The sequence below is a fragment of the Rhinolophus sinicus genome, linkage group LG10, assembly GCF_036562045.2.
Source record: "Rhinolophus sinicus isolate RSC01 linkage group LG10, ASM3656204v1, whole genome shotgun sequence".
Lineage (NCBI taxonomy): Eukaryota > Metazoa > Chordata > Mammalia > Chiroptera > Rhinolophidae > Rhinolophus > Rhinolophus sinicus.
Window position 1 is genome coordinate 43,263,023 of NC_133759.1, and position 267,276 is coordinate 43,530,298.

General features: G+C 48.1%; 15 protein-coding genes and 1 long non-coding RNA gene across 77 annotated transcripts; 5 read left to right on the top strand and 11 right to left on the bottom strand.

Moving 5' to 3' along the window:
- The first annotated feature begins 9,869 nt into the window (after positions 1-9,869).
- PRRT3 (proline rich transmembrane protein 3) lies at positions 9,870-16,689 on the top strand. Of its 5 annotated transcripts, none has more exons than XM_019748277.2 (5): positions 9,871-10,159; positions 10,292-10,459; positions 12,545-13,607; positions 13,816-13,971; positions 14,569-16,689. In XM_019748277.2, exons 3-5 carry the CDS (start codon positions 12,602-12,604, stop codon positions 16,320-16,322), a joined length of 2,916 nt encoding a protein of 971 aa, XP_019603836.2. In that variant the 5' UTR covers positions 9,871-10,159; positions 10,292-10,459; positions 12,545-12,601; the 3' UTR covers positions 16,323-16,689. The 5 variants fall into 5 exon arrangements, with proteins under 5 accessions (XP_019603838.2, XP_019603836.2, XP_019603839.2 ...); XM_019748278.2 differs by having other exon boundaries at positions 9,882-9,992; XM_019748279.2 differs by lacking the exon at positions 10,292-10,459 and having other exon boundaries at positions 9,870-10,159.
- A 547-nt stretch (positions 16,690-17,236) lies between these two features.
- CRELD1 (cysteine rich with EGF like domains 1) lies at positions 17,237-25,455 on the bottom strand. 2 transcript variants are annotated; one of them, XM_019748287.2, is made up of 11 exons: positions 25,335-25,455; positions 24,650-24,842; positions 24,323-24,405; positions 21,684-21,794; positions 21,272-21,363; positions 20,487-20,663; positions 20,307-20,402; positions 19,286-19,369; positions 19,039-19,134; positions 18,698-18,832; positions 17,237-17,880 (listed from the first exon to the last, which is right to left on the bottom strand). In XM_019748287.2, exons 2-11 carry the CDS (start codon positions 24,821-24,823, stop codon positions 17,666-17,668), a joined length of 1,263 nt encoding a protein of 420 aa, XP_019603846.2. In that variant the 5' UTR covers positions 24,824-24,842; positions 25,335-25,455; the 3' UTR covers positions 17,237-17,665. The 2 variants fall into 2 exon arrangements, with proteins under 2 accessions (XP_019603846.2, XP_019603845.2); XM_019748286.2 differs by lacking the exon at positions 25,335-25,455 and having other exon boundaries at positions 24,650-25,324.
- A 145-nt stretch (positions 25,456-25,600) lies between these two features.
- IL17RC (interleukin 17 receptor C) lies at positions 25,601-36,852 on the bottom strand. Of its 8 annotated transcripts, none has more exons than XM_074313011.1 (19): positions 36,534-36,852; positions 36,213-36,234; positions 35,862-36,014; positions 35,535-35,609; positions 35,336-35,445; positions 34,409-34,520; positions 34,029-34,073; positions 32,147-32,286; positions 31,866-31,925; positions 30,222-30,276; positions 29,951-30,132; positions 29,809-29,859; positions 28,838-28,883; positions 28,563-28,684; positions 28,235-28,294; positions 27,643-27,691; positions 26,502-26,597; positions 26,341-26,385; positions 25,601-26,253 (listed from the first exon to the last, which is right to left on the bottom strand). In XM_074313011.1, exons 1-19 carry the CDS (start codon positions 36,636-36,638, stop codon positions 25,625-25,627), a joined length of 2,157 nt encoding a protein of 718 aa, XP_074169112.1. In that variant the 5' UTR covers positions 36,639-36,852; the 3' UTR covers positions 25,601-25,624. The 8 variants fall into 8 exon arrangements, with proteins under 8 accessions (XP_074169112.1, XP_074169108.1, XP_019603841.2 ...); XM_074313007.1 differs by having other exon boundaries at positions 25,601-26,250; positions 26,347-26,385; positions 36,534-36,851; XM_019748282.2 differs by having other exon boundaries at positions 26,347-26,385; positions 36,534-36,851.
- A 153-nt stretch (positions 36,853-37,005) lies between these two features.
- Positions 37,006-51,993, bottom strand: IL17RE (interleukin 17 receptor E). 8 transcript variants are annotated; one of them, XM_019748336.2, is made up of 19 exons: positions 51,562-51,983; positions 50,400-50,547; positions 48,943-49,058; positions 48,053-48,227; positions 47,689-47,704; positions 46,769-46,891; positions 45,879-45,976; positions 45,469-45,628; positions 45,234-45,373; positions 44,286-44,354; positions 43,366-43,522; positions 42,208-42,383; positions 42,077-42,124; positions 41,949-41,994; positions 41,634-41,782; positions 39,883-39,951; positions 39,360-39,411; positions 39,188-39,286; positions 37,006-38,709 (listed from the first exon to the last, which is right to left on the bottom strand). In XM_019748336.2, the coding sequence occupies exons 3-19, from the start codon at positions 49,035-49,037 to the stop codon at positions 38,183-38,185; spliced, it is 2,199 nt and encodes a 732-aa protein (XP_019603895.2). In that variant the 5' UTR covers positions 49,038-49,058; positions 50,400-50,547; positions 51,562-51,983; the 3' UTR covers positions 37,006-38,182. The 8 variants fall into 8 exon arrangements, with proteins under 8 accessions (XP_019603895.2, XP_019603892.2, XP_019603893.2 ...); XM_019748333.2 differs by having other exon boundaries at positions 39,176-39,286; XM_019748334.2 differs by having other exon boundaries at positions 39,176-39,286; positions 48,943-49,966.
- A 1,256-nt stretch (positions 51,994-53,249) lies between these two features.
- Positions 53,250-56,560, bottom strand: JAGN1 (jagunal homolog 1). The gene is made up of 2 exons (XM_019748233.2): positions 56,371-56,560; positions 53,250-54,734 (listed from the first exon to the last, which is right to left on the bottom strand). Exons 1-2 carry the CDS (start codon positions 56,457-56,459, stop codon positions 54,272-54,274), a joined length of 552 nt encoding a protein of 183 aa, XP_019603792.1. The 5' UTR covers positions 56,460-56,560; the 3' UTR covers positions 53,250-54,271.
- A 5,127-nt stretch (positions 56,561-61,687) lies between these two features.
- On the top strand, positions 61,688-74,794 carry CIDEC (cell death inducing DFFA like effector c). 3 transcript variants are annotated; one of them, XM_019748259.2, is made up of 6 exons: positions 61,688-61,723; positions 63,038-63,115; positions 63,990-64,143; positions 70,936-71,094; positions 71,180-71,367; positions 74,220-74,794. In XM_019748259.2, the coding sequence occupies exons 2-6, from the start codon at positions 63,063-63,065 to the stop codon at positions 74,380-74,382; spliced, it is 717 nt and encodes a 238-aa protein (XP_019603818.2). In that variant the 5' UTR covers positions 61,688-61,723; positions 63,038-63,062; the 3' UTR covers positions 74,383-74,794. The 3 variants fall into 3 exon arrangements, with proteins under 3 accessions (XP_019603818.2, XP_019603817.2, XP_074169113.1); XM_019748258.2 differs by lacking the exon at positions 61,688-61,723 and adding an exon at positions 62,664-62,789; XM_074313012.1 differs by lacking the exons at positions 61,688-61,723; positions 63,990-64,143 and having other exon boundaries at positions 74,220-74,518.
- Positions 74,795-79,776: 4,982 nt separating this feature from the next.
- On the top strand, positions 79,777-87,478 carry RPUSD3 (RNA pseudouridine synthase D3). Of its 3 annotated transcripts, XM_019748255.2 has the most exons (10): positions 79,777-79,910; positions 80,224-80,363; positions 81,249-81,293; positions 81,427-81,526; positions 82,231-82,338; positions 82,416-82,500; positions 82,719-82,842; positions 84,659-84,798; positions 85,620-85,843; positions 87,164-87,478. In XM_019748255.2, the coding sequence occupies exons 1-9, from the start codon at positions 79,786-79,788 to the stop codon at positions 85,809-85,811; spliced, it is 1,059 nt and encodes a 352-aa protein (XP_019603814.2). In that variant the 5' UTR covers positions 79,777-79,785; the 3' UTR covers positions 85,812-85,843; positions 87,164-87,478. The 3 variants fall into 3 exon arrangements, with proteins under 3 accessions (XP_019603814.2, XP_019603813.2, XP_074169125.1); XM_019748254.2 differs by lacking the exon at positions 87,164-87,478 and having other exon boundaries at positions 85,620-86,080; XM_074313024.1 differs by lacking the exons at positions 84,659-84,798; positions 85,620-85,843; positions 87,164-87,478 and adding an exon at positions 83,141-84,639.
- Positions 87,479-88,073: 595 nt separating this feature from the next.
- TTLL3 (tubulin tyrosine ligase like 3) lies at positions 88,074-109,504 on the bottom strand. 8 transcript variants are annotated; one of them, XM_019748248.2, is made up of 15 exons: positions 109,041-109,504; positions 108,737-108,828; positions 106,900-107,068; positions 106,664-106,761; positions 105,518-105,646; positions 104,677-104,791; positions 103,864-103,962; positions 102,497-102,692; positions 99,118-99,266; positions 96,011-96,254; positions 94,567-95,002; positions 89,666-89,933; positions 88,988-89,064; positions 88,574-88,732; positions 88,074-88,384 (listed from the first exon to the last, which is right to left on the bottom strand). In XM_019748248.2, exons 1-15 carry the CDS (start codon positions 109,441-109,443, stop codon positions 88,223-88,225), a joined length of 2,796 nt encoding a protein of 931 aa, XP_019603807.2. In that variant the 5' UTR covers positions 109,444-109,504; the 3' UTR covers positions 88,074-88,222. The 8 variants fall into 8 exon arrangements, 6 of the variants coding, with proteins under 6 accessions (XP_019603807.2, XP_074169118.1, XP_019603810.2 ...); XR_012489697.1 differs by having other exon boundaries at positions 88,249-88,384; positions 88,574-88,800; positions 109,041-109,502; XM_074313017.1 differs by having other exon boundaries at positions 88,574-89,064; positions 109,041-109,503.
- A 2,609-nt stretch (positions 109,505-112,113) lies between these two features.
- Positions 112,114-121,885, bottom strand: ARPC4 (actin related protein 2/3 complex subunit 4). Its single transcript, XM_019748260.2, has 6 exons — positions 121,493-121,885; positions 118,688-118,806; positions 117,346-117,457; positions 116,142-116,237; positions 115,050-115,220; positions 112,114-112,993 (listed from the first exon to the last, which is right to left on the bottom strand). Exons 1-6 carry the CDS (start codon positions 121,493-121,495, stop codon positions 112,988-112,990), a joined length of 507 nt encoding a protein of 168 aa, XP_019603819.1. The 5' UTR covers positions 121,496-121,885; the 3' UTR covers positions 112,114-112,987.
- A 43-nt stretch (positions 121,886-121,928) lies between these two features.
- On the top strand, positions 121,929-132,214 carry TADA3 (transcriptional adaptor 3). 2 transcript variants are annotated; one of them, XM_019748252.2, is made up of 10 exons: positions 121,929-122,223; positions 122,342-122,399; positions 123,110-123,337; positions 125,195-125,445; positions 125,565-125,670; positions 126,894-127,035; positions 127,128-127,231; positions 128,436-128,545; positions 129,815-130,000; positions 131,643-132,214. In XM_019748252.2, the coding sequence occupies exons 3-10, from the start codon at positions 123,131-123,133 to the stop codon at positions 131,833-131,835; spliced, it is 1,299 nt and encodes a 432-aa protein (XP_019603811.1). In that variant the 5' UTR covers positions 121,929-122,223; positions 122,342-122,399; positions 123,110-123,130; the 3' UTR covers positions 131,836-132,214. The 2 variants fall into 2 exon arrangements, with proteins under 2 accessions (XP_019603811.1, XP_074169123.1); XM_074313022.1 differs by having other exon boundaries at positions 122,042-122,399.
- A 1,879-nt stretch (positions 132,215-134,093) lies between these two features.
- Positions 134,094-143,624, bottom strand: LOC141567227 (uncharacterized). 3 transcript variants are annotated; one of them, XR_012489701.1, is made up of 5 exons: positions 143,442-143,624; positions 138,002-138,110; positions 137,422-137,521; positions 135,192-135,280; positions 134,094-134,848 (listed from the first exon to the last, which is right to left on the bottom strand). It is a non-coding gene; the product is annotated as an uncharacterized LOC141567227 (long non-coding RNA). The 3 variants fall into 3 exon arrangements; XR_012489700.1 differs by having other exon boundaries at positions 134,094-135,280; positions 143,442-143,612; XR_012489699.1 differs by lacking the exons at positions 134,094-134,848; positions 135,192-135,280; positions 137,422-137,521 and having other exon boundaries at positions 137,835-138,110; positions 143,442-143,592.
- A 30-nt stretch (positions 143,625-143,654) lies between these two features.
- CAMK1 (calcium/calmodulin dependent protein kinase I) lies at positions 143,655-153,885 on the top strand. Of its 4 annotated transcripts, none has more exons than XM_019748301.2 (12): positions 143,656-143,809; positions 145,935-146,049; positions 147,727-147,858; positions 149,037-149,111; positions 149,221-149,359; positions 150,146-150,272; positions 150,367-150,442; positions 151,132-151,244; positions 151,814-151,892; positions 151,989-152,076; positions 153,378-153,495; positions 153,604-153,885. In XM_019748301.2, exons 2-12 carry the CDS (start codon positions 145,967-145,969, stop codon positions 153,684-153,686), a joined length of 1,113 nt encoding a protein of 370 aa, XP_019603860.1. In that variant the 5' UTR covers positions 143,656-143,809; positions 145,935-145,966; the 3' UTR covers positions 153,687-153,885. The 4 variants fall into 4 exon arrangements, with proteins under 4 accessions (XP_019603859.1, XP_019603860.1, XP_019603857.2 ...); XM_019748298.2 differs by having other exon boundaries at positions 143,666-143,977; XM_019748300.2 differs by lacking the exon at positions 153,378-153,495 and having other exon boundaries at positions 143,655-143,809.
- Positions 153,820-160,322, bottom strand: OGG1 (8-oxoguanine DNA glycosylase). 3 transcript variants are annotated; one of them, XM_019748302.2, is made up of 7 exons: positions 159,086-160,322; positions 158,515-158,762; positions 157,183-157,362; positions 155,571-155,752; positions 154,592-154,742; positions 154,401-154,450; positions 153,820-154,156 (listed from the first exon to the last, which is right to left on the bottom strand). In XM_019748302.2, the coding sequence occupies exons 1-7, from the start codon at positions 159,202-159,204 to the stop codon at positions 154,067-154,069; spliced, it is 1,020 nt and encodes a 339-aa protein (XP_019603861.2). In that variant the 5' UTR covers positions 159,205-160,322; the 3' UTR covers positions 153,820-154,066. The 3 variants fall into 3 exon arrangements, with proteins under 3 accessions (XP_019603861.2, XP_019603862.1, XP_074169126.1); XM_074313025.1 differs by having other exon boundaries at positions 154,156-154,291; positions 159,086-160,318; XM_019748303.2 differs by lacking the exon at positions 154,401-154,450 and having other exon boundaries at positions 159,086-160,318.
- Positions 160,323-161,331: 1,009 nt separating this feature from the next.
- Positions 161,332-176,711, bottom strand: BRPF1 (bromodomain and PHD finger containing 1). Of its 13 annotated transcripts, none has more exons than XM_019748319.2 (14): positions 176,085-176,704; positions 173,626-174,234; positions 169,297-170,256; positions 168,377-168,539; positions 167,838-167,969; positions 167,272-167,418; positions 166,179-166,488; positions 165,536-165,859; positions 164,934-165,218; positions 164,287-164,434; positions 163,593-163,729; positions 163,372-163,490; positions 162,863-163,017; positions 161,332-162,171 (listed from the first exon to the last, which is right to left on the bottom strand). In XM_019748319.2, exons 2-14 carry the CDS (start codon positions 174,222-174,224, stop codon positions 161,988-161,990), a joined length of 3,663 nt encoding a protein of 1,220 aa, XP_019603878.1. In that variant the 5' UTR covers positions 174,225-174,234; positions 176,085-176,704; the 3' UTR covers positions 161,332-161,987. The 13 variants fall into 13 exon arrangements, with proteins under 13 accessions (XP_019603878.1, XP_019603880.1, XP_019603879.1 ...); XM_019748321.2 differs by having other exon boundaries at positions 167,290-167,418; positions 176,085-176,694; XM_019748320.2 differs by having other exon boundaries at positions 165,536-165,856; positions 176,085-176,690.
- Positions 176,712-178,570: 1,859 nt separating this feature from the next.
- On the bottom strand, positions 178,571-197,744 carry CPNE9 (copine family member 9). 6 transcript variants are annotated; one of them, XM_074313026.1, is made up of 20 exons: positions 197,384-197,744; positions 196,838-196,878; positions 196,673-196,719; positions 196,555-196,569; positions 195,938-195,974; positions 195,382-195,458; positions 191,736-191,799; positions 191,516-191,619; positions 191,183-191,287; positions 189,797-189,838; positions 189,381-189,456; positions 189,218-189,271; positions 188,754-188,815; positions 188,031-188,077; positions 186,925-187,106; positions 186,538-186,665; positions 181,923-182,025; positions 181,029-181,086; positions 180,579-180,652; positions 178,571-178,973 (listed from the first exon to the last, which is right to left on the bottom strand). In XM_074313026.1, exons 1-20 carry the CDS (start codon positions 197,727-197,729, stop codon positions 178,788-178,790), a joined length of 1,848 nt encoding a protein of 615 aa, XP_074169127.1. In that variant the 5' UTR covers positions 197,730-197,744; the 3' UTR covers positions 178,571-178,787. The 6 variants fall into 6 exon arrangements, with proteins under 6 accessions (XP_074169127.1, XP_074169128.1, XP_074169129.1 ...); XM_074313027.1 differs by having other exon boundaries at positions 196,466-196,569; positions 197,384-197,587; XM_074313028.1 differs by lacking the exon at positions 197,384-197,744 and adding an exon at positions 197,260-197,377 and having other exon boundaries at positions 196,466-196,569.
- A 924-nt stretch (positions 197,745-198,668) lies between these two features.
- Positions 198,669-244,063, bottom strand: MTMR14 (myotubularin related protein 14). Of its 7 annotated transcripts, XM_019748289.2 has the most exons (19): positions 243,782-244,062; positions 241,809-241,957; positions 236,141-236,249; positions 230,218-230,293; positions 229,879-229,939; positions 228,258-228,380; positions 226,672-226,745; positions 221,783-221,853; positions 221,120-221,194; positions 216,422-216,488; positions 214,745-214,830; positions 214,379-214,455; positions 214,099-214,135; positions 211,370-211,440; positions 210,516-210,574; positions 210,195-210,333; positions 209,249-209,428; positions 202,144-202,299; positions 198,669-199,227 (listed from the first exon to the last, which is right to left on the bottom strand). In XM_019748289.2, the coding sequence occupies exons 1-19, from the start codon at positions 243,935-243,937 to the stop codon at positions 199,044-199,046; spliced, it is 1,950 nt and encodes a 649-aa protein (XP_019603848.2). In that variant the 5' UTR covers positions 243,938-244,062; the 3' UTR covers positions 198,669-199,043. The 7 variants fall into 7 exon arrangements, with proteins under 7 accessions (XP_019603848.2, XP_074169133.1, XP_019603849.2 ...); XM_074313032.1 differs by lacking the exon at positions 228,258-228,380 and having other exon boundaries at positions 243,782-244,063; XM_019748290.2 differs by lacking the exon at positions 202,144-202,299 and having other exon boundaries at positions 243,782-244,063.
- Between the last annotated feature and the right edge of the window lie 23,213 nt (positions 244,064-267,276).

Sequence of the window (267,276 nt, forward strand, 5' to 3'; positions counted from 1 at the left end):
ACAAAATGTATGGCCAGCCCCATGCAACCTTTTCCTTTCTCCCATTTCTTTGTGAATTCCTTTCTTATTTTTCATTTTTTTATTATGGACAATTTCAAAAATAAGACTGGAGCAAACAGTATGATGACGTACCCATCACCCTGCTTTAATAATTATCAATATTTGCCAATTCTTCATGTATCTCCCAAACGCCCCTCTTTTTTTTCTGGAATGTTTTAAAAGTAAATCCCAGATGCACTGTCATTTCACACAAATATTAAGTATCTCTAACAGATAAAGATTTTTAAAAACATAACCCACAATGCCATTACCTCACCTAGTGAGACATTCTTTAGTATGTTCAAAGGCCCAATCCATGTTCAGACTTCCCCCATTATATTAAAATGTCTTTGCACAGTTGGTTTGAGTGACAAGCTCAACCAAGGCCCCCACATGGCATTTGACTGCTATGTCTCTTAAGTCTCTTTTATAACAGTATCCCCTCCACACCCCTTTTTTCAAGCCATTTATGTTAGAAAATCATGTGCTTGTTCTGTACAATTCCATGAGTCTTTTTGAAAATATTCTTATCTGAATGGGAAATCAAATCTTCAGATTGTGTATCACTTCAAGGAAAGATTAAGGATAATGAATTAGTGATAAATGCATAGAAAATTAAGCAAATACCAAACATCAGTAGGAGGTCCAAGATGGCAGTGGTGTAGGAGGACGCTGATCTCATCCCCACCAGGATCAAACTCAAATATACACATAGAGAGAGAACAGTTACTCCTGCGAGACAACTGAGGGCTGAATGAACAGCTTTTGAACAACAAACAAGAGAAAGAGACTGAATAGAGAAGGCTGAGAGGCTTGGGAGCCCTCCAGGAGCTGCAGGAACTCTCCTGCCAGAGGAGCTGGTGACTGCCATTATTTACACACCCCTCCACTTTGATGTGGTGGTGGGAGCTCTTTGGGTGCTTTGGTCTACTTGCAAGATCACCCCAGAGCAGGCCGTTCACAGCTACATTGCCCGGAGCATTTTGCCTCCGAACAAAGGGAATAAACAGGAAAAACAGTGTCACCACACCTCTCTTGCCTCCCTGCCAGGAGCAACTCCAACCTGGCAAGCTCGTGTCCCAGGCTCCGTGAGTGCCTGCCAAGCTCCAGCTGGCTTCCCAAAACTACCTGGCACACAGAGCCTCCAGAGAGGTCCCTTCCACACAAGACCACTTTCTCTACAACAAGAGAAAGACTGTATAGAGAAGGCTGGGGAGCCGTGGGAGCTCTCCGTGGGCCGTGGTGAGTGCTATTGTTTACCTCCACCTCCATAGGGTGGGTGGGGATTGCATCCAGGTGCTCTAGCCTACCTGCAAGGTCACGACAGCACATTCCCAGACATATCCAAGCCCTTTTGGCTTCGAAGAGCAAGCAGGATCGACGGCATTACTGCACGCACCTGGCCTCCCCACCCAGGGAGCTGCTCAGGCTCGTAGGCCAGTGCCCTGGAAACCTTAGCTCAGCTCCTACCGACCTGCCAAAACCACCTGACACACCAGGCACACACAGCCTAGGCAGAGGCCACTTCTATATAAGGCCACTTTTTCAAGACTGGGAGAGAGAACTATTTTGTCTAATTCATACAAACAAACAGAAAGTCAAAATGAAAAGACAGAAGACTACCTCTCAAATGAAGGAAGAAACATGAAATATTTCCAGAAAAAATCCTAAGGAAATGGAGATAAGTAATTTGCCTGATAAAGAATTCAAAAAAATGGTCATAAGGATGCTCACCAAACTTGAGAGTGGAATAGAGGAACTTAGGGGGCACTTCAGCAAAGAGTTAGAAAGTATAATAGAGAACCAAGCTGACCAGAAGAACACAATAACCAAAATGAAAAATACATTAGAAGGAATCAACCACAGATTAGCTAATACAGAACAATGGATTGGCAACACGGAAGACAGACTAGTGGAAATCAACCAGTTACAATAGCAAAAAGAAAAAAGTTAATTAAAAAAAAAAAAGGATAGTTGAAGGGACCTCGGGGATAACATCGAGTGCTCAAACATTCACATTATAGGGATCCCAGAAGGAGAAGAAAGAAAGGAACAGGAACTTTATTTAAAGAAATAATGGCTGAAAACTTTCCTAACCTGGGAAAGGACATCCAGGTCCAGGAAGCACAGAGAGTTCCAAACAAGAAGAACCCAAAGACACCCACACTAAAACATACTGTAATTAAAATGGCAAAAGTTAAAGACACAATCTTGAAGGAAGCAAGAGGGAAAACAATGAATTACATACAAGGGAAACCCCATAAGGCTATCAGCTGATTTCTCAGCAGCAACTTGACAGATAAGAAGAGAATAGCAGGACATCTTTAAAGTGCTGGAAGAAAGGAACCTATGATCTAGAATAATTTACCCAGTAAGGTTATCATTCAGAATTGAAGGAGAGAGAAAGAATTTCCCGGACAAACAAAAACTAAAGGAGTTCATCACCATTAAATAAATTTTACAAGAAATGTTAAAGGGTCTTCTTTAAGCAGAAAAGGAAAGGCTATATCCAGAAATAAGATAATATGAGAAAGGAAAAAAAAAATCTCACAGGAAAAGCCAAATATGTAATAAATACAGCAAATCAGACATTTAAAAAGCTACTAAGGAGGTGAAATGAAAAGTTTCAAACTCAACTCAAACTACAGTAAGGGATACACGACATAAAAAGATCTAAAACACGACATCAATAATACAAAGCATGGAAGAGGGAGTAAAAATGTAGTCCTTATAGAATATATTTGATCTTAAATGCCTATCAGATTAAAATAGACGGCTATAGATATAGAATGATATACATAAGCCTCATGGTAACCACAAACCAAAACCTACAAAAGATATACAAAGAATTAAGAGAAAGGAACTCAAACAAGCATTAAAGTAAACCAGCAAACCACAATGGAAGAGAGAAGAAGAAAGGAACACAGGAGAGAACTGTAAAAACAATTAACAAAATGGCAATATGTACATAGTTATCAATAATTAGTTTAGGGGTGGCTGGTTAGCTCAGTTGGTTAGAGAGTGGTGCTGATAACACTAAGGTTGCCGGTTCGATACCCACATGTAAGCTGCGCCCTCCTTAATAAAAAGAAAGAAAAAGAAAGAATTAGTTTAAATGTAAATGGATTAAATGCTCCAGTAAAAAGACATAGAGTGGCAGAATGGATTTTGAAAAATGACTCATTTACATGCTGCTTACAAGAGGCTCTCTTCAAATCAAAAGACACATAAAGACTTAAAGTGAAGGGATGGAAAAAGATATTCCATGCAAACAGAAATGAAAAGAAAGCTGGGATGGCAATATCGGATAAAATATCAGACAAATAGACTTTAAAACAACATACGTAAAAAAAAATAAAAAAAAAAAGACAAAAAGGGACATTACACAACTATAAAGGGGTCAACCCAAAAAGAGACTATAACAATTGTAAATGTCTATGCACCCAACATAGGAACACCTAAATATATAAAGCAAGTATTAATGAATACGAAGGGAGAAATCCACAAAAGGAGAAATCCACAGTAAAACAATAATAGAAGGGATTTTAATACTCCACTCACATCAATAGATAGATCATACAGACAGAAAATTAATAAGGAAATAATGGCTTTCAATGTCACATTAGACCAGATTGACTTGATAGACATTTATAGAAAACTTTATCCCCAAACTGCAGAGTACACATTTTTTTTCAAGTGCACATGGAACATCCTCCAGAGTAGATTACATCTTCCAGAATAGGTCACAAAATAAGCTTCAATAAATTCAACAAGATTGAAATCATATCAAGCCTCTTTTCAGAACACAATGGCATAAAAATATATCAACTACCGTGTTTCCCCAAAAATAAGACTGGGTCTTATATTAATTTTTGCTCCAAAAGACGCATTAGGGCTTATGTTCAGGGGATGTCATCCTGAAAAATCATGCTAGGGCTTATTTTCCGGTTAGGTCTTATTTTCAGGGAAACACGGTATGGGAAAAAAACTGAAAGAAAAAAAAACACATGTGGAGACTAAACAACATGCTGCTAAACATCCAATGGATCAAAGAGGAAATGAAACAGGAAATCAAAAACTATCTTGAAACAAATAGAAATGAAAATACAGCTTTTCAAAATTTATGGGATGCAGCAAAAGCAATTCTAAGAGGGAAGTTCATAGGCATACAGGCCTAACTCAAGAAACAAGAACTACCCCAAAAAAACACTTAAATTCTACACCTAAAGGAACTAGAAAAAGAAGAACAAACAAAACCCAAAGTAAACAGAAAGACGTAAATAGTGAAGATTGGAAATAAACACAATAGAAATTTAAAAAAGAAAAGAAAAAGAAAACTAAGCTGGTTGAAAAGATAAACAAAATTGATAAAGCTTTAGCCAAACTCATCAAGATGGAAGGAGAGAGAGCCCAAACACATAAAATCATAAATGAAAGAGAAATGACAACCAACACCACAAAAATACAAAGAATCATTAAAGAATACTATGAACAATTATATGCCAACAAATTCGACAATCTAGAAGAAATTGTTAAATTTCTCTAAGTATATAACCTTCCAAGACTGAACCAGGAAGAAATAAAAAATTTAAACAGACCAATTACTAGAAATGAAATTGAAGTAGTAATCAAAAAGCTCCCAACAAATAAAAGGCCAGGACCAGATGGCTTCACAGGTGATTTCTACCCAACACTCAAAACAGAATTAATACTTATCCTTCTTAAACTATTTCAAAAAATTGAAGACGAAGAAATGCTTCCAAATTCATTCTACAAAGCCAGCATTACCCTGATACCAAAACCAGACAAAGACATTACAGAAAAAGTAAATTATAGGCCAATATCCGATGCAAAAATTCTCAACAAAATATTAGCCGAGATTTTATACATATATAAAAACTATATATATTTAACTCTCCATGCCCTCATCTCTCATTGTGTGTGTGTGTGTGTATATATGTGTGTGTGTGTGTATATATATATATATATATATATATATATATATATATATATATATATATGTGCCAGGGATGCCAAAAAAATGTGTACAAGTGGACACTTTTGGTCAATGTTGCTCAAGCAGTAGTTCACTGTAATCACAAGTGTCTGGACTCTGATGGTAATGACTTAGAGCGCCTCTTGTAATTGCAGAAGTCAAACGTGACTTGTAGTCATCTTTTGTTATCGGTATATATTGAGCATTACAATTTTTTTTTAAATATTTTATTGGGGAAGGGGAACAGAACTTTCATTGGGGAACAGTGTGTACTTCCAGGACTTTTTTCCAAGTCAAGCTGTTGTCCTTTCAATCCCAGCCATGGAGGGTGCTGTTCAGCTTCAAGTTGTTGTTCTTTCAGTCTTAGTTGCAGGGAGTGCAGCCCCCCATCCCTTGTGGGACTCGAGGAGTTGAACCGGCAACCTTGTGGTTGAGAGCCCACTGGCCCATATGGGAATCGAACTGGCAGCCTTCGGAATTAGGAGCAAGGAGCTCCAACCACCTGAGCCACCGGGCCAGCCCTTGAATACTACAATTTTAATACAGTTTTCCTCTCTTAAAATGTGTATACATATTTTTGGCACCATGTGTGTGTGAACACACACACACACACACACACAATGGAATATTATTCAGCAATAAAATGAATGTAATCTTGCCATTTGACAACATGGATGGATCCAGAGGGTATTATGCTAAGTGAAATAAGTCAGACAGAGAAACACAAAAACTGTATAGTTTCACTTATATGTGGAATTTAAACAAAACAAATGAATAAACAAAACACAGACCCATAGATACAGAGAACAATCTGATGGTTGCCAAATGGGCGCGGGTTGGGGGAATGGCAATAAAGAAAAATTATACAAATAAAAAACCAAGTAATACCCCAGGAAAAACAGAATTATCTGTCAAAGGAATTATAATCACAGCATACTTGAATACTAACTGAATATGTGTTTAATTAGCTTGAATAATTGTTTTGCATGGCTAGTATTATAAATGCAGAATAATGATATAAACAAAAGCAGTACAGGAAAATGTGCAAAGTGATATAAAGGCAAAATCACATTCCTTAGTAGTAGCCAACAGATAAAATCTAACGCTGAAAAACAACCTTAACATTCACAATATAAATCTGATGCTTAGAAAATCAATATAAAACCAGAAAAATATAACCAGAAATGCCAGAAAGAGTTGAAAGGAATTGAAAGTGACAGGGAATGGAACAGGGAATAGCTGATTTTAAAGCATGTACCAGATACTCATATTTATTAACAAAAAATAGCTTTTTTAAAAGATTAGGTTCATTTAGCTGATATCTGTGGAGGCTAAAAATCTGAGAAAGAATGAATGAAGACTGAAGGAACTCTGGGGGCTTAATTTGGCCAGTTTAGTGAAAGAACGTAACTCTCCATGCCTCAGAGTTCAGGACTGTGGGCAGAGCTCAGAGAAGTTCCTCCCAGCTACACCATCTCCCACTTGTTCTGTATTTTGTTTCTTTGCTCACTCCAAAGCGACCAGCCAGAACGAAAATGTCAGCCAACTGTCCTGGGCATTGTCTAAGCCGACTTTGTCACTGCCAGACACATCACCTTTGCCTTTTCCTTTTCTCTCTCTTTCTTTGGGAGCTTCCAAGGTAATTTTGGGAGGGAGCTCCCAACAAGTCCCAACAGAGTTCCAAGTTGGAGGCGTATTTTCATAGATTCAAACTCCTAATACAACAGGGGCCACCTGAAAGTCCCAGGATTTTCATCTCTCCTTTTCCCCTCTCTGAGGTTCTTCCAGAGGGTCGGGAGGGTGTCACTGGCTCCAGAGTCAGGCTTATAGCTTGGCCTCATATTTGCTGTGTGACTTTTAACAAATTATTTAACCTCTCTGAGCTTCGGCTTGTAAAAAGGACAGCATAATGAAGTATAGGGTTGTTGTGAGGACTTAAAAAGAATAATGCATGTAAGGTGTGTAGCATAGCTCCTGGCAGACTAAGTGCTTGGTAAACAGAGCTATCGACCACCTTCTCATACACTTGGAATCATCTCCCAGCCACCCCTTTTGGAGCCAGGATACTCCCCACCTCTACCTGGCACTCCATGTTCTCCACTAACGTTCACCTCCATCCCCAGGCAGTCTCTTCTTTCCATAGGATCAGCTTTCATCTTGGCTTCTAGACAAAGGGATCATAATCTCTCTCGCCTTTGTCTGGAATCTCAAAACCCCTACCAACTGATGGTTTGGGAACACAATGGGCTTGGGGCTCCTGGCTCCAAAGAGGGCAGCCAGGGAGAAGTCAGATGCTGCTGCTCGGACGAGATTGGGCACCGTCAGGCCAGTGCGATTTTGCAGGGGCATGAATGGGTGGTCCTAGTACACACACCCCGCCCTCCTTGGGGAAATTAAGGAAGAGGACCAGACCAGCTCTGAGCCTGTTGAGGAAATCTCCGGCATCTCCAAAGGAGGTTCACCAGAGAGGTCACAGGAGACACTGAGAGAAGGGATCTGTACCCCCCTACTTCTGTAGTGGGCCCCCAGAATTGTCATTGCATCGAGACTGCCCCTGGGGAAAAGACATAGTTCCCTCAAAGGAAATTAGGATGCTGTCAGGAAGAGAAAGGATCTTGGACAATGCTCCAAAATGCCAATTATCTACCCTATATAGGGCCAGGAGCCAACTAATTTCCCACAAGATCAGAACAACTGGCTATATCTTGACAAGATAAACAACAAACCAACGTAGAATCCTACATTGAGGTGTAAGAAACCAACTGCACACAAAGAGATGGGGAAAACCTAGTGGATAAAAAATGGGCAACAAAATGATGGGACTGCCAGAAACATGTATTCAGCACGAGGTCGCATTAATGAAGGAGTAGAAGCAGCTTTACTCTTAACTGGATTCAGTTCCAAGAGTCATAGTTTAAAGGGGACATTGTTGGTCTGGTAAGAAGAAAAAGAGAAGAGATGTCGCAATGGTGAGAGCCCAGAATCCTGTCCTTGAAGGAGAGGCTGAAAGAATGGGGCGTTTGGCCTCGAGGGAGAAGATTCTACGGAACTAAGAGATGCCTTCAGAATTCTGCAGGGGTTTCCACAAGGAAAACAGTAGAGCTTGTCAGATGATATGATGAAATGGGAAAAGCCAGAACCCTCTCCCAGAGTCAGAAAAGCTGAATTTAGGCTCCACCATTTTCCGGCTACTAGGGACTTCACATTGCAACACATCAGACACAACTGAACCCTGAGTATTGCTTTTCTTTGAGAGCCAGAGGTAGGAAAATACTGGGAAGGATATTTCAGCTCAACCCTAGGAAGAATTTTTTCATTTTAAAGTGATATTTATGGGTCTTATCTCAGATCACACAAGAAATACATAGTTGTATAGAATATTGGTAAACAGAAAAGCAAAATTAGAAAGAAGTCACATCAACCCCTATTTACTTTCCAATACGTAGGGATAAGATACATTGACAGACAGCTATTAACAAAAATGGGATCATACAAATACTCCTCTGAGAGAATGTAGAGTATCAGCATGTAAAGCTGTATGTACTGGTCTGTAAGGATTGTTTCGCAGTACTGTTTCTAGTAGAAAAAAGCCTGTAAACCCCCTGACTACCAATCAGTCAGGAGATCTGGGGAATGTCTGAATAAATGACCATGTGGCCACACCATGAAATACTGTGCAGCTAGCTGAAAGAAAAGGGCAGAACTAATATGTATTGCCTTCAAAATATTTCCAACATATATTGCTTATGGCAAAACAAAGTTATAGAATAGTATGCACAGTATGATCCCGTTTTTGTAAAAAGAAACGCATGCACACATCTGTTTTTATAAGCAAAGGAAACAGTATGGTGTTAACATTTGGGGGGGTGGGGCAGAGTTGGAGGGTAAGACAGTTAACATGTTCTTTGAACATTTCTGTGTTGCTTGAATTGGGACAATCAGTATATATTATTTTTATAATTCAAGTGATTGAAATTTAAATAAATAAACCACAATTTACCCTGAACATTTTTCCATGCCATTAAAGATGCTACATCACATTTCATGATCACATGTATTCCTTGTGTGGATTTCTCTTAATGTATTGAACCTAATGATGGACACTTAGTACAACAGGAGCTGTCCAAAGAAGGACCAGGAGCATTTTGACAGTGTCTATCAGATCTGAAAATGTCCACACCCATAGAACTAACCATGCCTCAGGTAGGAAATTATCTGATAGGTACAAAGTACCTATCTGATAGTGCATGAAGATGTCTGTGTAAGAACTGGGCCCTAACTCATTCTTCTTGCTAGTAAAAGGCTAGAAACAACCTACATTTCCAACCTCAGGAACCAGATAAATAAAAATTACAGGCTGACCATATGCTGCAGTTCTCAACAGCGGATACAAGAAATGAGATGGATCTGTAGAAATTTACATGAAAAATGTGCTAGGATATATTGCAAAGTGAAGGGGGGGGAAGGCAAGTTACAGAACAATGTGTACAGTATGGTCTCATTTTTATTTAAAATGTGTATGGGACTGCATTGATAAAGACCTGAAGGATACACAACAAGGTATAGGCAGGATTTACCTATAGGTATGTATGTATCCCTATAAGGATAGAAGTATAGAGATATAAAGGAAGTGAGCTCTCCGTCCCCTGAAGTATGCAAACAGAGATCGGCTGCCTCGTTTTGAGGGATGTTGTGGAAGGGATTTCCATATCCCTTGGAGGTGAGCTCGGTCCCCTCTTCGTCCCGAGAATCTCAGAGAATGGGGAGGTCAGGACTGGGAGAAGAATCCACCCCTAAGGGGAAAGGGTTAAGTTGGGCTGGCGCTCCTGTGGGCGGGCTCGGCGATCGGCAGCGCCAGGCTCGGTTAGCCAAGTCTGAGCATCTCAGAGGATGCGGCGCGGAGCGGCTGCTGGGACGCGCGCAAGGTGAACGCGGGGGCTGCCCGCGCGGCGGCCAGGTGAGGAGCTGGCTGACGGAGTGGGCGACGGCGGGGCCCAGGTTGGGAGCATAGCCTGCAGCCCCCGACTAGGCGCGAGCGGCAGGGCCTGCACCGGCGCCCACCCCCACCCAGGACACTGCGGGAAGGCGAGGAGCCAGGGGAGAGGAGACCGAGGAGGAGGAGAGGTAACCCGAGATGGATCAGCTCCTGGAGGTTGCCCTACGGCTGCCCTCGCTCTGCCTTCGGGCTGGCCTCTCCCCTGTTCCTGGGGCAGGGAGATAGACCCAGTGTTGGGCAGCACCCGCTCTTGTCCGCAGATGCCTACATCGCTTCCATTGGGGTGGTGAACAGATGGTATATGCTTATCGTTGAAGGCCCAACTCAACTGTCTCCTCCTCTGCAAAGCTTTATGGACCCCTTGCAAAATGAGCCACTGCGCGTTTCACAGGACTTAGTATGGCCATTCGCTGACTGTGTGACCTTGGGTGAGTTGCTCAACCTCTCTGAACCTCGGTTGCTTCCTTTATGAAATAGGTGTATACTCACACCTGCTTGTGTTGGGAGGGTAGGATGAGGTCCGAGGACATGCGGCTAAGCTTAGCACAGGAGCCTAACTGGGTAAGATCTCAACACAGGAGGACTGTTATTAACCAGTACCTGTGTTAGGAGCCTTTCAGTCCATTCCCCTCAGCTCACCCCCACTCCCAACTCTAGAACTGAGGCTTCTCTTTGGGTCCCCAGCACCTCGCCTGGGCCAGGAGCAGAGTATAGGGCTTGGTGAATGTCTGAGAAATGAACCTGCAAGGCTTTAAAGCAGAGTTTAAACTCAGTTTGGGGGATGGGTTTAAGTGATCTTTGAACGCCCTGAAATTGTCCACAACCTTTGGTGAACCTGGGCATTTTCCTGGGGAGTGCACCTGGAGTTTCCATCAGCTTCTCAAGGTATCTGTGGGCCACCAAGGGTTAGAAGCCAGGGCGTTTTGGGCACAGCTGCTTCCCGGAAAGGAAAGGAGCAGGGCCCCTGCCCCTAAATACACCCAGACCGCCACTCTCACAGCCGCTGTCCGCCCATCTCCTGGTCATCGGGGCCTGCCCTTCCTGCCTCCCTGGCTGAGAGCAAGGGACTGTCAGGAAGAGGAACCTTTAGGGAATATCCACCTGGGGCCAGTCTTGTGCTGAAGGACTAGAGACAAGAAATGGAAGATGCAGACACAGCCCTGAGAAGCCCCAGGCCCGTGGGGGAGACAGGAGATTATTACACTATGTGACCAGGGTGACCAGAGGGTGGAGGGAGTGTCAGGGAAAGAAATGCCTCCACTGAGACAAGCCAGCATCATATCTTACCTGGATTTCTGCACTGGTCTCTCTCCCCCTTTAAAACACCTATCAGATCCTGTCACTGCCATGCTTAACATCTCCTCTGGCTTCCTGTGACACTTAGAATAAAATCCAAGGGCCGTACTGTGGCTTACCAGGCCCCTTACGATCTAGCCCCGCCTAACTGATTTCATCTCCCACTGCCGCTTTCTCCTTCATTTGCTGAGCTCCAGCCACTCTGGCCTTCTTATTTCTTGAACTCACCTAGCTCATTCTTGCATCAGGGCCTTTGCACTTTCTGTTCCCTCTGTCAAATGCTTTCCCCCATATCTTCAAATGGCTGGCTCCTTCTCATTCAGGATTTCGCTTAAATGTCACCTCAGAGAGGCCTTCCCGGCACCCCCTGTGTAAAGTAGCCCCCATCCCTCTATCTCTGAACCCTGTTTTCTTTTCTCCATAGCTCACTTTATTTAACATCATTCATTGTCTGTCCCTTACCTAGAACATGAGCTCCAAGAGGGCAGGAATCTTGCCAGTCCTGTTCATTGCTTTATCCTCAGGGCTTGGCCATAATATATGCTCTAATTATTTGTTGAAATAGTTAAGGGGACTGGTGGGAAAGAGAGCTTTCTGGACAAAGAGAAAAGTAAAAGGGCTCATGCTTATTAAGCTCCTATCACAGGCCTGACCCATTATGTGTTTTATTATGTAAGTCTTACAAGAGCTCTTTGGAGTTAGGTATCCTTATTATGCCCAGTTTACTGATGGGAAAACCCTGATGCAGAGAGGAAAAGGAACTCACTCAGGAACTGGCAAAGCTGGGATTCAAACCTAGGTCCCTCCTCAAAGGCGGGGGTCTGTCTTCTCCCTCTCCACTTCTCTGATATTTGAGCTGGGCCTTCAAGAATAAGATTTCAGCAAGTGAAGGAGAAGGGAGAGGGCATTCCAGGCAGAGGGAATGTCAGGAGCAAAGGCATGGGGCGTCAGACAGTCCAGTGGGGCTGGAAGGCTAGGAGAGGAGCTTAATTCTCTCCTGAGGGAGCTGGGGAGCCACTGAAGGTTTTGAAGTAGGTCAAGTGGCATGACCAGAGATGCAGTTTTATAAGGCCACTGTGGGCAGCATGAAGAGGTTGACCAGGAAGAGGTGTGGGAGGGGAACCTGCCTATGCTGCTCTTCTTTCTTTCCCATCAGCCCCTTGGGGCAGCCACGGAAGTCCCCAACCCTCACATGTCATCCCCTTTCCTTTTTTCAGGCTCATCCAGTGAGGACTGGAAGCTGAGGTCTCTAGGCCCAGGCATCAGAGTGGAGCATGGCCCCCAGCCCATGGGGCCGCGTATGCGGCCTCTTGCTGCTGTTGCTGCTGCTGTCCCTGGGGACTGGCCCTGCTCTGGGCCAGGGCCTTTCCAGGCCACATGAGGACTCAGAACCACACCTGTTCCCAGGAGCCCACCCCAAGGGTCCTGTTGGTACAGAGCCTCAAGCCATCGACTTCTTCTGGGAGAAGCCCAGAGATGAGAGCCCCAGGAACTCCAACATCCTCCCTGCTGAGAAAGTGCCTGAGCAGTTTGCAGACTCTCCCCTTGGCCCAGCCCTGCATGGACCTAAAGCAGCCCAGGGGGCTCAGAGAGATGGGCTCCCAGTAACTGATGACTTCCAGATGGCTCAAGGACCAATTTCTCAGGGCTGGACAGGACCTCCTGACTTGCAAGAGACTCTGGAGCAAGAAGCAGCTGTGCCCCACCCAGTGGGCCCCCCCCATCTCACTTTCATCCCCACAACTCCCAGACTCCAAGCCACAGTTCCTCCCTCCCCAGGGGAACCTAGTGACCAAGTAGGACAACGACCACTTAGAGATGAGGGCTTGGTGGTCCAAGCCAAGAACGGGGTCTCAGAGACATCCCCCTCAGCTCGCCAGAATCCTCCCCACACTCTTGTGCCCCCCCGGGGCACTATCAGGAAGCCAGTGCTAGAAGAACAGGGTGGGGGTGAGGAGGACTTCCAGGGGGCAGCACAAGGCCCCCTCTTCATTCAGCAAGATCCAGCAACCCCTGAAGTTGGCTTAGTGTCCCCAGTTGAGGTGGCATCCAGTCAGGAGCCTGGGTCCCAGCCAGACCTAGCATTGGCCAGAAGCCTTCCCCCTGCCGAGGAGCTGCCAGTTGAGCCCCCCCAGAAGGCTGGAGGTAGGGAGACATGGGCAGTCAGTTTTCCAAGTCCCTCGCCTAAGCAAGTGGAGGTCCCTGACATTCAGGGATCACCAGGACCCCAGCCCTCAGGTCCCCCAGCCTCAGAGACTCCTGATGGGCAGCCTAAACCAGGTGGGTACCGTACCAAAGTGAGGGTGCCGAACACAGCAGGGAGGGGCAGTGTTCCATAGCAGCTGGATACCCCAGTTTCTGTGTGCCCCCTGGTCCCTGTGATTCCATTTCCCTCATTCTGGCAAATGAGGGTGATTGTGCCTAAGGGATGAGACTTTGGGAACCACTGGAGGGTCAGGCAAAGTGATGACGGCTTTTGTCATTTCAGAGATAGCAGCAATGAATGGAGCAGATCCCATCTCTCCCCAGCGGGTGAGAGGAGCAGTGGAGGCCCCACGGACCCCCAAGTCCCTCATCCCTGGCCCCTTGGACCCTGGCCCAGCTACAAATGGAACAGAGAGCCCTGTGGGGCCCCTGCAGCCAGGTGAGGGCATGGCTGGGGGTTTGGGGAGAGCTGGTACTCTGTCTAATAATTAAGAACCTGTGTGAGGTCTATATGGGGGGTGGGGAGTGAATGGGGACAAACACCTCTTTAAAGGAATTGGTTAGGACCTCCTTCAAACAACTTGGGATAATAAACTAATACAGGGCACTCTGGGTGAAGTCATTTTTCCTTTTGGAGCTAGAATGCTCTTAAATGTAACACGGGTAATATTTAGTGCAGTGATTCTCCAACTCCAGCAAATCACCCAGGAGAGGAGCTTTCTAAAAATTCCAGTGCTAGGCCCCATCCAAAGGAATTCTGATTCACTTGGTTTCCAGGTGATTCTAATATGCAGCCCATGTTGTGAACTACTGTTATATTATTAATAAAAATGATAGCTCACGTCCATTTAACACTTATTGAGTGCTGGGCACTATGCTACACATTCAATCCTCACTGCAACCCAGTGAGGTAAGTGCTCCTACCATCCCCATTTTACAGATGTGCTTGGAAAAGATGTGCTTGCTCACCACACTGGGGAATGGGAAATCAAAAGCATTTTTCAAAGGGCTGTTTTAATATTTGTTATTATTGCAGATGAAGCCGAGGAGTGGCCCGGGCGCCCCCAGAGTCATCCCCCAGCACCCCCAGTCCAGGCCCCCTCGACATCACGCCGGGGCCTCATTCGGGTCACCACACAGCGTGCCCTGGGCCAGCCACTCCCTCCGGAGCCCTCAGCCAGCTCCCTGGCATCAGTCCCAGCCTCCAGCCCCCCTGCCAACGCCACCGCACCGCCCCTGCGCTGGGGTCCGCTGCGGCGGGTGCTGAGCTTTTCCTGGGAGCTGCACGTCTATGGGGTGGGGGTGCTCTTTCTGCTGCCTGCATTGCTGGCACTGGCTTCTCTGGCAGCCGCCCCTGCGGGGCCCCGGCTGGCACTAGTGGCAGCAGTGCTGGTGTTCATAGCATCGGGGCTGCGATCTGCCTACATGCTCACAGACCCGTACGGCTCGCAGGAGAGGCTGGGTTTACACGCGGGCCTGGTGCTCTATAATCTGCCCTTCCCCTTGCTGCTCACTGCGCTGGCAGCTCTGACCCTGCTCGGCCTGGGTGCGGGGCTGCCACAGCAGCTGCAGAACCCGCTTCTGCTGGGAGCAGTGGCCTTGGTGCACGGCGTGGGGTTACTCGCTACTGACCTGCTGTGTGCGAGGCCGACACTCAACCTCCTGGCTCAGGGCTTCTCTTGCGCCTGGGGTGCCACCGTGGCTCTGGGTACGCTCTGCCTGTGCCGTCGCCGCCTGCTGGATGGGCCGCGAGGCTGGGATGCCAGCCCGGGCCCACGGCTGCTGGCCGTGGCGGGCGCTCTGGGGCTGCTGGCCAGTGGCTTACAGCTGGCGGCCGCGCTCTGGCTGTACCCAGGCCCAGGCCGCGTGGGCCGCTTCTCCTGGGCTTGGTGGGGAGTCCACTTCTGGCTGCGCCTGCTGGAGCTGACATGGGCACTCGCCCTGGCGCTGGCCGCTGTAGCCGCAGTGCGGCCCAGGCCGCCCACGGAGCATGCGTGCTGGGCTAAGTTGCTGCGCCTGGCGTGCCCCGCGCCCTCCGGCAAGAGCGAGGTGCCTGAGCGACCCAACAATTGCTATGCGGGGCCCAGTGGCGTCGGTGTAGGCAGCTTGGACATCAGCAAGAGCCTCATCCGCAACCCCGCGGAGGGGGGCCCGCCTGCCACTCCCAGTTCAGGCGCCTGGGGCTCGGCGGCGTCGCTGGGCCGCGGTCCCCAGGGTGGCCCAGGACTGTCCGGCAACAGCGTCGGGCCGGCGCCGTCGATGAGCGAGCTGGACCTGCGGCCGCCGTCTCCCATTAACCTGAGCCGCAGCATTGACGCCGCGCTCTTCCGAGAGCACTTGGTGCGAGACAGCGTGTTCCGGCGCTGCGGCCTGCGCGGTCTGGCCTCCCCACCGACTGGGGGCGCGCTGCGTCCGCGCCGGGGCAGCCACCCCGATGCCGAGTTAGACGGCGCGGGCTCCTCGCTCCTCCGTGGCCGCTGCCGGTCGCTTAGCGACGTGCGCGTACACGGGCCGGTTCCACCACACGTAATGGATGCGCCTGACCAGGCGGCTTCTGGCAGCTCGATGGACAGCTTCTCCCGGGGCTCCCTCAAGATCAGCTGGAACCCGTGGCGCCACGGACTGTCGTCGGTGGACAGTCTGCCCCTAGATGAGCTGCCCAGCACTGTGCAGCTACTGCCTGCCACAGCCCCTGCTCCCGCCCGGCCCGGGGAACGCCCGAGTGAGGTCCATCCTCACTGCAAGCCTGGTGACTCCCGCAGCGCCTCCAGTGACACCATTGAGCTCTGAGCTGACTCCACACTGCTGCAGGACCAGGGCCCCACAATCGGTGGCCCAAAGGCATGGCCGACTGGGACTGTTGAGTATTTAAAAAACTGTCATTCCCGGACCTCAACCTGACTGCAGCCTCCAGAGACAGCCGGAGTACTCGAACCCACCCACCCCCATTTTTATGTTTAAATATTTTTTTCCAACGGGTATTTTGCACAGAGGCTGTGACTTAAGCGGAATACAGGGTGGACATGCATGGATTTAAGTATGGGGGATGGGGTCCAGGTGCCCCAAATACCCCTCCAGACTCCCCAGTGTGGAGGGATGAGGCTCGCTTGTGCAGACTGTCCTCTTTGTGCCAAAGAAATAAACCCTTAGGACTTGGCTTATGCCTCCCTCTGCCCATGCCAGGATCCTGTTCAGAGATGTAGGAGTGCCCCCCCACAAAAAAAAAAAAATTCCAAGTCCTGTGTGTATTGGGGATGGGAGGACTTTCAAAGGAAAGGGCACCGGACCCTCAGCAGCTTTAGAAATAATGGCTACCAGTATTTTATTGAACATCTGTTTTTTTTGTGCACTGTCTTCTGCTCTTCACAGTCGTCACATTTAATTCTTATGATAAGCCTGAGTGAAACGCATTATCATGCCCATTTTATAGATGAGAAAAATGAAGTTCAGAGACAAAAGTCGTTTGTCCAGGGTCTTTGGCCCAAATGATAGCTGGTACTGAACCCAAAAAGTTCCACTCCTAAGGCTGGTTCCTCCAACCTCCTTCTCCTAACACTACTTCAGGGCCAAACCTCTTCTCCATCAGGGTAGCCCTCAATTTCCCAGGGTTTTAGAAAATTTCCCCAAAGATGGGGGGTGCAGGACTCTCAGTAACTTAGGCCAACCCACGGTGAGTGGGGGACAGGTAGTAATAAGTCTGAAGCTTCTCCATTTTCCAAGACCTTTATTTCCTGAGATGAATAAATAAATCAGTGGCTGAGGGCTGGGGGGTAAACACGGAATAGGAGCTGGCAGCATGCAGCTGGCAAGAGGAGGCTGTGATGGGCTCACCCCTGCAGGTACCCCCCTCATCCAGGCAGGGGCCAAAGCTCACTAGCAGCCACCATAAGGAGACACTTTTCTTTTAAAATCCACACACATTGTGAAGCTTGCCCAGTCCCCCCAAAGTCAAGAACTCATGGCATCCACCTTCAGGGCTGCTTCCTCACCCCAGGGGCCTCACCTCCGCCGGTAGGTAGGGGGTGCTGACCCCCTCTCAAAAATAAAGCAAGCTACCTTGAGTGTTCAGGTAGGGAAGGCCTGACCTCTGGGGACAGCCTGGGTAGGAGGAAATCCTGCAGGTGTGGCAGAGATTATCTGCCCTTTATGAAGCCTTCCAGCACGCGGTCACTGCGCTCTGACAACCAGTAGCCAGTCATGGCCGCCACAGCCCCAATGAAGATGGCAGTGAAGACCAAGTCGCCCTTGGCGGCCAGCGTGGCCAGTGCACAGATGATGACACCGAAGAACATCTGCTGCAGCACCACCAGCTCATCCTCCGTCATCTCCGAGAAGAAGCCTGCTGACTCTGCGAGGAGCAAGAGAAGCACCTGTCCCTCCTTCCCCATTCCTGGAGTTCCTCACACACCCGATCATCGTTGCCACATGCCTGCCTGGTATGCCAGCCCATGACGTCATTTACTGCTGAGAACAGCTCTGAGAGGGGCAGTGATTATCCCTGTCTCACTAAATGGGAAACTGAGGCTCAGAGAGGTGAAGAGGTTTGCCCAAGGTCATGCAGTGGGCGCGTTGCAACAGAGCACGGGTTTCGAGTACTAGATCAGCTCCAGAGCCAGACGGCCAGGATACGACTCCCAGCCCTGCAACCTGCTTGCCCTGTGGCCCTGGGCAAGCCGCTTCATGTCTCTGCACCCTAGTACCCACTATGTAAAATGGGAATGAGAAATATACCCAACAGCATTGGATTTGTTTTAGGGGTGAAATGAGTTAATACATGCAAAATGCTTCGAATAGCATCTGGCACGGTAAGAGCTGCAGGACTGCTCACTATTGTCATCAATGATTGTCCCTCATGTCACCACACTGCAGCCTATAACAGCTCTTGACAGGCCAGGGCTAGGAGGGGTCCCCTTGGACAGATGAGGAAAGAGGCTCAGGGAGGCAGTGATTTGATGCCAAGTCTTATTTTCTTTCTACCCTGGAGAGATGTGAGGCCACCAAAAGCCTTCTGGAGACCAGATGTAGGTTCCAGGTCTCAATTCAGCCTCATGGGGGCTGCATCGGGGGGAGGGCAGGGCCTGTAACTGCCTGGAGAAGGGGTTTGCTGGCCCTCTCCCTAGATAAGGACACCTCCCCAGATTCCTGGGGGCCAAGTTGGGGCTCACCTGGGATCTGCTCCTTCACACAGATGCCCTCAATCTGTTTGTAGCCCTCCGCACATACGCAGCGGTAACTGCCCTCTGTGTTCTCGCATTGCTCATTCTCTCCTGGACACACCTCTGTCTCACACTCGTCCACATCTTGAGGGAAGGCAAGGAGGGGTCAGAGCCCTGACTGCCAGAGTCCCACATGCAGCACCCCTGACTCCGTCTCACGCGACACTCCCTTCTGCCCTTGCCCGAGTAACATTCCACCCTTCCTTCTGCTGCCTTATCCATATTCCAGCCCCTCAATTGGTGGTGGCAAGGCACTCCAAGGTGCCTGTGCCCCACTAGAGGAGACTCACCGAGACACTTGGAGCCCACCTGCTGGTAGCCAGGGCTACACTTCTTACAGCGGCCCGGCCCTGCCCCCATGCAGCCCAGACAAGCCTTGGCACAGTCTGGAGAAAGGAGAGGAGAGATGAGGGTAAGAGCTGCCCCTAGGTCTAAGCGGATTCTGGTGCCTGAGAAGGCAGAAGTTTGGGGGGAACTGGCATGGAGCAGCTCCCCCTACCCTCCCATGTCCCCTCCTCCGCAGGAATGGACACTCACCTCGGCACTCATAGGAGCCCTCTGTGTTCACACAGAATTGGTCAGCTCTACAGCTGGCTCGCTCTGTGCCACACTCATCGATATCTGCAGAGAGGCGGACAGGGTAGGGATTTCAGTCCCTAGTTCACTAACAGGGAAGCTGAGGCCAGGATTGTTGGGGAATGGACTTCCCAGGCTCAAATGATATGGCAGACACTGCAGGCTGTCCACCAACACAGAAGTAGAGGTGTAGCTGGACTCTAGGCTGCCCAGGTAGAGACCACATTTTCCAACCTGCCTTGCAGCTTAGAATGGCCCTGTGGCTGAGTTCTGGCCAACAGGATATAAACAGAAGTGATGTGCTCCACTTTCAGCTTAGCCTGAAAACAACAGGCCTGGGCTCCTCCATGCACTTTCTTCCCTTTTTTACTCCTGAGTGCCATGTCATGAAACACGGAGGTGCCCGTGACCCAGCCTCAACCATAACGATAACACCCAATGGAAGGACCCCACAGTAAGAAAGAAGGAATCTGGGTTCTTGGGTGATTGTGATAAGCAGAGTTTCCCTGCCAGCCTGGACCACTTGCTTTGAGACTGTGATGAGATAAAAATAAACCTCTATATTCTCTAAGCCACAATCTTTGGGGAACTTTTTGTTATAGCAGCTTAGCCTTTATTCTCATCTCCATAAATGGCTAGGTTTGAGACCAAACCAAGTCTCATACCCAGGTTTCCTGACCCAAGTTCGGTATCCTCATTCCTCTGTCTAACCGTTCAATTTTTCAGACTTGGCCTAAGTGACACCTCCTCTGAGAAGCCTTTCCTGATTCCCCATCACCACTGAGCTGGACCAGGGACATCTCACACTGTACAAGGGTCAGTCTGTACTGTAAATGCCTGGTTACTTTTCTGCCTTGCCAACCAGGCTGAGCTCTCCACGAAGATGGGGACTGTTGATCTTGCCCAGAGATGAGGTTACTGATGGGGAATCAAGCCCAGGCCCCTGCCCACCTCCCCAGAGCTAGAACAGGCCCCCACTCACCTACACACTTGAGGTGATACAGGGCCCAACCCTTCTTGCACTGTAAACAGTTTGATTCCTCAGGTCCCGAGCAGCGGGCACAGGGGCCAAAACAAGCTGGGTGGAATGGGGGCAGCATGAGGATGGGCAGGCAGGCACCCCATCTGCCCCTGCCCAGTGCCACACCTTTTGGCTACCTACCCGAACATACCAGATGGCTGGCGTTGCGCTCCGCCTCAAAGTAGCCAAGGCCGCACTGGCCACAGGCCTCACCCCCATAGCCGGCTCGGCAGTCGCAATGCCCGCTGCCCCCTCGGGTCCCTTCCCCTTCACACTGCCCACGGCCACCGCAGGGCTTCTCTGCACCCCCAGGACAGGCTGTAGGCAGACACCAAACGGGTGAGATTGTACGTATGATCTTGTATAGAAAACATATTAACATTTTTGGAGAGAAAACTTCATTTTAATGGCAACATAATATTTTATCATAAAACTTCTGAAATTTACTTAACCAAAGACTGAATTGACCATCTTTGTCACTAATTCTTTATCTGTAGCTTCCAGAGAGATTTTTCTAAAAGGGGCTGGTAATAAGATCAACACCTGACTGAGGATTCTGTGTAGAAAAAGGAAGTGACAATGGGGCTTTACAGCAGCACGTACTCCTAGGAAGGTCCCCTTAGTCAAGGGAATGGGGGCCAAGTCTGATTCAGGCATGGGAAATGAGGCATCGGGGTGGGGACATTTCTCAAATACATGATAAAAACCACAGCTACATCTGATTCAGTCTAGCCCTGTATCTTTTTTCAGAGCTGTTCCCCATGGATTTGTTCATCTCACCAGCCTGTGAGGCAGGTGAAAACTGAGGTCCAGAGAAGTTATCTGAGCAGCCTAAGCTCACACAGCCAGCTAGAGACAGCACCAGGACTAGCTCCCTGGCCTCAGCAGTCCCCTCCCAGCACCCAAGAGGAACTTGAATAACTCACGAAGGCAGGAGGGCCCGAAGGTGCCTGAGGGGCAGCAGAGCTTCAGGGAATCTGAGCAGAGCCATTGGAAGAGGTCTGGGGCTTCCTGCTGCCTGAGGCGGGGAGATGGTGTGACAGTGCGGGGGGCCTGAGACAGTGTCAGAGGTGCCACCCAACCCCAAACTCCCGCAGAATCTGGGACACAAGCCATCTGCGGCAGAAGACCCATAAGGCCCCTGCCCAATGCCCTTTCCCCCTTTGGCAGAGGGGTAAACTGAAGCTCGCGTAGAACTTGGCCACCAGCAAGTCCTTGGCAGATCTGGGTCTGGAAGAAGTAGCCAAACCAGGACACAGCCCCTAGCATGCAACCCCCTGCTTTACCACCAGGTCCTGGCAGTGGCCCCCTCCCAGGGAAGGCACCCACACCACTCACTTGTGAAACCACCAGCTCTCCACCAGCTCCTCACTCAGCTCCAGCAGGCGGTGGCACTCAAAGTCTGACTTGCTGCACACGCTCTCAAGCACCTCTACCAGGCGGGTCTCACTGGCCAGACAAGGGAACATGCTCCATTCCACCCACTTCCTCCTTAAGGTCTCCTCTCCCACCACTCCTTGTGCTATGACAGTGTCAAAGGAAATGCCATGGGGCATAATGAAAGGGGTATTGGTTTGGGGAGTCATACAGACCTGGGTTCGAATCTAGTTGTGTGACCTTAGGCAAGTCACTTAACCACTCTTGAACCTCTGTTTTCCCTTCTGTAAAATGGGGATAATACCTCCCCTGCAGGTTTGTTGTTCGATACCTCAGTTCTTACATCTGCACAATGGAATATATACCCTTGCTGGGTAGATGTAATTAAAAAGACATCATATAACAAGTGTTGGTGAGGATGTGGAGAAATTGGAACTTTCCTACATTGCGAAAAATGAAAAATGGTGCAACCACTGTGGGAAACAGTTTGGCAGTTCCTCAATAAGTTAAACATGGAATCACCATATGACACAGTAATTGTACTACTGGGTTAATACCAAAAAGAATGGAAAACGGGTGTTCAAACAAAAACTTGTAACACAAATGTCCATAGCAACACTATACACAATAGCCAAAAGGTAGAAACAACCCAGATGTCCATCGACTAATCAATGGATAAACAAAATGTGGTCTAGCCATACAACAGAATATTATTAAGACTTAAAAAGGAATGAAGTACTGATACGTGCTACAATATGGATGAACCTTGAAAACATTATGCTGAGTGAAAGAGAAGTCAGACGTAAAAAGCTACATATTGCAGGATTCCAACAGAATTAGCAAACCCATAGAGATAGAAAGCAGATTAATGGTTTCCAAGGGCTGGGGAAGGGGATTGTGAGGAGTGACCGCTTAATGGAGATGGAGTTTCTGTTTGGATGAAAATGTTCTGGAACTAGATAGTGGCAATGGTTGCACAACACTGTGACTGTACAAAATGTCTATAATGCTAAATTTTATGTTTTGTGTATTCTACCTCAATAAAAAAAATTTAAATATATATGTATGTATGTGTGCATATATATACACATACACACACACACACACACATACACACACACATATATAATGTATTATATTACGTACTTAAAGGATTTGACACAGTGCCTGGCATATAGGAGGAGGTGATTAAAAATACAAAACAAAGTCAGAAGCCATTATAGAGCTTGAAGTGCCCCTAGGGTTATCTTGGCCAATCCCCTCATTTCCAAACAAGGAAACTGAGGCCCACTGAGGGAAAGGAAAATGACCAATGTTACATAATAAAACCTTTTCTTTCTAGTGGCCATCACAGTTTAATCCTCACCATAATCCGATGAAATAGACAAAGCAGATATTAATATCTCTGTTTTACAGATTAGGATACTCAGGCTCAGAGAGGTTAAGAGACCTTTCCTTGGGTACCAAGGGTCAAAACTGACAACCAGGTCTAACTCCAAGTCTTTGCTGATTCCTTCTCCTCAATCTGACTTTGAAAAGCTGGATGGCCTAGGGCTCACGCCTTTCCTCTCAATATAATCTCCTCTCTTCCCGTGGCTTTCTATACTGACTATATGCTGATGACTCCAAAATTCATGTTTTCAGCTCCTACTTCTTCCCAGACTTCAAACTCCTAAATCTAACTCAACTTGACTGTTTAATGGACATCTCAGCCCAACACATTCAAAGAGAACACCCAATTCCACCCCTTCCCTAAATCTCCTTCCCCAGTTTTACCCATCTCAGAAAACAGCCCCATAATTCACCCACTTACTAGGTATTGCTCAGGCCCAATGCCTAGTAAGCATCTTTTATTCCTTTTCCCTCATACCCCATAATGAATCCATTAAGTCCTATCAGTCTATCTGCAAAATATATCCAGAATTTGATCCCTTCTCACCACCTCCACCACAAGAAACCACACTAGCTCATGCTGCCTTCAGGCCTAGATTATACATTAGCCTCCCAGCTGGTCTCCCTGCTTCCTCCACCCTGGATCCCTATAGTCTGTTTGCTACACAGCCATGTGGGTGATCTTTTAAAGACCACATTACTGCTCTGCTCAAAACCTTCCAATGGCTTCCCTCTATACTCAGAATGGAATCTAAAGTGCTTTCTGTGGCCTTTAAGGCTGGGCTTCTGCCTTCACCTTCTACCACTTCCCTTCTGCTCCCTCCATTCCAGCCACTTCTCAAATACACCAAGCTTAGTTCCACTCTGTCCACATTCTTCCCTGATTGTCCCATTGCTTGCTTCTTCACTTCAGGTCTCTGTTCAAATGCCACACCTTGAACACCACAGTTCCCACTTTTCTGTAGTCCACCCAGCATTACTATTCTTCACCTGATATAATATTACTTATTTCCTTATTTACCATGTTTCCTCTACAAGAATGTAAGCTCCTTGAAGATGGGATTTTGCTTGCCTTGTTTACTGCTGTACTATAGATGTTCAGTGATATTTGTTGAAGGAGTAAGCACTCCCCAAGAGGATCTAGGCCTCCACCAGTAGAGGAGAGATTGGGAGGTGAGGTATTCAAACCCACCCCTCCAGCCCCTTACCTGTCTTTGTATTTAGACAACTTCTCTTCCTCCCAGGCAGTGTTTCCACCTCCAAAGTTGTCCCGAATGGTTCTCTCCAGACCCTGGAAATGGAGAAAATTAGTAACACCTAAGTATAAAAGTACAGACTGCTTGGCACATTCTAGCACTTCAGTATTTCACTGACCAGGAAACTGAGGCACAGAAAGGCAACCTGCCCAAGGCCATACAACTGGTAAGTAACCAGTTGTGACTTGAGTCCATACAGACTTGCATCCCAGACTCCCCACTCTCAATCACTTTGCTCTAGTAGCTGGGACCCTCCTAATAGGTTGCTGGTGCACCCACCTTGTTAAAGCTGTCGACCAATCCCCGGCACGTATGACACGGGTGGGGCTCAGTTCGGGGAGAAGACTGGGGAGGCAGAGAGGGCTGGAGCCAAACTGGGCCTGGGAGACTGAAGAAGAGGCTCAGACCCCAGAGCAGAGCTGGGACCAGGCCCCTCGGGGGTCGAGGGGCCATCTTTTCCCAGGCTGGGGACCTGTAGATAGAGAGCATGCGGAGGGTTCGCTGGAGGAGCCAGGAGAGAAAGAAAAGGGTCGGTTCTAAGGTGCCATGGGTCTGGGAGCCCAGACCTGTGTTATTGTAAGAGGAGGTTAGACTGGGGTATGGCCGGGAAAGGGGAGACGGTGGGGAAATGAGCCTATTTTGCAATTCTAGGACGGGAATAAGTTATCCTCGTTACAGTTGGGGAGGTAGCCTGGATCCTTGGCAAGGGGACAGGAATCAGCCTATTGTTCTAGCGTCTGAATATGGGTTGTTGGGGACCGGATCAGCGGAGCTATGGAGAATGGGTCAGATTCCAAGTACTGGGGGAGAAGAGGCCGATGGGCGGTCTTGGAGGGAAGAGCCAAGGTCCGGATATGAAGAGAAGGGGTCAGGTTCGGGGGCCGTAGGCGGCAAAGGCACGGCCTACGACTCAGCAAGGGAGGATCCAGACCAGCAGATGGCGGGGAAGAAAAACACGACCCACCCAGCCCTCCGGCGCTGACGGCTCAGTCTCCCCAGCGCCGCCGCCGCCGCCTGCGTTAAGACGTACAACCTACGCCAGCCCCGCAGTCCGGAGGGCGGAGCCACGCCGCAGCCAATGGTGGTGGGCCATGTGCCAGTGCGTCATCCCGCACCAGCCAACCAGAGGCGGCGCCGGGCTGCACCTGTCGGGTGATTAAAGGGTACATGGGCCGCAGGCGACGTGCCAGCTTAGCTGCTGGCTCAGAGATACACGTGAAGAGACGTGAATAGAAAAATAGCGTCTGCCTTTATTCAAGTCCTGTCCCCTGCCTCAGGTCCCATCTTGCGTCCTGTCTCTGTGGTCCCTGGGGGTCGGAGGCAGCAGTCCAGGGCAGGCTGAAGGGCTCGGGACACTTGCTCCGCCTTGTCCGCGAGCCGCCCCGGGCGGGGGACGCCGGGTCCTTGCAGGGCTCGCAGGAAGTCGGGCAGCTGGGAAGGCAGGGCGAGGACAGGCACAGCGCGGAACAGGGTGGGCACGGCGTCCGGACGGAGCAGACTATCGAAATAGGCCCCGATGTAGCGGCCGGGCGCCCGGCCCTGCAAGAAGTCGGGCAACACGCAGCTGAGTGACGCGGCGAAGGCGTCGTGCGGGCTGTGCACCCCGGACGCCGACGCCCTGTCCTGTAGCCACTCGTGACACAGCGCCACGGCTCCAGGCGAGAAGAGCAGGACCACCACGCCGCCCTCCTGTAGGGTCTGGCGCCGCTGCGCGTGAAACCAGGCCAGGGGCCCATGCGCGCTCAGTTCACGACGGCTCCAGAGGTCCACGGCCACGCGCAAAGGCAGCTGGCACAGCGCCGACGCCAGGGCGCCCACCAGGCGCTCGAAGCCCTCGTCGTCGGCCGAGTAGAGGAGCAGAGCCGCGCGGCTCCTGGCGGCTGCTGCCAGAGAGAACAGCGGGAGGGAAGACGTGAGATGGCCGGAGGCCCAGCCCTCTGGGGGCGGCCCCCGGCCCTGCGTGTGCTCACACTCACCCCCCGCGTGGAAGTCCTCTTTCAAGAGCCTCAGCCACCCTGTTAGGGGAAAGAGGCGGAGGCAGCAGGTGAGTTCAGCCGCTACCTCCTCTCCGTGAACTCCCAAGCCCACTCCAGCCCTGCCCCTGGGGAATAGGGAGCCTGGAATTGCTCACCTTTCACGTGGTCCTTCTTGAGAAGGAGGAGAAGAAAAAGCACAGCGGCTAAGAGTAGGCAGGCCAGCCACACCAGGGCCCAGCGTTGGTGGGTATCTGGGAAGCCCAAGGGAGGAGATGGGCTACTTAGAGGCCTTACACTTTTCACCCCACTTCACGAAGGAGAAAAACTGAAGCTCAGAGAAATGAAGTAATTTGGCCAAAGTCCACAGCACATAGTGTCAAAGCCAGTATATGACCATAGACCCATCTACTAATAAGTTACTTCACTTTCTGCCTCAGTTTTTACCTCTGTAAAACTGGGTTAACAATAGAATCTACTGATGGGGTTGTTGTGAGAACTACATATATTAATAGACATAAAGCCATAGTAAGTGCTCAAATGTCAGCAATATTATTGTCCCCTAAGCCTAGAGCGGCTGGGTCCTTGACTTCACTCTCTCGGATGACTGCGACAGCCTTCTCACTGGTGTCCCTGACCTCTTTTTGCTTCCAATTCATTCACCACATGGCAGCCCCAGAGATCTTTTAAAAATACAAGTTTGATTATAGCCTTTTGGGAAGCTCTCGTATTTAAGCTGCTCTTAATGTAAATTCCAAATTCCTTCTGTTGGCTCCCAAGGCCCTACATGGCCCTTGCATCCTCATCTCAGGACAGAGGCCTGCCTCCCAAGACATTCCAGCCCCACTGACCACCTTGGAGTTCAAAAAAGCACCTCGTCACCAAACTGCATCTCTACCCCCTTCATGTAGATCAGCCTTCAGAGTTCAGCTTGAACCTTTTCTCTGATCTCCTCACCTCACCCAGGTCAGGTCCCCATGATATGCATTCATGCGTTCCCTTTGACATTGTAGTGAGTGCTTCCATAGCTCACACTTACTAAATGTAAGTGATTTGAGGCTAATGTCCTTCTAGCCTTCTATGGCTGGGGTGGGGGCAAGGATTGTGTCTTGTTGGTGAGATTGGGATGCCCTGTAAGTTCTCGTCATAGTTTCTGAATAGATGAAGGAGTGACCCTCTGATTTATCTGAGCCAGGGAAGAACAAGGCCATTGCATATGCTGCCTCCAGGAATGGTCCCCGTCAAGATTCTAGCTCCTGGAGAGCTGGGAAGAGGAAGGGCAGTTCTTGTCATACTCACACTTATTCATAGGGCAGGCCCATAGTGCTCCCAAGTCACCGTCCCACAGCTGTAAGACACAAACGACCAAGCCCAAAGCCCTTAGCTTGCTGCTAGCACTCGCCAAGTTCTAGCCAGCCTGATCACCAAATTCACAGCCTCCACTGTGCATGTTTTCTCCCCCCCACCCCACACACACACTGCAGATTCCCTCAAGCTGCTCTGCCTTTGCTCAGGCTGTGCCTACTGTCTGGACGGTGCCTTCCTCCATGCCAGAGCTGACCCACATGAAAAGACCCTTCCTTGAAGCTCTCCCTGGAGATCAGTGCTTAGCATATGTGACTGTTATCTGTTTACTGGTGTTTAGCAAGCAGTGAACAACTCGGGGACAGGAACTATACTTCTTCAACTCTTAGCTTTCCCAGAACTGGACACAAACTAAGCACAAATAGGTGGTGGGTGGGTGCTAGAAGGACAGTGAAGAGGCCTCTATCTAGGAAGAGAGTCCCCTGGTGCCCTCTGTTGGGCACAGGAAGAGGTGAGAGGCTGAAGGTAAAATGTTAGGGCTATTGTTCTTGGGCATTGGGGCGGGGGCCTCTTGCCACCTACTCACCTGTAGACACTGGCCTGACTGCAGGTCTTGTAGTAAGTGCTCTCCAAGGCGAGCTGCCCTCTGCCAAGCCAAGGGGTAAGGGGCTGTCACCTAGGGGCACTGCACCTAGGAGACCACCAGGCTGCAGCTGAGCAGAATGGGGGTTTGGGGCTGGGAGCCTTCTGAGAGGCCACTGAGAACAGGGCTCAGGCTTGAATCACCCCCACGTTCCTGGAGATCAGCACAGAGCCCGGCACAGAGGAGGGGAACATTGAATGCAGGGAAAATTTGAGGCCAGGTTTGAGATGGAGCTGGAGAGATACATGGAGGAGGGTCCCCCAGCACTCACTGTGGATGCCCTGCTGAGCAGTGGGGTGCAGCCACTGGGTTCCAAGGCACAGAGTGATCTGTTGTTCTGGGGGCCTCGTGTCTCCACCAGCAGCATATCATCCTTGAGGGGCCCCAGAGAGTCTGAAAGGGGTGAGAGCCCACTCTGAGACCCAACCTTGCTGGGAGCTGCCATGTGCACCCACCATGCCTGACCTTCACCTCCAGGAGCTGGCACTTTCTGTGTTCACCCCTATTGCAATGGCCCTGCCCCACCCTCGTCCAGGCCCCACTCACCAGACCACAAGCACTCTTGCAGCTGCAGCTTCTCCCAGCTGCTCACCTGCTTAGAAGGGGCCAGGGTCAGGGGCACACAAAAAAAGAAGAGCCAAGGCCAGAAAGACCAGAAGAGAAGGGACAGGCAAGCGGAGGCCTGTTGGGTGGGGTGGGGCGTCTGCACTCTGGACCTGACCTTAGGCAGATCTGGGTTCCAGGCTGGATGATTAGGAGTCACTCCATCTTTTTCAGCCTCGGCCTTGTGAGTTCATCTGTGCTAATGGTCCTTATGACCCTAAATTAGCTCTTTTCATGTCTGACAAAATGCATACATTCCCTTCTCATCTAACCACCTGACCACCCCACTTCAAATTGCAACCCCAATCCTCCCTTGTCCTGCCCCACATTTCCATAATTTTAGCACATTATAATAATTTACTTGTTACATCTGTTGTCTGCCTTTCTCCTTTAGAACATAAGCTCTATAAAGATGGCAATATTTATTGGTTTTATTCACTGACATCTATCCCAAGTGCCTAAAACAGTGCCTGGCACATAGCAGATGCTCAATAAATCTTGAATGAATATGTTTATAATCATCCTTTGAAGTTGTAGAGCAACCCATTATACAGGTAGGGAAACAGAATAATGATAACAATAATAAAAGTAGCTAATATTTGTTGAGCATTTAGACTGTGCCAGTCCCTAAGATGAAGCTCTTCTCTTATTTAATGAAGTAGTTACTATTAACATCCCCATTAAACAGATGAGATTGACCTTCAGAGAGGTGAAGTGACTTGCCCAGGGTCCCATGCACTGCTAAAGTAAATAGTGGAACTCCTATACTAAAGAGGAAGCCCGTAACCATTTTGCTCCAGGGACCCAAGGATAAAGTGGGTCCAGGAGACAGTGCCTTGTCTGGGGCGGTCCCTGCCAAGGGTGAGGGGTGGGGGTCCTGCCCCCAACACAGCGCTCTGGCATCCGCTTCTTACCTGGACACAGAGGTTAGGGTGGCCTTTCAGCAATGGGAACTCAACGGCCTTCTGTGATAAGAGGGGAATGGGTGGGGTCACGAAAGGTGGCCCCCTGCGCTCTCCTTCCTCCCCCACCCGGGCACCTCTCTGCCAGGCTTACGTTCACAGTGACATTCTCTCGGGACAGGGGCGGGACCAGCGGCTGGCAGGGACCCCCACCGAGTGCCTGCCAGCACAATGTGGCCTCGGCAAGCAGCGAGCATGGCGCGTCCAGCCGCCAGCCCCTTGGGGGCAGCAGCTGCAGCCTGGCAGCACGCCAGAGGTTGCGGTGTGCACGGGGGTCTGCAGGGAGAAGGCTGAGTCCGTCACTGTGCGCCCTGCCTGTAACCACCTGCACCACTCCCCACCCTGGCCCCTGCAGGTCTGCTCACCCTTCCTAAAGGGACAGATGCTCGTCCTGACCGAGTCGGGCTCCAGAGGCCACACCTGGAAGGCAAGCAGGGCTCCACAGTTAGTTCAACCCAGCCAGCCTTCCAGAAGCATGTGCCAGGCCCTCTGTGAGGCACTGGGGACACTTTTAGGCTGATATTTAAAATGCTCAGTCTTTTCACCTTGTGCAAGGCTCTAGAGATGTACACATTTATTCTTTTCAACAAACCCTATGCCACCATCTGGCAACATCTTCATTTAAAAACTATTAATGAGTACCCACTGTGTGCCTTAGCACTATGGTAGGCATTAGAGACATTCAATAATTAAATCCACGATCACTTTGTGAGAACCGCTGTGCCAGGCACTGTCCTAGGTGTTAAGGACACATCCATTTATTCTTTCAATAGACTTTTAAAATGTATCTATTATGTGCTTAGTGCCGTGCTAAGCATTAGAAATAATAATTTACTCAGCAAACCTTTAATTGAGAGCACCTACTACGTGCCAGGCATTGGACAAGGCTCTGGGGGAGCCTTGCCCTACTAAATTTGAATTAGATATTATTTCCTTGACTTCAAGGAAATGACAAATTCACAGTTGCATTAAGGATAAAACATGTACATAAATTAATAATTTGATCACTCATTTATTGAGCATCTGTTGTATCAAGAAATGAGACAGGTGCCCAAATTAAAAAAAAAAAAGGAGGTGATCAATGGACAAGGAAGGACAGAAGTACAAGGAGATGTGTAGATAGGAGAGGCCAGGAAGTTGGAGAAAAGCTTTGGGAAAGGCGTTATGTGAGTTGTACGGATTTGGATGAATGGAAAGAAGTGGGGGCATTTCAGGTAGTGGGGCCACCTAAGCAAAAGTGTATCTTGCTTGATAGCTCCATCTGGATGGAACAAAATTCCCATGAAGGGGAATCATGGGAAAGACACAGTGGAATGGTTTAGTTGGGGGTCAGAATATGGGGCCCAAAATTCCAGAAAAGCTCTGGGAGACAGGAACTTATTGAAACAGTCTAGAGGAGAGATGCTATAAGCCCAAACGGCTGAGATGGAGAGGAGAGGGAAAGAGAATGAGAGGCATTGCTGTCAGATGTCAAATACATGGGACCTGATGACAAATGTGCAATCAGACGGAGAGGAAAGAGCCAACATACACAAGCTTAGATGTGGCACATTTCCTCATAACAGCCCTAGGAAGTTGGTACTATTATTTTTCCCATTTTACAGATAGGAAAGAGGCTCAGAGAGGTGCAGTGACTTGCCCAATGTCACATCGCTAACAAATGGCAAGAGTCAGGATCCAAACCCATCTGAGTTTATAGCACATATTCTGCCCTTCAGGGGAGCACAGAGAGGGAATTGGAGGAGTAAAGTAAGGCTTCCAGGAGGTGGTGACATCTGAATAATGGGCCATGAAGCATAAGTAGGAGTCCTGTGTATAGAGGATCAGGAAGAGCATTCAGAGCATGCAATAGTCAGAAGGCATAGGACAGCAAAGTTCAGGGGAAGGCCAGCCATAGTTTCCATCTCAAAGAGGAGGGTGGAGGTTGATGAGAACAAGACAGTGAGGCCCACTGCCCTCACCAACTCCCCAGTCCCCTTCCCCTGGCACCCAGCTGGACTCTGTCCTACCTGAATACAGAGACAGGGAACCAGGTCTGTGTGGTTCAATGTAATGGTTTGCGGTCCAGTCTGTGGGACAAGCAGAAGTGGGGAAGTTGGAGAAGATAAGGAAGAGAGGAAGGTTGGAGGCCAAAGTTGAGGAAACCAGGCAGGAAGCAGTTCCCCCACCAACACTTTCTTTGGGTGTGGATCGCTGTGTCCTCTTCAAGGGTCCCCTTATAATGCGTTCATATCCTTAGCATGGGCCTCGGCCTAGAGTGGGAGTGGATGTGGGGTGGGGGAGGCCTCACCAAGTTTCTGTGCCACCAGGGTTTTGTAGGGTTCTCGGCCTGGTTCCAGTACAGGGAGAGGCCGAAGTGCTGCTCCTCAGAGACGTCCAGGACCAGGTGCACAGCGTCACCCTCTGCAGACACGTTGAGCCATGGCAAGGCTGTGGGGGAGCCAAAAAAAGACAGACCCCCTCACTCCTCTGTACACCCAAGCCTGGGCCATATTCCCCAACTGACCCTTTGGAGTTCCCTTCAAACTCCTTAGGCAGGGAGGCCCCTGGAGGGCAGAGCCTGTGTCCCCAGCAGCCAGGGACCAAACCCATGCAGGCCCCAGTATGGGTCTTGAGACCACCCTTCCCCCTGACTCTCCCTTTGCAGCCAGAAGGATACTGTAACCACTGTAAAATAAATAATTCTCCTCTGCTCAGAAGCCTCTGATGGTCCCCCATATTACTCCCAGAGTAGAAGATGGCGTCCTTACAATGGCTTGCAAGGCCCTACCCAATCTGGCTGCTGTGACCACTCTAGCCTTATCGCCTAGCACTAATTAATCTGCTGCAGACACACTGAAATGTACCAGACACACTCCTGCCTCAGGCCCTTTGCACTGACTGTTCCCTCTGAATGGAACCCTTTAGAGCAGGGGTGTCCAAACTTTTTTCAACGTTTTTCACCAAGGGCCATATCCGGTAAAATACAAACAGCCGGGCCACTCACTCGAGGTAAAGTACGTATTGCCTCACCTGGTTTATTTAAGTAAACTAAATATATTTTTGGAATTTGCTGTGGGCCAATTAACAATGGATTGCAGGCCACAGTTGGCCCGCGGGCCAAAGTTTGGACATCCCTGCTTTAGAGTGAGGCCATTCCTGACAGCTACAACTCCTAACCTCCCTATCCCCCTTCCCTGCATTTTCTCCCTAGCACTAATCTAACTATTGCACCAACTAACTATTGCATATTTCACATCCCCATGTGTATATCGTGTCCTTCCTCACCCGCACCTTGACCCTGACCCTGACTCCCAGCTAGAATGTTGGCTCTGGGCAGGGATTTTGTCAGTTTTGTGTATTGATTTGTCTCCAGTGCCTAGTGCTATGCCTTGTGCAGGCTAAGTACTCAATAAATATCTGTTGAATAAGTAAACCAATGTGTAACTGAATGAATGAAGACATGAAATGCACGATGTGTATCTGTATCTTCAAAGCTCTGGTGCCATGTAGTCTTTAATGGGTTACCAGAGGCAGGCACGCCAACCTTAAGATCAAAGGAACCAAAAAGAAAATGAAGTTGAAATAATTTAAGAGTTCAAAAAACATCACAGTGAGAGCAGAGATTCAAGACGGTGGATTAGGAAAAAAACACAGTGTTTAGATCTTGATCTGGGTGGTAGTTATCGCAAATGTATACATATGTAAAAAGTAAAAGAACTGAACATTAAAATCAGTGTGCTTCATACACTTTCTGTATGTGTTACACCACAATAAAAAGAAAATACAAAACAAAAAAATCTAGTGCATGGGAAAAACCATCAGAACCTTGACTTTCTTGGCCCTTATTTTATGATTTAATATAATTTTTTTTGATATATGGGAGAGGGGCACCATAATCTTGACAATGCTTTAGGCCTCTAGATGTCCCTGGTACTAATGAATATTTGTTATAGGGAGTAAGAGATTCACCTTTATATTCCTAGTGCCTGGCACAAAGTTGGAGCTATTGCAGTTCATGTGTGATGGATGGATGGATGGATGGATGGATGGATGGATGGATGGATGGATGGATGGATGAGCTCTGCCAGCATCTGGGATGTGTCAGCCCAAACCTGAATCCAACTCCAAGGGTTCCTAATACTCCAGAACCTGGCCCTCCCTCCTCCCAGCCCCGCTGGCCCTGCCCCTACCCCAGCAGCTCTGGATGCTGTCCTGAAGTTCATGTCCCCTGCAGTCTGGGGAGAGATCACAGAAAAGCCTCCGGTAAGGCTGGGGACCAAGGAAACAAGGGGGGCAGCTCAACTCATGGGGAGCTCTGGAAAGGGCTCCTTGTCTCCTAAATACCACCCACATCTATCCAGTCCCCGAAGCACCTTCCCCAGGGCCAGGAAAACCATGTCACCTCTGGCGAGGAGGCAAGAGGGACTGACTGAGGAGGATGATAGCTCACGCTGCTGCCTGACAGTGGACAGCACGAGGGAGGTGGTGAAAGCAGAAGGGGAGTGACCAAAGGGGAGAGAGACTAGGGGGGACCAGGACTTGGGGCCCCTGAGGCTCTAGGGCCACTTACCAGGCAGCTGCTGCGTGAAATTGAGTTCCTTCTGGTATGTGGGCTGCGTATATGACCAGATTTGCACCTCAGCCCCCAGAGCAGCCTCGAAACAGTCAAATACTACAGAGCCCTGTGAGGAGAGGGGTGGCAGAAAGCTGGTGGTATAGGGTTTAGAATCTGGCCAAAGGCTCTAGCTACTCTGCGTGGACCCCTCCCTTCTTCCCTAATTAATGACTGTATTTGTACGGTATGGCTTGAAATTCTGCCATTGAAGTTTCCCTCAAGAGCCCCCAATTCTAAAGCACACACCCTCAATAGGGGTGTCAGCAGGGCAGGAATAAGGGCCCTGGCTGCTTGAGTCCCTGCCCCAACCCTGGCTGTCCTGGATCACGTGGATAAAGCAAGGTGCTCAGACACCCCTCCCCACAGCAGTGGTTTTCACATCCAGTGCCTCACTGGTCCTCACGATTGCCCTGGGAGGTAGGCCAACAAATGTTCTCTACAATTTCCCAGATCAGAGGATATTAGCTGGGGGTAGGAGGAAGTCACAGGGTTCAGTGATTTGGCCTGAGTGGGGATACACCCCCCTGAGGTAGCCCCAACACCCTGCACCATGGGGCAGACATGGTATGGCAGGAAGTCAAAGGAGTGGATCCTGCCCACAAACTTTCCCTCTCCCAGTCTCAGTTTCCCTATCTGGAAAATGAGGGTAATGATAATCCCTAGTTCATGGCATTATCACATCATTTAATTCTCACAAGAACCATATGAAATAGGACTACTCTTATCCCCACTTCACAGACAGGAAAACTAAGGCATGAAAGGCTAAAAGGACTTGCCTACAGCTCTGATCCCAATCAGGACTTAAAGAAATCATGCATTTGGAAGCACTTTACAGATTTCATATTTAGAGGTGATGGTTATTGTTGTTATTATTTCACATACCACAGACTGACCAGGCTGCACAAGGGCAGCAGGCACTTCCACCTCCAGCAGGACACAGCGGGCAGTAGTGTAGCTATGGAAGGAGAGTAGAACTTGGGCCTGGAGAGAGGCTGTGAGCAACAGGGCAGGGGGTTGGTCAGGCCCAGGGACCACACGCGGTCCTAGTGAGGGGCAGTTGGGTCAGCCAGCTTGTCCTCACCATTCCTAGGCCCCTCACGCTCTGAGTCAGCTACTCTTCCAAGTCCTTCCTCATCTTTAGGCTCTTCCCAGTGCCCTGGAAGGACCCAAGAACGAGGCCCAGGTCAGGCCCCCTGCTCTGGGCTGGCTTTGGGTTTGGCTTCCAGAAAGTGCAGTTTGAGGAAGCAGGGGCCAGGCCTGGGGCCTAGGGGTTGGATGGGGAGACCAGACTGGCCTGGGGGTCCTTCAGCAGCATCCTCCAGGAGGACAGAGGCTGTCCAGGGCTGCCTGGCAGATAGATGCCCCAGTACTTAGGCCCCTCCCATGTATACATGGATGACATACTCACCACGCACAGCCAAGTGGACAGCCACACGCACACACAGGTCACAGTCAGTCTCCTGGTGGCACCTCAGCACCAGCTCTGTCTGCAGGCGTGTGGGCACCAGCACGGGTCCTGGAGCGGACACAATGCTCCCAGGCAGGCAGAACAAGTCACCGTCTGCGCATGAAGGACTGGGTGAGCGCTGAAGCAGTTCCAAACCCAGAGTTTGGTTGTACCTGACACCCCCCAGAGGGCCAAAGAGCTTTGGGCAATTCCTGGGCTGAGGGATGGCCATGAGGGCATGGAACTGGGACAGCTCCCCTCCCTTCCACCAACCTTGGAAGTCCTTTTCTCTCTAAAAGTAGGGCTACTCACCCCAGAGGTGGCAGGAGAGGCCCTGGGAAGGAGGTAAAGGAGAGTCAGAGATTAGGCTCCCAAATCTAACCATCGTTCCCTGTCTGAGACCCCCCCACCTATCTCTTTCTGGGGTTTCCTATCCCAAGCTCCTCCCAGAGGAAGACAGACCAGGCTCTTGCCCACCCCCCACCCCGTTCCTCTCTTACCCCATCAGTACCAGACAGACCAGCCAGGGCAGTTCTGGCGGTGGTGGTGGCAGTGACAGGAGCCAGGCTAGGGCCCTGATGGGCCTCAGACTGAACCGTGAGCCTTCCCCAACCCTCCCCAGACTCGACTCACCGGAGAGCAGCGAGCAGTGTCCTGAGGCCCCACAATTCTCTCCAGAGAGAGGACCACGGGGCTTCGGCCCAGGGCCAAGGACAGCAGGAACCAGGGCACAGGCATCTTCCAGGTGCCAGGCAGCACCCAGGCCTGAGGCCCTGTCCTGCCCCCCCAAGGGGGGGCAGACACCTCACCTCTGCTCCCACTCAGCCCTGTGCCTTTGGGAAGGAGGGCCCAGAATGTCTCCCCAGCCTCCGGGGTCCCAGCGCTGGCTGGCTGGGGCACTCCCCTCCTGGGAGTCCTGATTCCACTCTCAGTCCCGGCCAACGAGTGCTTTCGTTTTGGCTCCCGGCAGGCAGCTGGCTGTTCCCGCCCCACCCTGGTCCTCCCACCAATACCAGGCCTGGAAGCCAGCAGCCTTGGACTGGGGTGGTGGCCTCCCCTCCTTCTTTCCCTCCTTTCCTCCTCCTCCCCTGCTGACACCTAGCTGGGAGGGCCCCTGGAGAGGGCAGCAGCAGACTCATGGCTGAGTAAGGAAGCTCTTATTCATCCTGAAAGTCCCTAAGGAGGGCCTGGGCAATCCTGGGGCATTCTTGCTTCCCACATGATTCTGGGATCTTGGTGCCCACTGGGTCCCCTCTTACTGGGCACCCCAGGTGCCTTCACACAGACTCCTTGGGCCTCAGTGACCCTTTGTGGGTCAGGAGCTCTAAAGGCAGGGATAAGGCTTTTCACCACTTCGTATACTCAAGCGTGGTGGGGGTGGAGGGAAGAACCCAGGACCCAGCGCCAGCCAGACAGGGGTCTCAGCTGTGCTTTTGCCGTGGGCTGGCTGTGCTGATGGACACACACCACTTTTTTGAATCTGTAGAATCACAGTGAGGATCAAGATTTCCAGATTCTCCTTTGCCTTTCCCGTGGCATTCCCTGACGGATGGGGTGTGGGTGTGGACATGGAGGATCTGGGCCACCAGCTGATGGATAATAACCCCCAGGCAGGGTCATGCTGACCCTTCCCCCAACTCAGCATCCTGGGCACACTAGAGAAGCACTTGTGTTTCTTAGTTTATCCATCATATTCTCCTTTATTCATCTTTCTCCATCTTGGTCTCCATTGTCCCACCTTTGCTGTGGCCGTTCTCCCAAATCCTTTTTCCCTAGGTCCACAGTCCTCCCTCCCTCCCTATTGGGCAAGGCCTGGGTCTGAGAAAGGGGGATCCCTGGCCCCTAAGGGGCTTTTCTTCCACTTCCTTGGAGCCCCCCCCCCCCTTCAGAACTGCCATAGCTCCTGCCTCCCCTAACCCTGTCCCAATCTCTTCAGCCTGGACTAGAGCATGTGCACAGTACTTTCTGGAATTTTGGAAAAAGGAAGTGGGAAAATCTCCCTCCTCTCATCAGTACTGGGGTCAGAAGAGTTCTCAGTAAAACAGACTCCCTCCCTCTGAGAGGCCAGGAAGCATCACGAGAAAGCCGGACACACGTGCAGAAGGGCTGGGAGTGAGTCGTCTCCTCTGCCCCTCGCTGGGAGGCAGGAATAAGGTTTTGCGGGCAGTAGTCTTCAGGAGACACCCCGAGGATTCCACGGTAGAAGCCTCCTTCTGGGGGCCAGCCAGTGCCCCTACGCCTGCTGCTGAGACATCTGCCTTGCGGAGGAGCTCTGCTCAGCCTTAGTGGGCAAGTTTGGCTGCCTCGAGTTCCAGCCGGCGACACAGCTCCAGGCGTCCCCGTAGGCACGGTGGGGGGCTGAGGCGGCCCCAGCCAGTAGCTTCGATGGAAGGCCCCGCGTCCAGCGCCCGCAGCAAGCGAGGCAGGTCGCGCAGCAGACGGTAGCGCGGCAGGGCGCGCAGCGACGGTGGGATGTCACCCTTGACGCAGAGGCGACTGAAGTACGCAAGCAGCAGCAGCGGGCGCGGGGCGGCGCGGAGCAGAGTGCGCAGGGGCGCGGTGCGGGGCCCCGCGCGGCTCCACAGCAGTAGCACCGTGCCTCGCTCCCGCACCACGCGCGCCCGTGCCGCCCAGAGCCACGGCAGTGGGCCCACGCGTGCAACGCGCGTCCCCTCCCATAGGTCCACGATCACGTCGCGTCCGCCGCCCAGTGCGATCCGCAGCAGTTCAGCCAGCGCCCCCACCAGGCGCCGCTGCGCCTCTGAGTCCGCGGCGTGCAGGAGCAGCACCGGCCGTGCTCGGCCGGGGCCTGTGGGCAGGAGCCACGGATGAACAGGGTGGGGGCTAAGGGACAGCCCAGCCTTCTCCTCCCCGGCCTCGGGGCTACATCATAGGATGCCCCTCTCCTCCCCCACCCCCCCCACCCCGTTCCTTATCTGCGCTGGGGGTGGGTGCCCAGGGCAGCATTAGTCTGTAGGGAGCCTTGGGGCTAATTAGATAAAGGTGCCCCGGAAGGGGCGAGGGCCAGGGTGCCAGGCTTGGCAGGGGCCACGCAGGCTGCATTTCTGTTCCACTCGCCGCTTGCCCAGCAGAGACTTGGTACAATGGGAACTTTGCCCTGTCTTAACCATTCCTGCCCACTAGGGAAGCTGAGGTTCACCTCTTTGGGTAGCAAAGAGCTGGGCGCAGCAGCAGGGACAAGGCTCTTGGGGAAGGTGAAGGGTGGGGGCAACTAGCCTAGGAGCTGGGAAGGTCTGCATCCCCAGGTCACTTACGAGTGACTATACCTGACAGCAAGCGCCGGCAGGTGAGGACCAGGACAATCCCCAGCAGGGTGGTGAGGGCCAGCAGGGCCAGAACCAGGAGTCCCAGGCGTCTATGAGAGACTGAGTCAAGCCGGATGAGGACAAGGGCGCCTCAGTGCCCAACCCCCCTCCTACCGCTGCCCCAAGAACTCACCATCCGGACACAGGAGGTGCTTCCAGGCAAAGCGGACATCCGACCTCCACACCTGAGGGCACAGAGCACCCCCACCCATGAGCCAGGATAGCACTTCCTCCAGGGGAAGACGAATGAGGCTTGGGGATGGAGAGGAGGCTACATGCACAGGGAATGCCTCCAGCCCAGAACAGGTCAGGAGTCGCAGACTCAAAAGGAAACTCAAAGCTGGCCAGGGTGTGCACGACACGGGGACCTGGAGGGCAGGCCCTGGCTGAAGCAGACACTGCTGAGCTCCAGCCATTGTCACCAGGCCTACATGTAGACACAGAATACCAGGTTTTCTGATTTGTCAAGAAAATCCAGAAGTCGGCTTTTTAAAATATGACATTTCCCAATACTTAAATGGTGGCAACAAATTCCAATTTCAAACACCGTGCTGGCCAAAGCAAACATTTTTGCAGACTGGATTTGCCCAGTGTGCTACCTGTGGGGTAGATACTAGCGCAGTGTGTGCAGAGGGAAGGAGGGCAGGATTCCTTACCAGGACACAGCCTCCAGGCCTCAGGAAGGGAATGATGAGGTCTAGTGTCACCGGGCTTGAGCCCTGAGTCTGTCGGAATAAAGAACAAAATGACTGTTCCCACGGAGGCAAATCTGGCTCTGTCCAGCTTCTGAGCCTTTGCCCATGCTGTTCGTCCTTTCCACCACCCACCCTCCCCCAAATTCTCCCAGGCTTAATGCCAAGTGCCACCCCTCCAAGAAGCCTTCCCTGATTTCATTCCCAGATCCCACTGATCATTCCCAGATCAGAATTGCTGCAAAAATACACAATGGTCATGTAGTCGGGCACTTGTCAACAGACATATTCCGGGTGCCGACTCTATGCCAAGCCCTGAAGAAAAACGGCGGGCGCAGATGTTGTCTCTGTCCTCCAGCAGCGCACAGAACAGGGAGGCTAATGATATGCTGTCCCCCTCCTGTCCCGCACACCTGCAAGGGCAGCTTATCCATTGGAAAGAATGTAAGTTGTAGACTCAGGAGACCCCAGTTAATAAAGTCAGGCTTAACGGTTGCCTTGGTCGTTCCCAGCTGTGTGGTCTTTGCATGGAAATAGGTGACCTCCCTGCCTGAGCCTCACTTTCTTCATTTGTCTGTGAAGGGTAATGATCCTAGTTTTCTGGGTTATTGAGAGCGTCACATGGGTATATGCAGGTGAACCTCTTTATAACAGACAGGACAGTGTGTATTCGTCTAGTCATAGTAGCTATATTACACTGTGGACTCCCAGAGGCAGAGACTCAGTTACATACTTTTCTTGTATCTCCCAGGGCCAGAGACAGGGTAGGCATAGAATAGGCACTCGATAAATGCATACTGAATTGGAGAGAACTGATTGCCACCTGCCTACCTGCAGGATGTGGCTGTGCCCTACGTTCTGAGTTCTGGGTAGGGGGCTGATCAGAATCTCCACCCTTTGGGAACACCTTCTACCCCGTACCCCACCCTGTGCCAAATCCCATTCTCCAGTCAGCTGGAAGCAAGTGCTGAGGCAGTGGCTCTCAAGTCATGGCTGAACTCAGTGAACGTGGTCTTTTCCCAGCTCAGAGAAACAAATGAGTCCATGGATTTCTCTCCATTTCAGGTTTTCCCACAACTTTGTCTTAAATCTTCAGCATGACGTGGTCTTAAATCTTGGGCATTTGCTACCACCTGTCTGTTTGGGAGCCCTCGGAGCATACAAAACAAATAAGCAAGCTGCAAGTGAGCATTTAAGAAAGAACTGGGAAGAGCTAGTCATGCTTAGTCTGCCTGGGGCTGTGGTTTTGCAGATATATTTGTGGTTTTTATATCAGATACAGAGAAGAGAGTTTGCTAGTGAAACTGTTCTTAGTTCACATATCTGTCAGTAGTTTACAGTACTCTGCAAAGAGCACTTCAGCTTCCAGGGGCTCTTGTCTCCCAAGATTTTAGGTTGGGAGATAGTTCGAGAACCTCTGCCAGCTGCCTGGTGGAAGCAGGCAAAAGCACGGTGGTAGAGGACAGGTGGGTTGGGGAGAGCATCAGTATAAAATGTGGCAGCAGTTTGAGGGGGCAAGAGAACAGCTGGATGTGGAAGGGCAAGTCTTTTGCCTGTGTATCTCTGTAAGTTCAGAAACTGAAAGGGAAGACCCTGCCAGAGGAGCCAGCTGAACAAAGGCTGATCAAGTAAATCAATAACCAGTAAGTCAGGGATTTGCTTGCCGCCACCTGCTGTGCTCTGAGCAATAGACGTAGTGGGCGGCCAGGCCCTACCTGGCTGATGCTGTACACAGGGGGCGCCCAGCTGTCCTGCCTCAAGCCTGGGGGGCTCCAGGCAGCACTGAATGTGGCGTGCGTCCTCGTGAAGAAGTGAAGGATCAGCTGCTGGGCCTGGGTGTCCATGCTCACGTTCCAGGATGGGGCTGCCGGGGTGGGGAAAAGGGTGTCATGTGAGAGACCTTGCTTGGGGAGGTGATAAGAGCTGGGCCGCAGTTGACAGAAAGTTGGGGTGAGAGTTTGGCTTGGTCACAGTTGGGTGAGGGCAAAATCGTGGGAGGGGTTCCCAGCTGGGGTCACTTATTGGCTCACCAGTCTGGTGGGGACATTCAACGTGGCTGCTGTTTCTAAAAGAGAACTGAGAGATCCAAGAAAGGTAGGTCAGCAAGCTCCAGGCAGCATCCACATCCCTACCCACCCCCACTTGCCCACGTCTGTACCTTGAAGCAGAGCTGGGGGTGCAAGTCCACTTTCTCCAAAATGTACCACTGTGGTGGGAGAAGGGGGTCAGTCAGGAGCAGGGCCCTGGGCCCCGCCCTGCCCACTCCGGTCCTGGGGAGGCCTGTCTCACCCCGTCTGACTCTTGAGCTGTGGCATTGGGGAGGTCTTCGCAGAGGGTGTGCGAACCCTGCCTCTGGCAGAGGGAGGCCTCCAGCTTCAGTGGGCAGCGGAGTGTCAGGGCCATGACCATCTGACTGTGCTGGCTGTGGTCAGTAAAGTGCACTGACTTCCAGAAGTCCGAGCCATCTGGGCAGCAGCAGGGCCAGAGAGTGAGGCCTGGAGAGACCTGAGCCCCGCTTTGCCCTCATTTTGCCACCCCCATCCCCAGGGCATCCGGAGGCCACATTTGTGAAGGCTCCCAGCAGTTACTGGCCTGCTAGGAACCCCCAAAATGAGCATGCCTTCTCCAGGGCTCCTTTATTACCGTTTCTATTTAGCAGTCTCCTCTCCTTCCTGCATCATTCTGGCTAGTGCTTTGTTGCTCCCCAAACTTGAAATCTTCGTATCTTTGCTTAGGTTCCTCTCAGAACCAGGAATGCCCTCCCTTTCTCTTCTCTCCTGTCTAAATCCTGCTCATTTTCTGAGTGCAGCTCAGGTGTCACCTCCTTTAAGAGACCTGCTCTTGCTCATGGCAGCCTGTACATGGCGTCTCGCTTTCCTGAGTTCATGCTGCACAGCCTACTCCTTACGTGCAACCCTGCCCTGGAATGCAGGCTGCTTTGTGCTATTCACTTGTCATGTTTGAGAGTCCTGTCTCTTCAGCTTGGGGACAAAAATATATGTACAGCACTTTAGACGTCAGCAACCACTTTGACATATCATATTGGATTCAGGCCTCATAAACAGTTGCAAAGTAAGGCAGGGCAAGTGTCATTATTTTACAGGTGAGAAAACTGAGGCTCAGAGGAAAGTAAGTGGCAGAGCTGGGATGTGAGTGAGCCCAGCTCCTCTGGTCCATCCTCAGGACATGACCTCCTTACATTCAATATTTCTGAAGCCCCCACAGTGCCTAGTATTGTGTTCAATACTCTGATTTATTGGCAGGCTGACCTGCAGACATTGCAGCCCTTTTCCCCCACGGAGTCCAGGGAAAGTACCTGCATGCCTTCTGGGGCCTTCCTCCAACACAAGTGTGAAGTAGGTGCGTGTGTGTGTGTGTGTGTGTGTGTGTGTGTAAGAGACAGAGAGGGGCTGTGCATGCACAAGAGTGCATATGGGCAGCACTCACAGGCTTCCGGCCAGCTCTGGAAGGGACATTTTTTGCGCCTCACGGTGTCCTCTTGCAGGTAGGATGCCTGGGGGGACAGGGAGCAGGCAGGGAAGGTAGCGGAAGGGCTTTTCCTATATCGCTCAGACCTGGAACTCATTCCTGAGCCAGCAGGGCACTGAGGAGGGGAGCAATGCAGGGTGTGAGTAGTGGTGCTTGAGTCTGGGGGAGGAACGCCAGGGTCTGGTAGTGAGAACAGAAGTGAGGGGCTGAGTCCTTTTCTCCTTGGAAAGGAGAACCTATCTCCAGAAAGAGGCAGACTGTGAGACCACATTCTTCCACTTTTGGCTTCCCTGGCCTCCATTCTCCGTGGTTCCCAGGGCGTCTAGTGCCCTACCTGGGCTCCTCCCTCTGGGTTGCCCAAACGCCAGGTGGCAGGTCTCTGCCTGTATCCTCCCTTTAGTTTCCCCCTGGGAGATAAGGCCCCCTGCCTTTTCTGTCTATGCCACATAAGTCTTAATGCTAGACCTTCGGAATTAGGGAGAGGAGGACCGCTATGAAGGACTAGTGGGGACATGGCTTTGCAGACCATCTGGAACCTGGCAGTGGCTACGTGCCCCCACCGTGACTGATCAGAACCCACAGTGAGGGCAGCTGTCTATTCTGCCTCTGTAGGCCACGACCAGGTCTGGACCAATGCAAGCTAAGTCTGGGTGGAGCTGAGGTTGGAATTACCCCAAAAAATGTCCCATGTTCAGCAGGACACTGCCATCTCTGACCCAGAGTATGGCTCACAGTCAACCTGGCACCAGTCTTTCCAAGCACCCATTAACACCCAGTCCTTTTAAAACCTGTCTTCCTGAAAATGTGTCTCACCAATGGCGCTATCGGGGGCCCCAGGAATGGGGCCATGGACGATCCATGCCCTCTTCTCTGCTCACCTCTATGCATAGACATGGCAGAAGGAATTCATAAGGCAGGTCAGCAGTGTGGCCCCAAGACACAATTTTCTGTTGACAAAGCAGCAAAGGGAGAGAAGAAGAGATACCTGAGAAAGAGCACAGGCACCCTAGCCCAGGGCAGGAGGAAGCTGGGACCTTGGCCAACACCCTATTTTTCCTCTTGTATGAGACTGAATTCTTTCATCGAAAAATTTCCTCTTAAAGGGTCTCTGCTCTATACTCTGACCAGTTTCTCTCGGTGTCTCAACGTATGGAGTGGGGGAGGGAGGAGTCAGGGAAAGGAACATATATTTAATGGGCCCCACTGTATGCCAGGTAGGGTGCTGGGTGCTAAAGAAATAATTAAATGCCAGCATCACAGTGATGCCGGGAGGCATCATCACCATTCTATAAATGAAGAGAGCTGAGGGCCTCAGGGGTGCGTTATCAGTCCCTGCAAATGGTGCCAGCTGTTCACAAGGGCCTCTGTGACAACTGGAGGTTGAGGTGGGGTATCGGTCTGGCCTGGGAGAATGGGGATATCTCAATCTCTGAGGGGCAGCAACAAAGGGAGGGCAATGGAAGGGTACCAGGACAGATGTGACCACTGTTATTTTCTCAGGGAGAACAACTTCTTGAAGGAACTGAAACAGCTTCTTAATGAATACAACCTGAATCTCACTGGTGGGCTTCTCGTTGCAGGTAAATACCATATTCATTTCTCTGCTAATCATGGTTGCTCCAGGTCTCTGTGGGCCCTTTCCTTGCCGCTCCCCCCTGTGTTTTCTGTCTAGTCCAAAGAGGTCTTCATGCTCAACACTTCAGACTTGTGGGTGCTGGAGAATTATCTTCCCTCTCTACCTCAGGCTCCCTTTATGTATAAGGGGTAGGCTGTTTTCCTCCAGCACTGAGAGATCCGGCTTTTTACAGGGCAATGGCACTCCATACCTGGACATCAAAGGGACTGCTCAGGTCTTCGCACTCTAGTGCCCACTGGTGACAAAGACGCACGCTGACCTCAGGGCCTGGGGGAACGCTCACTCGAATAGCCCGTGCCTCAGGCAGCAAGTCGAAGGAGAACTCGGGCCCTGGGGAGAAAGGGGGCTTGGTGGTCTTGTGTCTTGCCCTTAGCAAGGGCACTACGACTTGACTGTGCCCATCTCCAGTCACACCCCATGCCTACCTTTGTGCTTTTGTGAGCCCTGTCTTGGGAGCTCTTCCACTGCCCCTGGATCTGATGGTTGGGTCCTTTTAGAGCGTTGCCCCTTGTGAGAGCTGTCTAGGGAGGGGACGGAGATGTGATGGCCCTTCTCAGACAGGCAACAGCTACTCAGCAGCTTCCTCTGTGGGCAGAGAGCAAGGTTGGCCTTAGGCCAGGAATCAGGATCTCTAGCTTCTGTGTCTCCCTCTGGAACATGGGACACCACAGTCAAGTTGCTCGGCCTTTAGGCTTCAGTTTCCCTAACTGTGTAATGGACAGAACAGTCTACTTCATCTCCACACTTTCCATCTCTTTCATGTGGCTGGAGAACAAAATGAGAGGACAGAAAGCAAAGGGCTGGGGTGTAGGCCAGGGCTGGAACTGGAAAGTACCTGAGCAGACGCTGGCATCGTGTGTCTCCTACAGAAGTGGAACGTGTAAGACTTTCTGGATTTCTGCACCAGGCGGTGGAACCTGTCCCGCTGAGGGCCTGCGCAGGAAAGGAAGGACATATTTCATATCAGCCCTTCAGTGCCCCTCCCCTACCTGGAGATGTGCCCAATGTTGGACTGTAAGTCATTTTAGATCAAGGGGGGTAATGATATCAAGCCTCTTTTCTCCTGAAAGTTAAAATACAAACAAAAAAGGATTAGTTTCTTAAGTACCAAAAAGATATATATATATATACATGTATATATGTATATGTATATATATGTGTGTGTATGTATATATATTTTTGGTACTTAAGAAATTAATCCTTTTTTGATTGTATATATATATATATATATACACATATATATATCTTCCTCTACTTAAGAAATATATATAAGTATATATACATATATATGAAGATGTTCATTGTCGCATTATTTATAACTGAAAAATTACAAACTGCCAATCCTTAAGCAGTGTATGGGCATTTAGTATGTATCGGGCACTGAGATAGGCAATGAAAATACAGCATTAACTAAGAACAATCTTACTTTACAAACAGAAGGTAATAATAGTAAATTCATAGAACTAAAACATTTTAATTCCAAGAATTGGTGCCAGATGAGAAGAGAAACACCTTCACAAAATGATACAAATGAACTCACTAAGAGCAGTCACGGTGTGCTATTTTAGGATGCCCCAAGTCTCTGTTGAGGTTGACAATGGGACAAACATGAGTTCTAGTATAATAAGTCCCACTTGCCTCAGCTGGGGGCCCCGCACCCCACCACTACCCAAATTTCCCTAATTCACAAAACCACTGAGATGGCCAAAGGGCTGCTTCTCATACCTGAAGGAACTGACACCAGGTGCAGGCACACACAGTAGGGGCAGTGCCAGAGCTGAGCACACCAAGGCTTTGGGGAGCTGGGGAGGGCCAACCAGGTACGGCAAGGAATATGGGCAGACCTTCCTGCGAAAGAGGAAAAGGAAATCAAGTGGTAGGGTCCAAGGAGGTCCCTCCTGCCTCAGACAAGTTGGACTTGAGGCTGAGCCACTTCCATCCTGCCCATGTGACCTGGGGCAGGGTATGGACCTTACTGAGCCTCAGCTGCCTCATTCATAAAGTAGAGCTATTGTCAAGATCAAGTAAGATAATGTGTGGGAAAGTATGTCATGTGGGAGCTGTCTGGGGACAGGACGGAGATGTGATGGCCCTTCTCAGACAGGCAACAGCTACTCAGCAGCTTCCTCTGTGGGCAGAGAGCAAGGTTGGCCTTAGGCCAGGAATCAGGATCTCTGGCTTCTGTGTCTCCCTCTAGAACGTGGGACACCACAGTCAAGTTGCTCGACCTTTAGGCTTCAGTTTCCCTAACTGTGTAATGGACAGAACAATCCACTCCATCTCCACACTGACAGGTAAGGGGGACTGCCTGGAGATTTACACATGTCTCTCATTTAATGCTCCCCACAGCTCAGGGTAGATGGTCTTCATTATACAATCATTTCTACTGCACTGACAGACCCTTTGGAAACTGAAGATCAGAGGGGTTAAGTGTGCTGCCTGCAGCCACACATGGTAAGTGGTAGAGTTGTGATGCAAATCCAGTCTTGTCCTGATTCTACTTCCCAGGCTGGGAACCAAGAATTAGAATGGAAGGCTTGCTCCCCAGCCCATTAAGCTGCTCTTGGACTTGGATCTCCCCTGGACACATGCTTCTGGAACAAAGGGATGTGGGGAAGAAGAGCAGGGCAGGGAACGAGACTCACCAGCAAAACTGTCATCCTGAAGGTGCAGGGCCCAGTGGGGGGGAAAAAGGGAGAGAACTAGAATTAGTGGGAATTTCCATAAAGAGCGCTCTCCCTGGGATCTCTGCCTCTAAAATCACCTAATTCCAAGGCCCGGACGCTAATACCCCATTCACTGTGGCTCTTTCCTCCCCAGATCCACCTCACCAGGCCCTGAGCCCACCAGGACCTTGGCTGCTCCTTGGAGACTGTGTAAGAGCTCACAGTGAGGCTGCCACCAGAGCACAGGGACTTGGGCAGGTAGGAAAGGACAGACAGGAGAGTGGGCAGCTTTGCCGGCCTGTGCCAGGCAGGTGTCCCCACCCAGCAGCAAGCGGCACCTTACCATGTGGGAGGCCAGCAGACAGCGGGTGTTCCAGCAGGGCAGACAGGGGCAGCCAATCCCAGCGGAGGCAGAGAGCCCAATGAGCAGCAGGTGGAGAGACAGGAGCAGGGCTGCCAGAGTGGGGCTCCCCATGGGCTTCCGTCTAGTTAGGGCGCCCAGAACATGGCTGCACAGCCTAAAGGTGGGCAGCAAGTCTTTCTTTACAGTAGCAGGGAGTGCAGTGCCAGCAGGAGCCCTCGCCTCAGCCTGCCCTGCCCCGCCCAGCCCCAAAACTCCTCCTGAATCCTAACCAGCAGGCCAGGCCACATTCCTTCTCCTCCAGGCAGAGATACTTCAGGATGCTTGCCCCCAAGAAAACCCTACTCGCCCTAACTGCCTTCTGCTGGGGCAGAGAAATAACAGGAAAAAGGCCAGCACAGGGTTAGGGGTATGGTGGGCTGCACCCCTTTCTTAACCCCTCCTCCTCCTGCAACACCCTCTGGATCTGACCCGCCCATTAAGATGCTCTTAGACTTGGATCTCCCTGGGACACATGCTTCATCCCCTCACTTAAAGAATTAACAGAGCTATTAAGCACTACTCTGCACTGGGTGCCAGAGACAGAGGGGATTGAGGGACCATTTCGAGTTGGGCAGAACAAAAAAGCACTATAGGACACACAAAAGCCTCCCCTGCCCCATATGCATCCTGGCTCCCCACCTGGCTCACTCTCGGGACTGCAGTCCAGCTCTCTATCCAGCCATTGGCTAGTTCCAGCTTTTCTGGGCAAAGGGCTCCATGCCAAAGGGGCCACCGGCTTCAAGGATCCGCTAATCAGCAGAGTCTGCTCAGGAAGCCCCAGAGCTCACAGCAGAGCCCGGGAGCTAAGGGAGTGGGCCCCACGCACTGACCTGGTTTCTTGTGGTTTCCGATGATGCTGACAACGCTCCAGTCTTTGTGGGGACCCTCCCCAACATCCCACAGCTTCCTCCTGCTCATGGAGCATTTGAGCTGCTTCAGCCCTCACCTTGGTGACACATACAGTGGAAAGAAAGTTGGGGGCACACCTAGCAGGTTAAGGCATCTTGAAATTGTTATTGACCCTCTGCATGTTTCAGTAGCCTTCTTTCGGCTAATTCTAGTTTCAAAGTCTTGAGGTCACTGTCGGAAGATCCCATCCTACCCATTATCCTAAAACTACCATCTAACTTGTGAGTTCCTTTTGAGAAAAGGGCCCTTTCTTATTGGGCTTCATCAATGCCTAGGGGTGGATGTCGTGAAACAGGTGCTGTGCAATTGAATAAACGTAAATTATGATACACTTCATCCAAGTATCAGTTTACCTGTTTCACATTTCACAAAGCACTTTGGTATTTGATTCTCCTAATCACCTTGTAAGACAGGTGGGAATTATTTTCATTTCATAAAGAGAAGTAAGGAGAAAGGAACATGATTTGGTCAAAGTCACGGTCTCTGGCTTAGGGAGTTCTACTTCTGCCAACCTCTCACAGTTCAATTCTCTTATGGTCTCTCCTCGAGCTGCTTCATCTCTCTCTGCTCCTGGGAACCCCAAAGAGTCTGCCTGACACAGTTCTGTCTTTTGGTCTCGGAGCCCATCACTGCAAACAAATGTGAAGGAAGGGCTCCATGCCAAAGGGGCCTCCGGCTTCAAGGATCCGCTAATCAGCAGAGTCTGCTCATTAGGAAGGAAGAAAAGGGTGGTCTGGCCATTCTAAAGATCCGTTAGGGAGTCTTCCCCCCCAAAATTGTTGCCTAACCCACAGTAGTTTAGATCGACATAGATAATGCATTTTCCAACGCTGAGAACATGACGTGAGAAACTCGATTCTGTTCTAGAATACTTCTCTTTTGACCCTTTATTATCTTCTGATCTCTCACAGTAAAAATATTTGATTCATTTCTCCCTAACCATGGCTAAGGTATGGTAGGAGAAGCAGAAAAATAAATGGAGACACATACAGACACACAAAAGAAAAAGTAGAAGGGGAAAGAAAGGAGCACAAAGAAAGGAAAAGAACAAAGACAAGAAAGAGAGAAGCGAGAAAAGGAGGTCTGCGTTGTATTTGTCTTGCTGGTTTACTTATTTATTGTAGAGCCTATTTCAAAAAGGATGTAAGGCAGAAAGCACAGTGAGTGAATTCCAGCACACCCTGGCAAAGGGGAGGGGATCAGATCAACATTTGCTAAACTACTCCGAGGCTCTGGTCCCTGTGCTCTGCCCACATTATCTCATCTTGTTAGTGCTAGTATCCTTGAGGTCAGTCTTATTAAAACATTTTACACACTAGGCAACACTGGGAAGATTTAGTAACTTGTCCAAACACGAAAATGAAGAGCTGGGACTCACCACCAGGGCTTTCAGGCTCTTGCTGCCAGGACACACTGCTTAGGAGAGCTGTGGGATGTCAGGTTTCCAGGCCCTGAGTCCACGGAAGTACTAGCATTAGCAGTGCGATGTTGTTGGGTTAACAATGTGGAGGAAGAAACTGGAATCGCTGGAAAGAACAAAGGAAAGTAGCTCTTTGTAATAGTTCATCAGTGGTCAGACTTCCAGAAGAGTAGGAATTGTTTGACAAGTGTCAACAAGGGAGGAGTAACTCTGTAGCTGGAATAGGAGGTGGCCAAGTGGAGTAAAAGCAACAGGTGTGTGGTAGGTAGGCCTTCAGCACTGAGGCCCTGTCTTGATGGAAGGTGGCTGAGGCCTGTCTCGCCTTGGGTTTGCCTGAATGAGCTGACCTACGCTCCACACTCCAATACCTTTACCTGGGGAACAAGCCAGGAGCTCAGGAGGTCTTGACAGGTCCCTGCACGTTCTCAGGTACAGAGGACATGGTGGGAGACCTTGGGCAGCTGTTTTTCTTGACAGAGCTTGACCCACGCATGGACTCTGGTCAGACCATGCAGCAGCCTCTGCAGGCTCTTCCTGTAATTGTCGATTCCTAAGGTCTGTTGGGGCAACTGTAACTGTTAGTGCGCCCTGGGCAGGAAGGGCCAACCAATTAGACCAATGTGCACTAAGAGTTACAAGTGTCCCTTCCTCATGTCTGCTCTTCCAGAAGGGATCCACCTCTAGAATTCTGAGGCAAGAATTTATGCCTAAGAGAAGGTGGAACTCCCATCTGGGAGCGGGAAGCCAACACTGCTCATCACGGGAAGCAATTGTGGTAGATATTAAGTACCTACTATGTGCTAGACTGTTCATTTACTTTATTTAACCCTCACAACCCTGGGAGGTATGATCCCCATGTGTCACACTAAAAACAGAGGCCCAAGTATCTTGCTCAAGGCAAAAGGTAGTAAAATTCCTGGCTAGAATTCCAACTGAAGTTGGTCTCACATCAGAAACTGTTCATTCCATGACACCACACTGCCTTTCTCAGGAATTAAATGCTTTCTAAGGGTCCCTCCATCGCCTACTCTCTAGTTCTGTAAATATCAGGAAATGATAACCATTCCTCAAAATTTACACAGGGTTACATAGTTCATAAAGCACTTCCACAATATTTCACCTCATTTGATCTTCAAAACAATCCTGTGAAATAGGCGGGTTGATCTAAGCCTTGATTTGGTAGGTGTGGTGGTAATTGAATCCGTCTTCTGATTGAAATGCAGTGCTCTTCCCGCTAAATCAAGATCCCTTTCAAAGAGAATCTTGTTTGCTTCAGGAAACACAACAACCCTAAGACAGGAAAAGATGGAAAAGCCCAGAAAAGCAGAATTCCAACAACCTAACAAGCAGAAAACTAAAATAACCGTAATGGCCTTTTTTTGGCATTGACAATAATTTTCATAATGGGTCTTCGAAAGCACTGCAAAACTGCAAAGTGCTATTCTAATAACCAAAGACATTTTTATTTGTTTTTATTAGGTTGGTGCAAAATTGCGGTTTAACAGGTTAAAAATAATTGCAAAAACCTCAATTACTTTTGCACTAACCTAATACTAATAATTATTTGGATCTCAATTTGACAATTAGCAACCTGTACTTGATACACATAATCCCATTACCCACATATTTCCATCTGCTGCTCTCTGCTCTCCAAATTCTACCCCTGCTTTAGTCTAGTTCTTTCCTCTGCGAAATACATTCTGATTTTAGTCTACGGTAGGATAAGTTCTGCATTCAATAAGTTCAGAGTGCACACTGTGTCAGATGCTGAGCAAAGGGTGAGGAAGACATGTAAACTAGTAATTCTGCCAATAAAAGAGGTAAAATAAAAATGCCCTGTGAATTCAAAGAAACAAGTCTCACTCCTTGAAGGAACCAGAAGACTCCAGAATTACCATATAAATTGGGTCTTGAAGGATAAGTAATAAAGGGGTAGGAAAGTAGAAAAGGGAAATTTTTAAGCAAAGGAAACTGGGAAAATGTGGAACCAACATGAAGATTCATAAGAGGTTCTGCTGAGATACAGTATGTGGTGAGAGAATTGGGGATATGCAGGACTGCTGCATTGAGACCACACTTTGGACATCTCACTGAGATTAAGGAATTTTGGTTGATCAAATAGTAACAGCACCTAGTAGGGACTTAACGAGGATGATCCCGAGCTGTGCTCTGTATACTCACTTGTGCACAGGGATGCAGGAAAAGGAATGAATATGGGGTTAAGTTTGGGACACACTGAGTTGGAGATGACAATCAGAACATGGAGAGGAAGAGGCTTTGCAGTTACAAGTACTGCCACCATGACTGAGTACACACCTAATGTTTACACAACAAAAGAGTGACTATGATTGCAGAGGGGTGAGATCTGCAGTTAAGAGATTTGGGCACGATCCAGAGACAATAAAGTCAAGTGGGTAAGAGCAAAGGGACACACAACTTTCATTTACTCTGTGTCAGACTTTTAGGTGTCAAAGGGTCTTTGGTTTACAGCGCTCTTTCCCACTTCTATTTTTAACGTATCTGCTTCATACCCTTAAGTACTGTGCTCATTAGTTATTTCACATTTATATCATGTTTCACCTAGATTGCACATTCCCTATATCCAGAGATACTTTAAAATGCTTTTGGATACTGTAATACAGTGCAGTAGTTCCCTCCCCCGCCATCTGCAGTTTCACTTTCTGTGGTTTCAGTTACCCACAGTCAACCATGGTCCAAAAATATTAAAAGGAAAATTCCAGAAATAAACCATTTATAAGTTTAAGTTGCACGCCATTTTGAATAATGTGATGAAATTGAGCGCTGAGACAACATTCACATAACTTTTATTACAGTATATTGTTATAATTATTCTATTTTATTGTTACTGTTGTTATTCTCTTACTGTGCCTAATTTATAAATTAAACTTTATCATAGGTATGTATAGGAAAAAACAGTATATATAAGGTTTAGCAGTATCCGCGGTTTCAGGCATCCACTGGGGGTCTTAGAACATATCCCCCACAGATAAGGGGGGACTGCTATATCAGGCACACAACTGATACTCTGTTAACAATGAATGATAAACATGAATACCAACCAAAAGAAGACTCCCATTAACTCAAGCTGGACTATTTTAGAGATGGAGAGATGAAATGTATGGCGCATCCTGCCCATCAGCTACAGAGTGGCAACCACGGCTTAACTTCCTACACCCAGTTCACTTCTCTATGGCCACTGCCAGGTTTCTCAGGAAGCTCCCACCTATCTCCTAGTGTCTAATGCCACTCAAGCAACGCATCATTCATTTTCTGTTAAAGCCCAAACACAAGGCATAGGGTGGACAGGGCAGTTATGACTTTATTGAGGTTTTTTAAATTAAAATGCTTCACAGTAGAAACCATAGCCTGCAGAGGAAGTAGCCTCCTAAGTGTTTCCTGCCCAATGACCCACAGATTGAAGTAGAATTTAGTTTCTTCGCTATTTCCTTCCGTCTCAGTGCCTAAGGGGTAATGGATGGAAGTGAAGAGAATGACCAAAAAGCGGCAAGGAAGAGGCTCGGTCTTAAAAGAAAAACACTGAAGGGCCTCAACTTCAACTAGCTGAAGTTTGTCTTACAGCTATTCATCACCCAGTTCCAGCCAATCAGGAATAAGTTAAATACAGTTTTGCCACCTCAGCTGATGACAACAGGTGGAGCTTTCCAGAACTTGGGCCTCAAATGCACTAGTTGCCAATATCACAGCTGTGAAAATCACCAAAGGAGATTTTAGGACAGCTCCTCTCCCGTCACACTCCGCTCGGTGGGAGGCCCAGGATTGGCCCCAGCAATCAGTCCATCCAGCAGGCTTCATTTACGCTTCTTCTCTTGTGTGCTGGTGAACCAAGAGTCTAGGAGCTTCTTGCTGTAGTATAACTGCCAGGCATGCACTTGGACCGCCAGCACCAACACCAGGTACATGACGGAGACAGCAGAAAAACCGAAGAGGAAGCGGTAGGCCTTGCCATGGCGGTAGAGCTGCTGGGCAGCAGGGAACATCTCCATGCTGCCATAAATGAGGGGGGCGATGGAAAAGAGCCCCATGCTGATCATGGAGAGCACCAGGTAGCTAATGTTGTTGCGGGGGAAGGAGAGGAGGCCCAAGAGTGAGGGCATGATGCTCAGCAAATATGGGTACTCCCACTGATAGGGCATGGCCACTTGATCATGTGACAAGAGCCTCAGGTGTCCCACGCTCATCTTGGCAACCAGCAACAGCCATAAGACCAGATGCACGTAGATCAGCTTCTTGATTTCATACTTGAGGGTCACACTGTGGGGCAGAGCAGAGAGAGAAGTGCCTTTCATTCAAAATTTTCTGACCACCAACTATATGTCAGGCAAGTATACTGGACAATGAGATAGAAATGTGAATAAAATATAGTTCCTACCTAGAGGCTGGGCACAAGGAACACAGGAAGAAAAATAATTAGAAAACAAACTGAAGAGCTCCAGTTAATATACGTTGCAAGGAACATGCAATTACAGGAAGCAGTAATCAATTCTGCTTGGGAAGCAATGTCTGAGAAGGCTATCTAGAGGAGGGTGATACTTGAGCAAGGCTCTGGGGGGCAGGTGGAGATGGGCATTCAAAGCAGAGGTAACTGCATGCAAGCAAGAAGGCTTGGATAGACATTTGTGTTCCAGGAGAGCCTATGGTTGGGTATGACAGGAATCTTAGAAGGGAGGGGAGAAGTGGGATATGAAGTTGCAAAGACTACAAAGTGTCAGTTTGAAGGCCAAAGAGTAACTCAGAGCAATATTTAGAAAGTGACTTTGCACTGCCAAGAGTATAGCCTAGAAGAAGGAGGTATTGGCAGGGAGGAAACCAGCTCGCTGCTCAAAGGAGTATGCATTTCTTATTCTTCTAACTCTCACAGATCCTAAATGTGTCCTTTTCACAGCCCAGAGGGCAGTTTCTGCTCTAGGCAGGCACGAAAACACTTGCTTGGGTTGTAAGGTATCCTTAGGGAAGGATTTTTAATATAAGAGTAAAGTCAGGGTCCAAAGAGCTTGTCATTCTTTAAAAATCTGGCGAGAAAGATGCAAAAATCATTCTGGGATAGTTTAATGGATTTAAGGAAAGAAAACCTTTAAATTTTTTTTTTTATTTTTAAAATATTCATTATAGAAAGTGCGGAAAGGTAGGGGGAAAAAATCAGTCACCTCTAGACTTCAAGATTCATTAAGGCAGGGACCTTTTCGTTTGTTTTGTTAATAAGCTTTTTTATTGAAGGTATAACAAGCCTACAAAGACCAGGTCTGCTTTTGCTCACTATCATATCCTCAGTGCCTAGCACAAAATGCATGATGGGTAGAAACTCAATAAATACTTATTTGTTGAATGAATAAACTAATGTAGAAATACTCCTTATGTGAGGGTGTTTATAAAATTCATTTTAGGTAGGGAAAGGCTGGCCTTTATGATGCACATTCCCCAAAAGAGTACGAACTGGAACACTCACCATGTATTGGGCAGACTCGTATTATGTGCTGGATCTTTTGCTACGTCCTTTATACGAATTATTAGCTCACTAATTCTTCACCAACCCTAAAAGGTGCATTACTTTTTCCCATTTGCAGGTGAGGAAACTGAGGTTCAATTAAAAATTATGTCCCCGAGGTCACACAGCGGGGACAGCATCGCCGTGACTGGAGCCCAGGCGGTCTGGACCCCCTCAAGTCACAGGGAGGAGCAAGAGGCGGAGTCTATCGGAGCGACAGGGCTTCCCAGGATTGGGGACAGGCCCAGGGCCGTCCCAGGAGGAGGGAACCTGGCAGGTGAACAGGGACTGGCTGGAGAGTAAGAGCTTAAGGCCGGGGGTATGTGGGGCGGGGGACGTCGCTTCCCAGGCCCTGCAGGCTCCGACTGGGGAGAAGGCCTCTGAGCGCATCGCCTCAGTTCATACCTCATCTGGTAGTGCTTGGCGACGCGCTCCCGGTGCTGAAAGTCGCTGCCGTCTGTGCCGGCAGCTCGCGGGCCTGCCCGAGACGCCATTGGCCCAGTCACACGGACCCTCTGCCACCTGCAGATACTGTTCGCACCCCGTCAGCTCCGCCACCCCAACAGTCCTATAATATGAGAACTTCCGGCCTCTCTGTCTCTGGAGGACCGACTCTATGGTCATTGCCCCCCTACACGCATGCGCACGCTGACGCACGCGGTCTTTCTGTCGACCCGGACCGGGCCGCCCCTCCTCTAGTGGAACGCGCCGGAAATTAACCCCGCCCCGCGTCTTCCACCCCCAGCACTGGCATCTGTTTGCCTTCTACCTGTAGCGGATTCTCTCGCTTCTCGAGCACTTTCACTTTCTTAAATTCTAATATGAGTTTAAGACGCCGCTGTCCCCATTTCACAGATTGGCAGGGTTCTGTGACTTTCCCAAGAACATGTATCACACAGTCTCAAAGAATCGCGCCATGGATTACTTAAGCGATGCAAAGAGAATAGGGAAAGTTTGCAATGAAGAAACCTGGTGTGCACCCCTTCAACAAAGTAATCAAGGTTAACTTGACATGGGTGGCCTGATGGCTCAGTTGGTTAGAGCGTGAGCTCTCAACTACAAGGTTGCTGGTTCAATTCCTGCATGGGATGGTGGGCTGTGCCTCCTGCAACTAAAGATTGGAAACGACACTGGGCTTGGAGCCGAACTGCGCCCTCCACAACCAGATTGAAGGACAACGACTTGGAGCTGATGGGCCCTGGAGAACCACACTGTTCCCCAATAGTCCCCAATTAAATATAAATGTGTATACACATTTCCTAGACTATCCATTAAAAAATAAAAAAAAGTTAACGACCACTAATTGATAGGTCGGCCAATTAAGAAATATACATGGTCAGGCGAATTAAGAAAATTTTTATTGTAAGAGCGAAAAATCTATCGGGCTGAGCAAAAGATGGCTATAGCCCGGGGCTGAATCTAGAGGAGATTGCAGCCCCGAGGGAGAGGGTTGCAGGGGCTATGCTGACAGGGTAGCATTGTTTGAAAGGAAAATGCTGACTGCCTGTAGTCAGTAGCTGTTTTGTGGCGTTTTCTGTTATCTCAAATTTGGCTCTGTCTCAGGTGCGGGCCAACAGACATTTTGTTTTCTTGCAGACATGGCTCTGTCTATAAGTCAATGTCTCTGAGACCTAACATTCAGAGACCTAACACTGATGACACCTCGTGCCTCCTGATACTCTGAGATGTTCCTGCCAAAGATACTTAACCTGGATCTAATCATGGAGAGATGACAGATAACTCAAATTGAGGGGCATTCTACAAAATAACTGGACTGTACTTTTTTAAAATGTCAGTGCCGTTAAAGAAAAATAAATTGTGTAGAGGCAGAAAGTTGAACGGTGGTTGCCAGGGCCTTGGGGAAAAGGGAAAGAGGAGTTGTTTAATGGGTACAGAGATGAAAAGGAAGACAAAAAAAGTTCGGGAGATGAATGTGGTGATGGTGGCACAAACTGTGAAAATACTTAATGTCACTAAACTTAAAAATGGTTACTTTACCTATGTAACTTTACTAACAATTGTCACCCCAATACACTTTCTTTTAAAATGGTTAATTTTATGTTATGTACATTTTACCACAATTTAAAAAATAAATACATAAAATTTAAAATTATCTGAAAAAAGCATCTTTTTGTTTACAGGTCATTTGAATTTCATTTCCCTGAACTGTGTTCATGTTCTTTGCCCACTTTTCTACTGTTGTTGGTCGTTTCAATTCATATACAGATAGAAGAGGGAGAAGACAGAACAGAGGAGGGAGGGAGGGAGGGAGGGAGGGAGGGAGGGAGGGAGGGAGGGAGGGAGGGAGGGAGGGGAGATTGGCCTCTTGTCTATATTAGTTGCAATATATTTTTCCTATTTATTGCATGTCTTTTGACTTTACTCATGGTATTACAAGTTTAACATGCAGAATATTTTTTGTAATGTAGTTGAATGTATAATTTTTTCTTTTTTGGCTTCTCAATTTTGAGCAGTAGCCAGAGTCCTTCTCCACTCCAAGGTGTCTCAAATGATTTTCTGCACTTTTGAGTTAGAGAACCACGCTCAGACATCTGCCTCCCCCGGAATATGATCTTTTCTAAGAGGGATAAGAGCCAAATCATGTGTGTCCCCAGCAGCCCACTATGCCTGGCATAGTGTAAGAGCTCAAGAAATGCTTGTTGAATAAAAAAATTCCAACTGAGACAAAACTATCCACTTCTCCTAAACACCTGAAGAATCCTCAGGTTCATGAAGCCATTCTCCCTCCCACCCCCACCCCTACCCCTCTGACAGATATTCTCTGGCTTTGGCTTGTGGTTATCTTTGTCTTTATTGAGTCTGCGGCCCATGATGCACCAGGTGTTCTTCAGGGCAAGACTGCTTGTGAGTCATCCATTCGCCGATCATGGGACACCAAGCACATGATGAACATTCAATAAATGTTTGAGGCGTGAATGTCCAAGGGAGGGGCCGAAACTCTTTCCCCAGAACTTTCTCCCCGAAGTATTTGTTTATACGTACTTTTCTTCTGGGTCTTGGTCTGCCTTAAAGTTTAGTGATTTGTGTTCCTGTCTCTTCACCCTGCTCATTCCCTTCTCAAATCCTTTGCAGTGATGTTTCCTTTGCCTTGAATGTTTCTTCTCCTCCAGGACTTCAAAAGACTGGCGGTCAAGCCCAGGCAGAATGCTGTAAACTGAATGTTTGTGCCCCCACCCTCACCCCATAATACTTATGTTGAAACCTAATCCCCATTGTGATGGTTTTTGGGAGGTGATATTATGGAAGAGATTCCCTTGCCCCTCCACCATGAACCAGAAAGTGGGCCCTCATCAGACACCAAATCTGCTGGCATATTGATCTTGGACTTGCCAGGTTCCAGAACTGTGAGAAATAAATTTCTCTTGTTTATAAGCCGCCAGACTACGGTATTCTGCTATAGCAGCCCAAATGGACTAACGCACTCCAGGACTTCAAAAGACTGCCTTCTCACCAGTCAGGATTTAGCTGAAAGCTCCCCTCCCCTCACACTTTCCTAAATCCAAGGCCAATCTAGCTCTCCAATCATTTGCTATCATATCTCTGTGTTTTGTTTTCTTCCCAGAACATCATTATCTGAAATTATTTTGTTTATTTGCATATTTGTTCATGGTAAGAGTTCCCCCTCCTTCAAGAATGTCAGTTCATTGAACTGTAAGACAAGGCTGTCTTGTTTCCTGCTGTATTCTCTGCCCCAGGAGGGCTGACACATAGTGACTAATAAATATTTGCTTAATGAATGCATGATGGTTGCTTGGGAGATCCTCCAGGGAAGGATTTAGATCTAAATAATAATGATGATGGTGATGATGATGATGATAGTAATAGTAATTATTTATTGAACCTGAAGAATGTACTAAGTTCTACAGCAAGTACATTTCGTGATTATCTCATTTAATCTTCATGACAACCTATTTTTAATCCCCATTTGTCAGATCCCACTGAAGCTTAGAGGAGTTACATCACACTAGTTTAGTGCTAGACTGCTGGTTTTCAAAGTGGGGTCCCTAAGTAGCTGCAGCTTCAGGACCACGTAGGAATCTGTTAGAAATACACTTCCGTAGGTCTCACCCCAGCTTTACTGAGTCAGAGCCTCTGGGGTGGAGCCCAGCAATCTGAACTTTAACAAGCTCTCTAGGTGATTCTGATGCACTAGTGTGAAAAACTCTCTGCTAACAGAAGGATGAGCTTGGACTCTTTTTACAAACCACATTAAAGAAAAAAAAAAAGGGCGGTCAGATGCCTCAGTCGGTTAGAGCTCAAGCTCTGAACAACAGGTTTGCCAGTTCAATTCCCACATGAGCCAGTGAGCTGCGCCCTCCACAACTAGATTGAAAACAATGAGCTGCCTCTGAGCTTCTGGAGGGGAGGCCAGATGGCTCAGTTGGTTAGAGTGGGAGCTCTTAACAACAAGGTTGCAGGTTCAATTCCCGCACAGGATGGTAGGCTGTGCCCCCTGCAACTAAAGATTGAAAACGGCAACTGGACTTGGAGCTGAGCTGTGCCCTCCACAGCTAGATTGAAGGACAATGACTTGGAGCTGCTGGGCCCTGGAAAAACACACTGTTCCCCAATATTCCCCAATAAAATTTATTTTAAAAAAAACATTATTGAGATATGATTCACATACCATACAATTCTCGCACTCAAATGTCCAATTCAATTATTTTTAGTATGTTTACAGAGTTGTGCAACCATTGCCAGAAAAAATTGTGATTAGATTAATGGATTACAACATTTTGTCTCATCTGAAGGAAAACCTGGACCCATTAGCACTCCCCATTCCTCTCCCACCCCCCAGCACCAGCCCTAAGCAATCACTAACTTATTTTCTGCCTTTATAGTTTTGCCTATTCTGGACATTTCCTACAAGTGGAATCATAAAAATATACATGTGATCTTTTGTGACTGGCTTCTTTCACTTTGCAGAATGTTTTCAAAGTTCATTCTTATAGTAGCACGTACCTTTTTATTGACAAATAGCATTCAATTTATGGTTATACCACATTTTTTTATCCATTCATCAATCGATGAACATTTGGGTTGTTTCTATCTTTTGGCTATTATTATTATTGCTACGGACATTTGTGTATAAGTTTTTGTGTGGACGTATGTTTTTATCTCTCTTGAAGATCTACCTATCTTTCTATCTATCTAGGACTAGAATTGCTGGGTCATACGATCTTACCCTCTTCACACTACACATTTCAGCTAGTTTTAGTCTCTGCTATTATTAAATAATTACATTATCAATAGCACCAATTTCTCTTCTATCAATTAAATGTCTCTGTTGAAAAGCCCTTTAATTTTATTATCACGAATCCTCACCTCAATCCTTTGACACGGGAATCATTATCCCTGTTGTACAAGTGAGAGAAATTGGGGCTCACAGAAGGAAGACAACTTGTCTATACTCAAACAGCTAACATGGGTGGAGCTGGGGCCACAACCCACATGTGTCTGTTTTCTGTGCCCTCTGTGCCTGATATCATGGCCTGGGCTGTACCCTGTCCCAAAGCTTTCGAAACATGACTTGTCCTCTCCTTTCAGGCCTTTTCTGGAAGTTAGGCTGGCCTGAAATCCCAAGGGTGGGAGCTACACACTCACTCCCCGTGCTCTTTTCCCCAATTGGGGCTGAAGGCCAGGGGAGTGGCTTCCCCAGGAGCTGGAAATAAAATGGAGGGAGGCCTAGGCTGAGCAGGGAAGTATTGTAAGGAGGTTAGGAGGCTGTGAGGGGGAGGTAAGGAATTTTTTGTTTTGGGGTGTTTGATTTTTTAGCTCCTGGAGAGCAGATGAGGTGGGGATTGGCAGAGTTTTGCTATGAATAGGGAGTGAGGCCAAAGCTAGCCGACTTGGGTCGTACAAAGTTGGGGAGAGGGCTTTCACAGACAAGGCTAGCCTGGGGAAACCACCTCACCCCCAAGTTTTTAGAAAGAAAGTGATTTTACCTGACTAGGGCAGGGGCTTTTCTTCCATGACCACTCCTTGAGACCTCTGTGCCAGGCTCTCTCTGCTTTCGGAGCTGGAATTAGAGAGAACATCTCAGAGCCAGGCACCCAGGGACTGGGGGGCTAAGGCAGAAATAGACACTTGGCTAGGAAACAGGAAGGGCAGGATGGAGGGGAAATTATGTGAGCCGTGTAAGAAGACTTTCCAATGAGTGGAAAGCAATGCAACTGGGGCTTCAAGGCTGCAAACATTTAGCCCTGGGCCAGAGAAAGGCCTTGCTGGTAGAAGGAACTGCCTGTGCAAAGGCTTGGAGCATGAACGAGCTGGAGCACAGAGGTTTAGGAGAGAAAGTGGAGCCCAGGCCTATCAGCTAGAGCTGTGCTGTCCAGTATGGTTACTAGTAGCCATAAGCCACAATTACTATTTAAACTTAAATTAGTTAACATTAAATAAAATAAAAAATGCAGCTCCTCAGGCACACTAGTCACATTTCAAGTGCTCAATAGCTACGTGGGGCTAGAAGCTCCAGAGATGGAGAGAATAGATATAGAATGTCTATCATCGCAGAACAGCCCTTGGGTCTGTGGGAAGCCTCAGAAGGGTTTGGATTGCTCAAGGGCCCATGGGAGAGAGCTGGCTTACATTGCGCTGCCTGGCCTGTGAGGGCCTGACCAGTGAGGTCTCTGGACTATAGGTGAGGGAACAGTCCCCAGCAGTGTGAGGTGGTGTGACTCACCTTCTGCCAGCGTAAAGTGGACTCTGCCCCCAGGGACAGAAATTAACCAGGCTGGGCCTCTTCGTCCTGGACTCGGGATCCCCGATCAGTGTAACCAGAGCCGGGGTCAGAGAAACATGGAGTGAGTGGTCCTAGGGATGGCAGAGCAGCTGCTGAGTGGAGCTGAGCCTGGTCTCGGGAGGGTCTCCGGCTTGGTCACACTTAGTGTGCCTGGGGTTGTACAGGAGGGCTGGGGGAGGCGTATATGAGCTGAGAGGGGAGACCAGAGTGGAGGGTTGCTGGATGGGGTGGGATCGTACTGTGTCAAATGATGAGCGAAAGGGAACCCTCCTAGCCCATTATAATGAGCTGTTTCTGCTTCTTTCCCAGGTCCAACATAGTCCAGTTGGCGAGGATGGAATATGCCTTGAAGTCCCTCAGCCTTCTCTACCCCAAGTCCCTCTCCAGGTGAGGAGAGCTAAGGGTAGAAGGGAAGGGGACTACCTGTGAGCTGTAGAGCAGAGCTTCTCAAATTTCAGAGGGCACATAAGTCATCTGGGCCTCTTGATAAAATGCAGATTCTGATTCAGGAGGTCTGGATTGGGACACAAGATTTTGCACTTCCACCAAGCCCTCAGGCGGTGTTCATGCTGGCTCTCACCCCCAGCCACCACCACACGTTGTGTAGGAAGAGGTAGACACTGGGTTTGGTGCTTTCATTCTTGATCTCATTTAAACTTCACCACGACTTTGGGAAGTGGGGATTATTATATCGAATTAATAGATGGGAAAACTGAGGCACAGAGCGGGTGCTCTTAATCACCTAGCAAATGGGTAGTAGGGCCAGGATTTGAACTTGGGCCTGCCTGACTCCAAAACCCAGGTTCCCGGCACTGCTTCTCTGGTTCTGTATAATGTATATCGGAGAGCAAAATGCCGAACACTTCCCCACTTCCTCTCACTTGACAGGTGAGAAGAGTGAGGCAAGGAAGGAAAGTGGCATTGGGGGTATGTGGAGTGGGTCTTCTACCACCTTGTTCCTCCTCGTGGTCTGAGAACCAGCAGAGTCAATATCATATCGTTCGGGAACTTACTAGATGTCTAGAATCTCAGACCTAGTGAATCAGAATCTGCATTTTACCAAGATCCCCAGAGGTCTTCTATGTCCATTCAAGTTTGAGACGCACTGATCCAGCAAGCTTTTACATAAGACTATCTAGAGCAGGTTTAGTGGGGACTAGGGGGAGAGGAATACGATAAGCCCAGCTTACAGGGGTTGGGGAGTAAGTTACCCTGTTATGGGCAGCAGACAGCTCCTTTTGATACCTCCCACTGCCCTCAGGTATGTGGCAGTGAGTACCTCGGTGGTGACTCAGCAGCAGCTGTCAGAGCCCAGCCCAGAGGCCCGCAGGGCCCGGCCCTGCAGAGTGAGCACCGCTGACAGGAGTGTGCGGAAGGGCATCTCGGCGCACAGTCTGGAGGACCTCCTTCACAAGGTTTGGGGCAGGCCTACCCTCTACACAGCACAACCCCTGGGACCTTGGCTAAGAGTTGGCCCTGGAAGCTGCCTCTGTCCTCCAGGTCATGAGCTGGGAGTTCAGCAGGGATGGAGTTCATGGCTTAGATGGCGAAAAGATTTTCTTTCTGATGCCAGCTCCAACGGGTGGGTAGAGCCAGCCTGGAGTGTTGTCCAATTGATTAGTGATGTCTGTTTGGTGACAGGAAGAGGGCAGTATATTGCCATCCTATACCCACATCAGGTCACTGGTATTTTCAGAGCATATTTTTATTTCTGAAAGGACCCTTAGGTCGCCTTTTCCAGTAATTCTTAAACTTGTAGAAGTGCCTGGAAGTTGGGGAAATGGGCAAGATTTTAGACATTCCCTTGCCTGTGTCCTCCCTTCAACCAGAGCAGTTCTCCTTCGATCTGTCCCCTACGTTGTTGGTCTTCCATGTAAGGCTTTGTTAGTAGCTGTGGAAGACATTCTTCAAACTATTGGTCAGGTAACCTTCCAGAGGAGGAAACTAAGGATACACAACTCTTGTGGATGGTAGTCATAGCAGGCAAGAATGACACCCTTCTCCATTTCCAGGCTCCCTCTCTACTTGGTTGGGGGTAACTTCTCCCACTGCCTGGCCTACAGCCACCTCTAATGGAGCTCAGTAACCTTCATGTGCTTCACTGCTCCATTAGATTACCAGCTCCAGGAGGTGGCACCCTGCTCATCTGCAAGCCCAGGTGCCTGGCACAGATCAAATGTTTGGGTTAGACTTCCAATTACCAGTCTGTTTAACATACAGAAATTGTAGCTGACCTAACCCTTTATTCTAGGTTCCCCATTTCTCTGAATTAGGTCTATTCTTCCTGGGAGCCAATTTCTCCTCCCTTGTGAGGCTTCTGACGGTGCCAGACTACATTTCTTGTGCCTTGAATCAAAAGTGATCTTTCACCCTGAGTCTAGAATCCGTACTATTTTTCACATTGAGGTCTGGGGACCACTTCCTGCATGGCCTTGTTAACACATGGCTTCCCACATTTCACCTCTGAGACTGTTCAGGTCATCAGTGAGGCCCAGGGATTGTGATTTTTAGCAGGTTCCTCAGGAGATTCTTACAGCTGAGTTTGGGAACCCCTAGTCGGAGTCCTAACTCCAGAGGATGCAAGGAGGAACAGCAAGGAGGGTCCAGCTTTCTAAGATGGACCACAGTCAGATGTGAATCTTCCAGAAAGAGCAGGGAGGAGGACATCAGTCTATCTAGCCGCCTTTTCCAAATTTGGCAACAGGAATAAAGGAGCATAGAGAGTGTAGGGGGAGAGGGTAAGGCAATACGGTTGGCAGTGAGCAGAGTATGTCCCTTATTGGCCATGGCAGAGAACTGTTGGGTTTTATTTTAAAAGATAAGTAACAGTAAGCCACTGGAGGATATTTTTCAGAAAAACTAATTTTGAAACAATCTCAAACTAACAAAGGTTGCAAGAGCAGGACAAGGCTTCACTTGAATCACTTGTGTCTAAGTTGCCAACCGGATGCCTATCATTTTTGGATACTTCAGTGTATGTTTTCTTCAAACCAGACCTTCTCTGATATAACCACAATACAGCCATCAAAGTCAGGGAAAATGAATGGTACATGACTACCATTTAATCCTGAGACTCCATTCAAGTGTTGCCAATTGTCCCAATACTGTCCTTTGTAGCAAAAGGACCCAGGTCAGGATCAAGTGTTCTATTTAATTGTGCATCACGTTAGTGTCCTGCAATCTGGAACAATTTCCCTGACTTCCCTCAATTTCTGACTTCCCTCAATTCCCCCCACTTTCATGGTTTGACTGTTGTGAAGATTATAAGCCAGTTGTTTTGTTTACTGTCCTTCAGTCTAGAAATGTCTAGTTACCTACAGTTTTGAGTTGTCACATTATTGTGTAACGTGGATGATTTGAATTAAGAAGGTCCAGTCAGGCTTCTCTGTGTAAAGTTAGTATTTTTCCCTTTGAGTTAATTATTTCTGGGGAGGTACTTTGTACTAAGTATACCATTCTGCAGCTAACTTTCAATGTATTCACTTATATAAAAAAAAGGACTCAAGCATTCCTATTTAAATGGGCTATAAGGATGGTAACATTATTTATTGATGCTCAGATTGTCTCAGACTTAGCCAGTGGGACTCTCTTCAGTCCTACTTCTGCATTGTGCTTTCTGATTTTCTGGCACAAGGTATTGCAGGTTTATCTTGTACTTTCCCCGCCCTAGCTCAGTTTTTCTAAGGAGATCTGCTTCATTTTATCAAGTTGGCGCAAATGTAATTGCAGTTTAAAAGGTTTTTAAAATAATTGCAAAACCCGCAATTACTTTTGCACCAACCTAATAGTAGAAAATGGTATTCAGAAACCAGGATCTGGGAGTTAGGTGTGTTCATTGCTATTGGTATGTTGCTGATCACGGGCCTTTATTAAAGGATTTTAAACAGAAAAATATGTTCTCTTGTGAATCCAAGTAAGAAAAGTAGAGAGAATTCTGTTACTCCACGGTAACTAATGGTGTGGCTGTGGACGTCCTGGGCTATCCTTATACGCATATAACTTACTTAAGTGAGGTTCTGTAGTACGTAATGTGACTTTTCATTCTGTGACATGTTGTGGGTCTCTTTCCATTTTTAATTACTATAGTATAAAATTTAGTAAATGAACATTGTGGTCCACATACTCTTGCAGGTGACTTATAGCATTTTTTACTTAAAGTTTATTGGGGTGACGCTGTTTAGTAAAGTTACATAGGTTTCAGGTGTACAGTTCTGTAATACATCATCTATACATTACATTGTGTGTTCACCATCCAGAGGCAGTTCTCCTTCCATCACCATATATTTGATCAACTTATAGCATTTCTTGTAATCATAACCTTGAGGTAGTTACTATTATTCCCATTTTTTAGAGGCAGAGGCCAAGTTCACTGGGATTTAATTAAACCCAGGCCATCATCTCATACACTTTTTTTTTTTTTAAGATTTTATTGGGGAAGGGGAACAGGACTTTATTGGGGAACAGTGTGTACTTCCAGGCCTTTTTTCCAAGTCAAATTGTTGTCCTTTCAATCTCAGTTGTGGAGGGCGCAGCTCAGCTCCAGGTCCAGTTGCCGTTTCTAGTTACAGGGGGCACTGCCCACCATCCCTTGTGGGACTGGAGGAATCGAACTGGCAACCTTGTGGTTGAGAGCCCATGCTCCAACCAACTGAGTCATCCGGGAGGCAATTCAGCTCAAGGTGCCCTGTTCAATCTTAGTTGCAGGGGGCACTGCACACCATCCCTTGCGGGACTCGAGGAGTTGAACTGGCAACCTTGTGGTTGAGATTCCACTGGCCCATGTGGGAATCGAACCGGCAGCCTTCGGAGTTAGGAGCATGGAGCTCTAACCGCCTGAGCCTCCGGGCTGGCCCCATCTCATATGCTTTTGCATTTAATTATTGTGAAGGCTCTAAGACTGTACTTGCCTCAACTTTTTAGATGATGAAACTAGTTCAGAGAAATGAGATAACTTGATTAAGTTCAGAACAATGAAGTAGGGAAGCTAAAGTTCAAACCTAGGTCTGTTTATCTCTAGGGTTCACTATCCAAAGCACTAGCTACTAGTTACATGTGGTTACTGAACTCTTGAAATGTGTCTAGTTGAAATTGAGATGTGCTTAAGTATAAAGTACATATAAGGTTTTGAAGACTTAATATGAAAAAATGTAAAATCTTATAGAGTTTTATTTTGATTATATATTTTTAGATCGAATTAAATATATTACAAGTAATTTCACCTGTTTTGATTTTAATGGGACTATTAGAAATTTTAAATTATATATGTGTGAGAAAGAGCATCTGTGAAAACCTGACAGCTAATATCCTACTGGAATTCTGAAAGCTTTCCCCTTAAGATAAGGGATAAGATAAAGATGTCTGCTCTTGCCACTTCTATTCAACATTGTACTGGAGGTTCTAGCCAGGGTGAGTTGGCAAGAAAATAAAACAAAAGGCATCCTGATTGGAAAGGAAGTAAAACTATATATATCTGCAGATGACATGATCTTGTATATTAAAAACCCTAAGGAGTACACACACACACACACACACACACACACACACACTTAAAGCTAATAAATGAGTTCAGCAAGGTTGTAAGACATAAGATCAGTCTATAAAAATCAATTTTATTTCCATACAGTGGCAATAAACAATATGAAAATGAAATTAAGAAAATAATTCCATTTATAATAGCATCAATAAGAATAAAATATTTAAGAATAAATTTAACAGACATGTAAGACTTACAGGTTTAAAATTAACATTGCTGAAATAAATTAAATCGAACACCTAAAAAAGACCTAAATAATGAAAAGACAAGTGTGCTCAGGGATTGGAAAACTTAATATTGTTAAGATGGTAATATTCTCCAACTTGATCTGCAGATTCAATGCAATCACCATGAAAATTGACAAGCTGATTCTAAAATTTGTATAGAAATACAATGGACCCAGGAGAGCCAAAACAAAGTTGGAGGACTCACACAATCCTGATTTCAAAACTCACTACAAAGCTACAGTCAGTAATCAAGACTGTTATATTGCCGTAAGGGTAGACACACTGTATTAGCTAACTAAGGCTGCCATAAACAAAGTACCACAGACTGGTACTTAACAGCAGAAATTTATTTTTGCTCAAATCTGGAGGCTAGATCAAGGTGTTTTCAGGTTTGGTTTTTTTCTGAGACCTCTCCCTGTGGCTTGGAGATGGCCATCTTCATGTTCACATGGTTTTCCCTCTGTGTGTTTCTTTGCCCTAATCTCCCCTTCTTATAAGGACACCACTCGTATTGGATTGAGGCCCACCCTAATGACCTAATTTTAACTTAATTACCTCTTTAAAGATCCTATCTCCAAATACAATAACATTCTGAAGTACTGGAGCTTAGGACTACAACATATAAATTTGGTGGGGGAGGGATATAATTCAGTCCATTATACATACAAATCAATGGAATAGAATTGAAAGTCTAGAAATAAACCCATGTTTCAATCATCCATTGATTTTCAACAGGGTGCCAAGACTATTCAATGGAGAAAGAATAGTCTTTTCAACAAATGGTGGTGAGACAATGGGATATCCACATGCAAAAGAATGAAGTTGGATTTCTACATTACATTATGTACAAAATTAAGTCAAAATGGATTGAAGAGCTAAATGTAGTGCTAAAACTATAAAACACTTAGAAGAAAACATAGGTAAATGTTAGTGATTTTGGTTTCTTAGATATGGCACCAAAGCACAAGCAACCAAAGGGAAAAAGCCAGACTTCATCAACACTAAAAACTTTTGTGCATCAATAGACACTCTCAAAAAAAAAAAAAAAGAAAAGAAAGAAAAAATGAAAAGGCACCCCACAGAATGAGAGAAAATATGAAAATATTTACAAATCACATATCTGATAAGGGTCTACTATCAAGGATATATAAGGAACTCTTATAACTCAACAATAAAAAGGCAACCCAATTAAAAATGGACAAAGGATTTGAATGGCTATTTCTCTAAAAAAGATATACAAATGGCTAAGAACACATGAAAATATATTCAACATCATTAGTCATTAGAGAAATGCAAATCAGAATCACTTCATACCCACTAGACTGGCTTAAAAAATAAAAGACAGACGATAACAAATCTGATGAGGTTGCAGAGAAATTGGAATCTTCATAAATTGCTGGTGGGAATATAAAATGATGCAGCTGCTTTGGAAACAGTTCCTCACGAAGTTAAATATGAAGTTAATTGTACGACTCAGCAGTGTCACTACTAGATATATACTCAGGAAAATTAAAAATATATCTTTACCCAAAAATTTGTACATGAATGTTCATAACAGCATTATTCATGATACTCACAAATGGAAATAACCAAAAGTCTATCAATTGATAAATCAATTAAAAATGTGGTTTATCTGTATAGTAGAATATTAAGCCATGAAAAGGAATGAATCATGCTACAACATGGCTGAACCTTGAAAACATATTAAGTAAAACAAGGCAGTCTAAAAAGATGACATAGTATATGATTCCATTTATATGAAATGTCCAGAATAGGCAAATCCATAGAGACAGAAAGCAGAGTAGAGGTTGCCATGGGTTGGAATGGAGAGTGCCTGCTAATGGGTACTGGGTTTCTTTTGGGGTGATGAAATTAGATAGTGATGGTGGTTACTTAATTTTGTGAATATACTGAAAAACAATGAATTGTATCTTTTAAAAGGGTGAGTTTTATGACATGAATTATATCTCAATAGAAAATTATATATGTAACTCCCATTATAGATATATATTTAAAAAAAATTTTTTAGTGGGGAATGCTGGGGAATAGTGTGTTTTTCCAGGGCCCATCAGCTCCAAGTCAAGTTGTTGTCCTTCAATCTAGTTGTGGAGGGCACAGCTCACTGGCGCATGTGAGAATCGAACCAGCAACCCTGTTGCTAAGAGCTCGTGCTCTAGCCAACTGAGCCATTCAGCTGCCCCCCATTATGTTTTTATTAGACAACACTGTTCTAGAACATTAACCACGACCCCAGGTACCAAGGGGTATCACAACATAGAGTCTTTGGATGGTGATACCACAGCAAAAGCCTGGGTTCCAGTCCCATCCCACACACCCTGGCCCACTTGTTCTTTCCCTGACAGCTGAGGTGATATGATACGGGTCTTCCCATACCAGCTCTGTGGCTGCATGGGGATGGCAGAAGCATCACTAACTTTATTCCCCAGGTCCAGTACACCCTGATGCTGGCAGACAAGCCATTCTTCCTGGTGCTGGAGGAAGACGGCACGACTGTAGAAACAGAAGAGTATTTCCAAACCCTGGCAGACAACACAGTGTTCATGATTCTCCAAAAGGGGCAGAAATGGAAGCCCCCATCAGAGCAGGTAAGGTACCACCTGTCGAGGGAGAAGAGTGGGAGCCTGGGAGAAGTCTCTGAGGGGTGCCAACCACATGGTTGTCTTGGTGCAGGGCACTAGGTCCCAACTCTCCCTCTCCCGTAAACCTGCCAAGAAGATTGATGTGGCCCGTGTGACCTTCGACTTGTACAAGGTGAACCCACAGGATTTCATTGGCTGCCTGAATGTAAAGGCGACCCTCTATGGCACATACTCGCTTTCCTACAATCTGCACTGCTACGGGGCCAAGCGCATCATGAAGTAAGTGAATTGGGATTGGCTGGGGACAGGTGGGTACGCAGCAATGGGAGAGCCCCTCTCTGCTGCCATGGACCTCAGCCTTCTAGTGCCTGGAGGGGTATTAATGCTGACACAGCATGACAGTTAGCATTTGTCTAGAACTTATGGCTGAACTAGTGCTTGAGCTTTCACTAGTGTGTGCCAAAGGAGTACATACACTCCTCCAGGTAGAACAGGTATAGATTTAGTTTTCCTAATTACCTTCCGCTAAAACAAATTCTTTTTTCACTTAAAATAGTAAGTTTCCTTAAGTAATCTTCTAATCAACTATTTAAAAATGAACATGTGTCAAAGATTTTATTAAACTCATTAATGAGAGAACCAGCAAGAAGTCACAATCAGTTCAAAGGAGAATTCAAAATCCCACCTGTATAAGGTCCATCAAGAATGATGAAAATTGGGGCAGCCGGATGGCTCAGCCGGTTAGAGCGGGAGCTCTTAACACTAAGGTCACTGGTTCGATGCCGACATGTACCATTGAGAAGCAACAGCTTGAGCTTGGAGCTAGGCCACTGGTGGATTGAAAAACAAGAACTTGACATCCTGGAAAAATACACTGTTCCTCAATATTCCCCAATAAAAATAAATAAATAAATAAATAAATAAATAATGAAATAAACAGCAAATAGAAAAAAATTAAATGAAAAACAAAGAATGCTGAAGTAAATTTATAAATACAAAATTGGATTTTTCCATGGTGGTGAGAGGGATGAAATAATTGTCCTTCCATAGGATAGAATTACTTTGCATGTCTATGGACAATTAGTCATTGTATTGTCTAATGAACTTTAAAAACGTTTTACTTTACATTTGAAAGTCTAATCAAGTATCATAGGAAGCATGGAAATATATTAACTTGTAAGACGAGTACTGTTACGGTAGTGTTTCCTAAATTCAGCTGCTCCAGTGGTGCTCTAGAAAATTCTTACCCCATTAGATGGATGTAACCACTGAGGCAGAGGCCATCCAATTAGTCCAGAGCCACAAAGCTAGGGAGTAGCAGAGCATGACCTCTTGCCAGTTTCTTCTGACAGATTCTATTCCTCTCCAATTGCTTCATTTAGTATTTACTGAGAACCCACTGTGTGCCTGTCCCTATGCTGCAAGCTGAAGAATAAGGTGTCAGAACAAGCTCTACGAAGGCAAGAATTTCTGTTGCCACCAGTACCTTGATGAATGCTGGCATAAAGCAGTAATTCAATTCGTAGAATGAATGAAGACATACATATGATCCTTGTTTTCAGGGGGCTTCTGAGAAATCCTGCTCAGGGTACCCAGAGTTCTGCGAGGGCCTATGTAGCTACAGCATATCAGACTTTCTTGGCTTTCTGAGTTTATTCTCTTGCACACCCAATCTGCAGATGAGGAAGCTGAGGCTGCATGGTTCTGCTTGCCAGAGGCGACACTCAATAACAGGCTTGAGCCTGGTTCTGTGGCTAGAAGTTCCATTTTCCTCTTATATCATGCCCTCTCTTGTTCCGGGCTTGCTGCCAGTAGTTTGCGGATTTCAAAATCTAGAGCAAGAAGTTTCAGTCCATTTAGGGGACGTGGGACTCTCGGACCTAAACACTGGAGACATCTTGGTACAAAAAAAAAAAAAAAAAAATATTGCAAGCTGGAGTCAGTGTAGTGAGTTAGTGGTGTTGGCTAGTTGTTTTTCTTAAACTGTGCTAAAATATACATCGCATGACAGTTACCATTTTAACCACTTTTAGGTGTACAATTCAGTGACATTCACAGTGTTGTGTAATCGTCACCACTATCCATTTCTGGAACTTTTTCACATCCCAAACTGAAACTGTCCCCATTAAACACTAACTCTTCACTCTCCCTCCCCCCAGCCCCTGGTAACCTCTGTTCTGCTTTCTGTCTCTGCTAATTTGCCTATTCCAGGGACTTCATACAAGTGGAATCATACAAGACTTGTCCTGTGTCTGGCTTATGTCACTTAGCATAACGTTTTCAAGTTTCATCCATGTTGTAGCATGTGTCAGAATTTCATTCCTATTTATGTCTGGACAACTGTTTTAAGCCTCAGTTCTCTAATTTGAGAAATGGGTATACTTCTCAAGTGTAATCTTTTCGTTTTTAAAATATTTTCATGTGTAGATGTTTATGGTTCTAATTGTCTTTCTGCTCCTCTCCACCTCAACCATAACTTATGGAATGAAGGTTAATAGAAGACAAATTTGAATATCAGCCAGGAAGTATTAATTTTCCTTTTGTTTTCCCCTACCTGACCCCCCTTAGGACTAGACACCCCTAGTAACTCTCATCTATCTCTTTTAAACATTCGGGTAAGGACTTAGTTAAAGAAGTCAAGCATTCAACCAGTTACTCCTGACCCCATCTTTCCCCGTGTTAAGTGTTCTATGTTATTTCAACCTCTTAACCCTGTGTGGGATCAAAATGGTATCTTCATGCCCAGGACTCTGAAAAATTAGCTTGACTACAAATGACTTGGAAAGGCCTCAGAGTCTAGAACAGACACTGGGCAGAGTTACGATCTTCATGTTATGTAGACCAGTCTGGTTGGTCCAAAGTAATATTACAAAAATAAAAGGCCTTGTTAAATGAGCTTGAATTTGGCGTGAGAAAATAGAGAGGTTGTGGATATCTCAGTTAAGGTACAGTTGCAGGTAATGCCTGTAGCCCCTTTCCCATTTGCTGAAGGAAGGCAACCTCTGTTCCTGTTTGCACATCACTCTACAAATGATGAAATTAAAAAGGGAGCATGGGGAAGGAAGTACTTAGGGGATGCAGGCAAGGGTTTTCTTTGTGTTTTGACTCTACCCCCTTCTCATTCCACCCAGGGAAGCTCTTCGCTGGGCCCTCTTCAGCATGCAGGCCACAGGACACGTTCTGCTTGGCACCTCCTGTTACATGCAGCAGCTCCTGGATGCCACAGAGGGAGGACAGCCACCCAAGGCCAAGGTCCCATCCCTCATGCCAACCTGTCTGAAGATACTGCAATGAAGGCCCAAGTCCTCAGAGGGTTTCCCCAGCCGAGGACTAGACTGGGGACCCCATGCACAGCTTGTAGCACCCAAAAGCCTGGCAGAGAGGTTCTTGCCTCCCCACACCTCCCTTACCCCCACAGGACCGTGAATGTGGAAGCAGGGGGAATGGCTGGAAACCTGGGGTGGGCTGGCCAAAGGGTACTGAGGCTTCTTGGCCTGGCCCAGCTCCTTCCTGCCCAAGGTAGCTTAGCTGACCAAGACTGGTCACAAGCAGGCTAGGCATGAAGTCTGCCCTCAGACGCCTGTCTTCACTTGCTATACTTTCATTACACTTCCTACCTCCTGGCTCTTATCCCTAATACTCCTGAATAATAAGGCTCACTAATGTATTATATGAGAGAGTTCACAATAAATGAGTTATGCTGATACATCTTCTCTGCCTGTGTTCTTTGGGAATGAGGGTGGGGTTCTATCTGGAAGGTTGGAAAAGTCCAAGGGAAGAGACGAATCTATTGTCAAATCATTCTCTAAAATGTGGCGTTACAGGAAACAGCACTTCTGCCAAAAAAAAAATTTTCAGTTGATTCTGGAACTAATGTCTGCTTAATCAAAGACTTGAGCAAACCATTTAATCCATAAAATAAATAACGATTTCCAAAATAAATTTGCCTATCAGAAGGGCTTTGATTGGCAGGGTGGGATTAAGGCACTCTTCTAATTTCTCATTGTTGCATTTTATTACAACTTTTAAGTGTTTAGGTGGGAATGTACTAACCAAGGTGTAAACCAGCTCTCCAGCAATGTCTTCCCTAGCTTGCTAGACAGTTCAGAACTTTCAATCTTAGGATTTCAAAACAGCTGTTAGCCACCACAAAGAATATTAATTTCTCATCAGTGTGAGTTTCAATAGAGAGCAACTCAAACAAGACAAGCATGAAAGCTAGGTTTGTAGGTGATTGTGCTTTAATCTGTGACTCAGATTTTAAAATGTGTCATTTCTGACCTTTACCATGAAGCCCATTTGGGTTTATTAAAAACAAAAACAAAGGCTTGTGTTACCAAAGGTAGAGCTGGAGAGTTATTGCAGGCAGTGGACCCAGACCCTGCAGCCATTTATGGGAGGAGCTGCCAGAGCTAGCAGAACACTTTCTATTCTGGGCTTTCCTGCTTTTGCAGTTATGGCTGGAGCCCTGGTTCAGTGCCATCCTGTCTCTATGGGCTGGGCCTTCTGACATGGAGGCACGATGACCAGAAGCTATTCCTGGTCAACCCTTGCTGAGGCTGTGGCCTACCTGCTCCTCCTATAAAGTTAATCATACACTGAGTTGGCTGGGGTGGCAGAAGCTTGGAATTTGTCACCACAACTCCTCCTCCTGAGATTCAGAGTTTCACAAGTGCGTTGAGTGACCAGCTCTTGGCACTGAGCCCTTCCAGCCCAGGAAAAATTAGTTCTTGCTTTTCTTCGAGGAGCTCGGAGGCAAACGGAGTCACAATGGGCAGTGAACAGGAAAGGGCAGCCTTTGATGAGGCTGTGGTGTGTGGAAAACTCCAAAGAGCAAGGGAGCTCAAGCCTCAGCAGGGCCAGGGGCCAGTACAAGTTGGGGACTGGCCCCTCCTGGAGCCAAGCACCGCCAGTGGAGGAGAGGTGTGCTGCAGTTAAGGCAGGCTGTGTGCCAGCCCCGCGGCCTTAGTCTTTCCATCTGGCTCAAAGCTGCTGCTTATGAATGCACAGGAGACCTTCCAGAAAAGAGATTCTAAAATACCATGGGGCCTTGTGACAAAGCACAGTAATGTCCGAGCCTGAGCTCAAAACAAGATAAAAACACTTGTAGTCTTGCCAAATATCTTGCCAGTCTTGTCTATACAGAGGGTGCCAAGAAAATGTATACACATTTTAAGAAAGGAAAAAAACGTATGAAAATGTAATACTATATACCGATAACAAAAGATGAATACAAGTCATGTGTATACATTTTTTGGCAACCCCGGTACTTATGCATTATCTATTTAAAAATTGATTATTTAAATATTTGAATTCAAAAACAAGTTTCTTGGGCCGGCCCGGTGGCTCAGGCAGTTAGAGCTCCATGCTTCTAACTCCAAAGGCTGCCGGTTCGATTCCCATATGGGCCAGTGGGCTCTCAACCACAGGTTGCCGGTTCAACTCCTCGAGTACCACAAGGGATGGTGGGCTCCGCCCCCTGCAACTAAGATTGAACCCCGCACCTTGAGGTGAGCTGCCCCTGAGCTCCCAGATGGCTCAGTTGGTTGGAGTGCGTCCTGTCAACCACAAGGTTGCCGGTTCCACTCCCGCAAGGGATGGTGGGCTGTGCCCCCTGCAACTAGAAAACAGCAACTGGACCTGGAGCTGAGCTGTGCCCTCCACAACTAAGATTGAAAGGACAACAACTTGACTTGGAAAAAAGGCCTGGAAGTACACACTGTTCCCGAATAAAGTCCTGTTCCCCTTCCCCAATAAAATCTTTAAAAAAAGAAAACACAAAAAAACAACAACAAAAAGCAAGTTTCTTGAGGTATAGCTTACATACAATAAAATTTACCCTTTTAAAGTATATAATTCAATTAAATTTTGGCAAATCGATACATTTATATAACCACTACTTCCAGCATGCCAACGGCTCCCTTTCTAGTCAATCCCCATCCTCCCACACATCTCAAGCCCTTGGTAACCACTGACTATTTCCTGCCAATATAGTTTGCCTTTTCTAAAATGTCATTTTAAATAGAATCACCCAATCTTTTAAAAAATTTAGTTCTACCCATTTTTATTTTAAAACACTTTTATTATTTAAAATTTTTTATGAATCTTACAGTCTTTTATATCTGGCTTAGATTTTTAAACTAGGGGGGTGTGTGTGTGTGTGTGTAGAAGAAATAGATCAATGAGATAAAAAACTTAAGCAGCTTCAAAGGGTAAAAATAATTGTTACTTATCTTCTCACATCTGATTCCTTCTCCAGAAGCAACCACCATCTCATTTTGTGTCCTAGAAATGCAGGAGTACATAAATATAATATATATATAAATCACACACACACATATGCAATCATGCACCCCTTAACGACGAGGATTTTTCTGAGAAATGCATTGTTAGGCAATTTTGTTGTTGCCTATAGGATGCACTTACCCAAACTTAGGTGGTATAGCCTACCGCACATCTTGGCTATATGGTATAGCCTATTGCTCCTAGGCTACAATACAAGCCTGTCTAGCATGTTACTGCATGAAACAACTTGAGATTAAGCACAAGAGAAAATGATGCAATCAAGAGAGGTGGTAAGCACGAGGTATGTGAGGCTGCTGCTGGTATAATATGGCATACTATTTTACAGCAAACTATTTTTTATAAGCAGAAAGAGTATACTCTAAAATAACAATAAAAAGTATTGTATAGTAAATACATAAACCAGTTAAATAGTTATTTATTATCATCAACTATTATGCACTGTGCATAATTGTATGTGCTGTACTTTTATGCAACTGGCAGCACAGGTTTGTTTACACTAGCATAGCCACAAATGCGTGAGTAATGCATTGTGCTATGACATTGTGACAGCTATGATGTCACTAGGTGATAGGAATTTTTCAGCTCCGTTATAATCTTATGGGACCACCATCATGTATGTGGTCTATAGTTGCCCGAAATGTCATTACACGGCACATGACTGTATGTATACAGTATATGCATATTCTAATCACACTGCCCTCCACTTTGCTTTTTTTTTTTTTTTTAATTTTAAGTGTGTTTTTCCAGGACCCATCAGCTCCAAGTCAAGTAGTTGTATCAATCTGGGCGCAGCTCACAGTGGACCATGTGGAGATCGAACCGGCAACCCTGTTGTTCAGAGCACTGTGCTCTAACCAACTGAGCCAACCGGCTGCCCTCCACTTTGCTTTTTTGACTTAATATATTCTGGAGATTGATTCATATTAGCACATATAGACCTACACATTCCATAATGGCTGCATGGTAGGTATGTGCTACAATTGACTTAGCCACGCTTCTGTTGATGGATTTAGGTTAATTTGAAGTCTTTTGCTAATGCAAACAATGAATTGAAAGTTACAGTGCTCTTAGTAAACAAAATAATACAAAGAATGCATGTAATTTCTCTATAGTTGTAATTACAGGATAGAATCCATTTTGTTCTTTGCTTTTTTTTTTACTTAGCTCATTTCTCCTGTTGTTCCCTACCTCTGCCTCCTAGTGAATTTCTATTAGTTCTTCACAACCTGTCAATCACAACCCATGCTGGGACACCTTTTCTGACTTCACCTTCTCTGTCTCCTCTCTTCTCTCTCTCAGCCTTTTCCCAGGGTTTAGCAAGGTGCGTCATGATGCTGTGATCTGAACTGTGTCCACTTGGTTTAATTTCTTGTGCGTAGGGCCTAGGTCTTGTTGATCTGTATTTCCAGCTCACAAATGCCAGGGCCTGGCATAGAGTTAGCATTAAAAAAAATGTTGAGGGCCGGCCCAGTGGCTCAGACGGTTAGAGCTCCATGCTCCTAACTCTAAAGGCCGCCGGTTCAATTCCCACATGGGCCAGTGGGCTTTCAACCATTTACCAGTTCAACTCCTCAAGTCCTGCAAGGGATGGTGGGCTACACCCCCTACAACTAGCAACAGCAACTGGACCTGGAGCTGAGCTGCGCCCTCCTCAACTAAGACTGAAAGGACAGCAACTTGACTTGGAAAAAAGACCTGGAAGTACACACTGTTCCCGAATAAAGTCCTGTTCCCCTTCCCCAATAAAATCTTTAAAAACAAACAAACAAACACCACGAATCTTAGTTTCTCACTCAAGTGTGCAAAAAAAAAAAAAAATCACACACAAAAAATGTTGAATGTATTAATTTCCCCTATAGAGCTAGCTAATCACAGGACAATTTATGTTTCCAGTTTTGAGATTTGTTTTATTTGTGCTTTGATAAATAATGCTATAGTGAATCTTTTATCTTTTTCTACCTCTGGCCTTTTACTCTTTTTGGATTATGCACCAGGCTGTTCTTCCACGCAGGGTTACTGGACCAAAGGGTATAGATGTTCCCCCCCCCCCCCCCCCCCAATTTTCTTGGTCACATTGTGCACAATAGTGTTTTTTTTGGTCAGAAAGCTCCTAAGAATTGAAATGGTAATCAGAAAACCTTAACCTCTCGTCTCGGTTTTGTCTCGGTCCTAAGACAGGTCCCCTGACCCTGAGAAATTCCTTCTTTGCCCTGTGCCTCAGATTCCCCGAAAACATAGGCACGAATTTCATTCCTGGGCGAAGCCACGGCTCTGCCACGGCTTTGCCTGCTCACGGCTCTCAAGCCCCACCTTCTCGCTATTCCGATTGACAGTCAATCTGACCAATGAGAGAGCTGTGGGCGAGTCGGGGTAGGGAGGGGGTGCAGACACATGCGCACTGTCCTGGCTCGGAAGATGGGTGGCTGCCGTGTTTTGGGCCGCGTCTTGGGTAGCTGGCGACGAAGGCCAGAGATCCATGCAGCTCGGAAGGCCGCAGGCTTTGGCACCGAAGCCCGGTGATTACACCGCCCCCCCACTTCGTGTGGGCGGAATGGTGGGGCTGGGGGAACATGTGTGCGGGATCTGGAGTTAGGAAGATAGGAGTTCTAATTCTGGCTTTGCTCTGTGACCTTACACTAGTCTCTTGGCCTCTCCCAGCCTCGGTTTTCTCATCTGTAAAATGGTACCAATCAAACCTGAATTTTCGGAGAGCTCAGCCCAGGCTTTCTGGGGCATTTGTTAAGATTTGGGAAGAGGTGTGTGGCAATAAGAATGGGCAGCACCTCTGGAAATGAATGATTCCCCTGTTGCTTACCTCATCTTTCCCAGGCATCAGCAGCAACCCCGAGGCTCCAGCAAACGGTCGAGGCCCTTGGAGAACCAGCCCTTCCCAGGGCTGTTGCAGCCAGAGAACCTCAGTCCGGAGCAGTTGATTGATGTACTGAGGGCATCTGTGTTGGACCAGAAAGGTGAGGGTGAGAGGGACGGCTGCACAGAGACGCAGGAGAGTAGCCTGCCTCTCCAAGCCTTCCAGGGGGCTGTTTGGGCTCCCTACTAAAACCTTTGGGGTCAAATCCTGGTTTTGCTTCCCATTAGTGGCATGAACTGGGACGAGCCACATCCTCTCTCTGAGCCTCAGCATGATGAGGATAGGGGTGTGGGGTGCGAGGGTGTAAAGAACTAGAGGTTCTCGAACACAGTAGGCACTCCCCAATGGGAATTGCTCTAATAAATTGCTTATTGATGGACAAAACACTGTCTTTGGAGTCAGATGTGGGCTCTGTAATCAGCTTGCTTTGTGGCTTTAGGAAGAAGACAATTTCTCTGTGCCTCAGTCTTTATTCAGTGATTTATTCATTTTCTCAGCTATTTATTGAGCATAGGCTATGTTCCAAGGACTGTTCTAGACACAGCCATACAGTGCTGAACAAGATAAATACGGTTCCTGCTCTCAGGGAACTGACATTTTCGTGGAAGAAATGGATTAAACAGGAAATAAAGAACAAGGTACTTACTAGTGGTCAGTGCTGTGAACGAAAGAGGGTGTTATGACGGTGAAGAACGGTAGGAGCAAGGCAGACATTAGATTGTGGGTTTAGGCCTCTGTGGTTGAGCTAAGATGAGATGAAGAAGCCAGACATCTGAAAATCTGGGACAGAGAAAACATCAAGTGCAAAGACCCGGAGGTGACAGTGAGAGCATATGCAAGGGACAGAAAGAAGTTGAGGTTAGGGTGTGGTTATCATGTCTGAGAGTTGTAGTGGGGCCACATGACAAGATGAATTGAGAAAGTGCTTTGTAAACTCCAGCTGCTGCTTTTGCTGTTAGTGATGTTCGTGTAACATATGTTTCAGGACCACTAGTGACGCTGAACAAGCCACAGGGTCTGCCAGTGACGGGTAAGGGCAGGGGAAGGAGATACACTGAAAGGGGGTTTGATGTCTCTGAGGGAGGGAATAATGAAGAGAAGGGGGTGGTGGGGTAACATTACCTCTGGGAGCAATTTGTATTTGACCTTTTTTTCCCTCCCAGGAAAACCAGGAGAGCTGACATTGCTCTCAGTGCTGCCAGAGCTGAGCCGGTCCTTGGGGCTTGGGGAGAAGGAGCTCCAGGTTGTCCGAGCATCTGGGAAGTAAGTGGTGGGGATGATAGGAAGACAGGCATCCATCTGTGTGGTTGGGGAGCAGTTGCTTGAAAGGAAGCCGAGATATTTTCCACAGCTGGCTTGGGCTCATAGAAATAGGAAAGAAAGTAAAGGAGGGAGCAGACAGATCTATGTTCAAATCCTCAAGTACGAGCTGTGATCTTAGCCAAAGCATGAAACCTCACTGAGCCTCAGTTCCATTACTTATAAGATACAGCTACTAACCCCTATGCTGTGTATATAGTCACTTCTCCAAGCCCGCACTCATGGCAGGCATTGGGAGTTGATCCATGATGTTCTTTCCTCTAACAGCCATCACTTAGAGATGGTACTTGAGATGAAATATTTCTGCAATTTCACAACTCATGGGTTTGTTTGTGGGGAATTTAATTATTTAAGAGCTAATATATATGAAATTACTAGGATAGTGCCTGGCACATGGTCGACTCTGAGAAATTGATAGTAATTGTTGTGATGTTTGGCTCTGAGCTCCCTGGGGGCCAGGGTAAAATGAGAAACACATTGAGCTACATAGCCCTGTTACAAAACCCAGGAAGCTTCACTTGTTTCTCGGAAGGAGGTATGGGTTATACTCTGGTGTTACTGTTTGGCATTAAGCAGGTCAGTGTTCCTCTCTTTTTTGTGGTAAGCCCAAAGGACTTTAACTTTTGTCATTTGTCTCCTTCCTCCAGGGAGACCTCTGGGCTTGTACTCCTCTCCAGTTGTCCCCAAACAGCAAGCCGCCTCCAGAAGTTTTTCACCTACTCACAGAGAGCCCAGAGACCCATAGCCACCTACTGGTAAGTGGTGCTGGAGGCAGCATGGCAGTGGGAAGATCCCAAAAGGCTACTGTGACCTCCTCCTGCCTCTTCCGTAGGGCTGTCACTGATGGGATCCCAGTTCCTTCTGAGGGGAAGATCCAAGCCGCTCTGAAACTGGAACACATTGAAGGCGTCGATCTTGTGAGTCAGGATCTGGGTGGGGAAGGGGAGGAAACTCTGACATATTACCCCTACAGAGGAGTCAAGGGTACAGACTGGGGGTGGCTGGCTCTTCTGTCCCCTAAAACAGGCAAGTGAGCACTGCCTATACTATGGCCCTAACCTGAGCCTGTTGGGAGCAAGGAGGGTTTGGGTGTAGCTCCCAGGTATGTGTGAATTCTTGGAGGCTGACATCACAGGTAGTTCCAGTGAAGTCCCCATCCCGAAAGGACATCCTGGAAGGTGTCAAGAGGACCCTCAGCTTCTACCGTGTGGTGGCCACAGGCTCTGGCTGTGCCCTGGTGCAGCTGCAGCCATTGACAGGTGGGTCTGAAGCCCCATCCAGACTTTAGAGCTGTATTTGGCTGGGGGAGGCAAGGGGCTGGGAGGAAGGTGATGGGTTAGTGGCAGCCTGAGTAGCGTTTGATGGACCCCAAGGGTGTATGTGACGAGGCCCAGCTGGAGGAGGCAGCGCTTCTGCTGTCAGTCTGATGGTCATTCCTTTGTAGCTCATCTACTTACTTTCTTAGTTAATGATCTCAGCATCTTCTCTTTGTCTTTGGTGTTCTGTAGCATCACTATGATGAATCTGTGTGTGTTTCGTTTTATTTATGTTGCTTAGGATTCACTGTGCTTCCTGAATCTGAAGATTAATATTTCATCAAGTCTGGAAAGTTCTCTCTTCAAATGTTGCACCTCTTTCATTCTCTCTGTTCTCTTCCTTTTGAATACCTAATAGATATGTCTGACTTTCTCATTGTCCTCACTGTCTCTTAACTTTCCTTTCCTATTTTTCATTTCTTTATCTCTGCTGCATTCTGGGCAATTTCTTTAGCTCCACCAGTTGAGTAATTTTCTCTTCAGTTGGATCTAATCTGCCAATTTAACCTATCCATTGACTATTTTTCACTTCCACAAGTTCTGTTTGGTTCTTTCACAAATACAAATTGCCTTTAAAAAAATATGGCATGCTTTTCTTCTCATATTATTTGTTCATTTTTGTCTTTAATCATTTAAAACATACTTATTTGTATTTCTACAATTCCATATCTGAAATTCTGGAGAGTTTAATTCTATTGTGTTTCCCCGACTCAAACTTGGTGAGTTGTTTCCTTATTGCTCTGTGATTCACCATTGTGAATTCAGGTTAGGCTCAGCCTTTATTTGTGGAAATCCTTTATTGCTTCCTTGGGGCCTTTAGGAGAGGTTCTGCCTTTGCTTCTGCCAAATGCCTTAGAGCTATCACTGCTCAGGACCTCTCTAAATACTAGTGTCTCAGTTGGAAGTTCAGAGATCACTCAAGTAGTAGTAGAGCTCCAAACTTGTGTGAGAGCAGGCTCATGGTTGTGAATTCTCAGGGGAAAAACTTTCATTCCCCTCATCTGGTCCTAAGGTGAACATCTGCCTTCTGGCTGGCTGGCTTTTTTGCTGGTTCACCCTTATTCCTGGCTTCTAGGGTAGCTACTCAAAACCAAGCCCCCTGGATAGTAAGATTGGCAGCACAACTAGAATAGAAACATTGGTTCTCACATGCTCTGGATTTGTTTCCCTTTTTGTGTTTGGTCATGGGGACCTTACTTCCCTGTGTGCCCAGCTGTGCATTTAAAAGGATGATTGTTATACTTTTCCAATGTTTCTAGGTAGTTTCTAGCAAGAGGGCTTTTAGATTATCCAGTCTACCATATTGCCAGGCATGGAGGCAGAGGAATAGATCCTGGGTTTGAATCCCAGTTTATGGAGGTGGGCAAGTCATTTCTTTTTAAGCTTTGGTTTTTCTCTCTGTAGAATGGAAATGATGGTATGACCCATCTTGCAGGGCTGTCATGAGGATTAAAGGTTTACATATGTGAAACATTTTGTACCATGTCTAGCACATTACCCCCCTCCCCGCCGTTTTCTGTAGCTTCAACAATATATGCAGGGTTGCCTCTCTTCATGAGTGCATCCCACAGGCCTGGTGGATGGACAGGATTGTCCCAACTTGGTCATGCGTCCTGCTCTGGAAGCAGGGACAGTAGCATCCACTTCACTAAAACCACCTGATCTACCAAGGGGGTGGTGTTTCCTCAGAGGAAAGGGGGAGACACAGTACTGGGTGGGACAGAAAGAGCAGCTGCTCACTGTTTGTCCTGTCTCCCAGCGTTCCCCAGTCAGCTACAGGTACACATGGTACTACAGCTCTGCCCCGTGCTCGGGGACCACAAGTATTCCGCCCGCGTGAGCACAGTCCTGGGCCAGCGCTTCCTGCTGCCCGCTGAGAGCACAACGCCCCAAAGACAGGTACCCAAGCCCATCTGCCTCCTGCAGCTGTGGGTGGGCTGGGGGACTGGGGTGGACAGCATCTCTGGACATTGGCTGTGCAGCTTGGGACTGGGAGGCAGTCCTCTCGGCTTCCAAGGCTATCTGTGGCCCTGTCTTGCTGTGTGGCCTTGAACAAATGACAACCCCTCTCTTGGGCCTCATTCTGCCCGTCTGTTCAATACAGGAGTTGAACTGGCTGATTTCTAAAGGCCCTGCTAAGTCTGTCGTTGAATGTTTGGTATAAGGGGTAAGAGAAGTTGTATATATTAGGGTAACTCTATCTGCTCTAACAGAGTAGCCCCAAAGTTCCAGAGTCTTCACACCTTAATTTCCCTCCATGTTAAGTCCAATTAATGGGATGGGGTAGAGGTGGACTTTGCTCCCAGCAGCCCCTCACCGACCCAGGCTGTTGCTAATCAGCCAGCAGATAAGGGGGTACAGTGCAGGTTCATGCAGGAGGTTTTCATGGGCCAGGTCTGGAAGCAGCATACGTACGTACTTGCACGCCCATTCCGTTGGCCAGAACTCAGTCACATGGCCTCACCAAACCGCAAGAGGGGCTAGGAAGAGTAGTTTAGCTGTATGCCTAGGCAGAAACTGATTTGGTGAACCCTTAGCTGGTCTCTGCCATCGTGTGAGGGTACGTGTGTGTATGAGTGTACATGTGTATGCGTGTACATGTAGAAAGGAAATAACTACGGATGTGGAGGGAAGGAGGAAAGTACTTGCCTCACTCCTGTTTTGGTTAGAGCTGGTTGACAGTCACCTGGCTGAATGCTGACATGCCTCTCCCACTCCAGGTCTTGGATGAAGCCCTGATCAGACGCCTCCACCTGACACCCTCACAGGCTGCCCAGCTGCCCTTGCACCTCCATCTGCATTGTCTCCACCTCCCAGGAGCCAGGCCCAGGGACACCCCCAGCGAGCTTTTGGCACCCTTGCCCCCTTACTTCTCCAGGACCCTGCAGTACCTGGGGCTCCACCAACAATAGTCTTCCTTCTGTTCCATTTCCACTGGAAAGCAGTGAGTGCTGGGGGACTGCAGGCCGAGGAGAATGTGTTCAACATGCAGGAAGGCCATGGTGTAAGACCCTGGGCTCTATGGTCAGATCAACCTAAGATCAAATCCTGGCTAGGCCACTTGCTGTGTGGCGTCAGACAAATAACTTCACCTCTCTGGACTCGAGATAATAAAAATACCTAACTCATAGTATGGGTTTGAGGATTTGCTGAGGAAGTAAATGTTTTGTCATGCACCATGCTTTCTGCTGAGTTCAATGAGTGGTCTTTTATTGGGCTGTTTCTGCCCCAATTCTAGCTGGGAAAAAAATATTAGATTTTTTAAAATTGTGGTAAAATACACCTAGCAAGATTTTTCTTAACCATTTTTAAGTGTACAGTTCAGTGGTATTATGTACATTCATAATGTTGTACAATCATCTCACCATCTATCTCCAGAACTCTTCATCTTGCAGAACTGAAACTCTGTAACCATTAAACACTAAGTCCCCATTCCCTCTCCCCCCAGCCCCTAGTAGTCACTATTCTCCTTTGTCTCTATGAATTTGACTACTCTAGGGAATCTTGTGTAAGTGAAGATGTGAGATTTACTTTAAAAAATTGAGAAATATATTAAACATACAGGGTACATAAAACATTTGTGATTTAAAGAATTATAAGGTGATATCCATATGACCATCACTCAGGGCATGAAATAGAAACATGCTCTCCTTTCTTGTAGAGCAGCAGTTCTCAACCTGGGCCCCACATTAGGACCCCTCTCAGGAAGCTTTAAAAAATTCCCATGATGCTACACCCCAAAGATACTGGTTTAATTGGTCTGGAGTGGAGACCCCTAGCATCAGTCTCTTTCAAAAGCTCCCAAAGGGGTTCTGTTGTTTAGTCTAGGTTGGAACCACTGCTCTGAGAGAAAATTCTTTCCTTGTCTTATAAGTTTTACCCCCTATGTATGCATCTCTAAATGATGATATATTCCATTTTGCCCAAAGTTTCATTTCCGAAGTTTCTGTAAATGGAATCATGCTGTATATATTCTTTCGTTTGGCTCTCCACACTGAGAAGTGCATCTGTGTTGTATGGCATGCAGTTTGAATTGCAGTACTTGAATATACCACAGTTTATCCATTCTGTTAATGGACAGTTAGGTCGTTCGGCTGTTACCGCAATGCTGCTGTGAACCTGCTCGTAAGCATTTCCCAGTTATGCAAGAATTTCTGGATCAGAGTATATGTATCTTCATTTGACTAGTGGATTAGTCTTCTAGGGCTGTCATAGCAAATCATGCTGAGTGACTTGAAACACTAGTGATTTGTTTCTCTCACAGTTCTGGAGGCCAGAAGCCTGAAATCCTGGTGACAGATGTGGCTGTGCTCTCCAAGGTTCTGGAGACCCCTTCCTGGCCTCTTTCAGCTTTTGGTGGCTCCAAGCGTTCCTTGGCCTGTGGTTGCATCACACCAGACTCTGCCTCATCTTCACACGGCCTTCTCCTGGTGTTTGTGTCTTCTCTTCTGCCTCTCATAAAGACACTTGTCATTGGATTTAGGGCCCACCTGGATAATCCACTCATCTCAAGGTCTTTACAAAATGTAATTACATCTACAAGGACCCTTTTTCCAAATAAAGTCATTCTCAGGTTCCAGGTAGGAACCTATCTTGGTGGGGCGGGGTGGGGGGCGAGGCACCATTCAACAACCCATTACAACTAGGAAATACCAAACTTTTTCAGATGGGTATGGCTTATTGGATATTTCCTTTTTAGGCGACCTTGGTGCCTTGATGAGGAAGGGACAGACCCACTCGTGGAGAAAGGCTGGGGTTTAGGCAAGGTCCACCCTTCCCTCTATGTCTCATTGTAAATCTTGTGCCCATTAGATGTCATTCTGCTGTCAGCCCCCCTCCTCCTCTGGTCTTGGGGACTGGGGGGACTCCCAGTGGTTGGCCGTTCTGGCAGTGTGTCCCAGCCTCCGGCCCACTGCCCTGTGGTCTTGGACAAGCCATGTCTTCTCGTTCAGACTCTTCTGTAAAGTGAGGCTTACCCCACACACACCCAAAGATCAGAAATGCCAGGGGAGTCCCTGAACAGGAAGCCCCATGTCTGCCGCTAGGTGGGAATTCTTGGCCTTGCTTCACGGAGGAGTTGCTGATGCCCTCTAACTCTTGTTCTGGACTTTGGGGTACAGCACCCCACCCTACCCTCTCTTCACACTCCAGGAGAAATGGAGCCATGCCTAGAATACTTCACTTGTTCCTTTTTATTTGGCGCCGCATCCAGGATTGGGGCAATGAGGCCTGAAACCTGGGCTTCTCTCACCTCACACCCCCCAACCCCCCAACCCCTGGTGTGCATCGATTAGGGGCAGGGGTCCCAGAAGGCGCAGTGTCTTCATGAGGCATGCCTCAGCCTTGGGTCTGTCACAGAGTCTGGCCTTGAACTTGCCTTTGGCTTTGATCTTCCAATGGGTGCCAGGAAGATTTCCAACTTCAGAGGGTAGAGACCACAATCCCTTCCAGGATGGGAACCACCAAGGCGCTGGGGAGCAACAGCCTCGGTGTGAAAGGAGGGGGAGAGGGGAGAGATGATCAGGAATCTGTCCAGGAAGGGTGTTCTGAGGGAAACCAGCCCTCCCCTTGGACTCCAGCCCGCCTGGGAGCTGCCCTCTGCCTGTGCCCTCCAGCCCTGACCCCAGTACTTAGCACTGCCCACCCAGGATGCGAGTCACAGTTTGAGGCCCACCTTTCTTGGTTTCAGGAAGTTGGGTGCCTGCTTGAGCTCGGAGTTAAGTGGGAGGGAAATCAAAACCTTGGCGGTAGGTAGAATCATCAAGGCCTTGCCTGTGGTCGACAGGGCCTTAGAGCCCCCCAGCTTGCTGTGCTGCAGTCTGAGCACCCGCCCCTGGGGTTGGAGCACATGGGGAGATGGCAGCCGGGTCTTGGTGTGGATGCTGGGAAAATGGTAAGGGGCTGTGGGAGCAAGAGGGCTATGAAGACCTGGGGAGAGCCCCCGGTTGAGCAGCTGCCCCTCAAGGTGCGTGTGGGGGGCTGGGAGGCAGGGGGACGTGAAGGCTGGGGCATAGGAGGGCAGATGGAGCCCTCCCAGCTCCTCCTCTGGAGACCATGGGAAGGGTACAGGGTTTGGAATCCAACAGACCTGCGTCTGCATCCCAGCTCTGCCCCTTCTGAGCTGTGCAACCTCAGACAACTTCCTTAAACTTCCTGGTACCTCGGCTGGAAAATGGGGATAATAGCACCTATCTTGCTAGGTTGTGAGGACAAAAGGAGCTGGTTAGGTAGCAACACAGTGTAAACTATTAAGTGCTGTGCAAATATTAAGTCCTTTCCCCCAGAGGCAACTTTGTATGGAGGCAAAGGCAGAACACTGCCACAGGGAAAGCTTGGGCTCTAGAGAGAGATCAACCCGGGATTGAGTCCAGGCATCTTTGAAATAAGTAAACTGCCTCGCAGGGCGACTCCTTTAGAAGGGACGATACTCCCTTGGTTGTGTATTTTTAAAAAATACTTTTTACGTGGTGCCTTTTACTTGCTACTGGGGGCTCTTTGGTGGGGCCGTGGGTGGGCGGCAAATTCAGGTGCTCAGGAGGAGCTTGGAGAGTGGAAAGAAATTGCCTTGGGACCCTGGGGTGTTTGGGGGGAATGGTCTTATCCAGGGCCTGGGGATTCTTCAGACTCAGTGGCAATCTATTCAAGGAGTGGGGTTTTCTGTCCCCACTAGCCAAAGTCATGGTGAAAATACAGCCCATCTTGGTGCTGGAGGGGTCCCACTTCTGGATATTGGGGCAGACCAGAGCTGCAGCACTTTTTGCCTTGCCTTTCTTCCCCTTTCTGGGGGCCGACATGGTGGCAGTGGAGTCTGGCTTCTCAGTGTGCCCCAGGCCCCTGGTCTCAGGAACTTTCTTCGGAACTGAACTGTGGGTAGGGGTCCTCAAGTCCTTGCCTTCCTCAGATCCTTCCTGGGTCAGGTGAGGGAGTGCTGGGTGGACCCCTGTCCGCCGGTGACACACCGCCATGGGCTTCTTGATGGTGGAGCCCTCTACCAGGAGCCGGATACCCACATACTGGGGCACTTCCACAGCAGGCTACGAGGAAGAAAAGGAGACAAGGCCTGCTCAGACAGTGCTACTGGAATCCTAGCCCCAGAAGGACTCGGCAGAGATGGATAGAATTCGTTTCTGGGGCACTTAGTCAGGAGACATTTCTGGGCTGAGAACTGGGAAGCCTACTTCTGTCTTCTAAGGGGTGTGGCCCTGGAGGCCCGAATCAGACCCTAGAGAGTCACTGAGGCCCTGGGATTAGTAACCCAGAGGAGTGGGGGAGTCTCAGCCATGCCTCCACTAGCACCTCTCCACCCCCTTACCCTCCTAAACTGCCCTGGCTCCTGCCGGAATACGTGTGGCCCTACTCTGTAGGCCATTGAGGATGGAAAGCTTCCTGAGTTGAGCTGGATTCGCTGCAGAGAGAATTTGAGTTATGACATCCAGACAGATAAGACGCTTGGAAACTGCCTAAAGCCTCATGTGAACCCAAGTTACGGGGAAGCAGAAACTAAGAGCCTTAAAGAAGGCATTCTGTGGAGGGGATGAAACAGCAAATATACAAAGGCAGGCAGAGAAATTGCTCCAGTGCAATTGTTAAGTTCCTATAAAGCCAAGCTGTACTTCCTGCAGCTGGGCTCCAGGACAGCCGCTTGTGTCTTGCTAAGAATGCTTCTTTTAACCTGGCGCTACTTTGAGGTGTTTTCTGTGCCATCAAAGGATCCTGATTAGAATCTACCTAAAGAGGGTCACTTGAAGCTTGTTAAAAATCCAGATATCAGAGCTCCTGGAATGCCCAGTTGATGAGGAAAAGCTCATCTGTACAGAATCTCAACTAATAAACGGAGAAGGAAAGACAGAATTAGAAACTTAACATTTTGCAACTCGAATACAATAGGCAAGAATGAAAACGGGATATCAAAACAAGTAGGTGAAAAGGATGACAGGAAAATGTGTCATGTGCACATGACCAAAATATCCCCTTACAAAGTAACTGATCGTTGCAAAAGTGAGGATGCAGATTTCAATGGAGAGGTCTGGTAGCCACCACCTTAACCCATGGTCAGACTTAGCATCACTGATCGCGAGACACTCCAACAGTGCACACCTTGTGATGCTGTATGAGGTACCCAGCATCACCTCTCAAGTCGTCTTGCCAAAAATGTTTAACCTGAACCTCATCAAGCTGTTTGACCTAACTTCTAGTTTACAGGACATTCAGATAACAGAAGAACAAGTTAAAAACCACCCTGAGGAAACAATCAGATAAATCCAGAATGTGGGACAGTTCTACATAACAATCAGCCTGGTCCCTACAAAAGATCCAAACTTGGGGGTCAGAGAGGGGGAGCATTGGGGCTGTTCTAGATTAAAAGAGATTAAAGAGCAGCAAAAAGAATAAAATACCTAGGAATAAATTGAACCAAGGAGGTGAAAGACCTGTACGCTGTAAACTGATGAAAGAAATGGAAGACACAAATAAATGGAAAGGTATTTTGTGCTCATGGATTGGAAGAATTAATATTTTTAAAATGTCCATACTACCGAAAGCAATCTACACATTCAATGCAATCCCTATCAAAATACCAAAGGCATTTTTCACAGAAATAGAAAAGAAATCCTAAAATCTGTATGGAACCATAAAATAACCCAATTAGCCAAAGCAATCTTAAGAACAAAGCTGGAAGCATCAGGCTTCCTGATTTCAAATTATATTACAAAGCTAGAGGAAAAGGTGTTCAACATCATTAATCATCAGGGAAATGCAAATCAAAACCTCAATGAGCTATCACTTCACACCTGTTAGAATGGCTGTTATCAAAAAGACAAGAAATAAAAAAGTATTGGCAAGGATGTGGAGAAAAAGGAACCCTTGTGCACTGTTGGTAAGAATGTAAATTGGTGCAGCCACTATGGAAAACACTGTGGAAGTTCCTCAAAAAATTAAAAATAGGACTACCATATGATCCAGTAATTTCACTTAGGGGTATATATTCAAAGGAAGCAAAAATGCTACCTCAAAAAAATATATGCACCCCTATGTTCATGGCAGCATTACTTGCAATAGCTAAGACATAGAAACAAGCTACGTGTCCACTGATGGATGAATGGGTAACAAAAATGTGATATATTCAGCCATAAAAAGAAGGAAATCTTGCCATTTGTGACAACAGGGATGGACCTTGAAAACATTATGCTGAGTGAAATAAGTCAGACAGAGAAAGACAAATACCATATGGTTTCACTTATATGTAGAAACTCAGGAAAATAAAACTACTGAACTCACAGATACGGAGAACAGATTGGTGATTGCCAGAGGCAGGAGGATGGGGGAGAGAGGGTTGAAATGGGTGAAGATGGTCAAAGGTTTAAGCTTCCAGTTATACGATAAATAAGTCCTGGGTATGTAATGTACAGCATGGTGACTATAGTTAATAATACTGTATTATGTATTTGAAAGTTGCTAAGAAAATAGGTCTTAAAAGCTCTCATGACAGGAAAAACAATTTTGTTAACTGCATGTGGTAATGGATGATTAACTAAACTTATTGTGGTGATCATTTCACAATATATACAAATATCAAATCATTATATTGTACACCTGAAGTTACTACAATGTTATGTCAATTACATCTCAATTAAAAAAAAACCCACAAAATTTCAGAGAGATCTAAGTCATACCTGACAGGCCCTTTAAAATATGTAGCTACAAATCTTTTAAGCATCCCAAGGGCATACCTGTAGGTCGTGCGTTTCAGTCTTTAATACATTTTGAGTGTAGCAGAGGCCCTCTTTGCCAACTAACAGCAGGGCTTCTATAATTTTGAGGGCTATTGTTCCATAGCAGCCTCACAAAAGAGAGAAGAGCGCAAAGATTTGTGGACATGGCTTTTTTAAATCTTTATTTTAAACTTTTAGTTATTTTAAGTGTGTTTTTCCAGGCCCTATCAGCTCTAAGTCAAGCAGTTGTTTCAATCTAGTTGTGGAGGGCGCAGCTCACACTGGCCCATGTGGGGATCGAACTGGCAACCCTGGTGTTACAAGTATCGCGCTCTAACCAACTGAGCTAACCGGCCACCCCTGGACATGGCTTTTGTGTAATACAATGGGTTATAAATTGACATATAAGAAACCCACAGGGTTTTAAAATATCTACTTGGACTGTAAGGGACAGTTGCAATATGAAACAAAAGAGGCTTTTGTATTCCCAAATTTCTATAAGAAGGTAACAGACTAAGAACTATTGAAAAAGTTTATGGAAAAGGAAGGATGATTCAGGGCTGAGCTGAGATCCCAATGGATGGAAGGAAGAGCCATGGAGAACTCCCAGTAAGTAACACTGAGTCCTAATAGTAAAACTAGAAATATATGCTAGGCTGGATTTCAGAATTGCTGTGGACCAATGATTCCTATGTGCTTCCCACCCTGCCTCTCTTTTCTGGGTGGGAGTGTCTATTACAGAGAGAGAGAGAGACAGAGAGACAGAGAGACAGAGAGACAGAGAGACAGATTCGAGAGACAAAACCAACGCAAAGTGTGAATCTTGATTACATGTTGGTTTAAAAAGCAAAAACAAAACAAGTCAGCTATAAAAGATTTTGGGGACAACTAGGACATTTGAAGAATGCAAATGCATAGTCCCTAAGCCAGACATTTCAGCTCAATCTCTGGGGATGGGGCTTCCTGACATCAGTATATTTGGAAAGCTTTCTAGGCTATTCTGGCCTATGAACCAGCATTTGGGGACCACTATGCCAGAACATTTCCTTTTCCCTTGGTTTTGTCTTATTTTTTTGCCCTTATATTTCCTCATTTATATTTTTTGAAACCAAAATGCCAATATATTGACTTATGATCAGTAACCGGGACAAAACCAGGACACCTGGTCCGTGGGATCAGCATGTTCTCTCCTGGGGGCCGAACTCTGATGGACGCACATCCTAAGCAGAAGTAATGTAACTGTGACAGAAATTACTCACAGAGCTCCTAAACCCTTAAAGTCAGTTTTTTGACTGATTTTTAAAAGCCTTATTCTATTCCGGTAAGTGGACTCAAATCTCTTTTTGGAACAAGGTGAGTAAAATAATTAAGAATAAGAATAATTCCACTAACACCATTACTATGTGTCCAGGCACTTTACGGGTCATGCCATTTATCATGAGACACTTAACAACCCTATTAGGTAAGAGCAACAATAGCTAAAACCTGTGTAGCACTTACTACGTGCCACGCACTGCTCTACCGTGCTTCACCTAAATTAACTCCTTTAATTCTCACAACCTTATGAGGTAGGTAGTGTTTTCATTCGTGCTTTACAGATAAGGAAACGGAGACCCTCTGGAGATTAGGAAGTTGTTCAGCGTCACACAGCTTGTAGTTATTGAGCAGAGATTTGAACCCAGGGAGGTTCAGGAATCTATGCTTTTAATACTATGCTATACGCCTCTCTAGAAATATTACCCACACGTATTAACTCATGTCAGCCTGCCAAGCCCCATGAGAAGGATGGTAATAGCATCTCCATCTTACAGATGAGGAAGCAGATGCATTAAGTCGCTGTGGCAGGACCAGGATTTGAACTGGGTCTGCCTGCCTGCAGTGCCCTGTGCTTCACTACGGGGCAGCCTGGAAGAGGGGGAAGACTCTCTGGGCTCCTGCCTGGGCCTGGCCACCTCACCTGCTTGTAGATGAGCTCGAAGGCTCCCGTGTCACAGTTGTGGTCCAGCCGCCAGTCGATGACCACACGCAGGGTGTCAGCTTGCACGCCGGCACAGAGCCGTGCGGTGACTGACGTGGAGGGCGCCATGGTGGGGCTGGCATTGATCTCGATCAGCCAGGGCTGGAAGTCTTCACCAAACACAAAGTCAGCACCATAAAGCTCAAAGCTGGCCTTCCGACACTGCACGGCGTCCTGGGAGGTCTGCAGAGCATGGATCACTGCGGCCTTCATGCCAGGCACGATGATGGTGGACCAAGCGTTCGGGGCCCCCGTGTCCTGCAGGTGGGCCTGGAACTTCTGGCTTGACCACATGTTGTCTGAGGGCAGCAGCGGGTGCCGATGGCACGAATTCTCCAGGTGCTTCTGGATGGAGTTGTTACACAGGTGCACAGAGCTGAGGCAGAGAGCAAAAAGCTGGGGGTGGGAGGGCAGGCAAACCCTGGAACCAGCCCTGGGCCTCCCTAGATCATTCAACTTGAGATGGGCCCCTGATGAGGGGACAAAGGCCCAAGGGCCAGGACTAGTCTAATCTCTCAGGACCACTTCTGAGGCACTAACTATGGAGGACACAGTGTTAAGTGCTTTGTGCAGAGTGTCAGTGAACCTTCCCAGTGCCTAGAGAGAAGGTGGGTAAGCGTATGGGCCTTATAGTCAGCGAGACATGTGCTCAAGTCCTAGCTTCACCAGTGACCAGTGGTGAGATCTTAGGCAAGTCAGTTAACCCGAGTGCTCCTTTCACATCTGTAAAATGGGGGTAGTTAAGGTACCCACTTCACTGGGTTTTCAGGAATGACTAATATGCATAAAGTGCTTAGCACCTATCCCATACAAAGCACTTAATAATTAACAGCTATAATTATGAGTGTCATATTACTGCCTCCACTCTTCAGTCGTGGAAACGGAAGGTTAAGTAGGTTTTCATGCCACCAATGTCACACAGCTTAGAAGCTGCAGGGATGGAATTTGAACCCAGGATTCAACAAGGCTTCCTCTTACCCCACAAGTTAGTGTTGCAACTGGCCTCTCTTCTTTCAAATTTCTCTTGACCCCTGCTTTCCCCTGCTCTACATGCTTTTTTTCATATCACCTTTTAACCTACTAGACGATTTTCCTTACTATGTCCATTGTTTGTCTGTTCTCCCTACTAGAATGTGAATTCTTGAGAGCCAGGCTCTTATTTTGTTCACTACTGTGTCCCAAGTGCCTACAACAGAGAAAGGCACAGGGCACACTCAGTAGGTCTCTGTAGGATGGAAGGATGGTTGGACAGATGGAGGGCCTGCCTGCCTGCCTGCCTGCAGAGTCTGTGTTTGGAGCCGAGCATTGCACCCAAATCGCCTGTTCCTTGCCCAAGCTCCCCAACTAGCCTGGGAGCTCAGAGGCAGTGCGTGGTGGGGCTCACTTGTCCAGGCTCGTCAGGGAGAAGGGCTGTGTGGAGAAGCGGATGTAGCTGTCACGGTAGAACCACACGGTCAGTGGGTTCCAGTCGGTCACCAGGAACCACTGTCTCAGATCAAACTTGGTGCCAAAGATGAGCAGGGGCCGCTCGATATACTTCTGTACCACCCATTTGCCATCCTTCGTAATCATGGGGTTGCCCTCCACCAGCTTCAGCATCTCCTCCAGGTGGTCCATGCACATGATGCCTGAGGGGGGAATGGGGGTCAGGGATCAGGGCAGGTTCCCACCGGACGAAGGGTTAGGGACCGTGGACAGCTCATCATAAGCTCTCATCCCCACAGAACTGATAGGGCCACGTGGTCAGGCTGCCTGCCTCAGTCAGAACCTGTTGTCTTTGGGAAACCTGAAAATCTGCTAAGGATTTAATTTTTTTTTAATGAATCAGTTTTGTTTGATTGAAAAGGAATATATGCACAAATAAAAATTCAAACAGCACTGGGCTTGTTTCTTTAACCATATGCATATATGACTTTGATTCGTTTCTTGATGTAATTAACTGAATGTTAAAAAAAAAGAGAAACAAAAATTAGACAGTACAAAAGGGTATACAATAAAGAATATCCCTCCTTCCCCAGAGGCAGCCAACTGTGGATATCCTTCCAGGTTGTGGTAGAGTCTATACATGCCTCAATTTCATAGGATTCTATACATTTAAACATGTTAAGGATCTAGGATAGTGCTTGGCATATGGTGAGCATTCAGTAAATGTTAACTCATATCATTATTATCTGTTACCTATAGAATAAATTTCTAGCCACAGATTTGCAGGCTCCAAGGGCATGTGCATTTTTCCATCTTATATGACGAGCGGGAGTGTATGAGTTGTGTCTGCCCACATCCTACACAATACTGTTGATTATTTTTGCCATTCTCCTGGGTAGAAAATGGTATCTTATTTTATCTACTTTATAACTAGTGGAGTAAGTATCTTATGCTTATAAGGCATCAGTTTAATGCTGATAAATATCAGAATCACACTGCAAACCAAACACACACACTCACCAATCAATCTCATTCCTTCTTTGTTTGGTCCCCAAAACGGCCTGATCGCCTGCCAATGGCATTGAATAACTTCTGGCTGGTTCCCAAGCCAGATGCTTTCTCCAATGGCCAGACTGATCACTGAGATTCCCAAGAACACGACGCCTTGTGTAAAAACAATGAAGACTGTTCATGCCCTTTCACCCAGCAATTCCATTTCTAGGAATTTATCCTAAGGAAATAAGTGCCACAAGATATCTGAACAGGATGTTTGTTCCTGGTAGTATTGCTTGTAATAGCAATCAATCAATAAACAAATAAATAGGGAAAAAACTGGCGGCCACCTCAGAAAAGGATCAGGCAAGTCCATGACCGTACATCTAAACAAGATTAGACTATGCAGCTGAGAAGCAGACTGAGGTGAGAGCATGTACTATACTTTCACGTAACATTCACTAACAGGCAACACTAATCTATGGGATTATAAACCAGAAGAGGGGCCACCATTGTGGGGAGGTAGAGACTGGGAGGCAGTGTGGGATGGGGCCCTCTAGGGGGCAAGTAATGTTTTCTTTCACGATCTGGGTGCTGTTTCTGCAAGTATGTTCCTGTTGTGACAATTCATTGACTTGTATACCCACAATGTGTACACTTTTCAATGAGGTACATTATATATACATTTCAATTAAGTTTTTCTAAAAATGGAGAGAAAATATTGAAATTTGGTACTTGGTATATGGGGATTCCTTGTGTTATTCTCTTTCGTTTATGTATTTTAAAAGTGTCCATAAAATAAGCTAAAAACAACAAAAAAAGCATATTTGGATGTACGGAAATGGAATGATCTCCAAGACTGAGTGTTAAAAATAAAAGAAAAATGCAAAGAAGAAGTGAATAATATTAACTGATATCAAAAGGTGTAATGAAACAAGGAAGCTACAGAATAGTGTTTTGTTTAAAATCAATCTCTCTCTCTCCAAATGGAAGTATAGAAAGAAATGCAATAAAATGTTAACAGTAGTTATCTCAGTGAAATCAAGAGAGGCTTTTGCTTTCTTCTTTCTACTTTCCAAAATTGTCTGATCTTTTTCTTTAATATAATAAATACGTATTTTCATACTTGGAAAACCCAACAAAATTATTCCAAGGTAGAAAAAGACCACAATGTTGGTTTGGAAGTGACATCCCCAAGAGGAGTATCTGGAATCCCAGCGTCACTGGGACATGAACAAATTCACCCAAGAGCAGTATTTGGAGGGGTCTGTCAAAAGTCTGTCTTCTACATCTTGGGAGTCCTTAATCAGTTTTTAAAGGCTGGACTAAGTCACCACCTCAGCTTGCTGGCTCACCTGTTCAGATTTCATTCATATTGGGCTGAATGGCCAGAATAATAGCTGAAAATAATAGCACTTATATTATTACAGTTACTGTGTAAAAAAAGCACAGGATCTAAGTACTTTACAGGTATTATATTCATCTAATTCTCTCGGGTAGGTATTATTGATTTCATTTTACCAATGATGAAAATGAGACACAGGGCCGTTAACTACCCAAAGTTTTACGAATAGTAGGAGGCAGAGCTGCCCGGGTTTGAGCCCAGGCATTCTGGCTCCCAGCATCCATACCTTAACCACTATGCTATACCTCACAAAGATGCACCCATCAAATCAGAGAGCCCATAGAAGACAAGCACCGGCACGAAAATAGCACCAGACCTACCAAAAGCATTAACCCAACTCTGAGGGCAGGAGAGGAAAAACTGGCAGCATCACAGCAGTCAACATTTATGGGGGTTACTCTGTGCCAGGCACCACACTGAGCCTTAGACACACTTCCTCATTTAATCCTCACCTCATAGGAACTATTATCATCCCTCATCAATGAGGGAACTGAGGTGCAGAGAAGTGATAGAACTTGCTCAAGGTCACACAGCATATTGGTAGCAGAGTTGGGATTCAAACCCGGGCTGTTTGGCTCCAATAGAGCCTGAACTATTAACATCCCTGGCCTCTAGCTGGGGAGGCAGGAAGTAGGGTGCTGGTGCAGGAAGCAGGGGCTGACCCCCACCTCGGCCACGGGACTTGGCTCCCGGCTTCACGATCCAGACGTTTCGATCTCCTTCCATGTCCATCTGGGGCACCACAGACCGCAGCTGCTGCAGGATGTCCGCACAGCGCTGGACCTGAGTGTCGAGGTGCCTGAGTTCTGCCCCCTCGCTGTGGGGAGATGATGGGTCTTGGGCAGGGTTGGGCCTGGGGGCAGCCTGGTGGAGAAGGCAAAGGGAGACACAAGCCCCCTGGCCATGGTCCGACCAGTCTTGGTTGTACTGTCCCCACCCTACAGATCCAGATACCGGCTTTCCCCGAAAATAAGACCTGGCCAAACCATCAGCTCTAATGCATCTTTTGGAGAAAAAATTAGTATAAGACCCGGTCTTATTTTGCTGTAAGACCAAGTCTTATCTAACAATATAAGATCGGGTCTTATATTAATTTTTACTCCAAAAGACGCATTAGAGCTGATGGTCTGGCCAGGTCTTATTTTCGGGGAAACACAGTAGGTCTCTTCCAAACCTCCATCCCCATGCTCACATTGCCCCCCAAATTCTAATCTGCCCAGGTCACCATCCCAGACTGCTAGAATGAGAGAGGATGGGAAAATTCAACTTCTTACATGCACCCCCCTCTTCAACAATCAATTTCCTGCCACCTCCCTTTCCACTACAATAAAATTGCCGTTGGCAGAATTCACTCATACTGCATTGAATGATGAGGCACCACTAGTGCCAAGGGCTGTACATGTATTATTAACCCTCTGTGTGGCCCTGCAAGGAAGATATTACTAGTCCCATTTCTGAGCAGTGTAAACTGAAGCCTGGAGAGTTAAGACTTGCCCAAGGCCACAAATTGAGTTAAGTGGCTGAGCCAGGATACAAACTCCATCCTGACCAATTCCTCCACCCACAGGGGCTTTTGGGGGTTCCTTCTCCTTCTAACCTGGACCTAACACTGGTTGATAGGTGAGTTCCTTCCTAGTCCAATTCTTTTCAAGCAAATATGTGTCATCCATCTCCTTGCTTTATTTCTCTTCCCATCACTTACCACCTGACACCTGCACATATTTGGTTGTTGTCTGTCTGCCTCCCCTCACTGGAATGTAAACTCCGTAAGAGCGGGAACATTTTTGTTGCTGTCACTCTCTGTTGTGTTCCCACCCCCAAGCACCATACCTGGCACTTACTCAGCACTCCCTAAAAGTTTGTTAAATGAATGAATGGTTGCATAAGCAAGTACTTTGGCAGGAGCTCGGTTCTGCCACTGGTCTGCACAGATAGCGGGTTCGTGGACAAAGAGAGACCCTGTTCCCTACAGGACACAAAATGTTCTGAACTAAATCAAGTCACAAAATACCCCAGATGGTTGCCTCATCTGAACTCTCCCATTTCTTCCAACTGAATAGGAAGGAAGCCTCCACTAGATGCTAATGTTCCTTTAACATCTTAGCCTCTTGAATGTCTCTAGCCACAGAGAACTTAACCTCTCTTTTAATAAGGAGGCAGTAGCAGCCACTCGGGAAGTGCCAGAAACAGGGACAGCTAGATGGAGGAGGCTTGGCAAGGCCTCTTATTCACGCCTAGTCCTGACCCTCCTATTTCCAGGTTTGCTGGAAACTTTTCCATGGACCATGGCACAAAGAATCTGCTCGGTAAATCTGTGATTTGGTCCAGAAAAGTGTCACATGGGGGTTGTAGGGGTACATGTAATTTCGAAAAGTATATTCAACATGACAATATGATTTTATATTTAGCAAAAAGAAAAAATAACCGTGTGTCTGTGGAAAGTCAACCTTGATAAAAGCCTGGCTGCTGAGTCATGGATTTATTTTTAAAAGTTGAGAAACACAGGAATCAATATTGAATGAATTAATGAAGGCTAACTATCTGTACTGAATAACTCACCACTACATATATAATGAAATATTTTATGAAATCCCAACTTCTAAGAGGATCATACAGCACTCTAGAACTTGCCCCACACCCGGAAATAAGTAGGACTCACGTTCTTTTCACCTAATGTTCTAACTTAGTCTTGATAATTCTTAGTTTAAGAAGGGTCTTTTTACATATTCTGGTAGCTAAGGGCAAGTGTAGGGTCATTTTCATTTTCTGATATTTTGAAAGATGCAAATGAATTATTTGTCAATGACGTGGGTTTGCTCAGTGTGTCATTCACTCAAAGTTGATTTATTAGTCCTCAGTCTCCCCTACCTAACCACTGAACCGTTCACTCCTTTTCTGTTACCACCACCCCAGCTGAGGCCCTCAGCACCCCCACCCAGCTTGCTTCCAGCCCCCTCAGTTGAGCTTTGTGTCCCTTGAGGGCAGAAATTATGTGTCATTTCTGGAGCCTGGAGCAATGTGTGACAAACAGGAAGAGCTCAATAAATGCTGTGTTCTCCTGCCTTTAGTGCCTTTTCCCCTGTAGCCTCTCCTGCACACTCTGCTGAATGGAATCTCCCTAGACAGTTCCAATCTCACCTTGATACTCCTTTCCTCTGCTCAAGAACCTTTCCCCCAAGTGTGTTCTGAAAACACAACGCCTCAGGCTGCTTGGGGGTGCTGGGGTAATGGAAGTACAGGATATACAGTAAGTCCTCATTTAACATTGTCTATAGGTTCTGCAACTAAGTGAAATGATGTAAAACAAAACCGATTTGACCAAAGGCTAATTAACATAAATAAGAGCTAAGTTCCTACAGTAGCTTATCAACGCTGCTGTATTGCACACTCTATCTCTCTCGGAGGTGTATACTATCAATAGATTCTGCACCGCCCTGCACCAAGGAAACCTATTTGAATTAACTTTGTTTAACTGAATGTGATTGACCACAAAAGCCCCCCCGATCCCCCCCCCCGCCTTTTTTTCCACAAAATCGACTTACATCCTGCAGAACTACTATCCTATGTAACACACTTTGGGAAACACTGGCCTCTAGGATAAAATCTAAATGACTTAACAGATTGTTATGTTATGAGTGAACACTATGAGTCTGTGCCGAGCACATAATACAGATTTTCCTGTCTAATCCTACCTTTGAGGCAGACATTATTTTTAAACCTATTTTGCATTTGAGAAAAGTAAAGCTCAGAAAGATTAGTGACATTCCCAAGATCACAGAGCTTGGAAGTTGCATAGCCAGGACGAACTCGGGTCTATCTGACAGCATAGCCATGATCTTTGTGACTACATTATGCCAAGATCCAGGAAGCATGGTTTGCACCCCATGAGGAAGGCAGTGGGAGCTCTTGAGAGTTCTCGAGCAGGAGAGTAACAGGGCGAACAAAAGGGGGAGGGTTAGAGAGGAGGTGGGGGCTCAGAACATGGAAGGCGTCTGAGAGCAAGGGGCCCCTGCCCATGCCCCACAGCCCAGCTGCAGAGGTACTCACTGGACCACTTGGTAGTAGCGCCGGAGGAAGAGGGACCAGCCCTCAGGGCTGAGGTACAGAGGGGCCTCCAGGTCCTTGTCAATGTCCAGATGGGCCAAGGTGCTAAGGTGCTCTTGGCAGGCGCACAGAGCTTCATCCACAAACTCCGGGGGTACCATCACCGGCTTCTTCTCCTGTTTCTTGGGCTGCTTATCTCCTGAAGAGGTAGGGAGGGGCCTGTAACTATGTGACAGGTAACCTGACATGCCACAGCCCCCACTGCCCCAAGGCCAGTCACTTACCTGAATCACCCTAAATACACCTGAGGCCCAGAACATACCTGCATCTCCTACTCCCCTGGGACCTGTCACTTACCTGAGGCTTTGTTCTAATTCACTTGAGACCCTAGTGTTCACCCTTGGCTCCTACTGTCCCAGAACCTGTCACTCACTTGAGGGTCCACCTTAAATGTCCCCAGAGCCTCTCAGCACCAACAGCCCCAGACACACCTGCAGCCTCTCTGCTCCTGGGACCTCTGACACACCTGAGACCCTTGTGCCTCTAATCCTGGCACACTAGTCTTCTTTGCACCTGACCTACCCAGGGGACAGCAATGAGGAGGTCTCCCTCTGGAAGAGACAGGGATGTCCCGCCTCCCAATAGAGCTGCCCCCTGGGTCCCTGAATCCCTGGCTGACAGGCCCCTGTATTATAGGATGGGGGCTTTGAGGTAGGAGCTAAGTCGGGAGAGAAAAGGGGCAAGCAACAGGTTGAGCCAACATGCAATGTGGGATTCTCTGTGTCCCCCTCCACAAGCACAAGTTTCACTGTTTCCTCCTTCACAGAAACCTGAGCTCCCACAGGCAGAACCGCATATTCTTAGTCTGTCCTGTCTAGGGAGCTTGGCCATATGCCAGGCCCATGGGAGGGCAGAATGAGGAAGTGGATTGGTTGGGACAGAAGAATGGATAAGTGGATGGTCTGGAAAACAGACAGGTGGTAGATAGGAAGACGGCAAAGCAGGTGGATAGATGGGGTCCATGGAAGGATGTGTAGGAGGAGGATCGATGGATAGGGAGTGTGGAGCCGAGCAGGTAGGGGAACGAGTACATCGATAGTGAGGGGATAGGTGGGGAAATGGAGCGACGATTGGATGGATGAGTAGGTGAACGTGAGATTGACAGGTTATGTGGGTGAGTAGGGAGTTAGATGGACAGATGGGTGGGTAAATGTATGGATGAGTTGGTGGGAAGGGGTAGTGGATAGGCAGATGGATGAGGATAATACACAGATATGTGGATAACTAACAAATGAATGAATGGACAAATGGATGGACAGGTGGGTGGGAGGATAAATGGGTGGGGGACTGGAGGTAACCACAGTACTTACCTGGGGCCTCTTTCTCTTCTGCCTGGATAGAGTGTGACTTCCATTCAGACTTTACCACCAGCTTGAGAACGTTGCGGGCAGCTGTCAGCCAGAAGTCCTCTGCTCCCAGGGCAGGGGATACCCTGCTCAGCCCCTAGGCTCCAGGCCTGTTCTGGTTCCAGCACCTGATCATGACCTGCCCCATTTGGGATCTGGAACCTACCTTCTGACTGGAACCTGGCTTAGAACCTGCCTCCTGTTTCAACTATAGAACCAGACCCAGACTCTGACCTGACTTGGCTCATAGTCTGCCTTCAGAATCTCACCTAGACCTGTTTTATTTCTCTCTTCTGTTCCTGATCCACTTTAGATACCTATTCTAGCCTGAGAACCATACCTTGGCCCAAAACCTATTTCAGATTTGAAGTCTAATTTAAACCTAGCAACTACTCTGGACCCAAATTCTGACCTGAATTTAGAACATGTTCTGGAGTTGGAAACTATTCTGTCTTAGAACCCTTTCTGGATTAGGAACCCGATCTAACCAGTGGACGCTGACACAGGCCTGGAACCCATTCTGGATTCCCAACTTACCCCATTAACCAACTTTTAGAACCTGCTCTAGAATATAAGCTGAGCTCCCTACGCTCTTCTGGCGGTCTGAGTTGAACAAGCTGGGAGGTTCAGGAAGGGAGGCACATTAGGGAAAGATGAGGATTGGGGATGGGGGAGTTCTGCTGGGGTGGACGAGGGCACGAGAAAGGCCCCTTGCTCTCCAATGCGAGCCAGGGCCTTCCCCTTCCCCCTCCAGTCTGGGGCTGGGCATCTCCTTACCTATGAAGGCCTTTTTGTCATCCTCAGCCCCCAGGCGGTAGCAGCGTGGGAAGAAGGTGTCGGCATCAGCCTCGTCAAACCAGGGCAAATTCCGGAGATTGAGACATAGACCCACCTATGGAGTTAGCCACTGAGGGGGCAGGGTGGGACTTGCCCAGAGAAATTCCAAGGGACCCCCACCCTCGACACACGTTCCGAAAGCTCTAGGAGACCCTGCCCAGATGTTCTCAGAGGCTCTGCCCATTTATGAGGCCTGACTCCCTCACGTCCATGTCTGTATGCCTGCCCAGGCGGTCCCTCTGCCGAGAATGCCCTACATCCCTCCTACCCACCCTTTCACATCCTTAAAGACCTGCTTCCTCTAGAAATCCTTTCCAGTCCACACCAAAAGATATACTAGCAGGTCCCAAGTATGAAGCCTTCATTCTTGCCACAACCCTAGAAGATAGTCTTACTGGTATTCTCATTTAAAGATGAGGAAACTGAGGCTCAGAGAGATGAAGTTACTTGTTAACAAACCCAGGTAAGACAGAAGGGATCCATCAGCCAGATATCCTCTGCATAGGAAGTAAGGGCCCTCTTGCTCAGTCACTGGGCTTGGTATTTGTTCTGATCCCATTTGGATCCTGGAGCCTTTTTTAGTCAGTATTTCTCCATGTGCCAGACATGTAGGAGGTTGGATTTGAACCCAGGACTGTCTGACTCCAAATTCCACTGAATTATATACCCACCCCCTCTTGAGAACTCTCTTATTGACAAGGAGAGCAGAGCAGGGAGCTGTGTTGCTGGCCCAAGGCCGGGGGGTAGAAGCCGCCATGCCTGCTCAACCCGGGGAGCCCACCTTTGTGGTAAAGGAGCCAGCCCTGGCATAGTGGTTTATCATTTGATCCTTGGAGAGGAAGCGACAGTCCAGCACGTCCCGCCGAGTGGTCCAAATGAAGTAGGGGATCTCATTCCGAACCATGCGGGACTGGGGAGAGGAGAGGAGACAGAGAGGCTGCTGTGGGCTGCACTAGGCCTGAGGCGGCTTCCTCCCACCCTGCTGAGCAAGGAGGTGACTGGAAGGACAGGAAGCTTCCCAGGTGGCCTCGAGCCTGCACATCTTTATGTAAGGTCAGAATGCACATCCCTTCCTCAGGGCACACACTTGGTGATCAGAGAGCAGCTGGGCTTGCAGCCTCCTTTGGCCACGTACCCCTAGGCAGTGAACAGCACACCTTGTTCTGGCCCGTGGCCATCAGTAACTTGCTCGGTGGTAGGAGACTGACTCTAAGCTGATGGGCACGTAACCCATGACAATGGCTCTACGTCTCTCTATCTTTCCTACAATTCCAGGAGGCAGGGTTATTAATAAGCAATCACACCACGTGCTAGACCCTGCCCTCAGTACTTTCAACATCAACTCATTTAATCCTCACCACAACCCAATGAAGCAGGCGCTACTGTTATCCCCATTTCACAAATGAAGGAACTGAGGCACAAAGAGGGTAAGTGACATGTCCAAGAGCTCACAAGGTGGAGCCATATGAAATTGCCAGTACTCAACCATTCCTGACATAGAAATAGGGCAATTTGGTATAATTCAACTTAGTAGGCAGTGGCGGCAAGACTTGAAGCCACACGCGTATCCTCCATGCCATCATGTCAGCCTTTTTCAGAACTTTTGAAACTCTTCCTGCCAGCCTTCGCTTGCTAAGGGGGCAGAGGAAGGAGATGAACTATGGAAGGAGGAAGTATCAGGCATGGAGCTGGTGCCAGCTTCTGACACAACCTAGCAGAGTTCTGATGCCATGCCAGCCTTGTCTGAGCCCCACTCTGTCTCACACCCTCTGCTGCCCTATCCAGGCTTTAGAGAAGCAACCAGTTTTTACCGCAGATGGGGAAACTGAGCCCCAGAGAAGGAAAGGACTAGTCTGAGATCATCCAGCTGGACTCCAGCACTCTCCCTCCAACTAAGCAGACCCCTGCCAGCCCCGGGGGCCCTCACCATCAGCGCATGTGTCCCATCTAAGTCATCAAACTCTAGTAAATCATCGAAGTCAAACGGCTGTGGCGGTGGGAACACCTCGTCCTCATCTTCGTCCTCTGTGAAGGCAGAGCCCAGGCCTGGTGAGTCCCTGTCCCTGCCCCACAGGCCCATACCAAAGTCTCACCCTGAGACAGTGGGAACCAAAGGAAAGGGGCTCAGGAGGGGGCGCTTGCGGAAATGGAGGGAACGCCCACCATCCTCGGTGGTGTCACTATCAGCCATCACAGAGCGATCCGGATCCTTCTGGGGTGGAGGCAGGGTGGTGCCTGAGGGATGCAGCATCTTCTTCTCCACCCAGCCCCTCTGGCGCAAGAGGCACCGGATCACCGGGTAACGGCCTTGGATCATAAAGATCTTCTTCTGCTGTAAGGTGAGAGAAGGATACTGGTTCAGTAAGTATTGCCTAAGTACCAGACACAGGGGATAGTGAACCAGACAGTTATGGGCTCTGCCTTCAGGAAATCTTTATATTCCAGTAGGGGAGACAGATTATAAACAAGTACAGAAAGAAATATGCATAGTCATATTTATAATAGTAATAGCTAGTATTTATTGAGTACCCACTAGGTGTTCAGTATGTATATTACTAACAACAACACGTATTTTTAATAGATCTATTATCCCCATTTAACTAGTGATGAAACAGGCACAGAGAGGTTGAGTTGCTTGGCCACGCAGTGGATAAGTGAAAGAGCAGAGATTTACATTCAGGCTGGCTGATTCTAAAAACTGGATACTTAATGGGGATCTGGAGAAACGAGAAATGCATACATGACCAGGGAAGGTGCAAAAGGAGCAATGAATTTACAGAGCTGGGAAAATGGCAGTTCAGGCAAAGGGAAAAGCCTGTGCAAAGATGTTGAGGCTGGAGAGAGGTCCAAAAGCACAGGAAGGAGGCCAGGGTGAGGGTGGAAATAAGGGGAGAGCTCCTGGGGAGGTAGTTCTGGCTGGACTGTAAAAGGCCCTGCAGGCCTTGGAAATGGACTTGGATTTTATATCAACAGCAGTGTGAAGCACTAAAGGCAAAGTAAGGGAATGACAGACAGTGCCGGAGGCTGTGTAAGTTTGGCTTGTTGCTATACTGCATTTAGATGGAGGGACAAGGACGGAAGCAGGGAGGCCAGTTGAGAAGGCTGTTGTCGTTTGTGTAGGAATGAAATCACAATGAGAGTGAGCTAGAATGAGGGTGGCTTCAGTGGAGATGGAGAGAAGGTGATAGAATTGAGACTTGTTCTGGAAATAGAGATGACTGGCTTTGCTAATGGGCGTAGATGTGTGGGTGAGCAAACAGAAAGATCAGATTTCTGGCTTGAGCAACTGGGAGATGGGGGAGACCAGACAATAGTGAGGACAGGTTTAGGCTGGAAAATCAAGAGTATGGTCTGGGACATGGAAATGCTTGTATGTTCTCTGGGTGGAGACGTTAAGTAGGGGGCTGCATCTACCAAGTGTGGAGTCAGAGAACAGGCTGGGCTGGAAAGGGTATGCAGAGGGCACTGCACATTGTCTGGACTTATAGCCCAGGAGACAGGTGCGGGGAGAGATACAGGGAACAACGGAATTCCTAGGAGCCTTCAAAGGCAACTGAAAAGCAGCAGCCAGGGACCGGAGAAAGGAAAACAAGGAGTGTGCAGGAAGCCAAAAGGGAAGGGTGTGTGGGGCAACCATGGAGAACGACACAGGGTGCCCAGCCAATACTAGGGCAGAAAAGGGGCTGCTGGATTGGGCTCGTTGGAGGTCCCTAGTGACCTTGACTGGAGTGATTCCCAATGGGAGTGGGGAAGAGTACGGGAGGCAGAGTGGTGGGAGCTGAGCAGTGAATCCCAGATAAAGAAGCAAACAAGTCTGCCAAGTGTGGGGGTATGGAAAAATATGGAGGTATTTGAAAGTGGGTGTAGGATCAAGGTTTTTGGGGTTTTTATTTGTTTTTAAGGATGGAATAGTTCAGGGAGGGAGGTGGAACCACTCTCAGGGACCTTTCTAGCACACCCCCGTCTGTGCGTCCCCCCACCCCCCCCAGCTCCCTCCAACCTTGACAGCTCTCTCCACGTGGATCTTGGCATTTCTGAGCCGGCCCATGTGGTGAGACGCCTTGGAGAATCCTGGCCAGCGGACAAGGGAGCCTGCAGAAAGATATGGAGCGAGGGTGAGGTGGGCTGGGGGCTCAGCCTAGCGTCTTTCTGGGCCCCCGATGCCCAAGCTTCTCTTTCTCCACCCGTCTTCTGGATGCCCATTCTCTATCGCTCTTCTCCCGACCCCCGTTCCCTCCACCCCATCTTCTCGTCCTCGCCGCTGCCGCCTGGGGCCAGGATAGGTGGACCGCAGTGGGCCTCACCGTCCTGCGGCAGAGCATCATCCAAGGCCGAGGGATGCGAGGGCCCGAGGGGGGGTAGCTCCGTGGCGCCCTGAGCGTGGGTGCTGTGGGCGAGCGACTCGAAGGCACCGCCTAGGCTGCGCGCAGAGGCGGGACTGCCATCCGAGCATTTGCCTCCTGCGTGAGCCCCGTCTGGCAGGGCGGAGGCGGGCCCGGACCATGGCAGCGTCCCTGGAGGCCGGGACTCAGAGTGGCGCGCCCAGGTCCATGGGACTGGGGAACTGGTGCGTGGCTCCCGCGGCTGCTGTCTCCGCAGCCAGCTGCACACTGGGCCGCCCTCTTGGCGGTACCAGGTAGCAGAATCCCGATGTGTAGCCCCCAGCTCCCCAGCGCTCAAGAGCAGCACCGCGCAACGGCCCCGCATGCGCCCCTCGCCGTGCGCAGCCTCCCCACACTGCGCGCCGCCGCCTCTCCCCCGAGGGCCCTGCAGAGGCCAGTGCTGAGCCGCCAGAGCTGGGCCCTCCGTTCCGAGGCTCCGCCCTCTGTTTATTGTCGCCTTGGAAACCATTTCCAGCCACCACCAGGCCGCGTTGGCTGGTTCCGAGGCTCTCTCCAGCTGGCCTGTCCCAGACCCTTGATGAATGGGGCACTATAGATAGAAGCGTACATCGCTGAGCTACCACTTACGATCGGTGCCAAAGTTCCTCATGGAATACTTCCTGGGGCTTCAGTCATCCCACCGTATTTATAGAGGACCACGTGCTAGGCAGTGGGCTAGGTGCTGGGGCAGAAGAACAAGCTACAGGTGGTCCCTGACCTCATGGAGTTTACAGTCCAGTGGAGGGGAAACAAAAAGCAAGCATCAAGGCAATAAAACAGTTGTAGGTATGGTAAGGGCAATAAACTAAAACCAGGAATGGGGTACAAAGATGTCCTCTGAAGAGGTGACATTTAAGCCTAAGCGTGCAGAATGCAAAGGTGGTCAGGAGTTGGCCCGGGAAGAAGGGAGGAATAGCATTCCACGGAAAGTCTCAGCAACAGCCCTGAGGAGGGTAAGAACCTTCCCTGGGAACTAAAAGGAACAGTGTGGCTGGTGCCTGGTGAGGCCAGATGGCATGTGCAGGGCCTGAGAGATGGGACTTAGGAGCAGGTCCTTGGGACTAGATTTGAAAGACAGTATATGGGGAAACAATGATAAAGCACAGAGCGCAATCCTCCCCACCCACACCCTGCAATAACTTGGAAACAGAAAAACAGATCATTTGAATCAACTGCAGGAAAAAATGTAATTGAACAGTTATGCACAGCTCTCAAAACAAGACTAAGTAAACTTTTTGGAGGTAGTGGCAAAGTATTATCCTCTAAAGTCACAAGTGAGGTACCTATGGCTCCAAGATGTTAAAATAATTTGCCTTACCACACAGCAGAGCCAGCACTGGAACACCAGTCTGATTCCAAAACCCCTCTTAAACACTGTTAAATATAAGTACATGTTATTTCTCATGAGGGTAGTCTATTAGCCATGGAAACACTGGCAGGTGAGAGGCAAACTCTAGCCATGCCCATTTAAGCAGAGTCCAGGGAAGAGAGAATCCTGGTTCAAGAAACCAGCTTTGTGTAGTCACTGGCTAGGTCTGCCCTTTCAGTGGAGGTGGGTTCTCCACCCAGCTGTCCAGCCAACCCCAACCACTGAGATCACCCTTCCCAAGCCCCCTTTGGCTGGAACTGGGCTTCCCCAAAGGCATGACTCCCAGGAAAGGGCTGGCTGATTGGCAATCATCCAGTCTGTTCTTGCCAGCAAACTTGGTTTTAGGGGTTCTGGATCCTGGGCGACAGATGCATGACAAATGAGTTTTTGGCTGGCTCACCCAGGCAATGTGATCCTGTGGCTGAGTGAGCAGCTGCCATATTCTAGTGGACATCAGCTTCACCAGGAGCACCTGTACCATTCACTGTAAAGCTACAACACAGCATTGGGCACACCTGATTCTGTGAGACAGGAGCCGGGGCCACAAGAGGTAATAGCATAAAGGGGATGACAGCTGTCCAAGTTGCCCCCAGCCCGTCCCTCCTCCAACAGGACCGTGTCCTCCACTTTAAGAGATCCCTTTGGCCATCCAGAAAAAACTCTTCAGAAAGCTCAGCTCAAAGGCCAACCTTTCTGAAACTTTTCCTGACACCCTCTTCTATCAATATATGCCCTGTGGGCCCCCAGACTTCCATATGTGAGTATGAAACACTTCAGTGCACCTTTTTACACACCTGGCTCTTTAGTTAGTCCAAGTCTCTCCAAGACAGGGATAATACCGTCCTGTGTCTAGCATGATGGAAGTTATCAAACAGCTTGGCTATTAGGTTGGTGGAAATACCGGCTATTGTTTAATACCTGGATAGCAAGTACTGTGTCAGACTGTTTCCATTCATATCTCCACTTTATAGATTAAGAAACGGAGGCACAGGAAAAGAGAACTTGCTCCAATTCAGCAGCAAGAGTCAGGACTCAAACACAAGTGTTTGTTTCCTTCCAGGTGTCACCAAGAAGGCTGGCCCTGTCCAACAGCACTTCCTGCACCGGTGGAGACGCTCCGTGTTATGTCCTATCTGACACAGCAGGCGTCAGTCACCTGCAATTATTGAACACCTGAAATGTCGTTGGTGGGACTGAGGAAATGAATTTTAAACCTTATTTGATTTGAATAATTTAAATGTCAATAGCTACACACAGCTACTGATTACCATCTTAGCACAGGCAGAGGCAGATGTCTTGGATTTGAAGTCCACCCCCTTATTCACTGGCTCGATTTGGGGCAAGCCGCTACAGCTCACGGAACTTCAGTATCCTTAGCCAAATGGGATCATTCGTTCTGAGGTTACCTTTTAGCCCAAATGAGCTCATTAGATGAAAAGGACCAAAGCTCTCTATAGGCAGAGAGAGCAGTTGCAGAAATCGGTGGTGCCCAGATTGCCCTGGAGCTCTCTGGATTGGGACCCTTGGCAGGGATGTCGCCGCCAGGCCCAAGTACCAGCCACACGGTCTTAGGGAAGAAAAAGCCCCACCCTCCCTCCTCTCACATATGCACACAGAGCACAGACCTCATGCAGCCCCAAAGGGGCAAGAGACTTTAATTAGGGTTGGGAGAATCCACCAGAATAAGAAAAGTTACAGCGAGCGTGGGAGCAGAGAAGCCAGAGCGGGTGGGAGGGCCCGGCCGGGAATCTCACAGGACTCACCTCTCCACCTCTAGCACAGGCACTGCACTGACAGACAAGGCGTTAACAGTGGCCCCTCGGGGCTGGGAGGGCATGAAGCAGCCCTGCAGCCAGAGGCTGCCTGGCTTTCTGGCCCAAGCTCCTAGGCGTGTCTGGTGGCCACCGGTTCAGCCTCTGTCCCCAACCAGGGCTGAGTGGCCATCTTCAGGCAGAGCTTCAGGCACCGCTTCTACTGGGCCCACGGAGGCTCAAGAATACGAGGACGAAGGAGAGGACGGGGGTCTGAGCTCTCCCTCCCTCCCCACATGGGCTGACTTGGGGGAGGAACAGTAGTCGCCTTCTGGCTCCAGGCCCGCCCAGACCCACAGCGACTAGTAAAGCACAATCACTGGGACCAGTCACAGCCACTGGAGGTGGAGGTTGTTTTTTTTTTTTAAAAAAAAAAAAGACAAAAAGGTTACAGTCTCCTACAAGCACAGAGTTTAAATTTCAAGACGTTAAAAAAAATGTGTCCCGGCCCAGGGGACTGAACATCAGAAGCCAGCCTGACCAGGCACATGTGGCCTTTGGGGCAAGTCCACTGCTGCTTTGTTGCCAGCTAGCAAGCGCACCACCCACCTCCCTCGTCTAATGCCCACCCCCAACCCAGCTCCACTCCGCTGCTTCCGCTGCTGCCGCTCTGAGAAGTAACTCCAAGACGCCTTCGCAGAGACACCGGGGAGCCTGAGGGGGAAGGCCTCGAGATCCAGCCAGATGGTTTAGAACTGTCAAGAGAACCAAGAGGCAGTGAATAATGGTTACTGCTGTATCCCGGAAGGCTGCGTGACGGAGGTGGGCTGCTCTGAGAACTGCTACTGTGCTGAGATCTCTCAGGGGCAGGCTTGGGTCCCAGGACACCCGTGGGCACACTCTCTCCTCCAGCCAGATTCAGCAGTGACCTTTGGGGCACTGGCCCAAAACCTAGCATTAGACAAGGCAGAGCAATTAAGGGTGGTACGGGCGTGGCCACGGCTCCCCGTGGCTGTGTCATGGAGGCGGCTATAAAGCCCTGTCACCATGCCTTACTTACTGAGCAGACTGCATTCGTTAGAGACACAAGGGCTTGGGGACTCAAGAGGGCTGAGTACTTTGTGTCAAGCTCTATGGGATCCTCCAACAGGACAGGCACTTGAAATGTTTTCTGCCATCAAGGATCGCCCATGGACATCTTACAGACCAGAGGTGGGACGACTGGCCCACAGGCTGAACCCAGCCCAAAGGCGAGCACTGTTTGGCCCACAGTGTTTAATATGAATTAGTTGCCAACCTTGAAAATATGAGACTCCGTATACAAATCCAGATGTGGGGATTCTTCAGAAAAACTGGAAGATGAAGCTGTGTGGTGGTGATCCTCTTTGGGTGAGGCAGCTGCTGCTCACGAGGTCCCCCCACATATCCCACTTCACTCACGGACGTTACCTGCCCAAACCCTGCATGCACGTGGGCATGTGACCAGTGCCAGAGGCCACAGTGCTATCCTAGATCTCATTGTGAAACCTAGCCATGCCCTGGTTGTCCCACTTACTGGCTGAGGGACCACCAGCAGGTGATTTAACTTCCAGAGCCCCCAGTATAATCATCTGTGAAATGGGGATGGTTTTAGATATTAAATGAGACACGTGAATGTGCTTTTTTAAAGCTGTAGAAGTATAGAAATGTAATTATCATAAAAATGAAATGATTGTTGAATGAATGACCTAAGTATTAAATTGGGACAAGAACTGTTTTTCTTCACAGTTGAATCCAAAGGCCTCCTAGTGTCCTGGCCAGAAAATTCTGGTCCTACAATACATAGGACACTTATTATGTGCCAAAGGCTATGCTTTACATACATTTCCTCATTAATATCCAACTACCCTGAAGGTTCATGTTACTTACTCACAGTCTCGTTTCACTGCTGAGGAAACGGAGGCTTAGTGACGCCGGCTCACACCCAGGTCGCCTGACCCCACAGCCTGTGTGATCTGAACAAGCATGTTACTTTCCCTTTGCACACACTACAGCTACTTTGCACGCTGGCTGCCCTCAGTATAATTAAAGCCCAGGGGAAGCGGGTGTACTTTCTATTTTTAGGAATCTGAGCTCCTTCTGGGCTGGGTCTGTATGCACTGGGAGGAATAAACACTAAACCTACCATCTAGGGTACCAATTCTGAGTGGAACATGTCAACAAATCAAAGATTGTTTGGAAGAAGAAAAAGACCAAGAAGAAGGCACGTCCTGAATACCTAAACAAGAACAACTGTGTCATCAGTGCATCAATGTTTACAATTCCTCCTCTTCAGAGGAATGCAGTCCTTTCCATTAGGGAGGCACAGACGACTGAAGAGGGATTGGGACTTAAGCCAGGACAGTGATGGAAAACAGGCTGAAGAAATCATGACGTTAAGACTGATAAACAGACGCTGAAGGAAAATATTTAAGTCTGTTTGAGAAGCGGAATTACACTGTGACTAACTGTCCTATAATCCTCAAAAATTCACATATGGATTTACTTGGGCTCACTAGGGGTTTGAACTAGATATAGGGAAGGACTCTGTACATTTTGAGATGTAGAAATGAGCTTCTAAGTCCTCATGAGAGGCGAAGAGAGGCGTCCCCCAGATACCCAGATACGAAAAATGCTCTGTAGCTCTCAAAGATACACCTGCCACCCACCAGAGGTCCTAGAGGCATCAGGAAATTTTCCACACCATTGGCACCCCTTTCCTGCCAGATGCTAAGTTCTCAACACAGCCCACGACTCCTACTTCTGGGAGGAGCTCAGAAGACCTCTCCTTACATTCTTGAGGAACTCCTCAGCCACGATGCGGGCGCGGGCGTTGACTGACAGCTTCATCTCACTGATCTCCTTGTCGATCTCCTCCATGAAGTGGATCACGAAGTCCACCAACTTGTGCTTGTACATTTGCTCTGTGTGGAAGTTGGTGATCAGAAAACTGATGTCATACCCCTAGGGAAGAAACAGGAAAAAATTAGCGTCCGGGGCACTTAGCTGGCCACGTCTCCTGCGTTCACTCAGCCACATGCTTCCAGCTGGCTGTGATCGTCTCTCAAGCAACAGTTTTCAGTCAACAGCCCACCTGCTCTGGTGAGGTATCTGTGTTAGATCCAAGGGATTGGACCCAATTGAGAATTCTGTACCGGATGTCTCAGGAAGACTATCTGTGGCACAAATAGTTGCATTCAGAAAGAGTCAAGGGAGAATAAAGGCACCTAAAATCTCGTTACAGAAGAATCTAATCAAACAGGGAACACTTAGTCTGGAGAGAAGAGATGCTGTGGGAGAGGGATGGGATGGAGTCTTTAACTACCAGATGGGCTGCATGTGGAAGAACATTTTTTTTTTTTTCATTCTGGGTGGCCCCAGAGGTTAGATCTAGGACGAGGAGAAAGCTTTTCGCTCAGGATGAGGATGAGCTTATCCAGCATGTCTACTGTATCTGATGATGGTGTGTGCTGCTCAGTCACTGGGGATATTTTAGTTAATCTGGCAGGGAGCCTGGGCGAGGACTCAAATACAGAGTCAGGCAACAACTGACCCAACGTCAGCTACAGCCTTTAGAGACCGTGAACCAGCTAGTGGCGAAGCTTAGAAAGGAGTTCGGATTCATTGTGTCCTCTCTGCTGCTAGACTGTATTTCTGGGAAGATGTGCAAGGTGTCTCTTCTTTGGTGCCTTTTCCATGGTTGAGACAGACCCAACTTCTCCGAAGCAGATCCCTCTCACTCCCACTCGAGCTGAGATAAAGGCCGACTCTCAACTCAAGGAGTGGATGGTGCCCTACAGCTGGCGAAGCAGCACCCTGGCCAGTGACAGAGGGCTCAGCGTTAGAATTCTGGGTATTACAAACCCGTGGATCTCACGGTCTCACCTCCACCGGTTTCCTTCGAAGGATAAAGAAGTTCTCTGCTCGCATCATCATGAAGCGCATGAACTTGTGGCATAGAATCTTCTCAATCTCATCAGCCTGGTGAGAACAGAGGAGAAATGCTGTTTCCCTGAAGCCGACACCGAGGCCAACAGAAACCCGTCGCCTGCTCTTCTGACCCCATTTCCCCCAGGCTCACAGGAGGCAGTGCGTTTGGTATTGGGAGCAACTGCTGCCTCAACTTTGAATCATGGGGCATCTGGTTACCAACTGAAAGGAGGGTCTACAACATCATAGCCTCTCCAACTGGACAGGGCATTACTATGATCTCATCTTTGTCCATTTCAGGCGCTAACCTGGTGAACCTGAGTCTTCTATCCACTCCTTCCAGTGTCCACACCTATATTCAAAGTTGTCTTTCCCTTTCTCATTTCACTAGTGGTGCATTTTCCAGTTTGTGATCTACCCCACCGGGGGTATCAGAAATAACCTTAGTTAGTGCACTTTAGTAACACTGAACATCAAAGAATCCCCTCAGTTTCTCCCTGAACTCTCAGTATTTCTGGAGGAAGAATCTTGCTGCTAGGCACTGGTACACCCTCAACAACTGCAACACGTGAATCTCTCCTAACAAAGAGTTAAAAGGGTACAGCTTTCTGTAGGCAACAGTATCTAGTCTGAACTTAGCAACACTGTTTTGTTTTCATTATGTTTATGTTTATTTTTTAGACTCCCTCTATTTGGTGAGTGATAATTTGAGAAGAAAAGTCAGTTTAAAGAAACCCATTCAGTAAATAACTGTCCAGGTGGCACGTAAATATGGCCAAAAATGTGGAGATAGTGGGAATGTCAGCTGCCTGAGGCAACATAAGACATTGTACTTTTGTTTTTTACCCTAAATCTCACTTTCAGAATTTATGGCTATCAAATTGGCACCGGTACTATTTATTTTTATGAACTGGATTCTTCCTCATTTCTCAGGAATGGTTCCATGCCCTGACACCATATTGGCCCGTGGCCTGAGCTGCTACATTCAGAACAAGGCCTACAGGACAGAATGGCTCACTCTTTATTCTACTGACTGGCTGAGTTTGGCAAATCATTTCCTGGGTACATTTAAGGAAATAGAGGGTCTCCTTGCACCCTGGTCTCTCGGATGGGGGCTCCCCGGCCTCCTAGGGAGGCAGGGGCTCCATGGTGAGCTCACCTGTTTCACAGCAATGCTGACCCGTACAGAGTTGATGGAGCCCTCAATCAGAACTTTCTCCTTCTCATTCCTGCTGATGGTCACAGGCTGTAACAGGAGCTCTTTGCTACTCCTGAAAACACAATGTCACAAAGGCTTCTGTACTATAGAGGAACAGAATGCTTAGGGACATCCCACAGCAGGTCCTGGAATCACTATCTGAGACCAGAGTCCAAGAAATAGGAGACTCACAAGCAGGGGTGCTCCAAGATGGGGGCCAGTGAGTGTGTTCTCCAGTGGAAAGAGCACAGGCTCTGGAGTCAGGGCGAAAGGTTTTGAAATCCAGCCTCCTCTGTTACTTTCCTTGGGCAAGTTACCCTCTTGGAATCTCAATTCTCTCATCTGTAACATGACTGATTCCTATTTCACTGGCGAGGACTGAGAGAGATCAAAAAGGGTCAAGTGTCCAATAGCGTGCCTGGCACACGGTAGGAGCTTTACAAATGGCAGCTCTTATTTTAATAACTATAGGCAAATCCACATACCATTTAGGGAACAAAAAGAGGGACTATCTTAGAAATAAGGACAAGCTAAAATCAAACACAGTCAATCCAGAATGACTCACTTATTCAGCATTAAGACCTCTCTCAGCTCAGTTCCCATTCTGATGTCTACTTCCCTAGATCTACATAATGATAATTCACTGTGGTGGTGGTGTCTGTGAATTGTTGTCATTTTAAAATGCCTAGTGGAGATCATATATGTAAAGTAGCATAACATGGCACATGCTAACATCTTGTGTGTTTTTAAAAATTCAAATCATATCAACATAGTGTGGTAATGCCACATCTCAGTTCTAGATGTATGTCCCAGATTAAACTTTAAATGGAAAAAAAGAATGATCTGTTTAGAAAACATGAACTACATGAGACTATAACCCAAAATGCAGAATATCTGGAGTAGGAGATGAGAGAATACAGTTTGGGAGTGGGGAGGGGGGGAGAAAAAATCCTTGATCTTTAAGAAAAGGATGGAGACGGCATCTAACTAAATCCTCTCTTTAAACAGCCAGTGGGTTCAATAATGCCACAGGAAATACTTCATGAACAGCTCTACTCTGAAAAGTCATACCTTGTGTCAAGCAATCTTGGCTCCAGAGTAGATTCTCCCCTGGGTTTTGTCCTGCCAACCTACTGACCCTATTTTCTGAACTCCAAATTGGGAACCATTGTTCATCTGGCAGCAAGACAAAATATGTGAACTGTGGTTGTCCTTCCAGGATGGAAGTTCATGGCACCTTCTCAACAACAGCCACCTCTGGGGCTGTACCTATCACCCCTACCCTGAACTTTTCCTTCCCTACCTGACTTCCACCTCCGGCTTGTTGTGTCGTTCCACGACCTGGGAGGAGAAATTCTCCAGGCAGAGGGCAGCCTGCAGTGTGGCCCGCACGGCACTCAGGTAGGGGCGGAGAGTGGCAGTCTGTAGGAAAAACCCCAAAGGAGGATCAGAATCTGTCTCACCAAACCCACTGGTCCCCTGCTCCAGCTACACAGGAGCCAGGCAGTCCTGAGGGTGCTGGATTCTCAGACACCGAAGAACAGACTAGGCCTTCAAGGTGCCTTCCAGTCTAAGTCTGGAGCAGTGGTTCTCAACAGGGGACCATTCTGCCTGCCAGGGGACATTCGGCAATGTTAAAACATTTTCCACTGACATGACTTGAGATGGGGGTGCTACTGGCATTGAGTAGAAAGAGGCTGGGCAAACTGCTAATCCTTCTACATTGCACAACAAAGAATTGTTCAGCCCCAAATAGTGCCGAGGTTGAGAAACTCCGGTCCAGGGGCATACAGGTAAATGAATGATTGTCCTCAATCTGTCTTTTGAGCCAAGAAATGGATAAATCTACTATGTGCCAGGCACTGAGCTAGGGGCTGGGAATTCAAAGATGATTAAGACCATCTCTACCCTTAAACAGCTCAATGCGGGGAGAAACTATGATACAAAGAAGGATAACTTAATTAGATTTACAAGTTATATTTGCAGAAGCAATTGGCTTTGATTTGAAGATGGAAATACGATTAGGAGTGCTTTAGAATGAGAAAAAGAGAGTAAGGGCATTCCCAGTAGAAGGATCAGCTTCTAGCTACTCTAACTCATCTTCATTTCCTTATGTTCACCAAGTTCTTTTTCACCTCAGTTTCACACATGCTGAACTATCTATCTGCAGGCTTTTCTACCCTCTCTTCGCCTAAGTCATCCTTCAGATCTTGGTTTATTCAGGGAAGGCCTCTTCCTTCCTCAGAGAAGTCTTTCTTGACTTCCCCTTAGTAGCAGTTCTTATAATTTACAATGATACATCCTTCAAACATCTTTAGTAAAGTGATTTCTCTTTCACTAGACTGCAAGCCTCATGGTCAATAGACCGCGTCTATTTTATTCAAATCTACATATCCTGCTCCTCGCTCAGTTAGTACCTAACGTATATAGTGTCATTCGTTTTCTGTAGAATAAATGAATGAATGAATGCTGTAACTTAAGCAAGGTTAGGATGAACACAAAAGGGCATTAAGAGTTCCAGAAGTAGTAATGAGTACAATGTTGCTGTAGGAAACGTATTTTAGATTTAGTAGAGGAGGCTGCAGTGGTAGTCTGGAGATTCATGGGGAATCTCAAATGCCAGGCTACTGAGTTTAGCTTTTCTTTTAAGGTGGTAAAGAACTGCTGGGGCTTTCTGAGGGGGAAGTTATAGGACCACAGCTGCATGGTGGCTCTGTGGAGAATGGATTGGAGAGGGAAGTAAGACATAAGGCAGAGAGAGTTATTCAAGGAGTACTGATGAGAGCCTAGACTGGGGCCGTAGAGAGGAAAAGCAGAGCGGTTCGACTATAACATAAGTATCACAGAGGTTAGACTATAACATAAGTATCACAGCGGTTAGACTATAACATAAGATATAGATAATCATGGAATAAAAACACCTCCCAACAAACTACGGTCCATTGATACAATTAAATGCTACTCAGAAATGAAAAGGAATAACTACTGATACAACATGGATGAATCTCAAATGCATTATGGTAAGAAGCCACGTTAAAAAGCCCACATACTGACAATTCCACTTATATTACAATATGGAAAAGGCAAAAAAATTATGGGGGGTAAAAATCAGTGGTTGCCTGGGGTGGGGAAAGAGGAGGAGGACTGATTACAAGGGACTTGCGGGAACATTCTGAGGTGATGCGGATGTTCTGTGCCTTGATTGTAGTGGTTACATGATTGTGTTTGTCAAAATTCATAGATGATAAACCCGAAAAGGGTGATTTTCAGGTGGCTAGCCCCATGACACCTGCCTTTTCACAAATAAAACAGTCTCATGCAATACCTCAATAGACCTGATTTTTAAAAAATCAAGAGGTATGGCCAATTTAAGAAACAAAGAAGGAAGAGCAAGTTTAGGAGGAAAGAGGAGTTTTGATCTGGAGGTTTAATGTCAAGGTATCTTCAAGATATCCAGGCAAACCTTGGGAGACACCAGAATACACAAGGTCATCAAAGCCAGGGGACTAGATAGGTACCACACTACTCTCAGGAACGCACACATTTATCAAACAGGAGGATTTCCAGGGAGGGAAATCAGCAGTATCAGATCGTGCAGTGAGGCAACAACGGCTGTGTTCTGACCAGGAAGGGGCTTGGGTGGAGGCGGCATAAGAAATCCTTCAATCAAGGTAGGGGGTAAGGAGAAGCGTGGGATATGGAGGTGTAGACGCTTCCCTTGGGAAACTACAGAGTCTGGCGGGCAGGAGAAAACAGAGCAGTGCATTTAGTGAAGTTCTATTCCGGGTGAGGAGGTAGCCCTACCACCTGAGCGCAACTACGAGCCTAGCAGGTCCCACTTCCGGCTTCCTCCATACCTCAGGTATTCCCTACCTGTCTCGAAAGACAGACCGTGAAGTCACCATGCCTACTTCTTACGAGGGCGTTCCCCGCTCGCCCCTTCCTCACTTCGACCCCCACCCCGCCCTCTTTCTCCGAGCCTCATCGTGCCAACTCCCCAGCATCCCTCGGCCCCAGGCCTCTCCGCTGCAAAGCCGTACCTCCCCCAGACCCACAACTCTGAGACAGAATGGGGGGGGGTCCCTGGCCCGGGGCCCGGCTCTCTCACCATCGCGGGCGCTGGCTGGGCCGGAAAGCGGAAGTACGGAAGTGGCCAGGCCCGCGACGCCTGCCCTTTCGCGAGAAGCGCAGCCGCAGTCTCCGCCCGGACTTCCGGACAGTACCACTATGCTCCGAGCAGGGTAAGGAGAGCCTCGGAACACTTGTTCCCTTGGAAGTTTTCCCGCTAGGACTGTCTTGGTGTCTGTAGACTCCTGCAGTTCCAGATCGGTACTCAAGCTTCTCCCATTATCCATGAAGCTCTCGCTTGTAACTTTGGCTTTCTTGTCCTATTTGCCGCTTTCTTTCCCCACAGTCATGCAATGGTGCAGCCCGGCCGAAGGTTGGGCACCATATTTGGACAAGGCGAGGCGGAGGAGCCCTTCGTTCCTTCCGGTTCTGCGCCCCCTTCCTTCCCCCGGGCCCCTCCTACCGGCTGCCTCTGGGGCTCGGCGGGACTAAATGCCTGACCGAAAACCCGGCTGCCCAGCCCCGCCCTCCAGCCCTGGGCTGTTCCCTCGGGTTCCCCCGCGGCATAACCCTCACCCCAATTGCAGTGGTCTAGCTCACGGCCCGCATACCCTCCCCCGCAAGGCACAGTGAGCTCTCCCTCGCGTTTCCCCGCCCCCGCGTCAACTGCAGGGGCCCCGCCCATAGCCAGTTGCGGGCGGTAGATCCGACCAACCGGAACTCCCCACCCCCTCTCGCGGCCCGGGGGCCGTAGGAGGCCGGAGTGTGGAGGTAGAGGGGGCAGGAGCCGCGTTGGGGGTCTCGAGTGGACGGGGACCCTGAAGGCGGGGCATTGGGGCGACCCACGGGTGGAGCCAGCCGTTAAGCAGTCCCACTTCTTCTGTGCCAGGCACTGAACTGGGCTCTTGACGAGCATCAGCTGTTAATCCTCAGAACATCCGGGGGAGGTAGGTACCATTATTATCCCCATTTTACAGATTCAGACTTCTTATGGGGAAACAGACCCACACTACTTTGTCCACATTTTGCAGTTGGAAAAACCGAGACTCAGAAAAGTTAAATGGCATATTCAAGGCCACACACATAGAGAATGGCAAAGCTTGGGCTTGGACCCAGGTATGTCTGGCTTACCATACCACATTCTTAACCACTGTCGGGCAAAAATAACCCGCAAAGGTGGGAAGGAGTGAGACAAGGTGAAGCAGGGAGGCACAATGAACGTGAACATGGTGAGAATGGGATGCTTGGAGCTCAGAGGCTTAGCAGAACTCAGGAGGAGGAGAACAAATGGAAAGCATCAGGAAGACAGGGCATAGTGTATCATGGTAGTGAGGGGCTCAGACTCAGAACTACCTGGATTCAAAGTCTTGGTAAGCGTGGGCATGTACCCACCTTTACAAAGTCTCAGTTTCCTCATCTGTAAAATGGAGAGCACCACGGTCCCTGCTCAGAGGGTGAGGAATCAGTGCAAAGCTGGTAAGATGTCTGCACCTTGCTTGGTGCACAGTGGATGCTCTCTGAGTAGAAGCAGTGCCATCAGCCTTGTCAATAGGGTACTGAAGTCGGTCTTTCTCCTTGAGGCTGTTTCTGGATGGAGGGAACCCTTGGGCTTCCCTCGTGCCCCTTTATCTCCCGTCAGTGTCCCTGTCCTCTTCAGCTCCACAGCGTATCCTGGGCCATGAGCGAGCTGAAGGACTGCCCCTTGCAGTTCCACGACTTCAAGTCAGTGGACCACCTGAAGGTCTGTCCGCGCTACACAGCAGTGCTGGCCCGCTCCGAGGATGACGGCATCGGCATTGAGGAGCTGGACACTCTGCAGTTAGAGCTTGAAACGCTGCTCTCCTCTGCCAGCCGGCGCCTGCGGGTGCTGGAGGCCGAAACCCAGGTGATACCCTCCAGACGAGACGTCACCAGGGCTAGACTGTGATAAGTTATGGCATGGCTCATTGAGTTCGTCCCATCTGCTAAGGCCTGAGGTATAGGAGGTAGCAGGGAGGAGGGGGGAAGACACCCAAATTGGGTTCTAGGGACACAAAATAAGCAAGAACATGTGTGATCCCCATAAACTGCAAGATTTCTAAGCATTTATTGACAACACAGCTCTCCCGCCCCCAACCCACCCGTTAAGTTCTGGGTCCTGTGCAAGTCATTAAAGAAAGATAATTAGGACAATTGTGGCCTTCAGGGAGTTTGCTAACTAAAAGTGGTGGGGGGCTGGTTAGACAAGTACCAGGTGATGTGTTATGGTTAGGGGGACTAGGGGAACTGGAATGAGGAGAGGATTTGATTCCTGCACTAAGCACTTGTTAGTGTTGTTTCCTAACTCTTTGACTTTGGGGAAATTACTTCCTATTTCTGAGCGTCAGTTCTCTGTCTGCAAAGTGGGCTGAATAATAGGACGTACAAAAGAGGTTTTGTGAGGATTAAGAGAGGTTTTTTGTGTGTTTTTTCCAGGACTTTATTGGGGAACAGTGCATACTTCCAGGCCTTTTTTCCAAGTCAAGTTGTCCTTACAATCTTAGTTGTGCAGGGTGCTGTTCAGCTTCAAGTTGTTGTCCTTTCAGTCCCAGTTGTGGAGAGCGCAGCTCAGCTCCAGGTCCAGTTGCCGTTGCTAGTTGCAGGGGGCACAGCCCACCATCCCTTGCGGGAGTCGAACCGGCAGCCTTGTGGTTGAGAAGACGTGCTCCAACCAACTGAGCTGTCCTGGAGCTCAGTGGGAGCTCAGCTCAAGGTGCCGTGTTCAATGTTAGTTGCAGGGGGCGCAGCCCACCATCCCTTGTGGGACTCGAGGAGTTGAACTGGCAACCTTGTGGTTGAGAGCCCACTGGCCCATGTGGGAATCGAACCGGCAGCCTTTGGAGTTAGGAGCACGGAGCTCCAACAGTCTGAGCCACTGAGCCGGCCCAGGTTTTTTTGTTTTTGTTTTTGTTTTTTTTTGCGAAGTCTGAGCCCAGTTTCTGACACTAAGTTAGCATTTCAAATGTTAGTCATTGGCACTACTCTGATTATTTCTCTTCACTGCATAGACATCCTCTGGGGCCTGTGTGCCAGGTGCTATGCCAGATCCTGGGGGACAACTGGTTAAGATGAGCTTCCTGGTCTCCAGCAGCTTATAATCTAGTAAAAAAGATAAAGTATGCTGTGCATTTTAGTATGACCAAACAAGATGTTTGGGCCTACAGTGAAGGTGCAAAGTGCCAGAGACTCATAGAGGAAGAAGATGCCATTTCAACTGGACTTGGAAGTATGAATAGCGTTAACTTGTGGTCCCTGAGAATCCACTGAAGCTTTTTGAAAAGGGTTGTGGCACAATCCGTTGTATTTTAGTGTCTAAGAATCGGGTAACTGATGTGAAGAAGGCTTTCCAGTTGTGACATTCAAAGTGAAGGTTTTGCTGGGAGGCTTGCTTGCCTTCACCAAAAAGTTCCCACCAGCATATTTTCCCAGAGCTGCATGCACTGGGGTGTGATCCCTTGTTTGGCCTTGCTACTAAACACTACCGAGGTGAATCACAATACAGACAAATGAACGGAATGATGAGAAGTATATGAGTAAAATCCTGTGAGATGGACACAGAAAAGGAGCTGGGTTTTAAAGGATGAGTAGGAGTCTGCTAAATAAAAAGGGGGTGGGGAAAGACTTCAGCGCCTCCTCAAGTTCTAGATCCTGATTCTTCACTGGGGGAAACAGTTGTCCTCTGTCTTCCCTTCCCTCCCTCATTAACAGTCTCTCTGAATTGCAGATCCTCACTGACTGGCAGGATAAGAAAGGTGACCGTCGACTCCTGAAGCTGGGTCGAGACCATGAGCTTGGGGCTCCCCCCAAACATGGGAAGCCCAAGAAGCAGAAACTGGAAGGGAAGGCAGGGCATGGGCCAGGCCCTGGCCCCGGGCGACCCAAATCCAAAAACCTTCAGCCCAAGATCCAGGAATATGAATTCACTGATGACCCAATTGATGTGCCTCGGATCCCCAAGAATGATGCCCCCAACAGGTTCTGGGCCATAAAACATAGAGGGGCCTTGGGATTCGGGCCGTGGAGACTGTGGAGGGGCCCAGGGCTGAGGCTGGTGGGGCATGGAGCGCCCACTTAGGATCTGCTTCTCCCTGCAGGTTCTGGGCTTCGGTGGAGCCTTACTGCGCTGACATCACCAGCGAGGAGGTCCGCACACTAGAAGAGCTACTGAAACCCCCAGAAGACGAGGCTGAACATTACAAGGTAGAAACCCTGAGCCTCGATAGACATGACGGAGAACAAGAGGGCTGCAAGGTGCCTCAGAATCAAAGATCCCAAAGCCACGTATCATCTTACTTCCCCTTCCCTGTCCAGGCTCCTCTCTGCCCCATCAAGCCACCCAGACACCCAGTCTTCCTCCTGCATTGTCTCCCTTCTGCCCCATCCAGACGGTCACCACATCCATCCTGAGGCTTCAACTTCAGTGAGGTCCCCCCTTGACCCCACATCTCCATCCCCTCTACTTTGGTTTAAGACTTCGTCAGCTTTCACCCAAACAGCGTCTTAATGCTTTCCTGCTTCCAGAGGGGCCTTTCTTTGTATTTCTTTAATACATATAAGTTTATTTTCTTAGGATGAAAATAAAACATTTTCTTAGGATGAAAATAAAACAGGTTCTAGTAAAGAAAATGTGGAAAATACAGAAGAGTGTTGGGGACAACTCTCCCATAGGTCTGCTGTCAGGCTCGGATGTGACACAGCCGTCCCTGCTCCCAGGCCTCTCTGGGCTCCCATTACGCACAGGATCGAGTCCAGGCATCTCAGTTCTTGGTGGCACAGCCCCAGCAGCCTCTCCAGTTTCCCTGGCCACGCCCCCTCTTCACTGCTGCCTTCACCAGCCTCCACCAAGCACCGTGCCCTCACTCCAGGGCCACACAGGGTCCTTGCTGGTTTCTGGGCTTCTGTACTGCTCTTCTCCCCTTGGCAAACTGACCCACCCTTCAGGGCTCTGATCTCATGTTACCTCCACCAAAACGCCTTTGCAGATTCCCTAGCAGAAAGTCAGTCTCTCTTTTGTGCTGCCAGAAGACCTCGGTCTACCTGTATCACTTCACTGAATTTTTTGAAAATTTATTTTAAAAAGGAATCCATACAGGCAGTAATAAATTCAAGCAATACAAAAGAGAATCTCCTCTCCCAACCCTAAAGCCTGTAGAGATGAGAGCTGTGACCCAAGATGGTCCATGTACACAATATTCTGTACCTTGTACCTTGGAAATTGCTCCGGATTGGCTTCTATGTGTGTTTTAGTTTGCTTACTAGACTGTGAATGTAGAGATTTTATCTCCTTTGTCTCTTGTCACTTATACCAGGTACAATCCTCGGCCCTGGGCTAGGTACTTGGGAGGCAAAGAAGTGAATGAAAGAAGGAAGGAAGGAATGAAAAGCATGCTTACCCCTTAGCGCTGACGGGATCTCTCCTACAGATCCCGCCCCTGGGGAAGCACTACTCCCAGCGCTGGGCACAGGAGGACCTGCTGGAGGAGCAGAAGGATGGCGCCCGGGCAGCGGCCGTAGCCGACAAGAAGAAAGGCCTCATCGGGCCACTGACTGAACTGGACACTAAAGGTTGGGCCCCTCACCGCCCTGCCTACCCCAGGCTGGGACGGGGGCTCCCAGCACTGCTGCCCAGCTTCCCACCACTTCTCTGTGTGCTTCAGATGTGGATGCCCTGCTGAAGAAGTCTGAGGCCCAGCATGAGCAGCCGGAGGATGGGTGCCCCTTCGGCGCCCTGACGCAGCGCCTCCTGCAGGCCTTGGTGGAGGTGAGCACGCCAACCCAAACGGCAGCTGCATGTACTTTGTTTTAATGTTTTGTTTTCATACATTTAGAAGGGTACACAGATCATAAACGTAGAGCCTGATCACTTTTCACAAACGAACACAGTATAATAATAAATAATATAGGATAATAATAACGTATAATAAAACATTAGCAGTATCCTAGAAATCCCTCTCATGCCCCTCCCAGTCTCTAACTTCCTCTAAAGATAGCCCCTACTTCACAGTTATTTCTGCTGGGTGTTGGCTAAGTGCTGAGCCCTGTGCAGGGGCTTTCCACACATCCTCTAGTTGGAGGTAGGACAGTGGTTAGCTCCATGTTACATACAAGAAGATGGAAGCTTTAAAAAAGGGAACTGTTTGCTTCAGACGTCACACAGCTAATACATAGAAGCAGGACTCAAATCCCAGGTTCAGGGGCCCTTTTCTCTATGCTCCATGGCTGATTTTAGGCACATCCCTCATCTCACTAAGCCTCAGTTTCCTCTCTGGCCCAAGCACAATAGTGTATTAGTCCTGTAACAGTCTGGGACACATGTTCCAGGTTGGCTGGGCTGAGGGGGGCTGGGCTCCGTCCCACACCGTCAGATAGGGATTCCAGCTGTGGTGGCTTTGCCATCTTAAACATACGCTCTGCACAATATCACTCTGGGTGTGATTGCCGCTCGAAGCCCACAGGAAAAGAGGAAGGAGTGTGTGAAGGAAGGTTAATGGGCCGTGACTGGCTGTGGCTCTTCTTCTGTCACTTTCCACTGGAGAGAATTTGTCACCTGACCACACCTGACTGCAAGGGAGGCTGGGAAGTGTAGTGTATATGGGCAGCCACAAGCCCGGCGACTATGGGAGAAAGGCGAGAATGGCGTTTGGACAGCTAGCAGCCTCTGCCACAGTGTGCTTCGCACAGTGCCTGGTGCATTGCATATACTTGACAAACCTTAGCTATTCTTGTTACTGTCACTGAGTGTTATCTTCGCTCTTCTCTGCTCCCTTCTTTTGGCATCAATATAAAAAAAGGGGATTTCTAAAACGATCAAAGCTTTTTGGACGGTAGAAAACCTTACCAGACAGGGTGGGATGGGAAAAAGGATAGTTCTGGTCTGGGAAGACTGTCCACGTAGGTCAGAGAGGAGCAGGAAAATGGAAATACTGTAGCTCTTTCTCTCTCATCCCATTTTTGTGGTCTTCTAGGAGAATATTATTTCCCCCATGGAGGACTCTCCTATTCCTGACATGTCTGGGAAAGAATCAGGAGCTGATGGGGCAAGCACCTCACCCCGAAATCAGAACAAGCCCTTCAGGTGAGTGGCATCCTATCCATACCCCACAGTGTGGCCCCTGCTTCTGGTGACTTCTGTCCCTCCTGACATGGGGAGGCCTTCTTTAATAGAGAGGCCTAGGGCACTTTGAGAAAGCCCAATAAAAGTCTCAAACGTGTATTTCCGGCCCAGCATTTCTGCACGCGCAGGCTTAGCCCAGGGTTGTTCATCCCAGCACTGTTTGTACTGTAAACAACCTAAACGTCCCGCTGAAAGAGAGTAGTTGGCTAAATTGCCATAATTAACCCGCGACTATTAATCACATTAGAGAAATATAGTTAGTTGACATGAAAAGATGTAAACAGTAGAGTGTTAAGTGGGGGAAATGTCAGTTTATCACAATACAGACAGTATAATCCTTTTTTTAAGATAAATGTGTGCGTGTAGGGAAAAAACAAATATATAATGAAAGATGATATAACAAAATCTGGACTATATATAGCACAATAGTCCCCTTCTCTGCAGTTTCGCTTTCCCCAGTTTCAGTTATCTGTGATCAACTGTGGTCCAAAAATATTAAACGGGAAATGCCAGAAATAAACAATTTATAAGTTTTAAAATTGTGTGTTGTTCTGAGTAGCACGATGAAGTGTCAGCGCCACCCGCTCCATCCCACCCGGGGTGTGAATCATCCCTTTGTCCCACAGCCACACTATGTCCTCCATCCATGAGTCACTTAGTAGTCGCCTCAGTTATCAGATTGGTTGTCAGAGAGAGAGAGACCACAGCCACATAACTTTTATTACAATATATTATAATTGTTCTATTTTAGGATAGTTAATCTCTTATTGTGCCTAATTTATAAATGAAACTTTATCATATGTTTGTGTGGGAAAAAAGCAGTATGTATAGTGTTTGGTACTATCCATGGTCTCAGGCAGTCACTTGGGGTCTTAGAACATATCTCTTGCTGATAAGGAGGGACTACTATATATATATGATAACATAAAATATATGTGTATTACACATAACATACGTATTAATAACCTATAGCAAAATAAGGTTACCATAACAAAATAATAGTGGTTCTCTTTGGGTTGTTGGCATTATAGGTTTTTCCGTATTTTTTGTTTGTTTGTTTTTGGTAATGGGCATATGTTACTTGTGTTTGAAACAAGACCAAATTTGTCTGTCTCTCTATATTTCTATATCTAAGTAGACAGAGGGGGCGCCCAAAGAGAAAGGAAGTTTTCACTAACCTCGGGAACCTCTGCGGGATCCCCTTGATTTGAGGGCTGCCTTCCTCTGCAGTGTGCCACACACCAAGTCCCTGGAGAGCCGAATCAAGGAGGAGCTGATCGCACAGGGCCTGCTGGAGTCAGAGGACCGTCCCGCCGAGGACTCAGAGGACGAGGTCCTCGCCGAGCTGCGCAAACGGCAGGCGGAGCTGAAGGCCCTCAGTGCCCACAACCGCACCAAGAAGCACGACTTGCTAAGGTGAGTGACGGGACGCATGGGCCACGGAGTGGTCGACAAGGCCATGGCCACTGCCTCTCCCCTTCTTTACCACAGGCCACCCAAACCTGGCAGGGCCTCTGACTCACCTGCAGAGCCTTGAAGAAATTATCAGTGCCAGGCACTGCCCCACAGATTATGTCTCAAATAGATTGTAATCCTGCAGACTAGGGCTCAGGCATCTGTGATTGATGGATTTACTTATAATTGTGGTAAAAAACGTGTCATATAAAATTGACCCTCTAAACCATTTTTAAATGTACAGTTCAGTGGTGGTAACTACATTCACCTTGTTGTACGATTTGTTATTTTTAATCTTTTCATGCTTATTTTCTTTGTTCCCCAAAGTATTTTTATGAAAAATTTCATAACACAGAAGATCTGAAGGAATAATGTAATGAACACCAATATGCCCTCAATCTAGATTTATCAACTGGTAACATTTTGTTCGACATTTGTGATTGCTATTGGCCCTTCACCTGAAATTGCCCAGTGTTTTAGGACCAGTTTTTTAAGGAATTGGTTGCAATGTCATTTATTTTATATTGACTTCCATCCTTTGCCCTGCATTGGTCACAACAAGGGTATAGGTGACATCTGGAGGGAGATCATGGTAAGGGGTGCCGTCTTATTGGGGACAACCAATCTGATAACTTCTCACAGCAGGCGCTGTCGCTTTGCCTCACAGCACAGGGCACACTCATTCATTTGTCCACCTCTGCCTGTCTCTTAAACGTTGTGCTGGGCCAGCAAGAGAGGCCGAGCAAAGGGCTCACAGTCTCCAAGTGGATGATTGATAAAAATGTGCACCATTGAAAGGAGAGGTAGGGCAGCCAGTTAACTCAGTTGGTTAGAGCGTGGTGCTGATAACACCGAAGTAGCCGGTTCGATCCCCACATGGGCCACTGGGAGCTGTGCCTGACAAACTGCTAGGGTGCTTAAGGACAAGGGTGTCCTGCGTGCTGACTATGTCCCAGGGACTTCTGTACACCCTCCTATTGAATCTTGACGACAGCCCAGGGGTAGGTGTTTACCCAGTGATGAAATAAAGGCCCGGGGAAGTGAGTGCTCTACTGAAGGTCACATAGCCAGTAAACAGCCAAGCTGCGACTTGAGCCCAAGGCTAACTCCAAAGCCTCTTTCTGGTTCCTCTCTAGGGCAGGAAGAGGCAAATACAGATGAAAGAGGTACTGAGGAAGGGAGGGGGAGGGGAGAGAAGCAGCGATGTACAGATGCAGAAGTAATGGGCAGTGAAGGAACTGGCTTGGGCCTAGGAGGAGGCCAGTGTGCAGCCCTCGGCCCTGCCCTGATTCAGATCTGCTCGCTAGTTGTGGGATCTTGGGGCATTTCTGATCCTCCTTGAGCCTCATCTTTATCACTAGTAACAGAAGAATAACACATCTACCACCTCACAGGGTTGTTCTGAGAAATAACAGCTAATATTTTTGAAGAGCCTAACCTAGCACCTAGCACCATGTTCCATACCAAAGTTCAGTAACTTTGCTTTTTGGTGTGAAACGATCCACAGGAGTGCCAGCCTTGCGTGGTGGGTGGGCTCAGTCTGGGAGAGGGCCCCACTCTGGAGGTGGGCTTCCCATGGCACCGGGCCCACTGATTCCCACAGGCTGGCAAAGGAGGAGGTGAGTCGGCAGGAGCTGAGACAGCGGGTCCGCATGGCAGACAACGAGGTCATGGACGCCTTCCGCAAGATCATGGCTGCCCGGCAAAAGAAGCGGACCCCCACCAAGAAGGAGAAGGACCAGGCCTGGAAGACTCTGAAGGAACGCGAGAGTATCCTAAAGCTGCTGGATGGGTAGCCCTCACCCCTGCCTCAGGCTGCCTCCCCCTGGTCTAGGGGAGAAAGGGGAGGGAGCCCCAGTTCCTTCTCTGGGCTGCTGGAAGCCTTGTCCTGTGGCTGCCTGTCAGATGTCGTGTGGCCACAGTCTCTAGAGGACTGGGGCGTTTCCCTGAAGTCTTTCGGCCTAGCTCTGTATAGCCTGGACCCAGGAGGCCCTGCTGGGCTGGCCTGGTGTCTCTGTTTCGTCCCCAAGATTAGGGAAACTTCATTTCTAGACCTTCCTTCCCCCTCTCTGCCTCCCCCCACCCCACCCCTCTCTCCCTCAAGGACTTCTCCTTTGTGGTTTTGTAAAGTGCAAACTTAAGAGTAAAGTGACTGCTGTGGTTTTTTAAAAAGCATCCAGAATCTTTGAGTATCTGTTACTGTGGAGTAGAAAGCAACTGGGATGGGCCACAAAGGTTCAGGAGGGCAGGGCATGCTTGGTGGCTCTCAGCCTGTTGCCACTAGCCCTTGTCATTCATTCAGGAAAGACGTTCTGTTCTAAGGGAGCTTACAGCTGCAGGTAAGAGCATACCTGCCCCGCTCCCCACTCACAGTGGATTAACAAGAAGGCAGCGTGTTGGCTGGGGGCTTGATCCTGGAGCAGGGCGGCCTCCGAGGTCGGCCAGTCCAGCAATTCCAGGATCCATGTGTCTCCACACTGCCCTCCACAGTGTCAGCTTTCACCTAAGTGGGTTCCCCTTTGGCTGTGTGATGGCAGCCAGTAGCAGTCAGTGAAGGCCAAATGCTTCCTCATTTACAGCCAGCACCAGAGAGGGCAGGAAGGAGCAGGTAGCTTCCGTGGTCTACCCAAAAGAGCAAGAAGCCTTTCCCAGACATCCGTATGTCTCACCCAAACTAAGTGTCCCGTAACCATTCTGGAACCAATCACTGGCAAGGGATGACTGATGGGTTTAAACTAATGAAAGTGTCTGCTTTCCCACTAAGTGCAAGGCAACGGGGAGAGAGGGTGGAACCCAACAAAGATCTGAGCAGGAAGGGGAAATGGATGGGCAGGAAGCTAGCCCTGGGAAATAACATGAACAAATATGCTCTTGTCCCTGCCTCAAATTGAGAATAATTTGCAGTTCACTGTGAGAAGGTGAAGGTCCACACAGGAGAAGGGAAGGGAAGGTTCCCTGAGGTACTCAGCCATAGAGAAGGATGGCGAGGACAACCAACATTCTTGTATACCCAACACCTCTCCTGTGGGAGACCTGCCCTTTCCTCATTTCATGTGGCTCTTGTGGGACTGTCAAACTAGAGTGGACACGTGTTCCCAGCTTGGCCAGTCACAGTACCCCATCCCTTTAGCCATGATGATTGGTCCAAAGAATGGGCATGTGACCCAAGCCGGGCCAATCAGAGGTCTTCCATAAGATGGTTGTATGGATGCTGAGAAGAGGGTTTCTCTTGGATTAAAAGCCATAGAATGTGGGGTGGCCAGATGGATCAATTGGTTAGAGCGCGAGCTCTGAACAAGGTTGCTGGTTCAATTCCCACATGGGGAGGGTGGGCTGCGCCTCCTGCAACTAAAGATTGAAAATGATGACTGGACTTGGAGCTGAGCAGCACCCTCCACAACTAGATTGAAGGACAACGACTTGATGGGTCCTGGAGAAACACACTGTTCCCCAATATTCCCCAATAAAAAAGTAAAAAAAAAGCCATAGAATGTAAGGTTGGACCACCTGGTGACTCACTTTCCTGCCACATGGAAGAACCTGCCCGAGAATAAAGCCAACTCGGAGAGGCAGAGCGAGGAAATAAAGACAGAATCTTCATGATGTAGCTAGAGCCCTGGATCCTCCAAAGACATCAGCCCACAGATGCTTCTTTTGGCGTAAGCTAGTTTGCTTTGGAGTTTTGTTGTTTGTCTAGTAAAGAAGACCTGACCAATAAAAGTGGATTTTTAGCAAAAAGAAGGATGGAGTAGGGTCCTGAGAGAGAGGACGACGTGAGGCCCTGCCTCCCACATGGTGTGGGGCCTAGCTGCTGCAGTTTTTCAGTGACTCATTTTCCCCAAGTTGCTTTTAGTCTTGTCTTAAGACACCCAAATTAATTTCATTAATTAATTAAGTGCTCCGTAAATGTTAGATCTGTACCAGGCACTATTCTAAATTCATTAAACTACTGAATCTTCTCAACTACCCCATCTGGTAGATACTAACAACATCCATTCACAGATGTGGAAATTGTGTTGTAATGAAGTTACATACCTTCGTCAAACAGTTGATAAGTGGTTGAGGCAAGATTCGAACTCAGTCCATCTGACATGCAGACAGAACCTCTTCATTACACAACTCTTTGGGGCTCTACTCCCCTCCAGCCTATGTGAATGGTATTTTTAGGCTTGGGCAGTGCAAAACCTGTGCAGCCATACGTGGTTGCCCTGCTTGCAGACCCCCTGTTCTTAATTAACCACTCGCTTCTCTGATCATTAGGCCTGATCAGAAGTATGGTAGGCATCATTAGTAGAGAGTTCCAGGAACAGAGACAGCTTTGTGGAGGAGGTAGGATGGGAGCTGAGGTCTCAAAATTTGGTAGAACTGTGAGAAGGGGCAGGTAGATATTATAAAAACAGTCATGCACTGCATGACAAACTTTTGACCCACGACATACCGCATACACAATGATAATCTCATAAGAAGAACCCCCAAGAAAATTCATAGTCAAGGGTTTAGCAGAAAATTTTGCAGACCTCAACAAGCTTCTGAAAAAGTTTGAAGACATGGGCCCCAACACCGAAAGGTTTTCATTAATAGAGAGGGATGTTCATGGTACATTATCTGCTTAAGCAAGTGTCATGCAGGGTGGCATGCAGGGTTTCTGGTCCCGCTCCCCACATAAGAACGCAGGACATGGTGAGGCCAAAAAGGAACACCCACGGAGCCATAGATAGGGGACTCATACCTCTATATTCTTGCTGGCGGCTGGGTTGGAGAAACAGGAAGCAGGAACCACACTATCCACAACCTGCCGTCCACTTCTCTCTGCCAACCAACATCACTTGCTAGCTGCAACCCGCCGTGCTAACTGCAACCCCCACTTGCTAGCTCAGCCACCATCTTCTTGCTAGCCTCCCATTTGCTGCTAGCGTAGCCACGGCAGTTACATTAGTGGCCAATGGCTCACTGGTTACAGCTGACAGCCAACTAGCCACAGCTGATGGCCATCCAATCACAGTTGATGGCCATTTACTACCCTAGTGAGCACCTTTCCATGTGAGTCCGAGAGCCTGGAAACTGCACTCTTGGCTCTGTCCAAACAGCAAGTCTATGATAAACCAACCAAGAAAGCCACCATGGACATATTACTGAAAGGAGTGATAAGAACCTCAGGCAGGTCCTTCAGGAGGTCTTCCAGAAGAAGGCGTTGTGATCATAGGAGGTGACAGCTCCATGTGTGTTGTTGCCCCTGAAGACCTGCCAGTGGGACAAGAGGTGGAGGTGGAGACAGTGATAGTGATGAGCCCAACCCCGTGCAGGATTGGGCTAAGGTGTGTGCGTCTTAGTTTTAAGGAAACTATTTACAAGTTTAAAAATATTTTTTTAACTAGAAAAAAGCTTATAGAATAAGGATATAAAGAAAAAATAGTTTTGGGCCGGCCCGGTGGCTCAGGCGGTTAGAGCTCCGTGCTCTTAACTCCGAAGGCTGCCGGTTTGATTCCTACATGGGCCAGTGGGCTCTCAACCACAAGGTTGCCAGTTCAATTCCTCGACTCCCGCAAAGGATGGTCCCCCTTGGCAGTGCCCCCTGCAACTGAAATTGAACACGGCACCTTGAGCTGAGCTGCCACTGAGCTCCCGGATGGCTCAGTTGGTTGGAGCGCGTCCTTTCAACCACAAGGTTGCCGGTTTGACTCCCACAAGGGATGATGGGCTGTGCCCCCTGCAACTAGCAACTAGCAACTGGCAACTGGACCTGGAGCTGAGCTGCGCCCTCCACAATTAAGATTGAAAGGACAACAACTTGACTTGGAAAAAAGTCCTGGAAGCACACACTATTCCCCAATAAAGTCCTGTTCCCCTTCCCCAATAAAAAAAAAAATCTTAAAAAAAAGAAAAAATAGTTTTGTACCGCTGTACAATGTGTTTGTGCTTTAAGCTAAGGTTATTACAAGAGTCCAAAAGTTAAAAAAAAATTTTAAGTTTATAAAATAAAGTAAAAAAGTTACAATAAGCCAAGGTTTATTTCTTGAAGAAAGAAAAGTATTTTTTTATAGATTGAATGTAGTCTAAGTGTACTATGTTGATCAAGCCTACAATGGTATCCGGTACGTCTCAGGCCTTCACATTCACTCTCTGCTCACTCACTGACTCGCCCAGAGCGACTTCCACGCCTGCATACTCCATTCACAAGTGCTCTATACAGATGTACCATTTTAAAAGTCTTTTCTACCATATTTTACTGTCCCTTTTCTATGTTTCGATACACAAATGCTGTTGTGTTAGAATTGCCTGCAGTATTCAGTACAGTGACACGCTGTGCAGGTTTGTAGCCTAGGGGCAAGGGGCGCGACCATCTAGCCGACGTGTGCAGTACGCCACACCATGCAGGTTCGTGTGAGTGAACTCTAAAATGTTCCCACAGCGAGGAAGTTGCCTAACGACGCATTTCTCAGAACGTATCCCTATCGTTAAGCAACACAGGACTGTAGAAAGAAGAACCCTAGAGGATTGATTGGGCCTGGTTCAGTAGGGAAAAGACAGCTTTCAAGGATCAGTGAGAACTGTAGTTATCTAAGTTACACACCTACTATCTGGCCAGTCCTGTGCTGCGTTCTTTACTCCCACGTCTTATGTGATGCTCACCACACACCTACAAGGTGAGCAGTAGTATTCCCACCCTACAGAGGACATCGATGCTCAAAGAGGTGCAGTGCCTCCTGAGGCGGCACAGCCTTGCTGCAGGAACAGTTATTAGCTCCAGATTGCACCATCCCCTACAGAGCTGACAACCACAGTGGAACAGGGAGTCCCTTCTTACGGCCATATCCGTGTCTGCTGGACCCAGAGGAGGCCTCCTTTATGGGGTTCGGAGGAAACCGGTTCCCCACGAGGAAGGGGAAATTGGTTCCAGCACCTCAAGACTGATTTTAATTTGAAACAATCCTGACACCTTATCGCTAGTTTGGTGAAAAAGCCTTTTGTACCTTGGCCCTGAAAGCCGTCCGCCATCATTGTTTTTCCAGAGCCCCAAATGTCTTACAATTGACTTTCAGAAACACCAAGATGAGTGGGAACAAGGGTGATTGGGTGGAGGTTAAGCCCTGAGTTGGGAATGTGACCCAGCATGGGTCCCCAGCCTCCGCCAGCTCCTCAGTGGTCTGGAGGACTGAGTCAGTAGATTGGGGCTCCCGGTGACTCCTACTAAGAAGAAAACAATGGCTAGAACTTGGACTTTTGTAGAAACCTGGTGAGAAAATAAATTCCTTTCCTCATCTAGGGCTCAGGCTGCGGTGGAGAGGATCAGGCACAAATGGGCCATGACTCACCACTTCACATATTAACTCATCATTTCATCTCTTCACTCACCCCGTTCATTTATTCACCCATCTACTCACCTCCATTTCCTCCTTTATGCTTTTGCTCCCTCACTCGGTGACCCTGTTGCCATGGCTGAGAACTAGGTAGGTGACTGAGGCTCCAGATATGGGAAGACAGCTGGGCAGATGAAACACAAGGCAATTAGTGCAATAATAGAAGAATGTGCAAAGTCTGCAGGGACCTGAGGCGGAGAGTGACTTAACAACAGCTTAGAGGGTCAGGAGAGGTGTCAGGGAGGATGGGGAAAGGAAGGTGCTGGGGCAGAAGACATTCCAGGCAGAAGGAACAGCCAGGCAGGGGTGTGAACAGCTGGCCTGCTTAGAGAAAGGTGAAAACGTTGGCGTGACGAGCCCTGGGTGGAGGGGAAGGGGAAGGAAAAGAGATGAAACTGAAAAGTAGGTTGAGATCAGGCTGGGACAGGCTGTGAATGGCAGGTTAAGGAGCATGGGCTTTATTTGTTTTTAATTGGGGAACAGCGCGTTTCTCCAGGGCCCATCAGCTCCAAGTCGCTGTCCTTCAATCTAGTCCAGTCGCCATTTTCAATCTTAGTTACAGGGGGTGCAGCCCACCGTCCCATGAGTGAATTGAACCAGCAACCTTGTTGTTGAGCGCTCACGCTCTAACCAGTCCGCATGGGCTTTATTCTTGAGGTCAGTGGCTCTCAAAGTGGGCTCCCTGGACCAGCAGCATCAGCATCACCTGGGAACTTTAAAAAGATGCAAATTTTCAGGTTCCAGACCTACTGAACAGGAAACTCTGTGTGTGGGGCCCAGCCATGTCTGTTTTAACATGCCCTCCAGGTGATTCCTAATGCATATTAAAGTTTGAGAATCACTTTACTAGGTAGTCGGGAGCCAGGGGAGGTTTGTGAGCAGGAAAATGCCATAATAGCACTCTGAATCGGAAAGCACTTTGGAGGCTGGACTGATTAGAGGGGGTGAGAGTGAAATGGGCAGATGGGAGTGCAGCTGTGTACAAAGAAATTCATCTGAGATGGTGGATGTGGCAGAAACTGGTAGATGTCCTCCAAAATCTCTTTTCTTCTACAGTTAATAGAACTCCTGATTTTCAGTCGGACACATGCCTCTGAAAGACTAAATATTCCAGCTTCCTTGCAATTAGGTGTGATCATGTGACTAAGTTTTGGCCAATAGGATGTAAGTGGAAGAGATGTGTGTGTGACTGAGCTTATGCGTCCCAAGGGGTGTGCCCTCCATGTTCCCATTTGCCCCTAGCTCAGATGAGACATGGTGGCAAGCCATTTTGAAACATGTGGTCAAAGACAACACCATAGGAACAGTGGAGCAACGAGAAGCCAGGGTTCCTCTTACCTTGTAGTCGTCACAGCAGCCTGGGACTGCTTGTGGCCAGATTGTCATACACTTCCATTTTATTTAAGTCACAATTATTTGGGGTGTCTGGTAGAGAAACCAAACTATATTCTAGCGATACAGTGAGTGTGTGGCATGCCAAGCACTCTTTTCAAACTATACCTGCTTCTTTCCCTTCATTTTTCCCTTCCTTCCTTCCTTCCTTCCTTCCTTCCTTCTTTCTTCCTCTCTCTCTCTCTTTCTTCCCCCCCTCTTTCCCTCCGTCCCTTCTTCCCTTCCTTTATTCCACTTCCTTTCATTCTTTTGTCCTCTCTCTCCTCTTTTTCTCTTTGAAAACAATCTGAGAAAGCTTACAATTGAGGATAATGTACAATGAATTTCATCAAATACAAAGTTAATCCCATTGGGGTTATTGAGCATCAGATTTAGCTCTAAGATTCCTGGAAGCCAAGCAAAAATGGAAATAAGATGAATCAGTCTCAAAATGTTCGCTCTCAAAGGAAAGAGCACTTCCAGTTTTCCTGACAAAAATTCCAATAATGTCTCATGCTGGAGAAATTTCTCAGTTGGAGTCATATTGATAATATTCTCCATAAATTTGACAGCAAATGGAGATTGAGTTTCACACAGTGGTTTCTTATCACAACCTTTGGTGACTGCTCAGGGCATGTTGTTAAAAAACTACTCTGGAGGATGATTCTGCAGGGACCAAGCTTGGGTGGTGCCCTTTACATGAATTCTCTCATTTGCTCCTTTCAACAACCCTATGTAAGAACAGGTAGTACTGTTACCCTTATTCTACAAATGAGGAAACTAGGATACAGAAAGGGGAGGGGCCAGATCAGATAACTGGTGGTGAGCCAGTTTTGCAAGCCAGGTCTTAGACTCTAAATGTCCCTCTCTGGGCCTGCCAGCACTACCACATACAAAATTAAAGACATTGTGGGTTGTGAATCAGAGAAAAGCACAATAATCATAGTTCCAGAATATACTGGTTAGCCAAGAGAGATCCGTGAGATCTGGTAGATATTGGAGGGGCCTCTGAGTCTCTTAAGATGAGCTGCTCCTGATAGGGTAAGAGGTATATGCTTAGGTGCTATGAGGGCAGAAGGGAAACCTCAGATTTGGAGCTTGACTAGAACATGTGGGGCTTTAAGAATGGAAGGAGAAATAATATTGCAAGCAGCTGTCTTAGGGCAGCTGATGTCTAGAAAAAGAGAAGAGAATCCCTCTCTTCTGTCTCGTTTCTTACTGAGCACCTACTATGCACCAGATACATGCTGAGAACCCAAGAGACAGCAAGGAAACCAGCCTACTGGGTGACAGTCACTTTTTAAGTTGTATCATTCTCAAAATAATGCTACAAAGTAGGTAGAATCATTATGATTATGCCATGCTATAAATGAGGAAACTGAGACTCAGACAGTGAAATGATTTGCCCAAGGTCCCACAGCTGGTAAAGGGTGGAGTTGAAGTTTGAACCCAGGTCTGCCAGACTCCAAAACATCCATCACTATTTCAACAGGAGGAGAGAAAAGATGTGATGGATATGACATTTAAATCAATTCTATTTCTTTGTGATTAAGTAAAATTTAAATAATTGAACACCAAATTGGTCCACACTCCAATAAATACTTCTTCAAACATCTTGGAGCATACAGCATTATTCTAATTTAGGATTATTTCTCTGAAATTGCTTCCCAGAGGAGCAATTCCTGGGTCAAAAGGCCTGCATATTATTTAAGCCTTTGATGTATATTGTCAAAATCTTTATAAGATTTTTAGCAAGTCATTTTCCTACCAGAAATGTAGAAGTATCCATTGCTCACAATAACGTCAGTCTTCTTCAGTGTTACCAATTTTGTTTTTTTAGTTTTTTTAAGGAGGGCGCAGCTCAGTGGCCCATGCAATGATCAAACCGGCAACCTTGCTGTTACCAGCACCACTCTCTAACGAACTGAGCTAACTGGCCTGGCCACCCCCTCAGTTTTTTAAACTTTGAATTTGAAAGGCTATAAATGAGCTCTTTCAGTTTGTACTTCTTTGATTACTTGTGAGATAGAAATTGTCCCATGTTTATTGTGTGCCATCTGTCTCCTTTGACCATTTATTGGGTTCTTAGTCTATTATGTTATCAATTTTATGTTCTTTACATAATAGAAATATTAACTCATTGTCTGTAAAACATTTCCCCAGTTTGAAGTTTGCCTTTTACTGTTGGCTATAATTTTGGAGTAGGGTAGGGATTTTTGGTTTGTTTCCAGTAACAGAAGTTGAAAGAATGTTGTAATGTTTTATAAATAAACCTGTCCATCTTTTCCTTGTAATTTTTTCTTTTTTCTCTAAACTTAGAAAAACCATTCCCTCCTCCAATGGCTTATTTTCTGTCAGGTTCAAGAATTGATGGCGATGTTTGAGCTGCTTTGTCATCTTTTTAATAACAAAGGAGAGAAGAGGATTATTTCCTTTTTCTCTTCATAAATTTGACTTTCCTTGAGAGACTTTTTGTTTTAGTACTTTGAAGTATGCTCACTGGGGAGTGGAGGCTGTAGAAAGAAATGTGTGTATGTGTGTGTATCCCAAAAAGTCTGGAAGAATATGTACCAAAAAATATTAACACTGGTTATTTCTGACTGATGGGAGCAGGGCTGGGATGGATGTATTACTCATGCCTGGCCAGCACCCTTACTTCCTTTGTACAAGATACCCCTCTTCATTCCTTGTAACTCCGGTGTGGCTGCCCATTACAGTACATTTGCCCTCATTCCCCTGGCAACAGTTTTTGGGGCCAAGGGGTAGGCATGTCATTCCAGCAGAGCCCATTAGAATCCTTTCGAGTATATATCACTCCTTCTGCTGGGTTCAGTTGGAAAGCTGGGCTGCCTCACACCACGTTTCCTGCCAGGTAGAGGGGAATCATTCTGCAGAGGAAAGGAAGCCAACGTGCAAAGAGACATTGAGACTAGGAGAGATGAGAGAAGGCTAATCCTACGAGTACTGCGTCCCCAGTTCCAGTCTCCAAGACCTGGATCCCTGGTGTTTTTCCTTCAAACTTGCATCAGCTATTAGGGGTCCTCTTTGATGAAGCTAGCTTTAGGTTGGGATTCTGTTATTCAGCAAGTGAAAGAATCTGACCAGTGGCAAAAAAAAAAAAAAAAAAAAAAAATCTGCTTTTGTGTGTTTTTAGTATTTTATGTAATTTTCTTGCAATGATCATGCATGACTTGTTTAGTTGAAACATTTTTTAAAGAAAAAAATGACAGAATGTGTTTGTTAAAAATAAAAGCAAGTATAACTAAGTGCCCTCAAACATGTTCAAAAGTAGGCATAATATAAAACAGAGCATAAAAGCTATACAAGTCCTCAGAAGGACAGAGGCCACTTTATCACCTTAGGAATATTGTTATTGAGAGAAACAGGACTTTATGGTGAGATAACCCCATCTCAGTGGGTGTGTTGGGTGGGTGTAGGGGAGGGAGAGTAGGGGCTCAGCCCTGAGCAGGAAGTGTGTTTTCCTGTGGACTAGAGAGTCTCAGATACTAAGATTTGGGGTAGAGAAATTACCCTTTAGTCCCCTGTCCCTGGACAAATCAGGTCCCTTCTCTGAGCCTCAGATTACATTAAGTCTAGCTCTCATATTTTGAATACCTACAGTATCCCAGGCACTTCACATCCATTATCTCATAGAATTCTCAGGAGAATTGACTCAGTTATTAATGTTCCCATATTCCAGATGGAGACACTGAGGCTCCAAGAGGTAAAGCGTGATTCAGATAAGTCAGTCTCTACAGCCCTTCTAAGAACCTCAGACATCTTTCTCTCTCATCTGTAAACTGGGCATAATAAATTGACCACATTCTGACACAGTCCAGAGAATAAGACAGGGAAACGCCAGTTGAAACTGAGTTGAGGTAAGCATTGTCTTCTGCCCATCTTCAGCTGGAAAATTTCGGGACTGGGAGCTGCACTGGGGGGTTAAAGTGGAGTGGGGGCCCCAAGCAACGTGCCTCCTCTGTCTGGCCACAACCCAGCCCCACCCTTACTTTCTGCGAGTTGCTCCCTCCTCCCCTCTGCATCAGATTTCTTCCCAAGGAAGACCTTGCGCAAGAGGACCTCTGTCAGATCCTTGGGCCCCCGCCGACCACGCCAGGAGCAGTTTCATGCCCCCTTGCCTTCCAGCTATCAGCCCCTGGCACCTGCCTAGTCACGTGCTACTTCAGGTCCTCTTTGGCCTGTTTCCTCCGGGATCCCGATTTAACTCCCTCTCCTAACCCCTTTCCTGCCTAGCCGCCCCCCCCCCCCCCGCCTTCTGTGCACCTCACCCGTTTTTGAGGGGCAGGTGTAAGGGATTGGGACATCAGCTCTGCCTCGCTGAGGGACGTCCGGCCTCGTTTTTCCTATCTGTCAAATGTGTCCCCCGCTCCACGACCGCCTCCGTTTTTTCATTGTCTATTCTCCTGTCTTTTCCCTACTTCCCCATCCCTCCACCCTAATCAGTCTCCTGAGCCCTAATGAGGGGCGTCATTCCCTTTAGGGCACTGGGGGGGGGGCATGGAAAGGGGAGTGGACACAGCCCAAGAACCCTAAGGGAGCTTCCAGAGTGGTCTGAAACTCTATAAAGGCAACAGGGTGAAATTGGCCAGCCTCTGGCATCAGATAGACCTGGGTCCAAATCTGCCTTTGCTCGGACCAGCTGTTCAAAATACCTTTCATCTCTCTGGGCTTCAGTTGTCCCCTCTGTGAAATGGAGGTCCTACTGGAGACAAAGGGCCGCAAGAGTCCCGCAGAGGATCTGACCGGTACTAGCGGTTCCCCCCATCTCTCTACCCCCTCTCGCGCCCCTTTCCCAGCCCGCAGCTGAGCCTAGCCTGCCAGTCTCTGTCCCTCCGCCGCAGACTCCGCCTCCACTGACATCAGAGCCGCAGGCGGGCGGAGGGAGCCAGCTGAGCTCAAGCCGAGCCCCAGCGAGAGAACAGGCGGGCGGGCCAGGAGCACAGCGGCGGCGGACCGTGGCGGGAGCTCATCGCCTGCCACCTCGGGCCTCCCAGCCAGCCCCGCGGCGGGGCAGCCGCAGGTACAGCCCGGGGGCCGCCCCGCCTGCGCCCTTGGGTGTTAAGGAGGGGCGGCCGAACCCCCCAGCCGCTGGATACCCTCCCATATGAGGGGGTGCCCGGGCGGTCTGGACTCTGGATGGGCAGGGTTGGGCCTTTCCCACCCCCGACCTCTGCCGCAAGCCTAACAGGTGCCAGTTGGGCAGGTGGGGAACTGAGTGGCTAATAGAGGAAGGTGGGGAGGGGTGTGTGTGTGCCCGCGCGCGCGCGCACGGGGCTGGGCCTGAATGTGGAAGGACGGGGCATTTGGAGGTGTGTGGGGGCCGTGTTGGGGTGTACTAATGTCTTAGCCTTAGGCATGTGGGTCAGATACAGAGTTGCCGTATGTTGACGTGTAATTGCATCCTTATGGGCGGGCGATGTCTGGGAATGAGTGTTTTTGTTGCAGATGTGGCCAGGTGTTGTGCATGCTGTTATCTGGTTCAAAATGTACTGCGAGTTGCGGGAATATACAATTGTGTACTGAGGATGTTTGAAGTTAGGCGTAGAAGTTGTTGGGGTTTGTTTTGGAGTATAGGAGCTTATAGGATGTATAGGAGCTGGAGGGTGAGAAGTATGAGTGAATCCCAGATGGCTGGTATACAGGTGAAGTGTGTGCGTGCGAGCGTGCGTGTGTGTCTGGATGTCATCTTGTCTACGTATATACAGATGTGTTTCAGGGGGAGAGGGATTCGTGGGAGGGAGGTTTGGGTGCGAGGATGTCTGGGAGTGTACGTTTGGACATGTCTGGGTGTACGTATGTTATCAGGTGTCAGGGTATCTGGGGATGGACTGTGCTGGATCTGGGACAGGTGTTTGGGTTCAGAGGTGTGGTGTGGGTGAGGCTTGGTGTGGTGTGTATGGGTGCATGTGTATGTGTGGAACTGTGAGGGCTGTATGTGCCAGGCCTCCAGGTGGATTTTAAAACTGCCTCTAGAGCTTACCATCAAGTTTCTTTCCTGAAGTTTCCATGCCTGGGATGGGTGGCCAGGCCCCCCTGGGAAGGAGGTCCCATCCAAGGAGTGGGATCTCAGACCAGGGACTCTAGTCAGGGCACCTTCCCCTCATTCTCCAGCAGAGGAAACAGAGAAGGAAAGTGCCTTCCCTGAGGTCACACAGCATGCTGGGGGTTCTGTTTCAGCCTCACCCTCCTTGGGCCTGGGATAGGGTCGAGAGGCTGTGTTCTCTGAATGGGCCCGTCTGGCTGCATATTAGAAGGACCAGCTGAGGGGTATCCCCTCTAATGCCTTTGCCCTTGGCAAGCTTAGCTGATGCCCCATCGAGGTGTCATTTGGGAAACTTTGGACCCATCCCCTCCCCATCGCCAACCTCAGTCTCCCCATTCCCTATCTGATAAATGGAGAGAACTCTCACCCTCTCCTGCTGACAGAGGTCTCAGCAGAGTAAGGTGTAGCTGGATCAGGGTCAGATGAAGTCAGGAGGGTGAAGTCAGAAGTCAGGAGGGGCAAGCTGGGTGGGACCATTTCTCAGGCTGCTTGGGACTCAGATAGGGAGTTAGGAGGGAGGGGGTAATAGGAGGCCTGTTGAGTTCCAGCTGTGGCTGCTGTTACCCTGGTAACAGTGCAGAAGGAGCTATTTAAAAACGTGGCTGAGATATTGCTGGAAGCGCAAGCTGCCGGAAACCTGATTTCGGAGAGGCTGGTAGGGGAGCAGAAGGAGGAGGAAGAAGAATCACCCCAGCAATTCCCAGGGTGGGGCTGGGACATGGCTGGTTCTGCGGAAAGAGGGATCCTCCGGGGCTGTGTGTTTCTACAAGCTGCTCTGAGGTCTTCTCTACTGTCCTCCAGGAGGCCAGGGTCCCCTGCAGTGTTTGGATTTGGAGAGGGAGAAACTGAAAGGTGCAATGAATAAATGAATGACTTTGCTGAATGAAGGATTTTGCTGCCACCATGAAGGATTTTCCTCTAGGAATAAAGATTTGCAGAATGAACAAATGACTGGTGAATGACTGTTTGTTGAATGATTTTGTTGAATAAATGAATCCAAGAATGAATAAATGCAGGCCGAATGACGGAATGGGGCCCCCATGAAGTTCCCACATACAAATCTGGGCCCAACTGAGTCTTTTCCCTCCATTCCCTTTTCCAGGAGCCCTGGCTGTGGCCAGGGGGCCGTGGGCCATGCCGGGGGCAGTGGAAGGCCCCAGCTGGAAGCAGGTGGAGGACATTAGGAACATTTATGACTTCCGTGAAGTTCTGGGAACGTGAGTCTCAGGGCAGGAGAGAAGGGGGTGCTATCCTGAGTTGAAGGTTGGGGTTGGGAAGATCCTCCCCCTTGGGCTTGGCTGGCTGGGGAGGCTGAATCCAGGGTGGTGCTTCCTCTGGTCAGTTGATCACTACTTCCTGTTTCCGACTGTCCAAGCTCTGTGGAGGCCTTGCGATGGCCCTGGCTTTGCACTTCTGGCCGACAGTGGGTGGAACAGGGGCTGCCCTTGCCACAGCTCTGGGTTCTTATGAAGAGAAGGAATTAGGGGAGAATGAAGGAGCCAGTTTATCCAACTTGCTGCCAAGAGCTGGGAGTTCTGGCCTGGGTCTGGGAACTGCAGCTGGGCATGGCTCTGTTTTCAGTGCTGGGAGTCCAGAAATAACTCAAACCTGGTTTCTGCCCTCAAATTGATCCCAGACATGTGAGGGCGACAGACCCAGGGAAAATGACAACACAGTATGTGCTGGGCTCCAGTTAAAGAAGGGAATGAGGACGCTGTAGAGCCCAGAGAGAGCAGTGGCTTCTGCCTGGGAGAAATCTTTCTGGAGAAGCGGGTATTAGAGCTGGGAACTGAAGGATGGGTGAGAGTGCACTTGTCAGACTGGGAAGGCATTCCAGGCAGAAGGAATAGCATAAGCAAAGGTTCTGAGGCACGTTTTGTGTGGAAAGGGGTAAAGGGCCTGGTGAGGCTTATCATCCAAGGCCGGGGAAAATGGGGAAGAGGCTGGAGAAGAGAGGGGAACAGGCCTTGGAAGCCAAGCTATGGAGGCTTGACTTTATCCAACAGGCCATAGAAAAACATTTGAGACTTTTTGACAGGTTTGCAATTCAGGATGGTTGCTCTGGCCACAGTATGGAGGGTAAGCTGGAGAGGGACAAGACTGGAAACCAGCAGTCTGCCAGTCGCTAGTGAGTCTGATGATTGAGATTTCACCATGGGAGGTGCTTTTCTTTGACTTATGACTTATTATCCCAGGGAAAGCAAAAAGCTGTAGAAAGAAAACTTTAGTAAACCCTCCTTAGTGAACTTCAGTGCAAGTGAGTTTGCTTGTTTCTTTCCAAGAGCCTGTTCTAAAGCACAGCTTCTCAAATGAAGTTTCTTGTTAAAACGGATTTAGTAGGTCTGGGGTGGGGCCTGAGATTCTACATTTCTAAAAAGTTCCCAGGTTATGCAGATGGTCTTCAAAGTTCTAAAGGGTGTTAAATTAGCCGTGACTCAAATTGGCTTTAGCAGAAAAAGGAATCAATAATGCACATAATCAAAAAGCCCAGGGTGTCAACTTCAGGCATAGCTGGATTCAGGGGCTCACATGATGTTTGCAGGAAATCGTCCTTGACCATTTCTCAGCTCTGGTTTCCTTTGCGCCGGCTTCATTCTCAAACAGGCTTTCCCCAGGTGGTGGCAAAGATTACCAGTAGCCCCAGGCTTACAGTCTACCTCCCTGGCACCTCATTCTCAAAGCGCCAATACCCTGGCTTGCATCACGTGACCCAGTTACTGTGGCCAGGGCATAGACTACTCTGATTGGCACCAGAGGGTAGATAGGTGATGGGGGGGAGGCCAATGCCACCTCCTTGGTCCAGCGGTGGTCACACAAGCCATAGGGGATGGAGAAGAGGCTGGAGGGAAGCAGGGCTTCTAGTTCCTTGCCTCATGAATCCCCTCTCCCTGCAGGGGAGCCTTCTCAGAGGTCATCCTGGCAGAAGATAAAAGGACTCAGAAGCTGGTGGCCATCAAATGCATTGCCAAGAAGGCTCTGGAGGGCAAGGAGGGCAGCATGGAGAATGAGATCGCTGTGCTGCACAAGTGCGTGGGCCCTCACCTGACCCTGCCCAGGCTGACCCTACCCTGGCCCTTCCCATCCTCCTCCAACCTCTGCTGTGGGCAAATCAGTTAACTCCTCGGAGCCTGAAATTGCTTATTTATAAAATGGGGTAATAATCTCCACTTGTCAAGGTGGTGGAGAGCATTAGCGGCCCTTTGCTTCAAGTGCCTGGCACAATAGCTAACATGACAGATGTGATTGAGATGTCACTGCTTATTTACAGTAGTTTAATCTGTTAAGTCAGGTCTAAAGGTCAATCCTTGAACATGGCTTGAACCCACGTGTCTCAACTGGTGTTATTGCTAGACCTACCTCAAGTTCTCCCCGCATAAGCCACTCAGCAAGTTTAAAAATGTGTGTATGCTAACCTCTGACTAAATCAACACCACCTGGTCTAGGAATTGCTTACGCTGATATGACGCTTGCTGCCCTCACTGGAAAGTTTATAGAGTATCTTCACTTCCACTCTCTTCCCTGAGTTTTCCAACCACCCTGGGCAAGGACAAAATGATCATTTTCACTACTGGTGGTAGGGCTGGGGGAACTGAGGCCCAGAGAAGGCAAGGGACTTGCCCAAGGTCACACAGCAAGTCTGTGGCAGAGCCAGCTTCCATCAAGCTCAATCACCATCACTGGTTCATTTTTCGAGCATTTACTATATGTCAGGCACTGTGCCGAGCATCTTACTTACCTGCGTTATCTCATGTGAACCTCATCCCAACTCTTTGAAAGAAGTACCATCATTGGCTTCATATTATAGATGAAGAAATTGAGGCTCAGAGAGGTGCCACATTTGTGAGCACCTACTCTGCACCTGGCGCTGGAGGAAAAGTGGTGAGCAGGATTAAAGCCCCTGGTCTCTTGGAGGCTGACAAACTTATAAACAGGAAAACATTTGCAATCATATATTATCAGCACTGAGGTGGTAAGACGCCCCCAAATCGAATGTGATAGAGGCAGGTTTGAATCAGGTCTGTCAGATGCCAGAACCTGGTTTTCACCTCTGTGCTCTCCTGCCTTCCAATCATGGTAAATCAGCTTTTCCCTTTGGTACCCAGAGCCTTGGTTTGTCCTAGCCAGGTTTTCAGGTGTTGGTCCTTCAATGAGGGAAGGTGGCTGAGCTGTCCTCAGCTCTGAACCACCTCATTTCTCCTTTCAGGATCAAGCACCCCAATATTGTTGCCCTGGATGACATCTATGAGAGTGGGGGCCACCTCTACCTCATCATGCAGCTGTGAGTGGCCCCATCTGTACCCCTTCCTCACATCTCTCCCTGCTGCCCCCTCCCGAGCATCCCTGTATCCCCCACTCTCGTGGCCAGACTGTCCTGTTCCCTGCTGCAGGGTGTCGGGAGGGGAACTGTTTGACCGCATTGTGGAAAAAGGCTTCTACACAGAGCGGGATGCCAGCCGCCTCATCTTCCAGGTGCTGGATGCTGTCAAGTACCTGCACGACATGGGCATCGTCCACCGGGACCTCAAGGTGGGGTGTGAGGATCAGCTGAGGCACCGGGGGAGGGGGTGTGCTCTGCACGCTCCTCACTGTGGGACCTGGGGGAACTCTCACCCCTGAGCCTCGCTGCACAGTGGCCCTTGTAAACCCTACCCTGCCTCCTCCCATTTCAGTTCAGACACCCAAATGGACACAAAGGTGAACTCTACTGTCATTTTATCCAAATAGCATCTTGTGTCTTTTCTGACAATAAAAGTCCCACTTGCTCTTTGTAGAAAACTTGGGTGGGAGAGCAAAATATAATGAAGAAAGCCAGAAACCCCTGAAATTGTACTTCTCAGAGATTATAATGGGGTTGACCTTTTGTAGTACGTCTCATTCTGGTCTAGAAGACCAGATCTGGGGTGACACATATCTGGGTTAGAATCCTGGCCTTGTTATTCCCTAACTGTAGGTTGTCAGGTAAGTCACGTTGCCTCTCAGTTTCCTCATCTGTAAGGTGGGATTATTCAGACTGGCCTGGCAGGGATGAAGTGAAATCAAGCACTAGTCCAAGATCTGGCACACAGTAGGTGCTCAAAAATCATTTCTTTAGGGCTTCACAATAAATACCTGAGGCTTACAGAAAACTCCCTTCCACGTCCCTGAGTCCCTTGTCCTTTCTGGAACTTTTAAACTCCTTGAGTTTCTTGTGCCTCCAGCCAAGATGGCAGCCATGAAGCCACAGTGGCTGCTCAGGGTGCTTGGGGAGACAGAGGGTTCTGCCAGGCTCTGGCTGTCTCTAACTGCCCATTGCCCTCCCTCCCGCCCTCCAAGCCAGAGAATCTGCTGTACTACAGCCTGGATGAGGACTCCAAGATCATGATCTCTGACTTTGGCCTTTCCAAGATGGAGGACCCCGGCAGTGTCCTCTCCACGGCCTGCGGGACCCCAGGATACGTGGGTGCGGAGGGCCTCGGGCTGGGGCCACGGGCAGGGGAGGAACCAGGAGCTGCAAGGCAGAGATTTGTGACCCCCATGTCCTCTTCCCGCCATAGCCCCTGAGGTCCTGGCCCAGAAGCCCTACAGCAAAGCAGTGGATTGCTGGTCCATTGGGGTCATCGCCTACATCTTGTGAGTGGGGGCTTGGTTGTTGGGGTGTGTGGCTCCAGAGTTCTCCTCTCCACTCCTTTGCTTTCTTCCTCCCCTCTGCTATTTCTTCCTTCCTGCCATCCACATTTTTATCTACTATTTAATGACTAATGTTACTTCATTCAATAGATACTATGTTTTAGGCATTGTGCCAATCACGGGGGGTTTAGCAGACAGAGAACAAAACATGGAGCCCTCAGGGAGCAGACACTCTAGTAGGAGAGACAGACAAGTAAATAAACAAGTAAACAACAAGGAACTAAATCTATAAAATAATGTCAGGTGGTAAAAACTGCTCTGAAGAAAAATCAAGCAGGGTAGGGAGATGGGGGTAGATGCCATGTTAGATAAAGTGGCCACGGAAGGCCTTTCTGAGGAGGTGACATTTGAGTGGCATCCCGAATGAAGTGATTGGAGGTGTGGAGGGAAAATGGTTTAGGCAGAGGGAACAGCACATGCCAAGGCCCTGAGGAAGGCAAAATGGTGGTGTGTTAAGGAACAGAAAGAGGGTCAGTGAAACTGGACAGGAGTCAATAAGGCAGAGAGGGGTAGATTCCGCCCCCCACTTGTAAAAGGGGGAGCTCTTTCATGTGGGTCCTGCCCCAAAGCTCCATCCTGAAGCCAACGGGTGCACTGAAAATGGAAATGAGGATGAGTTTCTCCCTGCCTAGGCTCTGCGGTTATCCCCCCTTCTATGACGAGAATGATGCCAAACTCTTTGAACAGATTTTGAAGGCCGAGTACGAGTTTGACTCTCCTTACTGGGACGACATCTCTGACTCTGGTATTTGGGGCTTTGCCTTCTTCCCCTGTGTCCTGCCTCCGGTGCCTTCCTCGTCTGCTTTGGGAGCCACCTCACTGCCTTCCTTCAGTCATTTCCCCTGCCCCAGACTAAGAGCTGACTCTGAGACCAGACACCCACCCCAGGTGCTGCTCTCTGCTGGCCCTGGTCTGAGAAACCTGAAGGCATTCATTCGTTCAATCAGTCTTCAAACAGTATTTTTGAAACTACCTCCCCCACTGACTTCCTAATGCCTAAAACACCAAGTAGAAGTTTTCATCTGTCTTTTTGTGCCTTCTATTAGGAGGCATACCTGTGCAAACCTCAATCATTCACGTATCAGTGTGAATACACTGGTAGAGTCTTCTCTAAGAACAAGTTTTTCTTAAGGGCAAAGGAGAGAGCTGGGAGGCTGGGGTTGGGGGAGGGCTTAGAGAAGGAGAACAGGTGGGCGGGGCAGTGATGGATAGATCTGGCCTCTTGTCAGACCTGAGGGGGCGGTTTCTGTATTAGGGGTGTCCACAGGCACTGCCACGCTGTCTCTGTCTTTGCTTTTGTCTTGGGGGGTTTAGCCAAAGACTTCATCCAGCACTTGATGGAGAAGGATCCAGAGAAGAGGTTCACCTGTGAGCAGGCCTTGCAGCATCCGTGGTGAGAGCTCCCACGAGCTGCAGACGGGGCTGGGGTCTGGGCCTCCCAGGCTGGCCTCTGCCTTCACGGATAACCCTCCACACACCCCCACCCTAGGATTGCAGGAGATACAGCTCTAGATAAGAATATTCACCAGTCGGTGAGCGAGCAGATCAAGAAGAACTTTGCCAAGAGCAAGTGGAAGGTGAGCCTACAGCCCTGGTCCTGGGTCCCAGCCCCCAGGACTCCTCCCCAACCCCACAGGCCTCAGCTTGCAGAGCACCTAGCACCACTGGGCACACAGTAACTGCTCAGGGTGCATATTAAAGAACCTCCTGCATTCATTCAATGTTCCCTGACACTCACCGTAGTCCGGTGAGGGTCCCTGACCTCCAGGTCTAGAGGGAGAACAGTGTATGATTCTTCGTGAGGCATGTAATCCACCCTACACATCCTGGAAGGAGCATAAAGGTGGTGATGGCCTGGCAGACCTGACAGTTGAGGAGGAATTAACCAGGCACAGCAGAATAATGTGAGGCAGAGGGAACCAATGTACAAAGGGCCAGGGGCAAGAAAGAGTGTGTGCATTCAGGGAAGTGCCAATGCCAGACTGGAGGGGTTGTGGGAGGAGACGCAGGTAGGGGCCAGGCCAATCGGGGTTTTGAGTGCCACCGTGGGGCCCTGACTTGATCCTGGGGATACTGAAGAACCCCAGAATGATTTTCAGCAGGAATGTGCCCTTTGGAGAGAGGCGTGGAGTAAAGGCTGGGAGATCCCTTAGGAGGCTGTGGCAGAGACGCTCACAGAAGGCAGTGAGGGCTTGGATCAGAGCAGTGGCAACAGCAACAGAGAAGCATCGTTGGTCTAGGAATCGTGTAGGAGGCGGATTTGACAAGAAGTGATGGTAGAAGGGATGATGGGGGAGAGAGATGTCAAGGGCTGGCCTAAGATTTTGGTTGGGGACAGGGTGGACGGTGGTGCCGTCACTGAGATGGGGGTCCCAGGGACAGAAACTTGTCTTGGGGGCATGATTTTGGTTTTGAACATGGTGAATTTGAGGGGTGTGTGGGACATCTTGGTGGATATGCTGAATACAGAATGACACATACACCTGGGCAAGTGACTTAACTACTCCTGGGGTTAAGCCTCAGTTTCCTCCTTTGACAATGGTCACACTACTAGTGCCCACCTCAAAGACTTATGTGAAGGTTAAATTACTGTAAAGTGCTTAGAACGATGCCTGACACATAATGCTATATTGTTTGCTATTAGGAGAATATGAATTATATATACAAAGTTGTTTATATATACGTATATGTATGTGTATGTAAATATATAATATGGTTGAATATAATTTAACAAAGTCTTGCAGATGTTTTGGGGGATGTGGGAGGATCAATCAATAACACCTAAAAATAACAGAACCACGGCAAGAATCTCACTGTGAGAGCCTGTCCTGTGATCTCCCACTCTCTCCAAAGTCCCTTCTCCCCCTTTTCCCCACAGCAAGCCTTCAATGCCACGGCTGTGGTGCGGCACATGAGGAAGCTACAGCTGGGCACCAGCCAGGAGGGGCAGGGACAGGCGGCAAGCCACGGGGAGCTGCTGACACCAGCAGCTGGGGGTGAGGACCAGGGCTCCGTGGAAGGGCATGGGTGGTCCACGAAGAGGCACCCAGGCTGGAGTGGATGGTCTGCTCCCACGGCCAACTCTGTTCTCTCTTCCCATGTAGGGCCAGTGGCTGGCTACTGCTGTCGAGACTGCTGCGTGGAGCCGGGCCCGGAACTGTCCCCCACACTGCCCCACCAGCTCTAGGACCCTGGATCCAGGGTTAGGATCCCCTGTGGGAGAGGGTTGGGGAGTAGCCTGCTCCCCTTCCCTCCCAGAACTGGGGAGTTCTCCTGCCCCATGCCCTCCCTACCCCTTTCCTTACCACTCTTCCACTGCATTTTCCATACAAATGTTTCTATTTTATTGTTCCTTCTTGTAATAAAGGGAAAAGGATAAAACCATAGGTAGCTCTGTCTCCCCAGGAAACCCCTACCCCACACTGTTGTGCAAATTGCTTGATTCGAGGGTGCTTGACTCCTGAGGTAGTTGCAGGGAGCCCCCTTCCCAACATGAGGCTGGATGGGAGAGAGCAGTGGGGAATGGAGCAGGAAGGTGTTAGGAAACCTTTGTCCAGTGCCCCCCACCTAGCCTTCGGGTCCTGTGGATGGCTTTCTGTGCTTTGCTGGGGGCTCTTGAGCTTGGCGGGGATGGCGCAGGTCAGCACTGAACAGCACCTGGGGTAGGGGAAGAGGTCTGTGTGGGGAGAGGATACACTGGGGCCAGGGCTGGTGCGGCTGCTGGTAGTGTGGGGAGATAGAAGAGTTCCTGGGGAGCAGAGCTGGGCCACCGCGCGGTCACTGGAGTCAGGGCTGGGGAGGAAGGGTGGAGAATCTTTTAGGGTCACCTAGGGTGGTGTTGGTGGAAGAGTCCACTGGGTCAAGGCTGGGGGAAAAGGAAGGGAAGCCTAGGTACACTCACTGCTTGGGCCCAGCCAGCATAAGGTCCCCACAGGGTCCGGAAGAAGTTTCCTACATCAGAAGTGATGAGGCTCAAAATTAACGGGCTCCTCCTGCTCCCCATCCACAGGAGTAGGGTTTCAGGGAGAGGTGGGAGAAGTTTCTACCACCCCAGCCCACTGCCAGCCCTGGCATCCCACTCTTTCTCCTTACCCAGTTCCTTGTTGGCCTGGGGGCTCGGACCCTTGGCTTGGGTCTTGGTGGGATACCAACTGTAGTCACGTTGGGCGATCTGCCAGACGTGGACATCCACAGGCACGGCCTGGGGCTTGTCTAGAGCCATCAAGCAGATGCAGTCGGCCACCTTTGACAGACATAGAGTGAGCCACAGAGAAGGAATGGCAGGATCCAGGCAGCGTCCTGCTTCTAATCTCAAAGCCTCTTCCTCCTCCACTGATGTTATTTTACAGTCTCAATCTATATACGGTATCTATTAATAATTTTAAAACTAGCTGTGATGAGAGTATTACTGCATGAATATTGATGTGGGCCAGATTCTCATCATAACCTGGGAAGAAGGTGATACTGTGTCCATTTTGCAGAGAGGAAAACTGAGGTTCTTAAGATGAAGTGATTTGGCCTAAGTTACATGGCTGGGAAGAGGCAAAAGCAAGATTTAATGTTAGGCTGAAGTTCAGAGCCTGCTAAAAAAAGGTCTTTAAACAAAAATTCATTTTTTAAACTACAGAGAAGTATAAAGAAGAAAACAATAAATGCCAAGTTCCCAATTGTCTTACTGCCAGCTAACCCTGTTGAAATTAAACAAAAAGTTTTATGAGTACATATAATTTCAAGAGAAGAATAAAATGAAAAGTAGAAACATCTTCCTAATTTGTCCTCCTGAAGATAACCATTATTAAGTTTCCTGTGATTCCTTCTGGAAATTTCTGCATACATATGGCAGTGTATATATGCACCTGAACAAATGGCCTTTCTAAAAATGCATTCAAAGGGCAACAATGTCCTTTACACCCTTTTGCATTTTCTTTAATAAACCACCTGCTTGTATCCTCTCTCCTGCCTACAATGCCTCCAGAAGCCAAGCTGCACCCAGCTCTCAGACCTGCCTTATCTCCTACTCCGCCACTCAACACGGGTGGTGAGGGTAGCTCCTACCTCCCTCGGGCCTCACCTTGGCACCCACCCCGGGCAGGGTGCAGAGGGCCTTGTGGGCCTCCTCGTAGGAGGCCCTGCGCAGCTGCTGAAGCCAGGGCAGCCCGCCCTGTTCTTCCAGGATGGCTCGGGCACTGGCACTCACATAGCGGGCACGGTACCCCAGGCCCAGCTTCCTGAGTTGAGCCTCCACTTCCGGCCCTGTGGGGTGGGTGGGAAAGGGAGCAGGGGTCAGGCATCCTCAAATCCTTCCTGTCCTCAGGCTAGTGTGAGCCCTCCACCCCATAAGAATGCTTTCTCTAAGCACCCCTCTCTCATCTTACCACCTCTGAGAGACCCCAGGACACTTGCATGTGCAAAGGAAAGGGTGAAGGCCTGCGTTGTGACCCTCTACAAATGTTTTCTGAGCACCTACTATATGTTAGACATTGAAGCAGAGACTGAGAAGGACTTGCTGCCCTGGAGGAACTGCACAATTAAGTTCTTTAACCTTTCCAAAAGGCCGTTCACCCCCATGACCTAAAATAATAGCCATAATAATAGTATCAGCTTCTCTGATCAAGTGCTGGGTATCAAGCATGGGCAAAGTGCATTAGGTACATTGTCATGCTTTTCCCAAGGACCCTGATGACAGTACTGTTTCTTCCCATATTGCAGATGGAGAAACGAGGGCTTAGAGGAAGTTAAGTAACTTGCTCAAGAAAGGACACAGTGGAGATGGGATCTTGAATCTGGGCCTGGGACACCAACACCTGTGTTCTAACCCCATTATACTACCCAGCCTCGTGATTGCTTTATTCACCCCTCAAGCCCTTCTGGATAGAAACTGTTATTCTCATCCTACAAATAAGAGGTTGAAGAGATGAATGAGTTTTTTGAGGTCTTATGACAACTAAGCTGGGAGCTGAGACCCAAGACTGGGTTTCTAAGCACCAAAAACATTCTCTTTTCTCTAGGCTGGCTGTCTCCTTGCCACGCAGGCCTCAAGCACGTCCCCTAGTTTGGTTCTCACAGGTGCCAACTGAGATACTTGTCTCTGTAAAATACTTGTCTCACAGGGCTGCTGTGAAGAACATGTGTGTTCTTGGCTACAAGATGGCTGGGTTCACTATAGAGAGCAACTTGAATATTGTGCATACGTCCCATGTGCCAAACACTGTGCTCGGTGCAGTATGTACAGTCCTTTATTTAACCCTCATGACAACTCTGATAGGTAGGTGCCATTATTATCCCATTCCACAGATGAAGAAACTGAAGCACAGAGAGGCTAAATAATGTGCTCAAGGTCATATAGCAAGAAGTGCCAGGGTTGGGATTCAGATGCAGGCGGTCTGTTTCCAGAACATGTGCTCTTAACTCCAAACTATTATACACTACCTATGGATGTTTTTCTGGTGAGGCATTGAACCCATGGGGCAAAAATCACAGACCAGTGAGGTACTGTCATTTCAGGGACAGATACGGATGATGAGGTGTGACTGGGGCTGATTAGACCACCAGGCAGGGTGTTCTGGATGAGGGCAGTCTTTGGGAAGGCAGGGAGCTTTGAGAAGGGCAATGGGGACCAGGAGAAAACTGAACAGACCTTGAAAGCTATTGGTGGATCTGGGGGCAGGGACCCACCTACTCACCAGCCAGGGCCTCCAGGCTGGGGAAGCCATGGTAGGTGACGTCATCGAGCTGGATGAGCTGAGGTCCAAAGGCCTGGCAGAGCCGCTCCACCATGCCAGTGATGCGGGCAATGTTGTTGTTGGAGGAACAGATGAAGGAGAAAAGACACTCAACGGGCTCTTGCTGTAGGAGTCGCACACCTGGAGAGCAGAAAGGCAGGCGGTAGGAGAAGCACTGGATCTTGGGAGAGGCCTCTTCCCACCTTCAGATCCTAGGCTCAAAGGCTCCACGGGAATCCCAGGGGAATGAGGGACAGCGTTGCTAAAGAAAAGCAATACCAGTGCTCTCATTTTTCATAGCATCTTGTGAGGTCTGGGTCATCATTCCATTCCCCAGATAAAGAACACAATGTAAGCACTATGAGGGTGGGGATTTGTGTCCATTTTTTTCACCGCTGTTTCCCCAGTCACACAGCAGATGCTCTGTAAATATTTACAGAATGAATGATGTCACCTGCCCCAGGTCACACAGCTGGATTTGGCTCAATAGCCTTGTCACTCCTCTCTGGTGATCAACAGGACAATAATAATAGTAATAATAACTACTCTGTGTCAGGCACTATTCTAAACACTTTACATGTATTGATTCTTTTTTTGTTTGTTTTTGGTTTTTTTTGTTTTTAAAGATTTTATTGGGGAAGGGGAACAGGACTTTATTGGGGAACAGTGTGTGCTTCCAGGCCTTTTTTTCCAAATCAAGTTGTTGTCCTTTCTTTTTTTTTTTAAATGGGTGCATTTGTTTAAATCAGTCCCTAACTGATGGGTGAATACATTTTCATGTTTTTTGAGAACTTTTGTTCTTTTTTGGGGGGGGGAGGGGAACAGGACTTTATTGGGGAACAATGTGTACTTCCAGGACTTTTTTCTAAGTCAAGTTGTTGTCCTTTCAAACTTAGTTGTGGAGGGTGCTGTTCAGCTTCAAGTTGTTGTCCTTTCAGTCTTAGTTGTGGAGGCGCAGCTCAGTTTCTAGTTGCAGGGGGCGCAGCCCATCATCCCTTGCGGGACTTGAGGGGTTGAACCGGCAACCTCGTGGCTGAGAGCCCACTGGCCCATGTGGGAATCGAACCGGCAGCCTTCGGAGTTAGGAACACAGAGCTCCAAATTCCTAAGCCACTGGGCCGGCCCCATGTATTGAGTCTTTTAATCCTCATAAAATCCTGTAAGATAGATTCCCATTTTACAGATGGTGAATTCCCAATTTACAGATGGCAATTCCCATTTTACAGATGGTGAAACTGTGTGACCTAATCAAATTACAAGAACCCCAATCCCTGCCCCAGACCCTGTACTCACCTTGGAATTTCTGAGCCACCTCTTGGAAGTGGGGGTCCACGGAACTCCAATGATGATACAGTTGAGCCAGGCTGACATCCAGCTGGAAGTACTGGTGCACAGCCTTTAGCTCTTCTGGTGTGGGCTTGCCAACCAAGCCCTTTTCCCCTCGGTACACAGTGCAGTAGAGCCGCTCCTCAGTCTGGGTCAGTGTCCATACCTGGTCGGCCAGCACGCCACTCCAGTGTGCAGGGCTTTGCTCCCTCCACCTGAGTCCCCAGGAACAGGGCAGCTCTAGTATTCAGTTTCCCTTCCTGCACCGTCTGGAGCCCTGTCATCCTACAACTGCTCCATATAAAAAACTGATTTATAAACTGTAAAGTAAAAGTGCGTTTTTTTACATCAATTATATAATTTGATCCTCATAACAACACTGCACAGGCTCATTACATCCACTTTATAAAGCAGGTAACAGGCGCACCACCGTGCCTCAGTTTCCTCTTTTGCACCCTGAGGTCTCTTCCATCACCCCTAACATTCCTTTGCACCCCAAGCCTAACGTGCTGAGGAGTCAGGAGCCAGGGTCACTCACCGGAAGGACTGTCCAGAAGCCAGAACTAAGTCCAGACGCAGCTCTGAACGCGGACAAGGGATGGAGGCCCACAGGGCCGGGACGGCGGCTAGAGTACGATGCCCCATGCTACCGGGCATAAGGGAAGGGGAATAACCTTTCCACTTGGCTCCGCCCCATAATGGCCACGCCCACTCAGAACAAGCTCTAATTTCCAAGACCAAGTCCACCAAAAGACAACGCCCCTCAAGGCCTCGCTCACCCAATTCTGGCCGCTTAATCTGTTTAGGGTACGCCCAGTTTTATTTAATTCCTCCACTCCCCGCAGGCCCCGCCCCCTACAGTACACCAAAGCCCTGCCTGTCCCACTGTCCTACATCCTGCCCCCAACCTCCCGCCCGACGTATTTTCCCGGGTCCCCACGGCCTCCGGGCCCCTAACACTGTACCCTGAACTACCGCGATTTTGGGAAGCGCGCTCAAGCACACACTTCCAGCTTTCCCAGGGGCCGACCTCTCCCTCACCGGAAGTAGAACTCAAACCCGGCTTATGGGATCCAGAGGTAGCCAATCCGCAGGGACGTAAGAAGCACCAATGAGAACGGGCGCGGCGGCGGGTGGGCAGGCCTTCCTCAGTGATTGGCGCGCGCTGGGCTCGCTGCGCGCTCTGGGCCTTTCTTCTGGGGTTGTCTGCCTCCGCGATCCAGCGTGTTCCCGCGCCCCGCGGACCCGGCGCAGTTTGCCTTCAGGCCCTAGTCCTCACTGCCTGATCTCCCCAGAGCCCTGAATTTCTCGGGGCTTGCCCACCCACACAACCAAATCCCATCCCCCGTAGTCTCCAGAGGGCCTTTTCCCACCGATCCTCTCCAGACAGTGCTGTTGGCTCTCCTCGGTCCTCCCATGACCCCCATCACCGAGAATCGGACCCGGACCCGAACACAGCTCCGGCCCTCTGAGTCCCCGGGAGGCGTCTCCACTGCGCCTGCCTTTGCGCTCGCGGGTCTTAGGCCTGCTCACAGACTTCATTCTGTCAGAGGCCTGTCTCCTCTGATCGTCCCGCCTCGGCCGCAGCCCGCCGCAGCTGCTTCCTGGTCTCGGTATTCCTTCAGTACTCCACCACCTCACACTGCTGCGCCGAATGCGGCCAGCACAGGGACTTTCTCTGGGGCTGGAAAAGGCAACTCAGAGCCCTAGGACAAATGCGTGGCCCTGAGACCGATCTGCCTAGCTCAGTTGCCAGGGCCGGTTGCCAGGGCCAGCTGCCCGCCTCAGGAAAGATGTATTATGTAATTCCTTCCCTTCTGGAGAAAGAGAGAAAAAGCAAGGAGCTAGGAGACATGCACTTTATCTGTGCGATATTTCACCTTCTAGCATACTGAGTGGTTGCTGTATCTGAATGATCAGACTGCACATTCCTTAAGGGCGAGATTTGCAGCTGATTGAACTTTGTGCCGCACCCACACGACCTAGCAGAGAGTACCAGGAAGGTGGTAGCACCAGACAAAGGCTATCTTTGTCTCAGTTCTACTCACTAGCTCCAAGGCCCCAGGTTGGTGCAAAAGTAATTGCGGTTTTTGCAATTTTTTAACCTTTGAAACCGCAATTACTTTTGCACCAACCTAATACTTCCCGATGGTCTCATCCTTAGGCATGCCAGCCCACAGGTGCCTGGCACCTGGAAGGCATTCCCTCAATAAATGTTTGAATTAGAAAAGAAGTTGCCAGGATTGGGAATGAAGAGCAACCCGCTACGTTCCTGCTCTGTCCCCACTCCCAGGGGAAGCTCACAGCTATAGAAACGCAAGCACTTGGACCATCCTACTGGCAAAGGACCTCAAGCAGCGTAAGTTCATGAAAGAGTGGGCAGCAGACTTTTCTCCCAGCAGTTTACCATCCTGGTTAAAGAGCCAGCTTTGCAGACAGATAGACCTGAGCTCAAATTAGCTTTGTGACTTCCTAGTTAGAATTTAGACAAGTTACTTTCTTCTAAACCTCAGTGTGTTTGTGGAGATAACCTATTAACCTTCCTATAGTTAATGCAAGGCTTACAGGAAACTGTATCTATGGGTGCTCAGCACCGGGCCTGCCCTGCAACTCAGTAAGTGCCTGGGAAATGGGAGCGGTCGTATTATCGTGGCTGTTGTCTTACAAATGCAGCATGCACAGCAGCCTGCAACCACTTGGGCCCCATTATTTACCATCCCTGGGGGACAGAATCTCCCTTTGCCCTGGCAGAAGGCAAGAACCATTAATTCCAAACAGACCATCTATTTTCTAAGAATCAATATATTTTCTTCCTTTGAAATAAATACAAACCAGTTTGAAAGGTGGGGGCATCTATGGGAAGAAGGGGAGTGGGGACAGGCCCCAGTCTTTTTAGTACCAAATGACTCTGGCGCGACCCGGAAACGCAGTTACAAATGAGAATAATTTAAATTCTCCGATAATTACAGTATTTACAACAGCAGGGGAGGGGGTCACCTAGTGCCCCTCTTCCGGGCTGGACAGACATCAATCCCACTGCTAGGCTGAGCAGATGCCCGTTCTCCTCACCACCTGCAGGGGCCTCAGGCCACTAGGCAGTTATGGATTCTCCTGGCATAAGCAGGTAGAGGTGGTGGGATGGCCTGTTTTATGCAGTGTCCTAACCTTGGCCCACCACCCTGCACTTTAATGCTGAGGTCTCGAGCTTTCTGACCTCTGAGACCTCCCCTCTCCTTGCACAGAGCCGCCATGGCCCTTGGAGTGTTCTGTACAGTCCAGCTGCACTCAGGGCAGGAGGGACCTCCCCCACCCAGCTTCCCCTGAGACTGGCCCCAAGACCAGGAATGAGTCAGTGCAGAGGCCGGTGCCACTCCAGGACAGTGAGCGAAGGGGAGGAGAGAGGTGGCAGGGCACTATCGGTTGGGCTGTGCGGGGCAGTATCAGTCACTATCACTGGTCTCGCTGCTCTGCTCGCCCTGCACCTTGCTGCGGTGCTGCAGGGCCCTGTGGTAGGCGATCTGCACTGACTTGCGGATGTTGGACTTGCGGCCCTCCAGCATCTTCTCCTTGTCTAGGTCCTGGTTCACGCCCAGAGGAACCAGCTTAGTCCTGGGCAGCCACTGCCTGTAGGACGAGGTGAGGATCAAGTCAGTCATCTCTGGGAGAGCAACAAGCACCAGCCTTCCTCACTCCTTTATTCATTCAAAAACACCTCCTGAGGGCCAGGCTCTGGTGGGCACTGGGGTTACAGACACCAAGAGACACAGTCCCTGCCCTCAAGGAACTGATTACAGTCTACACTGAAGGTAACCACAGGGTTATTTAGGAATGCAGAAAGGAGGAGCCCTGATATACCCTGAAATAGGGGCCTTGTCCCATAGGCTCCAGGCAGACTTTACTGGCATTAAATATCCTCTGCAGACAATGAACAAAAAGACTACATATGTAAATGTGGCAGAACAGGGATTCAGAGCCTGAAAGTTGATGCCTGCTTTATCCCCATCTTGTCACCAGGGAGGCAGAGGTGGGAAAAGTAAGTCTAAAAGTCACCTGAGTCTGGGTGGGGAGCCACTCCCATATTTGTCACTGTCACTGATGATCCTTTGTTTTCTAGCTACAGCTGTTTGTCACTGCTGCCCACTCATTCACTCAGATTCATGTCAACACAATCCTTTTGCTCAAAGACCTAAGTCCCTCCCACACTGATCTGTGATAGCCCAGTCTGTCTTGTTGCTGGAATTTCCTGACAGCCTGCCCCCATACCCAGGGCTGCATCTGTGGCTGTGAGTCAGCAAATGCTCCCCTCCTCTCTTACCAGGTTCGCTTGTTGTCAAAGAAGAGGACGAGGTAGAGATGCTCTCGGGCTTCCTGGGTCATCTGCTCCCCAAGTTTCAGCACCTCCAGTGGGGGCACAGGAATGGGAACCCCATGGTGGAACATACCTTCCCGGGGCATCTTTGGATCAATGATCTGAGGGTATAATAAGACCTGGGTTTGGTGCAGTCCCCTCCTTCCCCAAGGCTTACTACACTACCCAAGAATTTGAAATGTACCTCTGAGGTAGGGACAGAGAAAGGTTATCATGCTACTAAGGCTACAGTGTTGACCCTTGGCTTCTTCCTATGCTGAACTATTTCAGAGCCCAAGGGCCCAAGGGGCAAAGGGAAGGAAAAGGGAGAGATGGAGAAACTAATCAGGGACTTCTAGGTGTCCACCTGCCAAACACATTGCGCTCTACCGCTCAGCAGAGTAGGAAGTCTGCTAATTGAGTCTACATTCTGGGGTCGACATGCAAGGGGCAGGACAAGACAAGCAGAGGCCTACCAGAGCTGGGTACGACGGATACCCTCGGCATTTGGCCCACACCAGGTCTAGAGCGTCCAGCGGGGAGTCCTCATCCTCCGACAGCCAGCCCGCTCCCCGGCTCAGACTCTTCCTTACCACTTCACAGGAATGGGAGAGAGGGGGCGGATCAGCAGCCAGGGGGCTGGCAAGGCCCGGACACTGGGCCTCCGGCATTCCTGGCCTTGGGCGAGGGTACTTACTGCTGTGGCCCACGCCGCGGCCAGTGCCCACGGAGTAGGCCTCGTTCTCAGTGCCTGAGGTATCTTCACTGCTGTCCTCTGGGAACGTGCCCCGAGAGAAGGAGGGCTTGCCCCTGCCTTGTTTTGAGGGCGTTGTGCTGGGGACAAGACAAGGAGAGCTCAGCTGAGATGGGAAGAGTGGGGAATGGCACAGTGGGTGACCTCTCTTAAGCCCCCAGGGTCTAAGACTTTTGGAAAGCAGAAAAGACTACTTAAAAGAATTTCAAATTCAAATGCCCTTAGGGGCTTGGCAGCGATTTGACTGATGTGGGTGGGATTTAGCAGTGGTGGTGATGAATGCATGCCCTGTCCAAAGGCAATATTGGTCCGATTTTTCGCCAGATCTTATTTAAAAAAAATAAATACAGAAACTGGGAATTTTATGACACTTATGGATTTTTTTTTTTTTTAAACCACCATGCTGGCCCAACAAAATGTCTACAGGCCAAATCTAGGCCACAAGACGTCAGTTTATGCCCTCTGCTCTAAAACATCAGCTGAACCTAGGATGGTTCCCTCCATTCCATTATGGAGACATTCTCATCTATTTCATTTACTTTGCAGAGAAACTTGGGTCTGTGCCATCTTAATCTAGGCTGAGATGGCTACCACCCCACTTCCCATTGGGGCAGGCCTTGATCTGGGGGGCCAGTACCTGGTTCGGTCTGAGGCAGCACTGCTGCTGCTGCTGCTGCTGGACTCAGAGTCTGAGCTGCTCCGGGGAAGGCTGCAGTCATTTCGGTAGACCAAGAAACTCTTCTTTACTGGCTGGTTTCCACTGCTGAAGCCGTTGGCTGGTAAGTCTTGGTAGGGGAGGAGGAGGAGGAAGGAAGGAATCGGTCAGGAAGATGTAGATCAGAGATGGCATGGAGGGTAAGAGGTACTTAGAGCTTGGCTTCCCCTTCTATGCCAGAAAATTCCTCCACCCTGGCCAGCGGAGCTATCTCTGGGCAGTGTCCACCACTGTTGGCCATAGCTCTGCCCCACCCCTTGCACTTCCCCTTGGCAGTTACAGGTCTTAGGACACAAATGGCTTAAAGGGCAGGAGATCCCCAAGGAGAATAAGAAGAGAAAAAGTGAAGTGATACAAAGGAGGGGGCCCTGGGTGGGAATCTAGCTGGGGCAGTGTCTTTGGGCTTCAGTTGCCCAGTCTGTAAAATGAGGGGATTAAATTAAAGGATTCCTAAGGGCCCTTCTATCTTTGACATCTTATGGGCAAATGAAGGAGTAGGTGCAAGTTATGTTGGGAAGGATGGCAGCTTTGCTCACTCTCTTGGGGGGCTGGGTGATGGTGAGGCTCACCCATTGGGGGGTCTTCTGTGGATTTATCACTGTCGCTGTCTGAGCTCGAACTGGGCCGGGGGCTCCTACCCCGCTTGCGCTGACGCAGGGAGCTCATGATGGGAAGCTGGGGGGGCCCCACAGGACTGCCTCCGTGGCTGGGGGTCATCTGGCTCTCCCGGTTTTTGGGGGGCCGGCCCGGCCTCTTGGGCGGTCCAGCTGTCTTCGGGTTCTTTTTGGAGAACAGAACTGAGGTTCTCCTTCCCACCTCATGTGCGGGGGTTGAGGACATGTTGGGACCCAGGCCTGGAGCAGAGAAAGAGAGAAGGAGAGTTGGTGAGGGGCCTGATGTGGAAGGTAGAAGCCCAGGGTATGCCCTGGGTGTATGGGACCACTACTCCAGCTAGAGTTGGGAGATGATTCGGGAATCAAGGATTAGGAACGCTGTCTCTTATACAAATAGCTAGAGGGGCAGCTAAGAAGCCCCAGACCAGGGAATGAGGGAGAAAGTACAGCTAGCTGTGCAGAAGAGACCTCTGTCTGGGGGATGGCAGGGGCTGAGTGTGTGCTGCAGAGTCAAAGTCTGGCTTGCTTTGGGGTCCACCTTGCTATGAGGTTCAGACCTTTGCTTGTCTCCTGGCTGCTGCTCTCCTCGGCGGCACTGTCTGTCTGCCCGTCCTTGTCACAGGCTGCTGGGTGGGGTGTCAGGCTGCCCCGGCTGGAGGGGCCGTGCCGCTCAGGCCCATCCCGTCCAGTTTCCCGCTGGTGGGCAAGCTTCCGCCGCAGCGCTGTCACCTCCTTCTTGATCATCTTTGCTCGCCGCGAGCGGCCCACGCTCTGCTTGCTGGCATTCACCTCCTTCAGCCGCTCCAGCAACAACTTCAGCTGCTCTTCCACTGGCAGGTGCTTCTGCTTCTCCAGCAGGACCAGCCGCTCTTCCTCTGCTGCTGGGGTGGGCACAGGGGGTAAAGGTTAGGCTCAGGGCAGCTCTCTGGGCCCTCTGAACCTGGCAGGCAGCAAGACACCCACTCCTGTCCCTTCAGCTCCTCACCAGGCACATTTATAAAACAGCAGCAGCAAGAGTGGCCAGTGAACACTGCTACCCATTTACCCAGCCTGGTTTCCTGGGGAGCATTCCTGGGGGGAGCTTGCCACTGCTCAGCCTAGCTGCTTCCTGCCTAAACTACCAACTCCCAGGAGGGGACTTTGGAAAAGCTGTCCGTCCCCGGCATGCGCCCCTCCGTATGTGTGTGACTTATCACCCACCATCTTCAGTGTGGTGTGGGGCCTCGTCTCCAGCCAGGCTGTGGGGGATATGCATGCCCGTCTCAAAGTCAATGCCCATTTTTTCTGCCTGGCGCCGGGCCTGGCGAAGCACAGCGCCACCCTGCTCACGGAGCCGCACCGCTGCCCGGTAGAAGATGGTGTCCTTGGCATTATACTTGAGGCAGTTGCTGATGATGAGGTTGAAGTCCTCCTCAAAATCATCAAAGTTCAGGTAGCGGTAAGCCTCCAAGTTCTGCTTCATGGTGAAAAAGTCCATGGGCTTTTTGATGTGGTCTAGGTAGTCAGGTACCTGGGAGAGCAGGGCAGGTGTGGCTAAATGGAGATATGCCCCTCATTCCCCCTGAACCCCTGCTCCTAACACCACCCCCTGAAATGCATCCAGCAACCTCCTCCCACCACAGTTAGAGGCAGGCATATAGCACAGGGGAAAGGAAAGCTGGATTCTAGTCTTGACTTTACCAGTCACAAGCTGTGTGACCTTGGCAAGTGTCTTAACCTCTCTGGGCCTTCTTTTCCTTGTCTGGAAAGCGGTAATGAAATTACAGCCAAATCTACCTCCTAGAGACATATGAGGCTTCAGTAAGAAAATGGCTAGGGGAATCCTCTGGAAAGAACACCATCTTGCATTCCTATAGCTCTTTTTTACTTATCATTAAGACTTATAAGGAGGCTGCTGCCTCAGGCCTCTCATTTTATACCTTTTAGAGAGAAGAGTCTGCCAGTCAGGACCTAGGACTTCAGAGCTGGTTCTTTAGGTGCTGAGCCTTCTAAAGTGTCCGTTCTAGGGTTCAGCACCCCGAAAGTGTCTTCCTGCCCTGGGATTATTCACTTGGCAGACTCAGTCCCTGCCTCTGGGGAAGGAGTGCAGATTGCCTCCCATTCTGGGCCCTTGGGGTACGACAGGGACAAGACAGAGTCCAGGTGATGCATGTGGCTCCAGGTCATCCTGGAGCCCCACAGCCACCAGCCCCTCTCTTCAAGATTCCCTCCTAGTCCCTGGCCCAGACCTGCAGCAGGGGTCCAACTGGGAGAGGAACAGAAAGAAGGTGGAGTGAGGGGAAGGGATTCTTACTTCGTCCAATTCGGTTACCTCAGACAGAGGGACCGGCTCGCTGAAGATGTTGCCTGTGTCCTTCTCTTGGAGCTGCTCCAAGGTTTTGCGAAGGAGGATGAGGAAAGGGGTCAGCTGCATCTCCATGGCGATCTGCTGGACCTTGATCTGACACACACAAAGGCCCAATCAGCCAGGCCTAGGCCAGCCCCCGGCAGAGAGGTCTGAGGAAAGGGTCGGGGCTCAGCTGGTTTGGGAATGTGCCTGCCTTCCTACCCCTCACAGCTCAAGGTACTCGCTCAGGTCTGCCTCATACCAGACTCCACCCAGTGCAACTCCCCACCTGCTCGGGCCTTTCCCCTCCTTGACTGAACTCCCAGTGCTGGCTACCAGTATCACATCATTTAGGCTTCCGTTCATCCTCTCCTGTCATGTTCTGCTGTCAATGAGCCCAAAAGCACACTGAGCACCAGGAGACCTGACTCCAGCTATCAGCCTTGTTGTTTCCTGTCCAGGGAACACATGCTTTTCCTACTCCCAGATATGTTTTCTCCTCTGTAAAAAAGAGCTGGCCCAGGAACACTCACCGTCTCCCGTTTGAGTTTCTCCCGCTTGCGAATCAGCTCCACCAGCAGCCGAGCTCGCTCTAGGTCATGTCGGAGTCGCTGCCAAGACTTGAGCTGTTCTTTGAGGGCCCAATTCTTATCCTCAGAATCTCTCTGTAGAGGCAAAAAGGGGGTCAGGAGATGATGAGAGAGCCAGAGGAAAGGCCAGATGGGAGGACAGCCCAGGAAACTTGGGTCAAAGACAAGTAAAACCAAAGGAAGGAGCACAGGGATTTACTGGCAGGTCTGGCAATTCAAGTGGGAGCTTCTCAAACTACATGTCCCCTGTGCCAACGCTTGGTATACACTTGTTAAGTGAACGAATGAATAAATACATAGGAATGTGCCATCATTCCCTCATGCGGATAATCTATAAGGATTTCATCTTGATCCTGATTTGAGGGCTAGATTAGAGAAAGAAAGAGCCTAAGTCCTCAGACACTGGATGCTAGAGTCACAAATCTCAGTCCTTATTCCCCTGGCCCTAGTTCCCAGAGCCCACAGGGAATCTGACACGGTACCCCGACTTGGTCACAGTTCCTCTGAGACTGCAGGTGTGTCTGCAGGCGACGTAGCAGCGGGACCCCATTTCGTGACTGCCGCTTTAACGTCCAGTAGCTGTGCAGCCTCTGCATGAACTGGCTCTTCCTTTGGATGGTAAGGCGGTTGGTGATTTTACTGAGCCTGGGAGGCAGGAGAATAAAGATAAAAACCTGTTGGGCCCTTATTTTCTTCAGTAGAACATGGGTTTCTGGCTAGTAAGAGCTCCTGAATGGAGCTGAATAGGGAATGTACTGTCAAAAAGGCCTGTGACATGGCTCAAGGCAAAGAAGAGCAAACAGTGCCATCAATGGTACCTCAGCAGACGGAAAGCCAAGCTCCCAGCACTAAGACAGACGCCTAACTCTGTTCATCAGGGGTTCAGGGAGCTGGGCCCCTAGACTGCTACTGTCTGTATAGCCCAGAGTACTGTCTGACCCTGGGATACCTCCTCAAATGGAGCTGTGGGAGGTTTTAAGATAAAGCAGAGCAGTAAACTGTAGGAAATCAACTCCGGAGCACAGGAGAGAGTTAAAAATAACTGAGGATCACAGCCCTCTTCTGGACTCATCTGTGGCAGGAACCACTCTGCAACTCCTTGAGCATTTCCTTCCCCCCTTCTTTCATTCCATTTCTTTCTTCCTGACTTAAACCACACCATCAAAATGAAGGGCAGTTTAAAACATCTGTTAGGTCTGCCAGATAAAATTTGAAGTTTCTGGCTTCTAATGTAAAAGTCAGGTGACCTGCTAGAGCTACCTTCTTTTGGATTTTTTTTTAACTTCCATGTAGCTCCTGATAGGAAGAAGATAACCCCACCTTGTCACTGCACTCAGGGGGCTGTCAGTGTACGGCAGGGCTGCTTCTCCCGTGCCCGGCCTATCCACCTGCCCCCACATACCTGTGTGGTGGGATGCAGGGCACGGACACCACAGGTGCTGCTGCCCGCTTCTCTGCCAGAATCTTCCGTGCCTTCTTCATCTTGATCCGGGACTTGGCCTTGGCCTTCTTCACCTTCTCTGAGCTCCAGCTCTTACCCTCCTCCTCCTCTTCCTCCTCATCCTCCTCCCCCTCACTGTGGGACAGGGCAGGCAGGCGGCGCGCCGAACCTGGGGGCGTGTGGATGTCACAGTAGGCCGTCTTACGGACGCTGAAGGAAGTGCCATTGGCACCGGTCTCCCGCACAGGCTCCATCTTCATGTAAAGGCCAGCCTGCTGGGCGCATGTCACATGGAAGGCTGTGTAGCAGTTGGCCTTGTGGCACTGGATGCAGGCCCCTGAGCCCCGCTGTTTGCAAATGTAGCAGGTCAGCTTCCACCGAGCTGGCGGGATATGCTCAATGCTGTCGATAGGCTCCAGGAAGACTGTGTTGGCGAAGCAGACCTCAGGGATCCACAGGGCACACACCACATGGGCCCAGCGCCCATCATCTGTTTGCTTGAAGGCACCGCCCTTGTTGGGGCATAGGGCACAGTCCACAGCACGGGAGGGTGATTGTAGGCAACGGCGGCACAGCCACTGGCCCTCGGGGATGTAGGGGACACCATAGCACTCCTGGTGCACAGCCAGGTTGCACATGTCACAGAAGAGGATGACGTTGCTGTTCTGGCACTCACCGTCATTGCAGATGCAGCACACAGCGTCCTCATCCACCAGCGCATTGGGGTCGCCTTTATTGTGGCTCTCAAAGTAGGACTCCTTCTCCAGTCGGTCCATTAAGTACTCGAAGACCTCCTGCGGGATGGGACTCACGCCTTCCGCCTTCCGCCTCTCATTCATGATATCCAGCCAGATGTAATCCTCCTCGTCCATGTCATACTCGACCTCCTCGTCCAACTCTTCTGCCGACTTCTCGATGTACCTGCAGGGCACACAGCAGCTAAGCATTATGTGGCTGAGATTGCCCTGCCGGAAAGACAATGGCTTACATTTGCTGAGCACTCACTCCAGGCCAGGCCTGTACTGTCTCATTCCATCCTTACCTTAAACCCAGGTACTGTGGGTCCTATAATCATTCCTATTTTGCAGAAAAGGAAACGTTAAAGTTTGGGGAGGTTAATTCACCTGCCCCCGGTCCCTTATGAGAAAGCGGCAGCGCTGGGATGTGAACCTAAGTTTGTGTATTAGCTGCTACACCACCTCCCTTGCGGTGCAAAGGCTCAGCCAGACTCCTAAAGGGAGAAGGACAGGGCAGCAAGGACCCATTGGGATGGTCCGGATGATGGTGCAAATAGTCAGGGGCAGTGGGGTCCTCAGGTAGCCCTTGCAAATTACATATGAATTGTTTTAGCACCTGCTGGCAGTGCCCTGAAGGGAGCCACCATGGGTCTTGTCAACTGTTGCCTGCACCAGCTCAGGGCTCCCTCAAACTCTAGGTACTCTGGAGAGCCTTGGGAGATAACAGTCAGAATAACTAAGATTTACTGAGCATTTACTATAAGCCAGGCATTATGCTAAATTATCACATTTATTTTCACCACAGCCATAGCGTCAATGTTATTTCCCACTGAGGAGACTGAAGCTAACTGCCCAACACTGACGGGTCACACAACCAGGAAGTGGCAGGCTGATTCCAACTCTACCCTACAGCACTCACTGGGCTAGCAGGTGCCTGTAAGGTAGGAGTCAGCCTGGGCCCTCCACGCCATTACGATGCTCCAGGTTGCCCGGACTCTAGTATTGTAAAGCTGCAGGGAGCTACAATGGAAGGAACCAGGCTTCAGCTTCTAACAAACCTAAATTTAAATCCTGGCTCTGCCAACTGTGTGACCTTCGGGACATCACTGCTCTTTTCTGAATCTTGGTTTTATCGACAGAATGAGGATAACACTCCTTACTCCGAAATAAGCTCTCAGGAGTAGATGGAATTACAAAAATGAATGGGCCAAATCAAGTGCCACATAGCAGGCCCTAGATAAATGTTAATTCCTGACCCTGCCCTCCCATCTCCACAAGAAAAACTGGAGCTCTGGGTGCTAGAGCGGGCCAGGCCAGCACAGGCTCTGGAGCCACGTTCTGTATGTGACAGCAGGCAATTGAGCTAACGTCCCTGGACCTTGTTTCATTTTAAAGTGGTAACGCTAACATGAACCTATTTCATACAGCTAGTATGAGCAATAAATAAGTTAATAAGTGCTTAGGAACAGTACCTGGCGGGGAGCAAGTGCTCAACAAATGTTAGCTTCATCATTAGCGCTTGTATCGCCCTGACCCACCTTGCCTTTCATTGTCACTGTTTATGTGTCTAACGCCTCCACTACAGGACAGAGGCAAGGACCATGTCTGATTCACCACACAAAAATAGGCTCTCAGTGTTGTTCATTTGAAAGGTGTTTTGGGGGTGGAAGGGAAGATACAGACTAAAATGCTGTGCCTATAGGAAGCAGCTTCTTCCTTAGCCCTTTACCTCTTCCCTAAGGTGACTGCAACGTCCTCATCCTTGAAAAAAGGTGTGGCTCAGGGCTAGTGTGAACGATCCGGCCCCTTCCAGGCCTTGGCAACAGCTCTAAACCTTTTCTCTGCCATGACACACACCACATTATGTGATGGTGTACAGCACACGCCCACAGTGCACCCAGATTACAGGCTGCAGCAGATAAGGTAGGCTGCAAGGCTTGTCATGTATAATTCCTGGCACACCAGCTGACACTCCTCCGTCTCCTCCCCCTCAAGAAAGTATATCCGATGCAAGCAAGAGAAAGTGGTGTTATTAGAGAGATGACCCCAAATCTTCTCAAATTCATATAAAAAGCAAATCATTTCCAAAACTTGGGCAGTTCTGCTAACAATAGTAATTACATGCCACATACCTCCCAACTGATGGCAGTGCACCAGCTGAGAACGGCTGCCCTAGAGAGCAGACCTGATCTTCAGGAGGAAAAAATGAATCTGAGTAGAGGGAGAAAGAAGAGGAGTGGAATGAGCTGGGCTGAGCTACCTTTCAGAGCACCATTAGGAGGGAGGGCAGGCCAGAGAGGGGTCTGTGTGTTGGGGTGGGCATGACAGTCAGTGCTAACAGGAAAGAGAAAGAGAAAGTGCAAAGTCAGAAGGAGGTGGAGCTGGGCTGGATAGATGAAAGAATGGAAGAGAGGAAGGAGACTGGCGGACATGTGAACAGGGAAGAGAGAAAAGTGACATACTGGGCCAAATTACTTGGGTTCCCACAGATTTGCTTTTTATGAGATTTAGTATGCCACATGGATTCTACTTTTGGTAAAAACCACTGTTTACACAGAAACCTTTACAAGTCCTTCTCAAACCTTTACAAGGCCTTCTGATAAGTTGACACCAAAGACTGCTCTGTAACTAACTCATATGAACGCACTCTTCGCCTTGGCTGCCAAGACTCTCAGAGGGCAGTTTTACACTCGGTTTCTGTATCCTTCAGCTAGGGTGTCTATTTGTAACCACATTGCCCTCACCTCTTCATTTTTTTACCTCATGTTAAAGGTGTTTAGCCTACGCGTGTGACTTTATTAGGAGCCACTGTGATTAATTTTTGGAAAGAAGTGGGGTATCAAGTAACAACGAAGTGAAATAAATAAAAGAGCCATTGGAGTACAAAACATAGGTGACAGAAATACTGCTTACACGTGCTAATGGATGGGGGATAACAACGGAACAAATAATGGGAAAATTACCTCTGCAGATTTACAAATAGCTTTTACGACATTCTGAAATCACTGTCCCTAGTCTTCTCCCTTTAGGCTGCCAGAGGGATATTAAACCTGCTCTGCCGATGGAGTCACTAGAACAGCAGAAGCTGGGTGCGTTTCCCAAGGTCACACCGTGATGGAGTGGAGGTCAGGAACAGAGAAGGGATCTTTTGATACAGTGGAAATAGTGTAGCTTCAGAGTCAGAGGAACCTGGACTTGAATACCAGTTCTGATACGTACTGGCCTGTGACTCTCAGTAAGTTTGGCCCCCTTTCTGAACTGTGGTTTCCTCATCTGTGAAATGAGAACAATACCTACCTGGGAGGGCTGTGAGAATAAAATGAGGGTGTAGCCATAAAGCCCCCAGTGCGGGGCCTGGAATATGGCGGCGTTAATACAGTAAGTACCACCATCATTAGTTGGGGTCCTATTCCGTTCACTGGCCTGGCTGGACCAGTGTGCTGCTGCTGTCCTTTATCCTTGCCATTCTCCTATCTTCTGCTTGTCACCTCTCTCCGGCTCCTAAGCCCTGCGTGACCAGTGTGTCCGAGTTAGGAGGCAGAGGTGGCCTTACCGGTAATAGGAAGTCGGCCGGGGCGGGGCGTCAGGGGTGTCCTGCTCCAGCTCCCGGTACACCACCTCTGGCAGCTTGGGAGTGGCGCTGGCGGAAGCATTATGGTGGTGGTGATGGTTCGAGTCCTTGCGCTTCTCCTTGTTCTTATGCTTGCCCGACTTGGGCGTAGCAGCTGGCGTCTCCGTGTTCTCTTTGTTGCTGCCATTCTCAGGGGCCTCCTCGGGAGCCTCCTCATCCTCTGACACCACATCCAGGTTGTCGAAGATGCTGATGCGGTGGACACGGCCATGCAGGTCCACCTCCACCATACGCTGGGCCTGTGCATAGCTCATCACCTCACGGCCCGGGGACTGGGATACTTCTGAGGGGCTGGGCGACTGCTTGTTGGCTGGGCGGGACTGGCGTCCCTTCTTCTTGTGCTTGCGGAGTGGTGTCTGCTGCGGGGGCGGCGGGTTGTCGTGGTCATAATGGTACAGGTGGTACTCGATACCACTGTAACTCTTGTAGACCTTGCGGCAAGTCTCCACGGGGCACTCATATGGTGGCTTAGTCGCCCGCAAGTTGTGGCAGAAAGTCTTCACGTCAAAGTCCACCCCCATGCTGTCACATCTAGAATTTATAGATCAGTTAGCATAGACCCAGGAAGAGCTCCTGGCCATTCACTCCACTCCCTCCAGCCCTCTCTCTCCCCAAGGATCCTGGCCAACCCACATCCACAGGATCGCCAAATGCCATCTGCTTCACAACATGGCCACAGTCTGAGCCTCATCACCTCTTGCCTGGTCATTCTAACCTATGTCTCAACTCTCCTAGCGTCATCTTGCATAACGTGGCCAGAGTGATCTTTCCACTAAGTAGCAACAGTCATTTCAATCTCTTGGTTAAAAGCCTCCCGATGCTCCCTACTTACTTCAGGATAATATCCAAATCCCCTATGACGACATGCAAGATGCTCCTTTCACTCTGGCCCTGGTCCTCCTTTTTAGGTTTTTCTTTTCACCAGTTACAGCTGTGCTTCTGTGTATCCAGGGCAATTTACGAGTCCCTGAATGTTATAACCTCTCACTCCTGCAAGATGATCTCTATTTGGAACACCTTCCATCCTCTCTGATTGGTAAGCTCCTACTCATTCTTCAAAACCCAGCTCAAATGTCACTTCTTCTGTTATGACTTCTTTGTGTCTCCTAACTGTGCTTCCATAGACTTCAATTCTTACCTCTTTGTCTCCTACTAGACTGGGAGCCGTTCAAGTACAGTCACCAGAGCCTACCCATCTCTATATTCCCAGTACCTGGAATGTTGTGGACACTCAGTTTTCGGCAAATGGATATATAAACTGTCGAATGAATAACTAAATGAGGGGACCATCAGATTTGGAGCTGAGAGAGACAGATGAAAGCTAGTGTTAGCCCATGTAGAGGCTTGAATGGGTAGCCAATGATTTAGTTCCAGTCTCCAGCAGAAATCACTGGATTATAGAAATAATTTGTTCATTTCTGAGATCTTTTGGGGAAGCCTATGCCCTGGCCCTGGCCCTGGTACAGGTCCTAAGGGTACACACAAGGCAATCCAGGCACACTCAGCTCCATGCTGGTCCTCAGGGCCCTCCCTTTCTCCTCTCCAGTGTTCCTAGGTGAATGGAGACAGCAGATGGCACCAGCCCCCAGGAAGTCCAGCTTGGTCAGAGACTGCCCCAGTTTCTCCAGGCATAGTGGAGTTTTAACAATTCAGCTAGGGGCTTGGCACTATTCCAGGCAGTGCCACCCTGAGCTCCATGACAAACAGTGACCCCTCTAGGCCTCTCTCCTCTTGTTACTTAACCAAGCAAATGGGCTGCTTCAGCCTCTCCGACAAAGTCCCTGACTTTCCACATCAGTAAAACTATTCCTTCAACTCCAGCTCACTTCTACTTCCTTCCCACCTGGGGCTGTGTCTTGAAACACCGACCAAGCGGAGGAACAAACAAGCTCTCCACTTTCAATGAAGGGTCCCTGGTGAAGGCTGCGGCTCTGCTTCCCCGGGCAGATGTCCCGCTGGGACTCAACAGCAAAGGCACAGGGGAGGGAGCGAGAACTTAGACCTGAAAGCCCGTGGGGAGGGCGCGGGGCCCACGGGTGTGGTGGCGGTGGAGCTCAAGGGGCTGGAGGAAGTAGGGGGCGGGGGCCGGAGGGATCAGGCCGGGCCCAGGCGGTGCCCGCAGCCCTCCCGGATGCGGCGACGTTTCCCTTTTGTCGAAGTGTAACAAGTTAAACAAGGCTCCCCGTCTTGCCATTGGCCCCGGCAGCCCCGAAGAATACAATTTTGTCCCAGGATGCCGGGTGGGAGTGAATGCCCTGTCAGTTCTCTTGGCTGGAGTGGCCCGAGGGGCACCCGGGCAGGGCAGCTCAGTGCGCCCCCACGAAAGTAGCTAACCCTTTCCCCACTGGCCACTCCCGCCCAGGTCCCAGGCCCGCACTCACCGGCCACCTCGAGTCCGGGCTCATCGCCGGGGCTGCCCGCCGGGGCTCCGACCCCACTTGGGGAGGCCGGCGGGGAAAGATGGGCCGGGGAGGAGAAGCCCCAACTCCGAAGGCTGCAGACCTCGCCACCCCGGCCCCCTGCCGCCCCACGCTCTGGCCCCGGCTCCCCGGGATTCCCGCGCTGACCCCTGCCGCTCCGGGTCCCGCCGGCGCCCCGGTGTCTCAACTCCGTCGTCCGCCTCCCGTTTCGAGAGCCCCTAAGTTGCCGGGTCTTGGACCCGGCGCCGCCTGAACAATGGAGGCTCCCGGAGGCAGCGGGGTCGGCAGCAGCGGAGACGGTGGCGGCAAAGGCAGGGACAGCAGCGGCGGCAGCAGCGGCGGCGACGGCGTCTGCGCAGGGTAAACGTGGTGCCGCGGCGCTGCCGAGCTGCACTTTCGCCACAGAACCCCGCCCGCCCGCTGAGGCTCCAGGGGCCATACTGTGGGACTCGGAAGGGTCCCTGGACACCCCACAAGGTTTCTCTAGCACCTCCATCTTAAAGGTGAGTTTCTGGAAACTGAAGTCGCGGTACTCGCGATCCGGAGTGGTCGGGCCGTTTATGGCGAATCTGCGGCCCCGGACGGTGAACGCGGGTCTGGGCGTGAGGAGCCCGCCCTTCTCCCTTCCCCCTCAGCTTCCTCCCTCCCTTCTCACTCCCTACTGGTGGCGCCGGGGCTGCGGTAGGGACCTGGCCTTGGTCTCGGAAGAAGGCGGCGAGGCGGGGCCGGAGCCATGGGGCGGGGCTGGGGGCAGGGACCGGAGCATGAGAGACGCGGGCTGGAGCCTAAAGGAGGCCCGGAGTTATGGGTAGGGGCGGGGCGGGCTGGAAGAGATTGAACCAGTCTACGGGGCGGGGTTTGCGGAGAGTGGGCGGGGCCATCTGTAGAGTGGGTCCTAGTAAGAATAGGGACTGAACGAGGGCTCAGGGTGGGGCTAAACTGAAGAGTAGGCCTCGGTAAAGAAAAGGCGGGGCTTTGGATGAGCCTGGAAAGGGGAGCTGGACTAGGGAGAAAGGATTGAGCTGGGAAAAACGAGGGGAGGCTTGAAGGGAAGGGGCGGGGCTTGAGGAAGGTAAGGGGGCGGGACTGGAGGGAAAGGGCGGGACCGGGTTAGGGACACCGGGGTGTGGCCGAAGGAAAGGGAAGAATCTTGGGAAAGGTAAAGGAGCGGGACTGGAAGGAAGGTGTGGATCAGAAGGAAGGGGGCAGATTTGGGGAGGTGCAGAGTGCTGTTGGGGTGTGAAAGGGCTTGTGTACCGTAAAATGGCATTCAGATGCCTGGAACCCTGTAGGTTGGAGGGGAAATGCATCATGGCTGCAGGGATGCCGGCTGAAGATGGTTGAAAAATAGACAGCTGGTTTTAATGTGTCTGGGCTACTTAGTGGCTCTGTGAACCAGTGCAAGTTGTTAAATTCTCCCTACCTCAAATTCCTTATTTGTAAAATGGAGCTCGAAAGCTTTATTGTTAATTCATGGGGGCTTTGGAGAACTTAGGCTGCGGAGAGAGAGTTGACTTGTTAAACAATGCTTGTCGCAGAGCTTCTCCAGTTTTGCCATCAAGGAAGGGAGTGACTGCCCTGTGAGTTCTCTCGGCTGGAGTGGCCCGAGGGGCACCGGGCAGGGCATTCTGTGGTTCTGCAACAAAGCCCAAAGGATCTGGAAGCTTCACTTTTTTTATTGGGGAATATTGGGGGACAGTGTGTTTCTCTAGGGCCCATCACCTCCAAGTCATCCTTCAATCTAATTGTGGAGGGCGCAGCCCACCATCCCATGAGTGAACTGAACCAGCAACCTTGAGAGCTCGTGCTCCAACCAATTGAGCCATCCGGCTGCCCCACTTCACTTTTATCTTAACGCATACCTTGCACTCTACCCATTATATGTATTTCCGTATATAATGTCTTCCAAAAAACAATAAAATTAACACTCCAGGAAGATGTTTGCTACTTAAGATGTTGGGATCTGGAGTCAAACTGATGAGTTGTCTTCAATAAGTTACTTCATCTCGTGTGTAAAATGGAAATACAGTGACTATATCACAGGATTGTTGTGAAGATTAAATAAAATGATGCTTATAAGTCTTAGCATAGTGTGTGTTGTGTAGTGAATACTCAAACAAAATATTAGCTATTTTTTATTATCCTCACTTAAAAAAATAACAAATGGGACAGAGCAGTCATACAGTCATCTTAAAGTCAACTACTTTTCAGGTCAGGAATCCCTTTGAGGGTCTAATGAAAACTATGGCCTCTCTCGGAAAAAAAGTATACACACACACACAGTTTCACTTATTTCTGAAAGTGTTTGAAGAATGAGGAAATGATCGGATGAATATGTATTAAGATGGGGATGAACCTAGCTGAAGCCATCCTTGCTACCCATCCTTCTCTTGGTGGGGTGCCAGGCCCTGGGTCCCCCAGTCTCCCCAAAACCAATGAGACAGAGGTGGAGTAAAGGTCAGCTTTATTATTTGCATGAAGGCAGGGAGGTGGTGAGAATGCCAGGCCCTTCTGTGGGTGAGGGGGCACAGGGCTTGACCAGCCAGCATTGATCCTCCAAGCTGGCCTTCCAGTGAGTTCCAGGGCTCCAGGTGCCTCTGGCTTTCAGCAGAAGCAGTGGGTGGGCATGTGGGCAGATTGCTAGGCATCGGATAAGTAGGCCCCTCAGGGCTGCTCAGGAGCTGGGGTCGGGTTGGGGTTGGCAGGGGGTGGAGGACGAGGCTGGATGTCTCTGGTGCGCATATAGGACAGCAGCTGCTCCGGGATCTCCGCCAGCACGTCCTTGGCTAGTCGGGCCATGCTCAGCACCTGGTTCCCCGATCGGTCGACATAGTCTCGGAATGGGACAAACTGGGACAGGCAGAGATAATTGGTATGAGTGGTGGCCAGGAGAGGCGGGTGGGGAAGGGGGGCAGTAGGGAGGCTTCCTCTATGACCCCCTAACATCTCTTTACAAATATCACACTATCTCTCTCCACCTATTTTGGATAGTTTTCTGCATTTGCTTTCTCCCCCCCTCCACTCCCCCCACCCCCACACACACCTTCTAGTTACTCTCAACCCACTCCAGTTTGGCTTCACGCAGTTTACTGAAATGGCTTTTGCTAATGTCGTCAACAGCCCCATGTTCCCCAATCAGTCCAGTGGGCAGTAATAGTCAGTACTCATCTTCTCTTCAGCTTTCCATTCTTACATTTGACCATAATCTCCCTGGACACTCTGCTGGACACACCACACTCTGCTGAATTTTCTCCTACTTTTCCAGATGCTCCCTTTCCCGCCTCCTCTAGTCCTCTGGGTCTACCTGATCTATAAACTGGTCCCTTCTGTTTATCAGTTGTCTTCCTGGATGATTTTATACACTTCAGTAACTAAAAACTGTTCCCTGGTGACTCCCAAGTCTATATATCCACCCCTAGCCTCTTTTTTAAGGTCCAGATCACATACTTAGTTGCCTGTATCATATCTCCATTCAATTACCTTAGATACCTCGAACCCAGTGTGTTCACAACTGAATTCTAGCCCGTCCTGCCAAATCTTCTCCTCCTTCAACTTTCCCTTTCCCAATAAATGGGACTCTCACTCACCCAGTTGCTCAAGCTAGAAAACTGAGAGTCATCCTTGAAGCCCCACTTACTCTCCATCACCATTTAATTAAATCATCAACTCTTGTACAATTTTTTCTTAAATCTTTTGAACCTGCTTCTTCCATCCTCACTGCTTCCATTCCCATCCAGATTCCTATCATCTCCCCTCTACTACTTCAAAGGTTTCTAATGGCTCTCCCTGCCTTCCCTCTCACCCTGCTTGTCCCCCCTCCATTTTCAGCAGCGATCCTCTTAAAATGGAAGTCTGACCATCTCACTCCCCTATGTAAAATCCTTCAAGAGCTTTTCAATTCTTTTGGAGTAAAACCCCAAATGTTCACCATGACTGACGAGGCCTTGGCTCCTTCTTTCTCTCACTTGCTGTGATCTTTCTACCCTGGCCTCTTGCCTTTTCCGTGATTGGGCCAATTCTTCTGAGCCTCAGGGCCTTCTCACGTGCTGCTCCACTGCCTCTAATGTTCATACCCTCCTTTAAGTTTCAGCTCAAATGTCATTTCCTCATGAAACCTTCCCTGACTACCCTGTTATAGGCTTTCGTAGTGGCATTTGCTGTTCTCTGGAGCACTTAATCACAATTTAGTGAGGTATTTAGCTGTGTGATTATTATTGGTTGCCTCCACTAGAGGGCAGGGGCCTTGGGGATCTCCTATACTATGAATCCACAATGGCTGCAGCAACCTGCCTTTTTCTCACAAAGATTTTGTTCAAGGAATGCAGGAAGGCTGAAAGAGTGAGGGGGAGAAAGGTAGGTGATTAAGAAGGCAAAAAGGTAGAGTGGCTGCCAACTTGGCCTCTCCTTCCCACCATGCCTTTCAGCTCCATGACTTCCTCTCCCTGGTGAGTCTACCTGAACGATGTCCCGCTCTGCGTAGCGTCCTCTAGAGGATACGCGCACATCATCACCATCCAACTCTTCCATTGCTGTAGAAAAGACACCCCTCAGCTGATTGGCCTCTCCCACATCAACCCATGCTGGCCCCCGCCCTCTTAACTCCACTGCAAAGTCATGAGAATGCCTAACAGGTTATATCAAAAGTCCTACAATTATTAGGCATTATTATGGAGTTACTATTGCTTCCCACACATTCCATCCTGGGAATCCCAGGAGGGAAGTATTCATATCAGCAGCCTCGGTTATGATGAGGAAACAGGTTCAGAAAAGGTCTGTGACCTTTTGGTCAAGGTTCAACACAGGCATCCATCTGATCTTTTTTGTGAGGCAGGCCTGGGTGCCCATATTCTCCTCTATTTTCCCCAGTTCTTGGTCCCACTCATGGAAAACCCCCAGCCTACTCACCCTCAAACATGGCTGGTCCCACACCAACAATAATGATAGACATGGGCAGTGAGGAGGCCTGTGAGGGAAAGAGGGTGAATGGCTGTGGTGAGCAGCTGTAAGGGAGGTGACTGTTGAGAGACAGTTCTCTGTGCATGTGTCACAGTTCTGTACATCTTGCAAGCATAGGCACTGATTCCTTTCGTTCCAGACTATCTTTTTCTTTTTTTTATTGGGGAATATTGGGGGACAGTGTGTTTCTCCAGGGCCCATTGGCTACAAGTAGTTGTCCTTTAATCTAGTTGTGGAGGGCGCAGCTCAGCTCCAAGTCCAGTTGCTGTTTTCAATCTTTAGTTGCAGGGGGCACAGCCCACCATCTTGTGGGAATTGAACTGGCAACCCTGTTATTCAGAGCTCGCGCTCTAGCCAACTAAGCCATCGGTGGCCCACCCCTAGACTATCTTTTCAAGGATGCCTGAATATCAAACAGCCTAGAAAGATATAGTATCTTCCTTTAGAACAAAGGGCAGGTTTATTGTCCAGCACAATAAAATGTTTTACACTGGAACAAAGGGCAGGCATGCTTACTGCCCATTATAAAAGATTTGGGTTCCCTAAGCTCAGGGTTTCTGTCCTATAATGCAACTGACTGTGGGTACAGGTGTTATCTGGCCCTCTTCGCATCATCTTGTGGGAACTGGGACTTAGAGAATCAGAGAAAATGCTAATTCTTGAGCTACTGCTATTGCTGGGAATAACAAAGTCCTTTGTCTCTGATCCACTAGTTTTGTATCTTCTGCCAGCATCCATGAAACTGGCAGGCTAACTTGTTAGCTTGCAAGTAGGGTGAAACCTGAACCCCTTCCCAGTTATTAACAGTGACCCCTCCCTGCCAAGCCTCCTCCTCAGACTCACACTGACAATGGCCTCCTTAGTCTGTGTCATGTCAGAGATGACCCCATCGGTGATGATGAGCAGGACATAGTACTGGGAACCATCAGAGATCTTGGCTGCAGCCCTGGGTGAGAGGCCAAGAAAAGAATCCAGCTGAAAGCCCAGAGAGGCCAAAGGGAACACCCCACCCCTAAATCTTCCATAGCCAGCATGTAAGCAGCAGGCAAGGACTGGGGCTTCTGAAGTTCATGCTCCTTCCCCAGACCTGGCTGCCTCCCCCTGCCTGCCACCATTTCAGCAACATTTAGGGAGCACTTACTGTGGCAGGTTCTGTGTTAGGCACTGAAGGTACACCATGATAAAAAACAAATCTATCCCAACCCTCTCAAGGTAGACAGACATTGATCCAAGAATCACTGAAATAGGTATAAAATTATACTTGTGACAAGTGCTGTGACAGAAAGGGACACTGCTATGACAGTGTATAGTAGGGGATCCTGACATAGTTCATGAGGTCAGTGAAGGCTTCTTTAAGAAAACGATGTTTGAGGATGAAGGAGAGGCTAAGTGAAGGGGAGGTCATTCCAGGTAGAGGGAACAGCATGGACAAAGGTCCAGTGATGCGACTGAAGGAAGCCCCCCTTGTCTGGAGTCCAGAAAATGAGGGAAGCAGAGTGGACCATGTGGCTGAGGTGGGCAGGAGCCAGATCACACAGGGTTTTGTCAGCCCCTGGAAAGATTTTGGCATTTATGTAAGAGCAAGACCAAAGTCTGAAGGCCTCCTTTCTTCCGTCTCTGACCTAGTTCTTCTCTTTTCCTTCTCCCCTCTGCTGACCACATCCCATTGCCTGGGCTGCTGGGTCCTCAGCCAATCTAACAGCTGCTCCCAGAACTCCTTTTCCTTCTCTCACCATCGATCTTTGAATCCAAGATTTTTCCATCTGAAAAGGACTTCAGAAGACATTGAGTCCAGTCCCCTTATTTTATATATAAGAAAAACGAGACCTTGAGAGAGTACAAAGGCCATGGTAGACCCTGGTCTCTTGACTTCCAGTCTCAAGCTCTACTTGGGTTGGAAAGGATGGAGCTATATTATCCAATAAAGAAGTTCCTAGCCACATGTGGCTATTGAGATTTTTTTTTTTTTTTTTGAGATTTAAATTAAGTTAAATAGAATTAAACATTCAGTTCCTTGTTCACCCTAGCTACAAGTGGTCAATATCCATATGTGGCTGGTGGCTACCGTATTGGACATCACAGATATAGACCATTTCCCTCATTGCAGTAAGTTCTATTTACTGTGCTAGTATTTAAGTTTGATATCAAAAAATTAAGAGGAAAGCATGGTGAGAGTGGAGAATTCAAATAGCTATGGCTCAGTTTGTCCAGGGCCTAGAGTGGAATTGGGTCATAATCATCCATAGCAGCGCCTGTTCCCTTCCTGAATTCTGGCCATAGCGTCTTCAAAGGCCTGGACTGGTACTCTTTCCTGTCACTCACTCATTTTACAAATAGTGATGGCACACCTGCTATGTGTCAGGCACCAAGCTCGGTGCTGAGCATGCAGCAGAGAACAGGATATCATCCTGGGGGAGATGGTTGCTCACACCATTAAGATGTATTGAGGTTAGGGCTTTGAGGACATGACATCTAACCTAAGACCTGAGAAATGAGTAAGAATTAGCCAGGTGAAGCTGGTGGTGGTGGTGGTCATGGGGGGATGGGGAAGGGGATGGGAAGGTAAAGGTCAAAATGGTCCAGAGAGAGGGTTTGCATGTGCAAACCAAGAGAGAGCATGTTCTAGGTGGCACATGTAGGACTACAGAAGAGAGATGAGGCTGGCACAGTGGGTGAGGGCCCACTCATGAAGGGATTTGTGAGCCAGGGGCAGTGGGGGGCATGGAAGGGTTTGGGGGCATGGGAGGTACATCTTTGGCATTCTTGTAGATACCTGGCATTACTAAGGCCATTTAGATCTGGAGATAGGTGACTGGCTAGGGGATGCCAGTCTGTGCCCTACTTGTCTGTTGAGTGGGAAAAAACGAGTCATCTGTGACCATCAAAATCACAGCTGCACACTTGACATACATGATCTAGCTTAATCCTTACCACCATTCTATGAGGTAGGCACGTTTTTATTCCTATTTTTGAAATGAGAAAACTGAAGTTCAGAGACATTAAGTAGCCTCCCCAAGGGACAGGGAAGCCATGTTCCATGCCCATGCTTGATCAACCTAAAGCCTGAATTCTTGATGCCTTCACTCTATTCCTGGCTGCTCTTTGGATACTCCTCCATTCCATATACACCATTCTGGTCCTAGTATATTGTTCACTGTTTCCTGAGCTTGCCCCATCAGGCCTCTGTTCTTTTCACATGTGGTTCCTTCTGCCAGCCCTACTCTACTCCTTTCTCTGATAAAGTCCAACTTGCCCTCTAGACCCAGCTGTGCAGTTCCCTTCATGAATAGGCTGCCTTGGGTTTCTCAGACGAGGTTACACACTCCCCTCTTCTCCCTCTGCCTTCTAGGATACCGTGTTTCCCCATAAATAAGACCCAGCCAGACCATCAGCTCTAATGCATCTTTTGGAGCAAAAAGTAATATAAGACCCAGTCTGATTTTACTATAAGACCAGCTAAAATATAATAATATAATATAACATAACATAACATAATAAATACCGGGTCTTATGTTAATTTTTGTTCCAAAAGATGCATTAGAGCTGATGGTCCAGCTAGGTCTTATTTTCAGGGAAACACTGTACCGCCCACTGAGATGGGCTGTCTGCCCTTCCAAATGGATTCTCACTTCCCCGAGGGTACCTGGAGCATCCATTCTACTCTATGATCTTGTGGATAAAGCTGGATGACTCTAAGTACACTTAAAACACCCCTTCCCCCCAAATTAAAGAAAGCATGGATACAGTGTGAGAAGAATGTAAAATTTGCATGAATTGTTAAGATAAATATGGGGACTTCAAAGACATTTTCAGTCTGGCTGCATTCAGCTGTGCCCCCAGATTTCCCTGGGGGAAGCAGTCGCTTGCCTTTGCTGACAGGCGACTTGGGAAGCTCTGGCTTACAGAAGGTAATGATTTATTTATATTTCTGTCTCTTGCACCAAGGCGGGAGCTCCCAAGGGCAGAGACCAGATCTGATTCATCTGTGAGTCTCCAGCGCCCCAGCAGAGAACTGAGCACACAGCAGATGCCCTTGGAATAGTAATAATGGTAATAAGAGTAACAGTAATAGCTAATACCGATAGCACTTAGGATATGGCAGGCACTGTTCTAAGCTATTGACATATATTAATTTAGTTAATCCTCACAACAACCCTATGATGTGGATATTATTGTCCCCATTTTACAACTGAGTAAACAGGCACAGGGAGGGTAAGAGTCTTGCCCAAAGTCATGAAGCTCGTGAGTGGTAGAGCAGGTGTCTTCACTTAGCTAGTCTGGCTCCACATCCCACAATCCCTTACAGCGCCCTTTTACTGAATGTTTATTAAATGAATGAATGAATGAATGAGTGAACTTGCCCAAGATCATATTTAAGAAGTCTGTTTAATAACAACAAAAGAATATGCTCAGGCTCCAATATTAAGTGAAAAAAATCAGTTGTGAAATATTACATGTAATTTGACTGCAACTAGGGACCCATAAGGAAGCCTGTCAAGAACTATATGTCCATCCACAATCCCACAGGCACCATCCTGGGTGATTTCTTATTTCATTTCTCTATCCTTGAAATGGTCTACAACTAAAGAAACTATTATCCTTACTATGAATTAGAAAATAAACAAATTTTTATTATGGAAAAAGGAAGTCTGTGAACAGACATATAAATCCCCCTGAAATCCTTCACTTTTATGCTCTTTTTTTGTTTCATCTTTTTACTTTCAAGCTTTCTGAGGTACTTAGTTTTAGTTGGGTCTTTTCTATGTAGCATATAGTACAGTTTATTTTTGTTATTCAATCAGATAATTTTTTTCTTTTAGTAGGTGAGCTTATCCAATTTATGTTTGGTTTTAGTTGTCATTTTATTTTATTTGCATTAAAAAAATAAATTTGATATGTGATCTGGGTTTTCTTTACTTTGTATATTTTTATTCTGAAAATTTGGAGTTAATCTTCTATATTTAGAAGTCACTCTTCTGCCATTTATTGAGCACTTACTTTGGGCCAGACACTGTTCTAATAATTCTTACATTGTTACCTAATTGTAACCTCTCAGTAACTCTACAAAGGTGCTATTGTTATCTATTACACCCACTTACAGAGATGAAATGGAGGCTGAAAGAGGCTAATTTGCTTACGGTCATATGGTTAGTGAGTGGTGGAGCCAGAACCACTCCTAGATCTGATGCCAAAGCTTGTGACTTAACTATTGTGCTATAGGCCCTTTTCCCCAAACTTGAGGCTCGGGTTGTCCCCAGGGAATGGGGCTAAGGTAGTTTGTTGATTTCCTTTCTAACCCAGAATAAGACATTATGTAACCTCTCGATATCACAGCCAACACAAAATTTTACTCTCTCCCCAAAGCCCAAGTTCACCCGAGAGTAGTCCTGACTATCCTTGGGATGTCAGTCCTGTCTGGGTTCCCTCATTCCCCACAACCTCCACCCAGTTCTCTTACCTGGCCACCTGGTTGATGACAGGAGCAAAGTAGGTGGGCCCGTAGAGCTGCACTGTGCGCAAGCTCTGGAAGTAGCTCTCCAGGACACCTTCGATGCCCGCACAGTTGGGGTCCTCGTCATTGTTGTTCTGTCAGGGAAGATGCCCCGCTGGGCCGAGCCCATGCAGGGTGCACCCAGGCGTGCTCTGATCCCAGCTCGCTCCTTCCTTTTCCATCATGCTCCCCTCCAAACTCCAGCCCTGATCCCCTCCCTGCACTTCTACCCTATCATAGCTTACTGCTCCGTGCAGGTCCATGACCCTTAGAAGAAATGTAAATAGAAGAAATTTGTCAACGTGGGCGGGCCAGATGCCGGGCATGGAGTGTAGGCTCTGGCCCATACCATACCAGGGGGAACTGATGGGAGATCCGTCCCTCTGGGGGCAGCTTGGCCCCAAAGCCGTAGGCTGGGAAGAGCTTGTCACTGTCATAGTCCTGGATGATTTCTCCCACTGCCTTGAGGGCCATGGCATAGGCGCTGAGCTGGTAGGGACTCATGTAGTGCAGGGAGGTGGGCTGCAGGGGATTCCCTGTAGGGACACAGGAGCCCCAGCCTCATGGTCACCTCGCTCACCCATCGACGTAGCTGCCTATCCTTGTATGCATCCATCCACCTATTCGTTCATTCACACTTTACTCATATCCTTCCTCATTATTTTACCCAATCATCCGTGTGTTCATTTATCCATCTGTCTACCCACCAATCCTTATAGTTAGCCATCAATTTAGCCGCCTATCCGTATATCCATTCACCCCTCCACTGGCATAAATCCATCTTTCAATCTACCTATCCACTTCTATCCACTTGCTTTTCCATTCTCTTATCTATCCATTCATCCATTCACCCACCCACCCAGCCACTTGTCCACCTGCCATTTCTTTCTTTCCCATCTATCCATGTAGCCATATTCTTTTGTCCACCCACCCATCCAACCCTATCCATTCCATTCATTCACTTGTCTATCTATCCTCATATGGATCTATCCACCTCTCCACTCATTCATTCCCCATCTACTTACCTGCAGTTTCCCCAATGTAAATATCTGTCCATTTGTCCACCCACATACCCATCCATGCATCCTACTGTACTCACTCACCAACCCACCTACCCTCTGTTTGTTTACCTCCCTACCCACTCAGTCATCACTCACAAGCCATTCATCTGTCCATCTCTCTTTCCACCCCTACTCTCTCCCATCCATTCATTTCCTCATTCACTTCTTGAGTCTATCCTTTCAACTTTCTTTTACCCACCTATTTCCCTGTACCCTCTGCCTACCCTTATACCCAATAACCTCCCCCCAGCACTCCTGCCCCAGTACCAGCCTGGCTGGGCTTTGCGTCAAGCCTGGGCTTCCTGGGTAAATAAACTCTTATCCCTAGCTCGGAATCCAGGCCATCCCTAAGGTCCTCTTTAGGCTTCCTCCACCCCCATCTCCCCATCCATGCCTCACCATTGGAAGCTGTGAAGTCAATGGCTACTGTGAAGTTCAGCTGTGTCCTGTCAGAGAAGTAGACGGATTGAGAAGTGAGGGGCAAATGCTTATACCAGGGTTTCTCAAACCCCAGTGTGCATAGGATTCACCTGGGGACCGTGTTGAAATGTAAATTCTGATCTGGATGGTCTGGGTGGAACCTGGGAGTCTACCTTTCTGATAACCTCCCAAGTGGTGCTGCTGGTCCATGGAGCACACTTTGGGTAGCAGAATTAAATGCCCACGTGACATGTGTATGTCATTTAACGTAATCCTTACTGTAGCCCTGGAATATTCGTTAACATCTCCAGTTTACACAGGAGAAAAGTGAGGATCAGAGAAGCAAAGCACCTTTCCCAGGTTTGCCTGCCTCCACTGAATCGAGCAGAATGCCCTATCTTGGCTTATCCCTCTCTTGGCCGGTCATAACTTTTTTCTGGGTCCCAAATTACTGGGGTCATCTTTGAAGACCACTAGTCTGGCATCTTCTCAAGGGGGGACGGTAAACTAGGGATGAAGCCCCAGGAAGGGAACTAAGATGGGCAGCACTATGCATTTCACAGAGCACTTTACAGTTTGCCACGTGTTCTAACGTTTATCTCCATGATCTCATTGGACCCTGATCATTCATAAATAAGAAAAGTGAGGCTCAGCCCTGGGAGGAACTCATTGTTTTAGCCCAGAGCTTGGCCTGTGACTCACCCCCCCTTGATGTAATCGACAAAAGTGAATTCAGAGTCCACAGAGAAGGAGAGCAGCGTCACCTGTGGGACAGAAAAGGCAGCCCTGCTACTTTGGAAAGGGCGGCGGTGGTGGCAGAAGGAGGAGAGGCACAGGATGCGCCCCCCTTTTGCCCCCCCCGTCTGATCCTGAAAAGGGCAAAAACGAGGAAGCTGTCAGAAATATTTGGATTTCCAAAAGTATATTAAATTGGGAACTACAACATAGGTTTTTGAAAAAAATTATGCAAAAGAGTAAAGATCAAAAAATTTCCACAGGTAAGGGGGGAAAAAAAGGAAAAATGTAAACGGTGCCACCTTGTGCCCAACATTACTAATCCAAGTAATCTGTGCCCACAGCCTTCCTGCACCCCTATTTGTCATGCTATGTCAGTGGGATAGAAACAGAAAGACCCAGGGAGTGCTAGAACTCCAGGGAGCACTCACAGTTCCCGAGTTCACATATTTCTTCTTCTTACATTTCTTCCGAGGGTTAAGTACCTGAGCAGGAAGGTAACAGTGATGGTGGGAAACAGGACTGGGACTGCAGACTGAGCACAGTGGGGTGGAGGGCGGACCTGGACCACCTGGGCGGCGGTGACGCTCTCACCTCATACACTGTGAACTGGTTCTGGGCCTTGCTCAGCTCCCGGTAGCTGGTGGTGAACTCACCAATGAAGTCATGGCTGCAATGAGACCAGGGGTGGGTGAGCAGCAGCTGCTGCTGGCTTGGAGGCAGCCCAAAAAGCAACCTTTTATTCTCACTATCCCCTGCCTCTACTTGGGCTGCAGGAGCATTGGGACTGTGGCCAGAAGAGGGGCCAAGCTAAGGAGATGAGAAGGGAAGAGACAGTGTACCAGAGAGATAACAGGGGGGATCAGTTGTACCCAATATAGTTGGCACCTATCAGCACCCTTCCTGGCTCCCAAAGCCAGGAACTTTAGGACTCCTAGTGAACGTGCTACATATTAGAGACTCTTTAGAGGAGGTGCAGGAGAAGGCAGCACCCTGTGAGGCAGTTCTACCTTCCATCCCGGTCCCAGTCGTACACATCAATCTTCACTGTTCTGAAATGCAGAAAATAAACATAGGCTGGGTGTATTATGATAAATCCTAGAGACACCCCATACACAATCATGCTCCTACCCACCCATCCGTCCTTCCATCAGTTTTCCTCCCATTTGTCCATCCACCTTATCTGTTCATCAGTCCACACACACACCCAACCATCTACTGACACTACCACTAATCTACTACTACTGCCATTTGTACCACTATTGCTATTCTTTACTGCTTACTGAGTCTTACTATATATGTTTCAAGCATTGTTCTCAGCACGTTTATGAATTGTCTCATTTAATTTAACAACCACCTTATAAAGTAAGTACTATTATTTTTGGATAAGGAAATTGAGGTAGAAAAAAACAGCAATTTGACTAAGGACCGTAAGTAGTATGTGACTGAGCTGTGATTTAAACTCAGACATCCGGGTTGCAAAGACCTTGTTCCTAACTACTATGCCTAAGCCATCCCCGTATGTCCTTCTATTTATGTGGCAGCCCATTCAGTCATCTATCTACCCAGTCAGCCATTTGCCCATGCATTTGGCAGTCCAATTACCTATTAATGCCTATCTTTGTCCACCATCTAACTATATATCCAGCCACTCCCTGATCACCGACGCACGCAAGCATCCATCTGTCCATTCATCTATCCAACCAAACACCTAACTATCTGATATTCCATTCATCTACATAACCATCCATTTGTGTCCACCTGTCTTCATACGACCCATTTATTAGTTCATATGGTCAGCCTATCCATCTACTTTACACTCATCCATCAACTAATCCATCTACTGTCCATTTATCTGTCCATCCGCCAACCTACTGTCACTCCACCTATTTATCCACCTGCTTTTCCAATCATCCCTCTACCTCTCCAGCCATCCACCAATCTCGCATACACCCAGCAATTCATTCATCCATTTACTCATCCATCCATTCATTAATCCATCCATTATCTGTCCATCCACTAATCTATCCATCAGTCCACATATCTATTCATTTACCTACCCACTCTATCTACCTACCAATCTTCTTATGCACCATCCATATACCCATCCATCCATTCACCAATTTATCCATCCATCTGACCATCCATCCATGTATCTGCTCATTCATTTGTCCATCCATCCATCCATCCATCCATCCATCCATCCATCCATCCATCCATCCATCCGTCCACCTATCCATCCATGTGGCTATCTATCTGCTTCCCCATCCACTTATCTCCATGTTTGAAACTCTGTCTCACTGAGCAGGATCCTCCACTTCTGCCATCATTCTGGGGCCCAGGAACCCCCTGTCATGCCCTTGTCCCCTTCCTCCCTAACTTCTGGTGAAGCAGACCTGTCATAATCTCCATTGCACAGTGCCCGCACAGGGATGCTGAAGGGCTGCCACACGGGGTTCAGTGTATTTTTCACAACCTCTGTCTTGTGGCAGATGGTGAACCTGGAGGGGAGCAAGAGGATTGGAACCAATCTTTGGTGTAGGACTGAGCCCAGAGACAGGGCCTGACACTCTGGGACATTCCTGGGGTTCTCCTGCTTGTTAAGCACATGCTGTGTGCTGCCTTGAGTGAATGCTGGATGCAGTCCGGGGGGAGCCTAAGATGCCCCACACCCAGCCTAAGAGCCCAGTGGGGTAGGCGGGGTACTCCGGGCGAGGACAGTGACTCACGTGCCATCCTCATTGCTCCTATAGAACACAAGGAAGGGGTCTGATTTCCCAAAGAAGTCCTTCTTGTCCAGCTTGTTTGCACACAGCTGCATGGTAGCAATGTCCTAGGGATGAAGTTGGGCTGTTGACACTCTCATTCCCCATAGCCTCAGACGGGAGAATTTAGGGAGTTTAGGGAGAGAAGGGAGCCTCCTGGGTCTAGCATGTGGCCCTTACTGACCCGACAATTGCTAAGCTCCTCTGCGGTCAGCAATATGGTCCCACACTTCTTGCCTGGTACACCCCTGGAAGCAGAAAAAGCCTCTTTGTGAGGGGGGAGAGTAGGCAACAAGAATTGGGGTGGCCAATCAGGGATTGGGTGGACCAAGGGATTCAATTGCCATTTACTGACAGTCCCCTGAGTGTGTCCCCTTCTGTCCTGGTGGCTGCTGGTGGGGAAGGGTCTAACGCTGACTGGAGAGGGTTCTCTATTCTAGAAGGATGGGGTTAATGTAGTCTAGGGGGATATCTCATAATGGTAGCATGGGGAAGACACAGGATGTAGAGTCCTGGGCAAGTTATTTCCCCTTACTTTGGGCTCAAGCTTTCTAGTCTATGAAATGGGAATCATGCCCACGTCTCAGGGCTGTTAAGAGCTCTGAATGGATGCCTGCAAGGAAAAGCATTATAGATTTGAAGGTGGTTATATTTCGCGAAGCAGAGCCTGGTATCTACTATATGCCAGGCACTGTGCTAGGTATGAATCGGCCAGTTGGCACTCTCCAGCTCTGCCACACCCTGCCGTAGGGGAGCTTCCAGGGGGAGGTGGGCTGTCAAAGCCAATAGGCAAATGGAGTGTGATGTAGCTGTCCGGAACGAGGGAGAGGAATTTCTATCCAGAACTGGGGCAAAGGACTGGTTTGTTAGATCAATGAGGCTGTATTTTCTGAAGACTGTGAAGAGGAAAATAAAAACACAAGGGAAGCCTTAACATCTCCTGACCCATGTGCCTGAAGGGTGCATACCAGGACACCCACCCCCAACTCGCCTTGGGTCTCCAAGCAGTCAGGGACCTTGTTGATAGGGGCCTGTGAACCCTGATTCCCCAAAGGGATCCAAAGAGTGGCAGAGAGAAAGCTAGGTCAGGAGTGTCCTGGATTCAAGTCCTGACTGCCAACTTGCTACGTGATTTCCCCCATCTTTAAAATGAGAATGTTGAACGATTTCTTTGGCTCCTTTGATCCCCGACTGACTCTTTATGCTTTAAAAAAGACCCGTGTGATGAGCACAGGGACTCTTTACCTGCACACCCAGGACAAAGGCACGGATCCTACTGCCTTCTCACTGTTTTTCGCCTCCTTGATGTTCTCCCTCCTTTCCTCACCCAGTGTGAATTCCAGTCCATGATTATAATAATTACCACCTTGCATCCTACCGCTTTTCCCTAGCCCTTCCCTCACTTTGATATACTTATTTGGCAGAACCGCAGCCCTGGTTAAATTCAATTCTCTGCCTAACCCATACTGCACCTATACAACTGAATATGGCCAGAGGAAACTGCTGCATTTCTAGAATTTCTAAACAATCAGGCTAACCGGTCTCTTTTTAAATGCATGACCTCAAAGAAGATCCTTAATCATACCATACATCCCAAGTCCCTTCACTTTTTAGTTCTGCTGGATAGCAGTTTCCCTCCTCCTCCTCTCTCCTCAAACCCCAAAAGCCTCCTCCCCCATCCTCACTCTCAGCCAATGACCTTGTTTCCTGCTTCACTGACAAAACTGAAGCAACCAGAAGAGAATGTCCACAGACACACCAGCACACCTCCCTGCCTCCAGTACCTTCACCCACACAACTGTGTCTTCCTACTGTTGCTATAAATGACTATCCATGTGCCTATTTGTCCCTCCACTCTGTGCTACATTCCACACCCTCTTGCCTACACAGGACATAACTCCAGCAATTCCCCCCCCCCTTTTAATTTTGTCAATTTTTCAGTCTCTACTGGGTCATTCTCATTAACAGACAAATGTGGTATAGTTTTTCTCGTTAAAAAATTACAAAACTTTCCTTGACCTCACTTTCCTCTACAGTCACCCTTCCTTTTCTCCTCTTCTTTGCAGCAAAACCTCCTGAAGTATTCTTTGACTCCCATTCCTGTCTTCGTTCTTTTCTAAACCTCTCCACCTGTCACCCCCACCTCTCCTTCAAAACTATGCTTGTCAAGACTCACCAGTGACCGCCATCTTGTTAAGTCTAGCGGCCAATTCCCAATCCTCACCTTACGCGACCTGCAGCAGCATTTGACATGGTTGGTCACTCTTTCCTCCTTGATACACATCCTTTACTTTTCTTCCAGGACAACACCACCTTCTCTTGGTTCTCCTCCTACTTCATTAATGCTCCTTTTTAGTCTCCTTTTCTAGTTCCAATTCCTGGAGTCTCAGTCTTTGGTCTTCTCGCTCCCTCCTCACTGCCTTGGTGAGCTCATCTAGTCTCATGGCCTTAAAGAGCATCTAAGACTCAGCATGTATCTTATTGCATATTTGACATGTCCACTCGGATGTCTAATAAAAATTACGAAATTCAACAAGTCAGACTGCACTCCTGATTGAATGCTCCTTCCCCCCAAATTACTCCTCCCTCCCTTAAAACAATTTTTTTTTTTTACCATCTCAGTTATGGCAACTCCATCCTTCCTGTTGTTCAGGTCAAAGGCCTTGGTGTCATGCTTGACTCCTCTTTTCCTGTCACATCCATATTCAATCTGTCAGGAAGCTCCACCTTCCTGACAGTTGGCTCCACCTTCAAGATATATCCAGAATCTGACCACTTCTCCCCTCCTTCCCTGATACCACCCTGCGTTATGGTAATAGCCTTCCCAATGGCCCTCTGCTGCTACCTTTGTCCACCCAAGGTTTATTGTAAACCCAGCGTCAGCATCATCCTTTGAAAGCATATTCATCAGCTCATGTTACTTCTCTGCTCAGAACCCTGCATGACTCCCGTCTCAGAATACAAGCTAAAGTCCTGACAGTGGCTCAACGGCCCTAACTGTGAACTCTCCAACCTCACCTCCTCCTGTCTGCCCCCTTGCTCACTTGGCTCCAGCCACACTGGCCTCTTGCTGATCTTTGAATGTACATATTAGGCTTTTGCACTGACAGTTTCCTCTGCGTGGAACATTCCTCCTCCAGATCTACTGCGTGGCTCACTCCCTTACTTCCTTCAGGTTATTGCTCCGAAGCTACCTTTCCAAGAGGCCTACTGAACCGCTTTGTTCAATGTTGCAACTCCTACCCACCAAGCATTTCCAATCCCCCTAATTCTGCTCTACTTTGCCTTTTTTCCCCATAGCACTTAATGTAATTTACTTATAGTTTACTTATTTATTATGTCTATTTTGTAGCCGCCCTCCCCCCCATTCTATAGCATACGCTTCCTTTGTTTTGTTCACCATTACAACCTAAGCCCCTTGAAGAGTGGCTGACATAGAGCACATACCCAGTAATATTTGTGGAATGGATAAATCCTGGGTGCCTAGCACAAGGTATGGCACACAAAACGTGCTAATAAATATTTAGTGAGTAATGGAAATTCTAGAGGACTTGATTTAGTGAGAGGAAGCCTCCTGGAAGAGAAGGGCTTGGAAGTGGACCTTAAAGGTTGAATCAGACTTAGAAAAAGAGTGAGGTGAGAGAGAGATCTGTCAGGTCTGAGCCCGACTTGAGCAAAACCCTGGAGATTGGAGTTTCCCGCAAGAATAATAGGAGCCATGGAAGGCTCCTGGCCAGGGGGAAATCCCAGCCTCCACTACTATGGGGTCTTTGGGAGGAGAATTTGGAGGCACCCACCCTTCCCCCCTCACCCCTTCCGGTTCAGCTCACGTGAGGGGTCGTTCTACGCGGCTGCCCTGGCCTCCGATCACCTCTCCCAGGGCCAGAAACGCTTGTCCCAGGAAATCCTGCACCGGGACATGGAATCAGCGAGGCCAGGATGGGCTGTGGGCGCGGAGTCCCAGCCCAGCCCTGGTGACAAGCCCAGTCCACACACAACGACCAGGGTATTCCCAGGCGGCGGGACGTCACTGGAGGAGGAGGGGGAGTGGAGTCCCTAGGCAAGCTCCTTTTCTTGGTCCTGCCATTTACTTTAAGCTGTTCTCCAGGATGCCATCCCAACCCTCACCTCCACCCTCTTCACCCCGCCCAGCACGGTTCAGCCTCACCTTCTGCGGGTCCCAGCAGCGGCCGAGAAGAAAGAGGAGCAGTGAGTGAGAGGCATGGTGGGAAGCCGGGGGCAGGAGCAGGAGAGGAGGGCCGGGAGGGTGGGTGGGGGCCAAAGAAGGTGGAGTGGGGGTTGGGGATGTAGGAGGGTTCCAAGGAGGGTTGTTTAACACACTGAGCGCCACCTGTGTGCCCAGCCCGCAAGGGGACGCTCGCTTACCGGTTTGGAGATGTTGGTTTTGGAGTCGACGTTGTACCTGAAAAGAGTGGAACCAACGTGGGGCGGGGCTGGTGGGAGAGAGCCGGAAAAGGGGTCGGGTTTCGAGTCCTGGTTAAAATTGTGGTTTGGCGGAGAGGGTGTGGCTTGGGCCCGAATTCAACCTGGATCTCCTGTGGGACAGGAGTCAGGGTCTGAGAGGATCAGTCCTGAGGCGAGGCCAAGTAGAGGGCCTGCTGGGGGCGGAGTCATGTGGTGGGCGTGACCTAGACGGAGGCGGAGCTAAATTTAGGAGCAGAGTTGTGGGCAAAACTAGGCCTGGGGAGTGAACTGGATTGGCTGTGACCTAAGGGCAGGGCCAAGCTAGTCTTGATGGAGGAGTTAAGGCTAGAGTGAAGCTCCTCAGAGTGGGACCGAACTGGGTCTGGGGGAGGAGCCAGCCCAGGAGGCCAGGCGGGGGCGGGGCCAGCCAGAATTTCGAGTGGATCCAGGTCGGGGGCGGGCCAAGCCAGAATTCTGGACGCGGCTCACACATCGAAGCGCAGATTTTGCTTTTCTTCAAAGAAATAGTCAAGGACGAATTTGCGCAGGAAGTCAGGGTTCAGCGTGTTGTCGATCACCTCGGTCCGTCCGAACTGGATTGGGGTGATGGGGGACGTGCCGAGAGTCAGCGCGGGCCTGCAAGGGCGCAGGTGACTCCCGGGGGCAGCTCTGGGCTGGAAGAGGACTCAGACTCACCTCCCGCCACTCCTGGCTGGCCCGGCTCTGCGTGTAAAGCACCACCACTGCAGGCAGGAGCGGGGGCGGGGAGGGAAGGAGGTCAGGTCGGTCCGCACCCCCTCCCGGCTCCTCAGTAGCTCCAGCACACGAAGTTCCCCCTCACCCCGCCCTGGTGCCACCTACTGGGGTCGGACTTGGAGAAGGTGTCGAGGTCCAGCAGGTTCCTAGAGAAAGCGAAAGACAGACGGACAGAGGGTAGGTCCTCCTGAAGCCCACCGCCTCGACTGCCCGGAGTTGGGGAACCGGGAGAGGCATGGGACTCAAACGGCACCTTCCTCTCCCGTTACTGCATCCAGCTGGGGTCCGCGTTGGTAGCACGCTGGACAGCACCGGAAATCTTAGCCCTTCGACCGTGTCCCTGCGGACTGGTCGCCTATGCGTCCACACTGTCTCCAGGGGCCCAGGAAAGAGGGTTAGCCCCAGAACTTTGTCCTCCGGGGGCCCAGATCCTGCTGGATCCCAGCGACCCACCCCTTGAACCCGCGGCTAAGTGAGCCGTCCTTTGCGGGTTGGGCTGTTCAAGAAAACCCCCTCTCCAAACCCACCGGGGACTCCCCGCAGTCTTTATCCGCGATTTTCCGGCCCCCGATGCCTCTCCCCCCGAGGTCGAGCCCCGGAGACAGCTGGGGCTAGGGCAGTGTCTAAACCCTCCTCCGCTGGCCTGCTCACCTGCAGGATACGGTAATTTCAATCTTTGTGGCCGGGACGCTGCGCTCAGAGGTTCCACTGAGAGACATGGCTGGTCGGATGGCCGGAGCCGCAGGTTAGGGGCGGCAGCAGCAGCGGGGTCGGCCCACGTGCCGCCACCGCAGGCGGCTGCACTCCCTCCAGCCCTGCGTGCTCTCCAGCCGCTCACTCCTTGACTGTGGCCGCCGGCGGCAGTGACTCCAGATGGCAACACAGCCCCGCCCAGCCGTGCGGGTGGCCCCCGCCCCGTTGGAGCAGCCTCCGGCCGGCCGGGAACCTTATCCAGACCCCAACTCCAACCCACACCTTCAGAGTCCTTCCGGCGCATTTCTCTGGGGCAAAACCCTAGCCCCTGAGAGCTGTCCGCGGTGCTGAAGGGTTTGGGGCGCCTGGTGGGCGATGGGGACTTTCCTTCTTCCTGAACCTTCCCTCAACAATCTGCTTCTCTGCTTTCCCACTCCCACCCTGCCTAGGTCTCCGAATAGGAAGTTACACATTTGTTCTCATTAGCTGTGTGACCTTGGGTAAGTTACTCAGTATCTCTGTGGCTCAGTGTCCTCCTTGGTAGAAAGGCCATAATAGCACCTACTTGGGATGTTGTAAAATTTTATCGAGGCAATCCATAGAAAGGACTGAGCACAGGGGATTATACACAGTAAGTTCCCCAAAAATGTTCGTTGGTATTATTTCCTTCCTCTAGGAATTTGCACCAAAGATCCCTTTTGTGTTTATCATCAGAGCTCAGTGAATGGTGGCTGTTGACGGCACCATGCAAAGCCCTTTGCCCAGGTCTTTGAACCCTCATAATTCGTGGTGCGGACAGACGAGTGGTGGCCACCCAGACCCATCCTCCCCACACCAATTACTGTCTCCAAAGCCCCTGAAGCCAGTGCCCCCACCACAGGCAGAGGCTGCAGGTCACTTGTACCACGACTGGACGGCGTGCAGGACTTCTTACAAATGAAGACCCCACCCCCATTCCCAGCTAGATCTCAGCAACCCCAAGTCTAAATTTCAGGCAGCCCTGGGAATCTGTGTGGAGAAACAGGTGACTGGGGCCCACTCAGAACCGCTGCTCCCACAACAGCCGACTGTCCCCACCCCGCTGCTTAGGAGTTGAGGTACACTCAAGACTCCAGTTTTCTTCCTGTTTCATCTGCCACCACCCCACCCAAAAACCCTTCTTCCAACACAAGGAAGGACAGTAAGAACCTTCCCAGTAACTCCAATCGACAAAAACAGCAATGAAATGAGAATGCCAGAGAGCTGCTGTTCAAAAAGACTTTGATTTTATTTCATCTGTGTCAAACCACCTCTTCTCAGTGCAGGTGACCCCCTTCTCCCCAGGAAGTAAGACTGGAATAGAGGGTGTCTTTCGTGACGTCTCGGCCTCCACAAGGCCCCAGGGAAACCCCCCAGTTCTGAGAGTTGGCGGGAATCCTGGCAAAGACTAGGGTGAGTAGGAGGCAGTGACAAGAGGGGTGGTGGTCACCAGCCAGGGGTTGGAGAACCATGTCCTTGGCCCTGCAATGTGCATGATGGAGACGGGGGAGTGAGGAGGTCTCCCCCAACTCGGAAGCGCTCCTTGGCTGGGCATGGCTGTGATTCCGCTCAGGGCTCAGGTGAGAGGAGAAGGAAACTGTCATAAGGTGCTGCTGCCGGTACCCCGGAGCCCAACCCCGCGGGCAAACTGCTCCAGCAGGCCCCCAATGGCTCCAGAGGGGCTGGGGGCTGCTGCCCGAAGCCCCACTGTGCTGCTGTATGCAGCCAAGAAAGCTGAGCGCACCTCCTGTAGCCGAGTCTCCCGCTCACTCAGGGCTGCAAGCCTATGGGGAAGAGGGAGGGAGGGAGACAAGAAAAGGAACGCATTACCTTGGGGCAGCATCCAAGATCTTCCTCCTCCTCCTCCTGCCACAGTGCTATCCTTCTGTCTTCACTGGCACAGGCCAGCATCTGGCCTGTGGTCACACTACCCTTGTGGTCCATGCCCCGGATATTTCACCGTTGCCCTCCTAAGCCATTCCTCTCAGTCTCAGGCTACTGTTCCTTATGGGGCACTGGCCTGACTTCTATGGGAAACCACCATTTCTGTGACTGGGCAGCAGGGAAGCCAAGCAGGAGGGACTTTGCTCCAATAGCTGCTGGCTTCCATTCCTTCGTAAGAAAAGAGCTGAGGCACAAGTCTTACACCTAACTGTGAGGAGAGACCCCGACATCAGGAATCAGGTCTTGGCTGCCCAAAGGCCTCCTCTTGAGGCCAGGACCTAGAGCATTCTAGGAGAAAGCTCTTGGCGGTGTCCTGGAGAGGCCAGAGCCTTCACCGGAAACCCCTGAGGCTCTAGCTACACCTTCGGTCACTGTGGTCCTCAGGTAAACAGCTAGGAGAGTGCTGGCGTTTCCAGCAGGATTCCTGTTCCGATTCTGTGTGTTTTCTTCCCTGACCTCTACAAGCACTGATCACACAGGGAAGATGGGAAGCCCCTCTTCTCTTCTCTGCCTGAACCTATAAGTCGAGAAGGGGAACAAGTGCATGAAAACACAGGCTTATCAATGCATGAATTCCATGAGGCAGTCACACCTAACCTCTGGACTAAAAGATATAGCCTAGGGGTGGGAAAGACAGGGAATCAGAGTAAAGGTCAGGAATGGTCAGGATCACACAGGGTGTTCCCTCCACTGTCCCCTGGAGGAAGAAGCAATGGAAATGTCTGCAATTCTCAAGCTCAAATGACCTGCACCCCAGGGCCTGGGAACAGATGGAGATATGAGGATAAATGACAGTCCTGGGTAAGTATGAGGAGAACAAACCTAGGCGAAGTAGATTGGTGCAGTGATGTGTGTGAGGGAGAGAGAGATAAGACGGAAACAGCGGGTTCTAGGGCAAAAGAAAGTCAAATAGCTCTCGCAGCAGGACTAAGAAAATGGAGCTGATACTGGATTCCTGCAGTACCATAAACAACGCCCAAGTCCCTCCTGGCATTTGGAAGAGACGCATGACCCTAGATCTTCTTTACTGCCTTAATTTCACAAAGGCTGGAGGCCATGTGTGCATCTGCAGCTTTTCCTTAGAGCATATGACCAGGAGAAATTCAGATTAGTATTTTGTATTCACAGGGAACAGCCAAAGGTCCATCTGGGCGCATTCTTACTACCCCCTATTTTTGGGAGGTAGAGGGAAAGAGATCACAACCTATTTAGAGAAAGAAAACTGGAGCCCAGAGAGGATATGTGATCCACTTGAGGACACACAGCAGGCAATGGGTAGGCAGGGAATAGAGCTACCATAGTGCCATTATTCTCTCAAGAGATGAGCTGACGATAGGCTCAGACAAGTCAAGGCTGACCCTCCAAGACATAGTTGGTGAGCAGAGTCGCTAAGATTAGGATTCAATTTCTGACAGAAAAGCCCAAGCACTGAACTCACAGACTATGTGATCTCACCAGGAATCAACTCTGACCCCACGCCCACCCTGTAATCTTGGGGGCCTGAAATCATGTAGGACCTAGCCCTCGTCTGGGAACCACCAGAACCAACCAGAATTCTAAACTAGGAGCTCCGAGAGCTGGCTCAAGGTATAAATTGTAGGACCTGGGGCTGGAGTTGCCCGTTTCGGTGTCAACACTAGGTAAAGGGGGGGTGTTATCAAGCAGGGGCAGAGATGTCTGTTTCCTCCAGAAAATAGCTCTTAGGCCAGTATGGCTGAGGCAGTTGAGTCCTACGGAAAGGTGCAACTATCTCTTTTAATCCTTCAAAAATCTAAGCTAGGGATCTGTTTCTGGCCTAAGGGCTGGCTGTAGAAGTTATGTTGGGCACCAGTGGCCTGTGAAGCCCTTGGGCTACTCCCAGCTGCAGGGCCAGGGCCTGAGTGCCGTCCTGGAATCCCAGGGTCTAGCCCCTGCCTGCCCTCACCGGGATCCTTCTCAACTCCCCAGGGCAACTGGCCTCCAACCTGTCACATTGCAGATGGGTATGAGCTGCATTCTGATGGTGGGGGTGAATTCTCGGCACCTGAAGTTCATCCAGCCTGGGTGGGGAGATGAAGGCCCACAGGCAGCCACCGTGAGGATCAGGCCACCGCGGCTCTCCTCCCGCCTGGCAGCCGTGCAGCAGCAGAGCAGGCAGGGGGCAGGTGGTTGCCACCGAGGCAGCCACTCAAGCAGATGTATTACAAGAGTTGGAAGCCCAGGATCGGAGACTTGGAAGGAGATGATTTTATAGGCTTGGGATTTAGTATTGCCATCAAATTTTCTTTCCTGACCAGAGGCAAAAGCAGAAGACAAAAGTGGCAAGGGGTCGGCCAGGAACCCTTGGTTCTGCTGGGGAGGAGCACAGCCCTTGGCTAATCCAGCTCCGTTCTGGCTTTGGTCTCCACCATACACCTACCTTCACTACCCCACTGTTCTGCTTTCAAAGGATTCTCCTGTCAGGCAAAGCCTTGGACAGAAATAGAATCTTCTATAGTTACAGTCCAGCCAGCTGTCCCTCAGGACGTGCCCCGAGACAATCGTGGATGGGTTTTGGAGGCTGGGGAGCGTGAACACACACCATCCGGCCTCCTCATTCCTCGGGTCCACGAGCAGAGCAGCGAGGTATACTCAGCTAAGACACTGGGGCGGGGCAGAGACCCCAGGCCAGAAACCTGGGGCTGGCTGCTGCCTCATTCCTAACCAGCACTCTCGGTTGCTCACCACCTTTTGATATGGGCAGGGGAGCATCCTGCCTTTTCCAGCAAGACACTTACAGACAACTGTTAGGGAGCTCATCCGGGAAGCTGAAAGGGAGAGAGGAGTCTGTGTGCAGGACAGCCCGTTCCTGAATACTGCCACAGCCTGTTACCATCTGCCAGCTGCCAAAGTCTGTGGAGAGAGAGGATCCGGGCCGGGGATGGTCCACTGATCTGGGGCAGAGAGGAGAGAGAGGGGAGAAGATGATGCACAGTCAGTCATATGCCTGACGGGAGGCCCGGCGGGGGAGGGGGGTTGGGAGGCTATGGTGGCCCTGGCCCATGGCTGCAAAGTTCCGTGGGTGGAGCAGCTGTAAAGTCAACCACTTTCTCCAAAAGTGCAAAAACAGCTGGATAGGTTGTGACCCAGAGAGAAGAGTGTAGACCAGAAGGCAGGCTCAACTGTAAGGACAATGTTGAATGCAAAGATGTACAGGAGCAGAAGAACAAGAGCAAAGCACGACAAGAGGTGAGCCAGCAACCAAGGCCTGCGGTCAGGGCATACCTGCCCTGGTGGCTGACAGAGCAAGTACAATCTCAACAGGACCAAAAGGAGGGGAGCAAAGCTGGATGCTCCAGGAACCAGGATCACCCCACTCCCCAGCATGCACACTGGCAGGGTGGACAGCGCGGAGCCCAGGGGCCGCTGAGGTCCTGAGAGGTGGGAAAACAGGCCTCATGGGGACAGTGGAGGGTGGTGACCTAGATTGCGGAGTGAGGTACTGGGAACCCTGAGCCCCACCCTCTGCAGCACCTTCCAGGAGCTATAGTTTGTATTCACAGGCATACCCAGCAAACGCACTGGCTATGCCCAGAGGGAAGGGATGAATCATGCAGGCAACCTGACAGCTTCATCAGGCCTTTTTCAGATGGAGGTTTATGGGATGCAGGGAGAGGAAAGTTGTACTGGGAATCTACTGCTGCCACCTCCTCCCCTCTCAGAGCCAAGCCCTCTCTGCTGTCTTTGGGCAGCAGCCCAGCCAGTAGGGGTGGAGAGGAGGGGAGGAGATAGGGAGACATCAAACAAGGCCTTTCCATCAGCTACCCCAGGGCCCAGTCCCCAAGGTGCACCATCTTGGATGCCTGGCCCTTTATTCTTTAATTCAAGAACAGCAGAAGGTGCTCCTGTAGGGACCCAGAAACAGCAAAAGCATGAATAGTGGTGGAGGGGGTGGGGAACAGCGAAAAATGTTCACTGACCTTGGCCCACCAAGTTGGCCGATCTAAAGGGCTCCTAGTCTGAGGCGACAGTCCCTTCCACAGGTCACCAGACCAACCTTATCCTAAACTGGCTGCCACCTGAGTGCAGCTCTATCCAGGCACTGCATCTGCAGTGAGCCTTAACCACCCCCATTTTAGAGACAGCTAGTGAGTGCAAGGAGAGAGTTTTAAAGCCAAGTCTGATTACAGATTTGTCCTACAACCGAACCACCTTGAGACAGGGAAAACAGATGGCTTTCTACGTTAAAACCACCACGAATCGGAACCTCCTGCAACACAGACTTGCCACATTCATTATTCCTGCTGAACTCTAGAGGGTGTGTGACGGCAGCCTTAGGGATGAGAACAGGACGTGGTCTGCTACCTGGTGGAAGCCCCTAGAGCCCGACACGGCAGGGCTTCCTTGTTTCTAGATGGAGAAACTTGGGAGGGCTCAGTCTGTAAATCAGAGACAGCGGCCCAGGAGAGGGCCAGCCACGTGCCATATTCTGGCGCCGGCCCTGTGCTTCCTCCAGGTCATGCTGGGCCTTCAGTCAGCACAACCCTTCTGAGGTCAGCCTGGCTCCACAAATCCCATCTACTGTTCAAACTCAAGGACCGTTTCCTTTCCAGTTTTAGCAATTTGTGGGAAAACAAATTCTAAACACCAGAGTGTTGAAGGACTGAAAGGGATACTAAGTAGAAGAGGCAGGTAGGATGAGGCACTCCTGGGCCAGGAACACAGGGGTTTCTCAGGCCCCAGCCCCACTCCCCAGGGCTCAGACTCACTGCCAAAGGGAAAACGGTGGACAGATGGAAGCGACTACAGAGAGGTTCCCTGCAAGGACTCCTGGTTTCCTAGGCTAGTCACTTCTCTTTCCTTCCCCAGTGTCCAGCAGGAAGCACCACGAGGCAAGGACTGCACCCGGAGCAGTCAGGGGACAGCTGTGGGATGGAGGAGGCAACACAGACAGCAGCAAGGTGAATGATCCCAGGGGACATGAAGCCATGGCAGCAAGCGGACATCTTCTGCATCTTTTTCAAGAGTGAGCACACAGGCTCTAACTGAATCTTCCCGTATCAGGCTTTTATCAAAGAAAGGGTTGCAAAGCAACAGTTCAGCTCCTGGTTTTAGGTTAAGAGGCTGTGCTGAGCAGAGAGGGGCTCACGAATGCCAGTCCGGGTTAGCTGGCTAGAGGAGACACCTAAAGATGAAAAGAAACAGTCACCAGAAGGGAGCACCTATACCTGCCTAGTGAAAGAAGGAAAACCTTCCAGGCAGTCTCAGAACACAGGGAACTCAACCAGCTTTAATAAGACACCCCTCTTCTGCCCTGTACCCTTACTCAAGCACAAACAGAGCAGCAAAAAGAGGTCTGAGCTGCACCTCCTCTAATATCCTGTCTACCTACAGAACTGGACAGAATATGGGGCCAAGCTAGCTTCAACTGCAGAACTGTTCATGTCCCTCTAGCACTGAAGGCTCAGACCTCTCCCCAGCAGGCTGGCTACTTGGCAACGTCTTATTCCCTTAGATGGACACGGCCCAGGCTCCTCTTCACAGAACCAAGAAAGCGTCCACTCCCACCTTCCCCCCACCTCCTGCTGGGCGACCGCTGTGGGCCAACTCAGGCAGGTGTCTTTTAGATATTCCTTCTTGGGAGGAGGTATATGAATACCCACAGAAGCAGGGCTGGCCCAACCCACACAGCTGAGTCAAAAAGAAACAGATCTGGTCCGGCCTTTCACCTGCCCACTCCCCTGACATGGCCCAGAAGCCTTCAGATATATGACTGATAAGGACAGGTTCTTAACCACAGCTAGTTTACTGAGCATTTATTGAAAGATGAGTATTTACTATGTGCCAGGAACTTTGCTCCATTATCTCATTTAAACCCAAACTTATGGAAGCTAAGATTATTACTCCCACTTTACAGATGGGATTTAAAAAATTGAGTTCAGGAGGGAAGTGATTTTTTTTCCAAGTCACACAGCAATAATTGGCAAAACTGGGAATGAAACTCAGGTCTGACCAAGCCCAGGCTAGCTAGCCCCGTAACATACTGACCTTTCTCCCTTATAAGGGGTAGGGGCCTCAGGATTGGTTCAGTGATGGACACATAAATTCCAAATGGAATAAAGGACAGAACTTCTGATCTATGATTGGAAAAGAGGTCTTCATGTGACCCCTGGATGTGAGAAAGGAAGCAGGGTGTCCCAGGAGTGACTGGCCACCATCAGGGAAACTGGACAGAAGACAAAGATAGCATGTGGAAGGAGTCAAGGGGAAAGAACCACAGGGAAATGGAGTTGAAGCCTTGATCAGGCTACACCTGAAGGCTGCACTTTCCATTGGACTTGTCCGTATGAACCAGTTTTCCTTTACTTTTAAAACCCACTTGCGATGAGTTTCTCTTACTTGCATCTTTTTGAAAGCACTTGCGCTGATGGCTGATGGAGGCTTGAAGGTACATAACTAGGAAGGACCTAGGAGTTGCCTATCTAAACCTCTGATTACAGACAAGAAAATAGAAACCCAAAGCCATCAAGAGACATGGCTGAAGTCATGCAGGGAATGAATGTCTGAGTCAAGACCTAGAATCCCAGACTCTGAGGGGGCCCGGATGTCACCTAATCTACACTTACCTCGCCCCCCCACCCCTCCTCAACCCCCAAGTCTCCAGAGGATGATCCCACAGCCTGTGCTTAAGTGAACGCCTTCTGGCACGGGGCCTTAGAAAAGATTCCTTCTGTTCAACAAAGGCCTGAACTCATAGAGCAACTGATTTCAAAGATACTAGCTAGGACAGGATTTCCTACCACCTCTGACCCAAGGAACATCACTTCCTCCCAGCCTGGCCTTTATCATCGACTGATGTGTGTGTCACCCAACCAGGGACCTCTGCATTTCTGCAGCAGCCCAAGAAGACGTCTTCTGGGGCTGCAGGTTTTCTCTTCAGGGTCTCAAGCTGGCAGTGCCTTTAGGCTTCTCACCACCCATGCCTGGTCTGGAGCTGTGGCCCCAGGCAAGAATGCATCAAACGTGGGACAGGAACCCGCTGGACAGCACAAAACAATCTGGTTTCTCTGCCTCATTAAGCACAGCCTGGGACGGACCTTACTGCTTGTAACGAGCAGTTAGTAGGTGGTGGAGGATGCGGGAAGGACAGCTAGCTGGGCAGCAGAGGTTAGATCCTATGCTGCCACTTAGCTATTCAACCAAGCTGCTGAGTGTGCCTCAGCCAAGTTCACATGCCCCTCCGGCAGCGTGGTTTCCTGCTAGGTTCAGCAATGGCACCATCCCTCCTCAGGCACGGACAGTGCTGTGCTAGCAATGCCACCCCCCTCCCCAAGATGCCTGACTGGAGCAGCGAGCAAGACCACAAGGAGCTGGGCCACGCCATTCACCAGGACGTGGGAAGACTTGTGAGCCGGGAGCATTGTCTTGCCTCTTCCCAGCCCCCAGCCTTGGAGCTGATTAGAGATTTAACAATGGTCCAGAAATGCAACTCAGTCAGAAGCTGCTGTAGTGGCAGCTACTAATGCAAAAAAGCCACCAGTCTGCCCGGTTGAGAGGCATGGGTTGGGGCTGGATAAGAATCAGTACCCCACAGAACTTTCTTCCAACCTGACACCTGCTTCTTCACTTTGAACAAAGCTTTACCGATTCCTTTTACAGTAAAGTTCTGCTTTAAAAGAAATATGCTTGTGGAATTTGGAGCACAGGAAACCCAGAGAATTCCCAATACGTGGGAATTCTGGCCATCAGATAGCTTTTCTACAGGGTTTCTTTCCACAGTTCCCCTACTGCACTCAAAAGCTGATTGGCTACTGTCACCTAAGACAGGCAGGGAAGCTAATGACAGGATCCCTCAGGCACTTTAAGATAAAAGAGACTAAATTAATTTTAATGTTAATGGAAATACATAATTAGAATGCTCCAAATCTGAATAATCTAGTCTTTCAAAATCTTTGGCAAACAGGCATCCAATCCAGAACCTTGTGGCCTGGCCAGCCTGGCTGAGCTCCAACTTGGTATTCATTCCCAGAATAGCCTCGCAGGGCCATTAAACACCTCTCAGCGGCCCACCTCACACGGCTCCAAGGCTTTGTGTCCGGCTTTGTGCAGCTGTCCCAGCCTCAGCCAGGCCCTTGCACACAAGGCTGAGAAGCCAGACGATATCCCCACCGTCCTCAGCCACTGAGGGAGGGGCCTTGGTGGCGATCCTGGACTGGCCATAGAGGGAGAGCCGCCCAGTCAGGCAGAGAACCACTGGTGATACCGAAGGAAACTATCACAGGATTGGAAAGTAGGCTCTTTGGGCAGGAAGAAGGGAATAAAAAGCTGGAGTGAAAGAGAGGTGATGGAATGCTTCCTCGGCAGGGGAGCCCCTAGCAGTTGGACACTTAAGACTGGGACGGGGCTCCCGAGGACAAGAGGAATCTTCTGGTTTCCCTTGCAGTTGTCCAGCAATTCGGCACAGGCAGAAAAGGAGGCAGAGATAAGAGCTCCAGCCCAGAACGGCAGGGGTCATGCAGTGCCGCAGCAGCCCTGGAGCAGCCCCAGAAAAGCCAGGCGTGCAGACCGGGTGGCTTGGCAGTGGGCATATACTGAGGATGGGAACAGGCACAGGTACGTGGGCTCGTCTGCCCAGCACCATTTCTGCTCAGTCACCAAAACTCCCGTGGGGTCAGAGGGGTCTCGTTTAACAGACTCAGCTGCAGCATTGCCAGATACGTTGCTCCAAGTTGAAGGGCTCACCTTCAGAGGTGAGGGCCTAAGACCCATCTGGACAGTGCAGTCCGGAGCTCCCTCTCATTTCCTACTGCTGATCTGCTCTGCCCATGTGCCCATGTGGGGAAGAGGCCTCTTCCCCATCTTTCTCCATTGCCTGCTTTTGCCCACAGGGAAAAACCAGAGGATGATGGTGAGAGGAGAGCTCCAGAATTTCGGGTCTTTCCTTGTTAATGTACTTGTGGCTTTGGAACTCAGTTTCTTCCTTGGTACAAGCCTATTACAAGGAAAGGCCCAAAACTTCTGGAGCAGTACACGGCAGAACCAGGCTGGAATCTAGGGTGGACTCCACTGCTCAGGCTCTTTCTGCTAAATGCCCATTTCTCCCTAGAATTTAAGGACCTTTTAAGTCCCACACTGCTTTGTTTTCTCCTGAAGGGCCAGACATTCTCAAGGCTTCACAGAACAAAGCAATTCACAGAATTATTTCCTTGGAGGTATGACATGGAGACAGTGGCATGAGGACAGCTAGGAAATGCTTTCCCCAAGGGCCAGATCACACGTCAATCCTAAACCCCTGCCCAGAGCTCACCTTTAATCTCATCTAGGAAATATCGTTCCTATAGCAACTCCAGAGATACCTGTCCACTGTGGCTGAGCTGCTCCCGTTCCAGGTATGCAGTCACGTGAGGTTTGCTCCAGCCATGCAATCTAGCCTACTGTGTTCTCCTCACTGCGCCACTAATTCAGACATGGACTGAGGAGCCAGAAGGGACTAGACCCATGTCTTTAATGAGAACGGGTGTCCACAGGGAAGGAGGTGGGGTGGGGCAGAGACCTGCCAAAGGCAACAGGTGAAGGCAGCCCCGCCTCTGCCCACCACATCACAAGCACTTCACCTTCTGGATTCCCCATCTGCCAGGGCTCAGGGAAGGAGGGGTCTCAAACCATTCTACAAACAGCTCGTGCTCTGTATCCAAACAGGAACCTATCCTCCAAACAGTGGGCTGGCCTGCAAGCTTGCCCACCCCCTCCGGCCTCCTGGGTGCACTGCCCATCAGGCCACATGCCGGGACCCTGTCCTAAGACACCACCTGAGGCACCACCTTAGGTGTTGGAACCCCCCTCTCCAGCCTTAAGAAGGGAGGGCAAGCGCCCTCGACCATTAAGGGTTTTGGAGCTCCTCACCTGGCCTTGGGGACCTCCAAGGGACTGCTACCTATCCTGAAAAAGTTGTCAGAATGGTTCGAGGAGGAGGAACTGGAAGACTTGGCTTCTACCAGCCCCTGGTGGGAAGGCAGGCGGTCCTCCGAGGGCTGCGGCCGGTTCCAGAGCACACTCTGTGGAGAGGATGAGTGGCTCTTCCTCCTGCGGTGGAAAGAGTAGGGCTGTTGGCCAAGGGGCCGCCCCTGGCAAGCCCTCAGCCCACTTTAACCAAATCTTGGGGCCCAGTCTTTACTTCCAGTGGGAAAATGCCACATGGGAGTGGGCATACGTCAGTACTCCCTTAGGCCTGGCAGCAAGAGCATGCATCAAGAGCTGGTTCTTTACACAGGGACTGTGGCATCCGAACACTGGCCTACTGGCCACAGAGCACATGCTAGAGAACAGATCCTTAACTAACAGTTCAGTAACTGCCCCTCCCTCCCAATGTTACACAAAGTTGAGAGCCCTTTGCCTAGGGAAGAAAGGCATCCAATTCTCAGATTGCATCAGATTCTCAAAGGAGTTGGCCCTCAAACAAGTTCCCAATTCCCAATCATTAGTTTGTACTCACCTCCGTTTTCTTCTTTGTTCTAAACTGGTTCCCCACCCCCCAGGCAAAGGATACAAGGGAGCACCCCCAGGGAGTCCTTTTAACACCAGCTTCCCTTCACTCCACCCTGTCAGCCCAGCCCTGCAGCTTCTTTCCTCCCCCCGCAGGGAGCCCCGGCCCTTTATGCTACTGGGCCACCCCTGGCAGTGTCCCTCACCAACCAGATGGCTGGGCTCCGAGGCCCAGGAGAGACAGCAGGGAATGGAGCTGTGCTTTCAGCCCGACTGTCAGGGTCCCCTCTTTGTTCCCGGGACTCCCTGGAGCTGGTGGCCCTGGGCCACAGCTGTGAGCAAACTTAATTCCAGCCTGGCCCCTCACCAAGCTGCTTGAGTCTGTGCTCCTGCAGGGACCAGCTCCACGGCCTCATAGGTGAAGCTCCCAGCAGCTCCTGGGGAGCTCTCCATGACCAGAGAGAAGTCGCTGCCAAGGCTGGTGGTGCTGCCACGGTCTTTTCGTCCTGAAAGAAGCCAGTGCCATCAGTCAGCCCATTATCTTCTCCCATTATTGGTCCCCCCACCCCCCCACCTCTTCCATACCATAGGACCAGAGAGTAAAGCTTCTAGAACAAACAATGCCAGTGTGGTCTATACACAGAACCACGTACAGAGGAAGAGAAACCTGCTGGGGCCCATGACTCACTCAGCATGCAGATATCTTCCAGGGTGAAGCCTGCATCCCGGGCTGGCAAACTCTTCCTCCTGTAACAGAATCCAGAATGGTGAATTCCAGATTGGGCTGGGGTCTCCTCTGACCTCCCCACCACACACACATACAACACAGCCTCCATGGGAAAGAAGCTCCAACTCACTGGCAGCTCGTGGAGACAGGTCTTCCCTAGTGCTGCAAACGCCAGATGCGCTTCTGGGGGCAGCAGAGTCGCCTCCCCTTTGGAGCCTGGCTCCTTCGAGTCCAAGTCTGGCCTAACACACTGGGAGCTCAGATTTGAAAGGCAAGGGAACTCAGAAAAGACACCAACTCTCACGGGGCCCTAAGGCGACTGCCAGGCAAGACTCCTGCATTTCCCGGGCTAGAAGCAGACTGCTGACTCTGCTCGGTGGTGACGGGCTGCACAGTGGCGCAGACACACATTGCGGTAGCCCTGGGAGGGCAGCAATCCGCTCAGGCAGGAGAAGCGGCTGCTTTGGCCAGGGCCTGGGGAGCTGGAAGTCCTCCTAGCCTTGGATTGGCTTTTCCTGCAGCCAAGCACCCTATTCTCTTAGTTACCAGAGGCCACTCATCTGTCCCAAAGCCTTTCTGCTATTTAGTATGACTGCAGGTTGACCCAGCCCTGCCTCGTGTGTGGAAGAGCCTCTTCTTCACCTGTGGCCTTCACCAGGGACCCCCACCCTGGCTTCAGAGGGAAGGAAGGGAAAGAAGGCCAGCCTGTCATGTATGCAGGGCAGGGATAATGTGGCGAATGAGACCCTGCCTGCCCCAGAGTGGCCCTTCACACAGTGCTTTGGCCCCAGTGTGACAGACAGGCCTCGCCTTACCTCTGTGTCTTCAGAGCCGAGAATTCCTCGGAGATGATATGCTTCAAAAAATTGAAGCAGAAGAAGAAAATCTGAAAAACCAAAAACCAGCACACATGAGAAGACAGCCTTCTCCACAGAGAAGAATCTAGGTGGCAGACTGCCCAGGAGAGGGCAGCCAGCCGCCCTGGTCAACCCCCTGCTGGATATTCTGGTCTGTCATGCTATGGGGGGTAGAGAGCGCTTAGCAGGCCAGGCAGATGCACTTGGGCTGGCCAAGGAAGGAAGGGACTGTGTTTCCTTCATGGGAATGCAAGAAGGTAAGCCAGGGATTTTTCAAACTCTTCAAATTCAACACGCATGTTCTCAAGCTATTGAAAAGGATGAAGACAAAAGCAGCTTCTCCCTTCATTGTCTCCTAGGGGTTCCCAGGGAGAGGCTGACAGGGAAGGACAGCTGGGACAGAGACTTGGGGACAAGGAGATTAAATGGACACAAATTAAGGAACACGATGGAAGGGAAAGGGATTAGATTTTGTAGAGGAGATGCCCAGAAATAGTGGTTGAGGAGAAGCAGGGGTGAGAAGCAGCCAGCGTCTGGCCCAGCGCCTGCACTGCTCAGGAGCTGTGAGGGGCAGGTCTGAGTCTCAGCCACAGCCCCACCGCCAGGAGCAAACTCTTCTCCCTTCCAGCCATCACCCAAGTCAAATCAACCTCCATGACGTGCACACAAGGCCTGGTCACTACAGTTTTCAGACTCCCCAGTGATTCTGAAAGGTGTCATCTGTGAACTCCTCGTGCTATCCCAGAGCCCTGCATGATATCCTCAGAAAAGAAGTTGTGAGGGTGCCCAGGTCAGGTCAGTATGAAAAAGCTGTGTTACATAAAATTAAATAGGTGTTTTCATCAAAGACTTTTTAGTCTTTAACATGCTAATGTGCTCTGTGAACCTCAGAGACAAGGGAAGGAAACAGAGTGCTGTTTAGTAGGCCTTATTTTTTAAGGCATCAATATCTTGAGTGCCCGGGGGGGTAAGAGAAAAGCCACACCTTGGAGCCCAACCCTCCCAGCTGAGGAGAGCCTCCTGTGCATGCCAAGAGATGGCCAGGGTTTGAATCCAGACGCCACTGGGCTCAGCCTGATCCTCTGCCCAGAGTCTCTGAAGGCAGAATCTAGCCTGCTTCGGGGGTGGGGGAAATGGCATAGAGGGCAGAATGTCCTAGAGTGCCAGTGAGTTTCAAAATTAGAGGCTGCAAAGGGGCTTTGTGTGCCAATTTCAATGCCAAAGTCACTGCGTCTAACAGAGTTCATGGATGCCTCTGAGGAATAGGCTTATGAGCTCTGCAGCCTCGGCAGATGCGATAAGTGCTCAGAAGAAGAGATTTGGAAGGGGTGAGGAGCAGCTATGAGGCAGGAACAAAAGGAGGAGGAACAAGATAAGATGCCTGGAAAAGACAGCAGCCTCAGGAGGCTGAGAAAGTGCTTCAAGAAAATAAGGGGGGGCAGGGGGCAAAAGAAAAAGAGCTAACACCATGCTGGGCATATGGACTCATTCTCTTTCTGAGGCAGCATGAGCGACAGCAGGAGTCTCAAGGTTAATCACATAACCCAAGGTCATCCAGGTAATAAGCAGGACAACTCAGATTCAAACTCAGGTCTAAATCCAGGCCTGTGTGCAGGGAAAACAAGCACACACAAGAGGCAAAGATTGCGAAAAGCAGCCAAAAGGACGGCGTGTGGAGAGGGCAGAGGAGCAGCAAGAAGGGACAGCCCCCTTACAGGAAGGGGACCCTGTAGCCTGGCTGGCCATACCTGGTCTGGGGCTGGTGATGAGGAGCAGAGCAGAACCCTGCTTGCACAGATGGCCCTGGCTTAAAAGGTGGTGGTGCGTGGGTGTGATGAGAGCAGAGAGGACAGGGAAGAGCACCTAGGTTTTAGCTGTAAGGATGAAGGTCAGGGAAAACGACTTGTGGGGCTGGCCCCATGGCTCAGGTGGTTGACAATGTGTTCCTAATGCCAAGGTTGCCGGTTTGATTCCCACATGGGCCAGTCAGCTGCGCCCTCTACAGCTAAAACTGTAAACAACGGCTCTCCCTGGAGCTGGGCTGCTGTGAGCAGCCGGAGGTTGGCATGGGCTGCCGTGGGCTACTGTGCGCTGCTGCGGGCTACCGTGTGCCGCCATAAGCAGCCGGTGTCCAGTGTGAGTGGCCGGCAGCTGGCGAGAGCTGCCATGAGCTGCTGTGAGAGGCCGACAGACGACCTGCGACCGACTGCCTCAGCCAGGGGGAGTGCAAGGCTCATAACACCAGCACGGGCCAGGGAGCTGTGTCCTACACAACTAGACTGAGAAACAACGGCTTGAACGGAGTGGTGGGGGGAGGCAAAGAAGGGGGCGAACAAAAAAGAAGGGACTTGTAAATTGGTTCCAGAGCTGAGTGCAGAAAACAAGGTCACCTATAAGAAGGATGGCAGCAAAAAGAAGGGGGAAAAGACTGACACACGAAGGTCAGAGGCAGCCATGAGGGCAAGTGTTATCCCCACCACGCAAGAGAGGAATCAAGACCCAGAACCAGGGCTATTGTGCTGGTGCTTTTCCCACCACGCAGCCTAATCCCAGCCGACACCAGGAAAGGAACCGGCCCTGAAGAGTGGACACCAAACAGACCATCATCACACTGTCCCTCCTGTGGGTAAAAGAGCCCAAGCTCTTGGAGCCCTGGCATGCGCTTGCAGACCGTGAGCAGTACCCACCTCCTCTCCTTTGCTGAGCCGATCTACCAACATGTGCCTGCAACAAAAGGGCAAGGAGGTCAAAGCGAGCAGTGCTGAGACAAGGGCAAAGGGGGACCCAAGTCACAGGGACCATGGCTTTGACACCAGAGCCTCGGGTGGGGCCTGACCAGCACCCTTCAGTCCTTCCCAAGGGGGTGGCACTGTCCTCACCTCCGACCCCATCACAGAAGCCGCTATCCTTACGTACACACAGGAACGCAGCTCTCAAGGCACCACCCCAGGCCCCAGCCTGACTCACCCAAAGAGGAACCAGTCATAGGCCACAGTTAGGTAGAGGATCTCAGCAGGCTTCAGGGACGTGTGGATGAGCCCATCCTGGAAGAGACCAGAGAGGTGCCGAGATCAGATCAGAAAGCGGCCTCCCCATGACAAAGCCCCCTCCTTGTTCAGGAACTGACCACAACCATAGACCCAGGGACAACCAGGCTGCCCAACAGCCCCCATGAACAGGGTTACACACAAAAACCTGCTCCAATGTGGGGTCCCTCATTCCAAATCTTGTCTACTGTCTGGAGCCAAACTGTCCTAATGCCCCCAAAGGGTAGATGTTGGGAGGGGCCTCCGAATGCTCCCTGACCCCACGACCCAGCCCATCCGTACTCACAGCCCACAAGGAAAGGCGCAGAAGAGAGATGAAGAGAGGAGTCCGATCCCAGCCTGAGATACAGTGTACCAGCAGCCCGCTGTCATCTACTCAGGAAACAGAACAGGAGGCCCAAAAGAGAAGCAAACATGAGCTGATGAAAAGGAGACATGCCACCTGTCTGGCCTGGGGTGAGAGCCAGGCCACCCCTAGTCTCCGTCTTCCTGCAGGGCCCCCCCACGATTCTTCTCCAACCTAGTCCCAGAAAGGGGTAGACGGTGGACACTTGTCTGTTTACAGTATCTCTTCTTCCTTCTGACTACAGTTTTTGGTGACTTTTAGGGAAGCAGTAACTCTTGGCTAGTTGACTCTGCCCAGGTTATTGAGGTGGGGCTGACGTGCATGTTCCTGCCCAGCATCTCTCAGGGGGACACTATAGGCATTTTAGGGGAAGATAATTCACTGTACAAGGCTGTCCCAAGGACATTTAGGACCCTTGGCTAGCACCCACCAAATACTAGTAGCCCTTCCCTAGTTCCTACAACAGCCAAGTCTCCAAAAGACCCCTTGAGGGGCAGTACTGCCCCCGACAGAGAACCACTGCCTAGCTCCAGGTGCACACACGTGCCTTTTTACAAACCTGGCCACAGTGACTGGTTCAAGGATGGGCACCTGACCCAAACTGGCCCATGAGCATGAGCTCTGCGACAGGCAGTCTCTCTCTTCTGTGGGAGTTAAGATGGCAGGAAACAAGTCTGCAAAAGTTGCCAGCCATGAAGCTAATCTCTGCAGTACCTGGGAGGCACCTGGCTCTGCTCCTGGGTCTGCTTGTTTACATAAGCTAATATATTTCTTCGTGTTCAAGCAAGTCGATCTCACAGAAGTCCTGATTGATACTGAGGAGTTAGAGTCCGGCCGCCCCAGAGACACGAAGCATTACAGGCCCATCCAATCAAAACAGCCAACTGGGGCAGGCTGGCTGGCCCTGTATGGGATTTTCTGTGTATCCTGTAAGAAGCCAGGACTGATTTTTCTGTCATCTTTCTGAATTAAAAGAAGCCAATCTGTGGGTGGCCAGATGGCTCAGTTGGTTAGAGTGCGAGCTCTGAACAATAGGGTTGCCGGTTCCCACATAGGCCACGGAGCTGCACCATTCGCAACTAGATTGTAGGCAATGAGCTGCCATTGAGCTTCCAGAGGAGCGGCCAGATGGCTCAGATGGTTAGAGCACGAGATCTCAACAAGGTTGCCAGTTCAATTCCTGCATGGGATGGTGGGCTGCGCTCCCTGCAACTAAGATTGAAAATGGCGACTGGACTTGGAGCTGAGCTGCGCCCTCCCCAACTAAGATTGAAGGACAACTTGGAGCTGATGGGCCCTGGAGAAACACAGTTTCCCAATATTCCCCAATAAAAAAAAGGCCATTCTGTCCCCCCCAATGCCGATGCTTAAAGGCCAGCTGACCCAGTGCAGAAACATCCTGTGTGGTTCAGACAGTAATGAGTTCATAATTTTGTTTTCTAGGATTTTGAGGACATGGACTAAAGCTGCCCATGGACAAGGAAATCCCCAAATCCTTCTACCATAGAGCAAAAGGTACACGTGTGGCCCCAACACACACACACATTTGGCCGTGTCATGACCTGGGAGCACCCAAGAGATCCAATGGTTTGAGGGCTCAGGCAGAGGCAGACTCACCGTCGCTGTTAATTATGGAAAGCAGCAGTTTCAGGTAGTTTTGTGTTTGTTGTACCAGGTCCCAACTCTGTTGGGGAGGAAGGATAAAAGGGGACTGGGAATTTGAAGTATTTAAAAAAATAAAATGCTAAGGGCTATTCTGAGGCAAAAAATACCCAAGGCTCTTGGTCACGTGTCATAGGTCCCAAATCCCCAGAATACAAGACTTCACTCCCCACTCTGAGAGCTCCATTCACCTCTCCCTAACCCTCACCCCATGGGTCTCCCCGACTCAGTGCGCTTACCCATCATGATGGTGAAGAAAGGGAAGCCATGCAGAAACCTGGGCAACCCCCAGCCCCATGCCCACCAGCAGCAGCCATCTGTTTGCCTCCTCTAAGCCCTGGGCTCTCCACATGGCTCTCCATGGAGTTAACAGGAGCCCTGAGCCCGTGGCCACTGTCGCCAAACAGAAGGAGCCATTCCTTTATCTGCTATCACATGTCAGAAACCAAGGAAAATATCGACCTTCTCATCAACCATGTTTCATTCGCTTTTTACTGCTATTCACAGCACACTGTCGTTTGATGAATAATATATGCAGTCTGTTTGGCAGACAGAATCTTTTAAAACAGGAAGCCCATGAGGTGGGAGATGAAAAGTCGGCAAAAGACGTAAAGAGACTGGAACCCTGTTCTAGCCCAAGGAAGAGGTCCAGACCAGACGCTTTTAGAAACAGTCCACTCGGAATCTGAGATTCCATGGAGGGGCTTGACCCAGTTCTGCCGCCCCTTCCCCTCAGTGGGGAGCAGCCTCTCCACACAACCGCTCACCAGTGGTCTAGGGCTCAGCAGAGGGCTCCAAGTGCCAGAGAGAGAGCACTTCCCGGGGGGAGGGGGAGCACAGCACCTGTAATTGGAATGGTTTTCCCGGGAATTGAAAACAGGCTCATCTACCTGACCCTCCCACGGCCCCTGGAGGGCTCTGACCCAGTTCTGGCAGCTCCGGAGACGGCACTGCAGTGCTGCACTAATAGAGTTATTACCCATCGTAGCACAGGGGTCTCTCCACTCATCTGGCTCAAACGTGTCACACACACCATTGCCACCAGATTTCCTCAGAGCTGTAATACTTGCAGGGTGAGAGGAGGCAGGAGCTATGCAGCACCAGGGCCAGGCAGTCAGGTGGGCTGGAGCAAGACTGCAGCGCCCGGCAGAGGGCAAGCCCCGAACAAGCACTAAAGCCTGCGGAGCTCCAACCACGGGGACGGTGACAATCGGGAGAGGCAGCAGTTCACACTGCGCCCAGTGCTGGCGTAGGAACCAGCCTGGACAGCGCTGGTCTGTAGAGGTCCAAGGCCACACAGCAAAGCTAAGTGTGGTACGAACCCAGCCCCGACACACTGAGAAAGTCACTGCTTAGTCACATGCTATACTGAGGGGACGTTTCCTCCACAACCAGAGTAAGAAACAAAACTTTGAGGGGATTGCAGAATGGGAGGAGGACCTGGGAAACATGCTAAAATCTCTTGCATCCGACATGCTGCCAGGCAAGTCTCTGGGTCCAGACTTGAGCACTACGCCTCTGCTTATGTTTTGACGACTGGACTCCTCCTCCTTCTGGCTGGCAAACTCCTATGCATCCTGCAAAGGCCCATCCTCATCATCTTCTCGTCTTCTTCTGAGGTCACCCCTACTATGCAGGTGGTGATTACATTGTTGCCTCTTTTCCTAGACTGAGCCCAGTGAGGGCAGAGGCTGTTTTGGCATCTCTGCATCTCCGAGGCTTGGTGCTTAGGGAGGAGGCACCTGTAGAATGCTCCGTCATGGCCTGTTCACGGTCAGGGCCCAGCCTAAGGAGCAGCAGACAATGGAAGCAGTCTCGGGGCACAGAAAGGAGCAGACCTCTGTGGAACCCAATCTGGTTGCATGGAGGGCAGCAAGAGCACACATGGAGGCAACAGGACCGCCCAGGTGCTCCTTCGCTGGGAACACCACTGAGGGCCTGGCCTTGGGACACAGTGAACCACCACCGCAGCCCTCACGGGGCTGCAGAAGGCAAGTGAACGAGCAGAGGTATGCTGGCTAAAAGGAGACCTCTAGGATGCGGAGGACCATGCAGGTGGGGAGATGAGCCTAGCCTCATCCATGGGACCTCCAGGGGAGGCTTCTTGGAAGTGACATGTACATAAGAGGGGAGGGAAAGGAGACAGGTGTTTCTGGCAGAGAGCCCTCTTACCTAAGGGGCTGAAAGGAGGCCAGTGTGGCTGGAGGAGAGGGCGGCCAGTCATAAGAACAAGGCTGGCCCACGGGGAGCTGGGTGGGCCACGCGAGGGTCCTTGGACTAGATTCTGAGTAAAGTGGGAAAGCCAGTGGCAGGGTTTAAGGAAAGGGAAGACCTTGCTTCATCATTGAGTACTGGTACCTGTGAGGCCCTAGACAAGTGCATTATGTTCAGGTTCCAGGTACCCTTCAATGTGGCTCCACGCTCAAACGCGAGCTTCACTGAGATGACAGTGGCCTGGACTAAGCTAGTGGCATGAGATGGAGGTAAGGACTGGAGAGTTTCACCAGGGTCAGAGATTGAGAGAACTGATGGAACCTGGCAAGGGTGGTGGCAGGAGAAAAGCACCCTAGGTTTGAGTTTGAACAACTAGGTAAATGGTGGAGAGCCTGGGGGTCCTATAGGTTTGGGCCAGTGCCATTTCAGACAGCTTGAACTTGCAGGGGCTACACAGAGGAACACTAGTGAAAGGTGATAGAGATCACCAAAGAGAGGCTTGGCCCCGAGACCCAGGCCTGAGCAACCTGGTGCTGGGCTAATGGAGTGGACAATGAATGACATCACCCTGGGAGATGCAGAGTAACAGGGAGTCCTGGCGCCCATGCTGAAGGGGCTGAAAGGGCAGAACCCACACCTGGCTGAGGAAGAGGCTCGTAGGAGGCCCAGTGAGAACAACCAGTAGAAATGGAGAGGCGGACATGTCATTTTGTGCCTGGGACGTTACTAGTGTTCACTCCCTTGAGCAAGCAAGCTAGTAGCCGACTTCTTAATTATTGTCGTTAACATCGGCCTGGCATTTCAGTTAAGAGGACACCTGCACAGTGATCCTATCTGAACCTCATTGCGACACTGAAGTAGGTGCTGAGAACTCCACTTTCAGAGAGAAGTGAAGTCACTTGCTCAAAGCCACAGCGGCCTGTAAGAAGGGCCATGCAAGTGAGGGCCTGGATCCAGGGCCTCGATCTATTAAGGAGAACTCCTCACTCGACCGGACTCCATCCCAGGAGACAAGCATACTCGACAGTGTCCACACACTGAACCCCTACAGTTGTACCAGTTTGTATCTACACGAGGAGAAAAACGTGCCAGGAAGAAGAATAAGGGGGGCTTACTTGAGACCTCTGCATACAACAAAATCAGAAGGAAGCCTCTAGATTCCTTTGGACACTCAATCTGTCCAGGTACAGACAGCCTGGGACTTGAGACCAGAGAACAGGGCGTGCCAACCCAACTTGTTTCTTCTCCAGGCGTCTGGGGCACAACAAACAACTGGCCTGCTCTCCTTCCTAACATTCCCTCTCTTATAGAAACACCCTTGTAGAGAACGCCTGACACTACTCTAACACATTCCTTCAAATAGTTATGGAGCATGTGCTTTGTGCTTAGGGGTTGGATATACAATATAATATAAGCACAGCCTCTGCCTTTACAGACCATTTGCTACCAGGACAACAAAGTCCCAAGTGATATGGTAGCACACGGCTGCCTAATAGGGAGACCTCAAGGCTGGGTGGGAATTGTCTAGACTCAGGTAGAGAAAGAGAAAGGAGACAGAATGTGTTCTGGGTATTCACTGGCTTGGCCTTTCTGGCTCTAGGCTCTGTGCATTTCTGTGCTGGGGATGCACAAGCTGTGCTTCCTGTTCTCCTGGAACTCAGTCTACTGGAGATGGAGCAGATCTCTGAATCAGTAACTACAGCTCAGTGGGAAATTCCATGATAGATGTGCCCAGGAGTCAATGGTAATGTAAATGCAGGTGTCTGACCCTCCAGGGATGGAGGGGGAGCGGGAGGAGACATCAGAGACATCCTCCTGGAGCGGACACCCAAGCCAAATCCCGAAGGCAGTGTGCCAGTCAGGCAGAGGGAACAGAACATGGGGAAGACGGTGGGAGAGCAAGGCTACTTGTCCTGGCTGAACCAAGTGGCAAGGAGACTGTTGACGGCCTCTGGGCTTGTGCAGTGGGCCAAACTGGTAAAGAGACAGATCCATCGTAAGCCTGGGGCCCCTTACATGGCAGAAGAGGACAGAGGAAAGGAGCACAGTGGAAATAATTTTGAAGTTTCTATAATCAAATGAGGTCAGGCAGCTGTGCACTTCCTCTGGCAGAACACACATTTAAAAGGAAAAATGAAAAAAGTCACTAAAGCCCAGAGCTGGAAAGCAGACACCATGAGGTCCTCAGGAAACAGAACCCCCTGGTGGACGCAAGTCTTTGAGTGAGTCACGTTCAGAAAGCTTGGATTTTCTGGGCCAAGAGCAAATCAGGAGAGTGTTAAACAGATAAGCAGTTCCTCCCTTCCTAGGCTGTGATAGGTGAGAGGTCAGAGGGCACGAGCCAGGCCTTGAGGCATCTGCATGTGGGACATGCGACAGGTATTAGGGGTCCCCTTGGCCCCTTCCCTTATCCTGCCCTGCTCATGTCAGGCCCCTCACCTGATATTGGCTCCAGTCAATGTTTAGAGAGCAAGTCAGGAAGTCAGGGATGCTCAGTGGGGCATCGACGTAGTCCTGGGGAAGAAAAGACACCCATGAGATGCGGGCTGGCCACCAAGAGAAGTCATGATGACAGGGCAGGCTGCGGCCCTGAAGCTGTGGCTATCACAGGCGGGCAGGACATCCCTCCACAATGCTTGCCTTCCCGGGTCCAGATGCCTGTGCTACCCTGGGAGTGACAGCTTAAAAATCAAAGGGGCAAGACACTGCTGCCATGTGGAGCTTTTCAGTGTTTGCTGCAGAGACAGATGTGGTCAACCTGTATGCAGCCTCCCGCAGGCTCCCGTGGCCCGCTCCCACAGACTGGGCAAGGAACAGAACGCTGGTCCCACTTGTGCCACAGATGGGGGAGCAAAGAAGGGCTTGTCCTATCTGGTCCTTGACAACTCTTTAAAAGGGAGAAATTAAAGGGGGAAAGGAAAATATATACGATGAGAATGTAAAGATGTATGTAATACGAGAGGGAGAGAAAATAATGAGACTCATTTAGGGAAGAGAAAGAAAAATGGTAATTGTTTTCTCCAAAGAGATTGCTAGCTGTTCTGTGGTCTCCCTTTACAAAGCGACAAAAGCCCCAAGTTGATGAATGTTTATCGTTCATACCTGCTTCCAGTTAAAAATGAGCCCTTCAGCCATGTAATCCCGGTCCTTATATTCCTTGAAAAATTCACAGCCTGGAAAAGAAGGGCAGAGTTATGACACCATCATTTCTAGTCCAGGCTCCTGAGATGCCCGAGTGCTTGTTGTAGGACCAGCTCACACACTTCTCTACACTGGTGGGCCCCAGATGAGGCCACAGCCAACACAGGTAGGGGAGACAGGGAACAAGCCTCCAACACGCCTCGGTTTCTAGTTCCATGCCTAGATGAGGTACTGCCTGCCCGCACACCTCTCTACCTCTCTCTCCATCTGTGCTCACTGGTTATTGGTCACTTCTCCCTCATTTCAGGTTCTACATGTCTGCAAAGTGTCAACAACCAGCAAACAAAAAGCATGAGTTACAATTTGAGTCCTGTCAGCACTATCTCAGCAACTTATGTACCATGTTTCCCCAAAAATAAGACCGGGTCTTATTTTTAAGTTGTGCTCCAAAAGACATATCAGGGCTTATGTTCAGAGGGTGTCATTCTGGAAAATCTGCAAGGGCTCATTTTCCGGTTAGGTTTTATTTTCGGGGAAACATCGTAGTTACAGAAGTTCACTCTCCTCCTTTCTAACCAACCTCCCAGGACTTCAGTGAGGACTAAACATTGTAACATGCTGGAAAGAACCACAGACAGTGACTGAAATGTGACAGGTGCTCAAGAGACATGTCCATCTCCAACAAACCTGGCCAAGAGATACTTTTCCGTGTCATTTGCTGGAAAAATTCTAAGAAACTCCACTAGGATAAACCCTCAGAAATATAGAGGGAGCAGTGGAGAGAAAAGGGTTTAGGCAATATTCCCAGCTTCAAATCTCAGCTTTTCACTTAGCTCTGCGACTGTGAACTAGTTGTTTGACTTCTCTAAGCCTCGATTTTCTCATTTGTGAAGGGGTTGTTTAAGGATGAAATGAACACATATAAAACAGCTAGCACGGCGCTGGTACAAGTGGCATTGGAATGGCAGCATATTCTATCATCATGCTGCCGCAGCAACACGAGCCCACGGCCAGTCCTGCAGCTTACAGTCAGCTGCTTGGCTCGGAGAGGACGCGGCTTGCCCTCACGCCGTAACCCAGTGAGCACCCAGGGGCTGTGTGGCTTCGAGCCACGAGGGTGGGCGAAAGCACTTCGAGAGCAGCTTCTTGCAGTTACTCTCAGTTCCTCAAGCAGGACCAACACAAACTTAGGAGGGCACATGACTTTGGCCACAGGTCCAAGTCTGGTGAGATCCCCAAAGGCGAAACAGTTGTCCAAATTCTGTGGAAGTGGACACAGGCCAAAATTCACATGGAACTCTCCAGCTTCTCGTGAGCCAAGTTCCTGTCTGAGATCACCCCAGGGAAGAAAGAAAAGGTTCCTTTGGAAAGGAAGGGCTGGAGACACGGCCCATGTTTTATAGACTTGGCTCTCATCCCACACACACTTCTGAACTCTAATCCCCCAAACCTTACAGTTGACTCATAAATCAGGAAGCAATCCTCAGCTGTAACACTTCAGCCTATTCTTGGGGGCCTCACTGGAAGAAAGAAGAAATATAAATACCAGATAGAGGCCGTGAGCTTATGAGCCCAGGTTTGGAAGAGATACCAATTATCTGTCAGAGATCCTGTGAAGTGCTGTTTTCCCAAACTCAAGCTGTTCAAATCAACACCGCAGGCTCTAGGCTAAGCTCTGACCAGCCTATGATGCAGAAGCAGTTTTTTTTGTGAGAAATGGATAGAATTAAAATAGACTCGGTACCCAGGGCAATTCCTAACATTCATTACTTGAATAGGCTTCTGAACCCACTGAGAGGCAAGAAGAATGAGATGAAAAGTGGGGTGAGGACAGCCACCCACTCAAGGAGGAAACAAATTTGACTTGTGCTGGGGAGTTTTCGGCCCTGTCTATTCTGGAGCCCTGAAGGACGTGCTCCCAGAATACTTCTCTCTTTTAGGGCTAGTCTAAGCCCACGTTAGCTTGCCAGAGCCAGAACTGATACCATCACAGTTCCTGTCGGGGCTTCAAAGAGGGCGCAACTGAGACCCCTGACACGCAGTGAAGGGCATTTCATGACTTGGTTTGGATAATGGTAACTTTGTTTCTTTTCCTTGTTACGAAGTAATACAGGCATGTAAAGAAATTCAGGAACTTAAGTACAGCAAGGAAACAGTGCTTCTCCTGTCCCCGTATCTGGTATGCAATGGCATCTCCTCCACCCCTGGCTTTTTTATTTTTATTGATCCTCTTACCCTCTCCTCAATACACACACAACTACCAGATGTAGCACATAAACATTTTAGGAAGAACAGGGAAAAAATTAACAGAGCATATCATCTTAGCATTGTAGCGTACTTCCTTCTCACGCTTTTGTGTAAGCACTTTTTCCCTGACATAGATGGGCACGTACTATAGTTGTCCCCCTTATCTGTGAGGGATATGTTCCAAGACCTCCAGCAGATGCCTGAAACCGCACATAGTACTGAACCCTATATATACTATTTTTTTCCCCATACATACATACATACATACATACATACATACACTTTACATTTCTCTTAGGCATATCCGAATTGCCGGCATCACTGCTCTTGTGCTTTGGAGCATAATTAAGTACAATAAGGTTTATTTGCACACAAGCACTGTGACACTGCGACAGTGGATATAATACAAGAGAAGGCTCCTAAGTGACTAATGGGCGGGGAGCATAAACAGCGTGGATGTGCTGGACAAAAGCATGATTCATGTCCTGGGCAGGACAGAGAGGGAAAGTGAGAGATTTCATCACACTGCTCAGAACGGCATGCAATGGAAAACTTATGAATTGTTTATTTCCGGAATTCTCCATTTAATATTTTCAGACTGTGGTTGACTGTGGATAATCGAAACTTCGGAAAATGAAACTGCAAATATGAGAGGACTAATATATGTAATTTTGTATCTTGCAACGTAAGCATGTTAAGCATTCTTCCATGTCAAAAAGTTAAAGCATTTTTCTATGACTATGTATTTCATTCCACTATCAATGGCTACACATTCATATGATTATATTATTCTGATTAATGAAAACATTTCCCATGTTTTGCTAGTATAAACAGACATTGTGACGACTACCCCGTTAGCTGGGTTATGGCCTAATAAATAACTGAGTAGACGGGGGTTAATATTTTGGGAGTCTTATAACAAGTTGCCAACTACAGCAGAAAGGATATTATGCTATTGTTCTGGAGTAGTGGTATTCAAACTTGTAGAAGAACTATTTGTAATTAAGTTCTACTTGAAACCTAAATATAAACAAAGAAAGCAAAGCCTGCCTGCTCAGGCAATGCAGACCTTTCCTGTTCAGCAGAGCACTGCAGTCTGTGAATACCCCAAGGCATCTCCTGGGAGTCGAGAGCCTGCCTGGAAAACCAGCTCTAGATCTACCTGACAGCTCCAGTGTGGACACATTGGTTGGGACACCTCTGTCATCACGCAGCTCTGACGCTGTCAAGCCCACGGCATCATCACTATGGTCTGCATCTGCCAAAAGTGGCTTTTAGGGAAGAGGAGCTTCTCTGAGCCTTTCCTCCCAGGTACCCGTCATTTGGCCTGGAGAACCAGAACTAAACCAAGCACCTGGTAAGGATGGGTCTGGCACTTTACCTGGAAACAAGCACCGTTATCTTTATTTTATAGAGGATGAAACCGATTAAAGGACTTGGTCGAGGATACACAGTTCTAGGGCTGGTATTCATGCCTAGCTCGATATGGTACCAAATACTAAGCTGTCAGAGAAGAGTGAAAAGAGACTCCAGTGGAAGCTACTGTAAGAGTGCCACGCTATCAGGGGTCTTGGTTTGAATACCAGCAACTTACACTGAGGAGGATACCCTCTCCCCACCAGGCACTAGATGAAATTGCAGTTCTGATGAGAAGGCCTCCTGGCTATACAGCAGCCTGCTGTCATCAGCCTGCCCTTGCTATTGGCTCTATGGTTCCAAGATGAGATTCCAAGGTCCAGCACAGGACTGAAGGCAGATACTGATGCTGAGAAGCAGGAGAGAGGTTTCAAAGAGAAAGACTATACTTCCTGTTGTTTGGTGACAAAGTGCTGCACTGCTGTTAGCGCTCCTTGGCCTCTCTTACTGAACAAGCAGGTGTTGCCAAAAAGGTTGTTACCGACTGGACCAACACAGCTTTGGTATCCAGTGCAGAGCGTGCTGCCCTGGCCACAGGTTGCATACGTATCTGTGTGCCAGAGACAAACGCAGCTAGCTCTGCACACCAAAATGCTTTGCAACATGATGAGGTCACCACCAACCATGTACAACTGCGAACAGAGCAATTACATTCTACCACCAGAACAGGCTTGCGTGATTTCAGCCCTGCAAAGGTTCACATCCGCACAGCCCAGCCAGGCACGATTGGTTGCTGACAGAGTCGTAATAATGTCATTTGATACTTTACTTGCATAGAGCACTTTGATAAACATGATCTCACATGATCTTCACAACAAAGCCCTGAGCTAAGCTTTTCCAAGTTCCAAATGACACCTGTGAAAACTTGAAGCTCGGAGAGGTGAAGTAACTCGCTCAAGGCTGTAGTAGTGAGTACCTGAGCCATGACGCAACAACTGGACCCACCCCTTGCCAGTGGAAAGGCCCTTCCAGTGGAAAGGCCCTTCCAGGACAGCGTCCTACCCCAAGTGTGAAAGCCTCTGACTGAGAGCGACACTGTGCTATGCTGACTGACAACTGATACAAGATCTTCCCAGAAAGTTCCAGGGCACTTTTGTCCCTAAGTGCAAAAGCCTGCAGACGGCCTCGGAGAGCTCCCAGTCCTCGGAAGCCTGTCACTTAACTAGACCCTGAAAAGAGCTCCCTACCTGGATACGGGATGGAGAGGAGAGTGAAGTCGGCATAGCGCTGGGCTTTGTCCACCTTCTCGGAGGAGGTTACACTACAAGACAGGACACAATGTGTTATGGCATCACAACACATACACACCATTCCCCAAAGAGTATTATAACAACTTAAAATGAACCTTTTGCTAAAGAAACTACTCTTCAGAGTTACAAGTGATTCCCTTCAACAGTGCTTACTTTGAACAATTAAGAAATGTAACTTTGGGCCGGCCCGGTGGCTCAGGTGGTTGGAGCGCCGTGCTCCTAACTCTGAGGTTGCCAGTTCGATTTCCACATGGGCCAGTGAGCTGCACCCTCTACAGCTAAGATTGTGAACAACGGCTCTCCCTGGAGCTGGGCTGCAGTGAGCAGCCGGAGGTCAGCGTGAGCAGCCGTGGGCTGCCAGAAGCGGCTGGCAACCATCGTGAGCAGCCAGCAGCTGGCGAGAGCTGCTGTGAGCGGCTGACTGATTGCCTCAGCGGCGGGGGGGGGGGCAAGGCATAATACCAGCATGGGCCAGGGAGCTGTGTCCTACGCAACTAGACTGAGAAACAATGACTTGGACCGGAGTGGGAGGAGGGGAGGCAGAAGAAAGGGGGGGGAAAAAAGAAATGTAACTTCTCTGCCCCCTACCCTAACCTATCAAGCGAGAGGGGCTACTCTCCCTTTAATATTGCAACAACCGCAACCAAAAACTAAGGTTGCAAAACAACCTTCCACCTAAGTCCCACAAACGAAAGCAAAAACAACCACTCTGACTTGGAGGATGGAGTAAGAAGAGAGCCAAATAACTGGGACACTGTCCAAAAGGGACCCTTTGGGAGATTCTCACCTCAGTACTCACTGAGGAGAACCCTAAACAGGGGGAACAAGCAGCATCTGAAAGGGAAAGACTTAGGACTGTTCTGACAGATGAAGGAAGAAGGAACAAGAGAGACTATCTGGGCACCTCTAGACAGCTGAACTGTAAGTTAGCCTCGGCATGCCTTATTTCCTAGGACAACTGCAACATAATTAAAAAGTCAGTATTAAATAAATAAATACATAAGTACATAATAAATATTTTGGAAAAACTCCTACAATTTCATCACCCTAACCCAGGTTCCTTTTTTTTCCTTCAAATTTTGCCTTACCACATGAAGATTTGGTCCATATGCGAAGTAAAAATTAAGTATACACTGATTTTTTTTGTTCCTTATTAAAAGAGACTGTAACCTACCAGAAATGGTGTAGAACCTGGAGCCACAAAACAAACCTTCACGGGTGTCTAAGAGGAGGAGGCAGCAGAGCACAGACAGGTTAGAGACTCATGGCTCCCTCAGTTACTGTCTGGACGACCTTGAGCAAGTTACTTAACCTCTCTGTGCTTCAGTTTCTCACCTGCAGAGGGGGACACTAGAACCTGTCTTGCAGGGCTGTTTGCAGATACAGTGAGGATGCACAGCAAGCCCTCAACACAAGGCCTGGCACAGGGTGAGCCCTCGGTAACTGCCATGTAGTATCACCAGCCCAAAAGGCCTACGATCACATCATCTCCACCCATCTCACAGTGGGTGCCCTGTACTTACTTCATGCCAAACTTCACCTTCTTGTTCTCTACCATCAGGTCACAGATGTATTTGACTGACAGGTACCGAAGCAGCTTGATGTCATAGCCTCTGACCTTATCAAATAGATGTGAGTCGGAACTTCTGAAACAAAGAGCCACAGGGAGAAGTTGCACTGCACATTCATTCAGAAAAGTCTGGGAGGTGGGGAGCGTATTCAAGGAAGTATAGATGTCCCTGGCAAGAACTTGTTTCCCTTCTCCAGAAGATGGAGGGAGGACCAAGACAGGACAGCTGGTTCCAGGAAAGATGCAGAGAAGGTGACTTTCTAAGAGATTACCACCCCACTCAGCAACAGGATGCATTTCAAAGAGGAGCAACTGCAGCCCCGGAACCAGGAAAAGGCTTTCTGGCCCTGCTTGACACTAAGCCAGAAGACTCAAGATAATCTCTGAGTTCTAAAAAGCAGCAAGCTGGTGGCTGATGGAGTCTTTAGCTTCCATTAGAGTTTATCTCCCTCCATCTTTTATGACCATTTGTAGCCATGACTTCCTTATAATGTAACATTGAAATTCTCATTGGGAGATGGACTTGTTAGAGCTATTTTATCAACTGTAAAATACTAGCAAGTGAATTCCTGTGCCTAGCAGGTCTATGAAGCAAGGAGAAAGATAAAATTTTTCCTAATCCCAAGGCTGTCTTTTGATCAGTCCCACAAATAAAGACAAAAGTAGAATGCGTTAACAGTTACCATGAATTGTTTTTGAAATGCCCACTGCCTCGCTGCCCCTAGCTGTCACCTAACTGAGAACAGTGTATGCTGTGGAAAATGGCCTGGCTGAGGCACAGGTCCTCTGACCTTGGGGGCAGAGCCAAACATTCCTGAGCACAAGCCAGAGCTGCTGCATTGCTCTCAGAACTAAAAGGCAGAACCCAGCACAGCGAGATGATTCTGGGCAGCTGATCCTACTAGGGGGTGCTCGTGTGCATTCCAGAGACCCTTGATACCAGTTAAAGACATCCATGTGGTACAGACCAGGCAAAGGAGCTTTTCCAAAATATCCTAATGTTGTTTTCTAAAAACATTTGAAAAGAAAGTACGAAGAGTATGACCCGGTACATTACCTGCCTTTAAGAGGACCTAAAATACTTGTTTGTATCAAGCTCTATTATGGCACCAAATCACACAGCTGTGGAGCTTCTAGTCTCTGTAGCTCCCACGTGAGGACTATAGCCCTTGGCCTGTGTCTCAGCACCGGTGTGCAGTGTGACACCTGGCAGGCAGGCAGGCCAGCCATCAGCACCCTGGAAACTTGGGCTTAGGGACACACACACGTCTGGACCTTGTCTCGGACTGTGGTACCAGGAACCCCAGGGCTGGGACATTATCTCTGGGATCCTTATGCGTGGCCACGGTGGAGATAGCCTGCTCAGGTGGTCAATACAGTCAGCTTTGGTGTGAAGCTACCGGATGGACTTCAACAACTATTTCCGGGGCAAGGACCTGGCAGCAGGAGGAAGGGAGCCCATGCACTCATCTGGACCAGTGACGAATACACAGTCAGTGCGAATGTGGCCGCCACTGGTCAGATACCCCGCCCGCCCCAACACAAGCCCAGACCCCTAACAACCTGGCACTGACCGAAGAGCACAGTCCTCTTCTGTGACGTCCTCTGTGTCTGCCCAGGCGTCATCTGTGCCCCCTGCCGGAGACACCTGTCTGTCAGCACCCAGGCGGGGGCAGGGGCTCCACCCAGGGGCTTCCCCACCAGCCCCACCCGAGAGCAGCCCTGGCGTCCTTCTAGCACCAGATGCCCCATATGCCGGTGATCGTCTCTACCCCAGGCATCTCCTCAGGAGTAAAAGAACCATAGTCTCTCCCCCTTGCTCGCACCCTCCACCCATGCCACTGTGGCTGGGGGGCTATTCTCTGTGACTGGGCTCGTCTCCTTAGTCACAGAGGACACAGCTTAACATTCACCTGAGAAAATATAGTTGTAGCCAGTGCGTCCATACAGCTCCCCCCATCCAGCCAGCGTGGCCGACCTGCAAATGTGCTGGGAGAGAAATGGAATTTTCAGGGTCAGATGGTTTCCTGGAGTTTTTGGTTTTGTTTTTCCCAACTTCATTGAGATACAACTGACATGTAACATTGTGTAGGTGTAAGGTGTCCGGCATGCTGATGTGACACTTCTATACTGCAAAATCGTTACTACCATGGTGTTAGCTAACACCTCCGACATGACACATAATTACCAGTTCTTTCTGTGGTGAAAAAGTTAAGATGATCTCTTTGTAATTTTCAAGCATATAACACAGTATCATTAACTATAATCATCATGCTGTATGTTAGATCCACACAGAACTTATTTATCTTGTAACTGGAAGTTTATACCCTTTAACCAACAGTCAAATGGTTTTCTGAAGTACACAGCTGAAGGAATACTTGGGACTCACTCCTGATTCTTCCAGGCCCGTAAAATGGGTGCAGGAGCACTCACCAAAGTCTCAGCACCGAGGCCACAGCAGTCAGTCTGCAGTACGCTAGAATTTAATCTCCAGCCTCTGCCAAGGGCTATCTCCCCAAATGAGCGGCACCAGTGTTACTAACTGTAACGGACTCAGTGGTTGTCACATATGCACTTGTGGAAGATTTGGTGGTTTTCACGTGTGTGTGTGCTGGGCATGGTACTGAAACTTTTATACCCTCTTCTCACTGAATTTTCAGAGTCCATAGGCGAATATGCTGCTCCACAGACTGAGAAAGACAGGCACAGGGAGCTGAAGCAATGCGTAAGATTATACTGCAATGAGGGGTAAGCTGGGATTTGATCGAGACCTACCTACCTCCAAAGCCTGTGTGCTTATCATTACTTGGGACTGTTTAGTGCAGGGTGAGTAACCTTTAAAGCAGAAGGGCCAATTACAGGAGAAATGATTTAGGGCTTTAAAAAAAAAAAAAAGAAAAAGAAATTGTATCTGCTCTCTCCTCCATATCAAGGAAATGCAGTAGCTATAGACGTGCTTACATATTCTTTTACTCTTTCCTCATCACTGAAGAAGCATTTTGAGAGCTAGAACTCCAGAAACCAGGCACCTGGCAAGCACTTCAATATATCTAATTTTAAAGCTGTATCTTCAATTAACTTGTGGTTGATGAGATCCAGTAGGGTTGAGGAATGGGAGGAAATATCTGATGATGGGGAAGCAAACTAGCCCCGAGTTTAGCTAAAGGCTGGAGGCGGCAGTGAGGGTTCCTGGGAGATTACAATAGAGGGAGGGGAACCTGAAAGGTAAAGCCATTTCTGAATGGGTCACACAGCCTGGCAATGTAAAGTGGGTCCCTGGAAGACCACAAAATACTGCCTTTTCCTCCTCTACCTGTAAGCTAATGGGAACGAAACAGTTTTGTTGACACAGGAAAGGAGTGTGAGTGGGAACTTCTGGCTTCCTGAGGTAGTGGCGGCCTGTAGGAGGGGGCACGTAACAGAAAGGCAACTGGATACAAGCTGGGGCAGGTGGGGCGCTTTTTCAGTGCTGGGGACAAGAATGGATTTGTGGGAAGGTTGTCCAGAACAGCCTAAGAAGGACTTGGGCTGGGATTCTTGCTCGCCTTAGCAGGATGTTTTCTGGCAGGGGCTGCTTAACTTTTTCTAGATCCAAAAGCATTTTGAGAACCTGATGAAAATGATAAATGTTTTCCAGAAAAAATGTACACATCATAGTTTGCCCACATTTTAGGTGTTTCTGGACTCTTCCAAGTGCATCCCCGGACCTACCTCCAGCCCGTTAAGAGTGCCTGCTCTAATCATGAGGAGTAGCGAAGCAGAGAGCTGGAGCAGGGACGTGTCAGCCTCCAGGCTGAGAACCCCCAAAGACTCTAGAGGTAAGGGGGCAGGGGTCTGATTCTTGAAAGCAAGACAATATGGGGTATGTGGCTTGTTTGAGTTCGTTGGCATGTATTATCACGCCCACCCTTCCCCATCATGTAAGCTGCTGGCACCAAATCTTACTCACTCTTTTTTCCGTTAAATCTTTTCAGAGCAGACACCCCCCCCACTTTGGATGTTGAGCTTTGAGACCACGTCTTGAATTCTTTTGAGGGTTCATGTACCTCTTTCTGCTCCCAGATCTTCTCCCACACCCCTTTGATCCGTCCTTGTCTTTTTGGTCATTGAGGCAGCCAGACCTGGGCCCAGAGGACTAGCCAGATAGAGAACAGCAGGCACGTAAGCCAACTCCCCAAGTGGGGCACCAACCTCACAGGAAGGCCCTGAGCCGGCACCTGGGGAAAGCTGCACCCCATGACAGTCTAACTCCTGACCCCTGCTCCCTAGCCTCATGGCTCCCATTCATAACCCATCACTTCTACATTTTAAGCTTAGCTATTAACTGAAAAAGAGGATGCACTCTGAATGCTCTCTATTTACCTCATTAGGAGTGGCCTCAAATTCTGCACTAGGAGTATCACTGTATGATTTGCTAACCTTGTTAACTAACTTTGGCACACAGCATAAAAGCGGCTGACCTCTGCTCCCCACCTGTTAAGGGGGAAAGCGAAGAGAAAGACGACTTGTTCTAATTTTAATTGTGTAAAAGCCAGATATAAGTGTTAGGAGAGAAAATACCATGGGAGAACATCCTATATACTTAAATGCTTGAACTGAGTTTTTAAAAAATTTTAATAGTATACCTTATTTAATCTAATATATCCACGTTATATCAACGTATAATAATGTTAAAATTATTAATGTTTTAGTCTTTGTACTAAGGCTTCAAAATCCAGTATGTGTTTTACACTTAGAGCACACCTCAACTAGGATGCTTCACTGTCAGCATTTAAAGGCAAATGCAGTCCTCTCCCAAAATAAAGTTGTTTAGCCAAAAAAATCCTACATTGCTTCAGTTATGAAATGTAAATTAATTGAAATAAAATTAAACATTTAGTTCCACAATTGCACTAGCTACACTGAACTGATTTTCTTTTTCTTTTTATTCCCCATGCTATACTTTACAAACCCATGACAATTTTGTAACTACCAATCTGTACTTCTTAATCCCTTCACCTTTTTCATCCAGCACCCCCAAACCCCCTCCCATCTGGCAACCATCAGTTTGTTCTCTGTATGTGTAAGTCTGTTTCTACTTTGTTTGTTTATTTTGTTCTTTAGATTCCACAAAAAGTGAGCTCATATGGTATTTGTTTTTCTCTGACTCATTTCACTCAGCCTAATACCCTCCGGTCGGTCCATGTGGTCACATGAACTGAGGTTGGGCAGAGGTAGGTGCCTCTGCAGAATGTGGGTAATAAACATGCCATCACCGCACTGGTCACCAAGTGCCGCTGAGGGCCACCATGTCTGACGACGACATCCCCATTTCCCAACAGAAGACATTCTTGAGCCTTTCTCAATCTCCCTCTCAATGGCCTGTTCACTTGTCTGCCTCCCCCACTCACTGAGCTCCATGAAGACCAGGACTTATTCATCTCTGTGCCCCTAGAAGCCAGCACAGGGCCCACGACTGCTTTATCCAAGCGCAGCTTGCGGCTCAGCGGGCATGGACAAGCTGGGCCGGCACTCTGCTACCGCGTTTCCCTGAAAATACGACCTCACCAGAAAATAAGCGTGATTTTTCAGGATGACATCCCCTGAACATAAGCCCTAATGCATCTTTTGGAGCAAACCTTAATGTAAGACCCGGTCTTATTTTCGGGGAAACACGGTAGGTGCTGGGAGGACAGTAATAAGAGGCCTCTGCCCTCAAAGTGATTACGGCTGAGAGGAAATGAGAGGTTCCAACATACAATTAGAATAAAGCTATATAAGTGGGTATTAAGTGAACACCTACGGAGTCAGGAGAAGCGCTAATGGGTATGAAACGGTATCACGCTGCCTGGACAAGAAGGTGCGAAGGGAGACGAAAGCAAGATTAAGAGCAAAGCCCTCATAAAGAACTAAGAACACCAAAGCCTTCATGGAATAACCCCTCCAAGTCATCATCCTCCCTCTGAAAGGAGTTGGCTTAGGGCTCTGTTCTCACAGGCCTGCCTAGTCTCTAAGTGCTGGCAATCTGTCATTTAGGAACCCTGCTAGACTAAGCTGTTCAGTGTGGAATTTCCCAAATACGTTCAGGAAAGTTCCTTACTCATGGTCTGCAGACAAATGAGTGAGAAACCCCAGGACTTCACAGGTCTCTGCTACAGCACTTCTCAGAGTTTTACTATGACGGTATACACATAAATGTACTTTATGAATCTGGAGCTTGGGGGTTAGGCCAAATCTAGTATGCAGTATTTTTCATTCTTGTGTGATAGGTAATGCTTTTCATAAGCATATCCTTAAGCTACTGTTCTATGGAACACACTTTGAGAAACTCTGGTTTGAGTATCTCCTCTGTAATTTCTAGTGACAAGCACTACGCTTCACAGAGCAGTGATCTTTAAACTGGAGTTCTGGTAACTTCCAGGAACATGAAAACTTTCCAAAGGGGAAAACAAACAGCTTTAAAATGATCCATTTTGGGGACTTAACTTCCATACATTTCCTTAAAATCAATCCGCCCAAGAAAGCCTTTGGCTATATCTCTCTTCCTACCTCCCCTTTCACATTTGCCCTTCTCCCATTTTATGAAAGACACAAAGGGACAGAAAGAAGCCTCGCGACTTCACTCCGCACTGCCCTGGCCTGGCCCTCGGCCACTCACGCTGGGTGACTGCAGCTGGAGTCTGTGAGCCACTGACTGCAGGGCGTGTGCTCAGAGACGTGCTAAGTGAATAAACACACTACATCCTTGCTCCTCTCCCCCCTCCAGGCTCTCTCTACTTTAAGTCCACTTCTCTTGGACTAATCTTCAAAATGCTCCTTTCATCCTGTAGGTCCCTGCTCAAGAATCACTGTGGCTCTCCTGGCAAATGCACACACCTTGGTCAGTATTTGGCCTCCTGCACTCAATCCCTTCCATCCTCGGCTCTGATGTGACCCTTCCATGCCAGTCAGGGAAGTCTCCTGGCCTCTCTTGTTCCTGCCTCGTGCCTTTTCCCATGCTGCATCACCCGCTTGGAACACCCTCCCACCCCTTCCTGCCAATTACTATTCTGAATATCCTCCAATACTCGCAAGCCAAGTCCCGCTCAGTTAATGAGGCCATCTGTCTGCTGCCCCTTTGGTGAGCTCCTCTTACACCACACCGTGTGACTCTAAATTACAGTGTGATAACCTGAAGGAGTTTTGGGAGAGCTTCAAATCCTAGCTCTCTAGTTGTTCACAGTAAACTTGAGAAAATTACTTAACCACTTTGGGTCTCATCTGCAAAATGGAAACAACGATTGCACCAAAGGATTAAAAGGTAGGTGAAATGAGACAATACTGGAGAGACAAATATCAACAGTCACTAGAATATAAGTTTCCTAAGGGTAAGGATTTTTTATATGCTGATGTACCTTAAGGGCTGAAACAGTGCCTGGAACACAGTACACATTCAATAAATACTTGATGAATTATACGACTGAAAGAATGAACAAACAACGTAGTAACTCACTTGTTCTAATGTACTCATAAACCTCTGATGTAGGCATGATTATTCTTCCCACATTATAGAGAAAACTTGAGAGGAGGGCCTTGCACAGGCAGGAAGTAACACAGCCAAGACCTGAACCTCGGCGGCCTGACTCGGGAACACAAGGTAGGGTACTCTGTGGTGACTACCCCTCTCTATTCGGACTCATCCTGGAAGGTGGTTATCAGAATTGTTCTTTCTCTGGTCTGCTTCCCACCGCACCAGGCACCCAGTAACCACCAACACTCAGCTGGCAAAGGCAAGAACTAGACAACCCTACAGTTTGCATTGAACCAGTTACCCCAGAAGAGGGTTTCAGGGAGTGTCAGGGTCTGACGTGGTCTTACCTTGCCCTTGAACAAGATCACTGGGCAGACAAACCGTCCTCTGCACCTGGCAGTCTTGCTGCGGTTGACGAGGTCTTGTAACTTGCTCACTTGCACCGTGCTCTCAAACCTAAGGCATGGGCAAGAGAGATGGGTCAGGCTGGTTTCTAAGTGAGGGCTGGGTGTGTGTGTCCACAAATACCCCATGCTACGTCTGCATTTGTGTGTGTGTGTGTGTGTGTGTCCACAAATGCCCCATGCTACGTCTGCATATATGTGTGTGTGTCCACAAATGCCCCATGCTACATCTGCATATGTGTATGTATGTCCACAAATGCCCCAATGTACGTCTGCATATGTGTATGTCCACAAATACCCCATGCTACGTCTGCATATGTGTGTGTGTCCACAAATACCCCATGCTACATCTGCATGTGTGTGTGTATGTCTACAAATGCCCCATGCTACATCTGCATGTCTGTGTGTGTCCACAAATACCCCATGCTACGTCTGCATATGTGTGTCTGTGTGTGTCCACAAATGCCCCATGCTACATCTGCATGTCTGTGTGTGTCCACAAATACCCCATGTTACGTCTGCATATGTGTGTCTGTGTGTGTCCACAAATGCCCCATGCTACGTCTGCGTGTGTGTGTGTGTGTGTGTGTGAATACTCATTAGAAATTTAGTAAGTGCTCTAATTCTTAAAATTCTAGATCATGGGTATAAGTTTCTCAGGAAAAGAAAGTAGTATTATATCACAAGTGTTAAAAATCATCCTGATTTCAAAACCATTAAGATGAAAAAGTGAGCTACTCTGAAGACACAGTATATAAAATACAGACATATACATAGAAAACTGAATGTTGATTACCAGTTTTTTCCTCCTAGAGTAATATAACAAGTGCCTTGGGAACCCTCTGGAAATCATAGGGCCATTTTTGCTGGAACAAAGGAGGTGAAAGAGAAGCTATTTTTGGCATTGAGAAGCATAATGGTTACTGCACTGGGGTTTGGTAAGGGAGCTTCTAGAACATGAAAAAGTCAGGTTTAGACATGAGCCCCAGTAAGTCACACCCCTATCAAATCACATCAAATCAGTACACCCCTAAATAAGGGTCAACTCTAACAGATTCACCTACTGATCTTTAGCAAAAGGCTCCGAATCAGCCAGTCAGAGCTTCCGGTTGCAAAATAAACTAGAGGCAGGGAAATTAAAGAGTGGGAAATGATCCCAGCTATGCAAAGTAACCGAATAGAAGAGAGAGAAGACACGCATGCTCCCCCCTTACAAGGGTTGGGCTTTCAGGTCATAATCTTTCCAGGGATCCGCATATTATTACATGGCACATGCACACAAATAATTGTTTCAGAATGAATTAAATTCAGTGATTCCTACACATCTGTGGTCACTTTTTAAGCATATCTGGATGCTGTTGGCATTCATAAAAACATAAAGTCATTTTGGGGCAACTGGTCAGCTCAGTTGGTTAGAGCATGAGCTCTGAACAACAAGGTTACCAGTTTGATTCCCACATGGGCCAATGAGCTGCACCCTCCACAACTAGACTGAAGGTAACGATTTGAGCTGAGCTGCCTGAGTTGGTTAGAGCGGTCCTCTTAACAACAAGGTTGCCAGTTCGATTCCCGCATGGGAAGCTGGGCTGTGCCCCCTGCAACTAGATTGAAAATGGTGACTGGACTTGGAGCTGAGCTGCGCCCTCCACAGCTAGATTGAAGGACAACGACTTGATTTGGAGCTGATGGGCCCTGAAGACACACACTGTTGCCCAATTTAAAAAAACATAAAGTCTTTAAAAACACTGCTGATTTCATAGCAGCCTTCATAGATATATTCTCAAGCCAGAGTTACTAAAAATGTAACTACCAAGTAGAGCTCTGAAATTAAAGTTAAAAAGGGGTCTTCAAATTAAAACCTGAACCAACAGTTTCAGTTTGATGATCGTGGAAAGAGAACAAGGAGGTAAAGGAAGAGTACTTATCGTTCCCATGGTCTGACTGAAGATGTTACTTTTGCAATCCTTTTTCTTTTTTTGCAGAATGGCAAACTCAAAGAGGCTGGGGTGCCTGTTCAAGGTGCCTGTGGGGTGGCACAGGCCAACCAGACAGGCTCTGGAAAACAGGTGGCTCACTGAAAACCAAGTTCTTTTCCCTTCCCTCACTTATTTCTCTATGAAATAAGGTACCGCAGTACCAAACAACGGCCTAATTAAACTCAGAGCCGTGAATACAAAAGAAAGCATATACAATACTGTTCACAAGAGTATCCCTTCCTCCCACCTTCTGGTGGCCCTCGGCCATTTTCACAGATCCAATCAGCATCATCTACAGCAACTGACTTTCCCTCAGTTCAAACCAGCAGCTCCCTTTGAGCTCTAAGTGCACTGAAACTGCATTTGATTCTCCCAGGTTGAGTCCTTTCATTGAGCAAACGCTCCACAAAACTAAGGTGGAGAACATGCCACTACTTCCCCCTTAGAGGTTCTGCACCGTTGCTTGTTAGGCTAGCTGGTGGTTTATTTTCCTGGTTCCCCCACTCAAGGAACCAATTCAGTTTCTTCTCTCAGGAGTTCCTGTTTTCATTTTTATTATCTCTTGGCCTTAGGATTTTTTTCTTCCAGTGCTAAGCACTGAGCTGAGTCTGGCACGTGATGATCTAGCTGAATGAATGAAGTGTAGGCTTCTGTATTTGTTTTTCTTGTGGGACCGAGCCCCTAACCTTGGAATCTGATGCTATTTCTGGGTAGTGTCAGAACTGAGTTCAACTGTAGGACACCCAGCTGGTGTCTGAGAATTGGTGGTGTGGGGGAACAGCCCCTCCCCACACACATGCTGGAATTGGGTGCAAAACTTTAACCACTATCCCCCAATGCCCCACCTGTACTTCCCTAATTCTGGTTCTTGTTTCACTGTCACTGCTTATTTACTGGTCTGTGTTACCCACTAGACCTGAGGGTAGGGCCTTCATCCATCTGGTACGGCTTCCAGCTGGATCCCTGGGGCCTGCCACATGTCAGCAGCTCAAGGAACACGTTTGATAAACTTATTTCGGCTATCAGATCCCTGTCCAGGCTTCTATTCCCAGATGATGGGCTAAAGTGTGGAGGTGGTTACGAGGACCACACCACTTCCTGAATCCAGTTATACCCTGTGTAACTCAGTCTGATTAGTGTCATATTAACACCAAAGCCAGATATGGAAAGAAGCAAAAATTTCTACTTTTTCCCACCTAAACATGCATATACTCCCTTCCCGTCAACAAACAGGCATCACCCACTTAGTTATCACTTCACGGCCTTGCAAAGGTTACTCCAGGAACCCTTCAGGATTAGGGGTGTACTGCAGTGTCCCTGGCCTGGAAGCTGAGACTGCTACATAAGGTGGGAGAGCCATGGCAATGACAGAAACGGCACACAGGTGGACAGAGCAGGGTGAGGAAGACCCGGCCTTTACCCCCAATCTGCTTGCTACGTCTGTGATCTTGGGCAAAGGGCAAGTTACTTCTCTGGGTTTCAACTTCCTCTTCTATACGATGGAGGTGATACCGCCCTCTTCATTGGGTGGTTGCAGGACTTGAGTGAGCCAGTGTGTGAAACCCTAACAGCTGCCAAACAGTAAGCACTCCACAAATGCTTATTTCCTTCCCTTTAAGGGTTAGATTGAGTCGGCACTGAGCTTGTTTCCTTCCCAGAAAAGCTTCTGTGAGGCAGCCAAGACCGAGTTCCTCAAGCACTGCTACTACAAGGTGGTCTGGCATGACCTGGGAGCTTATTAAAAAACACAGAGCTCAGGCCCCTCTCCAGACCCACTGAGTCAGATTCTGCAGTATAACTAGAGCCCCGGCTCTTCACTCACAGAATCAAGTTGGAGAAGCACGACCTTGACTACAGCTGAGCTTAACAGCAAAACGCCATTGTAAAACCACCAGCCAGCTTTGAAGAGGGTTGAAAGGAGGCCAAGGGCGAGGAAAAAAGCTCTTGCTCAGAACCTTTAACCTAAGGGCTTATACAAGGTGAGTTAACCCAACTCTGGAGGCAGTTAGGAAGAGAGAGGAACCATAAATAACAGGACTATAGGAAAGCCCAATTCTTTAGGCTTGGAGATCCCTGGAGTTCTTAGGTTATACGACTGAGGCTATGATACAGTTTCTATGATTTACATATAATTTGTTTTTCTAATCTATTCTTTTTTCTCAGTGACGACCACCAGCAGCTCATCAGATAGCACACTTACAGACATGCCGTTTTACACATGAGGAAACTACGGCTTAGTCCTCAAACCTCCAAACTGCTTGTTCTTTGCTTGAAAGCCTTCTCTGGCTCCTGGTAGCCCACAGCAGCAGCAGCTCTCAGGCATAGCATGTCAGATTCATCTAGGGAGCTCTCTGAGAATGCAGATTCTAGAAATTCTGAGTCAGGGGCCCGAGAATCTGTGATTTTAATGAGTGCTCAGGAGATACAAGCAAAAAAACCCACTAACACCCACAAATCCACACTCCTTGAGCTTATGATCAAGACCCTACATGAGCTGGCACCTAAGGAATTTTCAGGGGACATTCTTACTCATCCTTCCAATTCCAACCGAAGAGAATCTTCACCTGTGGGTCTTCCCAAACATCACTCTCCCTGGTTTGCCTACAGAAGCACTTCTCACACTGCAGCATGCATACGAATCCCTGGGGCATTTTGTTATGCTGTGATTCCGATTCGGTGGCTCTGGAGCCCAAGACTTGGAGTCTCTGGCCAGTTCCTGGTGCACTGACGGGCATGCTTTGGGTAAGAAGGGTCTGCTGCACTTTGCATCATGACTCTACTGTAGCACTCATCAGAACGTTGTAATCATGGGGCCAGGATTTCACAGCTAGTGTTGAAAATAGCTCCTGGAATTCCCTTAAAATAAGCAGCAAGCAGGGAGACTAGGGGAACACACTTTGCGATCGACATAAAACATTTCCTGGAGCCTCAATGCTGTGATTATTTTTAGTGCTACTGCTACCATTTATTGACCACCTTATAGGCTGCAGCCTGTGCCAGGAGCTTTATGTTTACTCTGGTATGAACTGTTACTCCACAGAAAGTACTCAGGCCTTGGCAGGCCCTCAATAAATGGTAGCTCTTATGTCTAATTCTTAGAACAAACATGACAGGCTTGCACTATTTATCATCAGGGATTGTACTAACCACTTTTCTAAAGAGGTGTAGACTTACCAATGAGAAAAATGAAGAGACAACGCGGTTAAATAACTTGCCCTAGTTACACAGCCAGCAAGTGAAGCAGCCAGCATGTAAACTCAAGCAGTCAGACTCCGGACCTCAGGCTCTTAAGCATGTCAACACAGCACACACTTAAGAAAGGACATTGAGATTCAGAGAGGTGAGATTCAGAGAGATTCAGAGAGTGCAGTCAGCAGTCTTAGGACAAAGAGCTATAGGGTGGAAGTGAAACAGAAGTCCAGGGCTGTGATTCCCAACCCCTCATTCTACACCATGCTACCCTGCCAATCTAACTTCTCAACCCCTGAAGTAAACAAAGAGGCCAATAAGGCTTAACACCTGGGGAAAGTGAGTCTGCCACACTCAGCTCCCCTCCCAGCTGCAGACTGCCTGACCCCAGGAAACGAGCTGTGAAGCCTCCCCAGAAAAGTACACTCTGGTCACATGATGCTCACGTGTCTTTCTCCTTTTCAGAACTTTCATACTCCAGGAACACGATATGCTGGGGATAGTGGCTGCAGATATCCCCGTTCACATTCTGGATCACGCTGTAACAGTAGTCTCGGCCAAACAGCTCCAGACATCTCTTCTCAATGCGCTCAACCTGCAGAGGAGGAGACCTGGGCATAAACAAGACTCTGGGGCTCTGAGTGTGACAATTAGGTGATTTATGACCTGGAGAGATCACTGGGAATGATATGTACCACTGTGATTATTATTCAATGCCAGAAAGAAACCTGTTGCTGGGTCACAGGCCCTAAATGTGTAGGTCATTAACCAGTATGTGATATATTTGGGAAGGGACTCTGAACCCCTCAACGTTGCAGTGGAATTGTCTGTGTTATGCATTTGAAGGAGAGGATTACAACTTTCACTAGATTCTCAAAGGGGTCCACAATCCATGTTATTAAGAATTCTTGTTCTAGGTTACTTTAACTGGCACTAATCCATTATCTGCCCTTGGCTCCAGATTCCTCTCCATTCTCCAGCCACAGAGCAGTGCCTAGAGACTCTAGTTAGTGTAATGACTAAAACTGCTGACAAAGCTGTCTCCTTACATGTATCATCTGCTTATGAAATAGAAGTAACAGCTCCCCTTAAAATTGTCTTATTTTGTTCACAGTTCAGGGAAAGACCCACTTAAAAAGGGCATAAGACCTGTAACATCTCAAGAAGTCTGCAAGAGATCGGGAGGCTCGGAGCGCTTTAAGGAAGCTGCAGTGAAAATCAGGAATGAATTATGACAACTCTAATCTTCAAGGGTGTGTGAGATTGAAAAAGGGCCCAGCAAAACCACTGAGCCTCTTCAACCACTCAAAAGAGCAATGGGGAGAAAAAATTTCACAGCAGCTGAAACTAGAATTCCTCAAATTTCAAGATGCATGAGTCTCACTCAGAAGCCTGTTGAAAAATGCAAATTCTAGGTTCCCACCCTCAGAAATCGATTCAGTAAGACTGGATGGGACCAAGGAATTATCATTTTTAACAAGCACCCCAGATGCTGCTGAAACAGGTGGTCCTCAGGCTGAGCTCTGAAAAATACTTGGTAGTTTGCAGAGTAGGGAAGTCGCATCATTACTGAAGTGATCCACTGGTTACTCCGGAGACTAGCAGATGCCAACTGCAGTATGTCCCAACATAGGACACCTCTGGAGCCAAATCAGAGTTTGGTGGCCCAGGATGGAACAGAATCACCCGAGAAAACTTGATGCTAAACCTGCTAAAGCCACGTGGGCAGTGAGAGATGGGTGACTGCAGGGTCAAGATTCCCATGAGGCTGTCAGTGCCGAGGATGTGGACGGCATAACCAGACCAGAAGCCTTGCAGGTCTGGCAAGAAGAAGGCTGAAGGGAATGCTAAGAGTAGAAAATAGAGGAACTGAGACCTGCTTCTGATAAAGGAACAGAGGAAGTGTGGACTTTCTGCTCTACAGGGGAAGGAAAGGGATGGGCCTAAATTTAAAGTCATGATACATAGGAGACAGTATAAGGAAGCAACTCAATTCATCTCTTGGTTCCTTTCTGTCCCACTACTCCAGCCCCTTCATTTTGACCTCTGACCTGCACGTATCCTCTAGATTTTTTTTTTTTTATCTAGCCTTGGGGCTAGACTTTTTTTTTACCTAGGCTTTTGTTTCCACTCCAGAAAGAAGCAGAGAACTAATCCTCCTCAACTCCTCTCTAATCTCTGAACATGGCCCCTCAGCTTTGATCTTTGACCTCCAAATCCCTTGTCTCAAACCTAAAGGACATCCTTCCGTGGCTCGTTCTGAGCTCAGTTCCTCCTTTTTCGGTTTCTAAATCTGACTCTTACTCTCCGGACCCTTTCTCTTCTTCCTCTGACCTCTGACCCCTAGCACCAGCCTTTCCTAAGGCGGTAACTGCCCCAGCCAGGGACCTTCTCCTGCTCATGGTGCTTCCGGACTCACCTTAGAGCCGCCGGTCCCGCTGCAGTCCTTGGCCCGGTACTGAGTCCGGGAGAACTCCTCCAGCAGCTCCCCGAGCCCCGGCTCCTGCGGCGGAGGGTTGCCCGAAGAAGTCGAGGAATCCGCCGAGGCGGCGGCGGCAGCCCGAGCGCCAGCCATGGCCCAGCCCCGAGTCCCCTCAGCGTCCCGCTTCCCCCTCAGCGTGGCTCAGCCCAGCCCATGGCACCTCGCGGCTCCGACTCCAAGTCCGGAACCTCCAGAACCGCCTCAGCCACCGCCTTCCGCTTCCACTTCCGGCCCCGCCCCACTCTGCCGGATGTTTACCTCGGATCTGGCCAATCGGAGCCCAGCACTCGCACCCTGCCCCTTCATTACCGGCCCATCAGCCAACGCGGAGTGATCCAACTGGTCTCCGGGGATGGGGGCTCGCAGATACCAGGTGCTCCGCCCGTGGGATTTCCCCTGGGGAAGCCGGACTAAACCATTAGGGTTCTGGGAGGGAGGGCACTGAGGGAACTAGGAAGACGGAACCAAGGGAAAGAAGCAGGAAGAATGAAATAAACCATTACAGGGAGAGGAGGAGGGAACTCGTGGAGGCAACTTGTGTTGGCAACCATAGTTGTAATATTAAATCCTAATAAAACAGCATATCTTAAGACACTCTACTTGCACTGCTCCTTACAACATCCATGTGATTATAGTGCTCCTAGCGTCAACCCATTTTATCGAAGAAGAAACTGGAAGTCGTAACTGGCTTAAAATTCTATGGTTGAAAAGCCCTATAGTCTTTTTTCTTTTTTTCTTAATGGTGTTGATGTAAGAACGTCCAATCCTGTAAAGAATTTTTTTTTTTTTTTAAAGATTTTATTGGGGAAGGGGAACAGGACTTTATTGGGGAACAGTGCACTTTCAGGACTTTTCTCTAAGTCAAGTTGCCATCCCTTCAATCTTAGTTGTGGAGGGTTCTGTTCAGCTTCAAGTTGTTGTTCTTTCAGTCTTAGTTGTGGAGGGTGCCGCTCAGCTCCAGGTCTAGTAGCCGTTGCTAGTTGCTAGTTGCAGGGGGCACAGCCCACCATCCCTTGCGGGACTCGAGATGTTGAACTGGCAACCTTGTGGTTGGGAGCCCACTGGTCCATGTGGGAATCGAACTGGCAGCCTTCGGAGTTAGGAGCACGGAGCTCTAACCGCCTGAGCCACCGGGCTGGCCCCTGTAAAGAATTTTTATGCATATATTTGAGCCAAACTGGAGACATATGCCAGGGAGCAAGATCTCAAGTACTCTGGAGAATTGACAGTTTTGCAGTTTCTTTTATGTATTTGAAATTAAGGAGTGGGGTGGCTAGTTAGAACAGTTGGTTAGAGCAGGATGCTCGTAATACCAGGGTTGCTGGTTCGATTCCTGCATGGGGCATCTTGAGCTGCAACCTTCACAACTAGATTGAAACAACAACTTGACTTGGAGCTGATGGGTCCTGGAAAAACACACTTAGAATAAATAAAAGTTAAAAAAAAAAAAGGAAAATGAAATTGAGGGAATTTAAGGAAGATTACAGGAAGGTGGGAAAAATCGGGGTGGGGATTGGATTACAGGATAGTTAACAAGATTGTGTGCTCTTTTTATGGTGCTTACGGTTATTTCACAGGTGTGTTAACCTAAATACACAAAAACAATGGACAGGGCTTGCTTAAAACAAAGATAAACCTTTTACTAAAAAAGTTACATTCCTAGGGCATGAATACCCATGACCTGCCCAGTTATGAATTTATGATCAGATCACCTTGTGAGGTTGGTTTCCCTAGAACCTCTTTTTCATCAACAATGGAATATTTTAAACATCACAGAAGTGGAGAGAATAGTATAATGAACCCTCATATATCCATTAGCCAGTTTCAACAAGAATCATCTGTCAATCTATCTGTTTAATCAATCCCCATCCAGTAGAACTATTTTAAAGCAGATCACATTATTTTATCTGTGAATACTTCAGTATTTATCTCTGTCAGATTAGTACTGTTAAAAAATTATTAAGGAAGACAATTAAGGTAATGCAATCTTTATTTAATACTTTATGAAGTGGGTAGTCTTTGTTCTCAGGGGTCCAGAGAACTGGAAAATGGGGCAGAAAGCAGGAAGCTTTTTATAGAATAAGGAATAAAGAACAAGAGAAAAATATAAAATGAATAAAGAACAAGGAAGTAAATATAGTCCTGTGCCGCATAACAATGTTTTCGTCAATAATGGACTACATGTCTGACAGTTATCCCATAAGATTATAATGGAGCTGAAAATTTCTTATCACCTAGTAACATAGTTTTCATAGCCCTTGTAATTTAGCACAAAGCATCAGTCAAATATCATTGTGTTACAAATGCCTACAGTATTCAGTACAGTAACATGCTATACAGGTTTGTAGCCTGGACCTGTAGGGAAACAAAACTTGTCACCCCAAAATGTGTCTATTTGGTATGAGGATTATTTTAGGTTAGTTAATTTTAAGAATCAGCGGACAAGAGAGGTCTAAAAATCAAGTAAAAGCTGTTCTTTGCGAGACACTTACATTTGTAAGGGAAATCTCCATTTGTAAGTGTGTTTCCCTTACTGTACCAGGACGAGGTGGATGACCTTATCTCTAGAAACTTTTATCAATTCAGAAGACTATGACTTAAATCTGCATGATAAAAACCAACCAAAGGGAAAGACAACCTACTGAGTGGGGAGAAGATGTTCACAAATGATACGTCAGATAAGGGGTTAATATCTAAAAATATATAAGGACCTCATACAACCTAACACACACACAAAAACAGGAACAATCCAATTTAAAAAATGGGCAGAGGACCTGCATAGACATTTCTCAAAAAAGGACATACAGATAACCAACAGACATATGAAAAGATGCTGAATATCACTAATCATCAGAGAAATGCAAATCAAAACTATAATGAGATATCACTTCACACCTGTCAGAATGGCTATTCTCAATAACTCAACAAATAACAAGTGCTGACAAGGATGTGAAGAAACGGGAACCCTCAATGTAAGCTGTTGGTGGAAATGTAAATTTGTGTAGACATTGTGGAAAACAGTACAAAGAGTCCTCAAAAAATTAAAAATAGAGCTGCCATATGATCCAGCAGTTCCACTTCTGCGTATTTATTCCAAGAAAATAAAAAGATTAAAAAAATGAATTCAAAAAGATATATGTACCACTATGTTCGTTTCAGCATTACTAGCAATGGCCAAGATATGGAAGCAACCTAGATGTCTATCAGTAGTAGCTGAATAGAAAAAGAAGATGTGAACGAACCCACACACACACATAATGGAATATTACTCAGCAACTCAGAAATAAAAAAGAATGAACTCTTGCCATTTGTAACAACATGCATGGACCTAGAGGGTATTATGCCAAGTGAAATAAGTCACACAGAGAAAGGCAAATACCATATGATTTCACTTATAAGTGGAACCTAAAAATACAAATCAAATGAATAAAAAAACCAGAAACAGATCTAGAGAAAAAGCTGATGGATGCCAAAGGGGGGGTGGTGGGAGAAGCACGGGGAAAAAAATAATAAAATACCTCTAAAAAACTGCATAAAAACCTTACCCTTGTTTAGTGTGCTTTTCCTGGTAATCTCCTATAACTGACTCTCCCCCATCCCAACATTTGATTTTGTCTTCAGCTGAATATGGTATTTAAGGTATTCAGCCATTTTGGCAAGTTACTCGGTTTTCCCGGGTTTCTCCCATGTATACAGGAGGTATACGTGTTATTAAACTTTTGTGGGTTTTTTTTTTCTGTTAATCTATCTTTTATTGCAGGGATATCTCAGCCAAGAACCCAGAAAGGTAGACGGAAAATTATCTTTCCTCCCCTACAGAGCAATGGGCTATACCATAAAACCTACGTAGATGTGAAGTAGGCTGTACCATCTAAGTTTGTGTAAGTGCACACTGTGATTTTCACACAACCAAATCACCCAACGATGAGCATTTACAGGGACTTGAAAGTTTTCTAAGTTTCTGTTTATTGACCTGACTGAGCAAACCAGGCAGGAGTGACTCCATCTTGTGCTACTAATTTATTTCAGGAGTTCCCCCTTTTAATCATACCTCTTGACCATTCAAGAGGTATAATAAAAAAAATATTGGTATTAGTGTGACTCTCAGTTACCATTGCCTCTTCAGGTCTCAGTGTAATATTCACAAGAGATGATGTCAGGCTTCATCTTGAAGCCGGTTACGTTTTTCTGCTGTCTTTTGTCATTCCAGTCAGAGAGAGAGACCATCTGTTGGCTGCTCAATGGCTGACCACATGTATTTAAAACTTCTGAGAGAAGTTGATTAAGGAGACAATAATAATGATTAGCAACGGAGCAATGTCCATAGTTTGAAGAGTGCTCCTGAGCCAGGATCCCCATGGTCCAACAAATCAGCTAGAATTTTGGGGACACTTCTTTAAGCCAGTTGGTTTGTTTATGCATTTAGTATATTTCATGTAACTATGTCTCTACTTTCCCAGAATTGTTTGTCCAATGATCTTGTTCCAGAGAGACTAAGGTATTAGAAATCGGGGAGAAGTTTGTGACAGACAGAAAAGAACGACAGGTTCATCAGCACCATAGCAAATGCAACAGTAGGTTTACCCTCCTGTGTAATGGCCTGAGATATGTGAATAATGGCATTATCTTTCCCAGCCAGGGCAAAGCAAAAGGTGGAGTAAAGAATCATAAAGACTTTCATTGTGTAATAATTAGGAAAGGGATGGTCAGAGAGGGAAGGAGGAATGGAAAGAAACAATCTGATGTCTTGGGAGGAAGCAATGTACTTTGATGTCGGCTCCTTCTCTTCCTAGTCAATTTGATTTTGAGGTCTCCAGCATTTGTACAGGACCAGATGTCAAGTGGAGCCTGCATCAGTTGTGAAATATGCACCCAAGGTTTGACATTTTTGTAATTTGGCAGTGGTGTCAGTGGTCAAGAATACTTGGTAGGGTATTTTCTATGAATCTCACTTTTCCAAAAGCATCCGAGTAAGACAATAACTATCTATAAATGACAAAGGACTTAAAAATACCCACGGTGGATGATCTGATAAGAATTCATTATAATGAAAGTGACAAGGAAATTTGGTTATTTCTGTGACATACAACATTTTAAGATGATAATTGGAATTACGACTCATAACATTATACCAGGGGATAACAGATTTTTAGAAATTTTATGCAATTTCTAGAATACTTATGTTAATAACATACCCACACAAATATAAACTAAGAAGGTCAAATATCACTTTTTATTTGAAAATGCTTCTTATGTAATTTAACATCTCAAATAAACCTGATTAGTTTAACATTTCTCTTTTTATAGGATGAGAGAACAAATCTTTTGAGATGTCCCAGGGACCCTCTATAAAATTCCAAAATTAGAGGTCAAGAAAAGAAAAATCCACTTCATTTAGAATTTGATTTTGGAGAAGTTTGTCAAAAATACCCATTAACCAAAGTGACTATTAAAGACTTCAAAGGTAGATACAGAAAGTTACACAGTTGTCAAAGAGAAACAAAAATCCTAACTTTTTAAATATTGAGAAGACTGGGTTTTTTCAAGTAATCAAAGACCTAGTAAAAACTATGTGAAGCACAGTAAATTATTTTGATAAGACACAAATCTGCTTTCTAGGCAGAGTACTTGAAAGGCAAAGAAAAACCTTTGTTTGCAATTCCTTACTAAGAGCAGACCAATAACGTAAGGAAACTTTGTCCTTTTAACAGAGAGAAAAGTAAATTCTAATTTTGCACTAGTGTACTTTTGATATTAAAACTCATTTTTAAGAACTTATTTTAAATCCATTCCAATATTATTTGCCAGTATGACGACACATAAAATTCTTTTCCCAAGTTTCCTTTTCTTATTTTTTTTAATGAAAGTTTATTGGGGTGACAATTATTAGTAAAGTTACATAGATTTCAGGTATATAATTCTGTAATACATCATTTACCGTGTTTCCCCGAAAACAAGACCTAGCCGGACAATCAGCTCTAATGTGTCTTTTGGAGCAAAAATTAATATGAAAGCCGGTCTTATTTTACCGTAATATAAGGCTGGGTCTTATCTAACATAATATAAGACCGGGTCTCATATTAATTTTTGCTCCAAAAGACACATTAGAGTTGATTGTTCAGCTAGGTCTTGTTTTCGGGGAAACAGGGTATATAGCACATTGTGTGCTCACCACCGAGTCAGTTCTCCTTCCATCACCATATATTGGCCAAGTTTCCTTTCCCATAAACCTTCTAAACTTTCTTTTTTTAATATCCTTTCAGGTTTTGTCTTTTTTTTTTTTTTTTTTTTTTCCCCTTCTTTCTCATTCTGGAACAACCAGTTGTTTTACTTTAGGACAAATTACTTTCTTTTTCCCATAACAAAACACATCTCAATACCTTATACCTATTCTCACCAAAAAACATATCCTACTTTCCTTGCATAGAGATGTCTCCCCTATTATTTCCAGTAGTTTTAATTACACATATTTGTTAGAATTCTTAACACTTAGAATCCTTAATTGCTAGTGAAAACTAAGAAGTAAGCAATTTGTGCACTGTCTGTCTGTTACACTAGTATTTTGTGGGTTGGCAAATTTATAAATACATTTCATAATGTCTAGAAGTGTAGTAAAATTTAAAATGTGACACAAAACATGTTTACTAATAGACTCAAATATCTTTAGTTCCTCTGTAAAAAGAAGCCAAGTGTGGATAAACCTATTTTCAATAGTTAATGTTTCAGTATTTTATCTGATTTGGAAATGATTTATATATTCAATGAATATCCATTATTTAACTTATCTCAGTTTAACTTTAAGGTTTAAAGTTACCAAAAAGGTTTTGGAAACTATTTCTAAGTAGACATGCATAAAGCATAATTACTGTTAAAAAATCCGTTTGTAAATTTTTACTTACATTTTTTAAATTTACATGTTCTTAACAATTATGTTTCCATTACTTATGAAAATTTCATGAGACATTGAAAAGCTAACCATCATCTTAAGTTATCCTCCTTGCTGACAAATTTAGCAATAGAGATAACATGAGCTTATTTAACTTTTAGCAAACATAGGTAGAATAAAAGTTGTATGTCTGTATGATATTTAATTCTGATAACTATAAAAACATGCCTGTTTTAATTAAACCAACAAATTTAAACTAGCTTTTTGTTTTAATTTACCAAAGATTATCAAATCACATGAACTTGAAAAACATTTGGGTTAGTTTTCTATATTTTTGAGAGTATACTTGATTTATATAAACATGTAATTTTCTTTAAGCCAATTAAATAGAACTCTTTACAAATTAATTTTGGCAACACCATCTGGAGGTAGAAAAAAATCACATATTTATACATATATAGACATAAGTAAACATACAGATGCAAACAGAGATCTTACAGCTTTTGTTTTAAATTTTTAGGCATCAGACCAGTATGATAATGCAAGACTCACTAGTTTATAAAAGAATAGTTGGATACCAACCGTGTTTCTGACAGATGGAGTAAGTTAAGATTACCTGTTCAGATGGCTTAAACTTTTTAGTAATATTTGTAAAGAAGACTTTTGAGATTTTTTTATTCATCTTGTTTCCAAATAGCCTTTCCCACTTCTGGTAAGAATCACCTCTCTAAAGTTTGTATTTCAAAGAGATGACCCTCAGTTCCTAGAGAAAACCAGTGGGAACATTTACATCTCAAAGGCACAGAGAAAGACTTTTGTTTTTTAAATCCACAAATTTTACCATGCGTACAAATTTTTTGACATGAATAGGGGAGGTTTGGGAAATTGGTAAAAAGGGTAAGTGGGCTTTTTCTGTTCTTGTAAAGTTGGGTTTTAATTCCTTCGAGAATTGGGCTGCAACCTGAATAATATCGGGGGGCTGATCCACCCATCCAATGACATTATTTTAGTTTGCTTCTTTATACAGGAAGAAGATCTTCAACTAAGATAGAAATCAGAAGATTCCTCTGTTATAGTGATGGGGAAACTGACCTTAAAATGGTTCCCTGCCACGTGGAACTGAGCTAAAATGGTGGCCCCAGCGGAGAGAGAAGTCCCCAGCCTAAGCCCCAGCCCACTTCCACATAACTCACTCCAAGCCACACCTTGAGCCAATCCCCAGATGACACCTACCTCTTCCCCAACTCAAGGAAGTCCCCAACCCATAAAAACCTGCTCAAAACCTTGCTAGGGGCTCAGTCTTTTGGGAAGGATCCCGCTGAGGCCACCGGCGTAATAAAGCTGTGTTCTCCCTGATCTCTGCATGCTGCTTGAGTTTCTCGGTCCTTGCCATTTTTCTGCAACAATAAATTTAGAGTTGTTTGTTTTTTGGAATTTTTTTTTCTTCCTCTGGATACATAGTTTCATTTTAGCTTAGGGGAAAAGGCCTAAAAAAAATTCCTGTTAGGTTCTGAATATCAGTTTCCAATTTGGCCAACTTCTAACTGTAGAACTACTTAAAAAAAATCATTTCAAATATTTTGTCAAGTTTCAGCCAGGACAAAGTAAATATTCAAGGCAGTGTTGAACAACCCCATGGACACAAGAGGTGTCCCCAAAGAGGATACAAAAGATTCTACTACCCTCCCAAGATCCAGAGCCACTTCCAAAGGTAGCCCAAAGAAAGAAAGACTTAGACAGTTCTCCTGAGAGCTGGCAATAGTTGGTCAGATCCTAGAGGCAACCTGAATTTCTGGTCCTGCCATATTTTTGGGCCTCTAACCTGATGGTTGAGCTGCCTGTATATGCAAGAAGTAACAACTTGCATGCCCCAGGCAGGCAGAAAGCCCATCCAAGCTCTGAGGACACAAAATGAAACAAACAAAAAGACATTGGCTTTCCCTGGGAAAGAAAGGATCCTTAACCACTGGATACACAAAAACAAAATTTACAAGAGTCTGGACTTGGAAAGGAAGGGACAATGTGAAATTTTTTACCTTCCTTTCTCAAGCAGGGACTACAGAGATCCAAGAGAGGTAACACTGATAACAATTCTCATTCTTAGGTTTCTGCAAGTTTTCCCAGGATCCCATCTGCAGGCTCCTAAGCAAGGGGGAGGGTTTAAAGTATCTACCAGAATTTGGCAAGGTTTTCCATTAATTTTAATGGCTGTTTAGGGGAATAACTTGTAGCAGTTTACTGGACAATGCCTGAATCTCATCAACCCTGGGAGGGACCCATATGGGAGAGCTTTGGTTGGTGTGGAAGGAATTGACAAAACCTTCAAGGATAATCTTTTCTTCCAGAGTCCCATTTGATTACAAATGAGACACCGAATTCTGAGCAGGTGCTCTGATGATGGACCCCTTAGAGGGTGCAATGGGGGAGGCCCAGATATTTCAGGTTTCTGGCCTTGGAACTGTTGTCGCTATATGGCCAGTAACTAAGCAGGCTTTTGTTTGTGGTCTGGTGGTCTCTTCAGAGTGGAAAGGCAATTGAGACAGAGCATTAAGACTGAGTACTCAGATAAAGGACAATGGGAAGAAGTAGGAGTCACATCAGTTTTATAGTCTTTTGTTGTAGGTACCTCATGTGTCTTTAATTTTTCAGTAGCCTTTTGCAATGAATCTTTCAATTAAGCTATTTTGAAGTCTTGAAGCCTTTTGGAGGTTTCTGCGTACTAATTAAATCCCATTCTGGTTGTTGATTTGGGAACCCTCACTTCCAAGTACACTTCTTATATGAATTATCTTGTCTAAAAGTACCCCATAATGGCACTGTAATTCTAGGTTGTGCTAGCAATGTTTTGCCATTTTGGTTGATACCCACAGCTCTAGGACCACAGTTCTTAGACATAAAATAAGCAGTTATGCTGGAAGGTGATGGACTCAATTCTCTGAAACTTGAGTATCCCATTTTTTTAAGCCAAGCCTTGGGTCTATTGGAACCAAATTAATGCCATGGCATTGGGGATTCCCCCCACACACACACACACTTTACAGTGTTCCTTTTCGCATGGAAATTTTCTTGAGGGTGGCAGGTGGATCTAGCGTCAAGCTAACCCATTTTGTGACCAACTTATTCTAGCACAAGAATCTTAGACTTAGAGGGCAACTCTCTAACAACTTTTAGTGTTTGACCTGTGCCCACCAATTTTGTGAGTTTGGCTTCTGACATTCTCATTAACAATAGATCTATTATTCCTTTACCTCATTTGTATATTAGCAGAAACCAACAGTAACTGAGGAAGTATAACTGTGGACACCAGCAGTAACCAGAGAGGGTGCTGTGGACTGATCAAAACAAGGCCTTAGGGGTGCACTAACAAAACCATCATTTCCCAAAATGGAACTCCAGATTGAACCAGGAAAACCTGACAAATTGGCACTGTGGACTAACCAAGAGCTAAGGACTCAGTTCTGGGTGGAACTGTCTGTTAGCTCAAGGTGACTTGTTAAGCCCAGGACTAAAACTGTGCACTAACCAAGAGGTAAGGACTGATGCTCAATTAGAGCCTTCATCAGTCTAGATTTACTTGTTCATCTAGAAAGCCAGTTAGATCAAGAGGTCATGCAAAGAGAGCACAGGTGGGATCCAAGAGGAACTCACCCACAACCCTCAGAAACAGCAAAAAAAAGAATGCAAAAGTTTCAGCGAGTATTAACACTTGTGTTGTTTGTTGTCTTGATGCCATTAGAAGTCTCCTTCGGATCTCATCACTGCCACCAAAACTATTTAAAAAAAACTCAACTGAGCACATTTTAAAGATCTTATTGGCTTTATTCAATGATTCATAAATCAGGCAGCATCCAATCTAGCAGATAGAAACGAGCTCCAGGTCATGGAAGGTCATCACATCCCTTGGCCTGTAGCTTCCTGACAAAGGAAATCTTTACCTTAAGTGAGCTTGTCTATTGTCTTTTCACATCTAAGATAACATGCTCTTCAAATGTAAGAGTAAACTCCTTTTCCTGTACCTCTCAGGGCACAATCCACTGCACCAAAGCACAAGGCTACAGAACCCCTCATTGTTATCTTGTTCTTCAAATACCTTCTCTATGTGCTGTAAAATGTTCATTAGTAACTACCCTGTATTCACCAATGTAAAAGATGTGTCTCTCCATTTTACTTTTTATCCTATCCCAGAGATTTACCTGCTTTGCTTTTTCCACACCCCTTAATCTACCACCAATGGATTTTATGTAACCCTTCTTACATCTCCTTCTTTGATTTTAATGTATAAAATAAGCTGCAAAACTGCCATTCTCCAGAGAATTTTCTTAATCCATTAAGATTTTGCTTCCCAGAAACTGTCATCATTTTGGCGCAAATAAAGTCATTAAAGTTCTGTATAGGTTTGGATGTTTCTTACACCAACAAGGTTATGGTGACTATAAATTGGAGGTGCTATAAACATTCATGTGTAGGTTTTTGTGCGATCATAAGATTTCATTTCTCTAGGGTAAATATCTTGGAGTGGGATTGTTGGGTTATGTGGTCAGTATATGTTTTATTTCGTATGTCGACAAAAAACATTCAGCCTAAGAGAAAGCTTACAAGGGTTTATTTGAGCCAAACTGGTGACAATTGCTGGGAAACAAAATCTCAATGGATTGAGAAAAAGCTCCGCAAAACGGCGGTTGGCAACTTATTTTATACATAGAATCAAAGGAGGAAGATTGCATGAAATCCACTGGTGGTAGATTAAGGGGGTGGGAGAAAGCAAAGTGGGTAAGTCTCTGGGATTGAATAAAAGTAAATTGGAGAGACAGGTACTTCTTTTACATAGGTGGGTACAGGATAGTTAATAGTTTGCTTTTTACAGCACAGAGATGGTAATCAGAGGATAAGAATAACAGTGAGGGATTCTGGAGTTTCCTGCTCCTCTGGGACAGAAAAAGGGATTACTCTGAAATTCCAAGGGCTTGTTATCTTAGATGCAAACAGACAATAGATAGGCTCACTTAAGGTAAAGACTGACCTTTGTCAAGGAAGCTACAGGCCAAGGAAGTGACTACCAGCCATGACCTGCTTTTAGTTAGAAATTTTATATTCAGACCACCCTATGTGATTATTTTTGGTCTCTTGAGCTTGTCATGTTTAACATGTGGCCCCTTTTTTCATCCATAAATAAGAAACAGTCAAACTGTTTCCCTAGAGTGGCTGTACCATTTTGCATTTGCACCAGCAATGCATGAGAATTCCAATTGCTTTGCATCATGGCCAGCAGTTGATATCATCAACAATCTTTATTTTTGCCATTCCAATAGATGTACAGTGGTGTCTCATCATGATTTCAATCTGTATTTTCCTAATGACTATGTACCGTTTCCCTGAAATTAAGACCTAGCCGGACAATCAGCTCTAATGTGTCTCTTCGAGCAAAAATTAATGTTATATTATACTATACCCAGTATTACATTACATTATACCTGGTATTATATATTATATTATATTATATTATATTATATTATATTATATTATATTATATTATATTATATTATATTATATTATATTTATTATATAAGACCTAGTCTTATAGTAAAATAAGACCAGGTCTTATATTAATTTTTGCTTCAAAAGATGCGTTAGAGCTGATTGGCCGGCTAGGTCTTATTTTCAGGGAAACATGGTGTCATGCAGGGTGTCAGCTCCCGCTCCCTGTACAAGAACGCAGGATATGGCGAGGCCAAAAAGGAACACCCATGGAGCTATAGATAGGGAAGTCATACCACTATAGTCTCACTTGCGGCTGGGTTGGAGACACAGGAAGCAGGAGCCACACTATCCGCAACCTGCCATTCACTTCTCTCTGTCAACCAACCTCACTTGCTAGATGCACTCCGCTGTGCTAGCTGCAGTCCTCTCTTGCAAGCTCAGCCACCATCTTCTTGCTAGCCCCCATTTGCTGCTAGCGTAGCCACGGCAGTTATATTAGTGGCCAATGGCTCACTGGTTACAGCTGACGGCCAACTAGCTACAGCTGATGGCCATCCAATCACAGTTGATGGTCATTTACTACCTGAGCCAGCACCTTTCTACGTGAGGCCGAGAGCCTGGAAACTACACTCCTGGCTCTGTCCCCACACCCGGTATTAAGATTATTATGAGTCCCAAATAGTGGATGGTCTAAAAGTAATTTGAAAAATATTTGGAAAGCATTTTTCATGTTAGGATTCTGTTAAATAAATGGATTCGTGAGGTATGGGTAGCCTTCAGAAAGGGAACAGAACAGAATTCTTAAGTTAATCGGTAAGGGAAGAAACAAAGAGGAAACAGCTGAATATCAGGGTGGCTCTAACTGCAAACAAACTAAGTCTAATTACAGGTAACCAGATAGTGAGCTATGTGGCAAGTTAAACTGCAAACTAGCTAAGTCTAACTGCATTACTGATTTACTGAGTTTTATCCTTACTGAATGCCTGACTTATCCAAGCTTTATCCTTGACTTGCATTTTCCTGATGATTAGTGACAATGAGCACCTTTCATGTGCCTGTTGGCCATCTGTATGTCTTCTTGGAAAAATGTCTGTTCGGATCCCCTACCCATTTTCAAATTGGATTGTTTGTTTTTGCCATTGAGTTGTATAAGTTTTTTATATAGTTTGGATATATAAATATATATATGATTTGCAAATATTGTATCCCATTAGTAGGTTGCCTTTTCATTTTGTTGATGGTTTCCTTTGCTGGGTGGAAGCTTTTTAGTTTGGTGTAGTCCCACGTGTTTATTTTTGCTTTAGTTGTCTTTGGTTTTGGTGTCAACACAAAAAATCACCACCTAGACCTATGTCAAGAGCTTACCACCTTTGTTTTCTTCTAGGAGTTTCATGGTTTTAGTTGCCTCATCATTTTAACTTGATTTCTTCTGTAAAGATCCTATTTCCAAATAAGGTCACAATCTGAGATTCTGGGGAGTTAAGAATTCAACATATTTTTTGGGGGGAGGGGACACAATTCAACCCATAACAGGAGGTATAGACAAGAAGAATGTTCCTTACTATACAGGTAACACCCATATAACACGATGGTTAGGTTCCTAAAAATGCCGTGTTATGTGAATCCATGTTATACGAAACAAAGAACTAGTACAATAAAGGGGGTTAGCTTCCAAAAATTAAAAACACATACTATTATATTTTTATAATTAAGAGGAATATCTTTATTAAGGCAATTTTCACCAAAAGTGTAACATTAATATGTATTAAATAATGTTTTCTTCGTCGTCACTACTAAGCTTTTATTACGTTCTGTGTTGTTCGGGGATTTCCCTAATTTCGAATGAGATATTTTTTGCTCTTAAAAGCTCTTATTACACTCCATGTTGTTCAAGGATTTCTCTAATTCTCAAACCGTGTTGAAAGAAGTGCCATGAAACCATGTTATAGAAGTGCCATGTTATACGGGTTTACCGGTACTCTGTGGACTGTACCAGCTCCCTGCTTCTCTGCTTTGAAGTGGCTGCTTCCTCTTATATCACAAAATGAGTGACAGGGATGACATCCACTTATCACTTTTCTTTATCCTTTGGGACATTGAGGGGCAAACTCCCTCTGTTCTCTAATAGAAATATTTTGAGGGCCAGCCCGGTGGCTCAGGTGGTTGGAGCGCTGAGGTCGCCGGTTCAATTCCCACATGGTCCAGTGAGCTGCGCCCTCTACAGCTAAGATTGTGAACAACGGCTCTCCCTGGAGCTGAGCTGCCATGAGCAGTAGGAGATTGGTGTGAGGGGCCGTGGGCTGCTGTGGGCTGCTGTGTGCTGCTGCGGGCTGCTTTGTGCTGTCATGAGTGGCCAGTGGCCAGCATGAGTGGCTGGCATCCGGTGAGAGCTATCATGAACTGCTGTGAGCGGCTGACCGACAACTAGCGACTGACTGCCTCAGCTGGGGGGAGCGCAAGGCTCATAATACCAGCACGGGCCAGGGAGCTGTGTCCTACACAACCAGACTGAGAAACAACGGCTTGAAAGGAGTGGTGGGGGGAGGCAAAGAAGGGGAAAAAAAGAAATATTATGAATAAGCCATCAAACAAATATTTTACTAACAGAGTAAAAGGTAAATACTGAAGAGTATTTCATGCTTTCGTTCCCACCCATTGAAACTTGTAGAAACTACCTTGTGGGAGTGGAATGCCCCAAACAAGCAGGGCTGTGCTCTTCTGGCAGCTCATCCAGTCTGTCTGCTACATGAGGAAGGGAGCAAATGGCAAAGAAATCCACTTGCTTGCTCTGCAGGTTACCTAAGGGGCCCCTGACATCATGGTCCCTTGTAATCTCTGTCAGTCAGGGAGCCAGCAGGAAGTAGATGGCACATCAAATTTGGAGGAAGGTCTGATAAAGTTCTAGTTGCGAAGGTGTGGGCATGGTATAGGGAGAACATGAAAGATAATGCAGTGCCTGAGGCTAGCAACAGGAAACTGTCATTATCCCCCTAGTCAAAGGGATGAACAAAACACAGGGTTACCTAGAGAGTTGTCTTGATAGGACCTCTGTCAAGGGACTGAACCAGACCTAGATGACCTTGTGGGAGGGAACTAGGGGAATTAATACCCCAACTTCATTCTCATTCCTCCCTCTCTGTTCTAACCACTGCTGAACACTGCCAGAAGGTAGAAGGTATGGAAGCCCATGTACTTCAATCTCTGAGGGTTGCAGACAGCAGGGGAAAAGGGTGGAGAATGCAGATAAAAGATGTTTAGTCCATCATCTTTATTTTAAAATCAAAGTGATTTAGATACATCTGAAATTAGTTTTTGAAAATGTAATTAAATACTGTGAAATATTTTTATAAACGTCAAACCATTTGCAACTCCAGTGGCAACAACTAGTGTCCATCTGGCTGCCAATGTAAAGAACTGGTATCACATATCACTCATGTTACATCTAGACAAATATGCGTGCAAAGTTAAGAATAATAATGTTGTCAATATTGCAAAATGTTCTGCGGTTCCCATGCACAACTCTTGTGAATGTAGAACTAATATGTGAGCACTTCTGGAACGATGGATTGGAACATGGAAAGCAACAACACAGCGTACACGAGGCACTACTGGGAAACAATGCTTTGTTGTAGAGGAATCTATTGCATTCATACTGTTTGAGGGGGGAGGGTTTGATAAATACATTTATCCAAGTCATTTATCCAAGTCATTCCAACACTGAAACTGCCCCCCCACACTCTGAAACAGTGTCTGTCTTGAATATAAACAGTGGCACAACCCACAGAAAACCATTTAGATAGAGTTGTCTTTTCTTTAGAGATGTGGACCAGTGTGCCCCTGAGTCATAAGAGTGGATGTGTAGGGTTATGGGTTGAATGGTGCCAGGACTGAGCACCGGATCCCCAATGACAGCAGTGCCTATGTATTCTTTACCAAAATTTTGCGTATGTGCTTGTGATATATGGAGCCCTCTAAAGCATGGACCAAGAGAAAGGGTCCCTCTTTCCTGGTGCTAAGGAGGTACTGCCATTTAGGAGGCTTTTGTGGTCACCCAGGTGAGGGCTGGAAGGAAGGAAGTCTGAAGTCTAGCAGAACGGAACAACCTCAGATTGGGGGCACAGGAAAGACATAGGAGTGATTTTCCAGTGCTGGCCCCTGGAAAACTCTCAAAGACCTGCAGACACCATCGAGGCAGTTTCCCTCGTTAGTTCTAACCTGACCATTGGGAGTTTTGCAAACCCTAGCACACACAGTTCAACTTGATTTGGAGACAACTGAATTTTCAGTGATTTGCTAACCAATCAGCTAATAAAACACGCTTGTATGGAGTGCTACTATGTGCCAGGCACTGTACAGGGCCTGGAAGTCAGTGGCGAGCAAGGTGCGGGAGATTCTGACACTTGGCTGTTTGTCTTGCAGGGAAGTTAGAGGCTAAACAACAAATTCAGTGGGGGAAATGCCAAGGAAGAACAGTTTAGATGCTGTGGAAAAGTTTGGCTCTTCTGTAATCTTGTCTACAGAAAATCTGAACCAGGAGAGGCTGAGTTCCCACCGGACATCTCTCATGACAGCTGCCTAAACCAGAAAGGGAATTAACTCTCCAGACAGACTAATTTATGTCCTAAATTTAATAGTGCTAAATGGCATCCCCAGAGAGAGTCTGGTGAAATTTTACTTCTATTGCTAATCAAGGGCCTGTCTGGTGGATTACTTAATAACAAACCCCACTCTGGTGATTTCTGCCTTCAGTTCAGATGTTTTAGTCTCAGTTGAAGTCCAGGAAATTATATTCTTGGTCCTTATATCTGATTCTTACAAATAACTGGTCTGGGGATACAGGAGGAAGAATGGCCCAAAGAAACGTATATGGACTTTGGTGCCAGGCAGACCTGTCTGTGCTGGGTTTCCAGGCTCTGTGACCTTAAGCAAGGCAACTTTTGTTCGCTAAGCCTCAGTTTACTGATCTGTAAAATGGGGACATCGGCATCTATCTCATTGGGTCATTGAAAGGATTAAAGGCAATAATGTATTGTAAAGATCAAACACATGGCAGTCAAAAATATTTTCTATGTTTTTTCCTTGTTGTACAAAATGACATTTAAATTTAAATCAGTTGGGCTTTCTAAATAGGTTGGGTTTCTTGTTAGAGTTGATGGCTGGGAAGTTAGTTAAAATGAATGAGATTCTTGGGACAGGTTTTAAAAAATAAATTAGCTGAATTTTATTCTAATTATAAAAGTAATACTGAATTTCAGCCAATATGGTGGATGGAGTTGGTAACAAAATATTTTTTTTCCTGACCCACACTCATAAAAATGTTTGGAAATGTTGCCCACCAAAAAGCCATTTCTACCTCCTACCTATCCTTTTTTCACCATTGGAAGAAACTACTTCCCATTATAGTAACTGGAGAATGCCACTTTCCCAGCCTCTCTCGTGAATAGATACAGGCAGGTTACTGAGTCCTGACAATTGGATCTGAAGGAAAGTCTGTAAAGAGACTGTGGGAAAGATTCTCCTCCCTGATAGAAAGAGATTCGTGGGATGAAGTAGCCTCTTTCTCTTCTCTGGGTGTGGCCATGTCTGCTGCAGCCACCTGGTGAGCATGATGAAAAGTGTTGCAATAGGATTGTAGAGTAGAATTCAGGAAAGATGGAAAGTCTTGGGTCCTTCAGTCATTGTTGAAAAGTTAACCTGAGAATCCTTAATCTTTGCTATACATGCAAACATGCAAAAAGAGTCAGAATCCATTCCACCCCCTTGGGATAAGTATCCCAAGCAAAGAAATTATTTTAAAAGTTGGTCTAGAATTAATGATACCCACAGGCCCTGCCAGAGAAAAGTGATATATCTCTGTAGAATATTTCTATAATTCACTGTCTCCACAGTTTTCTCTTTTCCAATTGTCATATAGTTAGAATGGTATGTAGCCTTTTCAGATTGGCTTACTACTAGTAATAAGCATTTAAGATTCCTCTGTGTCTTTTCATGACTTGATAGCTCATTTTGTTTTTAGCACTGAGTAATATTTCATTCAGTTTATATATCTATTCCCCTACTGAAGGACATGTTGGTTGCTTCCTAGTTTTGGCAGTTATGAGTACAGCTGCTATAAACATCATTGTGCAGGTTTTTATGCAAACATACGTTTTCAACTACTTTGGGTAAATAAATATCAGACAGTGCAATTGCTGGATTATATGGCAATAGTATGTTTATTTTTGTGTGAAACTGCTGAAGTGTCTTCCAAAGTGGCCAAACCATTTTGCATTCTTACCAACCATGAAAGAAAGTTTTTGGGGCGGCTGGTTAGCTCAGCTGGTTAGAGCATGGTGCTCTTAACAACAAGGTTGCAGGTTCGATCCCCACATGGGCCACTGTGAGCTGCGCCCTCCACAACTAGATTGAAACAGCTACTTGACTTGGAGCTGATGGGTCCTGGAAAAACACCCCTAAATAAATAAAAGTTAAAAAAAAAAGTTGTTTCTTCACAACCTCACCAGAATTTTCGTAGAGATTGCATTGAATTTACAGATGGCATTGGGTAATATGGATGTGTTAACAGTATTAACTCTTCTGATCTATGAACAAAGCATATCTTTCCATTTACTTGTGTTTTCTTCAATGTCTTAGTTTTTGGTGTATAGATCTTTCATTTCCTTAGTTAAATGTATTCCTAAGTATTTTATTGTTTTTGATGCTAAATGGGATTATTTATTTCTTTTTCAAATAGTCCTTCATTAATGTATAGAAATGCAACTGACGTTTATATGTTTATTTTGTATCCTGAAACTTTACTGAATTCGGTTTAGTGTTAACAGCTTTTTTTTAAAATTGGGGAATATTGGGGAACAGTATGTTTTTCCAGGACCCATCAGCTCCAAGTCAAGTCATTGTTCTTCAATCTAGTTGTGGAGGGCACAGCTCAGCTCCAAGTCTAGTTGCCATTTTCAATCTAGTTGCGGGAGGGGGGGGGCGGAGGGGCGCAGCCTACCATCCCATGCAGGAGTTGAACTGGAAACCTTGTTGTTAAGAGCTCACCATCTGGCCACCCCAAGTTATAAGTTTTTTGTTGTAGTCTTTAGGGTTTTTCTATAATGCAGGATCATGTCATCAGCAAACAGACAATTTTACTTCTTACTTTCTGATTTGGATGCCTTTTACTTATTTTTCTTGCTTAATTGCTCTGGCCAAGAATTTCTATTAGGTTGGTGCAAAAGTAATTGCGGTTTTTGCAATTATTTTTAACCTTTTAAACTGCAATTACCTTTGCACCAGACTTATAGTACTATGTTGAACAGGAGTGGTGAGAATGGGCACATTTTTCTTGTTCTCTATCTTAGAGGCAAAGTTTTCAAACTTTCACCATTGAGTATCAAGTCAGCTATGGGTTTATCATATATGGCCTTTATCATGTTGAGGTATATTCCTTCTATATTGAATTTGTTTAAAGATTTTATTAGGAAATGATGCTGAGTTGTGTCAAATGATTTTTCTGCATCTATTGAAATCATCATGTGATTTTCATTCTATTAATATGGTATATTATATTCATTGCTTACAAGGTTTTCCCAAGAAAAAAGGAAACATATGTACACACAAAATCCTGTTCATGAATGTTATAGCGACATTATTCATAATAGTCCAAAAGTGGAAACAACCTAAATGTCTATCAACTGATGACTTGCCCATAAAATGACACATTTTCTATGGTGTAGAAACATACATATCTATGGTATAGCCATACAATGGAATATTATTCACCCATAAAAAGGAATGACGTACTAACACATGCTGCAACACAGATGGCCCTTAAAAACAGCATGCTAAGTAAAAAATACCAGTCACAAAAGACCACATATTGTATGATTCCACTTAGATGAAATGTTTAGAATAGGCAAATCTCTGGAGACAAAAGCTAGATTAGTGGTTGCCTAAGGCTGGAGGAGTTGGGGAGTGAGGAATGAATTCTAATGGGTACAGGGTTTCTTTTTGACATTATCAAAATATTCTAAACTTAGATTTTAGTGATATTTGCACAACTCTGTGAATATACTAAAACCATTGAATTGTTCACTTTAAATAGATGAATTTTATGTCATGTGAATGATATCTCGATAAAGATGTTTAAAAAATTAATTGGCGGGCCAGCTCGGTGGCTCAGGTGGTTGGAGCTCCATGCTCCTAACTCCGAAGGCTGCCAGTTCGATTCCCACATGGGCCAGTGGGCTCTCAACCACAAGGTTGCCGGTTCAACTCCTCGAGTCCCGCAAGGGATGGTGCGCTGCGCCCCCTGCAACTAGCAACGGCAACTGGACCTGGAGCTGAGCTGCGCCCTCCACAACTAAGACTGAAAAGGACAACAATTTGCCTTGGAAAAAAGGCCTGGAAGTACACACTCTTCCCCAATAAAGTCCTGTTCCCCTTCCCCAATAAAATCTTAAAAAAAAAAAAAAATTAATTGGCCGTATATGTTTGGATATTTTTCTGGGCTCTATTTTGTTCCACTGATTTTTGTCTATCCTTTCACCATATTGGTTTACCTTGACTACTGTAGCTTTATAGTAAGACTTGAAATCAAGTTGTCTGAGTCCTCCAATTTGTTCCTCTTTTTAAAAATTATTTTGACTGTTCTTATTCCTTTACTTTTCAACATAATTCTCAGAATCAGCTTGTTGATGTCTACCAAAATTCCTGCTGGGATTTTGAAGGTAGGTTGGATTGAATCTATAGATCTAGTTAGGGAAAATTTACATCTTAACAATATTGAGTCTTCTAATCCATAAAAAAAGTATCATGCAACTTGTCTCAGTTTTCTTCGATTTATTTCACCAGTATTTTGTAGTTTTCAGCATTCGAATTTTGCACATAACTTTGGTTAAATTTATACCTATTTCATGACTTTTTTGGTGCTATTGTAAATAGTACTTTTTTTTCAATTTCTGATTGCTCATTGCTACTGTATAGAAATATAATTGATTTTTTTATATTGGCTATGTATCTAGTGACCTTGCTAAATTGCTTATTAGTCCTCATAGCTTTTTTTGTAAGTTTGTTGGGATTTCAACAACTAATGGGTGAAAGATGAAATCAAAAGGTAAATCAAAAATTATATTGAAACAAATGAAAATGGAAGCACAACATACCAAAACTTATGGAATGCAGCAAAAGCAGTCCTAAGAGAGAGGTTATAGTAATAAATGCCAGCATTAAAAAAAAGAAGGATTTCAAATAAAAAACCTTACTTAAACCTTAAGGAACTAGAGAAACAACAAACTAAGCCCAAGTTTAGCAGAAAAAAGGCGAAAACAAAGATCAGGGCAAAAATAAATGAAATTGAGAATGGAAAAACAATATAAAAAATAAAAGAGTTGGTTTTTTGAAAAGATAAACAAAATCGACAAACTTTATATAGACTTACCAAGATAAAAAGAGAGGACTCAAATAAATAAAATTAGAAATGAAAGAGGAAACATTATAACTAATAACACAGAAATACAAAAGCTCCTAAGAGACTGCTATGAGCAAACATACACCAACAAATTGGACAACCTAGAAGAAATGGATAAATTCCTAGAAATATACAACTTACCAAGACTGGATTATGAAGAACTAGATAATCTGAACAGACCAATAAAGGGTAAGGAGATTGAGTCAGTAATCAAAACCATCCCAACAAAGAAAAGCCCAGGACCACATGGCTTCATGGGTAAATTCTACCAAACATTTAAAGAAGAATTAATGCCATTCCTTCTCAAACTGTTCTCAAAAATTGAAGAGGAGGGAACACTCCCAAACTCATTATATGAGGCCAGCGTTACCCTGATACAAAGCCAGATAAAGATAGGACAGGAAAAGAAGACTATAGGCCAATATCCATGATGAATATAGATGCAAAAATTCTCAATAAAATATTAGCAAACTGAATTCAATACACAGTAAAAGGATCATGCATGATGATCAAGTGAAATTTATCCCTGGGATGCAAGGATGGCTCAACATATTCAAATCAATGAATAGCTCAGTTGGTTAGAGCGTGGTGCTAATAACACCAAGGTTGCTGGTTCAATCCCCACATGCGCCACTGTGAGCCATGCCCACCTTAAAAATAAATAAATACATAAACAAATAAATAAAATCTACACAGTTAAAAAAATGTTTTTAGAAAAGGACTTAATTGTAAGAGCTAAAATTAGAAAACTCTTAGAAGAAAACATAAGGGAAAAGCTTCATGACATTGGATTTAGTAATGATTTCTTGGATATGACACCAAAAGCATAGTCAACAAAAGAAAAAATTGGTAAAGTGGACTTTATCAAAATTTAAAACATTTGTATGTCAAAGGACACTATCAATAGGGTGAAAAGATAACCCACAGAAGGGGAGAAAATGTTTGCAAATCATATATCTGATAAGCAATTAATATTCTGAAAATATAAAGAACTCCTGCAACTCAACAACAAACAACCCAATCCAAAAATGAGAAAATAATGTGAATAGACATTTCTCCGAAGAAGATATACAAACAATTAGTAAGCACATGAAAAGATATTTCATATCCCTAGTCATTAGGGTAATGCGAATTAAACCAAATTAAATTAATGGGAGGTAATTATGTTTAGATAAGGTCATGAGGGTAGAGCCCCCATAATGGGATTAGCGTCCTTATAAAAAGAAGAGACTAGATCTCTCTCTCTCTCTCTCTCTCTCTCTCTCTCTTTCTCTCTCTCTCTCTCTCGATCCCTCCCTCCCACCCCCACTCTTTCCCTGTTCCCTTTTCCCCTCTCTCCACCCCCCAGACACAGCAAGAAGGTAGCCATTTATAAATCAGGAAAAGAGCTCTCACCAGACCTGATCTCACTGGCACCCTGATCCCCAACCTCCAGAACTGTGAGAAAGAAAAATGAAATGTTTGTTGTTTAAGCCACATAATCTATGGTATCTTGTAATAGCAGCCAGAGCTAAGACAGGCAGTATGATTGGCTGGCCTGGGACCCATATCCACTCCTGCCCTAAGAGGAGGAGGGGTAGTTCCCTTAAAGAGGCTGGATACTATCATCACAAGAAA

Bases quoted from the DNA above. Each gene is read 5' to 3' on its own strand.
- PRRT3 (XM_019748279.2), top strand. From the start codon at position 12,602: ATGGCCCCCAGCCCATGGGGCCGCGTATGCGGCCTCTTGCTGCTGTTG. The intron at 13,608-13,815 runs GTGGGTACCGTA...TTGTCATTTCAG, and splicing joins TGATGGGCAGCCTAAACCAG to AGATAGCAGCAATGAATGGA. The intron at 13,972-14,568 runs GTGAGGGCATGG...TTATTATTGCAG, and splicing joins TGTGGGGCCCCTGCAGCCAG to ATGAAGCCGAGGAGTGGCCC.
- CRELD1 (XM_019748286.2), bottom strand. From the start codon at position 24,859: ATGCTCTCTATCTACAGGTCCCCAGCCTGGGAAAAGATGGCCCCTCGA. The intron at 21,364-21,683 runs GTGAGTGGTGTG...TCCCCGCCTCAG, and splicing joins GAGAGCTGGTGGTTTCACAA to GCAGCAGGAAGCCCCAGACC. The intron at 17,881-18,697 runs GTGAGCCCCAAC...TGCTCCTCGCAG, and splicing joins TGTGAAGGAGCAGATCCCAG to AGTCAGCAGGCTTCTTCTCG.
- IL17RC (XM_074313011.1), bottom strand. From the start codon at position 36,638: ATGCCTGTGCCCTGGTTCCTGCTGTCCTTGGCCCTGGGCCGAAGCCCC. The intron at 36,235-36,533 runs GTGAGTCGAGTC...CCTCCTTCCCAG, and splicing joins ACACTGCTCGCTGCTCTCCG to GGCCTCTCCTGCCACCTCTG. The intron at 31,926-32,146 runs GTGAGGCCTCCC...CTTGTCCCACAG, and splicing joins CCTGGTGGCACAGAAACTTG to ACTGGACCGCAAACCATTAC.
- IL17RE (XM_019748333.2), bottom strand. From the start codon at position 49,037: ATGCTCCATGAGCAGGAGGAAGCTGTGGGATGTTGGGGAGGGTCCCCA. The intron at 45,629-45,878 runs GTACTTTCCAGT...CTCTGCCCACAG, and splicing joins CGATGCCAGCGTCTGCTCAG to AGGAAGCTGCTGAGTAGCTG. The intron at 38,710-39,175 runs GTAAGTGACCTG...TCCTGCCCACAG, and splicing joins GCTGTCAGGTATAGTCACTC to GCCCCGGCCGAGCACGGCCG.
- JAGN1 (XM_019748233.2), bottom strand. From the start codon at position 56,459: ATGGCGTCTCGGGCAGGCCCGCGAGCTGCCGGCACAGACGGCAGCGAC. The intron at 54,735-56,370 runs GTATGAACTGAG...TCTGCCCCACAG, and splicing joins GCCAAGCACTACCAGATGAG to TGTGACCCTCAAGTATGAAA.
- CIDEC (XM_019748258.2), top strand. The intron at 63,116-63,989 runs GTGAGGAGAGCT...CACTGCCCTCAG, and splicing joins TACCCCAAGTCCCTCTCCAG to GTATGTGGCAGTGAGTACCT. The intron at 71,368-74,219 runs GTAAGTGAATTG...CATTCCACCCAG, and splicing joins GGGGCCAAGCGCATCATGAA to GGAAGCTCTTCGCTGGGCCC.
- RPUSD3 (XM_019748255.2), top strand. From the start codon at position 79,786: ATGCGCACTGTCCTGGCTCGGAAGATGGGTGGCTGCCGTGTTTTGGGC. The intron at 80,364-81,248 runs GTGAGGGTGAGA...CATATGTTTCAG, and splicing joins ATCTGTGTTGGACCAGAAAG to GACCACTAGTGACGCTGAAC. The intron at 82,501-82,718 runs GTGAGTCAGGAT...CTGACATCACAG, and splicing joins ACATTGAAGGCGTCGATCTT to GTAGTTCCAGTGAAGTCCCC.
- TTLL3 (XM_074313017.1), bottom strand. From the start codon at position 109,443: ATGCGGGGCCGTTGCGCGGTGCTGCTCTTGAGCGCTGGGGAGCTGGGG. The intron at 106,762-106,899 runs GTGGGCGTTCCC...CTGCCTTCACAG, and splicing joins TAGTGACACCACCGAGGATG to AGGACGAAGATGAGGACGAG. The intron at 99,267-102,496 runs GTGAGTACCTCT...ATCTCCCCACAG, and splicing joins CGCTACTACCAAGTGGTCCA to CGAGGGGGCAGAACTCAGGC.
- ARPC4 (XM_019748260.2), bottom strand. The intron at 117,458-118,687 runs GTAGGGAAGGAA...TTGTGTTTTCAG, and splicing joins AAGCCGGAGGTGGAAGTCAG to GAGTAGCAAAGAGCTCCTGT. The intron at 116,238-117,345 runs GTGAGCTCACCA...TGTTCTCACCAG, and splicing joins TCAGCATTGCTGTGAAACAG to GCTGATGAGATTGAGAAGAT.
- TADA3 (XM_019748252.2), top strand. From the start codon at position 123,131: ATGAGCGAGCTGAAGGACTGCCCCTTGCAGTTCCACGACTTCAAGTCA. The intron at 125,446-125,564 runs GTTCTGGGCCAT...TTCTCCCTGCAG, and splicing joins AAGAATGATGCCCCCAACAG to GTTCTGGGCTTCGGTGGAGC. The intron at 125,671-126,893 runs GTAGAAACCCTG...TCTCTCCTACAG, and splicing joins ACGAGGCTGAACATTACAAG to ATCCCGCCCCTGGGGAAGCA.
- CAMK1 (XM_019748297.2), top strand. From the start codon at position 143,926: ATGGGCAGGGTTGGGCCTTTCCCACCCCCGACCTCTGCCGCAAGCCTA. The intron at 150,443-151,131 runs GTGAGTGGGGGC...CTCCCTGCCTAG, and splicing joins GGGGTCATCGCCTACATCTT to GCTCTGCGGTTATCCCCCCT. The intron at 151,245-151,813 runs GTATTTGGGGCT...TGGGGGGTTTAG, and splicing joins GGACGACATCTCTGACTCTG to CCAAAGACTTCATCCAGCAC.
- OGG1 (XM_019748302.2), bottom strand. From the start codon at position 159,204: ATGCCCGGTAGCATGGGGCATCGTACTCTAGCCGCCGTCCCGGCCCTG. The intron at 158,763-159,085 runs GTGAGTGACCCT...CTGGGGACTCAG, and splicing joins GCTTCTGGACAGTCCTTCCG to GTGGAGGGAGCAAAGCCCTG. The intron at 154,743-155,570 runs GTGAGGCCCGAG...TGTCTGTCAAAG, and splicing joins TGCCCGGGGTGGGTGCCAAG to GTGGCCGACTGCATCTGCTT.
- BRPF1 (XM_019748315.2), bottom strand. From the start codon at position 174,224: ATGGGGGTGGACTTTGACGTGAAGACTTTCTGCCACAACTTGCGGGCG. The intron at 170,257-173,625 runs GTAAGGCCACCT...TGTGCCCTGCAG, and splicing joins CGGCCGACTTCCTATTACCG to GTACATCGAGAAGTCGGCAG. The intron at 163,018-163,371 runs GTAGGCCTCTGC...TTATACCCTCAG, and splicing joins ATCCGTCGTACCCAGCTCTG to ATCATTGATCCAAAGATGCC.
- CPNE9 (XM_074313026.1), bottom strand. From the start codon at position 197,729: ATGCGCCGGAAGGACTCTGAAGGTGTGGGTTGGAGTTGGGGTCTGGAT. The intron at 195,459-195,937 runs GTAAGCGAGCGT...GTCCCGGTGCAG, and splicing joins AAACCAACATCTCCAAACCG to GATTTCCTGGGACAAGCGTT. The intron at 187,107-188,030 runs GTGAGGCATGGA...GTGTCCCTACAG, and splicing joins TGACTTCACAGCTTCCAATG to GGAATCCCCTGCAGCCCACC.
- MTMR14 (XM_019748289.2), bottom strand. From the start codon at position 243,937: ATGGCTGGCGCTCGGGCTGCCGCCGCCGCCTCGGCGGATTCCTCGACT. The intron at 241,958-243,781 runs GTGAGTCCGGAA...CCTCCTCTGCAG, and splicing joins GCGGGACCGGCGGCTCTAAG to GTTGAGCGCATTGAGAAGAG. The intron at 228,381-229,878 runs GTCAGTGCCAGG...TCTTTGTTTCAG, and splicing joins GAAGAGGACTGTGCTCTTCG to AAGTTCCGACTCACATCTAT.